General features: G+C 42.8%; 2 protein-coding genes across 7 annotated transcripts; one reads left to right on the top strand and one right to left on the bottom strand.

Annotated features, from left to right (window-relative positions):
- Nucleotides 1-80,128: 80,128 nt before the first annotated feature.
- LOC135511365 (protein shisa-9A-like) lies at nucleotides 80,129-169,920 on the bottom strand. Its single transcript, XM_064932902.1, has 5 exons — nucleotides 169,907-169,920; nucleotides 164,656-165,177; nucleotides 163,719-163,825; nucleotides 107,870-107,995; nucleotides 80,129-81,699 (listed from the first exon to the last, which is right to left on the bottom strand). Exons 1-5 carry the CDS (start codon nucleotides 169,918-169,920, stop codon nucleotides 80,312-80,314), a joined length of 2,157 nt encoding a protein of 718 aa, XP_064788974.1. The 3' UTR covers nucleotides 80,129-80,311.
- Nucleotides 169,921-171,187: 1,267 nt separating this feature from the next.
- Nucleotides 171,188-206,656, top strand: LOC135511982 (serine/threonine-protein phosphatase CPPED1-like). 6 transcript variants are annotated; one of them, XR_010451351.1, is made up of 6 exons: nucleotides 171,188-171,390; nucleotides 177,400-177,618; nucleotides 188,950-189,122; nucleotides 189,486-189,744; nucleotides 191,937-193,220; nucleotides 193,361-194,743. XR_010451351.1 is itself a non-coding variant. In XM_064933531.1 (5 exons), the coding sequence occupies exons 1-5, from the start codon at nucleotides 171,327-171,329 to the stop codon at nucleotides 205,701-205,703; spliced, it is 942 nt and encodes a 313-aa protein (XP_064789603.1). In that variant the 5' UTR covers nucleotides 171,188-171,326; the 3' UTR covers nucleotides 205,704-206,656. The 6 variants fall into 6 exon arrangements, 4 of the variants coding, with proteins under 4 accessions (XP_064789603.1, XP_064789606.1, XP_064789605.1 ...); XR_010451352.1 differs by having other exon boundaries at nucleotides 191,937-194,275; nucleotides 194,336-194,743; XM_064933531.1 differs by lacking the exons at nucleotides 191,937-193,220; nucleotides 193,361-194,743 and adding an exon at nucleotides 205,477-206,656.
- Nucleotides 206,657-288,358: the final 81,702 nt, after the last annotated feature.

The following is a 288,358-nucleotide window of genomic DNA, read 5'->3' as shown; positions in this document are numbered from 1 at the left end:
CTCAGTGCCACAGCTGCCTGCTGCACTGACATGCTGTAACTGTATGGGGGACTGTGGGTATTGGCACTGTATGCTATGGAAATCTATGGGAAGAACAGGTGGACAGTCCATTTTTTTTGTCTGTCTGTCTCTCTGTCTCTGTCCGTCCCAGAGGACTGCCTTGTGTTTATGGTTTATTATTAGGGAGCTTTTAACTCAATATAAACCATCCCCACGGCAACCAGGCCTTTTATTCCACAGTACTGTACATCTCCATGGCAACTTACATGTAACTGCCAAAATAAAGGAAACACCAACATAAAGTGTTTTAATAGGGCGTTGGGCCACCACAAGCCAGAACGGCTTCAATGCACCTTAGGCATAGATTCTACAAGTGTTTGGAACTCTATTGGAGGGATGCGACACCATTCTTCCACAAGAATTTCCATCATTTGGTGTTTTGTTGATGGTGGTGGAAAACGCTGTCTTAGTCGCCACTCCAGAATCCCCCATAAGTATTCAATTGGGTTGGGATCTGTTGACTGAGACGGCCAAGACATATGGTTTAGATCGTTTTCATGCTCATCAAGCCATTCAATAACCACTCGTGCCCTGTGGATGGGTGCATATAGCCATGGTAGCCAAAATAATGGCCTGCCCAGCATTTAAAAAATGACCCTAATTATGATGGGATTGCTTTATTAACTCATTAACCACACCTATGTGGAAGCACTTGCTTTCAATATACTTTGTATCCCTCATTTACTCAAATGTTTCCATTATTTTCTCAGTTACCTGTAGTTTCAATGTGTGCATATGTGTGTGTAGCGGGGCTATAGGTCGAGAGCCATCTGAGCATTGCCGAAGTAATGCATGTGTTTCCATATAAATGAGCAGCATAGTGCAGATGAGCATCATATGCCCATCTGCCTGATGAACACAGAGGTTAATATGATTCCTGGGGTGTTCGAGACATGGGTCCATCTGTAAGGTTGTGTTCCAAATGACAATCTATTCCCTATTATACTGTAGTTCACTACTCTTGACCAGGGCCCTATACAGGGAATAGGGTGCCACTTGAGACACATCCTAATGCATGGACTGATCCAGGAGCAGAGCATGACTGGCTCGGCCCATGTTTCTCTTTCACCCTGACTTCACCCATCATGATGAGGCCCTGCTCTGAACAGTACAATCCTGCTGGGACACAGCTATGTTTATCTATACCATGGGGTGAGAGAGAGAGAGCGAGCGAGACAGATGGAATATGTAATGTTGTAGCAGAGAGAGAGAGAGAGAGCGAGAGAATGGAATATGTAAAGCTGTAGCAGAGGTATACATAACATTGATTGCTCTGCAACCATCTGAGATTTGGGAAAGATTGCTTATTCCATCTTGCCTGGTGTTGCAGAGATGGGGAAGATAGCAAGCAGCAGGCTCTTCCTATCTCTACCTGTGGATTTGTGGGTAAAAGAGGCAGTTACAGTATGTCACAATTCTGCTGATGGTCAGAGATATTCTACAGGTGTGATACAATTCCCATGTTGTGATTGCAGCGGGATGAAATATGAGAGGGACACTGGGTGCATCTCAATTAAGTCTGACCTGGCCTCCTCTCCTTTCCTTCCTGATTTTCACTGATGTTAAAGAACCTGTCCTGTGTCTTAAAATGTGTGTAAATGTAGGAGAGGAAATGAGGAAAGTAAACTCACATGACTGACTATCCTATCCTTATTGTCAATGTAATCCAGCCTTGTGGATCTCTGGTCATATCCCGCTTCTGCAGTAAGGCTGGTAATCATCTACATGCTCCCAGTAATTACAGATTTGTCCAGAGGGGTTTGTGTGCGACAAAGGAGAATGCTACGAAAAATCCCTTGGTCTGATTAAGGACATTTTATTCCTCATTCCCTCATGCTTTATGTTTGGAGGATAGCACATCAGGAGAGACCTTGATGCTTTATGTTTGGAGGATAGAGAGTAAATCCCTCCATAGTTTAGAGTCTTTATTTATTTTTACCTTTATTTAACCTTTATTTAACCAGGCAAGTCAGTTACAAACAAATTCTTATTTTCAATGACAGCCTGGGAACAGTGGGTTAACTGCCTGTTCAGGGGCAGAACGACAGATTTTTACCTTGTCAGTTCGGGGGTTTGAACTCGCAACCTTCCGGTTACTAGTCCAACGCTCTAACCACTAGGCTACCCTGCCGCCCCAAATACACTGGGTGATGGGAGGGAGAAACTGTTGAAGAAATGTACAAGGGCAGGTAGCCTAGCAAAAAGTGCTGGGCTGCATTCCGAGTGGCGCAGCGGTCTAAAGCACTGCATCGTAGTGCTTGAGGCGTCACTACAGAGTCAGGTTCGGTCCCAGGCTGAAATCAGTACTATTTGCCAGTCTAAAGCAGTACTATTTGCCAGTCTATAAATCAGTACTATTTGCCAGTCTATAAATCAGTACTATTTGCCAGTCTAAAGCAGAACTATTTGCCAGCCTATAAATCAGTACTATTTGCCAGTCTAAAGCAGTACTATTTGCCCGTCTAAAGCAGAACTATTTGCCCGTCTAAAGCAGTACTATTTGCCAGTCTAAAGCAGTACTATTTGCCAGTCTATAAATCAGTACTATTTGCCAGTCTATAAATCAGTACTATTTGCCAGTCTAAAGCAGAACTATTTGCCCGTCTAAAGCAGAACTATTTGCCAGTCTATAAAGCAGAACTATTTGCCAGTCTAAAGCAGAACTATTTGCCAGTCTAAAGCAGAACTATTTGCCCGTCTAAATCAGTACTATTTGCCAGTCTAAATCAGTACTATTTGCCAGTCTATAAAGCAGAACTATTTGCCAGTCTATAAATCAGTACTATTTGCCAGTCTAAAGCAGAACTATTTGCCCGTCTAAAGCAGTACTATTTGCCAGTCTATAAATCAGTACTATTTGCCAGTCTATAAAGCAGAACTATTTGCCAGTCTATAAATCAGTACTATTTGCCAGTCTAAAGCAGAACTATTTGCCCGTCTAAAGCAGTACTATTTGCCAGTCTATAAATCAGTACTATTTGCCAGTCTAAAGCAGAACTATTTGCCCGTCTAAAGCAGTACTATTTGCCAGTCTATAAATCAGTACTATTTGCCAGTCTATAAATCAATACTATTTGCCAGTCTATAAATCAGTACTATTTGCCAGTCTATAAATCAGTACTATTTGCCAGTCTATAAATCAGTACTATTTGCCCGTCTAAAGCAGTACTATTTGCCAGTCTATAAATCAGTACTATTTGCCAGTCTAAAGCAGTACTATTTGCCAGTCTATAAATCAGTACTATTTGCCAGTCTAAAGCAGTACTATTTGCCAGTCTATAAATCAGTACTATTTGCCAGTCTATAAATCAGTACTATTTGCCAGTCTATAAATCAGTACTATTTGCCAGTCTAAAGCAGTACTATTTGCCAGTCTATAAATCAGTACTATTTGCCAGTCTAAATCAGTACTATTTGCCAGTTTATAAATCAGTACTATTTGCCAGTCTAAAGCAGTACTATTTGCCAGTCTATAAATCAGTACTATTTGCCAGTCTAAAGCAGTACTATTTGCCAGTCTATAAATCAGTACTATTTGCCAGTCTATAAATCAGTACTATTTGCCAGTCTATAAATCAGTACTATTTGCCAGTCTATAAATCAGTACTATTTGCCAGTCTATAAATCAGTACTATTTGCCAGTCTATAAATCAGTACTATTTGCCAGTCTATAAATCAGTACTATTTGCCAGTCTATAAATCAGTACTATTTGCCAGTCTAAAGCAGTACTAAGCAGACACTCCATTACTAATTGGGGGGAGGTCCTGCTCTTGTCCAGTGCTTTAAATGGCTGTATCATACAGATTATAGTATTTAAACTGTTATTGTTTACTTTTCTAATTGTTTATTGGCTTAGTTTGCATTTAATTACAAGTGTTTCCTGTTTCATGTCACCTAGTCTCTACCAGGTTATAAATGCTCAGGTCTAGAGTTTTATGTGAGATTAAGATGACCACCTGTCTCTAAAGGGGTTAGTTAGGGTTGTTCTGAGCCCGAGGGGTTAGTCAGACTGATCTTCAGTCTTTATATTCATTTGAAATCAATTCACTCATTACTTTGAGCCTTGTCTATCATCATGTTGGATGATTTGTTTATTTTTTAAATACCTGCACCAAACCTTTAAATAAAAATATTGTATTGAATCTTCTGCTTCCTGCGTCTCCTTGCTCACCAACATCAGCCAGACAGCTCGAACCATCCAGGGCAAGTAAGGGGCATACCATCCACCCTTACAGACACATTTATGGGCTCTTTGTAGTCGTTCTTGGTGTGGTTTAGTATGTGATGCATATTACAGTATATTGGCTCTATCAAACCGAATGGTGTGTAAATTATGGGCTTTGCACCCCTCTGGGACTGATGCCTGTCTGTGTGTATGTCGCTCTGTGTGTCTACCTTTGTGTGTGAGTGTGTGTCTGTGGACTGTGTCTGGGGAGTGTATGTGTCTGGAGAGTGTGCCGCTGTAACTATAATAGTCTAAATTCCAATTTCCCAGCCTGCCCTCGCTTTTAGTGGGGGTCAAGTCTCTGATGCTAATTTGTTTGCATGGCTGTTGAACACTTGGCGCTCAAGTAGCAAGGAGCAGGGCTGACTCTAGCCTTTTGGGGGCCTTATTGATTTGTTTGGGCTACCACACAACCTCTTGCGCAAAACATTTAAGTTGCCCCCCTCTAGGAGGTGGAGAGATGTGCAGTTTTAAAACTTCTTCAGGATTGGTGGGTCCCCTGCGGGACGGTTGAGCTAATGTAGGCTAATGCGATTAGCATGAGGTTGTAAGTAACAAGAATGTTTCCCAGGACATAGACCTATCTGATATTGGCGGAAAGCTTACATTCTTGTTAATCTAACTGCACTGTCCAATTTACAGTAGCTATTACAGTGAAAGAATACCATGCTATTGTTTGAGTAGAGTGCACAGTTTTGAACAAAAGTTATTAATAAAAAATGTGGCAAATTTGGGCAGTCTTGATACAACATTTTGAACAGAAATTGAATGGTTCATTGAATTACACTAAAACTTTGCACATGCAATATCTAAATTGCACCTGGGCTGGAATAATATATTATGGCCTTTCTCTTGCATTTCAAAGAGGATGATATAAAAAAAATACATATTGTCAAATGATGCGGATGCTTCGCTACAGGACTATTTTGCTAGCACAGACAGGAATATGTTCTGGGATTCATCCAATAGCATTGAGGAGTATACCACCTCAGTCATCGGCTTCATCAATAAGTGCATCGACGACGTCATCCCCGCAGTGACTGTACGTACACATCCCAACCAGAAGCCATGGATTAAAGACAACATCTGCACAGAGCTAAAGGCTAAAGCTGCTGCTTTCATGCAGCAGGACACTAATTTGGACGCTTGTCTGATATGAGAATGGCAACTCCAATCTGCAAAAGCAGGGTGTCTGCGGAAAGCTGAGTATCTTGGCTATTAATTGGTGCCTTCAAATATTTTGTGTAACCTACTACCATATATGGGCATACAATTGTAAAAGGGCAGGCCGAGCCAGTGACCTCATTTCAAGATGGTTGCTACCTACATTCCGGTTAGCGTTGTGAAACATAAGCAAAATAAACACGGAATACATTGATACACACCAAAGCCGGGACTCCACAGATCATGAGGATATCTTATTTATCTGCCTGTGCCCTACCGTTATTGATCACCAGCCCGAGAGTCACATTTTTTATTTCACACAACGTTTTCACAAAACAGTAAACGTCTTACAAGGTAAGCTTCCATTTGGTCTGTGTTTGAGCTATAGCTACATGGGGGGTATCAAATAAATCCGTAGGTTGGTAGGAACACATCTAGCCTATTTCCAATGTCATCTGATGATGTATAACTTAATAGTAACATTGAATGTCCACCGAGTGACCATATCTTTGGGCATCAAAACTATCATGTTGCCTGCATATGCGCAGTAGGCATCCATTACACAGGGGATTGCTACTATGGCACCTTGACAGTCTTATAGCCAATGAGAAGCTTTCCAAAGACATGTAGTTGACCTGGGTGGGACAATGCAAGGCAAAAATCTTTTATGCGTTTTTGCAAACTATTGCTACCTGGCTCAGATACTACCTGACACCACTAAAACATCTGGCCATTTCTAGTTGTTAGGTCTATCAATCCCATTTTTCCCCTGATATTGTTACATTGAGGGAGAGGTTGTTACCACTGTTTTACGGTCTCCTAACCAATTGTGCTATTATGTGTATTATGTGTTTTTTTTCGCGATATTTGTAAATTATTTTGTACATAATGTTTCTGCAATCGTATCTTACGGCAGAAAAGAGCTTCTAGATATCAAGACAGCGATCATTCACCTCGGATTAGACAAACATTTCTTCAACAACAACAACTCAAACAATATTCTCTAAACACCCCACAAGGCAGACATCCCAATTATTCGCAAAAGGAAGCGATGAAGAGCCTGATGCCTCGTCCGGACCCGCTGAAGAGAACTAGGAAAGCTGCCGTTACCATCAATATTACTCGCCAACATGCAATCCTTGGACAGTACACTAGACGAGGTTAAGATCATGAATATCCTACCAATGGGTCATCAAAAACTGTAATATCCTATGCTTCACGGAATCGTGGCTGAATGACGTCATGGATATTCAGCTAGCGGAATACACGCTGCACCGGCAGGATAGAACAGCACACTCCGGTAAGACGAGGGGGGGGGGGGCTGTGCATATTCGTAAACAATAGCTGGTGCACAAAATCTAAGGAAGTCTCTAGATTTTGCTCGCCTGACGTAGAGTATATTGTGATAAACTGCAGGCCACTCTACTTGCCTAGAGAGTTTTCAGCTATACTTTTTGTGGCTGTTTATTTACCACCACAGACAGATGCTGGCACTAAGACTGCACTCAGTCAGCTGTATAAGGAAATAAGCAAACAGGAAACCACTCACCCAGAGTCGGCGCTCCTAGTTGCCTGGAGACTTTAATGCAGGGAAACTTAAATCAGTTCTACCAAATCTCTGTCAACATGTTAAATGTGCAACCAGAGGGAAAACAATTCTAGATCACCTGTACTCCACACACAAAGCTCTCCCTCGCCCTCTATTTGGTAAATCCGACCACAACTCTATCCTCCTGATTCCTGCTTACAAGTAAAAATTAAAGCAGGAAGCACCAGTGACTCGGTCTATAAAAAAATGGTCAGATGAAGCAGATGCTAAACTACAGGACTGCTTTGCTATCACAGACTGGAACATGTTCCGGGATTCTTCCGATGACATTGAAGAATACACCACAGTCACTGGCTTTATCACACACCAAGACCGTTGTGAAAAGGGCACGACAACGCCTTTTCCCCCCTGAGGAGACTGAAGAGATTTGACATGGGTCCCCCTATCCTCAAAGTTCTACAGATGCACCATTGAGAGCATCCTGACCGGTTGTATCACCGCCTGGTATTGCAACTGCTCGGCATCTGACCTTAAGGCGCTACAGAGTGTAATGCGTTCAGCCCGCTACAAGACCATGGTGCTTGCCTACGGAGCTGTGAGGGGAACGGCACCGCAGTACCTCCAGGCTCTGATCAGGCCCTACACCCAAACAAGGGCACTGCGTTCATCCACCTCTGGCCTGCTCGCCTCCCTACCACTGAGTAAGTACAGTTCCCGCTCAGCCCAGTCAAAACTGTTCACTGCTCTGGCCCCCCAATGGTGGAACAAACTCCCTCACGACGCCAGGACAGCGGAGTCAATCACCACCTTCCGGAGACACCTGAAACCCCACCTCTTTAAGGAATACCTAGGATAGGATAAAGTAATCCTTCTCACCCCCCCCTTAAATGATTTAGATGCACTATTGTAAAGTGGCTGTTCCACTGGATGTCATAAGGTGAATTCACCAATTTGTAAGTCGCTCTGGATAAGAGCGTCTGCCAAATGACTTAAATGTATGTAAATGCAGTACATCACTGGGGCCAAGCTTCCTGCTGCAACTCGCTGTTTATTAGTCACACTACCTTTACCTACATGTACAAATTAATTAAACTAACCTGTACCCCCGCACATTGATTCGGTACCGGTACCTCCTGTATATACAGTGGGGCAAAAAAGAATTTAGTCAGCCCACAATTGTGCAAGTTCTCCCACTTAAAAAGATGAGAAGGGCCTGTAATTTTCATCATAGGTACACTTCAACTCTGACAGACAAAATGAAAAAAAAAACATCCAGAAAATCACATTGTAGGATTTTTAATGAATTTATTTGCAAATTATGGTATGAGCGGAGTGGCCGGGGCAGAGAGGAATGAGAGTGGCCGGGGAAGAGAGGAAGGAGAGTGGCCGGGGAAGAGAGGATTGAGAGTGGCCGGGGAAGAGAGGAAGGAGAGTGGCCGGGGAAGAGAGGAAGGAGAGTGGCCGGGGAAGAGAAGAATGAGAGTGGCCGGGGAAGAGAGGAAGGAGAGTGGCCGGGGAAGAGAGGAAGGAGAGTGGCCGGGGAAGAGAGGAAGGAGAGTGGCCGGGGAAGAGAGGAAGGAGAGTGGCCGGGGAAGAGAGGAAGGAGAGTGGCCGGGGAAGAGAGGAAGGAGAGTGGCCGGGAAAGAGAGGCAGGAGAGGGGGAGGAGAGAGGAAGGAGAGGGGCCGGGGAAGAGAGGAAGGAGAGGGGCCGGGGGAAGAGAGGAAGGAGAGGGGCCGGGGAAGAGAGGAAGGAGAGGGGCCGGGGAAGAGAGGAAGGAGATTGGCCGGGAAGAGAGGAAGGAGAGGGGGGAGGAGAGAGGAAGGAGAGGGGCCGGGGAAGAGAGGAAGGAGAGGGGCCGGGGAAGAGAGGAAGGAGAGGGGCCGGGGAAGAGAGGAAGGAGAGGGGCCGGGGAAGAGAGGAAGGAGAGGGGCCGGGGAAGAGAGGAAGGAGAGTGGCCGGGGATGAGAAGAGGGGAGACGAGCCGGGGAAGAGAAGAGGAGCGAGGAGCTGGGGAGGAGAGTGGCCGGGAAAGAGAGGGAAGGAGGTGGGGGGGGGGTGCTGGGGAAGAGGAGAGGAGCTGCTGAGGAGAGTGGCCTATGAAGAAAGGAGAGGGGCTGGGGAAGAGAGGAAAGGGGGAAGAGAGGAGAGGCGCCGGGGAAGAGAGGAGAGTGGAAAGGCTTCGGTGGCTTGGCACAGGTACATTTGACAGGAAACAAACACATGGTGTGTTTTGGTGGGGACGAGTTGGTTGGGAGGGATGAATTTGGTCGTCTTTTGTAGAATAAATGTGTTTCAACATGTTGTTGACGGGGTGGGATGCATAGGGACGCATAGAGGTTCATTCTCACTCCAGTCATGCATACCAGAACAAAACAAATGTTATGCTTTTAGGCGAGCAACACAGAGATAAATCAAAGTATTCATGATGTTTTAGAGCATGAGAGAACCACTACATTCCAAATCAAACCAAATCAAATTGGATTTGATTTGATTTGGAATGTAATGGTTCTCTCATGCTCTAAAAGTGCTCCAGTATTTCCACAAAATTGTTTTTCACTTGTGGCTTGCCTTTTGTAAAAATGGATTTGATATTCCTCACCAAAAGAAATCACTGCAACTTTTAATATCGCAGTTGCCACAGCAACCAGAATGTTGGGCGCTACTTGCTGCCTGAAAAGCCCAGGCTGTGAGTATTGGTTATGATGACTACAACACAAGCTCTATCTGAAATGACAGCCTATACATAGTGCACTGATTTTGACCTCAACGTGTGCAAGACAAGCGAGATGATCGTGGACTACAGGAAAAGGAGGGCCGAACATGCCCCCATTCACATCGACGGGGCTGGAGTGGAGCAGGTTGAGAGTTTCAAGTTCCCTGGTGCCCACATCACCAACAAACTATCATGGTCCAAACACACCAAAACAGTCGTGAAGAGGGCACGACAAAGGGCACGACAATGCCTTTTCCCCCCCAGGAGACTGAAAAGATTTGACATGGGTCCCCATATCCTCAATGTTTTACAGCTGCATCTTCGAGAGCTTCCTGACTGGTTACATCACCGCCTGGTATGGCAACTGCTCGGCATCCGACCATTAAGCACTACAGAGTGTAGTGCGTACGGCCCAGTACATCACTGGGGCCAAGCTTCCTGCCGTCCAGGACCTACAGTTGAAGTCGGAAGTTTACATACACCTTAGCCAAATACATTTCAACTCAGTTTCACAATCATTGACATTTAATCCTAGTAAAAATTCCCTGTCTTAGGTCAGTTAGGAACACCCCTTTATTTTAAGAATGTGAAATGTCAGAAAAATATTAGAGAGAATGACTCATTTCAGCTTTTATTTCTTTCGTCACATTCCCAGTGGGTCAGAAGTTTACATACACTCAATTCGTATTTGGTAGCATTGCCTTTAAATTGTTTAACTTGGGTCAAATGTTTCAGGTAGCCTTCCACAAGCTCCCACAATAAGTTGGGTGAATTTTGGCCCATTCCTCCGACAGAGCTGGAGTAACTCAGTCAGGTTTGTAGGCCTCCTTGCTCGCACACGCTTTTTCAGTTCTGCCCACAAATGTGCTATAGGAAGGAGGTCAGGGCTTTGTGATGGCCACTCCAATATCTTGACTTTGTTGTCCTTAAGCCATTTTGCCACAACTTTGGAAGTATGCTTGGGGTCAATGTCTACTTGGAAGACCCATTTGCGACCAAGCTTTAACTTCCTGACTGATGTCTTGAGGTGTCGCTTCAATATATCCACATAACTGTCCTGCCTCATGATGCCATCTATTTTGTTAAGTGCACCAGTCCCTCCTGCAGCAAAGTACCCCCACAACATGATGCTGCTATCCCCGTGCTTCACTGTTGGGATGATGTTCTTCGTCTTGCAAGCCTCTCCCTTTTTCCTCCAAACATAACGATGATTATGGCCAAACAGTTCTATTTTTGTTTCATCAGACCAGAGGACATTTCTCCAAAAAGTATGATCTTTATTCCCATGTGCAGTTGCAAACCGTAGTCTGCCTTTTTTATGGCAGTTTTGGAGCAGTGGCTTCTTCCTTGCTGAGCGGCCTTTCAGGTTATGTCGATATAGGACTCGTTTTACTGTGGATATAGATACTTTTGTACCCGTTTCCTCCAGCATCTTCACAAGGTCCTGTGCTGTTGTTCTGGGATTGATTTGCACTTTTCGCACCAAAGTACGTTCATCTCTAGGAGACAGAACATGTCTCCTTCCTGAGCGGTATGACGTCTGCGTGGTCCCATGGTGTTTATACTTGCGTACTATTGTTTGTACAGATGAACCTGGTACCTTCAGGTGTTTGGAAATTGTTTCCAGGATGAACCAGACTTGTGGAGGTCGACAATGTTTTTTCTGAGGACTTGGCTGATTTCTTTTGATTTTCCCATGATGTCAAGCAAAGAGGCACTGAGTTTGAAGATAGGCGGGTAAACCTCCAATTGACTCAAATGATGTCAGTTAGCCTATCAGAAGCTTCTAAAGCCATGACATCATGTTCTGGAATTTTCCAAGCTCTTTAAAGGCACAGTCAAATTAGTGTATGTAAACTTCTGACCCACTGGAATTGTGATAGATTATTTCACTTATAATTCACTCTGCAAACAATTGTTGGAAATATTACTTGTGTCATGCAGAAGTAGATGTCCTAACCGAGTTGCCAAAACTATAGTTTGTTAACAAGAAATTTGTGGAGTGGTTGATAAATGAGTTTTAATGACTCCAACCTAAGTGTATGTAAACTTCTGACTTCAACTGTATATACTAGGTGGTGTCAGAGGAAAGCCCCAAAAATGGTTAAAGAGTGCCAAGTCTAGGTCCTAAAGGCTCCTTAACAGCTACTACACCCAAGCCATAAGACAATTAATCAAATGGTCACCCAAACTATTTGCATTGACCCCTTTGTCTTTACACTGCTGCAACTCGCTGTTTATTATCTATGCAGTCACTTTACCCCTCCCTAATTTAGCCATGATTACTACAAGGTGTAAATAGCTGGCTAGACTCACTTACCTGGTAAGCTAATGTAAGCATGTAAGCATGTTCATGCCCATGGCTAATTGAGTGACTTTGAATTCAGGGTTCACTCTCACTCCAGCCATGCATACCAGAACAAAACAAATGTTATGCTTCTGTGTGAGCAACACAGAGATAAATCAAAGTATTCATGACTTTTCAGAGCATGAGAGAACCCTTACATTCCACAAGTGCTCCAGTATTTCCACAAAATTGTATTTCACTTGTGCATTTGTAAAATGGATTTGATATTCCTCACCAAAAGGAACCACTGCAACTTTTAACATCGCAGTTGCCACAGCAACCAGGATGTCGGGCACTACTTGTTGCCTGAAAGCCTAGGCTGTGAGTATTGGTTATGATGACTATAACACAGGCTCAATCTGAAATGACAGACTATACCCTACATAGTGCACTGATTTTAACCTGAGCCATATGGCTCTTTAGCCAACAGTGCACTCTATAGGGAGGGAATAGGATATTATTTGAGATTGAGCCACAGTAGATCACAATAGAACTAGCTTGGCTAGCCAAGGGCTGGTGTCCATGCAGCAGCTGTAGAAATGACTGCTAATGGCTCGTTGACAACTTGGAGATAGTTCCCTGGCTTCACTCTCTGTTGGTTTTTGATGCCATAAATGCAACATGGTTGTATGATTAGCAGTAATTCTCGGAGAGAAGAGCACAACTCCAGTCATTACAGTTAAGTAACTAAACACAAACTGAAATAACGAGGAGGGAAGTGATCAGAACAGATGCAGTCCACAAGCTCTCTCTCTCTCCCCTATTTTTCCTCCCCCTCTCCTTTCAGCTGATACTCTATATTTCCTAATATTGCTTGGCAATTCAGCAGAGCTGTGCAGAGCCGACTTGCACCCTGTAGTCAGAATAACTGGTTTTGGAGGAGAGAGTTCCTCACTCACCCCGAGGCAGTTGAGAGACACCACTGGCAATTTATCCTAATGTACTGTACCTCCTTTCTGTAATCAACTTATTCTACATCCTGTTAGAGGTTGGCCTTATTCATCTGAGGACTTCAGTGAGATATGGAAGCCATACATAAAAAAAAAGATATATTAAGATCTTCTACACCTCTCTCTTTCCTCTCAATTGCCTTTCTTCTGTCTCTCAATCTTTGTCTGCCTCTCACTTCCTCCCTGTTCCCCTTCTCTTCCCCCTCTCTCCGTATGTCGCAGTGATTGTCATACATCTCATGTCTGTTTGGTTGATGATCCTGCCCGTCCATCTGTCAATAAATTACTCTGCAGTGTGGATCAGAGGTCCTAGGAAAACCTCTACACAGATACACTATATACATAGATACACTATATATACTAACGTATGTGGACACACCTTCAAATTAGTGGATTCGGCTATTTCAACAACACTTATTGCTGACAGGTGTATAAAATCGAGCACACAGCCATGCAATCTCAATAGACAAACATTGGCACCTTTCCAACAAGTGAGTTCATCAAATTTCTGCCCTGCTAGAGCTGCCTAGGTCAACTGTAAGTGCTGTTATTTTGAAGTGGAAAGATCTAGGACAAACAACGTCTCAGCCACAAAGTGGTAGGCCACACAATCTCACAGAACGGACTGACGAGGACTGAAGCGCGTAGCGCATAGAAATATTCTGTCCTCTGTTACAACACTCAGATCATAATGCTCAATGCCAAGCATTGGCTGGAGGGGTGTAAAGCTCGCCACTATTGGACTCTGGAGCTCTGGAGCACTGGAGACACGTTCTCTGGAGTGATGAATCACAATTCACCATCTGGCAGTCCGGTGGAAAAACCTGGGTTTGGCTTATGTCAGGAGAATGCTACCTGCCCCAATGCATAGTGCCACCTGTAAAGTTTGATGGAGGAGGAATAAGGGTCTGGGGCTGTTTTTTATGGTTCGGTCTGGGCCCTTTAGTTCCAGTGAAGGGAAACCTTAAGGATCGGTGTCCCGCTAGCAGGACAACTTCCGGTGAAACTGGAGGGTGCGTAATTCAAATCAATTCTAATAGTTTTTATGGATTTTAAACATTTAGGTACATATAAGTGTCTTATATCGGCTGAAATATTAAATTATTTTTATTCTAATGGCACTGTCCAATTTACAGTAGCCATTACAGCGAAAACATACCATGCGATCGTTTGAGGACGGCACCCCACATCAAAATATTTTTCCACCGATACAGGTTTAATACATTCACATATAAAGATTAAATATTCACTTACTTTTTGAAAATCTTCCTCTAATTTGTCATCCAAAGGATCCCAGGTATAACATGTGGTGTAATTTTGTTAGATAAAATAATTTTTTATATCCCAAAATTAGTCCCTTAATTGGCGCCATCGATTTGAGCAATCCACTCATTCAACTTGCAGAGAAAGGAATCCAAAATCTACCCCTAAACTTTGTTTCAACAAGTTAAAATAAGTATCTATTTACTCCTCAGACACCCTAAAATGTAATCAAACAATAACATTTATTTTGGAAATAAGTATGTTCAATAGGAAACCAATTTTAGCAGGTGCGCAACTGTGTGTCCTCTTACAAAAACTGTTATTTCTTATTCGTTTTTGAAGTTACAAGCCTGACACCTTGAACGTAGACTGCTGACACTCTGTGGAAGCCAGAGGAATTACATCCAGTGGGATATTTTACAATATAACATTTCTCTTGCATTTCTAATTTCTAGGTCTCTCTCAAAAAATTCTGGTTAGTTTTTTGGGGGATTTTCTCCTACCATACCTATTGTGTTATATTACATTATTTTCTACATTTCTACCAAGGGTTTTCCTTCCAATGGTACCAATTATATGCAAATCCTGGCTTCAGGGCATGAGCTACAGACAGTTTACTTTGTGCACGTCATTCAGGTGGAAATGGAGAAAAAAGGGGCCTAGCCCTAAGATTATCTACAGCATACAATGACACTCTAGACAATTCTGTGCTTCCAACTTCGTGGCAACAGCTTGGGGAAGGCCCTTTCCTGTTTCAGCATGACAATGCCCCCGTGCACAAAGCGAGGTACAGAAAAGGCTTGTTGAGATCGGTGTGGAAGAAATTGACTGGCCTGCACAGAGCCCTGGCCTCAACCTCATTGAACACCTTTGGGATGAATTGGAAAGCCGACTGTGAGCCAGGCCGAATCGCCCAACATCAGTGCCCAACCTCACTAATGCTCTTGAGGCTGAATGGAACCAATTCTCCGCAGCAATGTTCCACAATCTAGTGGAAAGCCTTTCCAGAAGAGTGTTATAGCAGGAAAGTGGGGCCCAACTCCATATTAATGCCCTTGATTTTTGAATGAGATGTTGGACGAGTAGGTGTCCACATACTTTTGGTCACATAGTGTAGATATAGTCTCACCTATCAATCGCAACACCTAATTCTCTCACTGCCAGTTATCCAGCCCTCCCACTTTGTCCTCCTCTCCTCCTCTCCTTTTTTCTTCCACTACACTGTGACTTCCCTGACAGCCTTCTCCAATGTCACCCCATGATGTCCCAGGGTAGATAGTTTCATAGACTGCCGCTCTAACCATTTTTATCTCTGGTGTCCCAAAACACCAAGATCACTGTTGTGCAACCATCTGGTTGTAACAGAAATAATTTGTTTACCCGTGGATTCTGAGCACCCAGTTGCATACAATCAGTTCAAACCAAAGTCAAATGGTTTATTACAGACACAGAGGTAGCTTGAGGTTCTGTATGTATGGACAGAGGAACAGGGGACTCTTTCGGATGGGTCTGGGTCTGGGTTTTAATTGTGTTGGTGCTATGGAGACTGGTGCTATGGATACTGGTGCTGTGGAGACTGGTGCTGTGGAGCAGAAGAATGGTAGAGCTGATGGGTGTCATTGAGACATGCCAGTCCCAACAGATGTGCCAAATGGAGCAGAACAGCCGACCTGGTATCGCACCGCCACCTCAGCCACATAGCATAGCCTCAGTTGCACAGCCACCCAGGGGAAAGAGAGAGGCGACGAGAGGACACAATTAGAGGGAGGCACTGAGAAGGGAGGGAGGGAGGGAGGGAAGGAGCAGGGAGCCGATGAGGCCAGGAACAATGGGGGGAGTTGAGGACAGGACGAAAAATAGTTTTTGAGTGGGTGGAAGTGGGGAGAGAAGGAGAAGATGGGAGGGAGAGGTGGAGGTGGTGTGCATGTGTGGGGGGATGGGAAAGGGAGGGTGGACGGGGGGCAGGTAATGAGGCGTGCAGCCATGTCAAGTAGACCTGAAGGACCTCACGTCTCCTCCTCTAATTTCCCCCGTGTTTTCTTACCTATCCTTGAATGTCCTCTCCTCTTCTGTCCTCTTGTTTTGTTTCATGTCCTCTCATCAAATTTCTCGATTCTCTTCCTCTCCCTCCTTCAAAGTATCAACATGGAGACCTGGGCAACTGGATCCAAAATATTTATGAAAAAAATGCTTTCTGCCGTATTTGAAATGATTGACAAATCAACTTGGAACAGTTCCTTGCTGTGTTCTATAACATTTTGGAATGTACTTCCGCTGTGCATTTCATCCCCTGCCAGCAGCCAGTCATGTTTATAGCCAGAGCCTCATTAGAATGTAGTCTGTAGATATTAAAATGATTAATTTCTACTCGCTGAGCATCCATTATGCAAACATTTTCTAGTTTAGCTCCCCTCTTGCGTCTTGAAATGTCCTATTCATGCTGGTGCTCCCCATTGTGTGTGTGTGTGTGTGTGTTCTCACCCAGGGAGAGAAGGAGAGAGGAAGCTGTGCCTGTTTGAATCCTAGGCCTCAGACTGCCTGCTGGACACCTTTCAGAAATCCATTCTCCTGCCTGAACAATGCCTAGCCCAGCTTCCTAGCTTACCATTTCACACGCGCTACAATGCTCCCGTCTCGCCCAGCCACCAAGGCTCTCCTCACATTCACACTATAGCTCCCATTTTCTGACACTTTGCATTTGCTTTCTGAGAGAATTGTTGATTCATGATCGAATCATTCCTGTCCCAGTGGCTCTGCAGACATTCTGGCATAGTAACCATGGAGATCACACTCAGATAAGATCAGATGTGACAAATGACCATGTGAATTTATTTTAATGCTGTCTCTAGGGTTACATGTTTAATGCTGTATTACATGAAACATTCCATTAAACAAATTGCATATTTCTTCACGTGCTTTTGAATGAGCTGGTTTGAGAGAATGGTTGGTCTGTGTGATAAAGTATTTCTGAGTAGCAATATTCTAATAACATTTGAATGTGCATGTTTGAGCTGATGTCCGGGGCAGTCTTGAAATCATAGGGAAACGGTACCCTCAACCTCCTCTTTTGTCTGACAGTTCAATACAACGTGTGATTTCACATCACTAATTGGACACCAGTCTATCTTAATTGGCTGATTGCATCGTGTTTAATCATGAAAACTAGTAGTGATTGTGACCCAGTGGTTGAGGGGATGGTACGGTCAGTAAGCACCAAGAGAGTAGAGAACAGCAACACAACAACAACAGGCGGAAAAAAGAGAGGGAGGAATGTTTTAGCAAATGAAAACAAAGCACTCTAGGCCTTTTGAGCAGCCACACACAGGCGAGTACTTAATGATGCATATTAAAGAGGAGATTTATTAAGGAATGTGCAAAGGCCATTAGCTGGGGCTTTGATTTATTCATCACAGCCACACTTCAATAAATATGGAAATAGCTTCTGCCCTTTTTGGGGCATGAAGGCGCTGAGTGGAATAACAGAATATAAGGTTATATCTAAGGCTATGAGTTTCGCCTTACCCAGGTGACCGACCAGAAGAAAATCTCCAAGCCCTAGTTCCAGTTGTATTCTATGACTTTCCTAGTCAGTTCAGCTTCAAACTTAGTGCCCTATATAGAGCCACAGAAAGCATTATTGATTGAGGCATACACTAATTACATGTAGAATATCATTCAATAATGGTTATGTGATACAAAAATACATGAAGCTGGCTTGATGTATTCACTTTCCCACACCACTAGTTTATTAAGTATGCATTTTATTACTGCAGAATTCATAATGTTGTTTTCCGTTCTGTGCAACCTTTAGAATATTCATGAATTTCATTGGATGGCAGAGGTAAAATAAGGTAATGCATTTATTGAAAAAGTATAAAATGTAAATGTGTATTCTCTCTCGGTTTCTCTTCACTAGCTCCGCTCTGGTCCTCAGAAGTGGAAAAGAGAAATCATGTTTGAAAATTTCCTCTCTGTCTTTACCATGACTCAAGTTTTGCTTCTTCAAGCCAATTCTTGCCTACTCATGTCAACTGTGGTCATCCTAAATCTGATTATAAAATCTGCTAATTCTTTAGAGAACTGTGATTTTGTACAATCCTGTTTACAGGGCAGATTGATTTCCTGAGAACACAGGCCAAAGTGTTATTTTAGCTGTTTTCTAACAGCTTGCAGCTCATATCCCGTTTCAGCACCACGGACAGTTCCATGTGGTGGCGGGGCGGGCCGTGCAGCAGGGCCGGATCTTCCAGGAAGTCATCAAACAAAGTCTCTCGGACATTCGGTTTCCTTTTTTATAAAACTTTCAAATTTTGGTCCTTTTTCCGCTGTCCCGGTAAATCCCACAATAGGGCGAGTGGAATCATATTGCAAATGTACAAAACATCACCAATCACGACGTGGCCTTATCTCCTAAACGGAAAAGACTTCGAAGACAAAACTTGGTGAGTATAGGTTTGGCATAATGGGCAGTTGGCCCCGAACAAGATGGCGTCCAGGCCTCAACGGTTTTTGAGTTATGGCCATTTTTCTGGGATTAAAGGTCAAAAATGAAAATAGAGCAATAATTTTTCCGCTTCACGTCAAAGTAAATGAAACTACTGTGTCAATGAAAAAAGAACCAGCAATTTATCGATCGTAATTAAGAGAAATCGTACAATGTCAAATTGGTGATGTTCAAAAAAAGGTGTTTTAAAAAAAGTTACAGATCCAGTTGCAGCGTGTTCAGACGAATCTTTTTGAATTGTGTTTCCGAGCTATGCGGGATTTCTGTGATTTTCTGAAATAACACACACTCATTTAACCCTCTGTAAATAAGTCCATTCTTAACATAAAGACTTAAAACTCAATATTCTATAAGTGCCTACCCAAAGGAGGATATGTGTTCACTTTCAGCTTCCTGTGTAAATCAGAAGTGCCTTAAAATGGTGTCATAGGAGCTGTTTTGAAGGGTTAAAAAACTCACTTCTTTCCAAAACTTCATATGTGTTATTAGGCAACCCTCATGAACTGTAAATCAGTCATTTCTCCCAACAAATGTCAAAGAAAAGCTCTCTCTCTCTCTCTCTCTCTCTCTCTCTCTCTCTCTCACACACACACACACACACACACACACACACACACACACACACACACACACACACACACACACACACACACACACACACACACACACACACACACACACACACACACACACACACACACACACAGCAAGGATGGAGTGACAAAGTGTGGTGCTTAAAGACTCACAGAGCCTGAAATGGTATTACCATCATCTCTAGGCTGTGCCGAGTTCAACGAGATGCCCCGCTTGACTGTAGCTCCCTCCGTCTAAGCGCAGCGACCATGAGAAAAAGTAGGCACAGTGCATTTGCAATATGATTCAACAGTGAAAAAACATCACCAAATGGACATGGTGAAATCAACACAACGAGCGATGGAGAGGAACCACTATCACTGCCCAGCCATCCCGAGTTCATCAGGCTAGTCAATTTTGCATTTCAACAGTATTTTTGAGCATGACAAATTCATGGTGGTAGATGCACATTGAAACATATTGCAAATGCACAGCCGTACACCTGGTGATTGGAACGGGTTACCAGGAGCACATTTTTAAAATGGTTTTTAATGCCATTTCAGGGTAGCAATGGGTCCACGGTTGGGTAGGGAGCACCCCCCATCCATGCCCATCCAAATGGGGGTTGCCCCTTGTCATTTTGGACATTTTTCAAAAAATCTTTAAAAAACAACAGTCCCACTTCTCCCTCATCATACATTTTTATTTATTTTACCTTTATTTAACTAGGCAAGTCAGTTAATAACAAATTCTTATCTTCAATGACGGCCTAGGAACAGTGACAAATAGACCATCTGGTTGATTCATGGCTTAACATAGTGTTATATATCATTTTGGAAATATAAATGCCTTTTGGACATGGTTCACTGACTTTTGGGTTTGTAAACTGACGTCCATTGATCGTACATGGCAAATGGACATAACATTCTGATTTGGCACTTTCAAATATTTCATTTTGCATTTGGACATTTCTTATGGCATTTGTCCCCCCCAAAAAAGACTTGACTTTGACTCTTGACTTCCTATGAAATCATATTGCAAATGGACAAAACATATGCCGTATGCACAAGTTTAAATTATGATAATAAAATATGACTAAAGTATGTTGATACAGTTCTTACACATGTGTAACAAAATAATCGCAAGAATTTCAAAAAACGGTCCAGAAAGCACCTTTTTAACCTCTCTGGCCCACCCGACATGCTAGCGTCCCACCTTGCCAACAATAAATGCAAATGCACTACGCCAAATGCTAATAGCACTCGTTAAAACTCAAACATTCATTAAAACACACATGCAGGGTACTCAATTGAAGCTACACTCGTTATGAATCTAGCCAACAAGTCAGATTTTTAAAATGCTTTTCGGCGAAAGCATGAGAAGCTATTATCTGATAGCATGCAACACCCCGAAATACCCGAAGGGGACGTAAACAAAAGAATTAGCGTAGCCGGCGCTACACAAAAGACAGAAATAAAATCTAAAACATTCATTACCTTTGACGAGCTTCTTTGTTGGCACTCCTATATGTCCCATAAACATCACAATTGGGTCTTTTTTTCGATTAAATCGGTCCTTGTATACCCAAAATGTCCATTTATGAAGACCGTCAGATCCAGGGAAAAACACTGTTTCTAAACGCAACGTTATTTTTTAAAATTAAAAAAGTTGCCTATAAACTTTGACAAAACACTTCAAACTACTTCTGTAATCCAACTTTAGGTATTAGTAAACATTAATAAATGATCAAATTGATCACGGAGCGATCTGTATTCAATAGGAGAAAGTTTGGAAATCGTACTCCAGTTTCCCCCTTTCATCACTTCCTCCGGGAGACTATACCACAGGATGTGCCTATTACTCATATGACCAAGGATTTACCTGCATAGAATTTACAACACTGGCGACATCGTGTGGAAGCTGTAGGAACTGTAAGCCGGTCGCTATCTATTATACCTTGCAATAGACAATACAGAGACTGGCGGATTGATTTTTTCTTCGTCGATTTTGTGATCAGGTTTCCTTGGGATTTTGACCACAAAACACGTTCTGTTATAGTCACAGACATCATTTAACTTCTTGCGTTGAGCAATCCCGGATCCGGGATCCTATTTATAGCCTCAAGCTCATTAGCATAACGCAACGTTAACTATTCATGAAAATCGCAAATGAAATGAAATAAATATATTTGCTCTCAAGCTTAGACTGTCATCTCAGATTTTCAAAATATGCTATTGAACTATAGCTAAACAAGCATTTGTGTAAGAGTATTGATAGTTAGCATAGCTATAAGCCTAGAATTCAGCCAGCAACATTTTCACAAAAACAAGAAAAGCATTCAAATAAAATCATATACCTTTGAAGAACTTCAGATGTTTTCAATGAGGAGACTCTCAGTTAGATAGCAAATGTTCAGTTTTTCAAAAAATATTATTTGTGTAGGACAAATCGCTCCGTCCGATTTTTTTTTCAATTTTTCTAAATTTTACTCTTGGGTCTTGACTTGTGTTACATTTTCGATATGAAAAATCACGGTGGAGCGCACTCGCCATCTGTTGGATTTTTGCAGTGTTACACTTGGCATATGGCATACGGCATTTGCTACAAAATTCTTCCACAAAAAATGATATAATTTGGTGTTTTCTTGATGGTGGTGGAAAACGCTGTCTCAGGCAATGCTCCAGAATCTCCCATACGTGTTCAGTTAGATTGAGATCTGGTGACACACAACACAGTCTTGCACAGCTAACCTTATGGAGGCATACAATTCAGTCCCATTCAAAATCCTATTGTTTTCTTAAACCCTAACCTTAATCCAAAAACCTAACCTTAACCCTAAGCATACCTTTCCCAAGCTCCTAACCCTAAAACTAATCCTAGCTCCTAACCCTAACCCTAACCCTAAACCTAATTCTAACCCTAACACTAATAACAACCTTAACCCTAACCCCCCTAGAAACTAACAAAATGTCATCAGTTGGTCAAGTGTTTGTTTGTTTACTATTCTTGTGGGGATTTTTGGTCCCCACAAGTATAGTTAAACACTTCCACACACACACAGAGACAACCATACTCTCTCTCTCACACACACACACACACACACACACACACACACACACACACACACACACACACACACACACACACACACACACACACACACACACACACACGATCGTGTGTGTGTGGAAGCACTTGCTGTCAACAGCAGGTAACTCTGAGTCTTCCTTTCCTGTGGCGGTCCTCATGAGCTAGTTTCATCATAGTGCTTGATTTGTTTTGCGACTGCACTTGATGAAACTTGAAAAGTTCTTGACATTCATTTTTCGGATTGACTGACCTTCATGTCTTAAAGTAATAACAGACTGTCGTTTCTCTTTACTTATTTAAGCTGTTCTTGCCATAATATAGACTTGGTATTTTACCAAATATGGCTATCTTCTGTATACCAACCCTACCTTGTCACAACACAACTGATTGACTCAAACACATTAAGAAGGAAATAAATGCCACAAATTCACTTTTAATTAGACGCACCTGTCAATTGAAATGCATTCCAGGTGGCTACCTCATGAAGCTGGTTGAGAGAATGCCAAGAGTGTGCTAAGCTGTCATTGAGGCAAAGGGTGGCTACTTTGAAGAATCTCAAGTATAAAATATATTTTGATTTGTTTAACACTTTTTTGATTACTATATGAATCCATATGTTATTTCATTGTTTTGGTGTCTTCACTATTGTTCTACAATGTAGAAAATAGTAAAAAATAAAGAAAAATCCTTGAATGAGTAGTCGTGTCCAAACTTTTGACTGGTACTGTATATATTTTGTTTGTCCCCCATCTGACAGTTCAAACTCAGATGCGCACACTCTAATGCATGTACAAAAACACACACACTCACACATATGCGCAAACACACACAAACACACAAAGCAGAACCCTTCAGCTGAGGATATTCATTCTGTGTGTAATAATGCCAATACAGACAGGACTGAGAACATATGGTCCTGGGAGACAGCAACACATGAAAGGAGAATGAAGCGCTATATATGTGATCGTTACATAAGGGAAATGCAGATGTTCCCATGTGTGCATCCAGCAGGCTATAACTCTGTAATCAAATGAATCCTATCTGGGTCTGCATTTGTTCTGTGAGAGTTAAGGTCCGTCCACACCAAGAACAATTACTATCACGCTAAATACAAAGATAAAAAAAGTAATTTGTTCAAGTGAACGGGAGCGTTCACACTACAACGATAACTACAAAAAGAGTGGAGAACGATTCCACACCATGCTGGCCAAAATGTATAGTTATGTATAATTTATTGTTATAGTTACCGTCCTTGGTGTGGACGGCCTTTTATGTGTATACGGCACATACTGTACTTTAATCAAATACAAAACAACACAAGAGATAATTTTCTCCTGTTCTGAGTGACTCAGATGTAGGTTTGCCTTCATATTAATGTGATGTCACCATGGAGTAGGCCTTTGTAAGGATTTTCACAGGGATAACACACCTAACTAAACAAAATACAAATAGTAGACTACGCCCAAACATTCTTTCCACTTTGACCCTTACATTAAATCTATGAATCTTACTCATGAAAGGTGTAAGATAAACAATGATATGGTTCATCTGTTGCAGGGTTATAGCAATTATAACCATGCAACAGACAGGCACCACCTGAACAAGAACACTCCTGTGGCGTACAACATTGCGATATCAAAAACAGACAATACACCTGTATTTTCAAGGAGACGTGAAAAAAACACCATGTTTATTTACACATCGCTCAAAGAGCTGGATGCTCTGGCTGTTTCGACTGCTCCATACCACGTTGCTGATCTGATCCAGAAATGGATAGCATTTACTTGTGTTGTGCCTAGGGGATAGAGCATGTTTCCAAATGCATATGCAAATACCACATGGCTCCCCCCAGCGGAATGGATCCAGCTGCTCTCCCTCCCTCGGCTACAGATGTGCTTTCAGGGTGACCATCATGTCATGCTCACCGGCAATATATCGCTCCCCTCATGTGGCTTACATTACATTCCTCATCATAGATTGGGAGGGAGGGAGATTTTATTGATATAGGCCTGTGACTCACATTAGGGAAACTCTCAGTAGAATAAATCATGCAATGGACTTTATTCACAGCGAATATTTGAATGTTAAATACATATTACACTGACAGGCAAAGTATTTCTTTTTCTTTTTTTTTTACTGCTAATCAACACGTTTAGAGAGACGTTTTGTAGAATAAATTAACTTTGTTTTAGGGTTGGCAAATTGGCAGTCAAACCCCTTCTATCCTGGATTTCAAATCAATATTACCAAGGTGCAAATATCATCCATTTACTCAATATTTTCATGTTAGAATTTAGAGAATTATATTTCTCTGAAGCCTGCAACATATACGTGTCAGCAGGGTCTTATCTGAACAACAAACCAGCTGGATTGGACTGCAGACTGTGTTTTAATTGATAGATGTCATCAACTCTGCAAAGAGGACAGACATCTATAACACTGCCTGTTTTATTTCAGCAGTAACTGAGATAGAAGTCTAGTCCACATTTTGTCCAGCATTCATTCTTCTCAAGATTTCAGTCTTTATCCTTGACCCACCATTCACCATTTGGGAAACACTGGTCAGCTATGTCTAGACAAAAGTCTATACCCTCAAAAGGTACCGATTTGTATTTTAAAGGGGTACAAACACTTTTGCTGTAGTGGTACCCTGTAAAGTACATCAATTGTACCATTAGTTATAGGTACATAATTGTACCCTAGCAGTTCTTACCATAAAACATTTGGTAAAACACTTGCCTTTTTAGGGTACCACCACAATGACAAAACTGTTTGTTCCTATTAAGTAGCAAAACTGTACCTCCTATTTATAACAAGTCCCTCACATGTACACACCTCTCCACCATCCCACAGCAACGTAGCAAATTCAGGAGGTACTGTAGCCCTGATGGGACTCGAACCTGGGTTCAGCAATTGTTAAGCCAACACCTTGACCCTTACTCCATGAGATAATATCTGTACCTCTGTTTTTGTACCCCAGGTAAATATACTGTAACCATACAATATTTTTCTGAGACTGTAGCACAGTTCCAAAGTCCTCTTGTGTACAATGTGAGAGTACTTTTCATGTTGAGATTAAGGAGAAGTAGACTTCTAGGAGAGCAGCAGAAAAGCAAGTGGACCAACTCAATCATTACACATTCTTTGCCATGCAAATAACCTCGGAAAACCTTTCTTTTCTTATTGATCAAAGGTACAACCAGTGATTAAAGAACATCCATTGAAGTCAATAGAGCTCACTGTGGGAATAGAGTTGCACACTGTGGCAGTTTGAGAAGTCACTGACAGCAGCAACATAATGCAGACGGGACTGATTTCACATAATTGCATCATGTGTGTAGCTTTGTTGACTTAATGAGTCTCTGCTGGGTTGTTAGAACTATAGAACCATGCAAGCCAAGTGTGAGAAAAAGGAAGCTGTGCATCTTCAGTAAAACAGGTTTCTAAATGATTTGTCTGCTACCTATTTTATCTGAAGGTGTTTTTATATGTCATCATAACACATTTATCAAATGCCCACAGGACTGTATGCTTTATGTACAGATGTAGGATCTGATCCCTCTTTTGCTGCTGAGAATTTTCCTGTGCAAACTTGTAATGCATTCAAGGTTTAAAAAGGCTTCTAATGTTTGTATTTTGCACTTTAAAATGTCAGACTTGATTTACCCTACCGAAAACATGTCAACCTCTACCAAAAAAAAATACATTTATTATAATCCACATTATAATTTCCATTTTGTGTTGCTGCAGGATTATTTGCCTGCTGTAGCAATCTGGCTTAAATTAAGATCCTACATCTGTATGAAACATAGTAGCATAAAGAATATTAAGCTCATCATTTTATCCAATATTAATCTGTAAAATAAGCTTACAGTAATCACAGTATTGGATCTTCAATACTGAGATTACACTGAATTAATGAGATGTATGATTACACCGCTACAGATTGAGCCAATTTGCTACAGCAGGAAAAGAATCCTGCGGCAACAAGAAAAGTTAATTATTATGTGGATTATAATTAATGGATTTTTTTGTAGGTGTTGATACATTTTTCTTTGGGGTTTGATATTTTAAAGTGGAAATGACAGTGCCTTGCAAAAGTATTCATTGCTCTTGTCATTTTTCCTATTTTGTTGCATTACAACCTGTAATTTAAGTGGATTTTTATTTGGATTTAATTTAATGGACATACACAAAATAGTCCAAATGGCTGAAGTGAAATGAAAAAAAATCACTTGTTTAAAAAAAGAAAAGAAAAAAGAAATGGTGCATGCATATGTATTCACCTCCTTTTCCTAGAAGCCCATAAAAAATAGATGGTGCAACCAATTACCTTCAGAATATACAGTGCCTTGCGAAAGTATTCGGCCCCCTTGAACTTTGCGACCTTTTGCCACATTTCAGGCTTCAAACATAAAGATATAAAACTGTATTTTTTGTGAAGAATCAACAACAAGTGGGACACAATCATGAAGTGGAACGACATTTATTGGATATTTCAAACCTTTTTACCAAATCAAAAACTGAAAAATTGGGCGTGCAAAATTATTCAGCCCCTTTACTTTCAGTGCAGCAAACTCTCTCCAGAAGTTCAGTGAGGATCTCTGAATGATCCAATGTTGACCTAAATGACTAATGATGATAAATACATTCCACCTGTGTGTAATCAAGTCTCCGTATAAATGCACCTGCACTGTGATAGTCTCAGAGGTCCGGTAGAAGTGCAGAGAGCATCATGAAGAACAAGGAACACACCAGGCAGGTCCGAGATATTGTTGTGAAGAAGTTTAAAGCCGGATTTGGATACAAAAAGATTTCCCAAGCATTAAACATCCCAAGGAGCACTGTGCAAGCGATAATATTGAAATGGAAGGAGTATCAGACCACTGCAAATCTACCAAGACCTGGCCGTCCCTCTAAACTTTCAGCTCATACAAGGAGCAGACTGATCAGAGATGCAGCCAAGAGGCCCATGATCACTCTGGATGAACTGCAGAGATCTACAGCTGAGGTGGGAGACTCTGTCCATAGGACAACAATCAGTCGTATATTGCACAAATCTGGCCTTTACAGAAGAGTGGCAAGAAGAAAGCCATTTCTTAAAGCTATCCATAAAAAGTGTTGTTTAAAGTTTGCCACAAGCCACCTGGGAGACACACCAAACATGTGGAAGAAGGTGCTCTGGTCAGATGAAACCAAAATTGAACTTTTTGGCAACAATGCAAAACGTTATGTTTGGCGTAAAAGCAACACAGCTCATCACCCTGAACACCACATCCCCACTGTCAAACATGGTGGTGGCAGCATCATGGTTTGGGCCTGCTTTTCTTCAGCAGGGACAGGGAAGATGGTTAAAATTGATGGGAAGATGGATGGAGCCAAATACAGGACCATTCTGGAAGAAAACCTGAAAGAGTCTGCAAAAGACCTGAGACTGGCACGGAGATTTGTCTTCCAACAAGACAATGATCCAAAACATAAAGCAAAATCTACAATGGAATGGTTCAAAAATAAACATATCCAGGTGTTAGAATGGCCAAGTCAAAGTCCAGATCTGAATCCAATCGAGAATCTGTGGAAAGAACTGAAAACTGCTGTTCACAAATGCTCTCCATCCAACCTCACTGAGCTCAAGCTGTTTTTCAAGGAGGAATGGGAAAAATGTTCAGTCTCTCGATGTGCAAAACTGATAGAGACATACCCCAAGCGACTTACAGCTGTAATCGCAGCAAAAGGTGGCGCTACAAAGTATTAACTTAAGGGGGCTGAATAGTTCTGCACGCCCAATTCGTCAGTTTTTGATTTGTTAAAAAAGTTTGAAATATCCAATAAATGTCGTTCCACTTCATGATTGTGTCCCACTTGTTGTTGATTCTTCACAAAAAAATACAGATTTATATCTTTATGTTTGAAGCCTGAAATGTGGCAAAAGGTCGCAAAGTTCAAGGGGGCAGAATACTTTCGCAAGGCACTGTACATCATTAGTTAAATAAAGTCCACCTGTGTACAATCTAAGTGTCACGTGATCTGTCCACATGATATATATATATATATATATATATATATATATATATATATATATATATATATATATATATATATATATATATATATATTTACCTATGTATATATATATATTTACCTGTTCTGAAAGGCCCCAGAGTCTGCAACACCATTAAGCAAGGGACACTACCAAGAATGAAGCACCATGAAGACCAAGGAGTTCTCCAAACAGGTCAGGGACAAAGTTGTGGAGAATTACAGATCAGGGTTGGGTTATAAAAAAAATATCAGAAACTTTGAACATCCCATGGAGCACCATTAAATCCATTATAAAAAAATGGAAAGAATATGGCACCACAACAAACCTGCCAAGAGAGGGCCACCCTACAAAACTCACAGGCTAGGCAAGCAGGGCATTAATCAGAGTCAACAAAGAGACCAAAGATAACCCTGAAGGAGCTGCAAAGCTCCACAGCAGAGATTGGAGTATCCAATAGGACCACACTCCACAGAGCTGGGCTTTACAGAAGAGTGGCCAGAAAAAAGCCATTGCTTAAAGAAAAAAATAAACACATTTGGTGTTCGGCAAAAGGCATTTGGGAGACTCCCCAGACATATGGAAGAAGGTACTCTGGTCAGATGAGACTAAAATTGAGCTTTTTGGCCATCAAGGAAAATGCTATGTCTGGCACAAACTCAACACCTCTCATCATCCTGAGAACACCATCCCCATGGTGGCAGCATCATGCTGTGGGGATGTTTTTCATAGGCAGGGACTGAGAAACTGGTCAGAATTGAAGGAATGATGGATGCGGCAAAATACAGGGAAACTCTTGAGGGAAACCTGTTTCAGTCTTCCAGAGATTTATGACTGGGACGGAGGTTCACCTTCCAGCAAGACAATGACCCTAATCATACTGCTAAAGCAACTCTCAAGTGGTTTAAGGGGAAACATTTAAATGTCTTGGAATGGCCTAGTCAAAGCCCAGACCTCAATCCAATTGAGAATCTGTGACATGACTTAAATATTGCTGTACACCAGTGGAACCCATCCAACTTGAAGGAGCTGAAGCAGTTTTGACTTGAAGAATGGGAAAAAATCCCAGTGTCTAGATGTGTCAAGCTTATAGACACATACTCCAAGAGACTTATAGATATAATTGCTGCAAAAGGTGTCTCTCTGTGTGGCTCAGTCGGTAGAGCATGGTGCTTGCAACGCCAAGCGTCGTGGGTTCGATTCCCGCTGGGGCCACCCATATGTAAAAGTAGTGGCCCCAGCCGACTTGTAAGTCGCTTTGGACAAAAGCGTCTGCTAAATGGGATATATTATTATTATTCTACAAAGTACTGACTTTGGGGGATAGATAGTTCTGTTTTTTTCTCTTATTTCTTTTTTGTTTCACAGTAAAAAATATTTTGTATCTTCAAAGTGGTAGGCATGTTGTGTAAATCAAATTAGACACCCCCCCCAAAAAACTATTTTAATTCCAGGTTGTAAGGCAACAAAATAGGAAAAATGCAAAGGGGGGTGAATACTTTCACAAGCCTCTGTACAAACTTTAGAAGCCTTTTTACATTTGAATACACTACATTTCTCTATTTCCTGTTGTAAATCCATTTTGCCAGTTGTCTGTTGAACCATAAAAACTACATCATCTTTAAAGGCAGGTCTTCTTCAGTTACAATTTACAACTGCAAGATGGCATAGCAGTTCAGACGTCTTTTGTTGTGTCCCGTATATATATATAGACAACTTTTTTTCATACATTTTATTTTTTTAATTTCCATAAACTCATCTTCAAAACATCAAAACACTCTCCTGCAACCCGCCTCACCAATTTATATTTATAAAAAAGTATTATTACCTCAAATCTTTCATCCTCCAAGAAGCTAGCCAGATACTCCAAGAAGCTAGCCAGAAACTAGCCAGAAGCTAGCCAGGAGCTAGCCAGGAGCTAGCCAGAAGCTAATCAGAAGCTAGGTCAGAAGCTAGTTAGCTTCTTTACTGGCAAATCGTTAGTATTCAGCTAACCACGGTTTGTGGTCATCAGCTATCCTTTAGCTCGAAAATCTATCGCCAGTTTTGTACGGCGCAGCGCGGCTCAGAACGGAACATACCAGACCAATTTTTCTCTCCATGTCCCTGGATTTCTACCGCTAACTCTGGATATTCATACCTGGATCTCACAGCTAGCTAGCTGCTATCCGTGTGACTATCGGCTTTCGTCAATTCCGGAGCAAACATCAATTATTCCGGAGCTAGCCGGCTGAAGAGTTCCATCAATCACTCCTGGACTGCAGTCACCTATCCGGACCCATTTTACTGCCTACGCGGAGCCCCACCGGGCCTTCATAACTGGACTACCGATGTTATCTACCCGAAGGAGTTATCCTCCTCCGTCGCGACGTTACCTGAACGCCCATCTGCGGCCTGCTAACCGTTAGCTGTCTTATCCGCTGCTATCTGAATAGACAATCGGACAATTTATTTAATTATTTTTATTATTATTTTTTTTCTTCTTCTTGGGCCTCTAACTATATCCATTGTTTTTATTTTTGTTGTTGTTGTGTGATTTGGGTTAATCCCCTCTACCACACGGAACCCCACTAATCTACTGACGGAACGCAAGAGGTGGCTAATAACAGACGTCCATCCTATGCTAGCTTGCTACCGATGGCCTGGCTAGCTGTCTAAATTGCCGTGACCCCCAAACAACCTCTCCACTCACCGGACCCTTTTGATCACTCGACTTAGCATGCCTCTCCCTAATGTCAATATGCCTTGTCCATTGCTGTTCTGGTTAGTGTTTATTGGCTTATTTCACTGTAGAGCCTCTAGTCCTGCTCACCATACCTTATCCAACCTATTAGTTCCACCACCCACACATGCAATGACATCTCCTGGTTTCAATGATGTTTCTCGAGACAATATCTCTCTCTTCATCGCTCAATACATAGGTTTACCTCCACTGTATTCACATCCTACCATACCTTTGTCTGTACATTATACCTTGATGCTATTTTATCGCCCCCAGAAACCTCCTTTTACACTCTGTTCCAGACGTTCTAGACGACCAATTCTTATTGCTTTTAGTCGCACCCTTATTCTACTCCTCCTCTGTTCCTCTGGCGATGTAGAAGTGAATCCAGGCCCTGCAGTGCCTTGCTCCACTCCTATTCCCCAGGCGCTCTCTTTTGATGACTTCTGTAACCGTAATAGCCTTGGTTTCATGCATGTTAACATTAGAAGCCTCCTCCCTAAGTTTGTTCTATTCACTGCTTTAGCACACTCTGCTACACTCTGGACTTTTGTTCCATTATGAAAACACCCAACTTTCTAACTTGACATTTATTGTGTCAAAGAGGTATGTGTGGAATACTAAAAAGACAGGTTTGACAGCAAGCTGAAGTAAATGAAGGTGGGATAGGACTAATTCTGTAAATGCTGGTATACCATTGGAAATGGTACCATTGGAGTACCATTGGAAATTTGTGACCATAAATTATCCAGGATTTCGACACTAGGAAGAAAATGTTTGGAATAGTTAATAATTTGAACATCTTTTTGTTTGCCTTGCCTTGTGATTGTGACATTCAGACACAATACAAGGAAGCTCCATATGTCAGATTTCCCCGACAACAGAGCCTCTTTGTAATGCGGCCCTACTAACCTTTTTTCTCTCCATTGTTTTCTGTCTCATCCCTCCGCCCCTGGTCTCTAGGGTTTATTTTGGTCCCAGATTGACCCACTCTGCAGCTAGATGAGATGCTAGCTCCAGCTGTTGCTTCAGCATGCCACGCAGTAAAGACCTCATATGTACGTCTCATGTATGTTTCTTGTTCCATTGAACCCACTAGAATCCATAGTGCTACATTTTTTATCAAGTTTTATGCTTTCATCTGTGTCTGCTAGAATTTTGATCTGTCTTGGATTCAATGGAACAAGAAACACATTCCAGAAAGATAAGTGGCTTTTGAGAGAATCATGATATTTACAGCACACAAACTGGGGGTTAGAATTTCCCCCACATCTATCACAAATCTTTGTGTCATTATGTGAATAAAGAGAAGGAAGACAAAAATGTCAGTACTAGTAATAATCTTAATTTATCTACTTCTATTTTCCCACTTTTACGTTTTACTGTAGTTTAAATAGGCCTACAGTCAATGCCTTTTCAAAAGGTAGTTCTCAAAACATAAATACATTAATCAAAACTATATTATACAGTCAAAATTGCAAAGAAATTAATCAAAAGAACAAGAATACCTGCAAAAAGATTAACGCAACCATACTCATCTCTTGAGTCGAAGCAGACGAAGACGAGTCAGAAGAAGAAGAAGAAGAAGCACACTGTGTGCAGGATTCATTCATACATGTGATCACAATCCAATTCCATGTATTCAAGACAAAGGCTGGTTTTGCTCATAGTTTTGTAGACTTTCCATTGGCACGCAGAAACACAATCCACAATAGAAATAAGGAAAGGTGAATACAATGGAGCAACACAACTGAGGCCTCAATCCACACCAAAGCAAATATGGAACGTCACAATGTTGGAGATGATGACTTAGGAGTAACACAAAGTTATGTAGAAATAACCCAACTTCACTTTCAGTGTCTCTGCATGTCCACAATATTGTACAAAAAATTGACCATATATTGTACATGGTATGACACTGACAGGGTGATTTAGCATGTCGTGCAGTAGTATTTACTGATTGACGTGAACACAATAACACACATTTCTCTTCTGATGAAAATAACATGTTAATATTCTGTGAAGAAAACACTCAATAACAGTGAACAGTTTGTATTCACTGATGACATTTGTATTTAATGTTTTGTAAAAGGTAGTCTTAGATATGCAAGTCTGGTACTAAAGCAAGACAATTATCAGAAGTTCTGTAAAGGTATTTAGTGTTTGATCATTACTGCTCTGCTATACATTTCAACACAGATCCAAAAAGTGCTTACACATTGAGAAAAACTGTAAATCAAGATTAGCTCAGGGATTTATCAATCTGAGACTCAATCTTTCCAAAAGGTCATCCTGATTTATCTTCAAGGCTGGTGATTTATTGTTTTATTCATTTTGTCTGTGGAGACTTCCCTCCTAAATCAAAGGCAGGATATGAGGTCTACTGGGTCCAGCCACGCTACTTCATCTGCTTCTAGCTTTAATCCTCCATGTGTAATAACTCCTCCAGCATATCAACATTACTACACTCTGGCATCTCCGTCTAGCTAAAGCTGCAGTTGTATCATTACAACGCCTGCTGACTCCACACACAACACTGATAGATGAAGTAATAGATGGCTACCTGAAACTAAAACATTCTCTTCGCTCTTATTACAAAAATGTCATGCTGAAATAAGCTTTCACATAATTTTTTGGTTTACTTGTAAATGTGGTGTTATTTTTCACCCTGTGAAGCAGAAGCTGGTTGTAATTATTTTAGAAACTGCGTCCTGGAAAAATGAATCTAATGAATCTAATCTAAAATTTTCACAATGGAGTGTTCTGAGTTTGTGCTGTAATGCTTTTCAAGATAAATCTTATAGATCTCTCTGTGTGTGTGTCTTTTTTATTTATTTTACTAGGCAAGTCAGGTAAGAACAAATTCTTATTTTCAATGACGGCCTAGGAACAGTGGGTTAACTGCCTGTTCAGGTGCAGAACAACAGATTTTGTACCTTGTCAGCTCGGGGATTTGAACTTGCAACCTTCCAGTTACGATTCCAATGCTCTAACCACTAGGCTACACTGCCGCCCCAGTGTCTTTGTAAAAAAATGTGTCTCTGTAAAAAGCTGGAATAAAGCTGGAATAAAGCTGAAATAAAGCTGGAATACTGCCACTCGCTACGTGCATTGAGAGAATCCATGTGTTTTTTAGCATGTTGGAGTGAGATGGTGTGAATAACTGTGTAGAGTAACAGCATGATTCTCCCCCCACCTCAGTGACTCTACTGGTGGTGATGACATTGCATCAATCATTACAGTTTGAACCGATGATTACTGATGGTACTGTAGTTATGATGAGATTAAATATTTTTTATTGATTTTTATTTCACCTTTATTTAACCAATTAGGCCAGTTGAGAACAAGTTCTCATTTACAACTGCGACCTGGCCAAGATAAATCAAAAAAGTGCGACAAAAACGACACAGAGTTACACATGGAATAAACAAACAATAACACAGTATAAAAATCTGTACACAGTGTGTGCAAATGAAGTAACGAGGTAAGGCAATAAATAGGCCAATAGTGGCGAAGTAATTACAATTTAGCAATTTATACTGGAGTAATATATGTGCAGATGAGGATGTGCAAGTAGAAATACCGGTGTACAAAAGAGCAGAAAAACAAAAACAAATATGGGGATGAGGAAGGTAGTTGGTTGGATGGTTATTTACAGATGGGCTGTGTACAGCTGCAGCGATCGGTAAGCTGCTCTGACAACTGACTCTTAAAGTTAATGAGGGAGATATAAGTCTCCAACTTCAGTGATTTTTGCAATTCGTTCCAGTCATTGGTAGCAGAGAACAGGAAGGAAAGGCATTCAAAACAGGTGTTGGGGATGACCAGTGAAATATACCTGCTGGAGTGCGTGCTACGGGTGGGTGTTGCTATGGTGACCAGTGAGCTGAGATAAGGCGGAGCTTTACCTCACAAAGACTTATAGATGACCTGGAGCCAGTGGGTTTGGCGACAAATATAAAGCGAGGACCAGCCAACGAGAGCATACAGGTCGCAGTGGTGGGTAGTATATGGGCCTTTGGTGACAAAATGAATGGCACTGTGATAAACTGCATCCAATTTGCTGAGTAGAGTGTTGGAGGCTATTTTGTAAATGACATCGCCGAAGTCAAGGATCGGTAGGATAGTCAGTTTAACAAAGGTATGTTTGGCAGCATGAGTGAAGGATGCTTTGTTGCGAAATAGGAAGCCAATTCTATATTTAACTTTGGATTGGAGATGCTTAATGTGAGTCTGGAAGGAGAGTTTACAGGCAAGCCAGACACCTAGGTATTTATAGTTGTCCACATATTCTAAGTCAGAACTGTCCAGAGTAGTGATGTTAGGCGGGAAGGCGGGTGCGGGCAGTGATCGGTTGAAGAGCATGCATTTAGTTTTACTAGCATTTCAGAGCAGTTGGAGGCCACGGAAGGAGTGTTGTATGGCATTGAAGCTTGTTTGGAGGTTTGTTAACACAGTGTCCACAGAAGGGCCAGATGTATACAGAATGGTGTCGTCTGCTTAGAGGTGGATCAAAGAATCACTAGCAGCAAGAGCGACATCATTGATATATACAGAGAAGAGAGTCGGCCAGAGAATTGATCCCTGTGGCACCCCCATAGAGACTGCCAGAGGTTCGGACAAAAGGCACTCTGATTTGACACACAGAACTCTATCTGAGAAGTAGTTGGTGAACCAGGCGAGGCAGTCATTAGGGAAACCAGGCCTGTTGAGTCTGCCGATAAGAATGTGGTGATTTACAGAGTCGAAATCCTTGGCCAGGTCGATGAAGACGGCTGCACAGTATTGTATATTAGTATTTAATGGCTCCCTATGTGGGCTCTGATCAAAAGTAGTCCACCATATGAAGTGTCATCTAAAACATGCCCTACGTAGGCCTCCTGTACTGTGTTGGTTGAATTAGAACAGTAACAGAGCTGGTGACAGAAAGTTAAGAGACTTATTAAGAGGAGTTTAAACACAGATTTCCATGGGGATTTATGTACTTTATTCACTTACCCGGTAATCTTTTTCAGGGGAGGTGATTATGATGATGAGTGTTCTGATTTGGGAGGAGAGTAATTGGGTGCAGCAGTGTGGATCGTCGTTTTGGAGGGGTTTCTCCATGCTGAGATCTGCTTGGCTAAGGTTATATGTGTTATAAAAGTCTGTGGGCTCGCCGCCGCAGAAGCGTGAAGCGTGACGTGGTCCAGGTGTGGAGACAGATGTGTCAGTTGGAGAGATGTGAATGGGAATCGTGTACTTTTAATCAGACTTCTTGCTGAAAATCGAATGTTTACAAGGCAATATTAAAATGCTTTGGTCCTTTGATTATGGTTAACGTTGGTCACCTATCCACAGGGCCACCTCAAGATACACAATACAACTATAGGAGCATACCATTTGATAAAGATACTCGACACCATAAGGTACCTGTAGCTTCCCTTAACATGTTTGTGAGTGTGTCTCTTTGAGCCAAGGCTTAGCTGAGCACTGTTAGAGGACTAAACTGGCATTCACATTTCATTTAACATAGAGACAGGCGCTTCATCATCGACACACACAGCCATCTGTGAACCCTGGCCCTGTGCCCAGAGCAGGGTGGCAGGGAGGAGAGACCAGGCCAGGGAGGAGAGACCAGGACAGGGAGGAGCCCAGCATGGACAGGTTGGCCCCGGCCAAAGGGTGGCTAAATCTGAGGAACAACAGAGAATGATAAAGATTAATCTGATAATGATGTTTCTGGAATGACCTTACCCATTGTGGATCTGTTACAAACTCCCCCGAGGGCGATATCTTTGGGTTGTGGCTGGGCTTGTTAATTCGTGGTTTTTCTGGACACGCCTGAAAGTTATCTGAAATGAAGACAGAAGTAAAAGTGCATTTTTGAAGAACAAGAAATGTGGCAGAGGAACAACCAGCATCACAAAATACATTTTTAAGGAGCAACAGCACAACCAGAGATGTCCCTTTTCCTAAGGCACGTTTGCATCATGTTAAACCATGAGCACTTGCCTTTGTTATTCTAGACCTCTGGTGTAGTGTGAATATCAGACAAGCCCATAGACTTCATTATAATTAAGATGTTTTTTTTTTACCTATGGCTGCTTGACAAGCCTATTAAGAAGGCAGCAGAGAAGGAATACATTGAATTACTTTCATACAAAGTTTGAGCTCAGAAATACTGTATATTTCTGGTTGTGTGGGTCTGTCAGTCAGGGAGGACTATAAAATTAGACCCAGAGCTTTTCCTGGCCAGGTGAATTTAACAGGATAATCTCTGAGTGCTAGTGATAGCAAATACTCATTGAATTACTTGTAATGTCATTACTAGGGCCCAGAGTTTTTCCATATCAGTTGTTCAAGAAAAATGACTAAGTTTAGTATACCTACCTGTGCTGTCACGCCCTGGCCGTAGGGAGGTTTTTTATTCTCCATTTTGGTTAGGCCAGGGTGAGACTAGGGTGGGCGTTCTATGTTTTTTTTCTATGTTTTTGTATTTCTTGGCCGGGTATGGTTCTCAATCAGGGACAGCTGTCTGTTGTTGTCTCTGATTGAGAACCATACTTAGGTAGCTCTTGCCCACATGGGTTTTGTGGGTAGTTATTTTCTGTTTAGTGTGTGTTTCACCTGACGGAGCTGTTTCGGTTATGCCTTCCTCCTGTGGCCTCCTCTCCTTCCAGTTCCCAGTTCTCTGCTGCCAATGACTGGAACGAACTGCAAAAGTCACTGAAGCTGGAGACTCATATCTCCCTCACTAACTTTAAGCATCAGCTGTCAGAGCAGCTTACGGATAATTGCACCTGTGCATAGCCCATCTGTAAATAGCCCACCCAACTATCTCATCCCCATATTACCAACTATCTCACCCCCTGGGGTGGCAGGGTAGCCTAGTGGTTAGAGCGTTGGACTAGTAACCGCAAGATTGCAAGTTCAAACCCCCGAGCTGACAAGGTACAAATCTGTCATTCTGCCCCTGAACAGGCAGTTAACCCAATGTTCCCAGGCCATCATTGAAAATAAGAATTTGTTCTTAACTGACTTGCCTGGTTAAATAAAATATTGTTTTTTTGTTAGGGGGCTACTTTGCATCCCAGGATCTCTACTTGCACATTCATCTTCTGCCCATCTTTCACTCCAGTGTTTGATGACTAAATTGTAATTATTTTGCCACTATGGCCTATTTATTGCCTTACCTCCCTAATCTTACTTCATTTGCACACACTGTATATAGACTTGTTTATTGTGTTATTGACTGTGCATTTGTTTTTTCCATGTGTAGCTCTGTGTTGTTTGTGTCGCACAGCTTTTCTTTATCTTGGCCAGGTCGCAGTTGTAAATGAGAACTTGTTCTCAACTGGCCTACCTGGTTAAATAAAGGTGAAAAAATAAAAAATACTCTATACACTATACAGTCGTGGCCAAAAGTTTTGTGAATGTTCAGCCTGTACATTAATGATCTGCCTTCTGTCTGTACTGGGTCTGAAGTTCAAATGTATGCAGATGATACAGTGATATATGTGCATGCAAAGAGCAAACAACAAGCACAAGAACTCACTACTGTAATGGTCCATGTTACAAAGTGGCTCAGTGACTCGTGTTTGCATCTCAATGTGAAAGAAAACTGTTTGCATGTTCTTCACAAAGAGGGCAACAGATGCTACTGAGCCAGATGTCTATGTGTCAGGGGAGAAGCTCCAGGTGGTATCTGATTTTAAGTACCTTGGCATCATACTTGAATCCAACCTCTCTTTTAAAAAGCATGTGAAAAAGGTAATTAAAACTAAATTCAACCTAGCTAATTTCCGATTTATACGAAATTGTTTGACTACAGAGGTAGCAAAACTGTACTTCAACTCTATGATACTCCCCCACTTAACATACTGCTTGACTAGTTGGGCCCAAGCTTGCTGTACAACATTAAAACTTATTCAGTCTGTCTACAAACAGGCTCTCAAAGTGCTTGATAGGAAGCCCAATAGCCATCATCATTGTCACATCCTTAGAAAGCATGAGCTCTTGAGTTGGGAAAATCTTGTGCAATACACCGACGCATGTCTTGTATTCAAGATCCTTAATGGCCTGGCTCCCCCTCCACTCAATATTTTTGTTAAACAGAAAACCCAGACATATGGCAGCAGATCCACAAGGTCTGCCATGAGAGGTGACTGTATAGTTCCCCTAAGGAAAAGCACCTTTAGTAAATCTGCATTCTCTGTGAGAGCTTCCCATGTCTGGAATACACTGCCATCAGACACACATAACTGCACCACATATCACACTTTCACAAAATGCTTGAAGACATGGCTAAAGGTCAATCAGTTTTGTGAACATGGTCCCTAGCTGTGTGTTGCCGCTTTCCATGTTGTCTGTAGCTTGTGAGGTGTGGAAACACTTTGTTGCTTTTATGAATTTTGTCTTGCTGCTTTTTGCTCTGTCTGTATGCTACGTCTTGCTTGTCCTATGTTGCTATGTCTTGCTTGTTCTATGTTGCTATTGTCTATATTGTAATTGTTTTTAATAACCTGCCCAGGGACTGCGGTTGAAAATTAGCCGGCTGGCTAAAACCGGCACTTTTACTGAATGTGCACTGTCCCTGTAAAAATAAAAATAAACTCAAACTCAAACTCAAACTCAATGACACAAATATTAATTTTCACAAAGTCTGCTGCCTCAGTTTGTATGATGGCAATTTGCATATACTCCAGAATGTTATGAAGAGTGATCAGATGAATTGCAATTAATTGCAAAGTCCCTCTTTGCCATGCAAATGAACAGAATCCCCCCAAAAACACTTCCACTAAATTTCAGTCCTGCCACAAAAGGACCAGCTGACATCATGTCAGTGATTCTCTCGTTAACACAGATGTGAGTGTTGAAGAGGACAAGGCTGGAGATCACTCTGTCAAGCTGATTGAGTTTGAATAACAGACTGGAAGCTTCAAAAGAAGTGTGGTGCTTGGAATCATTGTTCTTCCTCTGTCAAACATTGGTTACCTGCAAGGAAACATGTGCCGACATCATTGCTTTGTACAAAAAGGGCTTCACAGGCAAGGATATTTCTGCCAGTAAGATTGCACCTAAATCAACCATTTATCGGATCATCGAGAACTTCAAGGAGAGCAGTTCAATTGTTTTGAAGAAGGCTCCAGGGTGCCCAAGAAAGTCCAGCAAGCGCCAGGACCGTCTCCTAAAGTTGATTCAGCTGCAGGATCGGGGCACCACCAGTACAGAGCTTGCTCAGGAATGGCAGCAGGCAGGTGTGAGTGCATCTGCACGCACAGTGAGGCAAAGACTTTTGGAGGATGGCCTGGTGTCAAGAAGGGCAGCAAAGAAGCCACTTTTCTCCAGGAAAAACATCAGGGACAGACTGATATTCTGCAAAAGGTACAGGGATTGGACTGCTGAGGACTGGGGTAAAGTCATTTTCTCTGATGAATCCCCTTTCCGATTGTTTGGGGCATCTGGAAAAAGGCCTGTGAGAAGACAAGGTGAGTGCTACCATCAGTCCTGTGACATGCCAACAGTAAAGCCTCCTGAGACCATTCATGTGTGGGGTTGCTTCTCAGCCAAGGGAGTGGGCTCACTCACAATTCTGCCTAAGAACACAGCCATGAATAAAGAATGGTACCAACACATCCTCCGAGAGCAACTTCTCCCAACCATCCAGGAACAGTTTGGTGATGAACAATGCCTTTTCCAGCATGATGGAGCAAGGCAAAAGTGATAAGTGGCTCGGGGAACAAAACATCAATATTTTGGGTCCATGGCCAGGAAACTCCCCAGACCTTAATCCCATTGAGGTCAATCCTCAAGAGGCGGGTGGACAAACAAAACCCACAAATTCTGACAAACTCCAAACATTGATTATACAAGAATGGGCTGCCATCAGTCAGGATGTGGCCCAGAAGTTAATTCACAGCATGCCAGGGCAGATTGCAGAGGTCTTGAAAAAGAAGGGTCAACACTACAAATATTGACTCTTTGCATCAACTTCATGTAATTGCCAATAAAAGCCTTTAACACTTATGAAATGCTTGTAATCATACTTCAGTATTCCATAGTAACATCTGACAAAAATATCTAAAGACACTGAAGCAGCAAACTTTGTGGAAATACATTTTTGTGTCATTCTCAAAACGTTTGGCCACAACTGTACTCTATAATATATACTCTATACACTATACTATATACACTATACATAATACTCTATAGTCTATACAATATGCACTATACTCTATACACGATACATACTACTATGTACTCTATACACTATACTATATACACTATACATAATACTCTATAGTCGATACAATATGCACTATACTCTATACACTATGCTCTGTACACTATACCATATACACTATACAACATACTCTATACACTATACTCTGTACTCTATAATCGAAACAGTATGCACTATACATACTACACTATACTCTATACACTATACAATATACACTATACTCCATGCACTATACTCTACACCAGTGGTAGAATAAGTACCAAATTGTCATACTAAAGACACCTTAATAGAAAATGACTCAAGTAAAAGTGAAAGTCACCCAGTAAAATCCTACTTGAGTAAAAGTCTAAAAGTATTGTCACGCCTTGGTCTTAGTATTTTGTGTTTTAGTTAATTAGTTGGTCAGGCCAGGGTGTGACATGGGTTTATGTTATTGTGTTGTCGTATTGGGGTTTTTGTAGGCATTGGGATTGTGGTTGATTAGGGGTGTGTTTAGTTTAGGTTTGGCTGCCTGAGGCGGTTCTCAATCAGAGTCAGGTGATTCTTGTTGTCTCTGATAGGGAACCATATTTAGGTAGCCTGGGTTTCACTGTGTATTTCGTGGGTGATTGTTCCTGTCTCTGTGTAATTTCACCAGAGAGGCTGTACTTAGGTTTCACATTCCGTTTTGTTGTTTTGTATTTGTCTCAGTATTTTCATGTAATCGTCATTTGTTTCATTAAAAAACATGAGTAACCAACACGCTGCATTTCGGTCCGACTCTCTTGCGACAAACGAAGAACGCCGTTACAAGTATTTGGTTTTAAAAATACTTAAGTATCAAAGGTAAATGTAATTGCTAAAATATACTTAAGTATAAAAAGTAAAAGTATAAATAATTAAAAATTCCTTATATTAAGCAATTCAGAAGGCACCATTTTCTTGTTTTTTTTATTTACGGATAGCCAGGGACACATTCCAACAGTCAGACATAATTTATAAACAAAGCATGTTTTTAGTGAGTCCACCAGATCAGAGTTAGTAGGGATGACCAGGAATGTTGTCAAGTGTCAGTGTGCAGCGGTGAGGACGGTGTCAGGCGCAGGACACAGAACTGAGTAAAATAACGTACTTTACTCGAAAAGAAAACCATAAAATTCCACGCAGGGAAAACACACCACGACACAGCAGTCTAATAACATTCAACAAGGAACTATACACTATGCACTGTACTCTATACACTATATTATACAGTGTATACTCTGCACCAGAGGTGTGGACTCGAGTCACATGACTTGGACTCGAGTCAGACTCGAGTCACAAATATGATGACTGCAACTCGACACCAATGACTCGTGACTTGACTTGGACTTGAGCCTTATGACTCAACCTGACTTGAACTCCCCAAGCCCAAATATTAAAAATAATACTATTTTAAAAAGTGTGCAGCGCATCAACTCTTCATTTAATGGATTACAGTTTGAATCGGACAGCAGCCAATCAAATTGTGCCAGCTTACAGAAAGTTGTGCGTGATAGTGCAGAGGAACATCAGCGGGTGAATTCAGATGGAGCCCTTGGAAAGATGATAATGACGATGCTGTATCAACAGAAAACGAATTGCAACTTGCAAAACATGCGGGAAGTAAATTAGAGACGGAGGCGCAACAATTTCCAACTTTGTTCGACATTTGAAGCTGCACAAAGAACGATAAGTTGTGGCTAATATAGCCGACAGCTATATATTTTATGACTTTACTAGTGTATCATGTAGGCTAACGTAACGTTAAATCAATGAGCCTCCACACAGTCAGTCAGTGCGGGAACGTGATCATTGCACCCAAGACTGAGATACAACTGGCTAGGCAGTTGGTAGCCTAAATCCTGTCTGATATTCCTCAAACAAGGTTGGGCGATTGTGTACAAGCCTACATCGCCCGATTGCACCCCATAGCGATCCTCAATAGTCAATCACAATTGGGAGGGTAGGGGGGGGGGGTCTTTTCCATGGCTACCCATGTATTTCCATGGAAATATAATGTTTATTTGGAAAGTGATGAATAAATATATAGTGTTCATGATTTGCGTAAATGTAATATACTAACTATCAGTCTTGTTAAAAATATGAAATTGTATTACATTTGGTGAAGAGCACATTATGAACTGTTCAGGACTCAACTCAAAGTGAAAGACTTGAGACTTGACTTGATATTTGATAGTCTTGATTTGAGACTTGACTCGGACATGCCTGTCTTGACTTGGGACTTGACTTGGGACTTGAGTGCTAAGACTTGAGACTTACTTGTGACTTGTGAAACAATGACTTGGTCCCACCTCTGCTATGCACTATACTCTATACACACTATACATGGTACTCTAGGCACTATACTACATACACTATAGACTATGCTCTATACACTATACATCATACACAATATATAATACTCTATCCACTATACTCTATACATAATACTATGTACTCTTCACACTATACACTGTATTATACACACTATGCATAATACTATATGCACTATACAACATACTACAGTACCAGTCAAAAGTTTGGACACACCTACTTATTAAATGTTTTTTCTTTATTTTTACTATTTTCTACACTGTAGAATAATAGTGAAGACATCAAAACTATGAAATAACACATGGAATCATGTATCATGGGGTGGCAGGGTAGCCTAGTTGTAAGAGCGTTGGACTAGTAACCGAAAGGTTGCAAGTTCAAATACCCGAGCTAACAATGTCAGGGATCTGTCGTTCTGCCCCTGAACAGGCAGTTAACCCACTGTTCCTAGGCTGTCATTGAAAATAAGATTTTTTTTCTTAACTGACTTACCTAGTTATATAAAGGTAAATAAAAAATAAATGTAGTAACCAGAAAAGTGTTAAATAAATCAAAATATATTTAATATTTGAGATTCTTCAAAGTAGCCACGCTTTGCCTTGATGACAGCTTTATACACTATACACTATGCTCTATACACTATACATGCTACACTATACTCCATACACTATTCAATTTAGACCTTACTGTATACACTATACCAGTGGTGGAAAAAGTACTCAATTGTCATTGTCACGTAGAGTAGGCCAGAAGCCTACAAAAGTATTTCTGTGCACGGGTGTTTATTTAGAGTGCATCCGGAAGAAAAACAGCACTGCCAGCCAACGTATCCATTATGCTTTCTTGATGTCTATAGTATTCTCTCTGGTATGCAATCTGGTTTCCTCTCAGGTTACGGATGTGTCACTGCAACCTTAATTAAAGGTCCTCAATGATGTCACCATTGCCCTTGATTCTAAGCAATGTTGTGCTGCTATTTTTATTGAGTCGGCCAAAGGTTTTGATACGGTAGACTATTCCATTCTTGTGTGCCAACTAAGGAGTATGGGTATCTCTGAGGGTTCTTTGGCCTGGTTTGCTAACTACCTCTCTCAAAGAGTGCAGTGTATAAAGTCAGAAAACCTGCTGTCTCAGCCACTGCCTGTCACCAAGGGAGTACCCCAAGGCTCTTCTCAATTTACATCAACAACATAGCTCAGGCAGTAGGAAGCTCTTTCATCTGTCTGGGGCGGCAGGGTAGCCTAGTGGTTAGAGTGTTGGACTAGTAACTGAAAGGTTGCAAGTTCAAATCCCCAAGCTGACAAGGTACAAATATGTCATTCTGCCCCTGAACAGGCAGTTAACCCACTGTTCCTAGGCTGTCATTGAAAATGAGAGTTTGAAGAATGCCTCTCTCCCCACAGGTGTAATCACTACCTCTGATGGTTTAGGGATTGAGGTAGTCACCTTATACAAGTACTTGGGATTATGGCTAGACGGTACAGTGTCCTTCTCTCAGCACATGTCAAAGTGGCAGGCTCAAAGCTGCAGTTAAATCTAGACTTGGTTTCCTCTATTGTAATTGCTCCTCTTTCACCCTAGCTGCCAAACTAACCCTGATTCAGATAACCATCCTTCCCATGCTGGATTACGGAGACATAATTTATAGATCGGCAGGTAAGGGTGCTCTCGAGCGGCTAGATGTTCTTTACCAGTTGGCCATCAGATTTGCCACCAATGCTACATACATACATCTGCCAGTCACATTCTGTTAAAGGTCCCCAAAGCACACACATCCCTGGGTCGCTCCTCTTTTCAATTCGTTGCAGCTAGTGACTGTAACGAGCTGCAACAAACACTCAAACTGGACAGTTTTATCTCAATCTCTTGGTTCAAAGACTTATGGACACTCTTACTGACAGTTGTGGCTGTTTGCGTGTTTATGTTGTGTTGTCTCTTGTCGTGTTGTGTGTTTTGTCCTAAGATTGATATTTTATTTGTTATTTTTAATCCCAGCCCATGTTCCCTCAGGAGGCCTTTTGACTTTTGGTAGGCCGTCATTGTAAATAATAATTTGTTCTTATCTGACTTGCCTAGTCACATAAAGGTTAAATAATAAAAATTAAGCAAACCTGACGGCACCATTTTCTTGTTTTTTTAAATTTATGGATAGCCAGGGGCACGCTCCGACACTCAGACATAATTTATAAACATAGGATGTTTAGTGAGTCCACCACATCAGAGGCAGTACGGATGTCAAGGAATGTTCTCTTGATAAGTGTGTAAATTAGAACATTTTCCTGTTGTCACGCCCTGGCCATAGTTTACTTTGTATGTTTCTATGTTTTGGTTGGTCAGGGTGTGATCTGAGTGGGCATTCTATGTTGGATGTCTTGTTTGTCTATTTCTGTGTTGGGCCTGATATGGTTCTCAATTAGGGGCAAGTGTTAGTCATTGTCTCTGATTGGGAACCATCCTTTCACTCCCTCCTCTCTATCTTCACTTCCTTTGTATACTATATGCTGCTAAAGCCACCTACATTTTATTTTACCCTCTTTTTCTCCCCAATTTCTATCTTGTCTCATCACTGCAATGCCTCAACGGGCTCGGGAGGCGAAGGTCGAGTCATGCTTCCTCCGAAACATGACCACACCCCCAGCCAAACCCTCAACTCAGACCACGCTGGGCAAATTGTACGCCGCCCTATGGGACTCTCGATCATAGCCGGTTGTGCTATAGCCCGGGATCGAACTGTAGTGACGCCTCTAGCATGGCGATGCAGTGCCTTAGACTGCTGCACCACTCAGGAAGCACCCTAAAGCCACTTTCTATCATTCTAAATTTCAACCTTATACCTCTAACTCTAGGAAACTATTTTCCACCTTCTCCTCCCTCTTTAATCATCCACTCCCTCTCTGCGGGCGACTTTGTCAACCACTTTATAAAGGTTGACGACATCCGCTCCTCATTCACTCAGCCTATTGAGTCCACTTACACAGAACTACCCTACGCCTTGACCTCTTTCTCCCCTCTCTCTCCAGATGAAATCCTGCGACTATTGGATGAACTGCTTGTTAATATAACAAAATTGAGAATATCATTATTTGGTGTTTTGGTGATTAAACCAATGTACTCATATTTCACAGTAGACTTGGGGCTCTTTTCAATCCACATCACGGAAGTTCAGCTTTACTGCTTGATTGAAATCAAAAGGCATAAAAAGGGACTGCATTCATGGTAAACGCTGAATATGTTGGCTCAATTGCAAATGACCTTTACATTAATATTGTCGAATCTTTAACGCTGCAGCTTTAGAGATTGAAAAGAGCCCCTAGTCAATGGTTATGTGGTGAAATATGTCTACAAACAAAATGAATGCACAGTGAAAAGTTTTGAATGTAAGACTAGCTGCATTACAAGTGTTACCAATTTGGAGTGTTGTATGAAGTGTTTAGAAAATTCACCACATACTTGTGAAAATATCAAATATTGATGTGGTTAATAGTGCATCATTCCCCATCAGCTAGTGCTTCAATTGTTTATACAGTAACCAACTGCTTTATAATACCTGACCTATGTGTGTACTGTATAACGATAATGAAACACCTTCTCATCCCTCCTTAATCATCCACTCCCTCCCCCCTTCCTCTGCTGGCGACTTTGTCAATCACTTTGAAAAGAAGGTTGAGGACATATTCTACTCATTCACTCAGCCAATTGTGACACGTTTCAGGAAACTAGGCGTATGGGCGTACGGGTCAATACTTCTAAGGAGAGCCGCATGAATGTAAACTAACACTTAAAAAAAAATCAAAACGTGTTTTTTGCCACAAATTCCTTCTCAAACATGTGAACTTCCATGTGATTTAATAAGAAACGTGTATGCCATCTGTAAATATGAATACAATTGTTAAATTACGAGCCTAGTTGGGTTAGCCAAAGAAAAAGTCAGCAACCTTTCCACTAACCATTACTGGCTAAGATAATGAGCGGTCTGGACATGCAGAGAGATGAGTTTGAGTTGATCTGCCATGTATCGCACGCTTCTCTCACTTTGAACTTGTCAGTATGTTTTGGTAATCCTGTATAACGCAGCTTTTTAAAAAGTGTATTGTTTATTAAAACTGCATAAGTGTTGCTCTCCACTATCTGGAGGACTTAGTATTGAAATCAGTGGAATTTGAGTATGATAGCTAAGGAGAAGGAGAAAACACCTGTCTCCGGATTACATCTTCAAACTAGGGGCAACCATGGCATCTGACAGGAGACGTGTCCAACCATGAATGATGTAAGATAGTGTAGCTAGCTACATTTTCTAGAGACATTTTCAGATATGACATGTTTCTAATTTTCTCATTTTGACAGAGAGCCATTTGCTTGGCTAGCTATAGTCTAATGTTAGCTAGATAACATTGAACCTGGTTGGTTAGCTACCTTCAAATTCATGCAGGTGTTACGTACGCCTCTTGGAGGAGGGAACGCGACACCCTGCTACATCTCAACTCCCTGTGGAGTGAAAAAACATGTGATCGTAGGTGAGGGGAAGGACGACAGAGGCAGAGAAAAGTTATTCCTTAACATGGCAATGTGGGGAAAAGGGGCTGGATGGAATCAAAGCAAATAAAATAAAAATGAAAGAGTGCCCTCTCCTACCTTACCTGCCTTACCACTACTTACCAAACCTTTATCACCACCTGGCGTGTTAACCAAAATACAGGGGGTGGTCTGCACCGGTCTTACCTAGGGCGCATAGGCAGATTAAATACTACGGGTTATGTATGCCCGCAGGCCTCTTGCCTAAACACTCTCAAGGTGCTTTCCCTTCCCCCCTGGGAACAAATGAAACAGAATAATTTACATGAACAATTTCAATTAACCAAAAACACTAAGTCCTATTGGCATACCTATGAAAGAGCAGCTACAAAATAATATCAACAAAACATTCACAAACCAACAGAGGACATAAACAGAAGCTCTTCTTCCTGATGAAGGAACACTGGCTTTTATCAAGCTGTAGAAGGAGATGGTAATGCAGAGACAGCTGTATCCCCTGACGAGAGGGAGGGGTCAGAGCTCCAATCAGCAATGGGGCCGACCAATCAGCTGCTTCAGGAATCCAGGCCATTTCCTGAAATACACACACATATAAACCCAAAACAACACAGAAACTGGGGAACATCATGAGTTGTGATTATGGTTGATTGTTTACCTCGCTGGCTCGCTAGCTATCGTTACATGCATGACCTTATTATTCATATCTCAGAGCCATTTGCTCAGTGTTTACCATGAATGCAGTCCCTGCGAAAGCAAAAACATTACCTTTAAATTTCAATCCATCAGTAAAGCTGAACTTCCACGATGTGGATTGAATAGAGCCCCCAGTCTCCTATGAAACATAATGAGTACATTTGGTTTAATCACCAAAATACAAAATAATGATATATTCTCAATTTTGTTATATTAAGGTTAATCTTGAAACTCCCCATCCCGGATCCGGGATTGTGACTAAGCCTCAGGCTCATTAGCATAACGCAACGTTAACGATTTCTGAAAATCGCAAATAAAATTAAAATAATGCGTTTGCTCTCAAGCTTAGCCTTTTCTTAACAACACTGTCATCTCAGATTTTCAAAATATGCTTTTGAACCATAGAAATTGACTAATTTGTGTAAGAGTATGCTAAGCTAGCATAGCATTTTGTGTAGCATGTAGCACGCAACATTTTCACAAAAGCCAGATAACCAAATAAATAAAATCATTTACCTTTGAAGAGCTTCTGATGTTTTCAATGAGGAGACTCCCAGCCACATACCAGATGCGCAGTGTTTCCTGAAAGCGTCTGTGTGTAGGAGAAATCGTTCCGTTTTCTACATTGCGCCTGGCTACCGAAACAAACCGAAAATGCAGTCACCTACAACGTGAAACTTTTTACGGATTAACTACATAATATCGACCGAAACATGGCAAACGTTGTTTGGAATCAATCCTCAAGGTGTTTTTTCACATATCTCTTCATTGACATGCAGTTCGTGGAAGCTTGCTTCTCTCTCTGTGCCGCATGGAAAAATACTGGCAGGTGACTTTTGCGCACCAATTTCGGCGCAGGACACCGGGCGGACACGTGGTAAATGTGGTCTCTTATGGTCAATCTTCCAATGATCTGCCTACAAATACGTCACAATGCTGCAGACACCTTGGGGAAACGACAGAAAGGGCAGACTCATTCCTCTTGCGTTCACAGCCATATAAGGAGATCATGAAAGACAGAGCCTCAAAAATCCTTGTCATTTCCTGGATGCCAAGTCATCTTGGTTTTGCCTGAAGCTCACGTTAAAGGGCACGCACAGAGAAGATATTTGTATTTCTGGACACGTCAGAGTGTTTTCTTTCGAACAGTAGCAATTATATGCATAGTCGAGCATCTTTTTGTGACAAAATATCTTGTTTAAAACGGGAACGTTTTTCTTCCAAAAATGAAATAGCGCCACCATAGGTGTAAGAGGTTAAAACCTGTTTGAGATCGAGCTACTTTTTTCAACATTCTGTTAAAAATAGCGCAACATTTCAACGTCCTGCTACTCATGCCAGGAATATAGTATATGCATATGATTAGTATGTGTGCATAGAAAACACTCTGAAGTTTCTAGAACTGGTTCAATGGTGTCTGTGACTATAACAGAACGAGTTCCGTTGTCAAAATCGCAAGAAAACCTGGTCACTAAATCGAAGAAGAAAAAATCAATCCGCCAGTGTTTGTATTGTCTATGGCTTTCCATAAATGATGGAACTGTGTTTGCAATTCCTACACATTCCACACGATGTCACCAGTGTTGTGATTTCCAGGCCCATTTATTCTTGGTCTAATCACTGAATACCACATCCGGTCTTCAGATGTGCACCCAAAAAAGATGTCGACTAGAATTTGCACTTCGTTTTCTAAACTTCTAGTTATTGAATACAGATTGCTCCGTGATCAATTTGATTGTTTATTAACGTTTACTAATACCTAAACTTGGATTACAGAAGTAGGTTGAAGTGTTTTGTCAAAGTTTATAGGCAACTTTATGAATTTTTAAAAATTACGTTGCGTTGGGAAACGTTCATTTTTCCATGGATTTCACTGTGTTCATAAATGGACATTTTGGGTATATATGGACCAATTTAACCGAAAAAAAGACCCAATTGTGATGTTTATGGGACATATAGGAGTGCCAACAAAGAATCTCGTCAAAGGTAATGAATGTTTTATATTTTATTTCTGAGTTTTGGGTAGCGCCGGCTACGCTAATTTCTTTGTTTACGTCCCCTTTGTGTGTTTCTGTATGCTCCATGCTATCAGATAATAGCTTCTCATGCTTTCGCCGAAAAGCATTTTACAAATCTGACATGTTGGCTATATTCACAACGAGTGTGGCTTGAATTGAGTACCCTGCATGTGAATTTTAATGAAAGTTTGAGTTTTAGCGAGTACAATTAGTTGGCGCTCTGGAATTTCCGCTCATTTGGTTCCTGTACAGGAACCAACTCCTGAAGAAGTTTTAACAAGCAGTTAATCCAATAGTCGCAGGATTTCATCTGGAGAGAGAGGGGAGAAAGAGGCGTAGGCTAGTTCTGTGTAAGTGGAAACAGTGGACTAAAAGAACTAAATTGAGAATTTATCAATATCAATATTTACTGTACAGAGATAATGAAACTGTAAGACTGACATATTTCTCAACATGCTCAGAACTTGCCAATGGATACAAATGACACAAATGTTAATGCCAAGTCATAGTCAAGTATAGAAAATTACTATTCTTTCTATTCAGCACTTCAAAAATAACCATTTTGAAATGTGTATATTACATTTTTTGCTTTTGAATTAAATGGTAGTTAAAATTATTAAATTGTGAGCCTGTCATCATCTGATGCATTGGTGACTTAACTCAATGTTAACATGTTTCTCAACACATGTACAATACATTTGTAGACATTGAGAAACTAAATGGGAAAAATGTTATATCTCTTTAAGTTCTGTCCAGCAGATAATCCAAATTAATTTATATTTCCTCTTTAATCAAGTAACTGGACCTGAACAAAACTCAAGTTATATATTTTAGAATAGATTGTACTGAGCAAAGAAAAAGTGTCGTATTGGAATTTGTTGGTTAAACCAGTTTTATATGCTGGACTCTGAGAGAGAAGTCATTATTCATCACTGCTAAATGTATGCAATAAATGATCACACACCAGGAATCCATAACATATCTCTATTAAAGAGCAACTTTAATCAACAATAAAGAAAAATCACTATGGTCCCAATTGAAATGAACAACAACTTTTAAGGCTTAATAAAGTCTTCATAGGCATTACATAAATGCTTTACAAATAATTTACAAGTGAAATCATAATACATACAGGGTGATGTGAGAGGTGCTTAGCCAAAGGCTTTTCCATCTACTGTAGGTTATACCATGACATTTTCTCAGAAATTGTTTATGCAGTATCTATGAAGGTTTTATGAAAGGTTGATAAAGTCTTCATAAAGCCTTTAAAGTTGTTGTTTGTTTAAAATTGATTCATCCCCACAAGTAAATCTAATTTTTCATACTCCTTCTGTAATCTTGAAAGAGCTATTGGGCTTACAGTCTCTTCCACAAACTGCACATCAAAACACCTCAAACATTGCCAAGAACCGTTGTTTCTTATAGTTACCCTCTGTAACATATATTGATGCATCTGCCTTAATATAATCTGCTGAGTAACTTTGTTTTGGGGGATTTATATCTTATGACTTCACCCATGCAAATAATTATTGAACATAAACAACACAGACATGGGAAGAAGAATCAAACCAAAACCTATAGCTCTATCCACACTACCCTCAGCATCCCCTTCTCTCTCTCAGCCTCAGTCACCCCCTTCTCTCAGCCACAGCACCCCCTTCTCTCTCTCATTCTCAGCCTACCCTTCTATCATCCACAGCATCCCCCCCTCTCTCTCTCATTCTCAGCCTACCCTTCTATCATCCACAGCATCCCCCCCTCTCTCTCTCAGCCTCAGCCTACCTCTTCTCCCTGCCTCAGCCTCAGCTTCCCCTTCTCTCAGCCACAGCATCCCCCTTCTCTCAGCCACAGCATCCCCCCCTCTCTCTCTCAGCCTCAGCCTACCTCTTCTCCCTGCCTCAGCCTCAGCTTCCCCTTCTCTCAGCCACAGCATCCCCCTTCTCTCAGCCACAGCATCCCCCTTCTCTCTTTCAGCTACAGCATCCCCCTTCTCTCTCTCAGCTTTAGCCTCCCCCTTACCTCTCTCAGCCACAGCATCCCACGTCTCTCTCTCAGCCTCAGCCCTCCCCCTTCTCTCAGCCACAACATCCCCCTTCTCTCTCTCAGCCTCAGCTTCCCCTTCTCTCAGCCACAGCATCCCCCTTCTCTCAGCCACAGCATCCCCCTTCTCTCTTTCAGCTACAGCATCCCCCTTCTCTCTCTCAGCTTTAGCCTCCCCCTTCCCTCTCTCAGCCACAGCATCCCACGTCTCTCTCTCAGCCTCAGCCCTCCCCCTTCTCTCAGCCACAGCATCCCCCTTCACTCTCTCAGCACAAGCATCCCCCTTCTCTCTCTCAGCCTCAGCCTCCCCCTTCTCTCTCTCAGCCTCAGCCTCTTTCTCCAGTTGTTGCCTTGGAAACAATGCAAAGAGATTTATTCACAGATGGCACAAGTTCGGTCACCCTGGCAACGGTTGGCTTTCATCTAGGCATTGTTGAGTCCTACAACCCCTCTCCCCAAATTCAGCTGTCAAATTGACCAGCAACAGACACTCATATTTTGACTGAAAACCACTAAAGATACACTGGTGTCTCTGTTGATGAGTTCATAAGTAGGAGAGCGTTTGAGAGTTTGGAATGGGCTTGCACTGTACAGTTGGATACAGTGGTGTCTCTGTTGATGAGTTCATAAGTAGGAGAGCGTTTGAGAGTTTGGAATGGGCTTGCACTGTACAGTTGGATACAGTGGTGTCTCTGTTGAGGAGTTCATAAGTAGGAGAGTGTTTGAGAGTTTGGAATGGGCTTGCACTGTACAGTTGGAGGGCATGAGTACAGAACCACACTCAGTCACATGATTCTGGACAATTTATATATAGTATTTCCATATAGCATTTACATATAGTATTTCTATATAGTATTTCCACCAGTTTCTACATTTCCCATTTTAAAGTACAGACAGAAAAACAGCAAATGTTTTTCCCACCCCCCAAGTGCTTCAGTTGACCTTTCAGTTTACATAAGATTTATAATTTTGCAGTTTACTAAGTGGCTGTGTTCTCAGAGTTTTTCCTGTATGCATATATCACCCTCCACCATCACTCTCATTAAACCACAGTTAGTGTGACAAAGAAATAAGTAGAGAGGCAAGCATGAGTCCCTCCTTTAGAAATATGGATTGGGTTAACTCTGCAAACGGAAGCCAGCACAGGGACACCTCGGTACCCTTGTCAGAGCGGGGTGAATAAACGGTGCTGTCACCTTGTCACTGTGGAGTGTGCGTATGTGTGTGCGTGCAATGTGTGTGTGTGTGTGTGTGTGTGTGTGTGTGTGTGTGTGTGTGTGTGTGTGTGTGTGTGTGTGTGTGTGTGTGTGTGTGTGTGTGTGTGTGTGTGTGTGTGTGTGTGTGTGTGTGTGTGTGAATAAATGGTGCCATTGAGGAGGGCAAACAGTTTATATTGGTGGCTGCCACCCAAAGACCTCTCATACCTCCTAGCTATACAGATTAATGTATTCTATTCAATATGTTCTATAAGAGGAAAATAAATGCAGAGACCTTTGGCATTTTATGTGGGGGAAAGTAGGCATATAACATAATAAATCCTAAGTAATTTCATATCAACATAAAATATGAAATGAATCACTGAATCATATTAAACTGTGTTGAAAAATGTATTCAAAACAACATGGTAAAAGTCGAGACCAGATTGACGAGCTGGTGTAACTGAGTCAGGTTTGTAGGCCTCCTTGCTCGCACACGCTATTTCAGTTCTGCCCACACATTTTCTCTGGGATTGAGGTTAGTGCTTTGTGATGGTCACTCCAATATTTTGACTTTATTGTCCTTAAGCCATTTTGCCACAACCTTGGAAGTATACTTGGGGTCAATGTCCATTTGGAAGACCCATTTGCGACCAAGCTTTAACTTCCCGACTGATGTCTTGAGATGTTGTTTCAATATATCCACATCATTTTCCTCCTCATGATGCCATCTATTTTGTTAAGTGCACCAGTCCTACCTGCAGCAAAGCACCCCCACAACATGATGCTTCCACCCGTACAACATGATGCTGCCACCCCTGTGCTTCACGGTTGGGATGGTGTTCTTCATCTTGCAAGCTTCCCCATTTTTCCTCCAAACATAACAATGGTCATTATGGCCAAACAGTTATATTTTTGTTTCATCAGACCAGAGGACATTTCTCTAAAAAGTACGATCTTTGTCCGAATGTTGTTATGGGTGCGTGCTGGTGGCAGGGAAGTCAGGCGCAGGAGAATGAACTTGGTATAAACGAAGCAGTTTAATGAATATACAAAAACTCAGAAAACCAAAGTATACAAAATAAAATAAGAGGGTGCAAAACCCGTCGCACACCAGAACATAACTAGCACCAATACATACAACAAACAATCACCGACAAGGACATGAGGGGAAACAAAGGTGAAATACACAACATTAATTAATTAATTAATCAATTAATTAATTGATGGGATTTTCCAAAACCAATGGAAAATTAAAAATGGATCAGCGATGGCTAGAAGGTCGGTGACGTTGACTGCCGAACACCGCCCGAATAAGGAGAGGGACCAACTTCGGCGGAAGTCGTGACACATGTGCAGTTGCAAACCATAGTCTGGCTTTTTTATGGTGGTTTTGGAGCAGTGGCTTCTTCCTTGCTGAGCAGCCTTTCAGGTTATGTCGGTATAGGACTTGTTTTACTGTGGATATAGATACTTTTGTACCTGTTTCCTCCAGCATCTTCACAAGGTCCTGTGCTGGTGTTCTAGGAGACAGAACGCATCTCCTTCCTGAGCGGTATGATGGCTGGGTGGTCCCATGGTGTTTATACTTCTGTGCTACTGTTAGTACAAATGAACGTGGTACCTTCAGGCGTTTGAAATTGCTCCCAAGGATGAACCAGACTGGTGGTCTACAATTCTTTTTTGAGGTCTTGGCTGATTTCTTTTTTATTTTCCCATGATGTCAAGCAAAGAGGCACTGAGTTTGAATTACTTGTGTCAAGCACAAAGTAGATGTCCTAACCGTCTTGCCAAAACTATAGTTTGTTAACAAGAAATTTGTGGAGTGGTTGAAAACGAGTTTTAATTAGTCCAACCTAAGTGTATGTAAACTTCCGACTTCAACTGCATATATACAGTAAGTATACACTACCGTTGAAAAGTTTGGGGTCACTTAGAAATGTACTTGTTTTCCATGAAAACATACATGAAATGAGTTGCAAAATGAATAGAAAATGTAGTCAAAATGTTGACAAGGTTTCAAATAATGATTTTTAATTGAAAAAATGATTGTGTGCTTCAAACTTTGCATTCGTCAAAGAATCCTCCATTTGCAGCAATTACAGCCTTGCAGACCTTTGGCTTCTAGTTGTCAATTTGTTGAGGTAATCTGAAGAGATTTCACTCCATGCTTCCTGAAGCACCACCCACAAGTTGGATTGGCTTGGTGGGCACTTCTAACCTACTGTACGGTCAAGCTGCTCCCACAACAGCTCAATGGGGTTGAGATCCGGTGACTGTGTGCTGGCCACTTCATTATAGACAGAATACCAGCTGACTTATTTTTCCCTAAATAGTTATTGCATAGTTTGGAGCTGTGCTTCGGGTCATTGTCCTGTTGTAGGAGGAAATTGGCTCCAATTAAGCGCCATCCACAGGGTATGGCATGGCTTTGCAAAATGGAGTGATAGCCTTCCTTCTTCAGGATCCCTTTAACCCGGTACAAATCTCCCACATTACCACCACCAAAGCCCCCCAGACCATCAGATTGCCTCTAACATGCTGGACAGATGGCGTTAAGAACTCCTCCAGCATCCTTTCATTTTTTTCTGCGTCTCACGAATGTTCTTCTTTGTGATCCGAACACCTCAAACTTTTGAATGTCCATTACACTTTTTTTCAATCTTCCTCTGTCCAGTGTCTGTGTTCTTTTGCTCATCTTAATCTTTTCTATTTATTGGCCAGTCTAAGATATGGCTTTTTCTTTACAACTCTGCCTATAAGGCCAGCATCCCGGAGTCGCCTCTTCACTGTTGACGTTGAGACTGTTGTTTTGTGGGTACTATTTAATGAAGCTACCAGTTGAGTACTTGTGAGACGTCTGTTTCTCAAACGAAACACTCTAATGTACTTGTCCTCTTGCTCAGTTGTGCACCGGGGCCTCACACTCCTCTTTCTATTCTGGTTAGAGACAGTTTGAGCTGTTCTGTGAAGGGAGTAGTACCCAGCGTTGTACGAGATCTTCAGTTTCTTGGCAATTTCTGACATGGAATAGCCTTCATTTCTCAGAACAAGAATAGACTGACGAGTTTCAGATGAAAATGATTTGTTTCTGGCCATTTTGAGCCTGTACTCAACTAGTCTAAAGAAGGACAGTTTTATTACTTCTTTAATCAGGATAACAGTTTTCAGCTGTGCTAACTTAATTGCAAAAGTGTTTTCTCATGATCAATTAGCATTTTAAAATTATAAACTTGAATGACCTAACACAACGTGCCATTGAAATTCCATTCCTCTCTAAACATTTTGAAAAAGCTGTTGCGCAGAAAATCACTGCCTTCCCAAAGACAAACAATGTATACGAAATGCTTCAGTCTGGTTTTAGACCCCATCATAGCACTGAGACTGCACTTTTGAAGGTGGTAAATTACCTTTTAATGGCGTCAGACCGAGGTTCTGCATCTGTCTTCGTGCTCCTAGACCTTAGTGCTGGTTTTGATACCATCGATCACCACATTCTTTTGGAGAGATTGGAAACCCAAATTGGTCTACACGGACAAGTTCTAGCCTGGTTTAGAACTTATCTGTCGGAAAGATATCAATTTGTCTTTGTGAAAGGTTTGTCCTCTGACAAATCAACTGTAAATTTCGGTGTTCCTCAAAGTTACGTTTTAGGACCATGATGGTTTTCACTATATATTTTACCTCCTGGGGATGTCATTCAAAAACATAATGTTAACTTTCACTGCTATGCGGATGACACACAGCTGTACATTTCAATGTAACATGGTGAAGCCACAAAATTGCCCTCCCTAGCAGCTTGTGTTTCAGGCATAAGGATGTGGATGGCTGCAAACGTTCTACTTTAATACTCGGACAAAACAGAGATGCTTGTTCTAGGTCCCAAGAAACAAAGAGATCTTCTGTTGAATCTGGCAATTAATCTTGGTGGTTGTACAGTCGTCTCAAATAAAACTGTGAAGGACCTCGGCTTTACTCTGGACCCTGATCTCTCTTTTGACGAACATATCAAGACTGTTTCAAGGACATCTTTTTCCCATCTACGTAACATTGCAAAAATGAGAAACTTTCTGTCCAAAAATGATGCAGAAAAATTAATCCATGCTTTTGTTACTTCTAGGTTAGACTACCGCAATGCTCTACTTTCCGGCGACCCGGATAAAGCATTAAATAAACTTCAGTTAATGCTAAATATGGCTGCTAGAATCCTGACTAGAACCAAAAAAATGTATCATATTACTCCAGTGCCAACCTCCCTACCCTGGCTTCCTGTTCTTATGGCTGCAGGGGCAGTATTGAGTAGCTTGGATGAAAAGGTGCCCTTTGTAAACGGTCAGCTCTTCAGTTTTAGTTGCTAATATATGCATATTATTATTAGTATTGGATAGAAAACACTCTAAAGTTTCCAAAACTGTCAAAATATTGTCTGTGAGTATAACAGAAATGATATTGCAGGCGAAACCCTGAGGAATATCAAACCAGGAAGTGGCTTCTATTTTGAAAACTCCATGTTCCATATCCTCCCTTTGCTCCATTTAAAGGGATATCAACCAGATTCCTTTTCCTATCGCTTCCTGAAGGTGTCAACAGTCTTCAGACATAGTTTCAGCATCCTTTTATTTTGAAAAATGAGGCAGGAAGATAACATCGCGTCAAGTGGTCGCATGAGTTTTGCTCATGAGTTTTGCTCAAGAGTTTGGACAGCCATTGCTTTTCCCTCTCCTACTGATAAAGACAGTTGATATATTATCGATTATATATTTTAAAGACAACCTGGGGATTGATTATAAAAAACGTTTGACATGTTTCTGTGGACATTATGGAAACTATTTGGAATTTGTCTGCATTGTCGTTACCGCTCTTTCCTGAGGATTTCTGAACATAACGCGCCAAACAAACGGAGGTATTTTGGATATAAAAATAATCTTTATGGAACAAAAGGAACATTTATTTTGTAACTGGGAGTCTCTTGAGTGAAAACATCCGAAGGTCATCAAAGGTAAATGATTAATTTGATTGCTTTTCAGATTTTTGTGACCAAGCTACTTGATGCTATGTGTACTTAATGTTTTGTCGATCGATCGATGAACTTACACAAACGCTTGGATTGCATTCGCTGTAAAGCATATTTTCAAAATCTGACACGACAGGTGGATTAATAAAAGGCTAAACTGTGTTTTCCTATATTGCACTTGTGATTTCATGAATATAAATATTTTTAGTAATATTCATTGAATGTAGCGCTATGCAATTCAACGGGTTGTTGATGACAATTATCCTGTTAACGGGATTGCAGCCATAACAAGTTTTAAGGCAAGGGCTGATTTCAAGGTTTTACTGCTAACCTACAAAGCATTACATGGGCTTGCTCCTACCTATCTTTCCGATTTGGTCCTGCCGTACATACCTACATGTAAGCTACGGTCACAAGATGCAGGCCTCCTAATTGTCCCTAGAATTTCTAAGCAAACAGCTGGAGGCAGTGCTTTCTCCTTTTCATGGAATGATCTGCCTACGCATGTGAGAGACGCAGACTCGGTCTCAACCTTTAAGTCTTTACTGAAGACTCATCTCATCAGTAGGTCATATGATTGAGTGTAGTCTGGCCTAGGAGTGTGAAGGTGAACGGAAAGGCTCTGGAGCAACGAACCACCCTTGCTGTCTCTGCTTGGCCGGTTCCCCTCTCTCCACTGGGATTCTCTGCCTCTAACCCTATTACATGGTCCGAGTCACTGGCTTACTGGTGCTCTTCCATGTCGTCCCTAGGTGTGGTGCATCACTTGAGTTACTTGAGTTGCTGATGTGGTCTTCCTGTCTGGGTTGGCGCCCCCCCCCCTTGGGTTGTGCCGTGGCGGAGATCTTTGTGGGTTATACTTGGCCTTGTCTCAGGATGGTAAGTTGTTGGTTGAAGATATCCCTCTAGTGGTGTGGGGTCTGTGCTTTGGCAAAGTGGGTGGGGTAATATCCTGCCTGTTTTGCCCTATCCGGGGGTATCATCGGATGGGGCCACAGTGTCTCCTGACCCCTCCTGTCTCAGCCTCCAGTATTTATGCTGCAGTAGTTTATGTTTCGGGGGGTTAGTGTCAGTCTGTTATATCTGGAGTACTTCTCCTGTCTTATCCGGTGTCCTGTGTGAATTTAAGTATGCTCTCTCTAATTCTCTCTTTCTTTCTTTCTTTCTTTCTTTCTTTCTTTCTTTCTTTCTTTCTTTCTTTCTTTCTTTCTTTCTTTCTTTCTTTCTTTCTTTCTTTCTTTCTTTCTTTCTTTCTCTCTCTCTCTCTCCCTTTCGGAGGACCTGAGCCCTAGGACCATGCCTCAGGACTACCTGGCATGATGACTCCTTGCTGTCCCCAGTCCAAATCAAATCAAATCAAATCAAATTTTATTTGTCACATACACATGGTTAGCAGATGTTAATGCGAGTGTAGCGAAATGCTTGTGCTTCCAGTTCCGACAATGCAGTAATAACCAACAAGTAATCTAACTAACAATTCCCAAACGAATTCCTTATACACAGTGTAAGGGGATAAAGAATATGTACATAAAGATATGAATGAGTGATGGTGCAGAGCAGCATAGGCAAGATACAGTAGATGGTATCGAGTACAGTATATACATATGAGATGAGTATGTAAACAAAGTGGCATAGTTAAAGTGGCTAGTGATACATGTATTACATAAGGATGCAGTAGATGATAGTGTACAGTATATACGTATACATATGAGATGAATAATGTAGGGTATGTAAACATTATATTAGGTAGCATTGTTTAAAGTGGCTAGTGATATATTTTACATCCTTTCCCATCAATTCCCATTATTGAAGTGGCTGGAGTTGAGTCAGTGTGTTGGCAGCAGCCACTCAATGTTAGTGGTTGCTGTTTAACAGTCTCATGGCCTTGAGATAGAAGCTGTTTTTCAGTCTCTCGGTCCCAGCTTTGATGCACCTGTACTGACCTCGCCTTCTGGATGATAGCGGGGTGAACAGGCAGAGGCTCGGGTGGGTGTTGTCCTTGATGATCTTTGTGGCCTTCCTGTAACATCGGGTGGTGTAGGTGTCCTGGAGGGCAGGTAGTTTGCCCCCGGTGATACGTTGTGCAGACCTCACTACCCTCTGGAGAGCCTTACGGTTGTGGGCGGAGCAGTTGCAGTACCAGGCGGTGATACAGCCCGCCAGGATGCTCTCGATTGTGCATCTGTAGAAGTTTGTGAGTGCTTTTGGTGACAAGCCGAATTTCTTCAGCCTCCTGAGGTTGAAGAGGCGCTGCTTCGCCTTCTTCACGATGCTGTCTGTGTGAGTGGACCAATTCAGTTTGTCTGTGATGTGTATGCCGAGGAACTTAAAACTTACTACCCTATCCACTACTGTTCCATCGATGTGGATATGGGGGTGTTCCCTCTGCTGTTTCCTGAAGTCCACAATCATCTCCTTAATTTTGTTGACGTTGAGTGTGAGGTTATTGTCCTGACACCACACTCCGAGGGCCCTCACCTCCTCCCTGTAGGCCGTCTCGTCATTGTTGGTAATCAAGCCTACCACTGTTGTGTCGTCCACAAACTTGATGATTGAGTTGGAGGCGTGCGTTGCCGCGCAGTCGTGGGTGAACAGGGAGTACAGGAGAGGGCTCAGAACGCACCCTTGTGGGGCCCCAGTGTTGAGGATCAGCGGGGTGGAGATGTTGTTGCCTACCCTCACCACCTGGGGGCGGCCCATCAGGAAGTCCAGTACCCAGTTGCACAGGGCGGGGTCGAGACCCAGGGTCTCGAGCTTGATGACAGCTTGGAGGGTACTATGGTGTTAAATGCCGAGCTGTCGTCGATGAACAGCATTCTCACATAGGTATTCCTCTTGTCCAGATGGGTTAGGGCAGTGTGCAGTGTGGTTGAGATTGCGTCGTTTGTGGACCTATTTGGGCGGGGAGCAAATTGGAGTGGGTCTAGGGTGTCAGGTAGGGTGGAGGTGATATGGTCCTTGACTAGTCTCTCAAAGCACTTCATGATGACGGAAGTGAGTGCTACGGGGCGGTAGTCGTTTAGCTCAGTTACCTTAGCTTTCTTGGGAACAGGAACAATGGTGGCCCTCTTGAAGCATGTGGGAACAGCAGACTGGTATAGGGATTGATTGAATATGTCCGTAAACACACCAGCCAGCTGGTCTGCGCATGCTCTGAAGGCACGGCTGGGGATGCCGTTTGGGCCTGCAGCCTTGCGAGGGTTAACACGTCTAAATGTTTTACTCACCTCGGCTGCAGTGAAGGAGAGACCGCATGTTTCCGTTGCAGGCCGTGTCAGTGGCACTGTATTGTCCCCAAAGTGGGCAAAAAAGTTATTTAGTCTGCCTGGGAGCAAGACATCCTGGTCCGTGACTGAGCTGGATTTATTCTTAGAGTCCGTGATTGACTGTAGACCCTGCCACATACCTCTTGTGTCTGAGCCGTTGAATTGAGATTCTACTTTGTCTCTATACTGACGCTTAGCTTGTTTGATTGATAGCCTTACGGAGGGAACAGCTGCACTGTTTGTATTCAGTCATATTACCAGTCACCTTGCCCTGATTAAAAGCAGTGGTTCGCGCTTTCAGTTTCACGCGAATGCTGCCATCAATCCACGGTTTCTGGTTAGGGAATGTTTTAATCGTGGCTATGGGAACGACATCTTCAACGCACCTTCTAATGAACTCGCATCCCGAATCAGCGTATTTGTCAATGTTGTTGCCTGACGCAATACGAAACATGTCCCAGTCCACGTGATGGAAGCAGTCTTGGAGTGTGGAATCAGCTTGGTCGGACCAGCGTTGAACAGACCTCAGCGTGGGAGCTTCTTGTTTCAGTTTCTGTCTGTAGGCAGGGATCAGCAAAATGGAGTCGTGGTCAGCTTTTCCGAAAGGGGGGCGGGGCAGGGCCTTATATGCGTCGCGGAAGTTAGAATAACAGTGATCCAAGGTTTTGCCAGCCCTGGTGGGCCAATCGATATGCTGATACATTTTAGGGAGTCTTGTTTTCAGATTAGCCTTGTTAAAATCCCCAGCTACAATGAATGCAGCCTCAGGATGTATGGATTCCAGTTTGCAAAGAGTCAAATAAAGTTCTCCAGAGCCATCGATGTGTCTGCTTGGGGGGGAATATATACGGCTGTGATTATAATCAAAGAAAATTCTCTTGGTAGATAATGCGGTCTGCATTTGATTGTGAGGAATTCTAAATCAGGTGAACAGAAGGATTTGAGTTCCTGTATGTTTCTGTGATCACACCACGTCTCGTTAGCCATAAGGCATACGCCCCCGCCCCTCTTCTTACCAGAAAGGTGTTTGTTTCTGTCGGCGCGATGCGTGGAGAAACCCGCTGGCAGCACCGCCACCGAGAGCGTCTCTCCAGTGAGCCATGTTTCCGTGAAGCAAAGAACGTTACAGTCTCTGATGTCCCTCTGGAATGCTACCCTTGCTCGGATTTCATCAACCTTGTTGTCAAGAGACTGGACATTGGCGAGAAGAATGCTAGGAAGTGGGGCACGATGTGCCCGTCTACGTAGTCTGACCAGAAGACCGCCTCGTTTCCCTCTTTTACGAAGTCGTTTTTTTGGGTCGCCGGCTGGGATCCATTCCGTTGTCCTGGTTGAAAGGCAGAACACAGGATCCGCTTCGCGAAAGTCATATTCTTGGTCGTACTGATGGTGAGTTGACGCTGATCTTATATTCAGTAGTTCTTCTTGACTGTATGTAATGAAACCTAAGATGACCTGGGGTACTAATGTAAGAAATAACACGCAAAAAAAACAAAAAACTGCATAGTTTCCTAGGAACGCGAAGCGAGGCGGCCATCTCTGTCGGCGCCGGAAGTCCACCTGGCCGTCCTGCTGCTCCAGTGTCAACTGTTCTGCCCGGTCATTTTTGAACATTTGAACATCTTGGCCATGTTCTGTTATAATCTCCACCCGGCACAGCCAGAAGAGGACTGGCCACCCCTCATAGCCTGGTTTCTCTGTAGGTTTCTTCCTAGGTTTTGGCCTTTCTAGGGAGTTTTTCCAAGCCACCATGTTTCTACACCTGCATTGCTTGCTGTTTGGGGTTTTAGGCTGGGTTTCTGTACAGCACTAGGGCTATATAAATTGATTTGACTTGATTTGATTGGAACACAGGAGTGATGTTTGCTGATAATGAGCCACTGTATGCCTATGTAGCTATTCCCCCCCAAAATCAGCCATTTCCAGCTACAATAGTCATTTACAACATTAAAAATGTCAATAACAATAACCAAAAAAGTGTTTAACAAATCGAAATATATGTTATTTTTGTCACGTTCTGACCTTTATTTCCTTTGTTTTGTCTTTATTTAGTATGGTCAGGGCATGAGTTGGGGTGGGCAGTCTATGTTTGTTTTTGTATGTTTGTTTTCTGTTTCGTCCTAGTATGGTTCTCAATCAGAGGCAGGTGTCGTTAGTTGTCTCTGATTGAGAATCATACTTAGGTAGCCTGGGTTTCACTGTTGGTTTGTGGGTGTTTGTTTCCGTGTGTGTGTTTGTCGCCACACGGTACTGTTTCGGTTGTTGTAGATTTCACGTTATCGTTTATTGTTTTTGTTCGAGTGTTCATTTGTCTGTATTAAAAACATTATGGATACTTACCATGCTGCATCGTGGTCCGATCCTTACTCCTCTTCGGACGAAGAGGAGATCTGCCGTTACAATATTTGAGATTCTTCAAAGTAGCCACTCTTTGCCTTGATGACAGCTTTGCACACTCTTGGCATTCTCTCAACCATCTTCATGTGGTAGTCACCTGGAGTGCAATTCAAATAACAGATGCGCCTTGTTAAAAATTAATTTGTGGAATTTCTTTCCTTCTTAATGCGTTTGAGTTAATAAGTTGAGTTGTGACAAGGTAGGGGTGGTATACAGAAGAAACCCCTATTTGGTAAAAGACAAGTCCCTATTATGACAAGAACAGCTCAAATAAGCAAAGAGAAATGACAGACCATCATTACCTCAAGACAGTTCAGTCAATATGGAAAATTTCAAGAACTTTGAATGTTTCTTCAAGTGCAGTTGCAAAAACCATCAAACGCTATGATGAAACTGGCTCTCATGAGGACCGCCACAGGAAAAGAAGACCCAGTTACCTCTGCTGCAGAGGATAAGTTGTAATGCCTCATCCCTATAGGCTGTTGCATTGTTGTCGGTGATCAGGCCTACTACTGTTGTGTCATTAACACACACAACTGAGGGGCACCCAAGTTTATTAGAGTTATCTACACCTCAGATTGCAGCCCAAATAAATGCTTCACAGAGTTCAAGTCATAGACACATCTCAACATTAACTGTTCAGAGGAGACTGAGTGAATCAGGCCTTCATGGTCAAATTGCTGCAAAGAAACCGCTACTAAAGCACACCAATAAGAAGAAGAGATTTGCTTGGGCCAGGAAACATGAGCGATGAACACTAGACCGGTGGAAATCTGTCCTCTGGTCTGATGAGTCTAATTTGGAGATGTTTGGTTTCAACGTGTCTTTGTGAGACAGATGAACGGATGATCTCTGCATGTGTTGTTCCCACTGTAAAGCATGGAGGAGGAAGTGTGATGGTTTGGGTGTGCTTTGCTGAATTCAAAGCACACTTAACCAGCATGGCTAGCACAACATTCTGCAGCAAAACGCCATCCCATCTGGTTTGCTCTTAGTGGAACTATCATTTGTTTTTCAACAGGACAATGACCCAACACACCTCCAGGCTGTCTAAGGGCTATTTGACCAAAAAGGAGAGTGATTGAGTGCTGCATCAGATGGCCTGGCCTCCACAATCACCCGACCTCAACCCAATTGAGATGGTTTGGGATGAGTTGGACCGCAGAGTGAAGGAAAAGCAGCCAAAAAGGTCTTAGCAAATGTGGGAACTCCTCCAAGACTGTTGGAAAAGCATTCCAGGAGAAGCTGGTTGAGAGAATGCCAAGAGTTTGTAAAGCTATCATCATAGCAAAGGGTGGCTACTTTGAAGAACCTAAAATATAAAATATATTTTGATTTGTTTAATACTTTTTTGGTTACTACATGATTCCATGTGTTATTTCATAGTTTTGATGTTTTCACTGCTATTCTACAATGTAGAAAATGATAAAAATAAAGGCAAACCCTTGAATGAGTAAATGTGTCCTAACTTTTGACTGTTTTTTTGTTTTTTTAAATGAACCTTTATTTAACTGGGCAAGTCAGTTAAGAACAAATTCTTACTTACAATGACAGCTTCCCCTGTCCAAAAATGGACCAATTTTGCACCGCCTTGTGGGACGCTCAATAACAGCCGGATGTGATGCAGCCTGGATTCAAACCAGGTAATAAAACATTGCACTGAGATGCAATGTTTTAGACCACTGCACCATTTGAGTACCCGCTGGTACTGTATATAAGTTGGGGTCTCAACTTCATGTTGAGATTTCTACATTTGATTGTTCATCAGCAGTCACTTAACCTCTAGCGTCGAGCAATCCCGTATCCGGGAGCGTAATCATAGCCTCAAGCTCATTAGCATAACGCAACGTTAACTATTCATGAAAATCGCAAATGAAATGAAATAAATATATTGGCTCACAAGCTTAGCCTTTTGTTAACAACACTGTCATCTCAGATTTTCAAAATATGCTTTTCAACCATAGCTACACAAGCATTTGTGTAAGAGTATTGATAGCTAGCATAGCATTAAGCCTAGCATTCAGCAGGCAACATTTTCACAAAAACAAGAAAAGCATTCAAATAAAAATAATTTACCTTTGAAGAACTTTGCATGTTTTCAATGAGGAGACTCTCAGTTAGATAGCAAATGTTCAGTTTTTCCAAAAAGATTATTTGTGTAGGAGAAATAGCTCCGTTTTGTTCATCACGTCTGGCTAAGAAAAAAAACCAAAAATTCAGTCATTACAACGCCAAACTTTTTTCCAAATTAACTCCATAATATCGACAGAAACATGGCAAACGTTGTTTAGAATCAATCCTCAAGGTGTTTTTCACATATCTATTCGATGATAAATCATTCGTGGCAGTTGCCTTTCTCCTCTGAACCTAATGGAAAAGTGGACGCAGCAGGAGATTGCGCAATAATTTCGACGGAGGACACCAAGCGGACACCTGGTAAATGTAGTCTCTTATGGTCAATCTTCCAAAGATATGCCTACAAATACGTCACAATGCTGCAGACACCTTGGAGAAACGACAGAAAGTGTAGGCTCATTTCTGGCGCATTCACAGCCATATAAGGAGACATTGGAACGCAGCGCATTCAAAATCTGGGCATTTCCTGTATGAAATTTCATCTTGGTTTTGCCTGTAGCATTAGTTCTGTGGCACTCACAGACAATATCTTTGCAGTTTTGGAAACGTCAGAGTGTTTTCTTTCCAAAGCTGTCAATTATATGCATAGTCGAGCATCTTTTCGTGACAAAATATCTTGTTTAAAACGGGAACGTTTTTTTTATCCAAAAATTAAAAGAGCGCCCCCTATATTGAAGAAGTTAATTAGCCCATGTCAGCAAATACATTTTTGAGTGGTAAAATTGTCTTGCTGCCAGCTAACTCAACTTGTAGTAAGCATGGTCAAATTACCGACCGGGGTGGGGTCCATTGATCATCAGTTATCATAATAAAAACTGCAAACATTTGACTCCACCCTATGGCTAAATGTGTAGGATTGCAGGAAATTAGCTGTAAAACTGCTCATTTATTTCTCCGCCCCATGGCAAAATGTTTAAAATTTGCTCACAAGGTGTATGTGTGGGGATGGTGTGGGGGTATGAATGTGGGTACGAATACCCACAAGCCACTGCGGCCCCTCATGATGAGATTTTTTGTGGCACTCACCCAATCAAAGTTAGTCATCCCTAATATACTATATCTTTAGAAATCTTCCATTATTAGACACAGGTGTTTCTAAGCTTAGCCTTACCTGACGTCATCCTGTCCCTGTAGCTTTTTTGAACACCTCGGCCTGAGTGGTGTGAACTGTCCCTAAGGATCACAAGAATGTCTCAGTGCACCTGGATACCATATGGCCCATCAGTGACCTCTCACCCTGTCCTCTCACCCAGGAAATGAGCCACTGTGGGCCAGGCTCGGACAAAATTACTCCAGGTCCATCTACCCTCTGTTCACAGGAGCATGAATAAAAACATGAACGAATAGCTGAAGGGTGAGAATAGGACGTAGGAAACACTAATAGTGTTAAAAAGTATTGTGAAATCCCCATCTTCAGTGACAGACTACATAAACTGTTCATTGTTGTGTCATTTGGCTCATTGCTGTGTTATTTGGCTCGTTGTTGTGTTATTTTGCTCATTTTCGTGTTATTTGATTCATTGCTGTGTTGTTTGGCTCATTGTTGTGTTATTTTGTTCATTGTTGTATTATTTGGCTCGGCTGATCAGGAGGGAAAGGTAAAGTCTATGGTGGGATGAAACTCAGGTCTCCTTTGTTCCTGATTGAATGGAAAACCCAGGATCCACTCTACTGCTGCTGTTTTATAGCCAATAGCGCTGGCAGCATGCTGTAATTCGTGCTTTGGAAATCTGGCAGTCTCCTGCCTGCAAAGGTAAGGGCAGTGTTTGATTTCTCATGAATCGCCGGTTAATTTGAAGGTTAAAGCAATGTCTATGGCCACACAGTATATGGTTTGATTGTAGCTGGCAGCGAGCAGCAGTTGCAAAGCCAAGGATACATTAACTGAGTGGCATGGACTCAGTGAACCTGAAGAGGAGAGGAGGAGAGGAGAGACGTGGATAGTGAGACAATCTTTTGGGGGACAAATAGGACAGAAACATAGGAAGATAACCAGAAAAGAGACAGGCAGCATGCAGAGTTTACAGAAGTTGTGTACTCATCTTTTTATTGCCACGTAAGAAAGTTGAATACAGAACAGTGATAATATACTGCAGATGGAAAATTAATTTAATTCTTTAAATTGTTCAACATCAAATCAATTGTACAAAAAATATAGAAAAAAAGAGAAGAACACCAGTCAATCCAAAACTAAACAGCTCCAGTCAATCCAAAAACTAAACAACTCCAGTCGATCCAAAAGGTAAACAACCCCAGTCAATAGAAAAACGAAACAACTCCAGTCAATCCAAAAACTAAACAACTCCAATCAATCCAAAAACTAAACAACTCCAGTCAATCCAAAAACGAAACAACTCCAGTCAATCCATAAACTAAACAACTCCAGTCAATCCAAAAACTAAACAATTCCAGTCAATCCAAAAAGTAAACAACCCCAGTCAATCTATAAACTAAACAACTCCAGTCAATCCAAAAACTAAACAACTCCAGTCAATCCAAAAACTAAACAACTCCAGTCAATAAATAAACTTAACCATTCCAGTCAATCCATAAACTAAACAACTCCAGTCAGTCCATGAACTAAAAAACTCCAGTCAATCCAAAAACTAAACAACTCCAGTCAATCTATAAACTAAACAACTCCAGTCAATCCATAAACTAAACAACTCCAGTCAATCTATAAACTAAACAACTCCAGTCAATCTATAAACTAAACAACTCCAGTCAATCCATAAACTTAACAACTCCAGTCAATCCATAAGCTAAACAACACCAGTCAATACATAAACTAAAAAACTCCAGCCATTCCATAAACTAAACAACTCCAGTTAATACATGAATTTAACAACTCCAGTCAATACATAAACTAAACAACTCCAGTCAATCCAAAATCTAAACAACTCCAGTCAATCTATAAACTAAACAACTCCAGTCAATCCAAAAACTAAACAACTCCTGTCAATACATAAACTAAACAATTCCAGTCAATCCATAAACTAAACAACTCCAGTCGATCCATAAACTAAACAACTCCAGTCAATCCAAAAACTAAACAACTCCAGTCAATCTATAAACTAAACAAATCCAGTCAATCTATACTCAACACAACTCCAGTCACTCCATAAACTAAACAACTCCAGTCAATCCAAAATCTAAACAACTCCAGTCAATACATAACCTAAACAACTCCAGTCAATCCATAAACTAAACAACTCCAGTCAATCCAAAAACTAAAAAACTCCAGTCAATCTATAAACTAAACAACTCCAGTCAATCCAAAATCTAAACAACTCCAGTCAATCTATAAACTAAACAACTCCAGTCAATCCAAAAACTAAACAACTCCAGGCAATCCAAAACCTCAACAACTCCAGTCAATCTATAAACTAAACAACTCCAGTCAATCTATAAACTAAACAACTCCAGTCAATCTATAAACTAAACAACTCCAGTCAATCCATAAACTTAACAACTCCAGTCAATCCATAAGCTAAACAACTCCAGTCAATCCAAAAACTAAACAACTCCAGTCAATCTATAAACTAAACAACTCCAGTCAATCTATAAACTAAACAACTCCAGTCAATACATAAACTAAACAATTCCATTCAATACATTAACTCAACAACTCCAGTCAATCTATAAACTAAGCAACTCCAGTCAGTCCATAACCTGAACAACTCCAGTCAATCCAAAAACTAAGCAAGACAAATTCATAGCAACACAATGTAATATATTATCAGTCAAAACTTTGCTATATTTATTTTTTACATCTATATATAATGAACTAGTACCCATAAATACAGGTATCCAATAACTGAATCTCACAAATCATATGTCAGGACCGAAAACAGTGGGACAACACTCTATTCTTATAGCTACTTCACAAACAAGAGTAGGGGATAGGGTCTACAATCAAATATGCTTGACTAATAATCACTCATACAATGCAGTGTTCAGTCAAATGTATAAATATACACATAATTAGTTGGACATCATTTTTATGATTGCATGATTACACTTCAGCTGATCTAATCAATGGACGAATCAACATTCGTATTTTAGAAAGCATATTGATCCCTCCATGGGAACTGTATCCATTGGCCCTTGATAGAGTTCAACCCCCAGAAAAAGAACACACACAGATTGTATGGGTTTGATACCCTTCCATTGCTTCTGATATCAGATAAGAACTTTTATTAAAGCACCCCTTAATCAGATGGAAGAGAAACTGCAGATGTTTGATATCTTCACCCTCGTCATGTGTATGTACAAGATTTAGTTTAGTTTTTAATAGAAGGTCAAATAACACAAAATCAACAGGGTGACATAGTAGACAAAAACATGATTCAACATTCCATAGTTTCAATGACAGGGTGGAACTGGCATTAACTGGAATGTATTTAACTCACTTCCTCAGGGGAACCAAACAGCGTAAAATGTGTTCTAGAAGTCAGACCTGCAGAAACCCTTTAATATCAGCCCATTGTATGTTTGTCTTTTTTTACTTCATAAGAACTCTGACAATAACCGTTTGCTTGATAAATACAATTATGTTTCTCTGTCATACAGAATGGTTTGACAATAATTGCTAACATCCACGCCTGGTATGATTATTTAAAGATAAACTATAGTTGTGTGAACAAGAGCAATACATAAGGGGATACACTTCCCATTTCTGAGTATAAGACCTGGATTCAACACCTATCGCTGAAGTTCCGTGTTGTAGCCCAATTGACATTTAAAGGCAATGGTCTCGCGTTAGTAGAGACTGCATTCATGGAAAACACTGCATATGTCGGCTCAATTGGAAATTACTTAAAAATGTCTAGCGCCATACACTGCTGAGCTTCGGCGATACAGATTGAATCCAGCCCGAAGCCTTCGTTATGTTTTAGGCTGGGTCGATGTAGCCGCCTATACAAACTGTACAACCAAAGCATACAAACATAACTTTATAATCAGATCAGGTTTAATCTCATCAGGTTTGTATAACTTATTGATTGAATGGGAAAGTCCTCATCCCCCTATACTGGGTTTCCAAGATCAGCTTTTGAGTTTCTCCCCGTTACAGCAGGCAGCTTTCACCAGTTTTCTTTCTCTCTCTCTCTCTCTCTCTCTCTCTCTCTCTCTCTCTCTCTCTCTCTCTCTCTCTCTCTCTCTCTCTCTCTCTCTCTCTCTCTCTCTCTCTCTCTCTCTCTCTCTCTCTCTCTCTCTCTCTCTCTCTCTCTCTCTCTCTCTCTCTCTCTCTCTCTCTCTCTCTCTCTCTCTCTCTCTCTCTCTCTCTCTCTCTCTCTCTCTCTCTCATGACAGTCGTCTGAGAGATGTAGGCTCTCTCTCTCCCTCCCTCTCCCCCTAATTCTTTCCATCCCTCTCTCTAGAAAACACAGATACCTTTCAGTCATTTCATCTCTGAAATGATAAGTGCCAGTGCAACACGCGTCACACTGCTTGCATAGCGATTACCACCTCCCGCAATTCAGCTCATACATGGTTCTCACTCGGGACCTCTGCTTTTCTGACACACGTGACCGCCCTCCTTGACAACGTTCCAACTGGTTGAGCCACCCAAAGGTACCAAGTGGATATCTCCATCCACAACATTTCAAGCTAGCTGTGGAGTGAGCTTACGGTACGTTCTTAACTCTGTTACACCAGATTGTAATTATATGTGTAAATAAAATCAAACCACAGAGTTAAGTTTGCCAGAGAGAGAGAGGAGAAAGGTAATTTAGCTGATTTGATCTGATATACTGTACATTATGTATATATATAACAAAAATCGAATATATTATACACACAAAAATGTCCAGGTTTGTCAGACAGTTGCTTAATGCAGCCTCTTTGAGTGAAAATCGATATTGTGCAGTTTTCCTCAATTGCTCCCTCAATCTAGGGTAGTTCATGTTGTGAAACCCCCTGTAACAGGATGTTGTTGTTATTAATGAGCAACACAATACTACACAATACTAAACCATATTCATCCAGGCAGTTAATACAAGACTTCAGCTGCATGCCTGGCTGCCCTGATTGAATCTGCCAACCGGATCCTTCGATCCATTTGCCCACGTGAGGCAAGAGCAGGGCCAGGGCCCCAGAGGGTCTGATTCTACTAATTAGACCACTCACACTTTCCAGTCTTAATTTTGCTCCTTTCAGCCGAGCAGAAAACATAGATTTTTGTCAGAAGGTTAATCAGGAACTAGGCTGGGTAGGTAGGCGCTGGCTGGCTCGGTGCTCTGCTAATTTCAGATACCTGGTTTTAGAGGGGAAGAAAGGGTCAGATATGAAGACGGAGAATTAGGCTCCATTCCAATATTCGAACTGGCACACTAAGAATGAGGGAATGTATAGGTATGACCATGGATTGAAAAATGGTATGCGAGTGTGGAATGGAGTCGTGGAGTAAGGACACTCTGGCTCTCTCTACTATAATGACAATCCTGAGAAAGCAATCATTGACAAAGTAGCAGTAGCAGCAGCAGCAGCAGCAGCAGCAGCAGTAGCAGTAGCAGCAGCAGCAGCAGCAGCAGCAGCAGTAGCAGCAGTAGCAGTAGCAGCAGTAGCAGTAGTAGCAGTAGCAGTAGTAGTATACTACACTAGTAGCAGTCCAGTATCTCACTAGTAGCAGTCCAGTATCTCCTGCCCTCTCACTCTAGGAGCAGCATGACTGCTACATCAGAGTGAGGCCCGCTGACTGTGCTCTCGTCGAACTGTGCTCTAACTGTGCTCTCATCTAACTGTGCTTTTGTCTAACTGTGCTCTCATCTAACTGTGCTTTTGTCTAACTGTGCTCTCATCTAACTGTGCTCTAACTGTGCTCTCATCTAACTGTGCTCCAACTGTGCTCTCATCTACCTGCCCTATCATTAACTACAGTTCAGCATTCATAGCCCTGGGTCTGGACGCTACCCTCTCTAACTGGATTCTGGACTTTCTGACAGGCAGACCACATGCTGTGAAGATTGGCAACAACACCTGAGTCTCTATTTCCTAAAACTCCGGGGTCCGCCATGGGTGTGTCCACAGCCCTCTGCTGTACTCCCTGTTCACCCACGACTGCGTGGCTTTGCACAACACCAACTCCATCATCAGGTTTGCTGACGACACCACGGTTGTAGGCCGAACCAACAATGATGAGTCAGCCTACAGGGAGGAGGTAAGTAGACTGGCATTGTGAACAACCTCTCCTTCAACGTCAGCAAAACAAAGGAGTTGATTGTTGACTTCAGGAAGCAGAGGAGGGAAAACGCCCCGATCCACATCAAACCAACTGCAGTAGAGAGTCAGCAGTTTTAAGTTCCTCTGCGTCCACATCACCGAGGACTTGACATGTACAGGGTTCCATATCGACTGTTTTGTATAATGCTGTCTATTGTGTTTGCTATTCACCAACATGGACCACTCTTGACAAAAGGGCGCAACAGCGTCTCTACTTCCTAAGGTAGCTGACTACTGCTGCACCATCGAGAGCATCACGGCCTGCATACGGTTGCATCACGGCCTGTTATGAGAATTGCTCCGTCCATGACCTCAAGGCCCTCCAGAAGGTGGTGAAGATGACCCAGTACATCATAATAATATATATAGTATTGGATTATATATTCTGTCTTCCTGTATTATACTTATAATAACATGTTTATTGTATTCTACTGAGCCATTTACATTATGTTCGTATTCTTATCTTTTAATATTTCTTATTATTGTTGCATTGTCCAGAAGGAACCTGCCAGTAAGCATTTGGTATACCATGTGTATCCCGTACAAACGACTAATAAAAATTGATGCTGGGGAGTCAGGAAGGATGACTCTTCTCTATTAGGTTATGTTGAGTGTAGAATGCGGCTCAGACAACATACAATGAGCTCCAAAAGTATTGGAACAATGACACATTTGTTGTTGTTTTGGCTCTGTACTTCAGCACTTTGGATTTGAAATGATGCAATGACCATGAGATTAAAGTGCAGACTGTCAACTTTAATTTTAGGACATTTTTGAAATTGTTTAGAAATTACAGCACTTTTGTACATAGTCCCCCCATTTTAGGGGACAAAAAGTATAGGGCCAAATCTACTTATGTGTATTAAAATAGTAACAAATTAAGCATTTGGTCACATATTCATAGCACACAATGAGTACATCAAGCTTGTGACTCTACATTCTTGACAAACTATAAATGAATGGTAAATAACGTATTGTGTCATTTTGGAGTCAGTTTTATTGTAAACATGAAAATAATATGTTTCTAAACACTTCTATATTATTGTGGATGTTACCATGGTTACAGACAATCCGGAATTAATCATAAATAATGATGAGTGATAAAGTTACAGATGCACAAATAGAGTCACATCCTTGCTGGAGTCATTGCATGCATTAAAAAAAAATGTTTTACTACTTTAATATGAACTACATGACCAAACGTATGTGGACACCTGCTCGTTAAACATCTCATTCCAAAATCATGTCCATTACTAAGGGGGGAGTTGGTCCCCCCTTTGCTGCTATAACAGCCTCCACTCTTCTGGGAAGGCTTTCCATTAGATGGAACGTTGCTGCTGGGACTTGGTTCCATTCAGCCACAAGAGCATAAGTAAGGTCGGGCACTGATGTTGGGCGACTCGGCCGGGCTAGCAGTCAGCGTTCCAATTCATCCCAAAGGTGTTTGATGGGGTTGAGGTCAGGGCTCTGTGCAGGCCAGTCAATTTCTTCCACAACAAACTTGACAAACCATTTCTGTATGGACATCTCTTTGTGCACAGGGACATTGAAACAGGAAAGGGTCTTTGTTGCCACAAAGTTGGAAGTACAGAATCGTCTAGAATGTCATTGTATGCTGTAGCGTTACGATTTCCCTTCACTGGAACTAAGGGGCCTAGTCCGAACCATGAAAAACAACCCCAGACCATTATTCCTCTTCCATCAAACTTTACAATTGTAACTATGCATTGGGGCAAGTAGCGTTCTCCTGGCATCAGCCAAACCCAGATTCGTCCGTCGGACTGCCAGAGGGTGAAGCGTGATTCATCTCTCCAGAGAACGCGTTTCCACCACTCGAGAGTCCAATGGAGGCGAGCTTTACACCCCTCCAGCCGACGCTTGGCATTGTGCATGGTGATCTTAGGCTTGTGTGCGGCTGCTCAGCCATGGAAACCCCTTTCTTGAAGCTCCCGACGAACAGTTCTTGTGCTGAAATTGCTTTCAGAGGCCGATCACTTTACAGGTAGTGTACTGACCTGTTGCACCCTCTACAACCACTGTGATTATTATTATTTGACCCTGCTGGTCATCTATGAACGTTTGAACATTTTGACAATGTACTGTTATAATCTCCACCCAGCACCGCCAGAAGAGAACTGGCCACCGCTCAGAGCCTGGTTCCTCTCTAGGTTTCTTCCTATGTTCCGGCCTTTCTAGGGAGTTTTTCCTAGCCAACGTGCTTCTACATCTACATTGCTTGCTGTTTGGGGTTTTAGGCTGGGTTTCTATATAGCACTTTGTGACATCGGCTGATGTAAAAGGGCTTTATAAATACAATTGATTGATTGATCAATTAAGAGGCAGTTTGGAACTCGGTAGTGAGTGTTGCAACCGAGGACAGACGATTTTTACGCGCAACGCGCTTCAGTACCTGGCTGTCCCGTTCTACCACTTCGTGGCTGAGCCATTGTTGCTCCTAGACGTTTCCACTTTACAATAACAGCACTTACAGTTGACCTGGGCATCTCTAGCAGGGCAGAAATTTGATGAACTGACTTGTTGGAATGGTGCCATCCTATGACGGTGCCACGTTGACAGTCACTGAGTTCTTCAGTAAGGCCATTCTACTGCCAATGTTTGTCTATGGAGATTGCATGGGTGTGTACTCGATTTTATACACCTGCCAGCAACGGGTGTGGCTAACATAGCCACATCCATTAATTTGAATGGGTGTCCACATACTTTGTATACAGTGCCTTCGGAAAGTATTCAGACCCCTTGACTTTTTCCACACTTTGTTACATTGCAGCCTTATTCAAAATGTATTAAATAAAACAAAACTCCTCAGCAATCTACACACAATATCCCATAATGACAAAGCGTAAACAGGTTTTTAGATAGTTTTGCTAATTTATATAAAAATAAAAATAATGAAATACCTTATTTTCCTAAGATTTCAGACCCTTTGCTATGAGACTAAAAACTGAGCTCAAGTGCATCCTGTTTCCATTGATCATCCTTGACATGTTCTTACAACTTGATTGGAGTCCACCTGTGGTAAATTCAATTGACTGGACATGATTTGGAAAGGTACACAACTATCTATAAAAGGTCCCACAGTTGACAGTGCATGTCACAGCAAAAACCAAGCCTTGAGGTCAAAGGAATTGTCCGTAGAGCTCAGAGGATTGTGTTGAGGCACAGATCTGGGGAAGGGTACCAAAAAATGTCTGCAGCACTGAAGGTCCCCAAGAATACAGTGCCCTCCATCATTCTTAAATGGAAGAAGTTTGGAACCACCAAGAGTCTTCCTAGAGCTGGCCACCGGCCAAACTGAGCAATCACCGGGAGAAGGGCCTTGGTCAGGGAGGTGACCAAGAACCCAATGAGCTCTAGAGTTCCTCTGTGGAGATGGGAGATCCTTCTTGAATGACAACCATCTCTGCAGATGGTGGCCAGACGGATTTCTTTTCTCAGTAAAATATGCATGACAGCCTGCTTGGAGTTTTCCAAAAGGCACCTAAAGGATTCTCAGACCATGAGAAACAAGATTCTCTGGTCTGATGAAACAAACATTGAACTCTTTGGCCTGAATGCCAAGCATCACGTCTGGAGGAATCCTGGCACCAAGGTGAAGCATGGTGGTGGCAGCATCATGCTGTGGGGAAGTTTTTCAGCGGTAGGGCTGGGAGACTAGTCAGGATCGAGGGAAAGATGAATGGAGCACAGTACTGAGAGATCCTTGATGAAAGCCTGCTCCAGAGCGCTCAGGACTTAAGACTGGGGCGAAGGTTCACCTTCCAACACGACAATGACCCTAAGCACACAGCCAAAACAACGCAGGAGTGGCTTCAGGACAAGTCTCTGAACTTGAACCTGATCGAACATCTCTGGAGAGTCTTGAAAATAGCTGTGCAGCAACCCTCCCCATCCAAACTGACAGAGCTTGAGAGGATCTGCAGAGAAGAATGAGAGAAACTCCCCAAATACAGGTGCGCCAAGCTTGTAGCGTCATACCCAAGAAGTCTCAAGGCTGTAATCACTGCCAAAGGTGCTTCAACAAAGTACTGAGTAAAGAGTCTGAATACTTATGGAAAGTATTTCTAACATTTCTATAAACCTGTTTTTTTTGTCATTATGGGGTATTGGTGTAGATTGATGAGGAAAATATTTCCGAAGGCACTGTATATAGTGCACATATAAGTAGATTTGGCACAATACTCTTGGTTCCCTAAAATGCGGGGACTATGTACAAAAAGTGCTGTAATTTCTAAACGGTTCACCTGAAAATACCCTCAAATTAAAGCTGACAGTCTGCACCTCATAGTCAGTGTATCACTTCAAATCCTCAGTGCAGAGCCAAAACAACAACAATTGTGTCACTGTCCCAATACTTTTGGAGCTAACTGTATGTTCTACTTTTTCTACCTGGTTTCTTTGCCTACTTGCATCCCTGCCTGCTTTCTCTGCCTACCTACATCCCTGCCTGCCCGCCTGCTTGCCTTCCAGCCTTTCTGTCCACCTACCTGCCTCCCTGCCTGCCTCCCTGCCTGCCTCCATGCTTGCCTGACTACCTGCCTGCCTCCCTACCTCCCTATCTGCCTGTCTCCCTGCTGCCATGAGATCAGTGTAAACTTTAAGGATGACAGTATGGGGTTCAAAGTTCTGCATGGCTGGATTCATTCAACGGAGTGTTGTGATAATGTACATCCTGAAAACATTTACCTGTTTTTGATCCTGTCTTTCACAGTGGAACCACGAGCTGAGCAAAAAGGAGGACATGAGAAAGAAAACCAACTACCGGGATGTTCACAACCAGTGCAAAGTGCTTTCTATAGGCTGCAGACTGACTATACATTCAGATTTTACTGTTCAATTTGCTTGAAGATGTCTTGTCTTCTACTTTTAGACCATTTCATATTTGGATGCCCAGCAACAGTATTTTCCACAAACACCAGAGTGAAGTGGTCGCCAAAGTTCAAGAGGACACAGTCATACAAAAATACAAAAAGAAATAAATGTTTTTGGCACATTGTATTAATCACAATATTCTGTAGCAATAATACACATGAAGGATGACACTTCAGGGCCTCGCCAAACACTGTAGAACAGAAATGATTCAAAACCACATTAAGCTCTCTCTTTACATTTTCTTTACCTGAAGTTTGTCTTTCCTAAGAGGGATAGATAGAATGAAAGAGAGAGAAAAAGGGACATGTAAAAAGATGGCTGTATCACTACAACTGGCCATGGTCTGTAGTCACATTTTTAAATATTGGATCACAGATTCTCTGTGATTCTCTGTGTGAACAGCATTGGGACGGATGCGATTTTCAGGAGTACAGTACTATCCTCCAGATGATGCTTTTGCCTCCTTGCCTTCGGGCCAGCAGTGATCAAGTACTGTTCTTCAAATATACAGGACAATAATCTCCAGAATGTGTTGACGACCAAGGTTACAAGAGCAGAAGAAAGTCCATAATGTTCGTAGTCCAAAGCCCATAACCCATAGCCCTAAAACTGTGACCAATTAAATGGCTTTGTAGGAGAGAGCCGCTTTAATGAATGTCTTTTCCTTCCCCACAGTTTGATATTTCCCTGCTCAATGTTTTAGCCCCAGCCATTGCGGTGTCCATAGATCTCATATTGCTTGTCGGATTTGGTAACGCAATCCATGGCAATCTCATGCTTTCTTTTGCTGTTGCTGTATTCACGTTTCACTGTCATTGGTTGATTATGTTACCATTACACAGGAGATATTATAACACACACAATGAATTTGATACTTCTGTTGGACGTTGTCATGGATATACCATCCCGCCCCCCTCTCCTGACTGAGGGTCCGTGTAGGATTGACTGATAGTCACTTGTGCAGGTATCCACTCATACTGGACGACAAATGCAACCACACTGCCACACCACCAGGGTGCTCTGTTCTGGCCCCCACTACCAGGACACACCACAACCAGGGCCTTACACACCACCATCTCTGTCCTCTCCCGCTCTGCCTAATAGGTGACTCTGCTTTGGAGACTATCGTCCCCCTCTCCCACTCTCTCACACAGTCACCTCCGTCTTACTGTTGGTCACAAAGTAAGGCTGAGTGGGCAGGAAGTGCTGACTGTGGCTCTGGGAGCGGGACTGACTGTGCAGCTCGTTGGTCTGCTCCACCGTGCACTGGGGCCTCTTGGAGCCGTAACCCTTCCTCCTACCCATCGTTTCAGTCCCGTCCCAGCCCTTCGGCCCCATTCCTCCCCCCATCCCCCTAGGGGCTGCGATGGTGTGGGAGCTGTAGGCCAGTGAGTGGTGTTGTTGCTGCTGATATTGGTGGTGTTGGTGGTGAGGACCAGGAACCGTCCCGGTGTGGTGGTGAGGCCCCGGGAAAGTCCCTGTTCTAGTCATGCTGGACATGGTCATGGCTCCTGGACCTTTATTACTGAGCCTGTCACCACTGTTGCTGAGTCTTTGGGGCTTCTGTCCGTTCTGCTTGAGTGCGGTCAGGATGGTGGAGCCCTGGTAGGTGCTGGATAGGATGGGCAAACTGCTGGGCATCTCTGTGATGTAGGTGGCCACTGGCTTGGGGCCCAGGGAACCCAGGGTGCTGATGGGACTCAAAGGGTTGTTGTGCGCCATGGGGTTGTTGTGGGCCATGGAGTTGTTGTGGGTCATGGGGTTGTTGTGGGCCATGGAGTTGTTGTGGGTCATGGGGTTGTTGTGGGCCATGGAGTTGTTGTGGGTCATGGGGTTGTTGTGGGCCATGGGGTTGTTGTGGGCCATGGGGTTGTTGTGGGCCATGGGCTTGATGTGGGACATTGGCTTGATGTGGGACATAGTTTTGTTGTGGGACATGGGTTTGGTGTGGGGCATGGAGTTGTTGTGGGGCATGGGGTTGTTGTGGGGCATGGAGCTGTTGTGGGGCATGGGGTTGTTGTGGGCCATAGGGTTGTTGTGGACCATAGGGTTGATGTGGGGCATGGGGTTGATGTGGGGCATGGGGTTGATGTGGGGCTTGGGGTTGATGTGGGCCATAGGGTTGTTGTGGACCATAGGGTTGATGTGGGGCATGGGGTTGATGTGGGGCATGGGGTTGATGTGGGGTTTGGGGTTGATGTGGGGCATGGGGTTGATGTGGGCCATGGGGTTGTTATGGGCCATGGGGTTGTTGTGGGGCATGGGGTTGTTGTGGGCCATGGGGTTGTTGTAGGCCATGGGGTTGTTGTGGGCCATGGGGTTATTGTAGTTCATGGGGTTGTTGTGGGCCATGGGGTTGTTCATTGGATTGTGGGTCATGGTGGGGTTATTCATTAGGTTGTGGGACATAGCGTTGTTGGTCATGGGGTTCAGAGCTCGCATAGAGTTCATGTGTTGGAGGGGGAGGCCTCCTTTGGACGGCAGCTCCATCATCAGACGCGGTTTGTTGTAGAAGTCACTGTTGGACTTGGCCGCTGCATGGGGATAGAGGCAGAAGCACAGGTTAGGGAAAGATGTTTCCTAGTTTATAACACAGATGGGCAACTACGGTCCTCAAGCACTTTTGGTGTCCTATATACTGTAAAAGTAGAAAAAACTATTATCTTTATTTACAAGGACAACATTATCAGTTATTTTTCAGGTTGTGCACTTACAATTACCTTCAACTCTGGTTCTTACTTGTCATACCCTGACCTTAGAGATCCTTTAAATTCTCTGTTTGGTAGGTCAGGGTGTGACTAGGGTGGGAAATCTATGTTTATATTTCTTTGTTGGCCGAGTATGGTTCCCAATCAGAGGCAGCTGTCTATCGTTGTCTCTGATTGGGGAACATACTTAGACAGCCCTTTTTCCCACCTTCTGTTGTGGGATCTTGTCTTTTTGTGTTGCATTCATAGCTTTACGTTTGTTGAGTTGTTTATTGTTTTTAGTGGAACATTTAAAATTAAAGAAAATGTACGGCTACCACGCTGCACCTTGGTCTTCATTTAACAACGAACGTAACATTACTGTAATACACTGGTTCTTACTGTAATACACTGGTTCTTACTGTAATACACTGGTTGTTACTCTAATACATGCTGGTTCTTACTGTAATATCATACCGATAACAACATTCAGGTTACATTCATCACACTCTCTCTCTGACGCTGCATCTCAGATTATCAATGCCAAATTTTATTATGAACATTAGTTTCCTTTATCGAGTCTAAAAGAAAATATGTTTTCACTTTCACCCTGAGGGAGGAGAAACTTATATTATATTTAGACTCCCCTCACGGAAAAACACATAACTTTCACGTGATCACATATGATTTTATGTGAAGTTAATGTGATAACATGTGCAAGACGTGATAACACGAACCTACACGTGACAACATTTGAGCACATGTGAAAACCCAGGTGTCAAATGCAATTGAGATATTTTATCTTAAAAGGCATAATTGACATGATTCAAATTAAACAGTCATGGTCCCTGCAGGTTTTGGCTTGTTCCTGGTTTGTTCAAGGGACATCCCAATAAAGTTTTTAGGATGTTCTTAGAACGTTGTGTCATGGTCTGCTGGAAGTTTTTGTCTAGTTGCTGTGAAAATACAGTAAATACACTAGTTACTGGTTCTTTACAGCTAAATTAAGGTATGAATGTTAAATGACTGTATGCTGCTGTATGCTGATTACTTACAACCTCAGCTGGGAATTTGAATTCACAAACTCTTGGTTGCTAGATACCTGAAGTTCCTGCTGCACCACCAGATCTCTTGACATAACGGAGATTGGCTATACATAAACTACTCTTCAAAAGTTTGGGATCACTTAGAAATGTCCTTGCTTTTGAAATAAAGCAAATTTAAAAAAAAAAAATGTCCATTAAAATAACATCAAATTGATCAGAAATACAGTGTAGACATTATTAATGTTATAAACTACTATTGTAGCTGGAAACGGGCAGATTTTTTCATGGAATATCTACATAGGCGTACAGAGGCCCATTAACAGCAACCATCACTCCTGTGTTCCAATGTCACGTTGTGTTAGCTAATCCAAGTTTATAATTTTAAAAGCCTAATTGATCATGAGAAAACCCCTTTTCAATTATGTTAGCACAGCTGAAAACTGTTGTCCTGATTATCGAAGCAATAAAACTATGCTTTTTTAGACTAGTTGAGTATCTGGAGCATCAGCATTTGTGTGTTCGATTACAGGCTCAAAATGGCCAGAAACAAATAAAAAAAATTCTGAAACTAGTCAGTCTATTCTTGTCCTGAGAAATGAAGGCTATTCCATGCGAGAAATTGTCAAGAAACTGAAGATCTTGTACAATGCTGTGGATTACTCCCTTCACAGAACAGTGCGAACTGGCTCTAACCAGAATAGAAAGAGGAGTGGGAGGACCCGGTGCACAACTGAGAAAGAGCACAAGTACATTAGAGTGTCTAGTTTGAGAAACAGACTCCTCACAAGTCCTCAACGGGCAGCTTCATTAAATAGTACCCACAAAACATCAGTCTCAACGTCAACAGTGAAGAGGCAACTACGGGATGCTGGCCGTTTTATATATGGAAAAACAGATAGTAAAAAATACATAAAAAGGAAGTTTGCCCTATATCTGAGATGTATGTATGTATTTTTGTATATATATTTTTACTTTGGCAATTTGGCAGTAATTTGGCAATAAACTACTTCCATATATACTTCCATTAACTTTTTAAACGGGCACCTTGCTACCTTCAGACGAGTCTTGTGAGGCTTGTGGGCATCCTAGACCAAAGAGGTTGTCTTGGTGTGTAGACATAACTATTTGGACGCTACAGACAGAAGTTGGCAGATCAGCGGTACTGACTTCAGACGAGTCCCGTGACGTTTGGGGGGTTGTAGACGGAGAACACCATTGTGTTTGTGAGAGTCCATAGAGGGATCATAGAGGGATCATATTAGCTTGTAGGCCAATTCATTCGGCCGCAACAGACGTTTTCGTGAAAAGACAGATTTTCTCATGGTCTGACAAACCAATCAAATCAACTCAATGTTTATTTCTCACGTGCACCGAATACAAGAGGTGTAGACCTTACAGTGAAATGCTTACTTACAGGCTCTAACCAATAGTGCAATAAAGTATTAGGTGAACAATAGGTAAGTAAAGAAATAAAATCACAGGAAAAAGACTGGATATATACAGTAGCGAGGCTTTAAAAGTAGTGAGGCTACATACAGACACCGGTTAGTCAGGCTGATTGAGGTAGTATGTACATGTAGATATAGTTAAAGTGACTATGATGAATATATGATGAACAGAGAGTAGCAGTAGTGTTAAAGAAGGGTTGGCGGGTGATGGGTGGGACACAATGCAGATGTGCCAATGTGCGGGAGCACTGGTTGGTCGGCCCAATTGAGGTAGTATGTACATGAATGTATAGTTAAAGTGACTACACATATCTGATAAACAGAGCGTAGCAGCAGTATAAAAAGAGGGGTGGGGGGGCACATAATGCAAATAGTCTGGGTAGCCATTTGAGTACCTGTTCAGGGGTGTAATGGCTTGAGAAGAACTGTTGAGAAGCCTTTTTGTCCTAGACTTGGCCCTCTGGTACCACTTGCCATGTGCAGCAGTCTATGATTGGGGTTGCTGGGGTCTTTGACAATTTTTAGGGCCTTGCGGTCAGAGGCTGAGCAATTGCCGTACTAGGCAGTGACGCAACCAGCCTGGATGCTCTCGACGTTGCAGCTGTAGAACCTTTTGAGGATCTCAGGACCCATGCAAAATCTTTTTAGTTTCCTGAGGGGGAATAGACTTTGTCGTGCCCTCTTCACAACTGTCATAGTGTGTTTGGACCATTCAAGTTTGTTGTTGATGTGGATACCAAGGAACTTGAAGCTCAACCTGCTCCACTACAGCCCCGTTGATGAGAATGGGGGCGTGCTTGGTCCTCATTTTCCTGTAGTCCACAATCATCTCCTTAGTCTTAGTTAGGTTGAGGGATAGGTTGTTATTCTGGCACCACCTGGCCAGGTCTCTGACTTCCTCCCTATATGCTTTCTCGTCGTTGTCGGTGATCAGGCCTACCACTGTTGTGTCGTCTGCAAACTTAATGATGGTGTTGGAGTCGTGCCTGGCCATGCAGTCGTGGGTGAACAGGGAGTACCTGAGGGGACTGAGCACGCACCCCTGGGCAGCTTCAGTGTTGAGGATCAAGGTGGCAGATGTGTTGCTACCTAACCTCACCACCTGGGGGCGGCCCGTCAGGAAGTCCAGGATCCAGTTGCAGAGGGAGGTGTTTAGTCCCAGGATCCTTAGCTTAGTGATGAGCTTTGAGGGTACAATGGTGTTGAACGCTGAGCTGTAGTCAATGAACAGCATTCTCACATAAGTATTCCTTTTTTCCAGGTGAGAAAGGGCAGTGTGGAGTGCAATAGAGATTGCGTCATCTGTGGATCTGTTTAGACGGTATGCAAATTGGAGTGGGTCTAGGGTTTCTGGGATAATGGTGTTGATGTGAGCCATTTCCAACCTTTCAAACCACTTCATGGCTACGGACGTTTGTGCTACGGGTCTGTAGTCATTTAGACAGGTTGCCTTTGTGTTATTAGGCACAGGGACTATGGTGGTCTGCTTGAAACATGTTGGTATTACAGACTCATGTTGAAAATGTCAGTGAAGACACCTGCCAGTTGGTCAGCTCATGCCCGGAGAACACGTCCTGGTAATCCGTTTGGCCCCTCAGACTTGTGTATGTTGACCTGTTTAAAGGTCTTACTCACGTCGGCTACGGAGAGCGTGATCACACAGTCGTCCGAAACAGTTGATGCTCTCATGCATGCCTCAGTGTTGCTTGCCTCGAAGCGAGCATAGAAGTGATTTAGCTCATCTGGTAGGCTCGTGTCACTGGGCAGCTTGCGGCTGTGCTTCCCTTTGTAGTCTGTAATAGTTTGCAAGCCCTGCCACATAAGACGAGCGTCGGAGCCGGTGTAGTATGATTCAATCTTAGCCCTGTATTGACGCTTTGCCTGTTTAATGGTTCGTTGCAGGGCATAGCAGGATTTCTTGTAAGCTTCCAGGTTAGAGTCTCGCACCCTGAAAGCGGCAGCTCTACCCTTTAGCTCAGTGCGAATGTTGCCTGTAATCCATGGCTTCTGGTTGGGGTATGTACGTACAGTCACTGTGGGGACGACGTCCTCGATGCACTTATTGATGTAGCCAGTGACTGATGTGGTGTACTCCTCAATGCCATCGGAAGAATCCCGGAACATGTTCCAGTAGGTGATAGCAAAGCAGTCCTGTAGTTTAGCATCTGCTTCATCTGACCACTGTTTTATAGACCGGGTCACTGGTGCTTCCTGCTTTAATTTTTGCTTGTAAGCAGGAATCAGGAGGATAGAGTTGTGGTCGGATTTACCAAATGGAGGGCGAGGGAAAGCTTTGTACGCGTCTCTGTGTGTGGAGTACAGGTGATCTAGAATTTTTTTCCCTCTGGTTGCACATTTAACATGTTGATGGAAATTTGGTAGAACTGATTTAAGTTTCCCTGCATTAAAGTCTCCGGCCACTAGGAGCACCACCTCTGGGTGAGTGGTTTCCTATTTGCTCATTTCCTTTTACAGCTGACTGAGTGCGGTCTTAGTGCCAGCATCTGCCTGTGGTGGTAAATAAACAGCCACGAAAAGTATAGCTGAAAACTCTCTAGGCAAGTAGTGTGGCCTGCAATTTATCACAATATACTCTACTTCAGGTGAGCAAAATCTAGATACTTCCTTAGATTTTGTGCTGTTCTTTCTTGCCGGTGCAGCTTGTATCCCGCTAGCTGAATATCCATGTTGTCATTCAGCCACAATTCCATGAAACATAGGATATTACAGTTTTTGATGTCCCTTTGGTAGGACATTTGTGATCGTACCTTCCACTCGCCTTTTCCGGGTCCTGACCAGGCATCCGGCTCTTTGTCCTCTGTACCTGTGTTGCTTCCTCTTGCAAGTAACGGGGATGTCGGCCCTGTCGGGTGTTTGGAGAATGTCTTGTGCGTCTTACTTGTTGAAGAAAAAATGTTTGTCTAATCCGAGGTGAGTGATCACTCTCCTGATATCCTGAAGCTCTTTTTTTGCCGCAAGATACAGTTGCAGAAACATTCTGTACAAAATAAGTTACAAATAACGTGAAAAAAACACATAATAGCACAATTGGTTGGGCACCCGTAAAACTACTGCCATTTCTTCCAGTGCCATTTTCACTGTAGTTTGGCCACCTTCCGACGTACAAGCCTCCAATCCCGGTTGTGGTGGATGGAGATGCAGCCAATGCAAAAAAACAGACGTCTCTAGCTTAAAGAGACAGAATTTGATCTGGAATTTTTCATTATGCTAACATCAACTCTAGGGTTTAAATAATACACATTGGTATTTAAGCCAATTATATTATATTATATGACTGAGAGACTGAAAAACAGCTCTCAAGGCCATCAGCCTGTTAAACAGCCATCACTAGCACATTAGAGGCTGCTGTCTATAAACATAGAATAGGAATCACTGGCCACTTTAAGGAATGGAACACTAGTCACTTTAATAATGTTTGCATATCTGGCATTACTCATCTCATATGTATATACTGTTTTCTATACTATTCTATGGTATCTTAGTCACTTAATAATGCTTACATATCTTGTATTACTCATCTCATATGTATATACTGTTTTTCTATACTATTTTACTGTATCTTAGTTCGTTCCGCTCTGACATCGCTCGTCCATATGTATATAGTCTTAATTCATTCCTACTGTACTGGGTATATGTTGTGTAATTTGTTAGATATTACTTGTTAGATATTACTGCACTGTCGGAGCTAGAAGCACAAGCATTTCACTATACCCACAATAACATATGCTAATCACGTGGATGTGACCAATAAAATTGGATTTGATTTGACTGTTGCCTCCTGTTTAAGTTTATTGTGTTGGTAATGGCCTTTTTTAAAATTATAATTATTTGTCATTAGCTACAGTATCTTCAGCATAGCCTAGCTTTTAGCTAGATTGCTAGCTGCTCTGCGGTGCAAGCTAACGTGACTTGCTAGAAAGTTATAGAAAAAAAGAAGTAACTAAACAGTAAAAAAAGTAACTAAACAAAACAGATTTATTATCAAATTAAACAATATGTCTCTCCTGGTTGCCTGGAACATACTAGTATGATTTGGCACCAGATCCAAACAGCTAAGAAGGACAAGAGAGACCTCTATGTCATCTTTCTCGACCTGGCCAATGTCTTTGGCTCAGTTCCCCATGAACTCCTCTGGGAATCCTTCAACATTTTCCACGTACCAGAACCCATCCCTACACTGGTAAAGGCCTATTTCCAAGACCTGCAATTGTGTTTCACAACACCTGACTTCACAACAACATGGCAGCGCTTGGAAGTAGGCATAATGGCAGGCTGTACAATTTCACCTCTGGCCTTCACTATGGCCATGGAAGTCATCATCAAGGCATCGAGATGGGTGGTCGGCGGTGAGAGAACTAAGGAAGGGCTCCGTCTCCCACCTATCCGAGCATACATGGATGACATGACTACACTGACCACCACTGCAGCATGCACCAGGCGGGCCCAGATGAAAATCAAGCCAAGCAAATCTCGAAGCATTTCCATAGTCAAGGGACAGCTTAAAGATGTGAGGTTCTGCATTGGAGATGTCTTGAGAACATCAACAAGACCCTACTGACTGGGAAGCTCAAGCTTTGGTGCCTACAGTTTGGACTTCTCCCCCGGGTAATGTGGCCACTCACTGTCTATGAGGTCCCAATAACAACAGTGGAGAAGATGGAGCAAACCATTACCTCATACGTGAAGAAATGGCTGGGTGTCCCACGATGCCTGAGTAACATCGGCCTCTATGACAAAGGGGTCCTTGAACTACCTCTTACAAGTCTAACGGAGGAGTACAAGTGCTCTAAAGTAATACTTCAGATGACATTGAAGGACTCCAAAGACCAGACCATTAGCAAGGCTGCACCTCCCCTACAAACATCATCCAAGGCTGTGCAGCAAGCAACATCAGCCCTGAGACACCAAGACATTGTGGGGAATATCCAGCATGGAAGAGGAGGCTTTGGCCTGGCAGCAAGCAAACCAACGTTCCATAAGGCAACAACATCTGAACGCAGGAAGCTGGTGGTCGAGGAGGTGCGCAGACAGGAGGAGACTGCAAGAAGTGCAAAGGCTGTCCCTCTTGATAAACAAGGGCAATGGACGCGGTGGGAAGGCCTGGAGAGGAGAAAGATCAACTGGAGTGAGCTTTGGCAAATGGAGGCAAGCAACATCAGCTTCATCATAAGTGTAACGATCTGAGTGTCGTGGGTGAGAAGTCAGGCGCAGGAAGCAGAGAGTTCAGGGGAGTGCTATTTTAAAGCACAAAGAAACGGCGAACATAAGCCAACCCCACGAAAACACAGGGCGTAATGAACAAACAAACGCCTCAAACAGGGGGACTTAAACTGTCCAGGAAAAACCACGAAATGGGAAAACACGAAACCCATAGACGTGCACACAAGTACACCAAACAGACGGTCACAAAAATTAATCCCGCACAAGGAACCAGGCGGGCCGGCTGACTAATAAAGCCTCACTACTAATTTACCTAACTCAAAACAGATGCACTCAATAAACACATAAGGAGGGGGAGGAAATAATCAGTGGCAGCTAGTAGGCCGGCGACGATGACTGCCGAGCGCCACCCGAACGGGAAGGGGAGCGTCCTTCGGTCGGAGTTGTGACAGTACCCCCCCCTTGACGCGCGGCTCCCGCTGCGCGCCGACACCGGCCTCGAGGTCGACCTGGAGGACGAGGCGCAGGACGATCCGGATGGAGGCGATGGAAATCCCTCAACATTGACGGATCCAAAATGTCCCCCACCGGTACCCAGCACCTCTCCTCCGAACCGTACCCCTCCCAGTCCACGAGGTACTGCAGGCCCCTCACCCGGCGTCTCGAGTCCAGAATGGCCCGTATCGTATGCGCCGGGGACCCCTCGATGTCCAGAGGGGGAGGAGGGACCTCCGGCACCTCACCGTCCTATAGGGGACCAGCTACCACCGGCCTGAGGAGAGACACATGAAACGAGGGGTTAATACGATAATAGGAAGGGAGTAGTAATCGATAACACACCTTGTTTATTCTCCTCAGGACTTTGAAAGGCCCTACACACTGCGGCCCAAGCTTCCGGCAGGGCACGCGGAGGGGCAGGTTTCGGGTTTGAGAGCCAGACCGTGTCCCCCGGTACAAACACGGGGACCTCACTGCGGTGGCGGTCAGCACTCCTTTTCTGCCGTACACTAGCCTGTTGAAGGGATTCCTGGATGGCCCTCCAGGTCTCTTTGGAGCGCTGCACCCATTCCTCCACCGCAGGAGCCCCGGTCTGGCTCGGATGCCATGGCGCCAGGACCGGCTGGTACCCCAACACACACTGAAAGGGGGACACATTAGTAGAGGAGTGGCGTAGTGAGTTCTGAGCCATTTCGGCCCAGGGGATGTATCTCGCCCACTCCCCTGGCCGGTCCTGGCAGTACGACCGCAGAAACCTACCCACCTCCTGGTTTACTCTCTCCACCTGCCCATTACTTTCGGGGTGATAACCGGAGGTCAGGCTGACCGAGACCCCCAGACGCTCCATGAACGCCCTCCATACTCAGGACGTGAACTGGGGGCCCCGATCAGAAACGATGTCCTCCGGCACCCCGTAGTGCCGGAAGACGTGTGTGAATAATGCCTCCACAGTCTGTAGGGCTGTAGGGATACCGGGCAATGGGAGGAGACGGCAGGACTTAGAGAACCGATCCACAATCACCAGAACCGTGGTGTCGCCCTGAGACGGGGGAAGGTCGGTCAGGAAATCGACAGATAGATGTGACCATGGCCGTTGTGGAACGGGGAGGGGTTGTAACTTCCCTCTAGGAAGGTGCCTAGGAGCCTTACTCTGGGCGCATACCGAACAGGAGGAGACATAAACCTTAACGTCCCTAGCCAAGGTAGGCCACCAATATCTCCCCCGAAGGCTCCCCACTGTCCTCCTCACCTCAGGGTGACCCGAGGAGGGTAGGACGTGAGCCCACCGAATCAGTTGGTCCCGAACACCAAGCGGCACGTACTTCCGCCCCGCCGGACACTGAGGAGGCGCGGGTTCAGCCCGTAACGCCCGCTCAATGTCCGAGTCCACCTCCCATACCACCGGTGCTATCAGCTTTGAGGCCGGAAGGATGGGAGTAGGTTCGGTGGACCTATCCTCCGTGTCGTAAAGGCGGGACAGTGCGTCCACCTTCACGTTCTGGGAGCCCGGTCTATACGATAAAGTGAACCGGAATCGGGTGAAAAATATGGCCCACCTTGCCTGACGCGGGTTCAGTCTCCTAGCTGCCCGAATATACTCCAGATTTTGGTGGTCGGTCCAGATGAGAAAGGGGTGCTTAGTCCCCTCAAGCCAGTGTCTCCACACCTTCAGAGCCCTGACCACCGCTAACAACTCCCGGTCCCCCACATCATAGTTATGCTCCGCTGGGCTGAGCTTCCTCAAGAAGAAAGCGCAGTGGCGGAGTTTTGGTGGTGTACCCGAGCGCTGTGATAGCACGGCACCCACCCCAGCCTCGGACGCGTCCACCTCCACTATGAATGCTAGAGAGGGGTCCGGATGCGCCAACACGGGAGCATCCGTGAACAGCGCCTTCAACTTTTTGAAAGCTCTGTCCGCCTCTGCCGACCACCGCAACCGCACCGGGCCCCCCTTCAGCAGCCGCTGAAGGGGGGAGCCGCTACCTGGCCAAAACCCCGGGTAAACCTCCGGTAGTAGTTGGCAAAACCCAAAAACCGCTGCACCTCTTTTACCGTGGTTGGAGTCGGCCAATTACGCACGGCCTTACTGCGGTCACCCTCCATCTCCACCCCCGAGGTGGAAATGCGATAACCCAGAAAGGAGACGGCTCATTTGGAGAACACACACTTCTCAGCCTTGACGTATAGGTCATGCTCCAGCAGTCTACCAAGCACCTTGCATACCAGAGACACATGCGCGGCGTGAGTGGCTGAGTAGATCAGAATGTCATCGATATAAACAACCACTCTCTGCCCGTGCAGGTCCCTGAGAATCTCGTCTACAAAGGATTGGAAAACGTCTGGAGCATTTTTTAACCCATACGACATGACACAGTACTCATAGTGGCCCGATGTGGTACTAAATTCGGTTTTCCACTCGTCTCCCTTCCGAATACGCACCAGGCTATACACACTCCTGAGATCCAATTTTGTGAAGAACTGCGCTCCCTGAAAGGATTCCACTGCCGTAGCAATGAGAGGTAGTGGGGAGCTGAACCCCACTGTGATGGCATTTAGACCTCTATAATCAATACACAGATGCAAACCTCCCTCCTATTTCTTCACAAAAAAGAAACTTGAGGAGACGGGTGAAATGGAGGACCGAATGTACCCCTGTCCCAGAGACTCCGTGATATATGTCTCCATAGCCAACGTCTCCTCTTGGGACAATGGGTACATGTGACTCTTGGGAAGCGCAGCTTTACCTGGAGATCTATCGCACAATCCCTTCCTGGTCGATGTGGTGGTAATTTAGTCGCCTTCTTTTTACTAAAAGCGATTGCCAAATCGGCATACTCGGGGGAATACACACTGTGGAACCCTGGTCTGGACTTTCCACCGAGGTGGCACCGACGGAAACTCCCAGACACCTTCCAGAACACTCCTCTGACCACCCCTGGAGAACCCCCTGTCTCCACAAAATTTTGGGATTGTGCCGGGCCAGCCAGGGAATCCCTAGCACCACTGGAAACGCAGGCGAATCAATAATATAGAGACTGATACGCTCCCTATGATTCCCCTGCGTTACCATGCCCAGTGGAACTGTGGTCTCCCTGACCACCCCAGACCCTAATGGCCGGCTATCTAGGGAGTGCACGGGAAAGGGAGAATCTATCGGCACAAGCGGAACACCTAATTTAATAGCGAGTCCGCGATCCATAAAGTTCCCAGCTGCGCCTGAATCGACTAGTGCCCTATGCTGGGAAGTGGGGAAAAATCTAAGAAAAAAAATCAAGACAAACATGTGACCAACAGGGGGTTCTGGGTGAGTTTGGTGCTGACTCACCTGGGGTGATCGAGAAATGTTCCGCCTGCCATCTCGACTCCCAGACGGACCCCCCTACCACCGATCGCCCGTGTGTCCTCTCCGACCACAGCTGGTGCAGAGGGAGACTCCTCCTCCGGTACCCCTCGGCAAAGCCCCTCCCAACTCCATCGGAACGGGAGTGGAGGTGCTGGGTGGTGGAACACACAGGACCCTCTCCGAACGCTCGCGGGCAGCTAGCAGATTGTCCAGTCGGATGGACATGTCAATTAGCTCATCCAGGGAAAGAGCGGCGTCCCGACACGCTCGCTCCCTGCGGACGTCCTCCCGGAGACTACACCGATAGTGGTCGATAAGGGCCCTGTCGTTCCACCCGGATCCTGCTGCCAAGGTGCGCAACTCCAACGCGTTATCCTGGGCGCTCCTCTTCTCCTGCCGGAGATGGAATAGTCGTTCTCCCGCCGCTCGGCCATCTGGAGTGTGGTCAAACACGGAGCGGAAGCGGCGAGAAAACTCGGGGTAGTGCTCCTTCGCTGAGTCTGGGTCATTCCAGACTGCGTTTGCCCACTCCAGAGCACGACCCGTGAGGCAGGAGATGAGGACACTCACCCTCTCCGCTCCCGAGGGAGTGGGTCTGACGGTGGCCAGGTACAGTTCTAGCTGGAGTAAGAACCCCTGGCACCCTGCCGCTGCTCCATCATAGACCCTCGGGAGCGTAAGACGGAGGGTGCTGGAGTCGGGAGATGGGGAGTCCTGGGGGGGGGGCGAAGGTGGAGAGAGGAGACCGCTTCTCTCCCATCAGTCCATTCTCTCCATCACCAGATCCATGGCCGTTCCGATCCGATGGAGAACGGGGGTATGATGTAGAACCCTCTCCTCCATCGATGTGAAAACACGATGGAGGAGCACCATAGACGTGCACACAAGTACACCAAACAGACGGTCACAATAATTAATCCCGCACAAGGAACCAGGCGGGCCGGGTGACTAATAAAGCCTCACTACTAATTTACCTAGATCAAAACAAGTGCACTCAATAAACACATAAGGAGGGGGAGGAAATATTCAGTGGCAGCTAGTAGGCCGGGCGCCACCCGAACGGGAAGGGGAGCGTCCTTCGGTCGGAGTCGTGACAATAAGAGCTGTTTATGATGTGCTTCCATCACCAAAAAACCTACATCAATGGTATGGCGAGGACCCAACCTGCCCCCACTGCCCAGCTCCAGCGACTCTCAGGCACATAAGGACAGGTTGCAAGACCAGCCAATCAGGTCCGCAAGAGCCTAGCTGCAGCACTTGAGACCAAGAGGAGTGCAACCAATTCATTACCTCCAAAAACAAGCAATCCCGTCAAAACAACAACATTCATCCAGGAGGGACAGAAAAGCTCCAAGCATCCTCCTACAAAGCCAGAAACTGGACACCTAGCCATGGCCCAGGACTGGAAGATGCTTGTCGATATTGGCCAGCAACTCATTTTCCCACCTGAGATTGCTTCTACCAACCTTAGGCCAGACATGGTACTCTGGTCCCCTTCACGAAAGGCTGTGTACATCAAAGAGCTCACAGTCCCGTGGGAAAACTACTGTTGAAGAGGCCTATGAGCGTAAGAAACTGCATTGCTGTTAGAAATATTATGAATAAATGAATAAACAATATTCTAATTTTAAATAGAACAGTAACTAAGTAAACTTATACTCTGTTTTATTATATCTGATTAACAATATGAGTTCATAAGAAGGGATTGTGTGACACTGACAAGGAGTAATTAATGTTGGTGAGGAGTCAAAAGTTAATTCAGTTGTGTTGTATGTCCTGTGTATGTGCTAGGGGGGTCAGAATGAACTTTTAAAGAGGAGGAGGGGATTCTGTTAAGCAATGAAATGATGTCATGTTATTGTATATAAACTGTTGCTCGTGGTAACGTGGCAGCGCTCTCTGAGAATAAATTATGTTACCTATTATTGATAAGACTGGTCTCCGTCTATTCTATGCAAACAAGAATCTTACAAATTCTCATAAAATAGATTAAGGGAATTAAATGAATGAAAACACATTGGTATAATTAAATTACAGTAACAGTTACACAGAGTTGGCAGCAGACGCAACTCCGCATGGCTGGAATGCAAAAGTCTGGTCAGTTGAAGTGGGATGCAGAGGATTCGTGGCTTCTTCCACCATCAGGTTGCTGAAAGAACTTGGAATCCATGGACAGGCTCTGCGGCAGACCGTCAGAGCAGTTACTCAAGCAGCTGAAAGAGGCAGCCAGTGGATCTGGATCAAACGGAAGGACCCTTGCTGGGCTATAACTTCATGACCCCCCACCCCCACCTGAGAACCCAATTCAGATCCCTCCAACTTGAGGAGGGCATATGAGGTATGCGGTCAGCTGTAGGGCTGGCTCAGGGAATAGGGCGCCCCTGCCTTGCATAGTCCCGTGGGACATCTTAATTGGGCATAGGACACAAGCTAAGGCTTGATCACCCTTTAGCTGGCCACCTTTGATGAGGGTGTTTAGTGATTAGAAGGCACACTACTGAGGATGTGTCCCAAAATTTACATCTTAACCCAGTCTAAGAAATAAACCTCCCATGCCACTCTGTCAACATCACGGCAAATCTCATGTGAGTGCATTCCATCTATTGGCACAATGGACGGTTTTTAACATCTCGTCCCGTTGTTTTATGATTCTGTTTTGAATGAAAATGTCATATTTTTCAATCTCCCAACATAAATGTGATATCTGACTAAGAGACTATGCTCTCCTCCATCTTGTCTTGCGTTGTGAAACCGAGGGGCCAGGATTCTGGTCTAGAAGCACAGCTTTGACTGCTCCTACAGTTTTGCATCGGTACTGCAGTTTTAACTGACGCCCGGCCCAGAAAGACAATTTCCATACACCGCCACATAGAGAAGTCAGATTAGAAAATTCCTAACGAGACACTTTAATCATCACCTTTGTGCACAAAACATCCATTGAATTAGTCAAATAATTGTTGCTGAGGCCAATCCTATTGTACATCCCTCACAGCCAAAGATACAGTTTTAGCATTTTATAGTCATCCAATGTCTGCCATGTTTCTGGACCTTGTGAGGACGTAGTCGCTGCTTGCGCTGCTTCCTGTGTGCACTGAGTGCTAGTCCACATGTGATATTATTTTTTTTCAAATCAAATCAAATTTGAATTGTACATGCTTCCTAAACAACAGGTGTAGACTAACCTAGCACTCCGGTATGACTTGCCATGAGGTAGTAGAGAGAACAGTCAATGACCTGGGCGGCTGGAGTCCTTGACAATTTCCAGGGCCTTCCCCCGCCTGGTATAGAGGTCCTGGATGTCAGGGATGTTGGTCCCTATAAACCGTATGCAACACGGATATAGACGGACCATGAATTGGCGTATGGGAACGTGAGTAGATTGGAAAACAAAGGAAAATGCCTCACACTGCTGCTCATGCTCCCAGGTGATATTTGTTTACAACGTTTCAACCTTTAGATCTTCATTAGGCAACGTGAGTAGATTACCTTGACAACAACAGGCGGACATCTAAGATGCAGTCCACAGTTCTTATTATACCTCAGTGTGTGTAACCCTATCCTATGCTCTCCATCCAGTAGCGGAACAAGACTGAATGAAATTGACGAACTGTGTAATGGAATATGTCACGTTGTAAATGGGGCATCATGATGAAGTCTCTCCTGCTCATGGTGTTGTTCATGCACTGCTTGATAGCAGCCAAGTCAAGCATGTTGTAGAACACAGCAACATGTTCCACCTCCCACTGAGTACAGACTTGCCATCTGATCCAAAACATTAGCCGATACTCGCTCACCTGCTGCCCGTAATGCATCCTTACCCAGATATGGAAAGCCGTTCAGCATGAATCCGAATAATACTCATCAGAGATGTCTTGATCCATTTCTTTCCTGCTGAGTATTTTTTATTCAGATCTTGTAGCAACACTAACACAACATGTGCATCCATTCCTCTTGGTCTAGCAGATGGAAATGATGCACGCTCTCACTGTGTAGCCTACTCGAGGCCGAAATTAGACTGATAAAGAACTTTTGGATTCGGTGGACTGATACAGGGTACACCGTTTTGAGATTAGAATTAGAATAGATACACTAGAATGGTCCACCCTGTTCACAATTTGTGATTACATAATTATGCATTGTTCGCTTCCCTTCTGTAATCAACTCACCCATTCTCCCCCATCATACTATACTTAATTTATTTAATCTGTTGTTATATGTGTGAAACTGTGGCGGTTGGTGCCATTTAAGATGAGGGAGGATGATATATTTTTTCAATGAGCATGGCCTTATTTCTATTACACCATATTGGATGACTGTCATTTATATTCCATTCACCTAGCCCAATGTAACATCGATAGGTTTAGGCTACTAAATGATACAACATTTTTCCCTGTACCCATCATGAGGTTGCTACAACCTAGCCTACGATTGAAAGTTTATAACGTACAGTAGGTGCACAGGTTGAAAGAATTTTGAGTAATCAAGGTGACAGACAGTGACACATTCGATACCGCTTTGCACACTCATGCCTGCATCTAGCTGATCTAGGGTGTAATCATTAGTCCAACAGTTGCGAACGAGAGTCTCTATTGAACAAATTCAGGCACGTTAATCCCCATTTTCGTCCCGTTTGCTCCCATTGAATTATTTTTTTTCAACAGAATTGGCGCAATGAATACACTGATCATAAGCAATAAGGCGGCAGGTGTCCTAGTGGCTACCTAACACTAGGCTAGCTGGGGCGGCAGGTATCCTACAGTGCCTTGCGAAAGTATTTGCCCCCCTTGAACTTTGCGACCTTTTGCCACATTTCAGGCTTCAAACATAAAGATATAAAACTGTATTTTTTTGTGAAGAATCAACAACAAGTGGGACACAATCATGTAGTGGATCGACATTTATTGGATATTTCAAACTTTTTTAACAAATCAAAAACTGAAAAATTGGGCGTGCAAAATTATTCAGCCCCTTTACTTTCAGTGCAGCAAACTCTCTCCAGAAGTTCAGTGAGGATCTCTGAATGATCCAATGTTGACCTAAATGACTAATGAAGATAAATACAATCCACCTGTGTGTAATCAAGTCTCCGTATAAATGCACCTGCACTGTGATAGTCTCAGAGGTCCGTTAAAAGCGCAGAGAGCATCATGAAGAACAAAGAACACACCAGGCAGGTCCGAGATACTGTTGTGAAGAAGTTTAAAGCCGGATTTGGATACAAAAAGATTTCCCAAGCTTTAAACATCCCAAGGAGCACTGTGCAAGCGATAATATTGAAATGGAAGGAGTATCAGACCACTGCAAATCTACCAAGACCTGGCCGTCCCTCTAAACTTTCAGCTCATACAAGGAGAAGACTGATCAGAGATGCAGCCAAGAGCCCCATGATCACTCTGGATGAACTGCAGAGATCTACAGCTGAGGTGGGAGACTCTGTCCATAGGACAACAATCAGTCGTATATTGCACAAATCTGGCCTTTATGGAAGAGTGGCAAGAAGAAAGCCATTTCTTAAAGATATCCATAAAAAGTGGTGTTTAAAGTTTGCCACAAGCCACCTGGGAGACACACCAAACATGTGGAAGAAGGTGCTCTGGTCAGATGAAACCAAAATTAAACTTTTTGGCAACAATGCAAAACGTTATGTTTGGCGTAAAAGCAACACAGCTCATCACCCTGAACACACCATACGCACTGTCAAACATGGTGGTAGCAGCATCATGGTTTGGGCCTGCTTTTCTTCAGCAGGGACAGGGAATATGGTTAAAATTGATGGGAAGATGAATGGAGCCAAATACAGGACCATTCTGGAAGAAATCCTGATGGAGTCTGCAAAAGACCTGAGACTGGGACGGAGATTTGTCTTCCAACAAGACAATGATCCAAAACATAAAGCAAAATCTACAATGGAATGGTTCAAAAATAAACATATCCAGGTGTTAGAATGGCCAAGTCAAAGTCCAGACCTGAATCAAATCGAGAATCTGTGGAAAGAACTGAAAACTGCTGTTCACAAATGCTCTCCATCCAACCTCACTGAGCTCGAGCTGTTTTGCAAGGAGGAATGGGAAAAAATTTCAGTCTCTCGATGTGCAAAACTGATAGAGACATACCCCAAGCAACTTACAGCTGTCATTGCAGCAAAAGGTGGCGCTACAAAGTATTAACTTAAGGGGGCTGAATAATTTTGCAGTTTTTGATTTGTTAAAAAAGTTTGAAATATCCAATAAATGTCGTTCCACTTCATTATTGTTTCCCACTTGTTGTTGATTCTTCACAAAAAAATAAATACAGTTTTATATCTTTATGTTTGAAGCCTGAAATGTGGCAAAAGGTCGCAAAGTTCAAGGGGGCCGAATACTTTCGCAAGGCACTGTAATGGTGTTGATGTGAGCCATTACCAGCCTTTCAAAGCACTTCATGGCTACGGACGTGAGTGCTACAGGTCTGTATCCTACAGTGCCTTGCGAAGGTTCTCCCATCTCCACAGAGGAACTCTAGAGCTCTGTCAGAGTGACAATCTGGTTTTTGGTCACCTCCCTGACTAAGGCCCTTCTCCCCCAGTTTGCTCAGTTTTCCCTGGCGGCCAGCTCTAGGAAGAGTCTTGGTGGTTCCAAACTTCTTCCATTTAAGAATGATAGAGTTCTCGGGGAGCTTCAATGCTGCAGAAATGTTTTGTTACCCTTCCCCATATCTCTGTCTCAGCACAATCCTGTCTTGGAGCTCTACGGACAATTCCTTCAACCTCATGGCTTGGTTTTTGCAGTGCAGAAATGTATCCATGCCAATAAACATGTGTCCGATCTCTGTCTTGGCGACAAACCTGGTGGCGTAGCAAGAAATTCAGGTTGCTGGAATCCCTCTTATGGAAATATCACATGATTTCACATGTGGAAAATCACATGATTTCACAGTAATGTCAAATCATGTTAAAATGTGTTTTTGGAACATGTCAGATGTGATGGCAGCAGGTAGCCCATGCCCTTAAGAGCGTTAGTCCGGTAACTGAAAGATTGATGGTTCGAACCCCCAAGGTGAAAAAATCTGTTGATGTGCCCTATAGGACAAGGTACATAACCCAGAGTAAGTTGCGATGGATAAGAGCATCTACTAAAATGTGAAAACATGTTTTTGGAACACTTCACATGTGACAGTAGTACGCTGTTCAGTTAAAATATGACCCCACCTTAACTCATAACCACTGGATTTGAGTGAGGCTGACCTTTCTGCTGCACCACTGAGTCTGTAACATTCCTTACCTATAATTCATCTCTGCACTTAGCAACAGAGTGCCATCTGACTGCTGTTTTACTCATCAGTTAATCTGATTATTCTCTCAACATTGATATAATTGACTTATCTCATCAATTTGAGGGTTTTCGGTACAGTTGTCTAATGTTGGTGGGAAATATATTATTCTGTTTGAATGATACTCCTGAATCACTGTGATGAATATAATAGTTTTTCTTGAGTGTATTTTTTACTTTGAAGTCCAAAGTGTAGGAATACAGGTGACATCAGTCATTGACACAGACATGGTGGTCTGAGTACCAGTTAGCTAACATTCCACTCTTTGCCACTCCTTGTTATTACCTTTTATACAGACATGGAGTGCAGGGAGTGGATTATCTAAAGAGACTGGTACCCAGGCTATAGACATGGAGAACAGGGAGTGGATTACCTAAAGAGACCGGCACCCAGGCTATAGACATGGAGTACAGGGAGTGGATTATCTAAAGAGACTGGTACCCAGGCTATAGACATGGAGTACAGGGAGTGGATTATCTAAATAGGCTAGTACCCAGGCTATACTATAGACATGGAGTACAGGGAGGGGATTATCTAAAGAGACTGGTACCCAGGCTATATACATGGAGTACAGGGAGTGGATTACCTAAAGAGACTTGTACCCAGGCTATAGACATGGAGTACATGGAGTGGATTACCTAAAGAGACTGGTACCCAGGCTATAGACATGGAGAACAGGGAGTGGATTACATAAAGAGACCGGCACCCAGGCTATAGACATGGAGTACAGGGAGTGGATTATCTAAAGAGACTGGTACCCAGGCTATAGACATGGAGAACAGGGAGTGGATTACCTAAAGAGACCGGCACCCAGGCTATAGGCATGGAGTACAGGGAGTAGATTATCTAAAGAGACTGGTACCCAGGCTATAGACATGGAGTACAGGGAGTGGATTATCTAAAGAGACTGGTACCCAGGCTCTAGACATGGAGTACAGGGAGTGGATTATCTAAAGAGGCTGGTACCCAGGCTATACTATAGACATGGAGTACAGGGAGGGGATTATCTAAAGAGACTGGTACCCAGGCTATAGACATGGAGTACAGGGAGTGGATTATCTAAAGAGACTGGTACCCAGGCTATACACATGAAGTACAGGGAGTGGATTATCTAAAGAGGCTGGTACCCAGGCTATACTATAGACATGGAGTACAGGGAGTGGATTATCTAAAGAAAATGGTACCCAGGCTATAATATAGACATGGAGTACAGGGAGTGGATTATCTAAAGAGACTGGTACCCAGGCTATAGACATGGAGTACATGGAGTGGATTACCTAAAGAGACTGGTACCCAGGCTATAGACATGGAGTACAGGGAGTGGATTAGTTAAAGAGGCTGGTACCCAGGCTATAGACATGCAGTACAGGGAGTGGATTAGTTAAAGAGGCTGGTACCCAGGCTATAGACATGGAGTACAGGGAGTGGATTAGTTAAAGAGGCTGGTACCCAGGCTATAGACATGGAGTACAGGGGGTGGATTATCTAAAGAGACAGGTACCCAGGCTATAGACATGGAGTGCAGGGAGTGGATTATCTCAAGAGACTGGTACCCAGGCTATAGACATGGAGTACATGGAGTGGATTATCTAAAGAGACTGGTACCCAGGCTATAGACATGGAGTATTATCGATTGCGCAACCAGGGCTGGTAAAATCTTGGATCATTGCTATTCTATCTTCCGCGACGCATATAAGGCCCTCCCCCGCCCTCCTTTCGGAAAAGCTGACCACGACTCCATTTTGTTGCTCCCTGCCTACAGACAGAAGCTAAAACAAGAAGCTCCCGCACTGAGGTCTGTTCAACGCTGGTCCGACCAATCTGACTCCACGCTCCAAGACTGCTTCCATCACGCGGACTGGGATATGTTCCACATTGCGGCGATCAACAACATTGGCGAATACGCTGATTCGGTGTGCGAGTTCATTAGAACGTGCATTGAAGATGTCCTTCCCATAGCAACGATTAAAACATTCCCAAACCAGAAACCGTGGATTGATAGCAGCATTCGCGTGAAACTGAAAGAGCGAACCACTGCTTTTAATCAGGGCAAGGTGACCGGAAAGATGACCGAATACAAACAGTGTGACTATTCCCTCCGCAAGGCAATCAAACAAGCTAAGCGTCAGTATAGAGACAAAGTAGAGTCACAATTCAACAGCTCAGACACAAGAGGTATGTGGCAGGGTCTACAGTCAATCACGGATTACAAAAAGAAAACCAGCCCCGTCGCAGACCAGGATGTCTTGCTCCCAGACAGACTAAATAACTTTTTTGCCCGCTTTGAAGACAATACAGTGCCACTGACACGGCCCGCTACCAAAACATGCAGACTCTCCTTCGCTGCAGCCGACGTGAGTTAAACATTTAAACGTGTTAACCCTCGCAAGGCTGCTGGCCCAGACGGCATCCCCAGCCGCGCCCTCAGAGCATGTGCAGACCAGCTGGCTGGTGTATATACATGGAGTACAGGGAGTGGATTACCTAAAGAGACTTGTACCCAGGCTATAGACATGGAGTACATGGAGTGGATTACCTAAAGAGACTGGTACCCAGGCTATAGACATGGAGAACAGGGAGTGGATTACATAAAGAGACCGGCACCCAGGCTATAGACATGGAGTACAGGGAGTGGATTATCTAAAGAGACTGGTACCCAGGCTATAGACATGGAGAACAGGGAGTGGATTACCTAAAGAGACCGGCACCCAGGCTATAGGCATGGAGTACAGGGAGTAGATTATCTAAAGAGACTGGTACCCAGGCTATAGACATGGAGTACAGGGAGTGGATTATCTAAAGAGACTGGTACCCAGGCTCTAGACATGGAGTACAGGGAGTGGATTATCTAAAGAGGCTGGTACCCAGGCTATACTATAGACATGGAGTACAGGGAGGGGATTATCTAAAGAGACTGGTACCCAGGCTATAGACATGGTGGCGTAGCAGAAAGATCAGAATACCGTGAACCAAGAGGTTGTGAGTTTAAATCCCAGGTGAAGACACGTTGAATAATAATTACTGCATAAATAAACATACACAATGTAGTCATGTGTACCAAATATGTGTGTTAAAAAACACTGTATGTTAAAAGCACTGTGTGTGTATCATAATGACTCACTTTTGTCTTAACATGTGAAGTGTTCCAAAAACTTGTGATTTCTTATGATTTCACATTTGAAATCATGTTTTTTTCCCGTAAGGGTCCAACCCTCAATGTAACAGACTGCCTTAGGTCAAATCATGTTGAATGTGATCACACACAGAGACCGCAGGCTACTACTTCTATGCAGGTAAATAAATGGGGAGAATTTAAATTGGACTGGCTGATCAGGGAAACAACCATCAATTGATATGAGGATGCTTCCAGGCAGGTGAGAGATGTCTAGGTCGGCCTCAGAGGCTTCCTGTCTCCCAAGACCTGTGCCCTCCAGCTAGCCTACACCACTCCAGCAGATTTCCTTGCTGAGTGCAGTCACGTTTAATTCCCCTCATTCATTTCTCTGTCGTTCATGTCAGCAAATCTCTCTTACCACTGAGAAATGTGTCCTTTTTACCGGGAGATCCACATTCCTCGGTTCAGTCATTACTCTTTAGCTATTGAGCATCCTAGTGTGACTCTCAGGTTATGGTGGATGGCCTGTTGCTTTTCACGTCCTTGAAGATAGAGTCACTGGGGACGTTTGCTCTGTAACTATACATCTATTTGATCACTCTGTTGTCCTTCCAGCGAGCATGATGAGGCGCTGTGAACGCCGAGTCTGCTTCGCAGCTGCCTGCCTGCAAACTCAGGTGACAGGTAAATCAATCTAGCAGCAGTCAGCTCAACGGCACACATACATTCACAGGGAAAATACTCTGTCTGTAGTTGTTCTGATGAGAAACAGAACAACTATAGACAGACAGAGTAAGTTCCTCGGGCACAAAAGGCCACAGACAGAAACAATTTAAATGTGGATGCTTGGCAGAGGTGGTGGGACTGTAGGGACTGTAGGGACTAAATGATGTGTCAACTCCAATTACGCTACAATACTATCTGAGAATGACAAATCAGAGATAGCCTAACTGTCGGTCTCTATGGCATGGGGGCAGTGGAGTTGTGAGACACAAATGCATTTGCATTGCAATATAATTTGCACCAGTGAACGATAGCGATAACCAAACCTTCTTCAGGGTTAAGTTTTGGGTACTGGGCCCCTTTTATTAGTTAGATTTCCCATGTCTGGTTGTAAAATCCAACAGTGTGACCTTATACAGAGATTCATTTAGGGACAGTGAAGACAGATATTGATTAACAGAAGTGTGGCTTATCAGCTCTCAGATTGAGGATTCTGTAGCTACCGTTGGGAATGCTATTTTATACAAATGTTATTTAACCTTTATTTAAACAGGGAGTCACATTGAGATGAACATATATTTTACAAGAGAACCCTGTACACATTACAATAAAAACGGAATATTAAAACAACATGCATATGTGTAGAAAACAATACAATTCACTACAATAAACAATAAATACAAAATAAATAAACATTTAATAAAAGCAATCACATTCAACTACATAGAGGTCCTCAATCAATCATGTAAACTGCCTGATTGGCACCAACACATCTAACTCCAGTAAACTTAGCAGATTGTTCCACAAATTTGGGGCAAAAAAACAAAATGCAGATTTTCCCAAATCTGTGGAAACTGGAGGGATCTCTCGTGTTATCCATTCCATTGATCGGGTTTGGTAACTTGTGATTTTTATCTTAATTAATTATGTTACATACAGAGAGAGTTTCTGTCAGATTGTAAATAAATCAAAGACAATGCAGCTCTCTTCTTACAGACAGAGGTACATCCCACATTTTTATACAGACAACAATGAGTCCTAAAATTGTCCCCTGTGATAAAACGCATTGCTGAATGGTAGACTGTGTCCACGGGTTTCAAAACAGAGGTTGCCATATGCATGTAAACAATATCACCAAAATTCAATACAGGGAGAAGCTTGTTTGAATAATCTCTCACTTATTTTCAATACTGAGGCATGATTTATTTCTATATAATTTTTTTTTAAACTTGGATCTTAGCTTCTTAGTCAGATTTTCTATATGCGTTACGAAGAACAACTTGTCATCAATCCCAGACACCCAGGTACTTAAATTGAGAAACAAGGTCAATTTGGGCTCAATATATAGAGCAAATATGCAGGTCCTCAGGGTCAACATTTCATGACCTTGAGAACAGCATGAGCTTGGTTTTACTTGTATTTAACAGTAATTTAAGATCTGTAAGTTATTTCTGAATTGAATCAAAGTCAATTGAATCAAAGTCAAGTCAAGAACAACACTGTCGTTTAAGAGCCACTTGTGATAAGTGGAAAAAGGCCCGAGCAATATGGAGGAGAGAAGAAAAAATGCTCAGTGAAAGTTCAGATAAATGCAATAACACAGCTCAAATGAAGGCTCTCCCTCTCTCTCTCTCTATCTCAGCTGTCCTCGTAGTTGTTCGTTTCCACAGTCATATCGTTGTTGTGCGTCTCCATGGTCATAACATCAGTTCATGACTCCAGAAAATGGAGATGGCCTCTTGGGACTGTGTCGCTATTGCTCTCTAAAGCAGATTAAAATAAGTGCCTCTAGAATGACAAGATTTCACTGAGGCTCTGAATACAGTGGATGGGAGATCCTCTATTACAGAAATTAAATCAGATATCCTGGGGAGCAGGTAGGTGAAGATGAGAAGAAGAAAAAATGCTTTGAGGTGGAGGGCAATGGAAGGAGGGGAGGGGAGGAAGAGGAGGGGGAGGAGGAGATAAACCAAATCTAATCTCTCAAAACTATTTTCCAGTATCATTGGACCTCCTGCAGTACAGATAGCCTCATTAAAACCTAGCTGGATAGATCTGGTTCACTTTATTAGTCAAACACAGGAGATATGGGCCAAATCAGTCAACATTTCCCATTCTTAATTGTCTCAGATTGAATGGCTTGCTCGTGGTTATATATTTTGTGACATTCACACAAAACAGAAAAATACTTCCTCTTTTCTCTTAAAGCCCCAGCATAATGGACTGCTTTTGTGTAAACAATCACAGCAATCTGTTTCCAAGCTGAAAATTAGTCAGGGACTGAATAGTGAAGTGATGGATTGGGAATTGCTTTGAAAATGATTAGCTTTCTCCTGCATTTAACATCTCAATGAGAGGTGTGAGTATTCTGCATTCCCGTGATGTTGTTATTCCAGAGACAGCGACTATGATTATACAGTACAGAGAGTCAGACGGATCCCATCATTTTGTTTCTGGGGGAACTGCCTTTCGCATACTTAAGAAGAAGACTTGCTTTGCTCGTATGATATTATGGTATTAACATAACAAAATAGAGTGGACTAGACTCTATTAAGAATGTCAATATCAAAACAAGTTGATTCTACTTTTGATTGGGACTGTGAAAGTTCTATATACTTTTTATTAGTCCTTTATTTGAACAGGGAAGACATATTAAGACCTAGGTTTCTTTTTCAGATATGCCCTGCACAATACAACACAAACATACACAAAATATACACATATTTACACATAAAAATACAAAAACACAGTCATTGGAAGCACAAGTTAAACATCACAAATCACCCAGAGCAGCAGTTACATTTGTCCACAAATAATTCCCCGATCAGCACTCTAAACTGCCCGAACGGCAACACAACATTAAGATGAAATTGATTTGGGATTTTGTTCCAGCACTACGGTGCATTAAAACTAAAAGGATATTTACGTAGCTCGGTGGAGACCCTAGGAACATCAAGAGTTAACCAATCCTGTGAACGGGTTAGGCAACTCTGGTTTATGACGTAGGGTCTTGTGAACAAAAAGGGAGTCATGTAGAGATCTACGGGTCTTTAGCGTCCAGCGAACCTTTTGATACAGGATGCAGTGATGAGTATCAAAACTGTCACCTGTAACAAAAGGAAGGGCACTATGGTTGATGACACTCATCACACCCATCGGTCTTCAGTTCCAGCGAAAGTGAGAAGTATACAGAAATACTTCATGAAATGTTATGTGTACACAATGATAACAAATAGAATTGGTATTTGATCAAGCTTAGTCATTGGGCTGTTCTGGTTGGAACAACAACTTACTTAGTGGAACCCAGGCCTCTACAGACACAAAGCAGAACAAAGCGGATTGAGCAGACACTCACCTACGAGCTTGAGAGAGGCGTACTTGTTGAGTTCCTTCCCAGGTCGTTGCTGGCTCAGAGCAGGGTAGGGGTGTGGCTGGCCCATGGTGGGACCTGGACCCACATTGTTGTTAATCTGACCTCCTTCTGCAGAGACCAGACACAAAATGGGGTAATGTTAGATGACTTTGTTTCCAACATGGCCTCATTAGAATACGTCAAGACAATGACATTTGTCCATTGTAGTTACATGTCACTAACACTAAAATATTAGTTATGCTACTTGTGGTGACATATTACACACCTATGGACAGCTGTTCTCACTTTACAATACACACATTATATCATAACCAAGCCAGTATTGGCCAAAATAATGACACATTGGTAATACTGATGTTTTTGTCATCTAAGTACATGACCGGTTATTGTAGTAACTTTTTTTCTTGTGAGATAATGACAAGAAGAAAAACAAAAGAGAAAGCACTAATTTGAATTCACCCTGAAACTGTACTGGAGATTGACGTTAATTGCATTTCCATCTTACTCGATTAAGCGAGGGAGAAGGAGCTGAGTAAGAGAGAGACCTAGAGAGAGAGAGAAGAGAGAAAGACCGAGAGAGGTAGGGGAGAGAGAGCAACCAAAAGGGAAACCGAAATAGAGAGACACCAAGAGAGAGACCGAGAGAGGTAGGGGAGAGAGAGAGTGAAAGAGAGACTGAGAGAGGTAGGGGAGAGAGAGAGACAGTAGAGAGAACAGAGTAGGAGGGAAAGAGGGAATGAGACAGAAAACAGTATGGAAAGAGCTTTGTCTGTCTGATGGGAGGATTTACCCAGTCCTCATATTCATATTCCCATCCGACTCCCAGGAGCCTCATCAAACGCCAGTCAGAAAATCAAACAGAGACTTCTACAGAGAACTTAACACTCCGCTGCCCGATAGAGAGGAGAGTGCAGCAGTCTTATTTACTTACGACAGCGGTCTTATTACGTGCAGAAGCAGTCTTATTTACGTGCAGCAGCAGTCTTAATTACGTATGACAGCGTTCTTAATTACGTACGGCAGCGGTCTTAATTACGTGCAGCAGCAGTCTTATTTACTTACGCCAGCGGTCTTAATTACGTATGACAGCGGTCTTAATTACGTACGACAGCGGTCTTATTTACGTGCAGCAGCAGTCTTATTTACTTACGCCAGCGGTCTTAATTACGTACGACAGCGGTCTTATTTACGTGCAGCAGCAGTCTTATTTACTTACGCCAGCGGTCTTAATTACGTACGACAGCGGTCTTATTTACGTATGACAGCGTTCTTAATTACGTATGACAGCGGTCTTAATTACGTACGACAGCGGTCTTATTTACGTGCAGCAGCAGTCTTATTTACTTACGCCAGCGGTCTTAATTACGTATGGCAGCGGTCTTATTTACGTGCAGCAGCAGTCTTATTTACGTGCAGCAGGGTCTTAATTACGTACGGCAGCGGTCTTAATTACTTACGCCAGCCGTCTTAATTACTTACGACAGCGGTCTTAATTACGTGCAGCAGCAGTCTTATTTACGTGCAGCAGCGGTCTTAATTACGTACGGCAGCGGTCTTAATTACGTGCAGCAGCGGTCTTATTTACATACAGCAGCGGTCTTAATTACGTGCAGCAGCAGTCTTATTTACTTACGCCAGCGGTCTTATTTACATACAGCAGCGGTCTTAATTACGTGCAGCAGCAGTCTTAATTACGTACGGCAGCGGTCTTAATTACGTGCAGCAGCGGTCTTATTTACATACAGCAGCGGTCTTAATTACGTGCAGCAGCAGTCTTATTTACTTACGACAGCGGTCTTATTTACGTATGACAGCGTTCTTAATTATGTATGACAGCGGTCTTAATTACGTACGACAGCGGTCTTATTTACGTGCAGCAGCAGTCTTATTTACTTACGCCAGCGGTCTTAATTACGTATGGCAGCGGTCTTATTTACGTGCAGCAGCAGTCTTATTTACGTGCAGCAGGGTCTTAATTACGTACGGCAGCGGTCTTAATTACTTACGCCAGCCGTCTTAATTACTTACGACAGCGGTCTTAATTACGTGCAGCAGCAGTCTTATTTACTTACGCCAGCGGTCTTATTTACATACAGCAGCGGTCTTAATTACGTGCAGCAGCAGTCTTATTTACTTACGCCAGCGGTCTTATTTACATACAGCAGCGGTCTTAATTACGTGCAGCAGCAGTCTTATTTACGTACGACAGCGGTCTTATTTACGTGCAGCAGCGGTCTTAATTACGTACGACAGCGGTCTTATTTACGTGCAGCAGCGGTCTTAATTACGTACGGCAGCGGTCTTATTTACATGCAGCAGCGGTCTTATTTACGTACGGCAGCGGTCTTAATTACGTGCAGCAGCGTTCTTACTTACATACAGCAGCGGTCTTAATTACATATGACAGCGGTCTTAATTACGTACGACAGCGGTCTTATTTACGTGCAGCAGCAGTCTTATTTACTTACGCCAGCGGTCTTAATTACGTACGGCAGCAGTCTTATTTACGTACGGCAGCGGTCTTCATTACATACTGCAGTGGTCTTATTTACGTGCAGCAGCGGTCTTACTTACATACAGCAGCGGTCTTATTTGCATACGGCAGCGGTCCTATTTACGTGCAGCAGCGGTCTTATTCACGTGCAGCAGCGGTCTTATTTACGTGCAGCAGCAGTCTTATTTACGTGCAGCAGCAGTCTTATTTACTTACTGCAGCGGTCTTATTTACTTAAAACAGCAGTCTTATTTACTTACGGCAGGGGTCTTATTTACTTAAAACAGCAGGTTTATTTACTTACGGCACCGGTCTTAATAACTTACGGCAGCAGTGATAATATCTTATGGCAGTGGTCTTATTTACTTACGGCAATGGTCTTATTTACCTACGCCAGCGGAATTATTTACTAGGGTAGCAGTATTATTTACTTAAACCAGCGGTCTTATTTATTTGTTGCAGTGGTATTATTTACTTAAAACATACAATCTACTTGCAGTGAAGCCATTCAACATTTACATTACATTCAATCATCTAACAGACTCCCATCCAGAGTTACCCACAGAAGCAGCCAGGGTCGACAGATCTCCCACAAGGTCAAAAACAGGAACCCGAACCAGCCATCAGCCCAAGCTCCCAACCACCAAGACTATTATTATTATTTTTTTAAACATTTATTTAACTTGCACGTCAGTTAAGAACAAATTCTTAGCCTCCCGGGCGGGGCAGTGGTCTAGGGCACTGCATCGCAGAGCTAGCTGTGCCACCAGAGACTTTGGGTTTGCGCACAGGCTCTGTCGCAGCTGGCCGCGACTGGGAGGTCTGTGGGGCGACGCACAATTGGCCTAATGTCGTTAGGGAGGGTTTGGCCGGTAGGGATATCCTTGTCTCATCGCGCACCAGTGACTCCTGTGGCGGGCCGGGCGCAGTGCACCTTAACCAAGGTCGCCAGGTGCACAGTGTTTCCTCCGACACATTTGTGTGGCTGGCTTCTGGGTTGGATGCGCGCTGTGTTAAGAAGCAGTGTGGTTTGGTTGGGTAGTGTTTCGGGGGACGCATGGCTTTCGACCGTCGTCTCTCCCGAGCCTCAACGGGAGTTGTAGCGATGAGAGAAGAAAGAAATTACTAACAATTGGATACCACAAAATTGGGGTAAAAAAAGGGGGTACATTTTTTAAATATATATATATTTTTAAAAGAACATCTCGATCCCAATCTCGGCCAGTTGTGATACAGCCTGGATTCGAACCAGGGTGTCTGTAGTGACGCATCAAGCACTGACATGCAGTGCCTTAGACCGCTGCGTCACTCGGGATCCCCAAGATGCATGGCACTACTTACAGATGTGTATGTGTGTGTGTGTGTGTGTGTGTGTGTGTGTGTGTGTGTGTGTGTGTGTGTGTGTGTGTGTGTCCATGTACAGTGCCTTGCGAAAGTATTCGGCCCCCTTGAACTTTGCGACCTTTTGCCACATTTTCGGCTTCAAACATAAAGATATAAAACTGTATTTTTTTGTGAAGAATCAACAACAAGTGGGACACAATCATGAAGTGGAACAACATTTATTGGATATTTCAAACTTTTTTAACAAATCAAAAACTGAAAAATTGGGCGTGCAAAATTATTCAGCCCCTTTACTTTCAGTGCAGCAAACTCTCTCCAGAAGTTCAGTGAGGATCTCTGAATGCTCCAATGTTGACCTGAATGATCCAATGTTGACCTAAATGACTAATGATGATAAATACAATCCACCTGTTTGTAATCAAGTCTCCGTATAAATGCACCTGCACTGTGATAGTCTCAGAGGTCCGTTAAAAGCGCAGAGAGCATCATGAAGAACAAGGAACACACCAGGCAGGTCCGATATACTGTTGTGAAGAAGTTTAAAGCCGGATTTGGATACAAAAAGATTTCCCAAGCTTTAAACATCCCAAGGAGCACTGTGCAAGCGATAATATTGAAATGGAAGGAGTATCAGACCACTGCAAATCTACCAAGACCTGGCCGTCCCTCTAAACTTTCAGCTCATACAAGGAGAAGACTGATCTGAGATGCAGCCAAGAGGCCCATGATCACTCTGGATGAACTGCAGAGATCTACAGCTGAGGTGGGAGACTCTGTCCATAGGACAACAATCAGTCGTATATTGCACAAATCTGGCCTTATGGAAGAGTGGCAAGAAGAAAGCCATTTCTTAAAGATATCCATAAAAAGTGTTGTTTAAAGTTTGCCACAAGCCACCTGGGAGACACACCAAACATGTGGAAGAAGGTGCTCTGGTCAGATGAAACCAAAATGGAACTTTTTGGAAACAATGCAAAACGTTATGTTTGGCGTAAAAGCAACACAGCTCATCACCCTGAACACACCATACCCACTGTCAAACATGGTGGTGGCAGCATCATGGTTTGGGCCTGCTTTTCTTCAGCAGGGACAGGGAAGATGGTTAAAATTGATGGGAAGATGGATGGAGCCAAATACAGGACCATTCTGGAAGAAATCCTGATGGAGTCTGCAAAAGACCTGAGACTGGGACGGAGATTTGTCTTCCAACAAGACAATGATCCAAAACATAAAGCAAAATCTACAATGGAATGGTTCAAAAATAAACATATCCAGGTGTTAGAATGGCCAAGTCAAAGTCCAGACCTGAATCCAATTGAGAATCTGTGGAAAGAGCTGAAAACTGCTGTTCACAAATGCTCTCCATCCAACCTCACTGAGCTCGAGGTGTTTTGCAAGGAGGAATGGGAAAAAAGTTCAGTCTCTCGATGTGCAAAACTGATAGAGACATACCCCAAGTGACTTACAGCTGTAATCGTAGCAAAAGGTGGCGCTACAAAGTATTAACTTAAGGGGGCTGAATAATTTTGCACACCCAATATTTCAGTTTTTGATTTGTTAAAAAAGTTTGAAATATCCAATAAATGTTGTTCCACTTCATGATTGTGTCCCACTTGTTGTTGATTCTTCACAAAAAAATACAGTTTTATATCTTTATGTTTGAAGCCTGAAATGTGGCAAAAGGTCGCAAAGTTCAAGGGGGCCGAATACTTTCGCAAGGCACTGTAAGTGCACAAGTGTGTGTTTGAAGGAGAGTGTGTGTATATGCATGTGTACGAACATCAGCCCGTCCCTATCTCTGCTGGCCACCCTCTTCGGATTTCTATGCACCATATATCTTTCAACTGCGCTGTGATGTTTAACATACAATTTGAATCTATCTAATTTAATAGAATCCACAGATTGCAAATTTAAAATAAATAATTTTACTAGGAGTATTCGTGTATTAGTAATTGACTGACCTGGTCTCTCTAGATCTCCTAACAGTACTATTTCTAGGGTACATTTTAGATTAATGTTATGCTTTTCCAGCCATTCATGAACCTGAGACCAGAAACAGGCTACCTGAGGGCAATACCAAAACAAATGGTCTATTGATGCTGTATCCTCGCAACAAAATCTGCAGAGCTGCGATGATTGAATGCCCCAAACATTCAACATTTTGTTGGTGGCAAGAACTCTTCACAATAATTTTAGCTGAAAAGCAAGAAGTCTTGAATCTTGCGTTGTTTTATATATTAACTCACACACCCTGTACCATGGAATCGGTAAATCAAATATCTCTTTCCAACTATTTTTCAATCTGTATGGCACAGTTGTTGTAACGGCTTTCGTCTGGTGAAGGAGAAGCGGACCAAAATGCAGCGTGGTATTTTAGAGACATGTTTAATGATGATGAAAAATGACCAATACAAAAACGACAAACGGAATGTGAAAACCTATACAGCCTATCTGGTGACAACAAACACAGAGACAGGAACAATCACCCACGAAATACTCAAAGAATATGGCTGCCTAAATATGGTTCCCAATCAGAGACAACGATAATCACCTGACTCTGATTGAGAACTGCCTCAGGCAGCCATAGACTATGCTATACACCACCAAGACAAAACACACCACAAAAAACCCATGTCACATCCTGGCCTAACCAAATAAATGCAGACAAACACAATATACTTCGACCAGGGCGTGACAGTTGTCAACACCCTGGTCCTCAAATGAAACTGGTATACTTTCCTATTTATGCTATTTTTATTCCACCGCCAGTTTTGGTCCTTTATATTGGGCAGACAGACCAGTTCCCTGCCTCCTCCGGCTGCCACCTGCCTCTTCGATTTTTGGGGTAATAATGTAATCAATTGGTTGTAATCTTGGATTGAGTAGACCATCCCATACAATTCGGATAAATCCATGACATAACTCTACCATTCCAATTTACAAAATAATTAAAAAACAAAATACAGTTTTCAAACTTGTTCTATAAAGTCTTCTTCACTTGAGGCAGCGGTCTTATTTACTTACGACAGCGGTCCTATTTAATCACAGCAGCGGTCTTATTTACTTACGACAGCGGTCCTATTTAATCACAGCAGCGGTCTTATTTACTTACGACAGCGGTCTTATTTATTCATGGCAGCGGTCTTATTTACTTACAAAAGTTGTTTTATTTACTTACAGCAGTTGTCTTATTTACTTACGGCTGTAAGGACCAACGCCAGATATGAGAAGCAGGTACTGGGAGTCAACATTTAATAAGGAACAGACATGAAACAAGACAGGCACAGAATCAGCACACAGGCAAAACAACGACATTCGTCAATCAATGCAGAAGCGGGGAACAGAGATGAGGAACTGACAAATGTTGGGGAGGTAATAAACGCTGATGCGCGTGACGGGGAAAGGCAGGTATGCGTATTGATGGTGGCAGGAGTGCGTAATGCAGGGGAGCCTGGCGCCGTGGAGCGCCAGGGAGGGGGAGCGGCACTGTATAGGATGGTTCAATAACGACTTCCATATCCACTGTGTACCACTGTATAGGATGGTTTAACGACTTCCATATCCACTGTGTACCACTGTATAGGATGGTTCAATAACGACTTCCATATCCACTGTGTACCACTGTATAGGATGGTTTAACGACTTCCATATCCACTGTGTACCACTGTATAGGATGGTTCAATAACGACTTCCATATCCCACTGTGTACCACTGTATAGGATGGTTCAATAACGACTTCCATATCCACTGTGTACCACTGTATAGGATGGTTTAACGACTTCCATATCCACTGTGTACCACTGTATAGGATGGTTCAATAATGACTTCCATTTCCACTGTGTACCACCGTATAGGATGGTTCAATAAAGACTTCCATATCCACTGTGTACCACTGTATAGGATGGTTCAATAACGACTTCCATTTCCACTGTGTACCACTGTATAGGATGGTTCAATAATGACTTCCATTTCCACTGTGTACCACCGTATAGGATGATTCAATAATGACTTCCATATCCACTGTGTACCACTGTATAGGATGGTTCAATAATGACTTCCATATCCACTGTGTACCACTGTATAGGATGGTTCAATAATGACTTCCATATCCACTGTGTACCACTGTATAGGATGGTTCAATAATGACTTCCATATCCACTGTGTACCACTGTATAGGATGGTTCAATAACGACTTCCATATCCACTGTGTACCACTGTATAGGATGGTTCAATAATGACTTCCATATCCACTGTGTACCACTGTATAGGATGGTTCAATAACGACTTCCATTTCCACTGAGTACCACTGTATAGGAGGGTTCAATAATGACTTCCATATCCACTGTGTACCACTGTATAGGATGATTCAATAATGACTTCCATTTCCACTGTGTACCACTGTATAGGATGGTTCAATAACGACTTCCATTTCCACTGTGTACCACCGTATAGGATGGTTCAATAATGACTTCCATATCCACTGTGTACCACTGTATAGGATGGTTCAATAATGACTTCCATATCAACTGTGTACCACTGTATAGGATGGTTCAATAATGACTTCCATATCCCACTGTGTACCACTGTCTGGGATGGTTCAATAATGACTTCCAGGTCCAATGTGTACCACTGTATAGGATGGTTCAATAACGACTTCCATTTCCACTGTGTACCACTGTATAGGATGGTTCAATTATGACTTCCATTTCCACTGTGTACCACTGTATAGGATGATTCAATAATGACTTCCATATCCACTGTGTACCACTGTATAGGATGGTTCAATAATGACTTCCATATCCACTGTGTACCACTGTATAGGATGGTTCAATAATAACTTCCATATCCACTGTGTACCACTGTATAGGATGGTTCAATAATGACTTCCATATCAACTGTGTACCACTGTATAGGATGGTTCAATAATGACTTCCATATCCCACTGTGTACCACTGTATAGGATGGTTCAATAATGACTTCCATATCCACTGTGTACCACTGTATAGGATGGTTCAATAACGACTTCCATTTCCACTGTGTACCACTGTATAGGATGGTTCAATAATGACTTCCATATCCACTGTGTACCACTGTATAGGATGGTTCAATAATGACTTCTGGTCTGTGTCTAATCTACAGCGCAGAAAATCCAGGAGATGAACATGAATGTACACACACGCACACGCACGCACGCACGCACACGCACACACACACACACACACACACACACACACACACACACACACACACACACACACACACACACACAGAGAATCAACTGAAAGAGTGACAGCTGTCAGCCTGTCAATCAGCATGATGAGTTGGCCCAGTGGAAGGCTGGGCCAAAAGCCTTCCAACTAAAAGCACGACACATTCATATGGTCAATAGGTAGTAACAGCACTACATATGGTCTATAGGTAGTAGCAGCATTACATATGGTCTATAGGTAGTAACAGCACTACATATGGTCTATAGGTAGTAGCAGCATTACATATGATCTATAGGTAGTAACAGCACTACATATGGTCTATAGGTAGTAACAGCACTACATATGGTCTATAGGTAGTAGCAGCATTACATATGGTCTATAGGTAGTAACAGCACTACATATGGTCTATAGCAGGGGTGTCAAAGTCAAATGGACGGAGGGCCAAATAAAAAATTTAGCTACAAGCCGAGGGCCGGACTGTTCGAATGTTCATTGAAAAATTTTTAAATGACGCATATAGTCTAGTGAACCTAATTGAACCTACTGAAAACCTAACAAATATATTCCAATATGATCAGATAAATAAAGCAATATTTTCTTATGGCTCTGTCAGAAATGCCTTGAACTGGCGGTGATTCAAACCTTTGGCTCTGATAAAGTTAACTGTGCGCGTGATGATGCTCATTACATGCTCCATTTTCAAGGCTTTACCGCACAACGCTTCCTGGTGTATGATACAATGATAAGCTGTCAGCTCACCTGTCGCGTTTTCCTCTTGCATCTTTTCCCGTATCTTCGCCACCAGTCCGCTCCTGTGTCCACACATCGCAGGTGCTCCGTCGGTTGTCAAACCCACGAGTTTTTCCCAAGGCAGCTCCATCTCATTTACACATCTTGACACCTCTTCATACAAATCATGCCCCGTAGTTGTGCCATGCATAGGACGTAAAGCCAAAAACTCCTCTGTCACGCTTAGGCTGGAGTCCACTCCGCGGATGAAAATTGACAACTGGGCAATGTCAGAAATGTCGGTGCTCTCATCCACAGCCAAGGAATATGCAATGAAATCTTTTCCCTTTTTCACAAGCTGCTCTTTTAGATTGATGGACAACTGGTCTACTCTCTCGGCAATGGTGTTTCTGCTCAGACTCACATTTAAAAAGAGTTGCCTTTTTCTGGGCAAACTTCGTCACAAACTTTAATCATGCAGTTTTTGATGAAATCCCCTCCGTAAATGGCCGGGCTGATTTAGCGATCTCTTCTGCCAAAATAAAACTGGCCTTGACAGCAGCCTGGCCTTGTGATTTGGCTTTTTTGAACAGAGCCTGTCGAGATTTGAGGCCTCGTTTTAATTCCTCTGCCTTTTGTAGCCTTTGTTCCATGTCCATATTCTTGTTTTTGTCCGCGTGTTTCGTTTCATAATGTCGTCTCAGATTATACTCTTTCAGTACCGCCACACTTTCTCCACACAGAAGACACACAGGTTTTCCAGCTACCTCCGTGAACATATACTCCGACTCCCACCTTGTTTGAAACCCCGGTTCTCAGTGTCCACCTTCCGTTTTGCCATTTTTGATGGGTATCTGAAAGTTAATTTTACTGTGATGCTGACGACTGCTGTGCCAATAAATATTGAAATGAAGCAGCCTACTGCTCGGTGCGTCACCGTTGCATTGTGGGAAATGTAGTATTGGTGCGTGTAAAAGATCTGCGGGCTGCCGGCTTGCTGCGGTCTGCGGGCCGGTTCTAATAATAAATCAAGATCATCCCAGGGGCCGTAAAAAACCTTCTCGCGGGCCGGATGTGGCCCGCGGGCCTTGACTCTGACATATGTGGTCTATAGGTAGTAGCAGCACTACATATGGTCTATAGGTAGTAGCAGCATTACATATGGTCTATAGGTAGTAGCAGCATTACACATGGTCTATAGGTAGTAGCAGCATTACACATGGTCTATAGGTAGTAGCAGCATTACACATGGTCTATAGGTAGTAGCAGCATTACATATGGTCTATAGGTAGTAGCAGCATTACACATGGTCTATAGGTAGTAGCAGCACTACACATGGTCTATAGGTAGTAGCAGCACTACATATGGTCTATAGGTAGTAACAGCACTACACATGGTCTATAGGTAGTAACAGCACTACACATGGTCTATAGGTAGTAACAGCACTACACATGATCTATAGGTAGTAACAGCACTACACATGGTCTATAGGTAGTAACAGCACTACACATGATCTATAGGTAGTAACAGCACTACACATGGTGTATAGGTAGTAACAGCACTACACATGGTCTATAGGTAGTAACAGCACTACACATGGTCTATAGGTAGTAACAGCACTACACATGGTGTATAGGTAGTAACAGCACTACACATGGTCTATAGGTAGTAACAGCACTACACATGGTGTATAGGTAGTAACAGCACTACACATGGTCTATAGGTAGTAACAGCACTACACATGGTCTATAGGTAGTAACAGCACTACACATGGTGTATAGGTAGTAGCAGCATTACACATGGTCTATAGGTAGTAGCAGCATTACATATGGTCTATAGGTAGTAGCAGCATTACACATGATCTATAGGTAGTAACAGCACTACACGTGGTCTATAGGTAGTAACAGCACTACACATGGTCTATAGGTAGTAACAGCACTACACATGGTCTATAGGTAGTAACAGCACTACACATGGTCTATAGGTAGTAACAGCACTACACATGGTCTATAGGTAGTAACAGCACTACACATGGTCTTTAGGTAGTAACAGCACTACACATGGTCTTTAGGTAGTAACAGCACTACACATGGTCTATAGGTAGTAACAGCACTACACATGGTCTATAGGTAGTAACAGCACTACACATGGTCTATAGGTAGTAACAGCACTACACATGGTCTATAGGTAGTAACAGCACTACACATGGTCTATAGGTAGTAACAGCACTACACATGGTCTATAGGTAGTAACAGCACTACACATGGTCTTTAGGTAGTAACAGCACTACACATGGTCTTTAGGTAGTAACAGCACTACACATGGTCTATAGGTAGTAACAGCACTACACATGGTCTATAGGTAGTAACAGCACTACACATGGTCTATAGGTAGTAACAGCACTACACATGGTCTATAGGTAGTAACAGCACTACACATGGTCTATAGGTAGTAACAGCATTACACATGATCTATAGGTAGTAACAGCACTACACATGGTCTATAGGTAGTAACTGTGCTTCACATGGTCTATAGGTAGTAATTGTGCTTCACATGGTCTATAGGTAGTAACAGCACTACACATGGTCTATAGGTAGTAACAGCACTACACATGGTCTATAGGTAGTAACAGCACTACACATGGTCTATAGGTAGTAACAGCACTACACATGGTCTTTAGGTAGTAACAGCACTACACATGGTCTTTAGGTAGTAACAGCACTACACATCGTCTATAGGTAGTAACAGCACTACACATGGTCTATAGGTAGTAACAGCACTACACATGGTCTATAGGTAGTAACAGCACTACACATGGTCTATAGGTAGTAACAGCACTACACATGGTCTATAGGTAGTAACAGCACTACACATGGTCTATAGGTAGTAACAGCACTACACATGGTCTATAGGTAGTAACAGCACTACACATGGTCTTTAGGTAGTAACAGCACTACACATTGTCTATAGGTAGTAACAGCACTACACACTAACAGCACTACACATGGTCTATAAATGCCATAAATCATGGCACAAATACAACAGTACTCTATCTGGACTTTTGCTTTACCTCTGCTGAAACAATCGCATTACAGTACTGACATGTACGTGTTGAAGAGACAGACAGTAGCATTACAGTACTGACAGGTACGTGTTGAAGAGACAGACAGTAGCATTACAGTACTGACGGGTACGTGTTGAAGAGACAGACAGTAGCATTACAGTACTGACAGGTACGTGTTGAAGAGACAGACAGTAGCATTACAGTACTGACAGGTACGTGTTGAAGAGACAGACAGTAGTATTACAGTACTGACAGGTACGTGTTGAAGAGACAGACAGTAGCATTACAGTACTGACATGTACGTGTTGAAGAGACAGAGAGTAGCATTACAGTACTGACATGTACGTGTTGAAGAGACAGACAGTAGCATTACAGTACTGACATGTACGTGTTGAAGAGACAGACAGTTGCATTACAGTACTGACATGTACGTGTTGAAGAGACAGACAGTAGCATTACAGTACTGACATGTACATGTTGAAGAGACAGACAGTAGCATTACAGTACTGACATGTACGTGTTGAAGAGACAGACAGTAGCATTACAGTACTGAGATGTACGTGTTGAAGAGACAGACAGTAGCATTACAGTACAGAAATGTACAGTATCAGTCAAAAGTTTGTAGAAATCAAAAAAGTGTTTAACAAATATATTTGAGATTCTTCAAAGTAGCCACACTTTGCCTTGATGACATCTTTCTCTCAACCAGCTTCATGAGGTAGTCACCTGGAATGATTTTCAATTAACAGGTGTGCTTTGTTTAAAGTTAATTTGTAGAATTTCTTTCCTTCTTAATGCGTTTGAGCCAGTCAGTTGTGTTGTGACAAGGTAGGGGTGGTATACATTAGATAGCCCTATTTGGTAAAAGATCAAATCCATATTATGGCAAGAGCAGCTCAAATAAGCAGAGAAACGATAGTTCATCATTACTTTATGACATGAATGTCAGTCAATATGGAAATTTCAAGCACAACAGTCGCAAAAACCATCAAGTGCTATGATCAAGTTCCGTCATCATGAAGTGCTTTGAGAGACTAGTCAAGGACCATATCACCTCCACCCTACCTGACACCCTAGACCCACTCCAATTTGCTTACAGCCCAAATAGGTCCACAGACGATGCAATCTCAACCACACTGCACACTGCCCTAACCCATCTGGACAAGAGGAATACCTATGTGAGAATGCTGTTCATCGACTACAGCTCGGCATTTAACACCATAGTACCCTCCAAGCTCGTCATCAAGCTCGAGACCCTGGGTCTCGACCCCGCCCTGTGCAACTGGGTACTGGACTTCCTGACGGGCCGCCCCCAGGTGGTGAGGGTAGGCAACAACATCTCCACCCCGTTGATCCTCAACACTGGGGCCCCACAAGGGTGCGTTCTGAGCCCTCTCCTGTACTCCCTGTTCACCCACGACTGCGTGGCCACGCAAGCCTCCAACTCAATCATCAAGTTTGCGGACGACACAACAGTGGTAGGCTTGATTACCAACAACGACGAGATGGCCTACAGGGAGGAGGTGAGGGCCCTCGGAGTGTGGTGTCAGGAAAATAACCTCACACTCAACGTCACCAAAACTAAGGAGATGATTGTGGACTTCAGGAAACAGCAGAGGGAACACTCCCCTATCCACATCGATGGAACAGTAGTGGAGAGGGTAGTAAGTTTTAAGTTCCTCGGCATACACATCACAGACAAACTGAATTGGTCCACCCACACAGACAGCATTGTGAAGAAGGCGCAGCAGCGCCTCTTCAACCTCAGGAGGCTGAATAAATTTGGCTTGTCACCAAAAGCACTCACAAACTTCTACAGATGCAAAATTGAGAGCATCCTGGCGGGCTGTATCACCGCCTGGTACTGCAACTGCTCCGCCCACATTCGTAAGGCTCTCCAGAGGGTGGTGAGGTCTGCACAACACATCACCGGGGGCAAACTACCTGCCCTCCAGGACACCTACACCACCCGATGTTACAGGAAGGCCATAAAGATCATCAAGGACAACAACCACCCGAGCCACTGCCTGTTCACCCCGCTATCATCCAGAAGGCGAGGTCAGTACAGGTGCATCAAAGCTGGGACCGAGAGACTGAAAAACAGCTTCTATCTCAATGCCATCAGACTGTTAAACAGCCACCACTAACATTGAGTGGCTGCTGCCAACACACTGACTCAACTCCAGCCACTTTAATAATGGGAATTGATGGGAAATGATGGAAAATATATCACTAGCACTTTAAACAATGCTACCTAATATAATGTTTACATACCCTACATTATTCATCTCATATGTATACGTATATACTGTACTCTATATCATCTACTGCATCTTTAGGTAATACATGTATCACTAGCCACTTTAACTATGCCACTTTGTTTACATACTCATCTCATATGTATATACTGTACTCGATACCATCTACTGTATCTTGCCTATGCCGCTCTGTACCATCACTCATTCATATATCTTTATGTACATATTCTTTATCCCCCTACACTTGTGTGTATAAGACAGTAGTTTTGGAATTGTTAGTTAGATTACTCGTTGGTTATTACTGCATTGTCGGAACTAGAAGCACAAGCATTTCGCTACACTCGCATTAACATCTGCTAACCATGTATGTGACAAATAAAATTTGATTTGATTTGATGAAACAGGCTCTCATGACGACCGCCACAGGAATGGAAGAGCCAGAGTTACCTCTGCTGCAGAGAATAAGTTAGAGTTACCAGCCTCAGATTGCAGCCTAAATAAATGCTTCCCAGAGTTCAAGTAACACACATCTCAACATCTACTGTTCAGAGGAGACTATGGGGATCAGGCCTTCATGGTTGATTTGCTGCAATGAAACCGCTACTAATGGACACCAATAACAAGAAGAGACTTGCTTGACCCATTAGACTGGTGGAAATCTGTCCTTTTGTCACACCCTGATCTGTTTCACTGTTCTTGTGGTTGTCTCCACCCCCCACCAGGTTTCTCCCATTTTCACGTATTATTCCCTGTGTACTTATACCTGCGTTTTCTGTTGGTCTGTTGCCAATTCGTCTTGTCAAGTCTTACCAGCGTATTTTCCCGTAGTCCAGTATCTCTAGTTTCTGGTTTCTAGTCCCCCCAGATTCTGACCATTCTGCCTTCCCTGACCCTGAGCCTGCCTGCCGTTCTGTCCCTGTTTGATGCTGTCTTAGATTACCGACCTCTGCCAGCCCTGACCCTGAGCCTGCCTGCCGTTCTGTCCCTGTTTGATGCTGTCTTAGATTACCGACCTCTGCCAGCCCTGACCCTGAGCCTGCCTGCCGTTCTGTCCCTGTTTGATGCTGTCTAAGATTACCAACCTCTGCCAGCCCTGACCCTGAGCCTGCCTGCCGTTCTGTCCCTGTTTGATGCTGTCTTAGATTACCAACCCCTGCCAGCCCTGACCCTGAGCCTGCCTGCCGTTCTGTCCCTGTTTGATGCTGTCTTAGATTACCAACCTCTGCCAGCCCTGACCCTGAGCCTGCCTGCCGTTCTGTCCCTGTTTGATGCTGTCTAAGATTACCAACCTCTGCCAGCCCTGACCCTGAGCCTGCCTGCCTTTCTGTCCCTGTTTGATGCTGTCTTAGATTACCGACCTCTGCCAGCCCTGACCCTGATCCTGCCTGCTGTTCTGTCCCTGTTTGATGCTGTCTTGGATTACCAACCTCTGCCAGCCCTGACCCTGAGCCTGCCTGCCATTCTGTCCCTGTTTGATGCTGTCTTGGATTACCGACCTCTGCCTGCCCCGGACCTGCTGTTTGCCCACCCCTGATTTGTAATAAACATCTGAGATTCTAACTGTCTGCCTCCTGTGTCACATCTGGGTCTTGTCCTGAGTCGTGTTACCTTATGTCTGATGACTCCAAATGGCATGTTTTGTGAGACGCTGAGTAAGTGAACAGATGATCTCTGCCTTTGTGGTTCCCACTGTGAAGCATGGATGAGGAGGTGTGATGGTGTGTGGGATGCTTTGCTGGTTACACGGTCTGTGATTTATTTAGAATTCAAGGCACACTTAACTAGCATGGCTACCACAGGATTCTGCAGGAATACGCCATCCCATCTGGTTTGAAATTAGTGGGACTATCATTTGTTTTTCAACATGACAATGACCTAAACACACCTCCAGGCTGTGTAAGGGCTATTTGACAAAGAAAGAGAGTGATGAAGTGCTGCATCATAACCTGGCCTCCACAATCACCCGACCTCAACCCAATGGTTTGGGATGAGTTGGATGTCAGAGTGTAGGAAAAGCAGCCAACAAGTGCTCAGCATATGTGGGAACTCCTTCAAGACTTTTGGAAAAGCATTCCTCGTGAAGCTGGTTGAGAGAATGTTGTCGTCAAGGCAAAGGGTGGCTACTTTGATGAAATCTAAAATCTAAAATGTTTTTGATTTGTTTAACACGTTTTTGGTTACTACATGATTTCATATGTTATTTCATAGTTTATGTCTTCACTATTATTCTACAATGTAGAAAATAGTAAAAATAAAGAAAAACCCTTCAATGAGTAGGTGTGTCCAAACTTGTGACTGGTACTGTACGTGCTGAAAAAACAGACAGTGTAGCAGCAGAACACATGTGATGCATGTAAGTGGGAGTGATATACATGTATCCCATGCTTAGTGCTTGGAATGGCTTCATATCTATCTGGATGGGCTATTTACTGTTTCTTTGGTTTGGTGTTCATGAGCCGAGTCATTATCTATAAACCTTTCTAGTGGAACATGGAACATGTCCTCCTCTCCAGGATTCAGCTGCCTTTATTTTCTCCTGTTCTCATGCTTTCACTTTGTCATGACAACATGGGGTGTGTGTGTGTGTGTGTGTGTGTGTGTGTGTGTGTGTGTGTGTGTGTGTGTGTGTGTGTGTGTGTGTGTGTGTGTGTGTGTGTGTGTGTGTGTGTGTGTGTGTGTGTGTGTGTGTGTGTGTGTGTGTGTGTGTGTGTGTGTGTGTGTGTGTGTGTCTGTGTGTGAGAGAGAGAGAGCTCTTTTCTGTCTTGTGCAGTGCGCATCGCCCACACATACCAACAGGCAACTGTATAGGCAACTTGATCGCTCATACACATTGCCTGCTCTCCAAGTCTTTTCATTTCCTCTGAGATGTGTGAGGTCAGTGTGAGTGATCGCAGGGCCAAATGAGTGATTTGGAGGCCCCAGGCAGAGACCAATCAGAGCCCCCCTCATGTCTATTTAACAAAATCATGGCTACTGAAATTGGAGCTGTTCGGAACCAGCTCTTTTAAGTGAATGAAGCAGAATGAAAAGGACAACTGAAAATACTTGAAATTACCTTCACTAGTGAAGGTATTTGAATCACCACATAGATCAAGGCTGGGAAATAATTTTGGCTCGAGGGCCACATTGGGATTTCAAAATTTTGGGGGACTGATTTGTTGGTCAAAATGTCACGACTCCAACCGAAGTCGGTCCCTCTCCTTGTTCGGGCGGTGTTCAGCGGTGGAAGTCACCGGTCTTCTAGCCATCACCGGGTATTGTTGTAACCCGTGGTTTTGTTATTTGTATGTACGTGTGTAATTTGTGCGCATTCACTTTTTTCTTTGGGCCAGAGTGTTGCGTCTGGCTGTTTTCCTCTGCCTGAATAAAGTGGGCCTGTTCACTCATCTCTGCTCTCCTGCACCTGACTTCCTTCGACCAGTTGCGCACACTCTGACACAAAAGCTATTTGCTGACAGCCATGGTATATCAGACCGTATACCACGGGTTTGACAAAACATTTACTTTTACTGATCTAATTACAATGGTAACCAGTTTATAACAGTAATAATGCACCTTGGGGGTTTGTGGTATATTGCCAATATACTGTCTCTGTCATGTTTACTCCTGCTCCCCCTCTCCGGTGCTCAACGTCGCCGGTTGTTTTATTATTACGCACACCTGCCACCATCGTTACGTGCACCTGCGCTTCATGAGACTCACCTGGATTCCATCACCTTCCTGATTACCTCCCCTATATCCGTCACTCCCTTTGGTTTTTTCCTCCGGCGTTATTGTTTCTGTTCCTGTGTTTCATGTCTGTACGCTACTCGTGTTTCTTGTTTTTTTCCATGTTCATTTATTTACTAAATTCACTCCCTGTACCTGCTTCCAAATTATTAGCGTACACGTTACAATAATTAAGATGAACGCACTTACTGTAAGTTGCTGTGGATAAGAGCATCTGCTAAATGACAAAAATGTAAATATAATACATACAGATCTCATATTACTGTATTGAATTTAAAAACATATATTTTTAAATAATAAATATATATACACTAACGGTCAAAAGTTTTAGAACACCTACTCATTCAAGGGTTTTTCTTTATTTTTACTATAGCATGCAAAGATGACTCAAGTAGCAAAAGGAGTAAACCATAAAAACGGACATTACACAAGCCGGAGGTGCATATCACATTCAACAAAACAAATATTGAAATACCATTATAGAAGGTAAAGTAAAAACCGGTTCCTGCATTATTACCGGTATATATAAGGTATATCACCCAGCTTTAGTCAGTGCAAATAGTCTCTAAGGTACAGATAGTCTCTAGGTGCAGGTATGTGTAGGGAGAGAGCTAGGGTGAGCTGTTCAGCAGTCTGATGGCCTGGTGGTAGAAACTGTCTCAGAACCTGTTGGTCTGCAGGCCCTTCTGGTTGAGGCCGGTGCAGCAGCCGAACCAGGTGGTGATGCAGCTTGTCAAGACTGCAACCAAGTTTCTATATTCATAAGGCTAATAAGAAAGTGTCAATTGAATTGAACATGGGAAAGGTCTAACTATTTACATTTTCCTCCATGTTATGGTGAAGCCGCAAATAACACATATTTAGATCCAAAACAGAACATTTACATTCGCTGCAGAGAGATGGGCAGTATTTCTGTTACTTGTGAGGAATTTGGTCATTTGTATTTCACCGGCCTAAACTACAGTCCAATGTATTTTGTAACAAGGTACTTGAGACCTTTTTCTATAGTGTTTCACACTTTTGTGGCCCCCTTTCACCTAGTATTGGTATCAGAAGTCTGATGGCACTATGGTGTGATAACAATGTCTGCTAAATTACCAAAATGTTAACACTTGCAAAGAATGCTGGGTATTATTCTAATGAGCCCTGCCTCAAAAACAAGGCCAATAATAGTATCCAGTGTTCTGTTAAAATGTTACATTTACATTTTGGTCATTTAGCAAATACTTATTCCAGAGAGATTTACAGTCAGTGGATTCAACTAAGTTAAATAAACAACCACATATAAAAATAATAGCAAGTAAAACATTTTTTGTTACTGTTACTGAGAATGTTGTTGTAGTGAAGGTGTGTACTTGCAAATGTATTTTGGATTTCATTACAAGATACCTCAATATACCTGTATTTTATATTAATACAATACTTTGCAAAAGTATTTTGTATCTTAGTTTGATACATTGGTCTTCAGAGTATCTTGTAACAGGATACATTTTTATGCATCTTTTCCGTATCTCTGGCTGCACACTATCTTCTCACACTGTCACCATATGTTCATCTCTTCATCATCTCTCATTAGCAAGACAGTATGTTCCCATTTAGGAGAATACAGGGAGGGGGACTCAGAGGGGGGCAAGATACAGAGCCTGTCTGCGTCACAAATGGCACTCTATTCACTATATAGTGCACACCGTATGACCAGGGCCCGTAGGGCTCTGGTCAAAAGTAGTGCACAATATAGGGAATAAGGTGCCATTTGGGATAAAGCCTCTGCATTCAGAGCCTCCATACTGTTGCGGGATATAACCTACTTAAGTGTATTCCAATTCCAAACCACTCACATACAGAAAATTCATATTCGAAGGAATGCTCTTCAAGAAGTCATTATTGTTTTTTAGGAAAATCTGTTCGGTGTAGTGTAATGGTATCATCATCATAATGGGTCAAAAAATAATTCAACATGTGCAGGTTTTATCTATTTGCTTAGAGTGACATGATAACACATTTTCATGCTACGATAAGTTGTCTGAACCTCTCATGCTACGATACGTTGTCTGTACCTCTCATGCTACGATACGTTGTCTGTACCTCTCATGCTACGATACGTTGTCTGAACCTCTCATGCTACGATAAGTTGTCTGAACCTCTCATGCTACGATACGTTGTCTGTACCTCTCATGCTACGATACGTTGTCTGAACCTCTCATGCTACGATACGTTGTCTGAACCTCTCATGCTACGATACGTTGTCTGTACCTCTCATGCTACGATACGTTGTCTGTACCTCTCATGCTACGATACGTTGTCTGTACCTCTCATGCTACGATACGTTGTCTGAACCTCTCATGCTACGATACGTTGTCTGTACCTCTCATGCTACGATACGTTGTCTGAACCTCTCATGCTACGATACGTTGTCTGTACCTCTCATGCTACGATATGTTGTCTGTACCTCTCATGCTACGATATGTTGTCTGTACCTCTCATGCTACGATACGTTGTCTGTACCTCTCATGCTACGATACGTTGTCTGTACCTCTCATGCTACGATACGTTGTCTGTACCTCTCATGCTACGATACGTTGTCTGTACCTCTCATGCTACGATACGTTGTCTGTACCTCTCATGCTACGATACGTTGTCTGTACCTCTCATGCTACGATACGTTGTCTGTACCTCTCATGCTACGATATGTTGTCTGTACCTCTCATGCTGCGATACGTTGTCTGTACCTCTCATGCTACGATACGTTGTCTGTACTTCTCATGCTACGATACGTTGTCTGTACCTCTCATGCTACGATACGTTGTCTGTACCTCTCATTCTACGATACGTTGTCTATACCTCTCATGCTACGATACGTTGTCTGTACCTCTCATGCTACGATACGTTGTCTGTACCTCTCATGCTACGATACGTTGTCTGTACCTCTCATTCTACGATATGTTGTCTGTACCTCTCATGCTACGATACGTTGTCTGCACCTCTCATGCTACGATACGTTGTCTGTACCTCTCATGCTATGAATTGTGCTTGGCTCTTGTCATAATATTCCATCCCTATACTGTAGACCTCATATTGATATCCATTGTTCTATTCACTCACAATAGAACAGTCTTCCAGATGGATTCACAAACAGCAGCCATCTCCAGTATTGTCTTTTCTGCTGAATAAAACATGGATAATGAATTTGATTCAAGTCTCAAAGGACCTTACCTAGTAATGAGGAAAACAGACATCTCATCTCTCAAAAAGGATATTTATACATTCCAACAGGCATTTTGTTATGAAATGTACAAATCCAGTGGTTTTTGTCATGCTAGGTAGTCACAAGTTTGCTCTTTGATTTTCTGTTCTAGTTTCAGGGCAGGTAGGAGACTGAACAGGAACCACCATCTCGTCTTCCCTGTGACGAGCCTTTCTGTATCCTCATTGACAGCCTAATCAGTCAGTCAGATGGTCTACTAAACAATAGGATTGACAAAGAGCAGCTCGTTCCTCATAGTGATGGACCACCACCACAGCACCACGGAGACCAGAGCAACAACTGTCCAGGTCGTATTGTTTCAAGGTGTTCTCCCCAAGCCCCACAGGAAAGATCCATGGTTGTTGGGAATGTTTCTGTGAGTTTAAAGCGGGCCAGCCTGGCTGACAGTCACCCGTTTAGTTTTCACTCTCTGGTTTTCCCTGAGTGGTCTGCTGAGAGTGTTTTGTTTTGGCCTTATGAGTAGCTCTGTGTTACTTGAAGAGCCACCACCAGGTGAATTCTATTCCCTGCATGCTCATGGTTACTGGATGGTTGTATGAGCCAGCAGCCAGCAGCCCTTCTTAGTAACAGCTGATGAAAACATTCTACACATCTCAGAGAGAGAAACAGAGGGATGAGATGTGATGAAAACAACCTCAGAGAGACAAACAGGAATGAATGTGATGAAAACATCTTCAGAGAGACAGAGGAGGTGGTGGTGATGAAACATTGTCAGAGAGACAGACAGACAGGATGTGATGTGTCTAACAAGTCACATGCAGAGCCATAGATAAAGACCGGATATTTCTCTGGTCACATGGTCAGGAACAACTCACAGCTCTACTCTGTCTTATACCATCAAGCGGTACCATGGTTTCAGTGGCGGTCTCGTCGGAAAACCTAAGTCTGTCGCTGAAACAAAGATGGTTCTGTCGAGTTGTTCTGCGGAGTTCTTCGAGGAAGACTCCACACCACTCTCACTTGAGTATCTTACCTAGTCCTTTTCTGATGATCAAATGTTTGCTCTTTTGTAGCTTTGGCAACTATGTGTGTGTTTTCTATACTTGTTTGCTCCTCTCGCTGTAGGGTTTACAAACGCTCCCCACCCCTTGGCTGCAACCCTTCTACTTTAGTGCACCCTGCACGCACAACCCATGTGGAATTCTGGGTCTCTGGCAGCTTTGGAAATGCCGAAATGCGGACAAGAACGCAGGGTTCATCTTAGCCTATGCTCCCTTTCAGTCCCTTGACTTTTGGCCCTGACGGAGACATGGATCACCCCAGAGAACACTGTTACTTCATCTGACTACGTTTCTCTTATAGTCCAAGAGCATCTAGTCGTCGCGGTAGTGGCACAGGGCTACTAATTCCTCCTAACTGGAGATGTTCTCTTTTCTCCCTCTTTCATCTGTCCATCTGTTCATTTGAATTCAATGCGGTCACTGTCACTTGTCCACTCAAGCTTAACATTGTCATCTATCGCCCACCAGCTGCCATTGGAGAGTTCCTCAATGAGTTTGACACTTTGATAGATTAATTTACTGACGATGGCTCACCGCTCTTCGTACCTGGTGACTTCAACCTCCCGACATCTACCTTCGATTTATTTATTTCCCTTCCTTGACCTCACCTCGAACTCACAATGCAGGCAATACGCTTGAGCTCATCTGTACTAGAGGTTGTTCACCAACTAATCTAGCTACAACCCCCCTCCAGGTCTCTGATCACTGCTTTGTTTCCTTTTCTGTCTCCCTTTCCACCAACCCGAACCACTCAGCCCCAACCCAGATGGTCATGCGCCATCACAATCTTCGCTCTCTCTCTCCCACTACTTTCTCCTATCCTATCATCTATCCCTTCTGCTAAACCCTTCTCTTTATTCTGCCTCTTCAACCCTACTCTCCTCCCTGTCTGCATCCTATGACTTACACTGTCCTCTTTCCTTCCAGCTGGCTCGGCCCTCAATTCCTGCTCCATGGCTGAGTGACTCATTGTGACCTTACAGAACAGGGCAGCGGGCAGCTGAGCAAAAACTTCCGGAGCACCTACCTTTATTCCTCTGTATCCGCTGTTAACGCCACTTTCTATCACTCTAAATTCCAAGCTTCTGCCTCTAACCTTAGGAAACTGTTTTCCACCTCCTCCTACCTCAATCCTCCACCCTATCCCCCTCCCTCTTCTCTCTCTCTGCAGATGACTTTGTCAACCAAAAAGGTTGATGACATCAGCTCCTCATTCACTCAGCCTACTGAGTCCACTGGTCCCACTACCACAGAACTACCCGACGACTTGACCTCTTTCTCCCCTCTCTCTCCAGGTCTGGTCGACCAACAACCTGCCCTCCTCCAGACTATCTCTGGAGACCTTCTCCCATTCCTCATCAACTCATTCCTGACCACTGGCTGCATCCCACTGACTTCAAAATGGCCAGAATTGCTCCCCTCCTCAAGAAACCAACACTCAACGCTTCTCACGTCAAAAAATTGTAGAGCTGTATTCCTTCTTTCTTTTCTTTACAAAACTTGAGTGTGCTGTCTCTGATCAACTCTCTCATTATCTATCTTGGAATGATATTCTTGACTCTAACCAGTCAGGCTTTAAGACGGGTCACTCAACTGAGACTGCTCTTCTCATAAAAAAATACATAATAATTTAGTAGAATTGAAACAAGACCACTTTCGCTTGGTCACAGAGGGACTAAATCAACTTGTGCTTAAAGCTGAAGTTGTAACGAGTCATCAGGCATTTGGACGCTGGGCAGAAAATGCTCTGTCCTCAGTTATATGAAATTGTGTCAATTTTGTACTGTCACTAAGTATGATCATAATTATTTTACAGTTATAAGAAAGGTGAAATATTATAGTAAGTAATTTATAATTGTATTATTACTAAATTTAGAAGCATTTCAATAATTTCAAGCCATACTTTTGTCGAATAGGAAACAAATCATATATAATTATTCTATTTTCTTATCATATTTGTACTGTGTACTTGAGCTTGTGTCCTCAAAAGTGAGTGTATCTCAGAAATGTACAAAGAAATATACAAGAAAGGTGAGATTTTTTGTCTTTCTGTCAGTATAAGCATTACCAGTTATTGTTTCTGAAAAAAATGGCGCCGGAAGAAATGGCAGCAGTTTTACGCTCACCCAACCAATTGTGATGTTCTGTGGGGGTTTTCACATTTTTTTTAAACTTATTTTGTACATAATGTTTCTGCAACCGTATCTTACAGCAAAAAATAGCTTCTGGATATCAGGGCAGTGATCCCTCACCTCGGATCAGAAGAAGATTTTTTTTTTCAACAAGCAAGACGCACAGGACATTCTCCAAACACCCGACAGGGCCGACATAATCCATTATTTGCAAGAGGAAGTGATACAGGTACAGAGGACAAAGAGCCGGAAGCCTGCTCAGACGAGTAGGAAAGCTGGCGTTACCGTCAATACTACTCGCCTTCATGCAATCATTGGACAATAAACTAGACAAGGTACGATCACAAATATCCTACCAACGGGACCTCAAAAACTGTAATATTCTATATTTCACGGAATCGTGGCTGAATGACGACATGGATATTCAGCTAGCGGGATATACACTGCACCGGCAAGACAAGGGGGGGCGGTCTGTGCATATTTTTAAACAACAGCTGGTGCACGAAATCTTTAGATTTTGCTCGCCTGAAGTAGAGTATATTGTGATAAATTGCAGGCCACACTACTTGCCTAGAGAGATTAAAGCTATACTTTTCATGGCTGTTCATTTACCACCACAGACAGATGCTGGCACTAAGACCGCACTCAGTCAGCTGTATAAGGAAATAAGCAAACAGGAAACCACTCACCCAGAGGCGGCGCACCTAGTGGCCGGAGACTTTAATGCAGGGAAACTTAAATCAGTTCTACCAAATATCTATCAACATGTTAAATGTGCAACCAGAAAATTTAAGCAGGAAGCACCAGTGACTCGGTCTATAAAAAAAGTGATCAGATTAAGCAGATGCTAAACTACAGGACTGTTTTGCTATCACCTACTGGAACATGTTCCGGGATTTTTCAGATGGCATTGAGGAGTACACCTCATCAGTCACTGGCTTTATCAATAAGTGCATCGAGGACGTCGTCCCCACAGTGACTGTACGTACATACCCCAACCAGAAGCCATGGATTACAGGCAACACTGAGCACTGAGCTAAAGGGTAGAGCTGACGCTTTCAAGGTGCGGGACTCTAACCTGGAAGCTTACAAGAAATCCTGCTATGCCCTGCGACGAGCCATCAAACAGGCAAAGCATCAATACAGGGCTAAGATTGAATCATACTACAACAGCTCCGACGCTCGTCTTATGTGGCAGGGCTTGCAAACTATTACAGACTACAAAAAGAAGCACGGCCGCAAGCTGCCCAGTGACACGAGCCTTCCAAATGAGCTAAATCACTTCTATGCTCGCTTCGAGGCAAGCAACACTGAGGAATGTATCAGAGCATAAGCTGTTCTGGATGACTGTTTGATAACGCTCTCCATAGCCGACGTGAGTAAGACCTTTTAACAGGTCAACATACACAAGGCTGTCTGGCCAGACGGATTACCAGGACTAGTGCTCCGGGAATGTGCTGACCAACTGGCAGGTGTCTTCACTGACATTTTCAACATGTCCCTGATTGAGTCTGTAATACCAACATGTTTCAAGCAGACCACCATAGTCCCTGTGCCCAAGAACACAAAGGCAACCTGCCTAAATGACTACAGACCTGTAGCACTCACATCCGTAGCCATGAAGTGTTTTGAAAGGCTGGTAATGGCTCACATCAACACCATTATCCCAGAAACCCTAGACCCACTCCAATTTGCATACCGCCCAAAAACAGATCCACAGATGATGCAATCTCTATTGCACTCCACACTGCCCTTTCCCACCTGGACAAAAGGAACACTTACGTGAGAATGCTATTAATTGACTACAGCTCAGCGTTCAACACCATAGTGCCCTCAAAGCTCATCACTAAGCTAAGGATCCTGGGACTAAACACCTCCCTCTGCAACTGAATCCTGGACTTCCTGACGGGCTGCCCCCAGGTGGTGAGGGTAGGTAGCAACACATCTGCCACGCTGATCCTCAACACTGGAGCTCCCCAGGGGTGCGTGCTCAGTCCTCTCCTGTACTCCCTGTCCACCAACGACTGCATGGCCAGGCACGACTCCAACACCATCAAGTTTGCAGACGACACAACAGTGGTAGGCCTGATCATTGACAACGATGAGACAGCCTATAGGGAGGACGTTAGAGACCTGACCAGGTGGTGCCAAAATAACAACCTATCCCTCAATGTAACCAAGACTAAGGAGATGATTGTGGACTACAGGACAAGGAGGACCAGTCACGCCTCCATTCTCATCGACTGGGCTTTAGTGGAGCAGGTTGAGAGCTTCAAGTTCCTTGGTATCCACATCAACAACAAACTAGAATGGTCCAAACACACCAAGACAGTTGTGAAGAGGGCACGACAAAGCCTATTCCCCCTCAGGAAACTAAAAAGATTTGGCATGGGTCCTGAGATCCTCAAAAGGTTCTACAGCTGCAACGTCGAGAGCATCCTGAATGATTGCATCACTGCCTGGTACGGCAATTGCTCGGCCTCTGACCGCAAGGCACTACAGAGGGTAGTGTGTACGGCCCAGTACATCACTGGGGCTAATCTGCCTGCCATTCAGGACCTCTACACCAGGCGGTGTCAAAGGAAGGCCCTAAAAATTGTCAAAGACCACAGCCACCCCAGTCATAGACTGTTCACTCTAATACCTCTCGTGACTCCCCATCCCGCATGAGGGAGCGTAATCATCAACTGACACTAATTAGCATAACGCAACGGACATTAATATTCCTAGAAAATATTCCTATTCATAAAAATCACAAGTGAAATACATTGAGACACAGCTTAGCCTTTTGTTAATCACCCTGTCATCTCAGATTTTCAAAATATGCTTTACAGCCAAAGGTAGACAAGCATTTGTGTAAGTTTATCGATAGCCTAGCATAGCATTTTGTCCAGCTAGCAGCAGGTAACTTGGTCATGGAAATCAGAAAAGCAATCAGATTAAATCGTTTACCTTTGATGAGCTTCGGAGGTTTTCACTCACGAGACTCCCAGTTAGATAGCCAATGTTCCTTTTTTCCAAAAATATTATTTTTGTAGGCGAAATAGCTCCGTTTGTTCTTTACGTTTGGCTGAGAAATAGCCCGGAAATTGCAGTCATGAAAATGCCGAAAAATATTCCAAATTAGCTCCATAATATCAACAGAAACATGGCAAACGTTGTTTATAATCAATCCTCAAGGTGTTTTTCAAATATCTATTCGATAATATATCCACCGGGACAATTGGTTTTTCAGTAGGACCGATTGGAATAATGGATACCTCTGTATTTTACGCGAGAATCACTCTGGGAGCCATCAGGTGACCAGTTGAGCAATGTAGCTGCTTACGGGTATTCTTCAACATAAATGCGTAAAACTACGTCACAATGCTGTAGACACCTTGGGGAATATGGAGAAAAAGTAATCTGGTTGATAGCCCATTCACTGCTCAATAGGGACGCATTGGAACGCAGCGCTTTCAAAACATGAGGCACTTCCGGATTGGATTTTTCTCAGGCTTTCACCTGCAACATCAGTTCTGTTATACTCACAGACAATATTTTTACAGTTTTATCCTAAGCTGTCAATTATATGCATATTCTAGCATCTTGTCCTGACATAATATCCCATTTACTACGGGAATGTTAATTTTCCAAAAATGAAAATACTGACCCCTAGTCACAATTAAGCGGTACCAGAGTGCCAAGTCTAGGACAAAAAGGCTTCTCAACAGTTTTTACCCCCAAGCAATAAGACTCCTGAACAGGTAATCAAATGGCTACCCAGACTATTTGCATTGTGTGCCTCCCTCCCCTCTTTTTACCCTGCTGCTCCTCTCTGTTTATCATATAGTCACTTTTACTATACATTCATGTACATACTACCTCAATTGGGCCGACCAACCAGTGCTCCCGCACATTGGCTAACCGGGCTATCTGCATTGTGTCCCACCCAACACCCGCCAAATCCTCTTTTACGCTACTGCTACTCTCTGTTCATCATATATGCATAGTCACTTTAACCATATCTACATGTACATACTACCTCAATAAGCCTGACTAACCGGTGTCTGTATGTAGCCTCGCTACTTTTATAGCCTCGCTACTGTATAAAGCCTCTTTTTACTGTTGTTTTATTTCTTTACCTACCTATTGTTCACCTAATACCTTTGTTGCACTATTGGTTAGAGCCTGTAAATAAGCATTTCACACGTGCACCTGTTGTATTCATCGCACGTGTAGCAGTTTAGCTTCTGTCCCCTCGCCTGACCTGGGCTCGAACCAGGCACTCTCTGCACACATCAACAACAGTCAACAACGAAGCATCGTTTCCCATCGCTCCACAAGATCCGGGGCCCTTGCAGAGCAAGGGGAATAACTACTTCAGGTCTCAGAGCGAGTGACGTCACCCGATTGAAATGCGCACCACCGCTAACCACCACTAACTAGCTAGTCATTTCACATCGGTTACACACGTGAGAGATAAACTTTGATTTGATTTATGGCCCTCTCAGGATAACAAATTACTTTTGTGTATGTCTATTTGGTGGAAATCTAAATTTGACATTACATTTACCAGGATAATGCTTTTAATTGAGAGTTAAGTACTTCAACTGAAAAAATTGATTGATTGCACAATCAGTTGACTGATTTGATGTGGGTACACAGACGAGTGAGTCACTGCGGCCCCTCACAATGAATTCAGATTTGTTGTGGTTCCTTCCTAATCAAAGTTGCCCCCCCCCCTCCCATCAAAGTTGCCCACCCCTGACATAAAGTGTAGCAGTTTGGCTCCAGTGAAATGACTGGCGGTCAAACAACTTATACAGCCAGCCAGCCTCAGCATGCATGCCCTTGTGTTGTAGACCTTGGCAGGTGTGAGAAACAGAGCCAGGCAGAGCCCGTTCTCTGGGGAGGTTACTTGGCCCTGAGAAGAGAAGACGGAGTGGAGCGGTTCAGTTGCCAGAAATTCTGCAGTTCCTTCCTGAGCATCAGCAGCCAGATGAGAGGCAGGTGATTATTGGTGGGGGTGGGGCTAAACACCAGTAATCACTCATCTACAGACCCACTGTTCACTCGGCAACGCTGCAAACTAATCTCTTACCGGATGCAATAAACAACTCTGTAGTATTCTGAAAAAAATTACTAGATTTATTTCAGAGCTATTGATCAACAAATAGTTTCTTATTACACATTTTGAGGTCCATTAACAAATCATAATCTACTCATCAATAAATGCACGAGTGAACCTACATAGGGCTCATTAACGGTGACATTTAGAACTTTGTTGTGGTGGTATCAAACCCTAAAACTCAGTCTCTCTCACATCAAGTTCTCACATCAAGTTCTCTGGTAAAAACACAGAGAAATCCCAAACAAGTGAGTCAAAGGCAACCGCTCACCCATCTGTCCATGACTTAGATAATCAGACGAACCTCCTCCTCTTTAAACGACACTGTCATTCCCTTCCTGTTCAGGCTATTTCATGTTTTCTATCCCCTTATGGACAAAAAACACAGGATTTGATGTGGAAAATCACATTATTTCACGTGAAATTTCACTTGTGAAATCATTTTAAAAGCGCTTTTGGAACACTTCACCTGACAACAATGAGTCTTCTGATACAGACAGTGCTGTTAACATAGTGTTTTCAACTTACATATTTGACCCACAACCACATTGTGTACTGTGCGTTCAGAAACTATTCAGACCCCTTGACTTTTACATATTTTATTAGGTTACAGCCTCATTCTGAAATTGATTAAATTGTTGTTGTTTTTCTCATCAATTCACACACAATACCCCATAATGACAAAGCAAAAACTGTTTTTTTGTTGCTAAGGCCAGACAAAATTCATTCACTGCTTATGGATTTTTCCCCCAGAAAGTAAGGCGAGTGAGCAAAAAAAAAAAATATATATTAAGTGGATAAGGAATAACAATACTTGACCACATTGTCCTCCAGTAAGAACTTATGCTCTAGGCCTAATGTGAGCTTCAAGAGTTATATTATTCCATGCAAAAACCTACACTATTTTTCTTAAAAAGAATGCAGATGTTACAATGTAGTTATAACCATGAGAAATGAAACACAATGGGAAGTATAACTTGTGACAGTTTCTTTATTCCTGATTTAAAAAAAATATCTGATAAAAATCAAGAATAACGATTCAACATATGTAGAATCGCCTGGAAATGAAAATTACAGCCAATGTTCTGTGGTCAGAAGTAATTGCACAATCACCTGCTGCTTTTTACTGTTCAACAGCATGGTCTGTTTTGCCCTTTATTTGTTGTTTATTCTGGTCTCTTGGGTGTTCATCTCTTTTTTACATTTATTGGTGCTCTCATAATGAACTGCTTTCCTTCTTGCTAACACACTGGGCACAATGGCCGGACATGTTGGAATTGTTGTTTGAGCCTCACAACCTCAAGAACATCTGGACATCCACAATGGACACACATCTGGGAATGACACTGTGATTGCTGAGTAATACTGCATCTCCACCTGCATTCCACAGGTTAGACCCTTGAAAACAATTATCTGCTCGTGATATGGATTGTCTTCTTGGCAAAGCTCTGAACCACATGTAAAAACGTTCTCATCCTAAATGCGTTGGACTGATCTTTTGGCATACAAGCACTTTGGCTTCTCACATTCAACACAGTTGATGGTTGCTCTCACCTTTGCACTGACGATGGCAGCACTCCTCTTTACATGTTCTATATTTGGTGTCAGAGAAGGCCTATCCATGTCAGTGGTGTCCAAGCTGTACAGATCATACCGTTTCTGGTACTCACATCTGTCTGCTGTCAACGTTGGATCAAGCATTTCGCTACACCCGCAATAACATCTGCTAAACACGTCTATGTGACCAATAACATATGATTTGATCAGGCACAAACCTTCATTTCTTAAATTGTTCTTCTGACAAGCGTGGAGGATTCATTACGCAGTACCAGCATGGATCTTCTCCCTCGCATTTCTAGATCTGTGTATTTTGACATCTTGAAATGTCTGTCCTGGAATTGCTTGTACTGTTCCTTGTCAAGGCCTTTTCTGCTGAGGTCATGCATCATGTCAACATCAACTGTATCAATGATGTTTAATTGTTGTGCAATATTGGCAATTTCTTAATGTGTTGCGAGCTGATGTACTTCTACGTGTGTTCCTTTCCACTTCAGGTGCTCAAACCGACCAATCACAAGAGCTGCAACAGGATGCATACTCTTTTCAAAAGCCTCTTTCATATCTGGTTGTTTGGTGGCTGTTTCACGTAGGCTTGTCATTGTGCCTCACTTCTTCACACACTTCTCATTTGATTCTTTCATCTTCTTCCTAGCCAGGGCTGTTCCCTAAAGCCCCAAGTTTAGAAGGGAATTAACTCTCTCGGCAGGGTTGGCCCAGCTGTCACCTGGTGCTGTTCTACAGTTGATAAGCATGTCAAGATCCAGTTGAACAAACAGGAGTGTGTGGCATGCTTGAACAGAGGCATATGTGGTTCTGTGGTCTGGCCCACCACCATGAATGATCAAGATTTACTTGTTGAGAAAGACATCTTCACTGTAGTTCTCTCCTCTGAGAATGCTGAGATGTTCAACTGTGTGTCGAAGGGGCATGGATGGCTGGACAATCTTGTCCTTGACAGTGATATGAACTTTCCCATCATAGAATGAACTAGATGAAGATGCTGGGATATCTGGGATCAACAAGACAGATGGTACTGATGTGGTAATCATGGTCGGCAGCTGCTGGAACTGGCACACTTACAGGAGCAATGCTTGGATGTCTGCCTCTGTTACAGGTCCCTATAGGCTGGCCAGGTTCTCCAACAGGGATGATTGCCTTATCATCCACACATAACATTTCACATGCAAGCAAACTTTTTAATGTAGTTCCACTGTACTGCAACAAACTTTGAATCTTGATGTCCCTTTCTTATCACCCGAGACTGGACCATGAACTTGAGGTCAAACCTTCCTGTGTACTGGAGAGCAGACATGGACCATGGATTCTTGGGTGTAAACTGCAGTCTTAGATACTGTATTGATGGGATTTTAGTTTCTGGTGGAAGCCACTTTTCCACCATGTCACGCAAGTCCTCAACTGAAATAGCAAAAGGTAAATACAAGTACTCCCATGTCTGTGATCGTTGACCTGAACTGTGTATTCATTAAAATACTTCTGTACTTCATCCCAAAAGGGCTGGAATGAGGATTGTGGTTTGCCATTCAGCTTCCTTAAATCCAGGATCAGGTCTGGGTCATCACCATCAAGGAGGAACAAGGACACTCTCTCATCAAATAGGCCCTGTTCATCATCATTTGCTGAACTCTTGTCATCTGTCACAAACCAATACATTTATCTCAGGAAGTAGCTGTTCACATTGGCAGCGTATTTATTCAGGAATGCTTTTTGCATCGTGTGGTATGTTGGTATATTTTCTCAGTGTGGAGATGACAGAAGCCTGGTATCATGAACACCATTGCTAGGTGAGGACACCTTGCATGTGAATGTCAGAGTCCCTAGGTAGTTACCACAGGAATACTTGTACAAAGTGAAAGTCAATGAAAGTTTCAAGTTGTCAATCCATTTCCTTCTCTGGAATCAATCTTCAGGAGAAAGTCCAGTAGAAAGAGGGGGTGGTATTGGGGCTCTTTCTCCAAAGCTTGTAACAGAGTGCTGTATTGGGGGCTGACCGGTCCGCATGACGCTCTCACAGTGTAGCATAAAATATCAGACTCTGGTGTACGTTGGGGAGTGGACTGTTGGTGATGTCTGGTAATTGCTTGATTCACCTTCTCCAAGTGGGATGCATCAGCTGCTATGGACTCTTTAGACTCAAAACATCTTCTCTGAGAGCTAATGTGAACAAGGAATACAGGCAATTTTAGTTGAGAGGTTTAAAACATAAAGCATACACTTACTTTTGAAAAGAAACGTTTACAATTTCCTGAATAAATGGTGGCCACAAACTTAATTGATATAGAAAAATGACAATACAGTCATTAAAATACCGGCGAAGTGATTCCGGTGTGCCCAGGGCTGGGATATTGCAATAGAAAGCTGACTGCAATGATCCCAAAGCTGATCTTGACTTAGTTTTGGTGCCTTGCGTCGTGTTTCCTGGTATCTGTTGTAGGATCCAAGGCCTTGTGGTAATTGCAGGAATCTGTCTGGTAAGGCTAAGCCTCTCTCTTTGAACTTCTCTAGATGGGGGTCCATATACCAGAGTGCTTGTGATAATTGGGTAACGAATGTACAGGCTATATGGACATGAAAAATAGGAGAAATATTACATTTCAGCCTGATTATCAGATTATTATTATTAATAAACAAATCAACATTAACATTATTCACGTAGAATATTGCAATCTATTATACATCCTATCATATTAAACAATTATTGCAGAAAAGGTTTTATGTATGAATGTGTTATCAGTTCATTAATCTACTTAATTGTATAGCCTAACAAGGCTTTAACAAATGAAGACAAAAATAACAAGGCCTATCATAGACCACCCTTTCTAGTAAAAATATTCCATTGTTAAAAAAGGGCAATCATTCGAATTAGGTCAAATTTATGTAACACTGGAAAAAGTGCAATCCAATCTCGTAATTTAATGTGATGTATAGGGTAATAGAGTAGACAAAAAAAATCTTATTCAAGAATGATTGCCAATAAATAATCATAATCAAATTCAAAATGTTGATGTACAACAATGAGTTCATTACCTGCATGCATCTCTATAGCCTATAGGCGTTTACACACTTCGATTTCATCAATCATTTTGACTTCAAGTTTAACCTGGACACATAAATAGTAGGAGTTTGCGCTGGCTTCAGCCATGACGGCAGAAGAGAGAAATTAAACATCAGCATGTCGCCTGCAGGTGCGAGCGTGTCACGTCCTGACCACAGAGAGCCCTTATTTCCTATGGTAGAGTAGGTCAGGGTGTGACTGGGGGGTTTTCTAGTTATTTTATTTCTATGTGGTGTTCTAGTTTATTTTCTATGTTGGTGATTTGTATGATTCCCAATTAGAGGCAGCTGGTAATCGTTGTCTCTAATTGGGGATCATATTTAAGTAGCTGTTTTTCCCACCTGTGTTTGTGGGATATTGTTTATGTGTAGTTGTATGTCAGCACTCCATTGTCATCACGTTTCGTTATTCTTTATGTGTTTTGTTATGTGGTTCACTTTATTTAAATAAATAAAGATTTGGAACCTAAATCACGCTGCACTTTGGTCCGAGTATGCTTCCAACGATCGTGATCGTGACAGAGCGTGTATTTCACTGTCCAATCCGAGGCTCAAACATGATCTGAGCGCGTGATCTCAGGCTGTTTGGTCTTTTGCGCATTGTGGTAGCAATTCTATAGGAAGAGAGAAACTACAGATTCTTTTAAACAACACTTCATTATAAGATTTACACACTATCTGCTGACTGCCACGTATACAAAAAGGATGTGCTTCTCTGTAAAAGCTGAGAACCGACACTGTTCGTTTTCGCTTTCAACTATGCACTGTTGAGTGGATGGTTGATTCTCCATTTTTGCAAAAGGCAATTAGTTGTCTGTGCAGTTTTAAGATAGCATGAGGTTGATACCCTGAGGGCTCAACCGTCTAACTGCATTCACAACAGCAAACACTATAATGTGCTCCTTTCTGCAAGTTTCCATACATGTGACTTTCTGTACATAGTAAAGCCATGGGATGTCACATGCTGCGGTCGCACCCAAGCGGACCTTAACTATACGCCCAGTCTTATGAATAAGTCCTACAAAGACAAGTTTGTATCAGGTTAGAAAAAACACTAGCATAGAACAAGAGACAATTCTTTAAAACAGTAAAACATGGGATTGCATGACTACTTAAGTAATCTTCCATGACAGCATCAACTTGGGACAGCCTCAAGGGAGAGCGGACAGTGCAATATAAACAAAGCGCTAAATATATTGCCCAAAATATAACATATGTTTTTTGTTTTTTTAATTTGCGAGGTCTGGAGAAAAGTATGGCAGGGCATCTGTTAAACAGTAATTCAACTTTGTTCGGTCTAATTTACACAAAAAATAAAAATAACTACCTCATTGTCATAAGTATTCAGACCATTCACTCAGTACATTGTTGGAGCACCTTTGGCAGCGATTACTGCCTCGAGTCTTCTTGGGTATAATACTACAAGCTTGGCACACCTGTATTTGAGGAGTTTCTCCCATTCTTCTCTGCAGATCCTCTCAAGCTCTGTCAGGTTGGTTGGGGAGCGTTGCTGCACAGCCACTTTCAGGTCTCTCCAGAGATGTTCGAGCAGGTTCAAGTCCGGGCTCTGGCTGGGTCAATCAAGGACATTCAGACACTTGTTTCCAAAGCCACTCATGAGTTGTCTTGGCTGTGTGCTTATGGCCGTTGTCCTGTTGAAAGGTGAACGTTTACCTCAGTTTGAGGTCCTGAGTGCTCTTGAGTAGGTTTTCATCAAGGATTTCTCAGTACTTTGCTCCATTCATCTTTGCCTCAATCCTGACTAGTCTCGAAGTCTTTGCCGCTGAAAAACATTCCCACAGCATGATGCTGCCACCACCATTCTTCACCGTAGGGATGACGTGCCGCTTGGCATTCAGGTCAAAGAGTTCAATCTTGGTTTCTTCAGACCAGAGAATCTTTAGGTGCTTTTGGCAAACTCCAAGAAGGCTGTCATGTGCCTTTTACTGAGTAGTGGCATCTGTCTGGCCACTCTACCATAAAAGCCTGATTGGTGGAGGGCTGCAGAGATGGTTGGCCTTCTGGAAAGTTCTCCCATCTCCACAGAGGAACTCTAGAGCTCTGTCAGAATGCCAATCAGGTTCTTGGTCACCTCCCTGACCAAGGCCCTTTTCCCCTGATTGCTCAGTTTGGCCGGGCGGCCAGCTCTAGGAAGAGTCTTGGTGGTTCCAAACTTCTTCCATTTAAGAATGATGGAAGCCACTGTGTTCTTGGGGACCTTCAATGCTGGAGATATTTTTTGGTACCCTATCACAGATCTGTGCCTCGACACAATCCCGTCTGGGAACTCTACGGACAATTCCTTTGACCTCATGGCTTGGTTTTTGTTCTAGCTCTGTCAACTGTGGGATCTTATATCGGGTGTGTGCCTTTCCCAATAATGTTCAATCAATTTAATTTACCACGGGTGGACTCCAAGTTGTAGAAACAGCAAGGATGATCAATAGAAACAGGATGCACCTGAACTCAATTTTGTGTCTTATAGCAAAGGGTCTGAATACTTATGTAAATAAGGTATGTTTTTTTAATACATTTACAAACATTTCTAAAAACCTGTTTTCTCATTGTTGTTATTGAGTAGTGTGTCTAGATTGCTGAGGATTTATATTTATTAAATCCATTTTAGAATAAGGCTGTAACGTAACAAAATGTGGAAAAAGTCAAGAGGTCTGAATACTTTCTGAAGGCACTGTATGTTTATTTATACAGTAATTATTATTCAACACGTCTTCACCTGGGATTTGAACTCACAAGCTCTTGGTTCATGGCATTCCAATACTTACTATGCCACCATGTCTGTGTTAATATCGGATTTCACCTGTATTCCTACACTTTAGACTTTTTTTAATAAAACTCATTAAACCAGAATAATATGCCCCACTAACATTAGACAACTATACAGAAAACCCTCAAATTGACGAGATAAGTAAAGTATATCAATTTAGTAAGAAAAACTGATAACTAAAATAGCAGTCAGATGGCACTCTGTTGCTCAGTGTAGAGATGTACTATAGGTCATGAATGTGTAGGGGACTTCTGAGAATGCTACAGACTTTGTGGTGCAGCAGAAAGATAAGCATACCCCAAATTCAGAAGTTGTGAGTTCAAATCTCATTGTGGGGTTATATTTTGGCTGAACAGCATACCAAACTTTTAAACCACCATACCATTTCATTACTTTCATTATAATGGGTTGGGACCATCTGAGACCGTCCTGGTAAAACAAATGTCTTGAGAACATCTTACATACATCCTAACATGGTCCTCAACCTTTCAGAAAACCACATGATTTTCGCCTGGTCACGTTTTCACATGAAATGTTACGCTGGTGCTTTTCTAAAATCAGCCCAGGCAGGGTAGCCAGAGTCTTCCGGAGAGGTCTTCCCAGCATGGAGCTTAGTGTCTGTGAAAAGCAGCAGTGAAACTATAATTACCTGAAATAGAACATGATTAAGCTGCTCTATTTACAGGTTCATTTTCCATTATTGAGAGAAAATGTACTTACTGAAAAATGACATAATAAAAGACAATATACCTCATACTATTTATGGGGAACTTGATGGGTCTCTGTCTGTCTGGGTTTTGCTCTAATTTCTCTCTGTGTTTGGAAAGTGTCTGTCAGTTTGCTTTGTTCTAATTTCTCTGTGTTTGACGGGTTGCTGCAAAGTCTGTTGACACAGAGAGACTAGGTCAACACTCCAGCAGCAGATACCTTTCCTCTCCTACAGCTCATAAAAGATGCAGAGGCATATATTTCAGGAGGAGCAGGAGCATCCCAAATGAATGCGCAATGAGAAGGACACATTAGCTCACCAGTGATTTCTGCCCTGCATCGGACCAGCCTATCCATCTACATTCTAGATGGATGCTCATGATTTTTATTATAACACTAAACATGGAACTTATTGATGATCTGAGATATGTAGATCTGTTCAAAGAAGACATCTATACTCCCTTGGAGAAAAATGCAAGGTAGCACATACCGTAGAGAGAAAGGCTGTGTTTAGTAACCTCGTTATCTGGTACTGTTCATGAGGACACAAGCAGAATGAGTGGTAGGTTTGGGTGTGCTTCGCCTTGCAGCGTCTTGGCAACAGGGAGAAAAATGTGTTGGTCCAAGACAAAGGATCTCCTGCCTAATATGAAGCAGCGCAAGGGATGAACTACTTTGTTATGGATGGAGAAGTGGGTCGCTAGGAAACCCCATATGGAACCCAGGCCGCTCGGTTCGGCCACAATGCCTTTAAGGCTGCAGAACTAACTCAGCGCCTTCAGCAAAGAGAACTGTATGTACGGTATGCGTGTTTTCATGCATGCTTACACACACAAGCATGCGTGTACGCACACACGCACAGAGTTAAATTACAATTTTAAAATAGTTAATTATGAGATTCCAGTTAACACCTGTTAGGTAATTAATGCCAATCACTGCCTAGGGAGAAAATGATCCGCCGCCACCGTTTTACCAGCAAGACTCTCTCAACTCATTACCATCCACAACCTGTGGCCTTCTCATTCTGCTAGCAAATCATTTTAGAACACAAATAAACAAACACAGCCTACTGGTTGAATCAACGTTGTTTCCACGTCATTTCAATGAAATTACGCTGAACCAACGCGGAATAGATGTTGAATTGACATCTGTGCCCAGGGTGAGCTGTCTGCAGAGGTCTGGGAGAAGAGAGCAGAGACAGACACTAGCGTGCTTGTTTTTCATCAGGAGGATACAGTGCCTTCAGAAAGTATTCACACCCCTAGAATCTTTCCACATTTTGTTGTGTTACTGCCTGAATTTAAAATGTATTAAATATTTGTTTGTCACTAGCCTACACACACACACACACACACACACACACACACACACACACACACACACACACACACACACACACACACACACACACACACACACACACACACACACACACACACACACACACACACACACACACACACAATACCCCATATTGTCAAAGTGGAATTATGTTATACAACATTTTTACAAATGTATATAAAAAAATTCAAAGCTGAAATGTCAATAAGTATTCAATCATTTTGTTATGGTAAGCCTAAATACATTCAGGAGTAAAAACTTGCTTAACAAGTCACATAATAAGTTGCATGAGATTCAACCACAAAGATCAGGGAGGTTTTTCAATGCTTTCCAAAGCAGGGCACCTATTTGTTGACTGGTAAAACAAAAAAAGCAGACATTGAATATCCCTTTGAGCATGGTCCTCTGTTTCAGTCACTCTCTGTCCAGTCTGTCCTCCCTGGTTCAGCCACTCTCTGTCCAGTCTGTCCTCCCTGGTTCAGCCACTCTCTGTCCAGTCTGTCCTCTGTTTCAGTCACTCTCTGTCCAGTCTGTCCTCCCTGGTTCAGCCACTCTCTGTCCAGTCCGTCCTCTGTTTCAGTCACTCTCTGTCCAGTCCGTCCTCTGTTTCAGTCACTCTCTGTCCAGTCTGTCCTCCCTGGTTCAGCCACTCTCTGTCCAGTCTGTCCTCCCTGGTTCAGCCACTCTCTGTCCAGTCTGTCCTCCCTGGTTCAGCCACTCTCTGTCCAGTCTGTCCTCTGTTTCAGTCACTCTCTGTCCAGTCTGTCCTCCCTGGTTCAGCCACTCTCTGTCCAATCCGTCCTCTGTTTCAGTCACTCTCTGTCCAGTCCGTCCTCTGTTTCAGTCACTCTCTGTCCAGTCCGTCCTCTGTTTCAGTCACTCTCTGTCCAGTCTGTCCTCCCTGATTCAGTCACTCTCTGTCCAGTCTGTCCTCCCTGATTCAGTCACTCTCTGTCCAGTCTGTCCTCCCTGGTTCAGCCACTCTCTGTCCAGTCTGTCCTCTGTTTCAGTCACTCTCTGTCCAGTCTGTCCTCCCTGGTTCAGCCACTCTCTGTCCAGTCTGTCCTCTGTTTCAGTCACTCTCTGTCCAGTTCGTCCTCTGTTTCAGTCACTCTCTGTCCAGTCCGTCCTCTGTTTCAGTCACTCTCTGTCCAGTCTGTCCTCCCTGGTTCAGTCACTCTCTGTCCAGTCTGTCCTCCCTGATTCAGTCACTCTCTGTCCAGTCTGTCCTCACTGGTTCAGTCACTCTCTGTCCAGTCTGTCCTCCCTGGTTCAGTCACTCTCTGTCCAGTCTGTCCTCCCTGGTTCAGTCACTCTCTGTCCAGTCTGTCCTCCCTGGTTCAGTCACTCTCTGTCCAGTCGGTCCTCCCTGGTTCAGTCACTCTCTGTCCAGTCTGTCCTCCCTGGTTCAGTCACTCTCTGTCCAGTCCGTCCTCCCTGGTTCAGCCACTCTCTGTCCAGTCCGTACTCCCTGGTTCAGCCACTCTCTGTCCAGTCCGTCCTCCATGGTTCAGCCACTCTCTGTCCAGTCCGTCCTCTGTTTCAGTCACTCTCTGTCCAGTCCGTCCTCTGTTTCAGTCACTCTCTGTCCAGTCTGTCCTCTGTTTCAGTCACTCTCTGTCCAGTCTGTCCTCCCTGGTTCAGTCACTCTCTGTCCAGTCTGTCCTCCCTGGTTCAGTCACTCTCTGTCCAGTCTGTCCTCCCTGGTTCAGTCACTCTCTGTCCAGTCTGTCCTCCCTGGTTCAGTCACTCTCTGTCCAGTCTGTCCTCTCTGTTTCAGTCAGTGGTACTTATTGCCTGCATGAGTTTAGTCTGTGCATGTTCAGACAATGGAAATGTTGAATTATGCATGTTTCACTTTGAAGAAAAGGAGATTATGAAAAAATATTGCACACCTTTAAAAGTAGGGTTTGAAGGGAGTATTCTGCAGTGTGCCATACTGACAGACAGATTCAGACTTGATTGATCCACAAGGGGAAACTTGTTGTCACGTCGCAAAGACTAGCATACTGGCAAGACAGAAACAATGTCTGAGTCAAAAAGTGCCAATATGTCACAGTGCTAGATACAGTACGATGCGACAGTGTTAGATAAAGTTATCAATCACCTGTAATCATATCACACTGAATCTTGACTTGATGGCTGATCCAATAAACAGAAACTCATAACTGTTTGGTTTTCTGCATGATCCCAGACGGAGTGCACATGATCCGTGTCATCTGTGGAGATCCTGAACTGGTGCATTTGCATATATGCATTAGACAAAATACAGTGGGTGACAAAATGGCAGAGAAACTAGCAGCATTTCCATGAGAATCACCAGGTTCACAAACACATCTACATTCTTTGAAAAAAGGGTTCCAAAAGGGTTCTGCAGCTGTCCCCAAAGGAGAACCCTTTTTGGTTTTAGGTAGAACCCTTTGTGGAAAGGGATCTACATGGAACCCAAAAGGGTTATATCTGGAACCAAAGGGGGTTCTTCATAGGGTTCTCCTATGGGGTTAGCTGAATAACCATTTTTGGTTCTAGATAGCAAAAAAATGCTAAGAATGTATGAGCAGAGTGAAGGGATAGAATAAACATGATAACAGATCATAATCATATTATCTATATATTATAACAGATCAAGCTAGGTAGAGAGATGATGATGGGAGGAGTCCATTTTTTACCAATCTAGTTAAATTTCTATCCTATGATCTCATCTATTCAACCAGATTTGATCCCTGTCTTTCTTTTGAAGGCTAAGGTCATATGGAAGTCTTTGATATTATGCATTCTATGATGTTATGAAAGCTATGACCCCTTATTGATGTCATTTGTGGGGGGGGGGGCTCAATATTAGGAAGGTGTTCCTAATGTTCGGTATACTCAATCTATTTGGAAGTTGTTCAGTGAACAAAAAATGGGTTAAATATGTGTTCAGAAAAAATCCTGATCTGTCAGATATAGGACAGACACTTCAAAACAAACGTCTTTTGGGTCTGTTTTGTTTGACTGTTTTTCCATGTATGTTATTTCATGTTTCTATGGTCTATTAGCAGTAAGGCCAGATTCAGTGTTTCATTGGGGATAAATAAAGTGGTCCTAAAATTACAAGTCAAATATCAAATCAAAATTGTATTTGTCACATGCGCCGAATACAACAGTGAAATACTTACTTACATGCCCTTAACCAACAATGCAGTTAAGAAAATACCTAAATAATAAAACAATAAGTTAAGAAAAACAAATCATTAAAGAGCAGCAGTAAATAACAGTAGCGCGGCTATATACAGGGAGTACCGGTACAGAGTCAATGTGTCAATGTGCGGGGGCACTGGTGTCGAGGTAGTTGAGGTAATTATGTACATGCAGGTAGGGTTATTAAAGTGGCTATGCATAGATGATAACAGAGAGTAGCAGCAGCGTAGGGGGGTGCAAATAGTCTGGATAGCCATTTGATTAGCTGTTCAGAAGTCTTATGATTTGGGGGTAGAAGCTGTTTAGAAGCCTCTTGGACCTAGTCTTGGCGCTCTGGTACCGCTTGCCATGCGGTAGCAGAGAGAACAGTCTACGACTAGGGTGGCTGGAGTCTTTGACCATTTTTTGGGCCTTCCTCTGACACCACCTGGTATAGAGGTCCTGGATGGCAGGAAGCTTGGCCCTGGTGATGTACTGAGCGATACGCACTACCCTCTGTAGTGCCTTGCGGTCGGAGGCCGAGCAGTCACCATACCAGGCAGTGATGCAACCCGTCAGGATGTTCTCGATGGTGCAGATGTAAAACCTTTCGAGGATCTGAGGACCCATGCCAAATCTTTTCAGTCTCCTGAGGGGGAATAGGTTTTGTCGTGCCCTTTTCACGACTGTCTTGGTGTGCTTGGACCATGTAAGTTTGTTGGTGTGGACACCAAGGAAGTTGAAGCTCTCAACTTGCTCCACTACAGCCTTGTCAATGAGAATGGAGGCATGCTCGGTCCTCCTTTTCCTGTATATATGATCCTTGGTATTACCATCTTAAAACAATTCAATAGGTTAGCTTAGCAGAACCCACACCAGGCTTACATGCTGACCACACCACTCGCATTGTAAAATGTTATTCAATCATTGCACCCACACTGCTCGCGAGCGTCAACAAGCATCTGCGTAGCCAGGCACTAAAATAGAACTTGGTTCTATTTGTGATGCTTGATGCGCTGAAAGTCCTGTTTCTCCCATCTCTTCATTGGTTTTTAGGAGCATATAACCACGTGGGTGATTGAAAGATGAACAGGGGTCCACACTCCAGTCCAGTTGGTGGTGGTAATGCACCTTAAAGTTGGTTGCCAACCGCCATATAAAGTACAAAGAAGAAGAAGCCTGAAGGATGAGAGATTACTAGAAACTAACTAGGTTTACCCTTTTATCTGTGTATTAATTGTCAGAGTAGAGGACCTTGTGCATTTCAGGTAAAATAACAACACAATGTTTATATCCCAGGACAAAATTGGTTAGCAACAGCAGCTAGCCAACTAAATTGCCATAAATGTGTGATGCTTTTCGACATGTCCCCAAATTAATATAGTTGGTTGAGAGTTTGTTTTGATATTTCAGCCTGTGTCTTGATCACGCCTGGTGTGGGTGGACAAAATCAAGTGGTCTGGTCAGCATGTCAGACTCTAGAGGGTTAATTGTAAAACATGTTTCCTGGCAGGTATTATCATCATACATGACTGATGAAAGAAACAACTTGTTCATAAAAAACATCAATCAAAAAGGTCACACTTCAAAACAAAGTAAAGCATAACTTACAAATAATCCTTACAATCAATGCTTCTCAAATCCATCGCAAGCTAATTATAAAAGTCTGACAAAACCAAAACCCAGAAAGCAGCAGGATTCAGTATGCGTAAACAGCAATCCTAAATAGATAGACCAGATCAGACCAGTTCAGCAGTAGACCTGTGAATGTATCCAGCTCCGTGATGCACTTCTCACAGCCACCACATGTCCCAGTTCCCTGGGCAGGGCCAGAGCCCAGGAGGCAGACAGTGAAATGTCCCCCGCCTAGAGACTTGCTGGCAGCAAGGGGCCAACTCTCCATAGAGGTGCCTTAAGAGAGAGGGAAGGTGGTGGTACATCACAAAATGTGCTCTCAGTTGGCGGTCTCCCTGCCAGTAATATGACATTGCTGGTGGCGCTAGTCAGTTAGCCAAGCGAATCTGCTGCCTGCCCCAAGGGCATGTCCTGAGGGAGTGTGTGTGTAAGGTTATTGCCTTGGGACATGACTGATCTGTTGCTGTGGGCACCCCACCCAAAACAGCCTGTTCGCTCTCTCAGCCAAACATCTCCGTCCGTGTACAGAGAGATTGTACCATAATTCGCAGGAGGTTCTGTTTTGTCAGAGATTTGAACCAACATGAAAACTCTGTATAGCCTTTCTTCACAATACAATTTTACAATGCCAACCTACATACAGAGGCGTTTATCAACGTAATGTAATTTTAAAGAAAGAATATTCAAATTGAATTTTCTCAGTGAAAATGTGAGGAAACCTCTAACAATACAAGAGATTACAAGGGATTTCCTACTGTGTAGCACAGCCACATGTTAAGGCAACTAAATACTAACTCTGGCACATGTTTGGGAAGCTAAATACTACTGCGTAGCCACATACAGATGCTACATAGTGTTAGAATGACTCTCTCAAATTTTCCTCCCTTCATTACAATATATTTTTTGACAGAGGAGAAAATATGTATTTTGTCATCAAGACAAGTGTATTTGTCAGTATGAGCTATATCGATGTATTCCATATGCATCATAACACCGAGTCTCAATCAATAACAATTTCCCTCCTTAAGTATTAGTATCAGGTGACGTAGCTGTCAACATTACAATTTAAGACATTTCAAATCAGAGGACATCTGGAAAAAATAATTCCCTTTAGCAGATTAAACACATAATCCTAATGTTTGTGAACATCTTTTTAATGAAATCAAATGAATTAAACTGTACAATATGATACTCACTGTAACATTTAATTAAAATTCTATGGATTCCCACCTACTCAAATGACACTAAAGGAGGAATGCTCATTTTTATCCTTACGTATCATAATGACATAGATGTAGAGTAGATGTGCATAGTAATACAGTACATGACCAAAAATATGTGGACACCTGCTCGTCGAACATCTCATTCCAAAATCATGGGCATTAATATGAAGTTGGTCCCCCCTTTGCTGCTATAACAGCCTCCACTCTTTTGGGAATGCTTTCCACTAGATGTTGGAGCATTGCTGTTGGGACTGGCATCCATTCAGCCACAAGGGCATTAGTGAGGTCGAGCACTGATGTTGAGTGATTAGGCCTGGTTCGCAGTCTGTGCTCCAATTCATCCCAAAGGTGTTCGATGGGGTTGAGGTCAGGGCTCTGTGCAGGCCAGTCAAGTTCTTCTACACCGATCTCAAAGAACCATTTCTGTATGGACCTCACTTTGTGCATGGAGACATTGTCATGCTGAAACAGGAAAGGGTCATCCCCAAACTGTTGCCACAAAGTTGGAAGCACAGAATCGTCTAGAATGTCATTGTATAATGTAGCGTTAAGATTTCCCTTCAAAGGAACCATAAAAAATCAGGGGTGTCCACATACTTCAAATACAATTTTATTGGTCACATACACACGGTTAGCAGATGTTAATGCGAGTGTAGCGAAATGTATGTACTTCTAGTTCCGACAGTGCAGTAATATCTAACAAGTAATCCAACAATCCCCAACAACTACCTAATACACACAAATCTAAAAGGGGTGAATGAGAATATGTACATGTAGTCTCCCGGGTGGCTCAGTGGTCTAAGGCAGAGATTCTTGGTTCGAGCCCAGGCTCTGTCGCAGCCGGCCGCAACCGGGAGGCCCATGGGGTAGCACACAATAGGCCCAGCGTCGTTAGGGAGGGTTTGGCCGGCAGGGATATCCTTGTCTCGTTGCGCACTAGCGACTCCTGTGGTGGGCCGGGCGCAGTGCATGCTGACCAGGTCGTCAGGTGTTTCCTCCGGCACATTGTTGCGGCTGGCTTCCGGGTTGAATGTGCTTTGTGTCAAGACACAGGTTGGGTTGTGTTTCGGAGGATGCATGGCTCTTGACTTTCCCCTCTCCCGAGTCCGTACGGGAGTTGCAATGATGAGACAAGACTAACTACTACCAATTGGGGAGAAAAAAGGGGTAATAAAAAATGTACATGTAAGTATATGGATGAGCGATGGCTGAGCGGCATAGGCAAGGTGCAGTAGATGGTATAAATACAGTATATGCATGTGTTATGAGTAATGTATGATTTGTAAACATAAAATACAGTATATACAGTGGGGCAAAAAAGTATTTAGTCAGCCACCAATTGTGCAAGTTCTCCCACTTAAAAATATGAGAGAGGCCTGTAATTTTCATCATAGGTACACTTCAACTATGACAGACAAAATGAGAAAAAAAATCCAGAAAATCACATTGTAGGATTTTTAATGAATTTATTTGCAAATTATGGTGGAAAATAAGTATTTTGTCACCTACAAACAAGCAAGATTTCTGGGTCTCACAGACCTGTAACTTCTTCTTTAAGAGGTTCCTCTGTTCTCCACTCGTTACCTGTATTAATGGCACCTGTTTGAACTTGTTATCCGTATAAAAGACACCTGTCCACAACCTCAAACAGTCACTCTCCAAACTCCACTATGGCCAAGACCAAAGATCTGTCAAAGGACACCAGAAACAAAATTGTACATTTACATTACATTTAAGTCATTTAGCAGACGCTCTTAGACCTGCACCAGGCTGGGAAGACTGAATCTGCAATAGGTAAGCAGCATGGTTTTTAGAAATCAACTGTGGGAGCAATTATCAGGAAATGGAAGACATACAAGACCACTGATAATCTCCCTCGATCTGGGGCTCCATGCAAGATCTCACCCCGTGGGGTCAAAATGATAACAAGAATGGTGAGCAAAATCCCAGAACCACATGGGGGGGACCTAGTGAATGACCTGCAGAGAGCTGGGACCAAAGTAACAAAGCCTACCATCAGTAACACACTACGCCACCAGGGACTCAAATCCTGCAGTGCCAGACGTGTCTCCCTGCTTAAAGCCAGTACATGTCCAGGCCCGTCTGAAGTTTGCTAGAGAGCATTTGGATGATCCAGAAGAAGATTGGGAGAATGTCACATGGTCAGATGAAACCAAAATAGAACTTTTTGGTAAAAACTGAACTCGTCGTGTTTGGAGGACAAAGAATGCTGAGTTGCATCCAAAGATCGCCATACCTACTGTGAAGCATGGGGGTGGAAACATCATGCTTTGGGGCTGTTTTTCTGCATAGGGAACAGGACGAATGATCCGTGTAAAGGAAAGAATGAATGGGGCCATGTATCGTGAGATTTTGAGTGAAAACGTCCTTCCATCAGCAAGGGCATTGAAGATGAAACGTGGCTGGGTCTTTCAGCATGACAATGATCCCAAACACACCGCCCGGGCAATGAAGGAGTGGCTTCGTAAGAAGCATTTCAAGGTCCTGGAGTGGCCTAGCCAGTCTCCAGATCTCAACCCCATAGAAAATCTTTGGAGGGAGTTGAATGTCTGTTGCCCATCAACAGCCCCAAAACATCACTGCTCTAGAGGAGATCTGCATGGAGGAATGGGCCAAAATACCAGCAACAGTGTGTGAAAACCTTGTGAAGACTTACAGAAAACATTTGACCTCTGTCATTGCCAACAAATGGTATATAACAAAGTATTGAGGTACACTTTTGTTATTGACCAAACACTTTTTTTTCCCACCATAATTTGCAAATAAATTCATTTAAAATCCTACAATGTGATTTGAGATTTTTTTTCTCATTTTGTCTGTCATTGTTGAAGTGTACCTATGATGAACAGTACAGGCCTCTCATCTTTTTAAGTGGGAGAACTTGCACAATTGGTGGCTGACAATACTTTTTTGCCTCACAGTACATGTAAACATTATTAGGATGGCATTGTATAAAGTGACTAGTAATCCATTTATTAAAGTGGCCAGTGATTGGGTCTCGATGTAGGCAGCAGCCTCTCTGAGTTAGTGATTGCTGTTTAGCAGTCTGATGGCCTTGAGATAGAAGCTGGTTCTCAATCGCTTGGTCCCAGCTTTGATGCACTTGTACTGACCTTGACTTCTGGATGGTAGTGGTGAACAGACAGTGGCTCGGGTGGTTGATGTCTTTGATGATCTTTTTGGCCTTCCTGGGACAGCGGGTGTAGTAGGTGTCATGGAGGGCAGACCGCACCACCCTCTGGAGAGCCTTGCGGTTGAGGGCGGTGCAGTTGCCGTACCAGGCGGTGATACAGCCCAACAGGATGCTCTGGATTGTGCATCTGTAAAAGTTTGTCGGGATGTTGGGTGACAAACCAAATTTCTTCAGCCTCCTGAGGTTGAAGAGGCGCTGTTGCGCCTTCTTCACCACACTATCTGTGTGGGTGGACCATTTGTGTGGGTGGACCATAGGCGGGTTCTTCCTCTGCTGTTTCCTAAAGTCCATGGTCTCCTTTGTTTTGTTGACGTTGATTTCCTGACACCACACTCCATGTGTCCTCACCTCCTCCCTGTAGGCGGCGTCGTCGTTGTTGGAAATCAAGCCCACCATTGTTGTGTCGTCTGCAAACTTGATGATTGAGTTGGAGGCATGCATGGCCACGCAGTCATGGGTGAACAGGGAGTACAGGAGGGGGCTGAGCACGCACCTTTGTGAGGCCCCAGTGTTGAGGTTCAGCGAAGTGGAGATGTGGTTTCCTACCTTCACCACCTGGGGGCAGCCCGTCAGAAAGTCAAGGACCCAAATTGCACAGGGCGGGGTTGAGGCCCAGGGCCTTCAGCTTGATGATGAGCTTGGAGGGTACTATGGTGTTGAATATTGAGCTGTAGTCAGTGAACAGCATTCTTACATAGGTATTCCTTTTGTCCAGATGGAATAGGGCAGTGTGCAGTGTGATGGTGACTGTGTTGTCTGTGGACCTGTTGGGGCGGTATGCAAACTGAAGTGGGTCTAGGGTGGCCGGTAAGGTGGAGGTAATATGATCCTTGACTCATCTCTCAAAGCACTTCATGATGACAGAAGTGAGTGCTACAGGGCGATAGTCATTTAGTTCAGTTAGCTTTTCCTTCTTGGGTACAAGAACAATGGTGGCAATCTTGAAGCATGTGGGGACAGCAGACTGGGATAGGGAGCGATTAAATATGTGCATAAACACACCAGCCTGCTGGTCTGCGCATGCTCTGATGACATGGCTGGTGATGCAGTCTGGGCCAGCAGCCTTTTGAAGGTTAAAACGCTTAAAATGTTTTACTCATGTCAGCCACAGAGAGAGGGGAGGTGGCACTGTATTATCCTCAAAGCGGGCAAAGAAGGTGTTTAGTTTGTCTGGAAGCGTGATATCGGTGTCCGTGACGTGGCTGGTTTTCTTTTTGTAGTCTGTGATTTCCTGTAGACTCTGCCACATACTTATCGTGTCTGAGCCGTTGAATTGCGACTCCACCTTGTCCCTGTACTGGCATTTCGCTTGTTTGATTGCCTTGCGGAGGGAATAACTACACTGTTTATATTCAGTCATATTCTCAGACTTCTTTTCATGGTTAAATGCGGTGGATCGTGCTCTCAGTTTTGCACGAATTCCGCCATCCATCCACGGTTTCTGGTTAGGATAGGTTTTAATAGTCACAGTGGGTACAACATCTCCAATGCACTTCTTTATAAAACGCACTCACTGAGTCAGCGTATAGGTTGATGTTGTTCTCTGAGGCTGACTGGAACATATTCCAGTGCGTGTGATCAATATATATAGTGTATAAATGTCTGATGACTCGCTACCTTGAAGACATGATAGGCTATTCACCGGCACTCAGTTCGACCCACTCCACACACACAAGTAATTACCTGTAAAACATTTGATTTGAGTCTCTGGCTGTAAATGAACCGATTAGTATTCCCCAGGGTGGTGCAAGGAGAGAGGGAAGTCTGCTGATTATACCCTACTAAGATATAGACTCCTTACAGCTTATTTTATTATTACACCATGACAACAAGATGGACAATTATACATATGAACCGAGTCATACATTAAGGCCAAGTCCAGTAATCAGTCAAATGGAGGACAATCAGGACATACATGGGACCTTCATGATAAATATCCTTAGATAGATCTCTGAAAGCATTTCAACAGTTTGGCTATTCTACTTCCCTTTCTCAACTTTGTCACTTCTGTTTTCTCGGTTTTCTACTTGACTTCTATTTCTTCCAAGGAGCAGTGAGTCCCAACCTCCCTGTGTGTCTGAATGAGCTGATTACTGTGTCTAGTCAATCAGATCCATCTGACGAGGCTGGGAGGCCCACAGCCCTAATGAACAAGGCCTAATCGATCTCCGGTGCTGCTGAGAGGACCCACATTAGGGTAATTAGCCTAAGCAAGGGCACAGGAACGAGGCCCGGGAGGAGCGCGTCTGGGCCTGGGTCGGGCTATAGATACAAAAACACTATGAAACTCTTAGGAGGCCAATGGATTAAAAAAACATTTTGAAACTCTTAGGAGGACAATGGAATTTCATGTTATAATTATATTTTTTATTGATGATGTTTTTTGCCTATTATAAATAATTATTTTGATGTGAACTCTTATTGTCCTCCCTAGAGTCGCTGAATATTTGTTTTATCCTTAGCTTGCTCCTGTTCCTGCACCTTGATTGGAAAATTACAATGTTCTTTCTTTTCATTTGCTTTGTGCCTCTCTGTGGCTGGTTCCTGGATGCCTGTCTGTTTCCGCTTCCTGAATGCCTGTCTGTGGCCGCTTCCTGGATGCCTGTCTGTGGCCGCTTCCTGGATGCCTGTCTGTGGCCGCTTCCTGGATGCCTGTCTGTGGCCGCTTCCTGGATGCCTGTCTGTGGCCGCTTCCTGGATGCCTGTCTGTGGCCGCTTCCTGGATGCCTGTCTGTGGCCGCTTCCTGGATGCCTGTCTGTGGCCGCTTCCTGGATGCCTGTCTGTGGCCGCTTCCTGGATGCCTGTCTGTGGCCGCTTCCTAGATGCCTGTCTGTGAAGGGGTCAGGATGGAAGAGTTGCAGATAAGAACTGACGAGTCTTCGGTGACGGCTGACTTAGAGGTCAGGGTGAAGTTGTACCTCTCAGCAAAAGTCTGATCTGATAAACCCAGCAGTAGCGTTACATTTTAGACACACTCGCACCCCCACTTGCACACACACACCACACACGTACGCAAACACGCAACACACACACCACTGCAGGTGATCCATTTTGGCATAATTAATAAACAGTAGATGAGGTTAGAGTAATTCTAGAGTGGAGATTGTTTTGCAGACAGAGTCTTTCTTCATGCTGTGTGGTCTCCAAGCAATTACCTATTAAATATAATAAGTGCTTAATGCATATCTGGAGATGTATAGCGGAAGATTATAACTGCTAGGCAGGTAATTATCTTTGTGAACATGAGTTGTGAATACAGATCACTGTCTCAGTCAGCCAATGGATGGAAAGCCTACCCTGCCCTCTTTCTGGGGCTCTCAATGATACATTTCTATCCTCTGTTTCTCTCAATGTCCCACCTCAAGAGTTCAGTTTGATTGACAATATGACAAAACAAAAACCTTTTTCTTTGCAATCCTACCAGAAGCAGCAGTGGTTTAATATAGTTTGTATGACACTTTACCCTTCACAGATGTAAACGAGGTTAAATTCTGCCTGCAGTATGTCAACTTTTGTCACTCAAAAGATATTTAACTGTTGACATTGTCAAAGAGGATCAGTGCAGTCTTGACATGTCATCCTCTCGCCCTTTCTCTCTCTCCCTCTCCCTTTCTCTGTGTCTCTCTCCCACTTTATTTCCATCTCTCACTCCGTCTTTGATGCTGAAGGCTCAGAGACACAGGATTTTGAGTTCTTTAAGAATTCTAAAAAAGTATTCAGTTTTGAGATTACATTCAATTGTGATCACCAGCCCAGCAGGGGATAGGAGGGCTGCTTGGTTCAGGGGACAGGAGGGCTGCTTGGTTCAGGGGACAGGAGGGCTGCTTGGTTCAGGGGACAGGAGGGCTGCTTGGTTCAGGGGACAGGAGGGCTGCTTGGTTCAGGGGACAGGAGGGCTGCTTGGTTCAGGGGACAGGAGGGCTGCTTGGTTCAGGGGACAGGAGGGCTGCTTGGTTCAGGGGACAGGAGGGCTGCTTGGTTCAGGGGACAGGAGGGCTGCTTGGTTCAGGGGACAGGAGGGCTGCTTGGTTCAGGGGACAGGAGGGCTGCTTGGTTCAGGGGACAGGAGGGCTGCTTGGTTCAGGGGACAGGAGGGCTGCTTGGTTCAGGGGACAGGAGGGCTGCTTGGTTCAGGGGACAGGAGGGCTGCTTGGTTCAGGGGACAGGAGGGCTGCTTGGTTCAGGGGACAGGAGGGCTGCTTGGTTCAGGGGACAGGAGGGCTGCTTGGTTCAGGGGATAGGAGGGCTGCTTGGTTCAGGGGATAGGAGGGCTGCTTGGTTCAGGGGACAGGAGGGCTGCTTGGTTCAGGGGATAGGAGGGCTGCTTGGTTCAGGGGATAGGAGGGCTGCTTGGTTCAGGGGATAGGAGGGCTGCTTGGTTCAGGGGACAGGAGGGCTGCTTGGTTCAGGGGACAGGAGGGCTGCTTGGTTCAGGGGACAGGAGGGCTGCTTGGTTCAGGGGATAGGAGGGCTGCTTGGTTCAGGACTAAACTGTAGCAGAGGCCCCAGTCTTCATGGGGTATAACATAATGAGATCTGAGCTCTGACGTATTAGCTACTTGTTGATGTGTTCTGTGAGACATCTCACATGTGCGATACATGGTAAATGTTTTTTACACATTAAAACATCCCACATGCTGTCAAAACAAAACGATGTTAGGACAAAACTCTTGTTCTAGTCTTGTCTTAAACTTATACTAAGAGGTGCTTGGAGAAAATTATTGGGGGAGAAAGTAGCTAATCCCAAGCTGTTATCCACCATTGCCCTGTAGAAACAGGGATTGTTATGAGTATCAGCCATACAAACTGCCCTGGGCATTTTTTCTCCAAAGCTGGGTGAGGACACCTAAGATGGGATCTATTGATGTTGCCAGTAACAGGGCAATCTGGCCATAAGCTATAATCAATAGATGGTCTGCTCTAAAAATAGAATGTGATCAACAAGAAACGTACACAGTCGAACTTTGAACAGTAGTGTGTTTCACCTCAATCGGCATCTCACAAGATTTAGCTTCTCCCTTTAATTTATCTTCAAGACAAATACTGTAATACATCCACACTCCATGTGAACCGCACCACTTTTACCCCCCACCCCATCATCGCTCCATCCATACCTCTTTCTATGATAAATCCGTCTCATGGCTGATAGAGACCTCTAAACCAATATGGGGCCTCTCTGGGGATCTAATCAGATCACAGGGGTTAATAACATTCCACATGGTTACCCACAAGCCCTAAGACTAAGATTAAATGGTTCAGGGAGCAGGGTTCCACATTGCTAATAATCACTATTTCCCCAGCCAGGACTCCCAGGTATTGAGTTGAGCACACCTCCACCCTCCTCTCTTTTGCCCTCAGAATAGCCCCAATTGGTTGGGTCATGGACTCTACATTGTGTCAAATGCGTTCGCAGGGATGCTGGCCCATGTTGACTCCAATACTTCCCACAGTTGAGTCAAGTTGGCTGGATGTCCTTTGGGTGGTGGACCATTCTTGATATATCCGGGAAACTGTTCAGAGTGAAAATCCCAGCAGCGTTGCAGTTCTTAACACAAACTTACTACCATACCCTGTTCAAAGGCACTTCAATCTTTTGTCCTGCCCGTTCACCCTCTAAATGGCACACACACACACAATCAATGTCTCAATAATTATTGTCTCAAGGCTTAAAAATCCTATCCTTCATCTACACTGATTGAAGTGGATTTAACAACTTACCATCAATAACTGATTATAGCTTTCACATTGATTCACCTGGTCAGTCTATGTCATGGAAAGAGTAGGAGTTCCTAATGTTTTATACACTCAGTGTACAGCCATTTTTTAACCAGGAAAGATCCCTTGAGGCTGAAACTTTCATTGCCAGGTAGACCTGGTACATCTGCCTCTTCAAAGTATCAGTGGCAGTTATTTATAGATATAAATCGATGACAGCAGAAACTAGCACCCCAGAAGACAGAGACAAAGGGCCCTACTTTAAAGTGATTAGAAGGAGAGCTGTTAGGAGCACAGTACCGTCACACCGGATGATAAGGTGTGTCAGTCTGATTGTGTTTGATAGAATCAAGAAAATAGGACATATTCCACTAACAACAGCACTGTCAGCTACACACATGGTCTCAGTCAGTATGTCTTAAAATACATCCTTTCATGTAGGAGGGGGCTTAGATGTACCACTTGCTTTGTGTTGGGATCATTTTTACATTTTTAGGTCGAAACACATCCAGTCACAAACTGGGGTGATATAATCATACTGGAATCAGAATCAGTAGTACAACAGCATGAGATGTGTATTAAATACTCCAGATTAAGACTCTGTGTTTCTGAGTTGGTTGATGTGTGTTAAAATACAAAGCCCATAACTGTGGTTGCAGCCCACGGGACGCAACAGAAATAGATGCCATTCACACTGCTGTGTTGTTCTCTCTCCTCTCTCTTTTTTTATTTCTCTCTCCCCTCCTTTTTACACATCTTGAATCATGTAGGCATGGGACAAAAATAAAAGTGAATTATCACTGGATTTACAAAGCAGAAAGCAGTTTGTTTCCCTCCACAAGAATACATCTAAGATTATAAAATGAATGCCACATTTGAAACAAATAAACCTGGCTTTGATACAAGGCTACAACCTATACCGTTGCAGAGACCAAATGCTTAATTGAGAGTCTGTGTACAATATGCAACCTGCCCACATTATGTTTGCTATTGTCTGTTTGGGGCCTCCATGACCAACCCTTCAGTCCACAACCATACCACCAAAAACCTCTGCCTATAGGGGCCGAAAGTGTGAAACTTACGGAGGTTGTTGACCCTTGTGTCATAGTTCTGTGCGTGCATGGCGAGGGTGTCCTCCCCCTGGAACTGCTCACCTGGACAATCGACCTGTAACACACTCTGGACAGCCCTGTGTGAGAAAGATAGAAAAAGAGAGAGAGATTGCCATTTATCCAGATGTAAGAAATAGCCAGAAGGACAACGAAAAATATGTCCTATGAAGAACCGTGCATAACGCTTGATTTCAACGCTGCACAGTTGTGTGCACAGGGCACCTAGTTCAAGACGATCACATGATATAAAATATTGCATCTCTGCTTCCATATAAAGCAACATTTTCATATGATTTTTAAAATTTAACTGTTTGATTGAGTGAGCGGTTCCACATTAATTTTAAAAATATAAAATTCAGTGAATAAGTAAGACATTTTCATAAAGAAGACGAATAGGAGCTATTGATTCGTTGTTAGGGAAAGGTCTCCAAATAAAGGAATAGCCTGCGCATGTTGCGGAGCGGAGAGCATGTGGCTATCCACTGCAAGAGACACACGCCCCCGCGCTCTCTGCCAATGAATCAGGCAAGCAGCCCACACAGGTGATGACATTATGCAATCTAGTCCAATTAATAAACTGTCGATGACAGCTACTTTCTACCCATTGAAGAAGCGTGTATTGTGCGCGTAAAAGTCATTGATTGGTTTATATGTATTATAATGTTAACAAAAAAACAAGTTTAGATGATATCCTAGCTTTCTTATTTCAGCGACAACGTTATTAGAATGAGTTAGCCTATCGTAGTTTGCCAATATAAACCTGGCACGCGTGAGGCTAGAACCCAAGAGTCAAATATTATTGTGGCGCGCTCTAGCCTACACGTGAGCACCAAGCAAGCTCCTTGAAAACATGCACAACAAAGAAGATCGCGGCACGCTCAACGGTAGCAGGACCCCAGAAACCCACCTAGTCATATTTTCTCTCTGGGGTCGGTGCGCCTTTTCCAGGCCGAGTTTGGTGAATATCCCAACAAGTGCCATGATAGCCACTACTCCACAGATGATATACACGATTAAATTAGTTTTATCTTTGGTGGGGTCGTGCCGAAGGTCGTTTTTCTTAAACGGGGTTTGACCTGTCATCATCCACACCGGAGTGTCGTAGTTTTTACAGGTGCTCTGATCCAACCGCGAGGTCTTGTAGGAGCAGCAGAACCGAAAGCCACAGGTGCCGCAGCAGTACAGATAATCGCCCGTTTTACAAACGAACGGCGGGTCCCACTGGCCCATCACATCGTAATACCCCCGGCACCTGTCCTCCGTGTGCGGGGGCTCCGAGAAGCTTGCACCCTCGTCCTCCCTGGATCCGTTGCACGTCGTCATCATGACAAAGCCCTCCAGTTGTCCTGGTTCTCCGTCCGCCTTGCAGAACAGCGCCATAACTTTGACCAACAAGTAACCCTGTATAAAGTATTTGCCCCTCATTGTGCTGTCCTTCCACCCCTTCCTTTCAGCTTATCTAGCGCATGTAAGAAGAGACTCGAAGAAGAAGAGCGCACAGTCTTGGTATTATAAAAGTCCAGAAACATATATCCAATTCAGAGAACATCTATAGAAAATCATTCGGTTATTTTTTCAAAATAAAACGTTGAATGTATATAGATATTGTCCTCCTCAGAGCACAATCTCTCTACAGGTGTTCTTATAAAATTATCTCCATGACAAACTAGGCTACTTCAATTTTCAAACCCATCAGCGCGGTTGCAGGCATGGGAGTCGGTGGAGATAGAACTGCACAAGCTATTTGAGCGCGGGTGAGCAAATCAGACCTGAGATGGGAGAGAGCATGGTGCGCAAAGCGAGTAGGGGAGGAGGCATTCCGAAGAAGAGAGAGAGATTCATGTATGGTTAAACAATGACGGTGAATCTGTGACAGCCCAAAACGCACATGAGGAAATATGGGTCGAGTTGTGCTGCCGAGCAATTCATTTTTTTCTCATAATTTGTGCACGAACAAAATATGGTCACGGATGCAGATATTCCGGTTATGGTAACTTCCAAATGAGATTAGAGAGAGCGTTATAGGGTGGTTGTTTTGCCAGCATGGGTATCATAGGCTACACAAGAAGAAAAATGGGTAGGCTAATGAAATTAAGTTGAGTATATACTTCTATTCACTGGACTGAATAATGGTCCACACATACAATGGTGTCGTTCCAAGCACAGTGTCATCATACCTAGAGACGTTTTTATATTCATCACTAAATGCTATTTTCTATGCCTGAAAAAAGTTCTGCCGATGTAGTCTTTTTCCTTTATATTATATGTAATGCATATTTACCATATGCTATCACATTCCACGCAATGTCTTAAACCTGATTAAAGCTCACCTCATCTTAAAAAAAAATACTGTGCAGAAACATGGATAGGTCTATATTAGGGCAAATTAGCGTCTTTCTGGTCGAGCTGTCCATGGTGCTGAAATTATTTTGCTCAACAAGTCGCACTGTCCCCGACCTGATTGCCAACTCCCCAACACTAAACCAGGCAAAATAAGTCGATGGGAGAAACCGACAGAGTTGGGGGAGACAGAAATAGCGTGTGCAAGAGCTAGTTTAGAATTATAATGAAGAAGTTCCTACATGCTCTCGTGGTGATTGCCATTGGTATACATGCGGAGAAAGTCAAGATACATCCGCAGATGTAACTACTGCTGCTAAACAAAAATGATGGTCAGTCCTATCTGGGGTCGTGGGACATCCCTACCCTAACCTTAGCCTTAACCCATAGAAGGTCATACCAAGGATCCTTTTGCTATTTTATTTAACGTTTTAACTCCTTAAAGTATTACAAATATATTTTTTCTGAAAAAATATTTTTGGCTTTACCGCTATTAGCTCACACAAACGCATTGAATAACACGTGAATGACATGGAACAACTAAAAACATCTAAAGGAAGTAAGTTCTGAAGTGTCTGTCCTATATCTGAGAGCAGTGGCGATTTTAGCATGTAATTCTTGGTGGGGGAAAAAATAAATGTTTGGGATGCATGCCAGCAAAGCCACTACACTACACAACACAACACTAAACAATACATTAATTGAACTATAATGGTGACAAATGGTGTCCACAAACTGTTAGGGCCTACATAAAGCTGTCCCAACAGCAGTCCCAACACCTTACCACTGCTACACCTGGCTAACAGCGGAGCCTTGTCTGGCAGCAAAACAATTCATTCAGCCATATTTACTGCCTTTTGAAAAACATAGCTGATATGGCTGACTTGCTTAAACAAATGTGGTTTCTACTGACAATTGACAAACTATGCCATACTGGGACAACAAGCGGATAAGAGGCAATCTGTCATTTCAAATGAAGACATTAATAAGCGATCTAGGACGGGCTTAGTCAATATAACTATTTGTTCAGCACTTTTGAAATGTACAATGACAGAATTCAGAACTTGGGCCGTTCTTACAGTGTTCTCCCTGTACACCAAGTCAGAACCGTAGGATAAATAAAGGAGGCATATAAGCAGACAATGAAAGCTTTTACAATATTCGATGATTATACATTTCTCAAAAGCAGGTTATAGGCTACATGTGCACCATCAAGTCAGAATAGTAGGCTAAATTAAGAGGTGAAAATAGACCAAATTATTAGACACATGGGCTACTAACAGTTTACTACACAACATACACTTAGTACATACACTTTCTTAGCTACAGTATACATATCTCCCTGGCATGTTACATCATTAATACAGCAGAATGAAACACATTTTTGGACTCACCTTGTTGTGCTGTGCTCACAGAAAGGTGGCTCAAAGTGAGATTCTCTGGATTTATAGATTTATAGTGATTTCAAGAAACCTGGGAACCTGGAGGAAAAAAAAGTTGAATCATGATGACATCAGTGATCTTCAGATCGTAGCTCTAGAAAGAGGCCAGAGTTCCCAGTTTACAATTCAGAGTTGGATAAAAGTTCAAAACATATTTTCCCAGTTTTAGCTCCTTTTTTCCCAAGATCCCAGTTGTCTTGAATTCACTAAAGTCAGATTTTGCAGTTCTGACTTAACAGTTGTTTTGGGCGCAGCACAAATCATGCTTCATTGACAGCATGGTCAATGTTAAATGTTTATAATTTTAAGCTAGGAATATAGACCCTTAATCTTAGACTTGGGATCACACAGCCATTCCACTGAATAGCAGGCTAATGATTGTTTTGCAATGCTTGCTGTTAGCCACTGATTCATTCCAAACCACTCAATGTTGAATTTGCGATTTCCAACTTGTTGTGTAATGTTTATGTCCAATGGTCAATGAGCACCGATACGTTTTATTTATAATTTCTCTTAATTATTTCTCTTCATATGACAAGGATTATATAGGATTTGCCACTAGACTGTCGATGACTGCTAGCTATGATTTTGAAAGTATGATGTTGACATGATCAGTCCAATCAAAGTTACTGTATATATAATGTATTTGATGTCATTTTATCTTTGTCCAATGATCTTGAAACTTCTTGGATGGGCACTTCTAATGTAACTCTATGACAGCATCCAAGGGGTTTGACGTGACGTAGTGTCCCCATGAGTGACAGAACACTGAGGCAATCACGGCACACCGCTCCGTATTTTCTGCTGGCTTGCCACAGCACCACAGAAAGTACTGAGCTATACTGAAACACCTGCCTTTTGGAGCTGCCTTACTCAAGAAAACAAAAAAAAGACCATGTTTGTATGCGGCTTTATTAAATAAATTATATATATATATATTACATCGTTTTTGAAAACTGATATGTGACACATACACTGAGGCAAAAAAGTATTTAGTCAGCCACCAATTGTGCAAGTTCTCCCACTTAAAAAGATGAGAGAGGCCTGTAATTTTAATCATAGGTACACTTCAACTATGACAGACAAAATGAGAAAAAAAAAATCCAGAAAATCACATTGTAGGATTTTTAATGAATTTATTTGCAAATTATGGTGGAAAATAAGTATTTGGTCACCTACAAACAAGCAAGATTTCTGGTTCTCACAGATCTGTAACTTCTTCTTTAAGAGGCTCCTCTGTCCTCCACTCATTACCTGTATTAATGGCACCAGTTTGAACTTGTTATCACTATAAAAGACACCTGTCCAGAACCTCAAACAGTCACTCTCCAAATTCCACTATGGCCAAGACCAAAGATGTGTCAAAGGACACCAGAAACAAAATTGTAGACCTGCACCAGGCTGGGAAGACTGAATCTGCAATAGGTAAGCAGCTTGGTTTGAAGAAATCAACTGTGGGAGCAATTATTAGGAAATGGAAGACATACAAGACCACTGATAATCTCCCTCGATCTGGGGCGCCATGCAAGATCTCACCCCGTGGGGTCAAAATGATCACAAGAACGGTGAGCAAAAATCCCAGAACCACACGGGGGAACCTAGTGAATGACCTGCAGAGAACTGGGACCAAAGTTACAAAGCCTACCATCAGTAACACACTACGCCGCCAGGGACTCAAATCCTGCAGTGCCAGACGTGTCTCCCTGCTTAAGCCAGTACATGTCCAGGCATGTCTGAAGTTTGCTAGAGAGCATTTGGATGATCCAGAAGAAGATTGGGAGAATGTCATATGGTCAGATGAAACCAAAATAGAACTTTTTGGTAAAAACTCAACTCGTCGTGTTTGGAGGACAAAGAATGCTGAGTTGCATCCAAAGAACGCCATACCTGCTGTGAAGCATGGGAGTGGAAACATCATGCTTTGGGGCTGTTTTTCTGCAAAGGGAACAGGACGACTGATCCGTGTAAAGGAAAGAATGAATGGGGCCATGTATCGTGAGATTTTGTGTGAAAACCTCCTTCCATCAGCAAGGGCATTGAAGATGAAACGTGGCTGGGTCTTTCAGCATGACAATGATCCCAAACACACCGCCCGGGCAACGAAGGAGTGGCTTCGTAAGAAGCATTTCAAGGTCCTGGAGTGGCCTAGCCAGTCTCCAGATCTCAACCCCATAGAAAATCTTTGGAGGGATTTGAAAGTCCGTGTTGCCCAGCAACAGTCCCAAAACATCACTGCTCTACTGGAGATCTGCATGGAGGAATGGGCCAAAATACCAGCAACAGTGTGTGAAAACCTTGTGAAGACTTACAGAAAACGTTTGACCTCTGTCATTGCCAACAAAGTATTGAGATAAACTTTTGTTATTGACCAAATACTTATTTTCCACCATAATTTGCAAATAAATTCATTATTTTTCTCATTTTGTCTGTCATAGTTGAAGTGTACCTATGATGAAAATTACAGGCCTCTCTCATCTTTTTAAGTGGGAGAACTTGCACAATTGGTGGCTGACTAAATACTTTTTTTGCCCCACTGTATTAATGCCAAAATAACATGCAAAACAGACAAGCTCCAAAAAATATATAATTGTTTACATTTTTGCTAAAAATGTGGGGCTCAAACAGGTGGAGTTCTGCCCCACGTGCCCTGAATGACGGGACACCACTGTCTGAAAGATATAAGAAAGATCAGGAAACATTTTTTACATGTATTTAACCCCTTATTTTTTGGCACTAAACAGTTTAAGCCATGTCTAAGCCAGGGGAGGGGTTCTACAAAGCTATATGGAATTGTGTTACGAATGTCATACAAAGGATCAATTTGCTATTTGATTTAGAATGTTAAGACCCCTTGAAGTATCAAAAATATATATAAAAAAAGGATTCGATTCAACATTTTGTTTGGCCTTACTGCTATGAGCCCATACAAACGCATTGAATAACAGATTCACTACATGGGACAACAGATAACCCCCCCCCCCCCCAAAAAAAAAAAAAATCAAAAGAAACATCAGGAAATATTTGTTATGTTTTTATTTTTACGTTTTTTTAAAAAACCATTATTTTTTGGGTCACTAAACAGTCTCCATATATACTTCCATTAATTTGTTCGACTGGTACTGGGGGACCTTCAGCTGAGTCTTGTGAGGCTGTGTGTATGTATCCTAGAGCAAAGAAGCATGTGTGTGTTCGTACACGAGTCTCCCGTTTACACAGAGGGGTCATATTAGTGTTAAGCCCAAACTGTTTGGACGCTACAAACAGAAATCGGCAGATCGGCTGTACCGACTTCAGACGAGTCCCAATACTCTTTTAGGGGTCGTAGAGCTTACCTAACCATTACGCTTTCCTAACCATGTCCAACTTCAAGGGGTATGAACGTCCCAAGGATTCCGGATAGCAACGATCCAAAAGTTATATGCAGCCAGGCACAGATAATAGATAGCTGATGTAGTCGATTTAAGATGAGCGAGGAGTCTACGGGCTTAATCCAAAATGTGAATGCCATGCTTGTTTAATTATTTAATATGAATTGCATCATTCAAGTCACGAGTGTGTCCCGAAGTTGATGGGTTTATTGATCCCCTTGCCACTGTCTGGAAGTCACCCTCGTCAGCAACAAGGGGATGTTGTAGACATTTTAGAACTAGGCGGGGCTTCCGGCTTTACGTTTGGTATTCACTGTACGTAACTAGTTACGCTGACTAATCTCAAGAGTCAGTTAATTATTGACAAAATAGGATCAACATCAAGCCATAAGCATACGAACGTTAACCTTTGAGGGACAAGTGAAGCCATGGCTGAAGCCGAGGATATTTTTCTTAGAGCTAAACAGCGGACCTTCACTGGACTGACCGAAGGTAGCTAATGTTAGTTAGTTGGCTAGCTATAGTTAGTTAACTGTACAGGCTGGCTAACATCCATCTGTTTTACAATTTTGTATTCCTGACTGGTTAATATAAAGGATACATAGTTACGAATATGCACGCTAAATGAACCCATCGAGTAACCTAACGAGCTAGCTATCTGTGCTACACGTGAACGACTTTACCGAGACGTGTCATGTTGTTTACAAAAGTTGCTGTTTCGCCTTTTGCCATTTACTCTGCGTTTCCGAGATGAGTTCCAGAACAATACTTCTCATTTGTTTGAATCTGCTCAGCTATAAACTAGCCTTTTCACCAATTCACAGTCAGTAATACTTTCAACTCATGAAATATAGCTAGCCCTTGATTCTGAAGATTGATTTACAAATGCCTAACAGTAACGTTAGCTGTAAATGTGAGTTGCATTATTGCCATTTACCTTATCATAACCCCAAAACAGGTCTCTGCCCAAATGCAATGGCCTATTACACGTGTTATATTGTATGGAAGACTAAGTAAACACATTATGAATACCTCCCGTCTTTTAATCTATTTAATAGGCCTAATTTTCGGATTGGCTGGTGATATGAAGTCAGTCACTGTCTACTGTAGACCTTTGACCAGTGAACCGACTAGGCTGAATGGCTCCATTTCTGCCCAAGCTTACAGACTGAGGAATTTAACTGTTTAACAACTAATCAGATTCACAGACAGGCTCTTCCTCTCACAGCCTAGCCCATTCATAGACACTAATAGCCCTTGATCATGACACTTAGTTCCATACATTACACATAAGTCATTGTGTAATGACTCCAACACCAATAAGTTTGCTGATGACACAACAGTGGTAGGCCTGATCACAGACAATGAGAGACAGACTATAGGGAGGAGGTCAGAGACCTGACCATCTGGTGCAAGGACAACAACCTCTCCCTCAACGTGATCAAGACAAAGGAGATGATTGTAGACTGCAGGAAAAGGAGAACTGAGCACGCGCCTATTCTCAGCGACGGGGTTGTAGTGGAGCAGGTTGAGAGCTTCAAGTTCCTTGGCGTCCACATTCCCAACAAACTTACATGGCCAAAGCACACCAAGACTGTTGTGATGAGGGCACGACAAAACCTATTCCCCCCTCAGGAGGCTAAAATGATTTGGCATGGGTCCTCAGATCCTCAGAAGGTTCTACAGCTGCACCATCGAGAGCTTCCTGACGGGTTTCATCACTGCCTGGTATGGCAACTGCTTGGCCTCTGACCGCAAGGCACTACAGAGGTTAGTGAGTACGGCTCAGTATATCACCGGGGCCTAGCTTTCTGCCATCCAGGACCTATATACCAGGCGGTGTCAGAGGAACGCACAGCAAGCAGTACCGGAGCACCAAGTCTAGGTCCAAGAGGCTTCTAAACAGCTTCTACCACCAAGCCATAAGACTCCTGAACATCTAATCAAATGGCTACCCAGATTATTTGCATTTGACCCCCCCCCCCTTTTATGCTGCTGCTAGTCTCTGCTGTTATCTATGCATAGTCACTTTAATAACTCTACCTACATGTATAAAATTTGGTTTTGATGTGGACGAAGGTGTCTTCTGTACGGGGGTGTTTTGTTAAGAGCCCAGATGCGCAATCTGAACATTAACGTGTCTCTTGCTGTATGGTTTTGGAAGCAAAGGACCTTATCTTTCAAATCAGAGAGAAATAATAATTAAGAAAAGGTTCAATTGACACACACCTTGATAAAGTTAGGGTTAGTGTTCCCACACTGCCATGTCTCCATGTTACAGCACTTGTTTACGGAAGACAGACAGATGGAAGACAGAGGCGAAAACCTGCACTAATTCGCTATCTAGCGTGCTCGCACACGTGTGTAAGCGTAACTGGGCGGAAAGTGTAGTTCTTGGCTCGAGGCACACACGGCCATATGGATCTGTGCAAACCTGCTACAGTATGTGTAACATTTTAACTTGAAAGATTCTTTCTCGCTGATATGAGAGTTACGTTCTTTAAACTGTATTTCAAGCGATGATTGACGTTTCTAAATGTTAAAACATAGCTTCGGGATTGTAGTAAGCAGCGTTTATAGCTGAACATCCTTGCGATGAGGCGGAATGCCTTGGGTTCTCGAGAGCAACTCACAATTCTCATCTCTCTACAAACATTTTTTGATTTTCAGCACCACAAACGGATGGTGAAATGAATAGGTTTTTCTCTTCAAATGAGAATTCAACAAAAGTTCCATATTTCATTTTAAAATCATTTTTTTAAGGCCCTCCACTCTAATCGTGAATTATGATTAGTATTGTTTGAATGCACCATCTGTCAGATGAGAAATCCCTTAGATTTATGTTTGAAGTGAAGCTCGCTCAGCGCAGCCACACAAAGCTGCGTGTACTTATCGGCTTTCATGGGAGCTTTGGCTACTCTTTTTCAATTATTTTTTTATTTTTATAGTTCACACAGCAGCGACTCCTGACACAATCATACTACTGTAAAGCTTGTGTTAACAAAGATACCAGGCTTTTTCTCAGAGAGAGTCAAAGCTAGGCTGGTGTAAAAGCCTTACAAATCATGTATGTCTCATGAGTCGGTAAAAAGGGGGGGGGGGGCTTAACCTTTTTAAATTTCTAGTTATGGGAGGAAACAGTTTGCGTGCAACCCAGTTAGAATATACATGTTTCTAATTGGTGGTGGAGAGATCAGTGAACTAAGACCAATATTCTCACGGTATGGTATGGATTATTATTTGACCCTGTTGGTTATCTATGCATGTTTGTTCTTCAAGATGTTCAATCTGGCCTTAATGGCCATGTACTCTAATAATCTCCACTCGGCACAGGGCAGAAGAGGACTGGCCACCCCTCAGAGCCTGGTTCCTCTCTAGGTTTCTTCCTGATTTCCTGCCTTTCTAGGGAGTTGTTCCTAGCCACCGTGCTTCTACGTCTGCATTGCTTGCAGTTTGGGGTTTTAGGATGGGTTTCTGTATATGCAATTTGGGACATCTCCTGATGTAAAACAGGCTTTATAAATATATTTGACTGATTGATTGGTATAGAAGACTGATGAAAGTTATATTGCAGAATAAGTCTTGGCAGCATAAGTAGTTTTCTGAATTGTAAAAGTTCAAGCCCCAGTCAGGAAAGATTTCAACCTATGTAATGTACCAAAGCAGCATCCTGTCTTCAGTGATGATGATATGAACATAACTACAATTTTCAGTCTAAGGTTAAAATGTGTTTGTATTTTCTTTACCTTTGATCCTTCCAAATAGCCTGCTACTTCCCATGTCATGATTGTGCATTTATAGCCATAAAGTAAGGCGTCTAATTTGTGTTGTTTAATACGTCTGATGTTAATGTTAACCATAGGAGCAGGGAATGTTCCCCATTATTTTCTAAATGAAGACACAAAGAGCAAAGTAAAGTCTCTGGCACTGTTGTTCCCAGTACTGGGATTCTCAGGCTTTCATTTGCCGCACAAGCTTCTCTGGAGGAGAGAATTAACATAAATTCATTTTGGAGAGAAATGCATGAAGAGCATGTTAAACATTGAAGATCCTGATGAACAAGGAAGTCCCGCTGTGTGTGTGTGTGTGTGAGAGTGAGTATATTGTAATGTGTGTGTATAAAGCATATAGCTACTTTTTGAGCTGCTGGAACAAAGTGAGTGAAGCAGAACAGAGTAGAGAGAGCATTTGTTTGTCCTTCCTCTTAACACATGGTATGGATAGTGGATGGCTGTTTCTGCTGGCAATTTGTATGCAACAAGGGCAATCCGTTAAAAATGATGTCAGATCTGTCCCTTTATGCTACTCACTGGCACATCAAGTAGTGCCTTGTATTTTTTTATGAATATGAGAGTGATTATTGTAGGTTTACGGCACCAGTTACTCAATGTCCGGATTATGTTCAACACTTTGCAATGCACGCATCAACATCCATAGTTCTGTTAATATATTAAAACTTTTTCTTTGCTGAAGGGAAACAGGACTGACAACAACCATTACATCAGTGCAGGCTTTTTCTCCAGACCCAATACCAACACCAGATTCAACTAGTCAAGGGCTTGATGATTAGAACACAATCCTGCATCCCCAGGGTCAATTTGTAAGAATACTGCTTTTAGGACTAACTTCAGCATGACTTTCATAAATAGAGACACCCGTTGCAATAAAGTATAGTGCATTCGGAAAGTATTCAGATCCCTTCTTTTTTTCACATTTGTGTGTAGATTGATGAGGAAAAACCCGATTGAATCCATTTTAGAATAAGGAAGTAAAACATAATATTTGGAAAAAGTGAAGGGTTCTGAATACTTTCCACTGTATATTGATTCTACAGTGCCTTGTGAAAGTATTCGGCCCCCTTGAACTTTGCGACCCATTGCCACATTTCAGGCTTCAAACATAAAGATATAAAACTGTGAAGAATCAACAACAAGTGGGACACAATCATGAAGTGGAACGACATTTATTGGATATTTCAAACTTTTTTAACAAATCAAAGACTGAAAAATTGGGCATGCAAAATTATTCAGCCCCTTTACTTTCAGTGCAGCAAACTCTCTCCAGAAGTTCAGTGGGGATCTCTGAATGATCCAATGTTGACCTAAATGACTAATGATGATAAATACAATCCACCTGTGTGTAATCAAGTCTCCGTATGAATGCACCTGCACTGTGATAGTCTCAGAGGTCCGTTAAAAGCGCAGAGAGCATCATGAAGAACAAGGAACACACCAGGCAGGTCCGAGATACTGAAGAAGTTTAAAGCCGGATTTGGATACAAAAAGATTTCCCAAGCTTTAAACATCCCAAGGAGCACTGTGCAAGCGATAATATTGAAATGGAAGGAGTATCAGACCACTGCAAATCTACCAAGACCTGGCCGTCCCTCTAAACTTTCAGCTCATACAAGGAGAAGACTGATCAGAGATGCAGCCAAGAGGCCCATGATCACTCTGGATGAACTGCAGAGATCTACAGCTGAGGTGGGAGACTCTGTCCATAGGACAACAATCAGTCGTATATTGCACAAATCTGGCCTTTATGGAAGTGGCAAGAAGAAAGCCATTTCTTAAAGATATCCATAAAAAGTGTTGTTTAAAGTTTGCCACAAGCCACCTGGGAGACACACCAAACATGTGGAAGAAGGTGCTCTGGTCAGATGAAACCAAAATTGAACTTTTTGGCAACAATGCAAAACGTTATGTTTGGCGTAAAAGCAACACAGCTCATCAACCACAACACACCATCCCCACTGTCAAACATGGTGGTGGCAGCATCATGGTTTGGGCCTGCTTTTCTTCAGCAGGGACAGGGAAGATGGTTAAAATTGATGGGAAGATGGATGGAGCCAAATACAGGACCATTCTGGAAGAAATCCTGATGGAGTCTGCAAAAGACCTGAGACTGGGACGGAGATTTGTCTTCCAACAAGACAATGATCCAAAACATAAAGCAAAATCTACAATGGAATGGTTCAAAAATAAACATATCCAGGTGTTAGAATGGCCAAGTCAAACTCCAGACCTGAATCCAATCGAGAATCTGTGGAAAGAACTGAAAACTGCTGTTCACAAATGCTCTTCATCCAACCTCACTGAGCTCGAGCTGTTTTGCAAGGAGGAATGGGGAAAAAATGTCAGTCTCTCAATGTGTAAAACTGATAGAGACATACCCCAAGCGACTTACAGCTGTAATTGCGGCAAAAGGTGGCGCTACAAAGTATTAACTTAAGGGGGCTAAATCATTTTGCATGCCCAATTTTTCAGTTTTTGATTTGTTAAAGTTTGAAATATCCAATAAATGTCGTTCCACTTCATGATTGTGTCCCACTTGTTGTTGATTCTTCACAAAAAATACAGTTTTATATCTTTATGTTTGAAGCCTGAAATGTGGCAAAAGGTCGCAAAGTTCAAGGGGGCCGAATACTTTCGCAAGGCACTGTATATTCTATCCCATGTCCCTGGCATGACTCTCTCCCCTGAACTCCTCCTACCTTCCCAGATGAACAGAAGGAATGGAGAGGCCCGTTCTGCTTCATCCAGGCTGCAGACCCCCAGCTGGGTCTGATGAAGACCTGGAGGGAGGGGGACTGTGACGGGGGAGGTGACGAATGGACCGATGAGGTCCAGCTGACCCAGCAGGCTGTGGAGGCCATCAACAAGCTGAGCCCCAGGCCCAAGTTCATGGTGCTGTGTGGGGACCTGGTCCATGCCATGCCAAGTAAGACAATGTTCAAAAGAAACACACCTGAGCCTTAACAGGTGTAAACATAAGGATATTATCTGTATTCGTATGGTAGACATACTATGTGGAAGAGAGCAGTCCTGTCATACTTTGACAATGACGGGATCCTTTTTGTGTACTGCCCTCAACGTGATGCCACCGTTTGTATTCAGAACGACAACTGGGAGTGGAAGAGTAAAGTCAAAGATTTTTATAACTAAACCAAGATAGACCACAGCCTGCCGTTTCAAATGGGAACGAATGAGCCATAGTGGGCCGAACAAGCAATTAGGTAGGCAGAGCCAAGCGGGAGCTAGAGAGATCCTATTGGTGCGTTCTAACGTTAATTTGCATATTTCCTTTGGGTAACGCTACTCTGTGAAGTGTGCGTGTGCAATAACTCAAATCACCTTTTCACTCCTAAACAATGCAACAGGTAAAGTCTACAAAACTTTGTCCACTCTGTTCGTAACAGATTGTAGTTTTGGGAACAGAGAACTGTATTGCGATCAAATGTTTAATCGATGAGTAAATTAGCAGAATGTCTATCAGAATCCATCTCGTTCCATCTTCTCCAACTGCCGGCCACTGGGCGTCCTCTCACTACCATATTTTGTATAAATGCTTCACATTTATACATCCGGTGAAATATGTCTCTTTGTTCTATCTGTGCTATAGTTTTGCTACGGCACATTTCATTGCAGCCGTGTGACCATAAGAGTTCAATGTCAAGCAGCGACTTAAATGCACTGTAATTGACATACTGATAGATCAGTGTGAAGGTCTCTGATATTCCATGAGTCTATAAAGGGAGTGGAATATGACTGTTACATAATGATAAATTGATTCCCCTGATTTAATTTATGCACTCTTGAGAACGTTAGAGGGTTTGGAAGCGTTACAGAATGTTCTATGAGATGCAGAAGAATGAGCCGTCTCTTGATACCGGCGGACTTTGTAAACTCCCGCTACCGTCTCTGTGCAATGTTTTATCAAAAATCTATGAATGAAGTGTTTGCCTCTAAGCCATTTTTCACACAATGGTAGATCTAGGGAAATTAATGAGTTTTATCTACTCAAATAGATCTGAGGCTGGCTTAGCACAGCAGAGGTTTGTCAGGCCTTAAGGAAAACTTACCTCCCATTTGTCAGTGTAAGAAAAAAGTCCTAAAACCCCATCCTTTCCTGTGTGGTTTTAAAGAGGATAAGTGGGAGAGGTATGCCTGAAAGGAGTTAGTTGGAAACAGATGCTGGTGGTGAATGCAATTTCAGTGAGGGGCTATAGCTTGGTGAGTGTTTGACAGCCAGCTGACTAATTTGATAACGGTAAGAGATCGGCAGGCTAGACCCACTGCAGAGATAATATTGTTGCGCGCCAAAGTGCTGCTTAACAACAGAACTACCTTTTCATTACAATTAAGGGCCGTGGGGGACCTTGCCTTCCAGGGGTATATCTGTGGGGTCCGTGGCTCTGACGTGCATCTACAGGAGACAGCAAGCGTGCCTGTCTGTCTGTCTGTCTCTCTGTCTGTCTAGCTGTGCTGAATACAGTGCATTCGGAAATTATTCAGACCCCTTGACTTTTTCCACATTTTGTTATGTTCCAGCCTTATTCTAAAATTAATTAAATAGTTTTTTTCCCCTCAATCTACACACATTACCCAAATAGGGTTGCACATTTTGGGGAATTTTCAGAGGTGGATATATATATATATATATATATATATATATATATATATATATATATATATATATATATATATGCAAATTAATATTAATACCATTTAAATGTATACAGTGTATACAGACCAAGTATTTGATAACCTGCAAAAGTGGCAGTGTTTCTTACTTACAAAGCATGTAGAGGTCTGTTACTTTTATCATAGGTAGACTTCAACTGTGAGAGACGGAATCTAAAACAAAAATCCAGAAAATCACATTGTATGATTTTAAGTAATTAATTAGCATTTTATTGCATGACATAAGTATTTGATACATCAGAAAAGCAGAACTTAATATTTGGTACAGAAACCTTTGTTTGCAATTACAGAGATCATATGTTTCCTGTAGTTCTTGACCAGGTTTGCACACACTGCAGCAGGGATTTTGGCCCACTCCTCCATACAGACCTTCTCCAGATCCTTCAGGTTTCGGGGCTGTCGCTGGGCAATATGGACTTTCAGCTCCCTCCAAAGATTTTCTATTGGGTTCAGGTCTGGAGACTGGTTAGGCCACTCCAGACCCTTGAGATGCTTCTTACGGAGCCACTCCTTAGTTGCCCTGGCTGTGTGTTTTGGGTCGTTGTCATGCTTGAAGACCCAGCCACGACCCATCTTCAATGCTCTTACTGAGGGAAGGAGGTTGTTGGCCAAGATCTCGCGATACATGGCCCCATCCATCCTCTCCTCAATACGGTGCAGTTGTCCTGTCCCCTTTGCAGAAATGCATCCCCAGAGAATGATGTTTCCACCTCCATGCTTCATGGTTGGGATGGTGTACTTAGGGTTGCACTCATCCTTCTTCTTCCTCCAAACACGGCAAGTGGAGTTCAGACCAAAAAGCTCTATTTTTGTCTCATCAGACCACATGACCTTCTCCCATTCCTCCTCTGGATCATCCAGATGGTCATTGGCAAACTTCAGACGGACCTGGACATGCGCTGGCTTGAGCAGGGGGACCTTGCGTGCGCTGCAGGATTTTAATCCATGACGGCGTAGTGTGTTACTAATGGTTTTCTTTGAGACTGTGGTCCCAGCTCTCTTTAGGTCATTGACCAGGTCCTGCCGTGTATTTCTGGGCTGATCCCTCACCTTCCTCATGATCATTGATGCCCCACGAGGTGATTTAGATTTAAAATTTAGATCAAAACACTTGGGTGAACGTTTGGACTCACGGAAATAGAATGTTTATTATAATTCTATAGTTAGAATAGAAATAATAGTGGGCACTTTGAATACAGTGTTGTTTTACATGACAAAGAATGAAAATGCCATTGAGTTATTGTGACAGGGTAGGAACCAAGTGATGTTCAGTGTTTCCTAGAGGACCCTATAATCTTTGGCTACACATTACAATCTTTAGTCATGTAGCCAACATATTCATGCTTTGCTTATTCCTCTGTGATTTAGAAGATACTGTTGCACAAACAACATGCTGATTTAGGCCTCCACCGAGCACTGGTATCAGGCTGTATTAGCTAGCTATGTTTGCTCTGACTCATTACTTTGATTTAGTTAGCCAGTTAACTAGCGATTAGCATTAGTGGCTAACCCAATTTATCTTAACTTGCTAAGAAAATACAAACTAGCTGTTTGCAGATGTAAGAAACACAAACTAATATTGTAATTATGGAACGCTTGTGGATATATATTAAGATCAAATTGGAAACAACATTGTTGCATGTGCTGCATTGACCATGCAGACTGAACAAAAGTGTCTTGTGGTCAAGCAAGAACATATGCGCTCCTTGAGTGACGGGGTGGGACTAGGTCTGTGCTTAAAGTGGCACGGAGAGGGATGAATCAAGTAGCGGAGTAAACTTTACAAATGGACGTTACACACGGAGTATCACATTTAACAAACCAAACATTCAAATACCTTTTAAAGAAGGTAAAGTAAAAACCCAAACCGGTCCGTGCATCAATACCGGTATATAGTAAAATATAGGTATACCAACCAGCCCTACATTCTCTCCCTCAATCCGTGCAATGGCTACTGCTATAGGTTTCAGGCTGCTTACCACTCTCTCCCAAAATACATCATCCAGGAGGATCCTCTTGATGGGGCTGTCCATATCGGCAGACTGTGATATGGCTATTTCTTGGAGAAACTCCTTCCCCCCAGGAGACAGTTAAACATGATGACAACACCACCCCAACAGGTGTTGCTGGGCAGCTTCAATGTGGTGCTTTTATTCTTTTCACTTTGCTTGGTGAGGTAGATTGCTGGTATAACTTGATGACCTTTCACATACCTAACCATTTCCTTTGCTCTCTCGTAGAGTGTATCCATTGTTTTCAGTGTCATGATGTCCTTGAGGAGCAGATTCAATGCATGAGCAGTACAGCCAATGGGTGTGATGTGAGGGTAGGACTCCACTTTAGACCAAGCAGCCTTCATGTTTGCAGAATTCTCTGTCACCAGTGCAAATACCTTCTGTGGTCCAAGGTCATTAATGACTGTCTTCAGCTCATCTGCAATGTAGAGACCGTTGTGTCTCTTGTCCCTTCTGCCAGTGCTCTTGTAGAATACTGGTTGAGGGGTGGAGATGATGTAGTTAATTTTTTTTTGCCCACGAACATTCGACCACCCATCAGAGATGATTGCAATACAGTCTGCTTTCGCTATGATTTGCTTGACCTTCACTTGAACTCTGTTGGACTCTGCATCCTGCAAATGAGTAGATAAAGCATGTCTGGTTGGAAGGGTGTATGCTGGGTGAAGAACATTCAGAAATCTCTTCCAGTATACATTGCCCGTGAGCATCAGAGGTGAACTAGTTGCATTCACAGCTTGAGCAAGACACTCATCAGCATTTTTCTGACTACGTTCCTCCATTGAGTAAAAAAAAACCTTCTGATTCCAGGAGGACCATGAGGTGTCGCTATCGACAGTGTTTGATTAATCATTTTCACCTCAAATAGAAGTAAAGGGACTTTTGTCAGAGGTTGCTTGTTTTGAGCCCTGAGAGAACTTTATGCACTTGGCCAGATGATTCTGCATCTTTGTTGCATTTTTCCCATATGATTTGGCACAGTATTTGCAAATGTACACAGCTTTTCCTTCTATATTAGCTGCAATGAAATGTCTCCACATATCAGATAGTGCCCTTGTCATTTTCCTGTAATAATTAGAAGAAAAAATAATACCATTCCATGTACAGATAAATAGTTAAGCAGTTAGATGAAACAACTCCTTTGTAAGATAAAGGTTTTAAAATGAAACATGTATGGAAACAGGTGAATTAACACTCCGCAGTTAGCATGCTCAAGCAAGCTAAAACCCATATGGTAGCAAAAACAAATTAGCAGAGATTGTTAACAAGTTAGAAATGATTTAAACACACTTTGTGTAGGCTACTATTTACTAGTTATTAACAAAAAAATAATGTATGTCATGTAAAATATATTCACCCCACCCAGTATTGTAATCAAAATTTACCAGAAATCATGTAGTCCTTGGCTCAGACAGTGTAGTAGTGTGGGCTCAATAGCATCTCATTAGTGTGCAAGATCTTGAGAAACAGTTGTACATGTGATGGAAAAATGCACTGTGCATGCAGAGGGTTGCAATTCCATTAAATTGGGGGTAGTTTAACAAAAATGTGCCACAAGACCTAGAATTGCCTTGTGTATCCCACAAAAAAAAAGTTCACTGTTATAAGCTAACTTGTTTTGAGGAATTTAAGCAACATTTCCGGATATTTCCTGGAAAGTTTCTGACCCTTTGCAACCCTAATGACAAAGCACATTTTTATATATATATATATATATATAACAGATCACAATTTGTATTATTTTTTTTCACCTTTATTTAACCATGTAGGCCAGTTGAGAACACAAACTGTTCAGACCCTTATTGAGTACTTTGTTGAAGCACCTTTGGCAGCGATTACAGCCTTTAGTATGATGCTGCAAGCTTGGCACACCTGTATTTGGGGAGTTTTTCCCATTATTCTCTGCAGATCCTCACAAGCTCTGTCAGGTTGGATGGGGAGCGTTGCTGCACAGCTATTTTCAGGTCTCTCCAGAGACGTTAGATCGGGCTCAACTCTGGGCTCTGGCTGGGCCATTCAAGGACATTCAGAGACTTTCCCCGAAGCCACTCCTGCGTTGTCTTGGCTGTGTGCTTAGTCTCGTTGTCCTGTTGGAAGGTGAACCTTCGCCCCAGTCTGGAGTTCTGAGCACTCTGGAGAAGGTTTTCATCAAGGATCTCTCTGTACTTGGCTCCCTTCATCATTCCCTCAATGCTGACTTGTCTCCCAGTCCCTGCTGCTGAAAAACATCCCCACAGCATGATGCTGTCACCACCTCCCTGACCAAGGAAAAGTCTTTGTGGTTCAAAACGTCTTCCATTTAAGAATGATGGAGGCCACTGTGGGGGACCTTCAATGCTGCAGACATTTTTTTTGGTACCATTCCCCAGATCTGTGCCTCGACACAATCCTGTCTCGGAGCTCTACAGACAATTCCTTTGACCTCATGACTTGGGTTTTGCTCTGACGTGCACTGTCAACTGTGGGACCTTATATAGACAGGTGTGTGCCTTTCCAAATCATGTCCAATCAATTGAATTTACCACAGGATGACTCAAAGTTGTAGAAACATCTCAAGGATGTTCAATGGAAACAGGTTGCACCTGAGCTCAATTTCTAATCTCATAGCAAAGGGTATGAATACTTATGTAAATAAGGTTTTTCTGTGTATTTTTAATACATTTGCAAAAATTTCTACCAACCTGTTTTCGCTTTGTCATTATTGTGTGTGTAGATTGAGGGAATTTAATACATTTTTGAATAATGCTTTAACGTAACAAAATGTGAAGGGGTCTGAAGGGTTAACTGCCTGTTCAGGGGCAGAAAGACATATGTACCTTGTCAGCTGTGGGAATTGAACTTGCAACCTTTTGGTTACAAGTCCAGTGCTCTAACCACTAGGCTATGTCTGATATAACCTAGTTATAATGAACATGATTTTATTATGGCTATATAAAAGGTATAATTTTGCACAATGCACATTTAGCTTAATGACGAGGACCAAATCCTACCTCTGCTTACATAACACATGTTATGCCAAACTGAAACAGCAGGGGTGTCCTCAGCCCACTCCCTATCTCATTTCGTCCATGCTTAGTAATAATGACTACGAATTTGCCTTGTGCGTTCTGTTCATGAACACTATAATGGACACATTTCTACATTAAAATGCATTCCACACCTGCACAATCCTTAGTGCCCAGTGTCTCTTCTCAGTTTAATCCGATTCCCTCTCATTCCGCCTAGTCCCTCCCTCCCTGATCAGTTGCATTTATAGGTCACTGCGAGATCAGCGGTCCCTACCAAACACACAGTGATAGTCTAACCGCAGGGTTTGGGAACATTTTAAATGGCCTGCCGTCTCTCCTCGTTACCGTCAAGCAGCCTGAGCAGGTTGTGTGTGCCAGACGCATTACACACCACGTCTGTCAGATGCACAGTCGTTTCCACAGTGCCCACTGCCAGGGGGGTATCACCAGGCAACACTGCCTAACTGACATTTGATTTACACCTAAACTGTTTGTGTTTATTTACAAAGAGTATAAAACTGTTGCTGGCCAGAGGATTGTCAACAAACAGGGCTGTCAGGGACAGACAAGATATTGGCCCCAACTGTGTTTTAGCTGGTGTCTCTTTGTTCTTCTTGTGGTAAACATCTCCCATCTCAACTTGTTTGGATCCCTCTCTCTATTGTGTGAATACACATATCTTATTTCTCTCCAAATGAATTTGTCCAAAATAATGACTTAAAATTGTGCTGTGTAAAAAAAGAGTGCAGGATGGTGCTGTGTAAAAAGGGTGGGCCGGTATTCGATGGGTAGGCATCGCAGTGTGCAGACTATTTGTTGACACCTCCATCATCATGGAAGGAGAGAGGCTACATTATACATTTAAATTCTCTACTTGTATCCTTCAACCCTGTACATTATCACTGTAGTGATCAGGATAACACAGGGCCTTGAAGGACTCGGCGACTGACGGTTTGATCGACCATCACCTTCGTTAACCACCTGTTGTGAACCACAAGGCTCCATGCTGGGCCCAATTAAAATGCCCATCCCTGACCACAATCCACAAAAAGCAGCTGTCAGAGGGAACATATTCCTATGGAACGCTGTCACCATCCCATCCGTGCTGCTGTTATTGACAGATCTCTCTGTGATCCCATCCCACTGACAAGGACTTCCCCTTCACAGAGACTCAGAGACCAAGGAGCCATGAAATGTCCAGAGGAGAGATGATTAGAGCAACGTGATGGACCTAACACACTCCTAATGAGCACTACAAAGGATTCCAGGGACGTCCTCAGGGGTTTGTTTGTGGGCGAGGAGAGCCAACAAACAGGGGAAGGTGAGAGTGAGGTTATGCTGAGTTTCCATTGAGGATTTACCACAGTGTTTTACCCAAAAGGCTCAGACTTTTTTGTTCCCATCTACGCAGGCCGGTACCCATGCCGCACTGGGCCATGGCTCTGGCGGACCTGCACTAACTTGGAGCCAAGCCAAGGCCCTGGGTAGTTTTTGGCTGGCATCTACACATAACAACGGCTAATTGCACACTTTAACACCTTGCCACAAAGCCTTGAATGATGCGGAGGTTGTTGATTCTGCCCGATGGAAGCACAATAACACTAGAGCTTACATTAACATAAAACACTGTTGACACACTGGGGTGGGGGTATGTCTTAGTGGAAAAACACCAAGTCCCCCTCCACCCATCTGAAGGCCCCCTAATTTCTTTTGAAGGCAGTTAGTGGGACTCTGGGTGGAATTGAGCAGCAGCAGAACACAATTTGGAGAGGAGAGAGATTGGAGAAATCAGGCTCTGTGAGAAGGCATAGTGTGAGTGTAGTATACTGTGTGTGAGTGTGTTTTGCTGATGGGGACTTCCAATAGGAAAGGCTTCTAATGGGTTAAGTGAGGGGTTTGGGGACAGGAGAGAGGAGACCCTGTAGGGGAGATGTTTCAGAACCACCACCAGAAAGGAGAGTTAGCCTATATACAGTCTGATATGGATGCATAGCCTATATACAGTCTGAATATGGATGCATAGCCTATATACAGTCTGAATATGGATGCATAGCCTATATACAGTCTGAATATGGATGCATAGCCTATATACAGTCTGAATATGGATGCATAGCCTATATACAGTCTGAATATGGATGCATAGCCTATATACAGTCTGAATATGGATGCCTAGCCTATATACAGTCCGATTTGAATATGGATGCATAGCCTATATACAGTCTGATTTGATTATGGATGCATAGCCTATATATGGTCTGATTTGATTATGGATGCATAGCCTATATACAGTCTGAATATGGATGCATAGCCTATATACAGTCCGATTTGAATATGGATGCATAGCCTATATATGGTCTGATTTGATTATGGATGCATAGCCTATATACAGTCTGAATATGGATGCATAGCCTATATACAGTCTGAATATGGATGCATAGCCTATATACAGTCTGATATGGATGCATAGCCTATATACAGTCTGAATATGGATGCATAGCCTATATACAGTCTGAATATGGATGCATAGCCTATATACAGTCTGATATGGATGCATAGCCTATATACAGTCTGAATATGGATGCATAGCCTATATACAGTCTGAATATGGATGCATAGCCTATATACAGTCTGATATGGATGCATAGCCTATATACAGTCTGAATATGGATGCATAGCCTATATACAGTCTGAATATGGATGCATAGCCTATATACAGTCTGAATATGGATGCATAGCCTATATACAGTCTGAATATGGATGCATAGCCTATATACAGTCTGAATATGGATGCATAGCCTATATACAGTCTGAATATGGATGCATAGCCTATATACAGTCTGAATATGGATGCATAGCCTATATACAGTCTGAATATGGATGCATAGCCTATATACAGTCTGAATATGGATGCATAGCCTATATACAGTCTGAATATGGATGCATAGCCTATATACAGTCCGATTTGAATATGGATGCATAGCCTATATACGGTCTGATTTGATTATGGATGCATAGCCTATATATGGTCTGATTTGATTATGGATGCATAGCCTATATACAGTCTGAATATGGATGCATAGCCTATATACAGTCCGATTTGAATATGGATGCATAGCCTATATACGGTCTGATTTGATTATGGATGCATAGCCTATATACGGTCTGATTTGATATGGATGCGTAGCTAGACTGAAGCTAGAGAACCATTCCGTCTCCTAAAGGCTTGAGCCAAGGATGCGGTATACAGCTGAGTACAGGACTATAGACCCCTTAGCAGAGGCACATGGGAATGTGTTTATCCAAACCTGTCAAAATCCTCTTTCTCAGCTATGTTCTGAACCCAGCTCAGTCGAGCTCAGCCCATTCGCTGTCTAACTAAAGTGACCTTACCATTGTATTAAATCATAACTTTAAGGTCAGAGATTGTAGCAGGCTAGGTGAATGAAAGTCAGCATTGCAGTGAGACGTGATTATAGGTTACAGTTTAACTGCAGTCAGTGTTTTAATGGGAATGTGTCTACAGAAATCACAGAGAGCCATGTTTCATTCATCTCAGTTTAAGTGTCCCAAATCCATATTGATGAGGTATAACGGTAGCAGGGCAGGGGCTGGAGCTTAGCTATGGCTGGAGATGGGGCTGTGCTGGAGCAGGGCTGTGCTGAGCATGGTTGGGACTGGTGATTCATGGAAGTGTTATAGCAGCTAATTGCTGTATGGTGTAGTGTGGTTGATCTAACAATAGTAGCCTGTGTGGCAGCTCTAACAACAGTAGCCTATCTGTGTCTGTAGGCGAGGCCTCATTTTTTACAATTGTAATTGTTTTAAAGATTGATTTAAGAGGAAAAATGTATTTGCCAGTAGCTAATATTGTAAAAAGTGAAACCCATATGAAAGCCTCAGACCAGACTCCATTTATTGTCCATTTGTTCACAGCAGTAGTCAGTTGACCTCTCTGTCTTATTCTTTTTTACCTGATTGATTTTGTTGCGGTTTACAATTTAACGTTCCTCTGATTTTAAATAATGTTATTGTATTGTAACTATTAGTCCAGATGGCTCTCTGATCGGGTGTATTCTCCCACACTAGTCATCAGAGGATTGCTTGCTTGTTCAGTCCTTTATACAGGGCTGATTGGCCTCCCCACCCCACTAGGTTTTTATCTTGTGTTATTGTCTCTCGTTCTTCGTTTTGTCAGAAATCCTCGTCTTATGAAACAAACCCTGTCCAAACTTCTATCTCCAAAAGTAGGGCAGTAAAATAATTACTTAAATGGAAAAATAAAAACCTGAAGAAAGGAAGGCATGAAATACTTTGCTATGCATTAATGGGTTTGTTTGATACACATTGTAAATTATAAATGGACCCATTGTACTCTTTCTCCTTACTTTATTAAGAGTGGTTACATTTCTCCGTTTTTATTCTGTATCCTCTTTGTGTGGACGGTAATGAATAATGTGAATAGGCAGGGGGTAATAATGTCCATCCTGGGAGGTTCAAACTAAATGTTACCACTGTTCCAGTGATTGTGTCCTCTCCCCCATACAGGCACCCAGTACCGGGAGGGGCAGGAGCGGGACTTGAAGGTGGCTCTGAGGGGCACAGACCCCTCCATCCCTCTGGTGTTTGTCAGTGGTAACCATGACCTGGGTAACACACCCACCCCAGAGACTGTAGCCCAGTTCTGCAACGCCTGGGGGGACGACTACTTCAGCTTCTGGGTGGGTGGCTAGAGTGAGATGAAAACTTGCTGTAGATGTGGATTGTACAAAACTCTTTAAGTTCCTTACATAAACACTGGTCCTTGGAGCTGGATAGGAACAATTGAACTGTAACATGACCAGTAGGAACAGAGTGGCACCCCTTTTTATCCAACATGAATTACTACTGTTATTGTATACTCTGTTGGGCCCAAGCTGAAAGCAAAGTGATGTCATAATGCTGAGACAACTGTCTCTAGGTCAGGTCAGTTGTAATGTGGCTGCTTTAAAGGCATTCATGAGAACCATGGCAATACCATAATGACATTATCTTAATAACCTTAACCTATACTGTAATCCCAAACGTGCCACTCTGATTTTTAGGTTGGAGGGGTGCTGTGTCTGGTGCTGAACTCCCAGCTGTTCTTTGATGCGTCGGCCTGCCCCGACCTGAGAGACGCCCAGGAAGCCTGGTTAGAGGGCCAGCTGCAGAGGGCCTCTCAGGGGCCCGGGGTCACCCCCAAACACGTCCTGGTGTTCCAGCACATCCCTCTGTACTTAAAGACCCCCGACGAGGAGGACGACTACTTTAACCTGCAGACCGCCACGAGGCAGAGCCTCCTAGGCAGGTTCAAACGGGCAGGTAGGTCATTTAACTTGATTTAATCTTTATTCAGGGGGGAATTTAACTTCCACTCAACTTATTTTCACTTCATGCATTGATGTCAATGGTAGACTTAGTGAAAATTACATTTCAGCGGAAGTTAGGATTCACCCCACAACCTTTATTTAGGAAGTGGTCTCCTCTTGTTTTGTGCTGAGTGAACACAGCCCAGATTTAGCTGTGCAACACAGCCCTCACACCAGGGAAAGATGGGATTTGTGTGTCAACAGGTTTACTACAGGATAAGTCACAGTGAGGAGGACCAAGGAGGAACAGCCCCTGAATTTTTTTCCACATTTACAGCCTGAAATTAAAATGGATTAAGTTGAGATTCTGTCACTGGCCAACACACAATACCCCATAATGTCAGTGGAATTATGTTTTTCAATATTTTTTGCAAATAAATTAAAAACAAAAAGCTGAAATGTCTTGAGTCAATAAGTATTCAACCCCTTTGTTATGACAAGCCTAAATATGTTTAGGAGTAATGTGCTTATGTAAATAAGTTGCATGGACTCACTTTGTGCAATAATAGTGTTTAACGGGATTTTTTTAATGACTATCTCATCTCTGTAACCCACACATACAGATAATTGTAGATTTAATCACAAAGGCCAGGGAGATTTTGCAGTGACTTGCAAAGGGCACATATTGGTAGATTGATTTATTTTTTTTACCAGACATTCAATATCCCTTTGAGCATGGTGAAGTTATTAATTACACTTTTGGATGGTGTATCAATAAACCCAGTCACTACAAAGATACTGGTGACCTTTCTAACTCAGTTGCCCGAGAGGAAGGAAGCAGATCAGGGATTTCACCAGGAGGCCAATGGTGACTTTAAAACAGTTACAGAATTGAATGGCTGTGATAACAGAAACTGAGGATGGATCACCATTGTAGTTTCTCCACCATATTAATCCATTTGAGAGTGAAAATATTGAAGCCTGTAAGAATAATGTTCAAAAACATGCATCCTGTTCGCAACAAGGCTCTTAAAGTGAGTTGCTTTGCAGTAATACTTTTCTCCTGAATACAACTTGTTATGTTTGGGGCAAATCCAAAACAACATATTACTGAGTACCACTCTCCATATTTTCAAGCATAGTAGTGGCTGCATCATGTTATTGATATGCTTGTCATCGGCAAGGGCTGGGGAGTTTCAGGATAAAAAATAAACGGAATGAAGCTAAGCACAGTCAAACCTGGTTCAGTCTGGTTTCCACCAGACACTGGAAGATGAATTCATCTTTCAGCAGGAGAAAAACTTAAAAAACAAGGCCAAATCTACACTGGAGTTGCTTACAAAGAAGACAGTGAATCTTCCTGAGTGGCTGAGTTAGATTTTATTTTAAATCTACGGCCAGACCTGAAAATGGTTGTATAACAATGATCAACAACCAATTTGACAGAGCTTGAAGGATTTTGAAAATAATAATGGGCAAATGTTACACAATCCAGGTGTGGAAAGCTCTTAGAGATTTACAGCTGTAATCGCTACCAAAGGTGCTTTTACAAATTATTGACTCGGGGGTGTGAATACTTATGTAAATTAGATTTCTGTATTTCATTTTCAATAAATTTGTAAACATTTCTAAAAACATGTTTTCACTTTGTCGTTATGCGGTATTGTGTGTAGATGGGTGAGAAATGTATATTTAATCAATTTTGAATTTAGGCTGTAACAACAAAATATGGAATAAGTCAAGGGGTATGAATACTTTCTGAAGGCACTGTACTTAATTTAATCCATGCTCAAAAGTATACAAAGGTGAAAGTGCATAGTGCTGAACAAAAAAAGGCACATACGTTTCATCAGTGCTGTATAAAGCTGAAGACGTAAAACTAATTAAAATGACACCTGTATGTCTTAAGTGTGTCATTTTAGTTAGTCTGTACAGCACTGATGAAGATGTAAAAGCTGAAAAAAAGCTCCTTTTTTTGGTTTCGCCCTTTTTAGCACTTTCAACTTTTGTATTCTTTTGAGCATGGATTGAATTAAGAATATTTTAGAATCTCAGCCTCCTTGTTTTTTCCCCTTCTCATAGCTTGAGTGTGAGTACGTTTTTAACTCTACAGATATGTTTACTCTCAGGCACAGACCACCATTCATTCTAGCCTAAACGCAAACTCTCAAAATGGATTTCAGCACTTATATTTTATGATTTCAGGATCTGCGTTTTTTTTTACCAACATGTCAAGCTCATATGAAAGGAAGATCAAGTTCAACTCATCCACACTAATATTTCCCCAGCTGTTATGCTCGTACAGCTATAGACTAGGGCATGGGAGTGTTAAGTATCGCACTCATACCCTTGTAGTAAAGTAATATAACACACATAGCTTGCATCACTAAGAGAACATTGGCTATGTTGTCTAATGTACTGTAATATAATGGGCGGTGTCAGAGGAAAGCCCATAAAATTGTGGGCTCCCCCCCATTTGTTTTGTAAGCTTGTTGTATTTGGCGCATGTGACAGTTTGATTTGGTAATGTACAAGGTTACCACATTGTCTACTGTGATACGAGGCTACCATTTGTGTACTCTACTGTAATGTACGAGGCTGCCATTTGTCTACTCTACTGTAATGTACAAGGTTACCATATTGTCTACTGTAATGTATGATGCTACAATTTTCTCTACTGTAATGTACGAGGCTACTATATTGTGTACTGTAATGTACGTGGCTACCATATTGTCTACTGTAATGTACAAGGCTACCATATTGTAAGCGCCCGTGCACAGGTCTGTTCAACGCTGATCCGACTGATCGGATTCCACGCTTCAAGATTGCTTCGATAACGTGGACTAGGATATGTTCCGCATAGCGTCGGACAATAACATTGATGAATACGCTGATTCGGTGAGCGAGTTTATTAGCAAGTGAATCAGTGATGTTGTACCCACAGCGTCTTAAAGCGTTCCCCAACCAGAAACCGTGGATTGATGGCAGCATTCGCCCAAAACTGAAAGTGTGAACCACTGCTTTTTATCAGGGCAAGGTGACCAGAAACATGACTGAATACAAACAGTGTAGCTATTCCGTCCGCAAGGCAATCAAACAAGCTAGGGGTCAGTATAGAGACAAAGTAGAGTCGCAATTCAACGGTTCCAACACGAGAGGTGTGTGTGGCAGGGTCTACAGTCAATCACGGACTACAAAAGGAAAACCAGCCCCGTCGCAGACCACGATGTCTTGCTCCCAGACAAAGTAAACAACTTCTTTGCTCGCTTTGAAGACAACACAGTGCCATTGACATGGCCCGCAACCAAAATCTGTGGGCTCTCCTTCACGGCTGCAGGCCCAGACGGCATCCCCAGCCGTGTCCTCAGAGCATGCGCAGACCAGCTGGCTGGTGTGTTTACGGACATATTCAATCAATCCTTATCCCAGTCTGCTGTTCCCACATACTTCAAGAGGGCCACCATTGTTCCTGTTCCCAAGAAAGCGAAGGTAACTGAGCTAAATGACTATCGCCCAGTAGCACTCACTGCCATAACCATGAAGTACTTTGAGAGACTAGTCAAGGACCATATCACCTCCACCCTACCTGACACTCTAGACCCACTCCAATTTGCTTTCCTCCCCAATAGATCCACAGACGACGCAATCACAGTGCACACTGCCCTAACCCATCTGGACAAGAGGAATACCTATGTAAGAATACTGTTCATTGACTACAGCTCAGCATTTCACACCATACTACCCTCCAAACTCGTCATTAAGCTTGAGACCCTGGGTCTCGACCCCGCCCTGTGCAACTGGGTTCTGGACGTCCTCACGGGTCCGCCCCCCAGGTGGTGAGGGTAGGTAACATCTCCACCCCGCTGATCCTCAACATTGTTTACATACCCTACATTTCTCATCTCATATGTGTATATACTGTACTCCACACCATCTACTGCATCTTGCCTATGGCGTTCGGTCATCGCTCTTTCATATATTTTTACGTACATATTCTTTTTCATTCCTTTACACTTGTGTGTGTATAAGGTAGTTGTTGTGAAATTGTTAGATTACTTGTTAGATATTACTGCATGGTCGGAACTAGAAGCACAAGCATTTCACTACACTTGCATTAACATCTGCTAACCACGTGTGTGTGACAAATAAAAATTTGATTTGATTTGTCTACTGTAATATACAAGGCTACCATTTTGTCTACTCTACTGTAATACGAGGCTACCATATTGTCTACTGTAATATACAGTGCATTTGGCAAGTATTCAGACCCCTTGACTTCTCCATATTTTGTTACGTTACAGCCTTATTCTAAAATTCATTAAAAAAAAAAGTCCTCAATCTACACACAATACCCCATAATGACAAAGCGAAAACACATTGTCTACTGTAATGTACGAGGTTACCATTTTGTTTAATGTAATGTACGAGGCTACTATATTGTCTCCACTACTGTAATATACAAGGCTACCATAGTCTACTGTAATGTACAAGGCTACCATTTTTTCTACTCTACTGCAATATACGAGTCTACGGTAATGTATGAGGCTACTATATCGTCTACTCTACTGTGTACGAGGCTACCACAGTCTACTGTAATGTACGAGGCTACAATTGTCTACTCTACTGTAATGCATAAGGCTACCATATTGGTCACACTACTGTAATGTACGAGGCTACCATATTGTCCACTCTACTGTAATTTACAAGGCTACCATATTGTCTACTGTACATATTTTCTGCAGAGGGAGCTCATCTATTCTGAGACGCTTGTCTGTTTTGTCCGGCAAGCTATGATCAGCATCCTCTCTGTCTCTGTTAGCAGGAGAAGTGCTGCTATTCCTATCATTCCTAATCACCAGGGTCAGATACTGGTTACGGTCTCTCAGCTATTGTTTAGTGTTTTACTTGTTTTGTTCTATTTGCATCATACAGCAGTAGGCAGACTGGCTGCTGCGTATTTTGGTACGAAGACTCCAAAATAAATATTGTGTTTTAGAGACACTTTGTTCCTGTTTATTGGAAAACTGGAAATGTGTATATGAAGTGTTTTTCACTGCAGGGCATGATGCTGGCGTCTGGTAAAAAATATCTCAACCGACCGAAACACATTTCAAAATAGAGTGCCATTTAGAACATATTCACACCCCTTGACTTGTTCCACATGTTGCGTTAGTCTGAATTTAAAATGTATTAAATTGAGATTTTTTTGTGACTGGTCTACACAAAATGCTCTATAATGTCAGTGTAATTATTTTTTTACAAATTAATTAAAAATGAAAAGCTGAAATGTCTAGAGTTAAGTATTCTACCCCTTTGTTATGGCAAGCCTAAATAAGTTCAGGAGAAAAAAATGTGCTTAGCAAGTCAAATACGATGTTGCATGGACTCACTCTGTGTGCAATAATAGTGTTTAACATGATTTTTGTGGCAACCCGGGGGCCAGCAGGGAGCTACAAAGCCAGGAGCAGGACTTCTGTCAGCTCCATAGGGCTAGATAGTTTCCAAGGTGAGTCAGCACCATGGACAGCTCTACAGGCACCCACTGGGGCTGGTGATTTGACACCAATACTACCCAGTCCAGGTGATGCAACCAATTGGCACCTGGAAATGGTCCCACCTGTCCCTCGTTACTCCAAATGGGTATAAGTAGAGGTGCAGTCACTTAAACGCGTCGGCAGACAGGAAGTGGGTACGCCTAGACCTCAGAAGAACTGGAGAAGAGGACCCATTCCCGGGCAGCATGCCCCGGACTCATTGCTCTCTCTTGTTCATTAACACAGGCGGTCTGAGAAGCTGCCACACAGTGACCCACCCACTACCTGAGAGGCCTTTCAGCTGTATTTCTCCCCCTTCCTCCAAACCTTTTATTAAAGATCAACTTTTGTTTGAGCGCCGCAAAATGGTCTCCGGCTGTCTTATTTTGTGAGTTTCACCTCTGACTCCCCTGGGCTGCCACAATACCTCATCTCTGTACCCCACACATACAATTATCTGTAAGGTGCCTCAGTCAAGCAGTGATATGAGAAAACGGAGGATGGATCAACATTGTAGTTACTCCACAATACTAACCTAATTGACTGAGTGAAAAGGAAGCCTTTACAGAATACAAATATTCCAAAACATGCGTCATGTTTGAAACAAGGCGCTAAAGGAATACTGTGAAAAATGTGGCAAAGCAATTAGCCAACTAATACAAAGTGTAATGTTTGGGACAAATCCAATACAACACATTACTGAGTACCACTCTACATATTTTCAAGCATAGTGGCGGCTGCATCATGTTATGTGTATGGTTGTCATCAGAATGGATTGGGGAGTTTTTCAAGATACAAAAGAAACTAAATGGAGCTAAGCACAGGCAAAATCCTAGAGAAAAGCCTGGTTCAGTCTGCTCTCCAAAAGACACTGGGGGACAAATTCACCTTTAAGTAGGACAATAACCTAAAACAAGGTCAAATCTACACCGGAGTTGCTTATCAAGAAGACATTGAATGTTCCTGAGTGGCCTAGTTACAGTTTTTACTTAGCTTAAAAATGACTGTCTAGCTATGATCAAACTCTGTGTCAAGTTGTTTGTTGAAAAATTTTAGAATGCAAAAATTGTACAATCCAGGTGTGCAGAGCTCTTTTATTATCCCAAGGGATTTGATTAGGAGATCAAACTTTAACCCCCTTGTTTCAAGCCTGAGAGGAGTGAGGAGGTGTGAAGCCTTGGGAACAGAGATGGAGGTTGGTGATAATGTGTAGTGTAGCACCAGGGTGTCAGAGCCCAGGGGATGGGAACCAAAGTGAAGGTGTTGAATTTCCTCTGGGGAATCTGTAACTGTTTAAAAAATGTTTTATTGAATATCTGAAACATACAATATACTTGCAGTGAAGCTGCTCAACAACTACACCATACCAGTCATCCAACAGACTCCCATTCAGAGAGCGACACACTGAATCATCCAGGGTCAAGCCCTGCTCAAGGGCACGTTGACAGATCTCCCACCAGGCCAAAAAAACGTGAATCCGAACCCTCCAAGTCCCCCCACCACCACCATTCGAGACCCCTCCAACAGTACCCCCCCCCGTCCCCTCAAGAAGAAAATTTTAAAAAATACAATTCCATTCCCCACTCCCACTCCACATCCCAACCCTCAGCTTCCCTCAGCCCATCCCATCTATCTCTGCTGGCCACCCACTTCGGGTTTCTACGCAACACATATCTTTCAACTATGCTGTAATGTTTAACATACGTTTTCAATCAATCTAATTAAATAGGATCCACAGATTGTGAGTTGAATATAACTTATTTTACTAAGAGTATTAGTCTATTAGTAATTGACTGACCAGGTCTCTCCAGATCTCCTAACAATACTATTTCTAGGGTCAATTTTAGATCAATGCTATGCCTTTTCAGCCATTCCTGAGCCTGAGACCAGAAACAGGCTACCTGAGGACAATACCAAAACAAATGGTCTATTGATGCTGTATCCTCACAACAAAATCTACAGAGCTGCGATGATTGTATGCCCCGAATATTCAACATTTTGTTGGTGGCAAGAATTCTGTATAATAATTTTAGCTGAAAAGCACGAAGTCTTGAATCTTGTGTTTTATATATCAACTCATATACCCTGTACCGTAGAATCGGTACATCAAAAATTTCTTCCCAACTATTTTGTAATCTGTATCTGTTGTTGCACGCCCATATACCCTCACTATTTAATTTAGGTGAAGGAGGTTTCTGTGTGTTTACGGACCGGGGAAGATGAAGGTTGTCTCTACAGTATTGTTTCGGACTCTGAAGTCATTTCTATTGAAAGGGCATTTATAGATGCATGAGCATTGTTGTTCCTCGTGCTCTCAGAATGGGGACACTTAAGGGATAATGCCAGATTCTGGCATGTAGGCCCTTCTACTTCCACAGAGTCCGAGGAACTCATGGATACCATTGTTATGTCTCTGCGTGCAGTGTGTAGGAAGTTAGGGGTAGTATCACAAGCCAATGCTAATTAGCCTTAGCACAATGACGAAGTCTACAGGTATGGTAGCGTTGCTCGCAGTATGTGTTTTTCCATTCATGTCTGATGATTTAGTATTCATGATAGATATATTGCCCCTTCAGATATATTAACTGGTTTTTAATTTCTCTCTGGCGCTCTATTGATGTTACTGAGAGTGGAGAACGTACATATCTGGTTTCCCAGGCAGGTGGAAATCTTTTTCCAACTGCCTGAAATCTTTTTCACCAGCATTTCATGGATGTTACTGATATCAAATCAAAGTTTATTTTTTGGATACACAGTTTTCAGATGTAATTGCAGGTGCAGCGAAAGGCTTGTGTTTCTAGCTCCAACAGTGTAGCAATACCTAGCAACACAATAACACACAATTTAAAAAAGGACAAGAAATTAAGACATAACAGAACAAGCGATTTAAAGAGTAGAAATCAGAAATCATCTAGGAAATCAGTCTCGGGATAAAAGACCAGAAAACAGCAGGACTGAAGCTGTGCACCTCTGATCTACCCCCACACCACAGTAACACACAGCACAGTAGTAGTATGTGGAGGGTGAGGACATTGGAACGGGATCCTGAGATAGAGGCCACGTTCCAAATGGCACCCTATTCCCTATATACAGAAATACATTTCATCATGAAATGGTAAAAGGCAGTGCTCTATATAGGGATTAGGGTGCCAGTTGGGATGCAATAAGAGAGATATGATGAGAGTAATGGATCTTTCAGGCACAGGCCATAGATGAAAATCCACATGCTAGCTCCTTAAATTTTCTATTTCCCTCGGTCATGCTAATTATCTACAGCTAGACACGCTTTCATGATGAATTATTTCTAGTCCAATACTCTGACACCCGCCCTCTACCACACACACAAAGGGTACAAATGCACACACATTCACTCGCACACCGCCAGTCTTACAGATGTGTCAATGACAGCTCTGTTGGGAGTGAACAGTGTGAGAGTGAGAGGCTAAGGGAGAGTCTAGAGAGAGAACCTTCACCCCATTCTGAGGTCCTGAGTGCTCTGGAGCAGGTCTGAACAGGTTGGATCACTTATTTATCCAATCCTTTTAATGCCGTGGTCAGGAAGAACTCCTGAGGGACACAGACTATGTTAGGACATTAGAGCTAGTGACTGATACCACTTGTGAGTGCAGACAGAGTGTGTAGATGTTTCTCTTCTCATTTTTCCATTTGGACTCCCAGCAGGCCTGACTAGCTGGAGATGTGAATGAGCCAGTAACACTGGCTGTTAAGTGATCACTACCAATTAATCCTGAAGCTTCACCACGCTATCAAGAGGAGCAGAGTAGGCTGACTCGTGTTATCAAAAATGATAGGATGATTGTGTAAGTTTTGATAGCCGAACCCACAGATTGTGACACCCTCCTCACCCTTCAAGCATTAGGCAGGTTAGGCACAGTTTCTGTCCTGCTGTGCCCCCTGCAGATAGACATGCACTGGATAGAGGTCCTTCGGTTCCCTAACAACAAAGAGTCAAACAATACATGTATTTAAATCAGAACATTCTGAACTGCTCTGTCTCACTCTCCTGAATAACCCCTGAGGTAGGACATCAAAATGGGAGCGGGAGAAAGAGATGTATGGCTGATTTAGACTAGGCTTGCCAGCTGTAATTAGTAGCTTACTTCTCTCTCTCTCTATACAGTGCCTTGCGAAAGTATTCGGCCCCCTTGAACTTTGCGACCTTTTGCCACATTTCAGGCTTCAAACATAAAGATATAAAACTGTATTTTTTTGTGAAGAATCAACAACAAGTGGGACACAATCATGAAGTGGATGACATTTATTGGATATTTCAAACTTTTTTAACAAATCAAAAACTGAAAAATTGGCCCCCTTAAGTTAATACTTTGTAGCGCCCCCTTTTGCTGCGATTACAGCTGTAAGTCGCTTGGGGTATGTCTCTATCAGTTTTGCACATCGAGAGACTGAAATTTTTTTTTTCCCATTCCTCCTTGCAAAACAGCTCGAACTCAGTGAGGTTGGATGGAGAGCATTTGTGAACAGCAGTTTTCAGTTCTTTCCACAGATTCTCGATTGGATTCAGGTCTGGACTTTGACTTGGCCATTCTAACATCTGGATATGTTTATTTTTGAACCATTCCATTGTAGATTTTGCTTTATGTTTTGGATCATTGTCTTGTTGGAAGATAAATCTCCGTCCCAGTCTCAGGTCTTTTGCAGACTCCATCAGGTTTTCTTCCAGAATGGTCCTGTATTTGGCTCCATCCATCTTCCCATCAATTTTAACCATATTCCCTGTCCCTGCTGAAGAAAAGCAGGCCCAAACCATGATACTGCCACCACCATGTTTGACAGTGGATATGGTGTGTTCAGGGTGATGAGCTGTGTTGCTTTTACGCCAAACATAACGTTTTGCATTGTTGCCAAAAAGTTCAATTTTGGTTTCATCTGACCAGAGCACCTTCTTCCACATGTATGGTGTGTCTCCCAGGTGGCTTGTGGCAAACTTTAAACAACACTTTTTATGGATATCTTTAAGAAATGGCTTTCTTCTTGCCACTCTTCCATAAAGGCCAGATTTGTGCAATATACGACTGATTGTTGTCCTATGGACAGAGTCTCCCACCTCAGCTGTAGATCTCTGCAGTTCATCCAGAGTGATCATGGGCCTCTTGGCTGCATCTCTGATCAGTCTTCTCCTTGTATGAGCTGAAAGTTTAGAGGGATGGCCAGGTCTTGGTAGATTTGCAGTGGTCTGATACTCCTTCCATTTCAATATTATCGCTTGCACAGTGCTCCTTGGGATGTTTAAAGCTTGGGAAATCTTTTTGTATCCAAATCCGGCTTTAAACTTCTTCACAACAGTATCTTGGACCTGCCTGGTGTGTTCCCTGTTCTTCATGATGCTCTCTGCACTTCTAACGGACCTCTGAGACTATCACAGTGCAGGTGCATTTATACGGAGACTTGATTACACACAGGTGGATTGTATTTATCATCATTAGTCATTTAGGTCAACATTGGATCATTCAGAGATCCTCACTGAACTTCTGGAGAGAGTTTGCTGCACTGAAAGTAAAGGGGCTGAATAATTTTGCACGCCCAATTTTTCAGTTTTTGATTTGTTAAAAAAGTTTGAAATATCCAATAATTGTCGTTCCACTTCATGAGTGTGTCCCACTTGTTGTTGATTCTTCACAAAAAAATACAGTTTTATATCTTTATGTTTGAAGCCTGAAATGTGGCACAAGGTCGCAAAGTTCAAGGGGGCCGAATACATTCGCAAGGCACTGTATATATATATATATATATACCTACTGTGATGGTCCTCAGAGGAAACCTACTCATTTAAAAAGTAATTTTTCTTTTGTCTTGTTGGTTCACTTCCTCTTATTTTTCCTCTTGATAATTCTTTTTTTCCCTCTCTGATGTTTACGTCATTGTTGCTGTGGTTTGTATTTTCTTAATCTTTTAAGGGTTTGCAGAAAGGTTAGTAATTACCCTTCAATTCAAGTGTGCATCTAGCAAGTGTTTTTTTTCTTCCACATTTGTAGGGTATTTGTTTTGCAAACTCTACCATCTTGATTGATTAAAATAATCATGATATTATTCTGCCAGATAAGTATAGGCTACTTCGTAGTTAACATTTAATTGAGAAGGTTTTTGGGAAAGCTTTCCATCTACCAGAAGACTTTTCATTAGCATCATCGCTAATGGCTACACAAAGTGGTAGACTCCTGCACTGCACACACACACAGCAAATACGAATCACTGATGCATTCTGTTCATGTCTTACGATAAACATCTGCAAATTGAATTAATTCAATACATTTAGTTGATTCCCTGCTAAGGTCAAATGTTTTTTATATTGTTGAATTATGTTTTAATGCCTAGATTCCGTGAGGGTCCTAATTATCATATTTGAGACAGAATGAGGCTCTCTACTACCTACTGTTCCTGCAGTGATGATTCACCATCTTCCTCGAATGACTGGGACCGAGCTCCCTGCCATCCAGGACCTCAGAATGGCGTCAATCAGTGTGAAAGGAAGGCCCAGAAAATCATTAGACTACAAACCCACCCAAGCTGTTCTCTCTGCTTCCGCACGGCAAGCGGTTCATCAAGTCTGACACCAACAGGCTCCTGAACAGCTTCATTTCCCCATGCCATAAGACTGTTAAATAGCTAAACTATAACTAAATGGCTACACGGACTAAGTTGACCCTTGTATATTATTATTATTTTTGCACTGTCTCTATGTACACTCACAGGAACCTACACACACTCACTCCATCATTTGCTCTCTCACACACACACACACACACACACACACACACACACACACACCAGAAAGTATTCCGACTCCTTGACTTTTTCCACATTGTGTTATGTTAGCCTTATTCTAAAATTGATTAAATTGTTTTTTCCCCCTCTCATCAATCTACACACATTACCCCATAATGACATTAAACATGATTTGGAAAGGCACACACCTCTCTATATAAGGTACCACAGTTGACAGTGCATGTCAGAGCAACAATCAAGCCATGAGGTCGAAGGAATTGTCCGTCGAGCTCCAAGACAGCATTATGTCACGGCACAGATCTGGGGAAGGGTACCAAAACATTTCTTCAGCATTGAAGGTCCCCAAGAACACAGTGGCCTCCATCATTATTAAATGGAAGAAATATGGAAGCACCAAGACCCTTCCTAGAGCTGGCTGCCCGGCCAAACTGAGCAACCAGTGGCGAAGAGCCTTGGTCAGGGAGGTGATCAAGAACCCAATGGTCACTCTGACAGAGCTCCAGAGTTCCTCTGTGGAGATGGGAAAACCTTCCAGAAGGAAAACCATCTCTGCAGCACTCCACCAATCAGGCCTTTATAGTAGAGTGACCAGAAGGAAGCCACACCTCAGTAAAAGGCACATGACAGCCTGCCTGGAGTTTGCCAAAAGGCACTAAATACTCTCAGACCATGAGAAACAAGATTCTCTGGTCTGAAGAAACCAAGATTGAACTCTTTGGTCTGAATGCCAAGCGTTACGTCTGGAGGAAACCTGGCACCATCCCTACGGAGAAGCATGGTGGTGGCAGCATCATGCTGTGGGGATGTTTTTCAGCGGTAGGGACTGTGAGACTAGTCTGGATTGAGGGAATGATGAACGGAGCAAAGTACAGAGAGATCCTTGATGAAAACCTGCTCCTGAGCAAGGTTCACCTTCCAACAGGACAACGACCCTAAGCACACAGCCAAGACAACGCATGAGTGGCTTCTGGGAAAGTGCATGTACTTGAGTGGCCCAGCCAGAGCCCAGACTTGAACCCGATCGAACATCTCTGGAGAGACCTGAAAATAGTTGTGCAGCGACGCTCCCCATCCATCCTGACAGAGCTTGAGAGGATCCGCAGAGAAGAATACAGGTGTGCCAAGCTTGCAGCGTCATCCTGAAGAAGACTCAAGGCTGTAATCGCTGCCAAAGGTGCTTAAACAAAGTACTGAGTAAAGGGTTTGAATACTTATGTAAATATAATATATCAGTTTTATATGTTTTTTTAATACATTTGCAAACATTTCTAAAAACTATTTTTTGCTTTGTCATTATGGGTTATTGTGTGTAGATTGAGGTGGGGGGACAATTTAATCATTTTTATAATAAGGCTGTAAAGTAACAATGTAGAAGAAGTCAAGGGGTCTGAATACTTTTTGAATGCACTGTATTTCCATAAATTTGCATTCATGTAGATTGGATTTTTTTTTTTAATTTAACTAGGCAAGTCAGTTAAGAACAAATTCTTATTTACAATGACGGCCTACACCGGCCAATCCCGGACGAAATTGTGCACCACCCTATGGGACTCCCAATCATGGCCGGTTGTGATACAGCCTGGATTCGAACTAGAGTGTCTGTCGTGGCGCCTCAAGCACCGAGATTCAGTGTTTTAGGCCGCTGTGCCACTTGGATGATGAAACTTGCCAGCCAACCAGCGAAGCAATTCAGGACATTTTGAAAGTCCTTGTCTTGCAAATAAACAATGATTATAGTTGGGAAAAATGTAATTAAATGTGGAACGTGATTGCATCACGTGCCCGGCTGCGTACTTTCAAAAGTATTCGGCAATCTTCATTTATCACAATAAATTATTTGACAAATTAAAAATCAATGGATAAAAATGTTGTGGATCTTTAGAAAATGTATCCTATGTCTGTCGTTTCCATTACATCTGTCGCAATAAAAAAAAAGGTGCAATATTGCTTTTGTTGAAAAAACCTGAGTCAATGGAAATCTGCCTATTGACTGATGAGACGAGTCACTAACTTTGGCATCACTGTCTGGCCCCGACAGGAAACCTAGGAATTGTGTTTTTATTTACATTACATGGACGTGCAAATTTACGAGCATTATGCTCTTTTCCTCCGAAAAGAAATTCCACTGCAGTCCGAGATCTGTATATAATTAGAAGATACTCATGTATCCGCCCTTACAATGGGAGTCGTCCCAAAGGCAGGAAGGCAGGCGACAAGTTTGGGACTAAATTACGTCATAGAAACTAATAGAGCGTTTTTGGACAGATTTTTGGCTAGAGTGAAACCTCTCACTTTTTTTTATCAACTTCCATCTATATTAGATTCATTATTCAATGGTGCACCCATTATGTGTAGAATCTGAATGTTGCTGATCAGGGGGCGAAAAAGGGTTTTCTTGAAAAGAAACTCCAGTGTTTTCTTGATGTTATTTTAGTGTTGAGGATTGGATGGATTTCCAGGACATGAGTCGTGTTCATGTGTACTGTGGACAGGAATTTAGTTTCTTCGTTGCCAGCTTTAGCCCGTTTTAATTATATCCTTGGCATGTGTTGTGTATTGAGGAATGGCAGCAAGCGGGTAGAAGTCTAACTACCCCGCTACTGTTAGAAACGAAACATCTTACTTCCTCTGTCTGCCAAAACCTAGAGTGAACTCACAGTGGAACACGCACACACATCCGCAAAAAGATAATTACTCATTTGCACTTCTCATTCAGGGGCTTGCTTGGCCAACCAGTGTGAGTGTGAAATCAGTTCAGTGCCTTATATTTCTCAGGAGAAACCCGAGCCCTGCAGAAACACCGATAGAAATCAATTCAATAATGACAACGATTGTGATGGAAAAGAAATTGAAAAGTAAAAAGCCCCTGAAAAGTTTCTACATTTTTACAAACTATTCAAAAAATGAGTTCAGTTTCTCTCAGCTTGCACTCCCTCTCATTCCCATCTCTCCCTCTCATTTTTCTCTCTCCCCCCCTCCCTCAGGCATTTGTTTTCAGTCTATCTGACAGATATAGCAATGATCTCATTATGCAATTATATTGAGCTAATATAAATATATTGCTGTTGTATGCAGATCAGGGACAGTTATGTTACATTTAGCTCTGTATATGCATGTAGACAGGATGCAGACTGGAGCTGTGTAGAAAACAGAACCGGCTTTCTCCAACAAACCCAACAGACACCGACACATCAATACTAATTGGATTATTAATCTATACCGTCACTTTCTGGGGTTGCTGTTTTTTGGGACGAAACCCCAATATTGTGGCTGGACATAATGGGTCTGGTGAACCAAAAAGCTTTGATAACCCTCTTCTTACTCGTCTTCTTACTCCTCCTCTTACTCCTCTTTCTCATCTTCTTACTCCTCCTCTTACTCCTCCTCTCTCGTATTGTGTTGTAAGCCTCCTCCTCACACTCTCTCTCTTGCTCTGTGTTGTGTAGGAGTGAAGGCGGTGTTCTCCGGCCACTACCACCGTAATGCGGGGGGGCTCCACAATGGCCTGGACATGGTGGTGAGCTCCGCTATAGGCTGCCAGCTGGGAGAGGACACCCACGGGGTCAGGGTGGTGGTAGTGACCGCCGACCAGGTCATCCATCGCTACCACAGCCTGGAGCAGCTCAGTGGGCGGGGCATGGACGAGGACCTCAGGAAACTACTGCAGGCCTGAGCCAATCAGAGAAGAGGGGACACACAGGAACAGAATACCAGGGCCTGATTCATGAAGCATCTCAGGAGAGAAGTGCTGATCTAGGTCCCTCTTTTTATTCCTTATGATTTAAAAGGCAAAACGGATCCTACATCAGTACTGCTACTCTGACTCTTAATACAGGCTCAGAACACCAGACGGTGGAGAGGAAGTCTGTCAATCATCTTAAGACCTGTAGCCTACTGTGAATAAGCACCAACCCATTGTATTGGACAAGGTCATCAGTCGCAGAATGTGCTGGATTTACCTTACTCCAGAGAGAGAAAAAAACTTCTACTGTTGTCATAAGTTACTCTTGTCAAGAATATTCTAGTTATGACTATATCTAAGGTCTACAAAGACACTGTCTGTAACACTCATTGTGCAAACTAATCCAATGAGCATGTCCTGTGTTAGTCATGTCTTTTTTATATCAAGCTTGGGGGGAATAATGTTTGTTTAGTCTAGTTTCAGCAGCACTGAATGTCTTTACTGACAACGGGTACTAGTATGACTCTATAGCCCTGAAACGACTCCCTGTTGCCCTGTATGAATATTTTCAACCCCACTCACCCGATCCTTGACGCAACAAATTGTCATGGCAACAGCAGTTGTCCTCGTTGAACAGGCCTGATGGTGGTGATGGGTGGGCCAACAACAACATGATGACCTCTGCAATGAAAACACTGTAATGGGATAAACAACGCTTCAGTTTACGTCAACATCCTGTCTGTGAATGTGATGTTCCCTACCATGTATTTGATATATTCTTGACCTCATTGAGAATTTGTTATATTAGATTTGTGAATTGATTTAGTACTTAAGTTGGGGTATGCTCAGGAGGATTCCATTAGTTTAGTTTCTTTAGTCGCACTACAACTAAATGTCATGTTCTGTTTTGTTTTTTAAATGAATAAACATTGATTTAAACTATTGCAATGATTATGTAAGTGATGTTGCTGAATTGTTGATCATCTGTCCATAACAGCTACACAAACATTTTTGCGCCTTCCTCTCCTCAGTGCACCTACCCATCCCCTCCCAATAGAGGTCTTATACTGTGTGTCTGTTGATCAGGCCGGTCTGTGTCCCAGACCCCCTAAACACATAGGGTCCATCCTTGCAAACAAGTTTTTCTGCATCTTAAAATGCGCATTAGCCAATTAAAATTGTCAACATAGTTGCACGTGATACAACGCTACATGTTAGCTGTTCACATCACATAATCTAGCACATTTAGCCCTATGCTAACCTGACAAGGTGGCAGTGATGATTTCCTGTAAAACATCCCACATCAGCCTATCAAAGACTTTAAGACTTTAAGACAAAATTCATAAGGCATATTTTCGCATATGACAAAATCACACGTTTTTAGTTTCACACACACATCAGTTTCACACACATCCATGTACGTTTACACAAAAAGATAGGTATATACAACATTTTAATTTGATCATACATTGTAAAAACAAAAAGTCGAAGAGCCTTATGATTTTGTCAAACAGCTGTCATGTACATCTAGTACCATTGCTGCTAGGCAGTTGACTGAATCATCTGGGTACTGTAACCGTGGGTTCCAGGCCCCTTCAAGCTTTTTTTGTTAAGGATAAAACTGTTCACTGCTGGTCCTCGATGCTCTATTCAAACAAAGTATATGTGACGGAGTGTGGATGATTATAATAATTCATATAAAACGTTGTACATGTAAGTGTAGCCTACATAAGAAATTACGTGGTGTTTTTGGTCTAACAGTAATGTTATACTATGCTATCATATTCGGTATGTTAGGCCTATGCAGAATACTAATGAATCATTAAGTGATCTTGTAAGACATTGATTCAGCTTTGATATAAACTTTATTAAATGAGCACCATTCTGAGAAGTGGGGACCGCACTAGGTCTGCAAGAGGGACTCAAAGAAGCTCCTAATTAAATATGTGCAATCTTAATTGACAAGGTTTTGGCTGGACTTCCCTTCGCAACACTACAATCAATATAATTCTTCATTTCAGAGGAACAAACGTATCTCACCTGGGTTTCGAACTTTCCGCAAAGGTAGTAAATTCTTAGAAGCCTGGCTCGCTACACGGAATATTGGTCCAGTTGAAATTGTGCATGTATTTTAGTGACTGATTAGCGGATGTTGCAGTATGACTTCTGTTAAAAAGAAAGATTCATCAATTCAGAATGTTATATCGTTTTTGTGCATCTCAGACTGATGTTCTATCTATTCCCGGGGTCATTCCATGTGTATCTGAACTATTGCCGTTCAAGCAGGCAGAAATACAGCCGGTATGAAGCAAAACCCTTCATACCGGATGTATTTCTGCCTGTTCTATCACGTCCATCTACGACAACATTTTTAATTGGCTGATGCAGCATTTGTTACCGGATATAAATCACTGCCACCTGGTCAGGTTAGAATAGGACTAAATGTGCCAGTTTAGGTAATGGTAACAGCTAACATGCAGTGTTTTATCACATGCAACTATGTTAACGATTTTAATTGGCTGATGAGCATTTTGAGATGGATCAAATTTTAATTATAAACTGGGTGGTTCAAGCCCTGAATGCTGATTTGATGACAGCTGTGGTATATCACGGATATGACGAAACATTTATTTTTACTGCTCTAATTACATTGGTAACCAGTTTATAAGGCACCTCAAGGGGATGTGATATATGGCCAATATACCATGGCTAAGGGCTGTGTCCAGGTACTCCGCATTGCATCGTGCATAAGAATAGCTCTTAGCCGTGGTATACTGCCCATATAAATCAAATCAAAGCTTATTTGTCACGTGCACCGAATACAAGAGATGTAGACCTTACACTGAAATGCTTACTTACAGGCTCTAACCAATAGTGCAAAAAATGTTTTCGGTGAACAATAGGTAAGTAAAGAAATAAAACAACAGTAAAAAGACAGGCTATATACAGTAGCAAGGCTATAAAAGTAGTGAAGCTACAGACAGACACCGGTTAGTCAGGCTGATTGAGGTAGTATGTACATGTAGATATGGTTAAAGTGACTATGCATATATGATGAACAGAGAGTAGCAGCAGCGTAAAAGAGGGGTTGGCGGGACACAATGCAGATAGCCCAGTTAGCCAATGTGCGGGAGCACTGGTTGGTCGGCCCAATTGAGGTAGTATGTACATGAATGTATAGTTAAAGTGACTATGCATATATGATAAACAGAGAGTAGCAGCAGCGTAAAAAGAGGGGTTGGGGACACACACAATGTAAATCACCCGGGTAGCCATTTGATTACCTGTTTAGGAGTCTTATGGCTTCGGGGTAAAACTGTTGAGAAGCCATTTTGTCCTAGACTTGGCACTGGGGTACCGCTTGCCATGCGGTAGTAGAGAGAACAGTCTATGACTGGGGTGGCTGGGGTCTGACAATTTTTAGGGCCTTCCTCTGACACCGCCTGGTGTAGAGGTCCTAGATGGCAGGCAGCTTAACCCCAGTGATGTACTAGGCCATAGGCACTACCCTCTGTAGTGCCTTGCGGTCAGAGGCCGAGCAGTTGCAGTACCAGGCAGTGATGCAACCAGTCAGGATGCTCTCAATGTTGCAGCTGTAGAACCTTTTGAGGATCTCAGGACCCATGCCAAATCTTTTTGGTTTCCTGAGGGGGAATAGGCTTTGTCGTGCCCGACTGTCTTGGTGTGTTTGGACCATTCTAGTTTGTTGTTGATGTGGACTCCAAGGAACTTGAAGCTCTCAACCTGCTCCACTACAGCCCTGTCGATGAGAATGGGGTCGTGCTTGGTCCTCCTTGTCCTCCTTGTCCTGTAGTGTACAATCATTTCTTTAGTCTTGGTTACGTTGAGGGATAGGTTGTTTTCTGGCACCACCCGGCCAGGTCTCTGACCTCCTCCCTATAGGCTTTCTCGTCAATGTCGGTGATCAGGCCTACCACTGTTGTGTCATCTGCAAACTTAATGATGGTGTTGGAGTCGTGCCTGGCCATGCAGTCGTGGGTGACAGGATCAGTGTGGCAGATGTGTTGCTACCTACCCTCACCACCTGGGGGCGGCCCGTCAGGAAGTCCAGGATCCAGTTGCAGAGGGAGGTGTTTAGTCCCAGGATCCTTAGCTTAGTGACGAGCTTTGAGGGCACTATGGTGTTGAACGCTGAGCTGTGGTCCATGAATAGCATTCTCACATAAGTGTTCCTTTTGTCCAGGTGGGAAAGGGCAGTGTGGAGTGCAATAGAGATTGTGTCATCTGTGGATCTATTGGGGTGGTATGCAAATTGGAGTGGGTCTAGGGTTTCTGGGATAATGGTGCTGATGTGAGCCATTACCAACCTTTCAAAGCACTTCATGGCTACAGACGTGAGTGCTTTGGGTCTGTTGTCATTTAGGCAGGTTGTCTTTGTGTACTTGGGCACAGGGACTATGGTGGTCAGCTTGAAACATGTTGGTATTACAGACTAAATCTGGGACATGTTGAAAATGTCAGCGAAGACACCTGCCAGTTGGTCAGCACATGCTCGGAGCACACGTCCTGGTAATCCGTCTGGCCCCGCAGCATTATGTATATTGACCTGTTTTTAAGGTCTTACTCACATCGGCTACGGAGAGCATGATCATACAGTCGTCTGGAACAGCTGATGCTCTCATGCATGCCTCAGTGTTGCGAGGGAGACCTTTGAACGCATCTCTGTGTGTGGAGTACAGATGATCTAGAATTTTTCTCCCTCTGGTTGCACATTTAACCTGTTGATAGAAATTTGGTAGAACTGATTTAAGTGTCCCTGCATTAAAGTCTCCGGCCACTAGGAGCGCCGCCTCTGAGTGTTTTCCTGTTAGCTTATTCCCTTATACAGCTGTCTGAGTGCGATAGTAGTGCCAGCATCTGTCTGTGGTGGTAAATAAACAGCCAAGAAAAGTATAGCTGAAAACTCTCTAGGCAAGTAGTGTGGCCTTCAATTTATCACAATATACAATACTTCAGGCAAGCAAATCAAGAGACTTCTTTAGATTTCGTGCACCAGCTGTTGTTTACAAATATGCACAGACCGCACCCTCCCCTCGTCTTACCGGAGTGTGCTGTTTCATCTTGCCGGTGCAGCGTATATCCCGCTAGCTGAATATCCATGTCGTCATTCAACCACGATTCCTTAAAACATAGGATATTACAGTTTTTGATGTCCCGTTGGTAGGATATTCGTGATCGTAATCTCATCTAATTTATTGTTCAATGATTGCACGTTGGCGAGTAGTATTGGCGGTAACAGCAGGTTTCCCGCTCTCCTTCTCCGTGTCCTGACCAGACATCTGGCTCTTTGTCCTCCGTACCTGCGACGCTTCCTCTTGCAAATAACAGGGATGTCAGCCTGTGGGGTGTTTGGAGAATATCTTGTGTGTCCTCCTTGTTGAAGAAAAAATCTTTGTCTAATCCGAGTTGAGTGATCGCTGTCCTGATATACAGAAGCTCTTTTTTTTTGCCGTAAGATACGGTTGCAGAAACATTTGGTAAGTTACAAATAATGCGATAAAAAACACATAATAGCACAGTTGGTTAATTAAACTGCTGCCATTTCTTCCGGCGCCATTTTATCATACCCCCTCTGGCCATATTGCTTAAACATAAACTTTTTCTAATGTTTGCATGTATGGACCCAGAAGCCAATCAGAGGAGTGGACAGGCTTAGGACTAGAACACCAGGCAGCATTCAGTAAGTTTTTACGTTCTGGAAAGATTCGCTTGAACGTTCGCTACATTGCGAAAAGGTTTGTACTGAGTGATATGTTTTCCCAAAACGTTCTTGTATGTTCTTGAACAGACTTTGAGATGCGTTTGCTCCGTTTAGTGGGTGTGACTTGAAGCAAATAGGGATGTATTTAAAGGGCACTGGTGCATTTTGAAGCCACAACCCAACCTTTCCCTCTTTCTCAACTGGTCATTCAGTACAGCATCATTTTTATTCAATTGAACATTCTATTACGTTTGCATGTAGCCCAGTTGAAAAACAGGGAGGGTTTGGGGTGCTGTCAGCATAGCCACTGCCCAGGCCGGCAGGGTAGCCTAGTGGTTAGAGCGTTGGACTAGTAACCGGAAGGTTGCAAGTTCAAATCCCTGACCTGACAAGGTACAAATCTGTTGTTCTCCCCCTGAACAGGCAGTTAACCCACTGTTCCTAGGCTGTCATTGAAAATAAGAATTTGTTCTTAATTAACTGACTTGCCTAATTAAATAAATGTATAATATAAATAAAAAAATTAAATACTTCACTCATTGCTTCAAACCACGCCCACCGAGCAGGAGCAAACATACCTGAAAGTCTTTTCAAGAATGTACAATTTTGTTTAGTTCAAACGTTCAAGTGAACTGAACACTTATTCATGAAGCATCTCAAAGTAGGAGAGCTGATCTAGGAAGTAATCATCATGATAACCTGAGGAAAAACACAGTCGTTGTCCCTGTTGAAAAGGCCTGTTGGTGGTGATAGGTGGGCCAACAGCAACAACTCATGACGACCTCTGCAATTAAAACACTAATGGGATAAACAAGACTCTTCAGTACAGTTTACAGCAACGTCCCGTCTGTGAACGTGATGTTCCCTACTACTTTTTTTTATGTCTTCAATCAACTTGACCAAATTGAGTATTTGTTATATAAAGCCCTTTTTATACTTGGAATCATTTGTACAGGTCTTGTCCACATTCTGAATGTGCCCACCTATAAGCCATTGCATTTACACATGATATTAAAATTTGACTCTGTCCACTAGCCACGTCTGCTTTGAGACCAGATTTCATGGTCCCTCCCTGTATGCAAATTATTTTACAGATATTTTGTTTACATAAATATTATTTAGTTTAAGAGACATCTTGAGTCAATGATGCTCCTGTCAACGATTTTAGAGAGTGGTAAAATGGGGATTTAAACAGTTTCACTGTCCAGATCTGTTTACAAGATATCCAGGAACAATGTATCTTGCCTTACTTCGGAGGTGGTCAGGAAAGTCAGATCACAATGCGACTTCTACACTTTAATTGTATTTATTATTTAACTAACTAGGCAAGTCAGTTAAGAACAAATTCTTATTTACAATGTGCACTGCCCTATGGGACTCCCAATCACAGCCGGTTGTGACACAGCCTGGACTCAAACCAGGGTCTGTAGTGACACCTCTAGCACTGAGATGCAGTGCCTTAGACCGCTGCGCCACTCGGGAGCCAATCACAATGTGGACAGGACAAAATATTAATGTTAGTGCCAGGCAGGTACCCTATCTGTTAAGAGTGTTGGGCCAGTGACAGAAAGGTTGCTGGTTCAAATCCCTAGGTGAAAAATCCTTGAGCAAGGAACTTAACCCTAATTGATCCTGGTAGTCACTCTGGATAAGAGCATCTGCTAAATGACTCAAATATAATACACAGAGATTTTTTTCTGCACCTCTCCTCAGTGCGCCTACCCATCCCCTCCCAGTGAAGGTTTTGCACTGTGTTAATGTGTTGACAGGGAGGTTACTCCATAATGTCCCAGGGAATTCTCTCTAAGTGCATACCAAATGGCACCCTATTCCCTTTATATTGCACTTCTATTGACCAGGGCCCATAGGGTGCCATTTGGAATGCAAGCCCTGCCTTGCAAGATGAAAGCTGTTGTTTATTGATCTGACCTGTCTTTGTGTCCCAGACCCCCTAAACACTTCACCTTTACAGCAGCTTTTAGGAAACACCATGACAATATGAGAAGGCAGCCATGTTTCATATCTCTGTTGTCTTCATGGTGGAAGGTAAGTTGATCAGGGAGGAACAGACAGAGTGGACTTCTGTCAGGGAAGTGCAGGAGGTACAGTGTAAGGAACAGAGTAGGGAGGGGTGACATGAATAGTTCTGTCTCATAAGTGATCCTGCGACCCCCTGTCTACCAATCTCACAAGAATGATCTTACATTCGCTACAGTATTTGATTGCCTGTAGAATATAGGCCATTAACGACCAGCTTCCAAACCAAAAACACTTAGCCTGCGGAGCTACAATACATAGCTGGAGAAGCAAAGTGTTCCAAGTGATTTCACAGGTCAGCGTATCCAATCATGGCCTAGTACCAGGGAGCCACCCTCCACCCCACTGGACCCATGACCACAGAGAGAGCACCATCTGGGGACCACAGAGCCCTCACCTCCACCCCCACTAGCCCCTTGTCATTCTGCCCTCAGGCCTTCCAAGAAAACAACCACAGCTGTTACTCAGAAAGAACCATGTTCAAAATTGGATAACAACATGATTAAGATACTAGATCCATGAAACAAAGCAACTACCAAAGCTTTTGATATCTCAGGGCAAATTCTGTACTAAACAGTCTGCAGGCTGAAGAAACAGTTATATTGCGGCAGGAGAGGTGGTAGCGTTTTGTACCCCCCATTAGTTCTATTTTCTCTACTTCCTCTGAATTGTCACAGTGCAGTTCCAGGGCTGATTGCCGCCGGTGGGCATGAACACAACTGACAGGGAGAGAACACACACAGGCACACACATACAGGGAGTTAAAAGTCTGACTGACAATAATGAAAACACAGAGTTTGGAGGGGCTTCATCTGTCTGGGTGGGTTGTTGGCCTCCTCTGTGTAAGCTGTAATTCATTGTGGCATCGCCCCCCGGCAGCACGTAAAGTATGACACACAACACACAAAAACACATTACAATGAGGTAAACAAACAATGCCTCTGACATGACTGATCATCCTCCTGCCTCGTCCCATGCAGGCTCAGGAGTGGGACGCAGGGCGGCAGAAAATACATTCCATTTTCTGAGGGGCGTTGGAGCTCACCCTGTAAACAGTTGTTCACTGTCACTTTCTGCTCCCTGTCTGAGTAGAAACACATGGCTTACTATTTGGTAGGTTCCCATATTTGTATGGATAAAGGGCTGTCTAGTTGTGGATAAACCGGGGAAGGCATCAAGGGGGAAGGGTGTGGGGTTGACATAAAGACCTGCCACTCACCTTGCCTCAAATGTCTCAGCAAGGTTCTGTACTAGAACAATGTTCAGTGTTTGTTCAGTTAGTCGGCCTGGGAACAGAAGGCTGGATGACATTTACTAGGTTGTCATCTTTCACACTACTGACTGGACTCCCACTCTTTGAAAGTCAGTTGGGCTTTTTAACAGAAAGTTTAAACAAACAACTATTTGCCAAACAACCACCTGTTACTTTGTTTCAATAACAAACTTTGTTATTTTTTCGTCTTTTCACTGGTTTACTCTTTGTGACTGATTTATGGAAATTGGATGGGTGTCTTCATCATTTCAACTAGCCTAACAAACTTTCAGGACTTTCACCAGTCTTATATAACTTCAGTAGCCCAGTTGGTTTTTCAGGTAGCCTAGGTTTGTTCTTCTCCATCTGTCAATCATCCCTGCTCAACACATGGGTAGCTTGCTAGTTGCCAGCCTGTCTGCATTCCATTATTGTAGGTTTCCTTCGACACTAATGGAGCTATTTCAGAAAGCAATAAACTGTGGAGAACATTTGCTGAGATGCAGCGGGGAACACTGAAATGAAGACCAGCACGGCGCATCGCTAAGATGTCTCCCCCAGGCCTCCAAGGCAAAATTATCATTCCAAATAATGCTATTAGATTGAGAGAAATGAAAATAATAAACCATAAGTATTATCCCAGAGATGGAGGGAAGGCAGCGGCTCATGTTGACGACATGAAAATAAAATAAAATAAACAGGTAGTCTCATCTGTTAGTAGACCAGCTAACCTGGATAAAGTGCCTGCTTTTTTGTTGTTGCTTGTTACAGGCTGTCATCCATGCTAGATCAAACAATGATGTGGTAATACACAAAGGCAGGCTGGATAACAAGTTACATTTTGATTTTCAAGACAATTTTCAACAGGTTAAAGGTAATTGGGGAGGCAGGGTAACCTAGTGGTTAGAGTGTTGGAGTGTTGGACTGGAAAGGTTCAAATCCCCGAGCTGACAAGGTACAAATCTGTCATTCTACCCATGAACAGGCAGTTAACCCACTGTTCCTAGGCTTTCATTGAAAATAAGAATTTGTTCTTAACTGACTTGCCCAGTTAAATACAGGAAGAAATGGAATAATGTAAATAGTAAAAGATTTAGGTCAAATTTCTTAATTCTCAACAAAAACGGAATCGATAATCAAACATAAACACAGACTATGGAATGGATGCATTAATAGTTACTTTTCGTACAGTTATTTAAGCAATAAGGCATAAGGGGGTGTGGTATATGGCCAATATACCACTGCTAAGGGCTTTTCTTTGCACAACGCAACGCGGAGTGTCTGGATACAGCACTTAGCAGTGGTATATTGGCCATATACCATAAACCTCTGATGTGCCTTATTGCTTTTATAAACTGGTTGCCAATGTAATTGGGGCGGTAGGTAGCCTAGTGGTTAGAGCGTTGGGCCAGTAACCCAAAGGTTGCTAGAACAAATCGCCAAGCTGACAAGGTAAAAATCTGTTGTTCTGCTCCTGAACAAGGTAGTTAACCCACTGTTCCTAGGCTGTCATTGGAAATTAGAATTTCTTCTTAACTGACTTGCCTAGTTAAATAAAATAAAACATTTGTGCAGTAAAAATAAATGATTTGCCATACTGGTGGTGTATGTCTGATTGACCATAGCTGTCAGCCAATCAGCATTCAGGGCTTGAACCAGACAGTTTATAATATGCTTTAAGATGTGAATATACAGAAAATGTGAACATTCAGATGTTTTCAGCTACAGTTGTGGTCTGTACATCCCTCCCTAACTTGTAGGCTTGGCAATCTTTGAATGTCATGAAACCTTTTGGTGCTTTACAGTTTGGATTGATGAAATGAGTGATTTTATTTGTCAGTAAAAAAATACATACAGTGAAGACAACAAAAAGAAACACAATAAAGTCGGGGACTTATTTCCATTGTGGTCCTTATTTTATTACATAAATACATATACAATTACATAGATACATGTTATGTACTTGAGTGAAGACCCAAAAGCGGTTTTAACAGAAACAGAGTTCTTTTAATGAAAAAACAGGAATGGCATAGATCCTCTTCCGACGTTGTCAATGGAACAAAAGATAGTTAGTAGAGTGCAGGATGCACCTGCCAGGCAGACTCCGACAGGATAGGACTAGGTGGAAGCAAACGAGACGATAGCTTGCTTCTGGCATGAGAAACACAAACGAGAATCTGACACCGAAAGTAGCAGGAACAGAGAGAGAAATAGAGACCTAATCAGAGGGAAAAAAGGGAACAGGTGGGGAAAGGGTGAATGAGCTAGTTAGGGGAGATGAGGAACAGCTGGAGAAGGAGAGAAAGAGAAGGTAACCTAATAAGACCAGCAGAGAGAGACAGAGTGAAGAGAAAGGACAGGAACAGACATAATAAGACATGACAGTACCCCCCCCCACTCACCGAGCGCCTCCTGGCGCACTCGAGGAGGAAACCTGGCGGCAACGGAGGAAATCATCGATCAGCGAACGGTCCAGCACGTCCCGAGAGGGAACCCAACTCCTCTCCTCAGGACCGTACCCCTCCCAATCCACTAGGTACTGATGACCACGGCCCTGAGGACGCATGTCCAAAATCTTACGAACCCTGTAGATAGGTGCGCCCTCGACAAGGATGGGGGGGGGAGGGACGAGCGGGGGCGCGAAGAACGGGCTTAACACAGGAGACATGGAAGACCGGGTGAACGCGACGAAGATAGCGCGGGAGAAGAAGTCGCACTGCGACAGGATTAATGACTTGAGAAATACGGAACGGACCAATGAACCGCGGGGTCAACTTGCGAGAAGCTGTCTTAAGGGGAAGGTTCTGAGTGGAGAGCCATACTCTCTGACCGCAACAATATCTAGGACTCTTGGTCCTACGCTTATTAGCGGCCCTAACAGTCTGCGCCCTATTACGGCAAAGTGCCGACCTGACCCCCTTCCAGGTGCGCTCGCAACGCTGGACAAAAGCCTGAGCGGAGGGGACGCAGGACTCGGCGAGCTGAGATGAGAACAGCGGAGGCTGGTACCCGAGGCTACTCTGAAAAGGAGATAGACCGGTAGCAGACGAAGGAAGCGAGTTGTGGGCGTACTCTGCCCAGGGGAGCTGTTCTGACCAAGACGCAGGGTTACGAAAAGAAAGACTGCGTAAGATGCGACCAACAGTCTGATTGGCCCGTTCGGCTTGACCGTTAGACTGGGGATGAAAACCGGACGAGAGACTGATGGAAGCCCCAATCAAACGGCAAAACTCCCTCCAAAATTGAGACGTGAACTGCGGGCCTCTGTCTGAAACGACGTCTGACGGAAGGCCATGAATTCGGAAAACATTCTCGATAATGATCTGAGCCGTCTCCTTAGCAGAAGGGAGCTTAGCGAGAGGAATGAAATGAGCCGCCTTAGAGAATCTATCGACAACCGTAAGAATAACTGTCTTCCCCGCTGATGAAGGCAGTCCGGTGATAAAATCTAAAGCGATCTGAGACGGCCGGCAGGAGGAGAGTTCCCAGATTTAGTCTGCGCGCAGACCGAACAAGCAGCGACAAATCGACGCGCGTCACGTTCCCGAGTGGGCCACCAGAAACGCTGGCGAATGGAAGCGAGCGTACCCCGAACGCCGGGGTGGCCGGCTAACTTGGCAGAGTGGGCCCACTGAAGAACGGCCGGACGAGTAGGAACGGGAACGAACAGAAGGTTCCTAGGACAAGCTCGCGGCGACGGAGTGTGAGCGAGTGCTTGCTTTACCTGCCTCTCAATTCCCCAGACAGTCAACCCGACAACACGCCCCTCAGGGAGAATCCCCTCGGGGTCGGTGGAGACCTCAGAAGAACTGAAGAGACGAGATAAAGCATCAGGCTTGGTGTTTTTGAGCCCGGACGATAAGAAATAACAAACTCGAAACGAGCGAAAAACAGAGCCCAACGAGCCTGACGCGCATTAAGTCGTTTGGCTGAACAGATGTACTCAAGGTTCCTATTGTCAGTCCAAACGACAAAAGGAACGGTCGCCCCTCCAACCACTGTCGCCATTCGCCTAGGGCTAAGCGGATGGCGAGCAGTTCGCGATTACCAACATCATAATTACGTTCTGACGGCGATAAGCGATGAGAGAAAAACGCGCAAGGATGGACCTTGCCGTCAGAGAGGGAGCGCTGAGAAAGAATGGCTCCCACGCCCACCTCTGACGCGTCAACCTCAACAACAAACTGTCTAGAGATGTCAGGTGTAACAAGAATAGGTGCGGATGTAAAACGATTCTTGAGAAGATCAAAAGCTCCCTGGGCGGAAACGGACCACTTAAAGCATGTCTTAACAGAAGTAAGGGATTTCACCCCCGTAGTGGACAAAAATGAATGGCAAGTTATTGGCATAGGCCAAACCATGCACACATTGGCCAATACCACCCAAAGCGGCGTTGATTCATGCAAAGTTTACTTCTATTGCCATATGGGTATTGCCAGTTGTAACACTTCAAAAATCCAACAGGTGGCGATTGCACTCCACCATGGTTTTTCATATTGGTATTGGACTCCAAGTCAACATCCAAAAGCCAAATTTTGAAAAAACGAATTTTTTGAAAAAAACGTATCACCCCTTAAAAAAGTGCTTTCTGGACCGTTTTTCGAAATTCTTTCGCTTTTTTTGACAATTACACATGTATAAGAACTGTATGAAAATACTTTTGTCCAATTTTATTAACATAATTTTTTAAATTTTTTTACTTGCGCATATTGCATATGTTTTGTCCATTTGCAATATGATTTCATAGGAAGTCAGAAGTCAAAAGTCAAAAATTATTAAATTTCATAAAAAACTTCACACACCCCTAAAAAAGTGCTTTCTGGACCGTTTTTCGAAATTTTTTCGCATTTTGTGTCAGTTACACACGTATAAGAACTGTATCAACATACTTTAGTCATATTTTATTATCATAATTTTTTTTTTTTTTTTACTTGCGCATATTGCATGTGTTTTGTCCATCTGCAATATGATTTCATAGGAAGTCAGAAGTCAAAAGTCAAAAATTATTAAATTTCATAAAAAACTTCACACACCCCTAAAAAAGTGCTTTCTGGACCGTTTTTCGAATTTTTTTTCGAATTTTGTGTCAGTTACACACGTATAAGAACTGTATCAACATACTTTAGTCATATTTTATTATTATAATGTTTTTTTTTTTTTTTGCTTGTGCATAAGGCATATGTTTTGTGGGGGCCAAATGTCATAAGAAATTTGACATGCTCAAAAATCCTTCAGAAATGCAAAATTGACTGGCCTGATGAACTCGGGATGGCCGGGCAGTGATTGTTGTTCCTTTCAATCACTCGTGGTGTTGATTTCATCATGTCCATTTGTTTATGTTTTCTCACTTTTGCAAAGTCACTGTGCATTTGCCATATGGTTAACTGGGCATTCACCATCACCAATTTGTCATGCCATAAAAATCATGCAGGAATGCCAAATTGACTGGCCCGATGAACTCGGGATGGCTGGGCAGTGATTCTGGTACCTCTCCATCGCTCGTTTGGGTTGATTTCAGAATGTCGCTTTTGGTGATGGTACCTCACTGTTAAAACATATTGCAAATGTTCCTTACTTTTGCAAAGTCACTGAAAATTTTTGCAGGAATGCCAAATTGACTGGCCCGATGACCTCGGGATGTCTGGGCAGTGATACTGGTACCTCTCCATCGCTCGTTTGGGTTGATTTCAGAATGTCGCTTTTGGTGATGGTACCTCACTGTTAAAACATATTGCAAATGTTCCTTACTTTTGCAAAGTCACTGAAAATTTGTGCAGGAATGCCAAATTGACTGGCCCGATGAACTCGGGATGGCTTGGCAGTGATTCTGGTACCTCTCCATCACTCGTTAGGGTTGATTCCAGAATGTCCATTTGGTGATTTTTCTCACTCTTTCAAAGTCACTGTGCATTTGCCATATGGTTAACTGGGCAGTCACCATTACCAATTTGTCATGCTATAAAAATCATGCAGGAATGCCAAATTGACTGGCCCGATGACCTCGGGATGGCTGGGCAGTGATACTGGTACCTCTCCATCGCTCGTTTGGGTTGATTTCAGAATGTCGCTTTTGGTGATGGTACCTCACCGCTTAAACATATTGCTAATGGACAAGAGTCACCTGCAAGTCACTGTCCATCAGTCAATTTGATATCATTCAAAGCTAACTATTGGAGGCACTGTCAGTCTCTACGCACCCCAATGATACGTCCCTCCATCCATGTTGTGTATCTGTGTGATTTAGTTTTCCTTTGAATTTTTATGGGAAAAATGACTGATTTACAGTTCATGGGGGTTGCCTAATCATATATATGAAGTTTTGGAAAGATCTGATATTTTTAACCCCTCCAAACAGCCCATGAGAGACCAATTATGGCACTTCCGGTTGGCACAGGAAGCTGTAACTCAACATACATCCTCATTGGGCTATTCCATTAGAGAATCCTGAGTTTTAAGTCTTTACCATGAAAACTGACTGATTTACACAGGGTTCAATGCACTATGTCCATCAAATTGCAGGCAGTGTATGGGTATACACTTTTAGGGCGATTTGAACCACTTCCGGTTGGTCCAGGAAGCTTAGAATCGACACAGGTAGACCTTATAGTGGTCTGATGGACTGGTACCAAAGACAGGTTCATACAACATTCATAACCCATATAGACTCCAGGTTGTATTTAGTGGAGCAGCCAATATATTCCTATGGGGAGAGAAGTCAATGAACACTGTTTTTATGTAAACACCTTCTTTTGACTGTGAAGGGTTAATGTCACACGGTCAAGGATAGGCTTGGACAGATCAGGAGGACCTTAGGAACAGTCCTGTGGTTGAATTGTCTTTCTAAACCTAACGGTTCCGCCGCTGTCACCCAAAATCAAATGACGTACTGGTGAAGGCTTCATATTGGGCCTATTTTTCTCATGGTCGCTGCGCTCAGACCGAGCGAGCTACGGTCAAGCGGGGCACCTCGTTGGACTCGGCACAGTCTGGACACTATGGTCATGCCATTGTTTGTGTTGATTTCAGAATGTCCATTTGGTCATGTTTTCTCACTTTTGCAAAGTCACTGTGCATTTGCCATATGGTTAACTGGGCAGTCACCATCACCAATTTGTCATGCCATAAAAATCATGTAGGAATGCCAAATTGACTGGCCCGATGACATAGGGATGGCTGGGCAGTTATTCTGGTACCTCTCCATCGCTCGTTTGGGTTGATTTCAGAATGTCGCTTTTGGTGATGGTACCTCACTGTTAAAACATATTGCAAATGTTCCTTACTTTTGCAAAGTCACAAAAATTCTTGCAGGAATGCCAAATTGACTGGCCCGATGACCTCGGGATGGCTGGGCAGTGATACTGGTACCTCTCCATCGCTCGTTTGGGCTGATTTCAGAATGTCCATTTGGTGATTTTTCTCACTCTTTCAAAGTCACTGTGCATTTGCCATATGGTTAACTGGGCAGTCACCATCACCAATTTGTCATGCTATAAAAATCATGCAGGAATGCCAAATTGACTGGCCCGATGACCTCGGGATGGCTGGGCAGTGATACTGGTACCTCTCCATGGCTCGTTTGGGTTGATTTCAGAATGTCGCTTTTGGTGATGGTACCTCACTGTTAAAACATATTGCAAATGTTCCTTACTTTTGCAAAGTCACAAAAAATTCTTGCAGGAATGCCAAATTGACTGGCCCGATGACCTCGGGATGGCTTGGCAGTGATTCTGGTACCTCTCCATCACTCGTTAGGGTTGATTTCAGAATGTCCATTTGGTCATGTTTTCTCACTTTTGCAAAGTCACTGTGCATTTGCCATATGGTTAACTGGGCAGTCACCATCACCAATTTGTCATGCCATAAAAATCATGCAGGAATGCCAAATTGACTGGCCCGATGACATAGGGATGTCTGGGCAGTGATACTGGTACCTCTCCATCGCTCGTTTGGGTTGATTTCAAAATGTCGCTTTTGGTGATGGTACCTCACCGCTTAAACATATTGCTAATGGACAAGAGTCACCTGCAAGTCACCGTCCATCAGTCAATTTGATATCATTCTGACACCAAACTGATACAAACTGACACCAAACCCACTTTTCCCAACTCATTTAGGAGCCAAGTATAACATACTTCAGAGCTGGCCCAAAATTCACAAGGCCTTCGGTACAAAACATTAAAAAACCATAAAACACATAGTTACTTTCTAGCTGCGGGGCCAGTTCGGACATTATGTGTAGTCCTATGTGAGGCGACCCCGAATCCCGAGTTTCGGCCCGATAGGTCATTTGGTGTCCGAGTAAAAGCCTAATTGGTGCTGAAAATCCACTTTTTTCAATGCCTTGCTACGGGGTCCTTGAATGAGCTATCGGACCGAGATGTTGGGTTCTGTCTCTATGGGCCGAGACGGTCACAATGCACCTAGTCTTGTGTCTCTGGGACATTTCTAAATGTCGCCATTTTCGTAATGGTCAAAATGAATTGAAGTCATTGCAAATGTTCGCGCTGTTTCTCGGTCCGAGAACATTCTAGAGCGCCGTAACTCACCACGCACTATCTACCTGAGGTCTAGAACAGGATTCTAAAGTTTCGGAACTCTAGGTCTGACGGTTCTTTTTTAGCTCGAACAAAGCTAACTATTGGAGGCACTGTCAGTCTCTACACACCCCAATACGTCCCTCCATCCAAGTTGTGTATCTGTGTGATTTATTTTTCCTTTGAATTTTTATGGGAAAAATGACTGATTTACAGTTCATGGGGGTTGTCTAATCACACATATGAAGTTTTGGACAGATCTGATTTTTTTAACCCTTCCAAACAGCCCCTGAGTCACCAATTATGGCACTTCCGGTTGGCACAGGAAGCTATAAATACACACATGTCTTGACTGACATAGAAACCTAGGGAATCCTGAGTTTTAAGTCTTTAAGTTGAGAATTGACTGATCTACACAGGGTTGAATAATGCAGAGGCCTCGGCACCTTTCGAGGTGATGTACATCCAAATACCTTTTGGGTCAATCTAACCACTTCCGGTTGCTCCAGGAAGCTTAGAATCGACACAGGTAGACCTCATAGTGGTCTGATGGAATGTCATAGAAGACAGGTTCATACAGCATTCATAACCCATAAAGACCCCAGGTTGTATTTAGGGGAGCAGGCAATGTATTCCTATGGGGAGAGAAGTCAATGCACACTGTTTTTTTGTAAACACCTTCTTTTAACTGTGAAAGGTTAATGCCACACAGTCAAGGTTAGGCTTGCACAGATCAGGAGGACCTTAGGAACAGTCCTGTGTTTGAATTGTCCTTCTAAACCTAACGGTTCCGCCGCTGTCACCCAAAATCCAATGACATTGTGGTGCAGGCATCATTGTGGGCCTATTTTTCTCATGGTCGCTGCGCTCAGACCGAGCGAGCTACGGTCAAGAGGGGCACCTCGTTGGACTCGGCACGGCCTTGGGATTATGTTTATGCCATTGCCTGCTCTCTGTGTCTTTAAACACCACGCTTTGTCACTCCATCCTTGCTGTGTGTGTGTGTGAGAGCTTTTCTTTGACATCTGTTGGGAAAAATGACTGACTTACAGTTCATGGGGGTTGTCTAATCACACATATGAAGTTTTGGACAGATCTGATATTTTTAACCCCTCCAAACAGCCCATGAGACACCAATTATGGCACTTCCGGTTGGCACAGGAATCTGTAACTCAACATACATCCTCATTGGGCTATTCCATTAGAGAATCCTGAGTTTTAAGTCTTTACCATGAAAACTGACTGATTTACACAGGGTTCAATGCACTATGTCCATCAAATTGCAGGCAGTGTATGGGTATACACTTTTAGGGCGATTTGAACCACTTCCGGTTGGTCCAGGAAGCTTAGAATCGACACAGGTAGACCTTATAGTGGTCTGATGGACTGGTACCAAAGACAGGTTCATACAACATTCATAACCCATATAGACTCCAGGTTGTATTTAGTGGAGCAGCCAATATATTCCTATGGGGAGAGAAGTCAATGAACACTGTTTTTATGTAAACACCTTCTTTTGACTGTGAAGGGTTAATGTCACACGGTCAAGGATAGGCTTGGACAGATCAGGAGGACCTTAGGAACAGTCCTGTGGTTGAATTGTCTTTCTAAACCTAACGGTTCCGCCGCTGTCACCCAAAATCAAATGACGTACTGGTGAAGGCTTCATATTGGGCCTATTTTTCTCATGGTCGCGCGCTCAGACCGAGCGAGCTACGGTCAAGCGGGGCGCCTCGTTGGACTCGGCACAGTCTGGACACTATGGTCATGCCATTGTTTGTGTTGATTTCAGAATGTCCATTTGGTCATGTTTTCTCACTTTTGCAAAGTCACTGTGCATTTGCCATATGGTTAACTGGGCAGTCACCATCACCAATTTGTCATGCCATAAAAATCATGCAGGAATGCCAAATTGACTGGCCCGATGACCTCAGGATGGCTGGGCAGTGATTTTGGTACCTCTCCATCGCTCGTTTGGGTTGATTTCAGAATGTCGCTTTTGGTGATGGTACCTCACTGTTAAAACATATTGCAAATGTTCCTTACTTTTGCAAAGTCACTGAAAATTTTGCAGGAATGCCAAATTGACTGGCCCGATGACCTCGGGATGGCTGGGCAGTGATACTGGTACCTCTCCATGGCTCGTTTGGGTTGATTTCAGAATGTCGCTTTTGGTGATGGTACCTCACCGTTAAAACATATTGCAAATGTTCCTTACTTTTGCAAAGTCACTGAAAATTTGTGCAGGAATGCCAAATTGACTGGCCCGATGAACTCGGGATGGCTTGGCAGTGATTCTGGTACCTCTCCATCACTCGTTAGGGTTGATTTCAGAATGTCCATTTGGTCATGTTTTCTCACTTTTGCAAAGTCACTGTGCATTTGCCATATGGTTAACTGGGCAGTCACCATCACCAATTTGTCATGCCATAAAAATCATGCAGGAATGCCAAATTGACTGGCCCGATGACATAGGGATGGCTGGGCAGTGATTTGGGTACCTCTCCATCGCTCGTTTGGGTTGATTTCAGAATGTCGCTTTTGGTGATGGTACCTCACCGCTTAAACATATTGCAAATGTTCCTTACTTTTGCAAAGTCACTGAAAATTCGTGCAGGAATGCCAAATTGACTGGCCCGATGAAGTCGGGATGGCTTGGCAGTGATTCTGGTACCTCTCCATCGCTCGTTTGGGTTGATTTCAGAATGTCGCTTTTGGTGATGGTACCTCACCGCTTAAACATATTGCTAATGGACAAGAGTCACCTGCAAGTCACCGTCCATCAGTCAATTTGATATCATTCTGACACCAAACTGATACAAACTGACACCAAACCCACTTTTCCCAACTCATTTAGGAGCCAAGTATAACATACTTCAGAGCTGGCCCAAAATTCACAAGGCCTTCGGTACAAAACATTAAAAAACCATAAAACACATAGTTACTTTCTAGCTGCGGGGCCAGTTCGGACATTATGTGTAGTCCTATGTGAGGCGACCCCGAATCCCGAGTTTCGGCCCGATAGGTCATTTGGTGTCCGAGTAAAAGCCTAATTGGTGCTGAAAATCCACTTTTTCAATGCCTTGCTACGGGGTCCTTGAATGAGCTATCGGACCGAGATGTTGGGTTCTGTCTCTATGGGCCGAGACGGTCACAATGCACCTAGTCTTGTGTCTCTGGGACATTTCTAAATGTCGCCATTTTCGTAATGGTCAAAATGAATTGAAGTCATTGCAAATGTTCGACGCTGTTTCTCGGTCCGAGAACATCCTAGAGCGCCGTAACTCACCACGCACTATCTACCTGAGGTCTAGAACAGGATTCTAAAGTTTCGGAACTCTAGGTCTGACGGTTCTTTTTTAGCTCGAACAAAGCTAACTATTGGAGGCACTGTCAGTCTCTACACACCCCAATACGTCCCTCCATCCAAGTTGTGTATCTGTGTGATTTATTTTTCCTTTGAATTTTTATGGGAAAAATGACTGATTTACAGTTCATGGGGGTTGTCTAATCACACATATGAAGTTTTGGACAGATCTGATTTTTTTAACCCTTCCAAACAGCCCCTGAGTCACCAATTATGGCACTTCCGGTTGGCACAGGAAGCTATAAATACACACATGTCTTGACTGACATAGAAACCTAGGGAATCCTGAGTTTTAAGTCTTTAAGTTGAGAATTGACTGATCTACACAGGGTTGAATAATGCAGAGGCCTTGGCACCTTTCGAGGTGATGTACATCCAAATACCTTTTGGGTCAATTTAACCACTTCCGGTTGCTCCAGGAAGCTTAGAATCGACACAGGTAGACCTCATAGTGGTCTGATGGAATGTCATAGAAGACAGGTTCATACAGCATTCATAACCCATAAAGACCCCAGGTTGTATTTAGGGAGAAGGCAATGTATTCCTATGGGGAGAGAAGTCAATGCACACTGTTTTTTTGTAAACACCTTCTTTTAACTGTGAAAGGTTAATGCCACACAGTCAAGGTTAGGCTTGCACAGATCGGGAGGACCTTAGGAACAGTCCTGTGTTTGAATTGTCCTTCTAAACCTAACGGTTCCGCCGCTGTCACCCAAAATCAAATAACATTGTGGTGCAGGCTTCATTGTGGGCCTATTTTTCTCATGGTCGCTGCGCTCAGACCGAGCGAGCTACGGTCAAGAGGGGCACCTTGTTGGACTCGGCACGGCCTTGGGATTATGTTTATGCCATTGCCTGCTCTCTGTGTCTTTAAACACCACGCTTTGTCACTCCATCCTTGCTGTGTGTGTGTGTGAGAGCTTTTCTTTGACATCTGTTGGGAAAAATGACTGATTTACAGTTCATGGGGGTTGTCTAATCACACATATGAAGTTTTGGACAGATCTGATTTTTTTAACCCTTCCAAACAGCCCCTGAGTCACCAATTATGGCACTTCCGGTTGGCACAGGAAGCTATAAATACACACATGTCTTGACTGACATAGAAACCTAGGGAATCCTGAGTTTTAAGTCTTTAAGTTGAGAATTGACTGATCTACACAGGGTTGAATAATGCAGAGGCCTCGGCACCTTTCGAGGTGATGTACATCCAAATACCTTTTGGGTCAATTTAACCACTTCCGGTTGCTCCAGGAAGCTTAGAATCGACACAGGTAGACCTCATAGTGGTCTGATGGAATGTCATAGAAGACAGGTTCATACAGCATTCATAACCCATAAAGACCCCAGGTTGTATTTAGGGGAGCAGGCAATGTATTCCTATGGGGAGAGAAGTCAATGCACACTGTTTTTTTGTAAACACCTTCTTTTAACTGTGAAAGGTTAATGCCACACAGTCAAGGTTAGGCTTGCACAGATCGGGAGGACCTTAGGAACAGTCCTGTGTTTGAATTGTCCTTCTAAACCTAACGGTTCCGCCGCTGTCACCCAAAATCCAATGACATTGTGGTGCAGGCATCATTGTGGGCCTATTTTTCTCATGGTCGCTGCGCTCAGACCGAGCGAGCTACGGTCAAGAGGGGCACCTCGTTGGACTCGGCACGGCCTTGGGATTATGTTTATGCCATTGCCTGCTCTCTGTGTCTTTAAACACCACGCTTTGTCACTCCATCCTTGCTGTGTGTGTGTGTGAGAGCTTTTCTTTGACATCTGTTGGGAAAAATGACTGATTTACAGTTCATGGGGGTTGTCTAATCACACAGATGAAGTTTTGGACAGATCTGATTTTTTTAACCCTTCCAAACAGCCCCTGAGTCACCAATTATGGCACTTCCGGTTGGCACAGGAAGCTATAAATACACACATGTCTTGACTGACATAGAAACCTAGGGAATCCTGAGTTTTAAGTCTTTAAGTTGAGAATTGACTGATCTACACAGGGTTGAATAATGCAGAGGCCTCGGCACCTTTCGAGGTGATGTACATCCAAATACCTTTTGGGTCAATTTAACCACTTCCGGTTGCTCCAGGAAGCTTAGAATCGACACAGGTAGACCTCATAGTGGTCTGATGGAATGTCATAGAAGACAGGTTCATACAGCATTCATAACCCATAAAGACCCCAGGTTGTATTTAGGGGAGCAGGCAATGTATTCCTATGGGGAGAGAAGTCAATGCACACTGTTTTTTTGTAAACACCTTCTTTTAACTGTGAAAGGTTAATGCCACACAGTCAAGGTTAGGCTTGCACAGATCGGGAGGACCTTAGGAACAGTCCTGTGTTTGAATTGTCCTTCTAAACCTAACGGTTCCGCCGCTGTCACCCAAAATCAAATGACATTGTGGTGCAGGCTTCATTGTGGGCCTATTTTTCTCATGGTCGCTGCGCTCAGACCGAGTGAGCTACGGTCAAGCGGGGCACCTCGTTGGACTCGGCCCTGCCTTGGGATTATGTTTATGCCATTGCCTGCTCTCTGTGTCTTTAAACACCACGCTTTGTCACTCCATCCTTGCTGTGTGTGTGTGTGTGAGAGCTTTTCTTTGACATCTGTTGGGAAAAATGACTGATTTACAGTTCATGGGGGTTGTCTAATCACACATATGAAGTTTTGGACAGATCTGATTTTTTTAACCCTTCCAAACAGCCCCTGAGACACCAATTATGGCACTTCCGGTTGGCACAGGAAGCTATAAATAAACTCATATCCTCATTGGGGTATGCCTTTACAGAATCCTGAGTTTTAAGTCTTTACGTTAAGAACTGAGTTATTTACGGAGGGTTTAGTGAGTGTGTGTTATTTCAGAAAATCATAGAAAATCACAGAAATGTCGCAGAGCTCCGCAGCACATTTTAAAAATACTCGTATGAACACCCTGCAACTGGATCTGTAACCGTTGAAAAAAAAAAAACACCTATATCTGAACATCACGATCTGGTCAACGTACGATTTCTCGTAAATGACGATAGATAAATGGCCGATTTTTTTTTTTTATTGACACCGGAGGCTCCTTGACTTTGACGTGAAGTGAAAAAATCTTTTCTCTATTTTCATTTTGGACCTTTAATCCCAGAAATATGGCCATAACTCAAAAACCGTTGAGGCCTAGACGCCATCTTGTTCGGGGCCATCTTCCCATAATGCCAAACCTACGCTCACCAAGTTTCGGCTTCGAAATATTTTCGGTTTCCGAGATATGGCACGTCGTGATTCGTGATGTTTTGTCCAATAGCAATATGATTGCTTATGCCCTCTTGTGGGATATTTCGGCATTGCGCAAAAATGGGCTAAAATTTGTTTATTTTATTAAACGAAAACCGAATGTCCGACAAAGTTCATTTGATGACTTCCCGGTAGGTCTGGCCCTACCGCTCGGCCCGACGCCGTCCCCGAATTTCTAAAATGTTTTCGGACGTCTAGTAAGGGACCGTACAGTTCCAATAGGGACTTTCTCACTAACTATACGGTGATTGTCGAAATGTTCCCTTAAGGTATGTAAGGGCTGTGAGGGGAGCTGCCACCTGACCGAAATTACGGATGAAACGACGATAGAAATTCGCGAAGCCAAGAAAGCGCTGCAGCTCGACGCGTGACTTAGGAACGGGCCAATCAATGACAGCCTGGACCTTAGCGGGATCCATCTTAATGCCCTCAGCGGAAATAACAGAACCGAGAAAAGGGACAGAGGAGGCATGAAAAGTGCACTTCTCAGCCTTCACATAAAGACAGTTCTCCAAAAGGCGCTGGAGGACGCGTCGCACGTGCTGAACATGAATCGGGAGAGACGGTGAAAAAATCAGGATATCGTCCATGTAAACGAAAACAAAAATGTTCAGCATGTCTCTCAGGACGTCGTTAACTAGTGCCTGAAAGACAGCTGGAGCGTTAACGAGGCCGAAAGGAAGAACCCGGTATTCAAAGTGCCCTAACGGAGTGTTAAACGCCGTCTTCCACTCGTCCCCCTCCCTGATGCGCACGAGATGGTAGGCGTTACGAAGGTCCAATTTGGTGAAAAACCTGGCTCCCTGCAGGATCTCGAAGGCTGAAGACATAAGAGGAAGCGGATAACGATTCTTAACTGTTATGTCATTCAGCCCTCGATAATCCACGCATGGGCGCAGGGACCCGTCCTTCTTCTGAACAAAAAAAACCCCGCTCCGGCGGGAGAGGAGGAGGAGACTATGGTACCGGCGTCGAGCGATACAGACAAATAATCCTCGAGAGCCTTACGTTCGGGAGCCGACAGAGAGTATAATCTACCCCGGGGGAGTAGTTCCCGGAAGGAGATCAATACTACAGTCATACGACCGGTGTGGAGGGAGAGAAGTGGCCTTGGAACGACTGAACACCGTGCGCAGATCGTGATACTCCTCCGGCACCCCTGTCAAATCACCAGGCTCCTCCTGTGAAGAAGAGACAGAGGAAACAGGAGGGATAGCAGACATTAAACAGGTCACATGACAAGAAACATTCCAGGATAGGATAGTATTACTAGACCAATTAATAGAAGGGTTATGGCGCACTAGCCAGGGATGACCCAAAACAACAGGTGTAAAAGGTGAACGAAAAATTAAAAAAGAAATGGTTTCGCTATGATTACCAGAGACAGTGAGGGTTAAAGGCAGCGTCTCACGCTGAATCTTGGGGAGAGAACTACCATCTAAAGCGAACAAGGCCGTGGGATCCCTTAACTGTCTGAGAGGAATGTCATGTTCCCGAGCCCAGGTCTCGTCCATAAAACAGCCCTCCGCCCCAGAGTCTATCAAGGCACTGCAGGAAGCAGATGAACCGGGCCAGCGGAGATGGACCGGAAAGGTAGTGCAGGATCTTGAAGGAGAGACCTGAGTAGTTGCGCTCACCAGTAGCCCTCCTCTTACTGATGAGCTCTGGCTTTTACTGGGCATGAGGTGACAAAATGACCAGCGGAGCCGCAGTAGAGACAGAGGCGGTTGGTGATTCTCCGTTCCTTCTCCTTGGCCGAGATGCGGATACCCCCCAGCTGCATAGGCTCAGCATCCGAGCCGGCGGAGGAGGGTGGCAGTGATGCGGCAGGTGGCAGTGATGCGGAGAGGGGGGCAACGGAGAACGCGAACTCCTTTCCACGAGCTCGGCGACGAAGATCAAACCGTCGCTCTATGCGAATAGCGAGAGCTATTAAGGAGTCCAGACTGGAAGGAACCTCCCGGGAGAGAATCTCATCCTTAACCTCGGCGAGGAGACCCTCCAGAAAACGAGCGAGCAAAGCCGGCTCGTTCCAGTCACTAGAGGCAGCGAGAGTGCAAAACTCAATAGAATAATCCGTTATGGATCGATTCCCCTGACATAGGGAAGACAAGGCCCTGGAAGCCTCCTCCCCAAAAACAGAACGGTCAAAAACCCGTATCATCTCCTCCTTAAAGTCCTGATACTGGTTAATACACTCAGCCCTCGCCTCCCAGATTGCCGTGCCCCACTCACGCGCCCGTCCGGTAAGGAGAGAAATGACGTAGGCGATGCGGGCTGTGCTCCTGGAGTAAGTGTTGGGCTGGAGAGAGAACACCACATCACACTGAGTGAGGAATGAGCGGCACTCAGTGGGCTCCCCAGAGTAACACGGCGGGTTATTGATCCTGGGCTCCGGAGACTCGGAAACCCTGGAAGTGGGCGGTGGATCGAGGTGGAGTTGGTGAACCTGTCTTGTGAGGTCGGAGACTTGGACGGCCAGGGTCTCAACGGCATGTCGAGCAGCAGACAATTCCTCCTCGTGTCTGCCTAGCATCGCTCCCTGGATCTCGACGGCGGAGTGAAAAGGGTCCGGAGCCGCTGGGTCCATTCTTGGTCAGATTCTTCTGTTATGTACTTGAGTGAAGACCCAAAAGCAGTTTTAACAGAAACAGAGTTCTTTTAATGAAAAAACAGGAATGGCATAGATCCTCTTCCGACGTTGTCAATGGAACAAAAGATAGTTAGTAGAGTGCAGGATGCACCTGCCAGGCAGACTCCGACAGGATAGGACTAGGTGGAAGCAAACGAGACGATAGCTTGCTTCTGGCATGAGAAACACAAACGAGAATCTGACACCGAAAGTAGCAGGAACAGAGAGAGAAATAGAGACCTAATCAGAGGGAAAAAAGGGAACAGGTGGGGAAAGGGTGAATGAGCTAGTTAGGGGAGATGAGGAACAGCTGGAGAAGGAGAGAAAGAGAAGGTAACCTAATAAGACCAGCAGAGAGAGACAGAGTGAAGAGAAAGGACAGGAACAGACATAATAAGACATGACAGATACATATACAATTACATAGATACATATACAATTACATAGATACATATACAATTACATAGATACATATACAATTACATAGATACAGACACATTACATAGATACATATACAATTACATAGATACATATACAATTACATAGATACATATACAATTACATAGATACATATACAATTACATAGATACAGACACATTACATAGATACATATACAATTACATAGATACATATACAATTACATAGATACATATACAATTACATAGATACATATACAATTACATAGATACAGACACATTACATAGATACATATACAATTACATAGATACATATACAATTACATAGATACATATACAATTACATAGATACATATACAATTACATAGATACAGACACATTACATAGATACATATACAATTACATAGATACATATACAATTACATAGATACATATACAATTACATAGATACATATACAATTACATAGATACAGACACATTACATAGATACATATACAATTACATAGATACATATACAATTACATAGATACATATACAATTACATAGATACATATACAATTACATAGATACATATACAATTACATAGATACATATACAATTACATAGATACATATACAATTACATAAATACATATACAATTACATAGATACATATACAATTACATAGATACATATACAATTACATAGATACATATACAATTACATAGATACATATACAATTACATAGATACATATACAATTACATAGATACATATACAATTACATAGATACATATACAATATAGATACAATTACATAGATACATATACAATTACATAGATACAGACACATTACATAGATACATATACAATTACATAGATACATATACAATTACATAGATACATATACAATTACATAGATACATATACAATTACATAGATACAGACACATTACATAGATACATATACAATTACATAGATGCATATACAATTACATAGATACATATACAATTACATAGATACATATACAATTACATAGATACAGACACATTACATAGATACATATACAATTACATAGATACATATACAATTACATAGATACATATACAATTACATAGATACATATACAATTACATAGATACATATACAATTACATAGATACATATACAATTACATAGATACAGACACATTACATAGATACATATACAATTACATAGATACATATACAATTACATAGATACAGACACATTACATAGATACATATACAATTACATAAATACATATACAATTTCATAAATACATATACAATTACATAGATACATATACAATTACATAGATACATATACAATTACATAGATACATATACAATTACATAGATACATATACAATTACATAGATACATATACAATTACATAAATACATATACAATTACATAGATACAAATACAATTACATAGATACATATACAATTACATAGATACAGACACATTACATAGATACATATACAATTACATAGATACATATACAATTACATAGATACATATATAATTACATAGATACAGACACATTACATAGATACATATACAATTACATAGATACATATACAATTACATAGATACATATACAATTACATAGATACATATACAATTCCTTAGATACAGACACATTACATAGATACATATACAATTACATAGATACATATACAATTACATAGATACATATACAATTACATAGATACATATACAATTACATAGATACATATACAATTACATAGATACAGACACATTACATAGATACATATACAATTACATTGATACATATACAATTACATAGATACATATACAATTACATAGATACATATACAATTACATAGATACATATACAATTATATAGATACATATACAATTACATAGATACATATACAATTACATAGATACAGACACATTACATAGATACATATACAATTACATAGATACATATACAATTACATAGATACAAATACAATTACATAGATACATATACAATTACATAGATACATATACAATTACATAGATACATATACAATTACATAGATACATATACAATTACATAAATACATATACAATTATATAGATACATATACAATTACATAGATACATATACAATTACATAGATACATATACAATTACATAGATACATATACAATTACATAGATACATATACAATTACATAGATACAGACAAATTACAGAGATACAGATACATTACATAGATACAGACACATTACATAGATACAGACACATTACATAGATACAGACACATTACAGAGATACAGACACAAAAATGTTCTATTGTTCACACATTAGCCAGCTTTTGACATCCTTTTTAAAAGTGGTTGGTAAGGCTTTGAGTTGCTGTGGTAGTTCAACCCAACAACCCCGGTGTATAAAAATGTGTTCTTACCAGATAGACTATTATATTTAAAACAGCGAATATTAGAGTCTCTGGCTCTGGTATTATGCTGGTGGACATCTCTAACAAATTAAAAATAGTTGGATAGGTACCTGAGGGCTGAGTCAATCTTTTTCAACTTAAAATACTCTAGATGAGTATGAGAGAGGAGTTGAAGTACAATTCTTACAAGTTTGTTTTGACTGGTCTGTAGCTTATTCTTAATGTTTTGGGCTGCTGATGAAAAGTGATCTGCAGGCATAATTAAAGTGACACTGGCCTTGCGCACTTTCCAGAGAATTTAGGGTGTCTATACCTAGGTTTTCATCCAATTGGCGACAGATTTTCATGCGAATATTCAAAAATCTGCGTAAAAACAATATGAGCATTTTCCAATAAGAGTTGTGTGTCCATCAAATTGACTTGTTGGAGATAAAAGTCTGTGCGGAAATACATAGTGCACATAAAAATGACTTTTGCGGCTAAATTCCCATGTACCGAATAAAAAATCGAAGTTAAATGGGTTTCAATGGCGTTTCCAACCATCAGGCCTACTGATGGTTTTGTCAGAAAAAATGTTGTGTAGATATAGCGAATTAATATGCCCATTCTGGTACAGTATTGGCAGGTACGCTCTAAATCAAATCACATTTTATTTGTCACATGCGCCGAATACAACAGTGAAATGCATACTTACAAGCCCTTAACCAACAATGCAGTTTTAAGGAAAATACAAAAACAAAAAAACAATAGCGAGGCTATATACAGGGGGTACCGGCAGTGGCGGATTTAGGTATAGGCGACATGGGCAGCCGCCCTGGGCGGCATCTTGCCGGGTGAAGCACCAGACGCCTACAAAAAAAAAATCGTAATGATGACATTTGCGCAATCGGTTTTCTATCGCTCATTTGCAGGTCACGTCAATGATATGATGTCACCGTGTGGGACTGTGGGTCAATTAACCTTTTCGGAGTGGGCACCCTGATTCTAGTTTGTGAGCTTGGCATGCTACTGCCTGGGAAGGTCTCCCAAGTACGAGATGGGGAGTGGGCGGGGGTAGGTTGACCTCAGGTCTCCCCACTGGAAGCCAGGGGTAGGGGGAGCGGGGGAATCTATCAGATAGCGCACCTCTAATTTTGTACAGTACTAATGCAATTAGTAAAATCAATCACACTACCAAATAAACCACAAATAGTTAATAATGTAAAAACAGTCCTCACACCACCAAAGTGAATTGGTTTAGTCTTGACTCTTAGTTGACAGTGTTGGGGGATTGGTAATGCATTGATGCTCAAGTGCCAAATCAACACAAATTTGTTTCTATTTGTCTTTGTTACTTTTTGATATATATGTCTTATTTTTGTACTTATTTTTATATTTATATAGTTTTAAATGTTATGGTTATTCATTTGTGTTGTTCCAATTGACTGAATTAAAATTACAGTTAGTGTAGAATAGCTCTGAAATGGGGGTTCGTCCAGGGAGCCATACAAGCTAGAACCGCCACTGGGTATGGGTACAGAGTCAATGTGTGGGGGCACTGGTTAGTCGAGGTAATTGAGGTAATGTGTACATGTAGGTAGAGTTATTAAAGTGACTATGCATAGATAGTAACAGAGAGTAGCAGCAGCATAAAAGAGGGGGGCAATGCAAATAGTCTGGGTAGCCATTTGATTAGATGTTAGGAGTCTTATGGCTTGGGGGTAGAGGCTCTTGGACCTAGACTTGGCACTCCGGTACTGCTTGCTGTGCGATAGCAGAGAGAACAGTCTGTGGCTGGAATGTTTTACAATTTTTAGGGCCTTCCTCTGACACCGCCTGGTACAGAGGTCCTGGATGGCAGGAAGTTTGGCCCCAGTGATGTATTGGGCATACGCACTACTCTCTGTAGTGCTTTACGGTTGGAGGCCGAGCAGTTGCCATACCGGGCAGTGATGCAACCCGTCAGGATTCTCTCGATGGTGCAGCTGTAGAACCTTTTGAGGATCTGAGGACCCATGACAAATCTTTTCAGTCTCCTGAGGGGGAATAGGTTTTGTCGTGCCATCTTCACGACAGTCTTGGTGTGCTTGGACCATGTTAGTTTGGTGGTGATGTGGACACCAAGGAACTTGAAGCTCTCAACCTGCTCCACTACAGCTCTGTTGCTGAGAATGGAAGTGTGCTCAGTCCTCCTTTTCCTCTAGTCCACAATCATTTCCTTAGTCTTGAATACATTAAAGGAGAGGTTGTTTTCATGGCACCATATGGCCAGGTCTCTGACCTCTTCCTTATAGGCTGTCTCGTCGTTGTCGGTGATCAGGCCTACCACTGTTGTCGCAAACTTAATGATGGTGTTGGAGTCATGCCTGGCCATGCAGTCATGGGTGAACGGGGAGTACAGGAGGGGACTGAGCACACACCCCTGAAGGGCCCCCGTGTTGAGGATCAGCGTGGCTGATGTGTTGTTACCTACCCTTACCACCTGGGAGCGGCCCGTCAAGAAGTGCAGGATCCAGTTGCAGAGTGAGGTGTTTAGTCCCAGGGTCCTTAGCTTAGTGATGAGCTTTCTGGGCACTATGGTGTTGAACTCTGAGCTGTAGTCAATGAATAGCATTCTCACACAGGTGTTCCTTTTGTCCAGGTGTGAAAGGGCAGTGTGGAGTGCAATAGAGATTGCATCATCTGTGGATCTATGCGGTATGCAAATTGCGGTGGGTCTAGGGTTTCTGGGATAATGGTGTTGATGTGAGCCAGCCTTTCATGGCTACAGATGTGAGGGCTACGGGTCTGTAGTCATTTAGGCAGATTACCTTAGTGTTCATGGGCACAAGGATTATTGTGGTCTGCTTGAAACATGTTGGTATTACAGACTAAGACAGGGAGAGGTTGAAAATGTCAGTGAAGACACTTGCGAGTTGGTCAGTGCATTTTATTTTATTTATTTTATTTCACCTTTATTTAACCAGGTAGACAAGTTGAGAACAAGTTCCCATTTACAATTGCGACCTGGCCAAGATAAAGCAAAGCAGTTCGACACATACAACGACAGAGTTACACATGGAGTAAAACAAACATACAGTCAATAATACAGTGTAAACAAGTCTATATACGATGTGAGCAAATGAGGTGAGATAAGGGAGGTAAAGGCAAAAAAAGGCCATGGTGGCAAAGTAAATACAATATAGCAAGTAAAACACTGGAATGGTAGATTTGCAGTGGAAGAATGTGCAAAGTAGAAATAAAAATAATGGGGTGCAAAGGAGCAAAATAAATGAATAAATTAAATACAGTAGGGAAAGAGGTAGTTGTTTGGGCTAAATTATAGGTGGGCTATGTACAGGTGCAGTAATCTGTGAGCTGCTCTGACAGTTGGTGCTTAAAGCTAGTGAGGGAGATAAGTGTTTCCAGTTTCAGAGATTTTTGTAGTTCGTTACAGTCATTGGCAGCAGAGAACTGGAAGGAGAGGCGGCCAAAGAAAGAATTGGTTTTGGGGGTGACTAGAGAGATATACCTGCTGGAGCGTGTGCTACAGGTGGGAGATGCTATGGTGACCAGCGAGCTGAGATAAGGGGGGACTTTACCTAGCAGGGTCTTGTAGATGACATGAGGCCAGTGGGTTTGGCGACGAGTATGAAGCGAGGGCCAGCCAACGAGAGTGTACAGGTTGCAATGGTGGGTAGTGTATGGGGCTTTGGTGACAAAACGGATTGCACTGTGATAGACTGCATCCAATTTGTTGAGTAGGGTATTGGAGGCTATTTTGTAAATGACATCGCCAAAGTCGAGGATTGGTAGGATGGTCAGTTTTACAAGGGTATGTTTGGCAGCATGAGTGAGGATGCTTTGTTGCGAAATATGTAGCCAATTCTAGATTTAACTTTGGATTGGAGATGTTTGATATGGGTCTGGAAGGAGAGTTTACAGTCTAACCAGACACCTAAGTATTTGTAGTTGTCCACGTATTCTAAGTCAGAGCCGTCCAGAGTAGTGATGTTGGACAGGCGGGCAGGTGCAGGTAGTGATCGGTTGAAGAGCATGCATTTAGTTTTACTTGTATTTAAGAGCAATTGGAGGCCACGGAAGGAGAGTTGTATGGCATTGAAGCTTGCCTGGAGGGTTGTTAACACAGTGTCCAAAGAAGGGCCAGAAGTATACAAAACGGTGTCGTCTGCGTAGAGGTGGATCAGAGACTCACCAGCAGCAAGAGCGACCTCATTGATGTATACAGAGAAGAGAGTCGGTCCAAGAATTGAACCCTGCGGCACCCCCATAGAGACTGCCAGAGGTCCGGGCTGCAGACCCTCCGATTTGACACACTGAACTCTATCAGAGAAGTAGTTGGTGAACCAGGCGAGGCAATCATTTGAGAAACCAGGGCTGTCGAGTCTGCCGATGAGGATGTGGTGATTGACAGAGTCGAAAGCCTTGGCCAGATCAATGACTACGGCTGCACAGTAATTTTTCTTATCGATGGCGGTTAAGATATCGTTTAGGACCTTGAGCGTGGCTGAGGTGCACCCATGACCAGCTCTGAAACCAGAGAAGGTATAGCAGAGAAGGTATGGTGAGATTCGAAATGGTTGGTAATCTGTTTGTTGACTTGGCTTTCGAAGACCTTAGAAAGGCATGGTAGGATAGATATAGGTCTGTAGCAGTTTGGGTCAAGAGTGTCCCCCCCTTTGAAGAGGGGGATGACCGCAGCTGCTTTCCAATCTTTGGGAATCTCAGACGACACGAAAGAGAGGTTGAACAGGCTAGTAATAGGGGTGGCAACAATTTCGGCAGATAATTTTAGAAAGAAAGGGTCTAGATTGTCTAGCCCGGCTGATTTGTAGGTGTCCAAATTTTACAGCTCTTTCAGAACATCAGCTGAACGGATTTGGGAGAAGGAGAAATGGGGAAGGCTTGGGCGAGTTGCTGTGGGGGGTGCAGTGCTGTTGACCGGGGTAGGAGTAGCCAGATGGAAAGCATGGCCAGCCGTAGAAAAATGCTATTGAAATTCTCAATTATGGTGTATTTATCAGTGGTGACAGTGTTTCCTATCTTCAGTGCAGTGGGTAGCTGGGAGGAGGTGTTCTTATTCTCCATGGACTTTACAGTGTCCCAGAACTTTTTTGAGTTAGTGTTGCAGGAAGCAAATTTCTGCTTGAAAAAGCTAGCCTTGGCTTTTCTAACTGCCTGTGTATAATGGTTTCTAGCTTCCCTGAACAGCTGCATATCACGGGGGCTGTTCGATGCTAATGCAGAACGCCATAGGATGTTTTTGTGTTGGTTAAGGGCAGTCAGGTCTGGGGAGAACCAAGGGCTATATCTGTTCCTCGTTCTAAATTTCTTGAATGGGGCATGTTTATTTAAGATGGTTAGGAAGGCATTTTAAAAAAATAAAAAAATGCTCATGATCAGAGTACACTTCCTGGTTATCCATCTCGCCCTGCGGCCTTGTGATTGTTGACCTGTTTTAAGGTCTTACTCACATCGGCTACGAAGAGCGTGATCACACAGTCGTCCGGAACAGCTGATGGTCTCATACATCAACTCCAGCCACTTTAATAATGGGAATTGATGGGAAATTATGTAAAATATATCACTAGCCACTTTAAACAATGCTACTTAATATATTGTTTACATACCCTACATTATTCATCTCATATGTATACGTATATACTGTACTCTATATCATCTACTGCATCCTTATGTAATACATGTATCACTAGCCACTTTAACTAGGCCACTTTGTTTACATACTCATCTCATATGTATATACTGTACTCAATACCATCTACTGTATCTTGCCTATGCTGCTCTGCACCATCACTCATTCATATCCTTATGTACATATTCTTTATCCCCTTACACTGTGTATAAGAAATTAGTTTTGGAATTGTTAGTTAGATTACTTGTTGGTTATTACTGCATTGTCGGAACTAGAAGCACAAGCATTTCGCTACACTCGCATTAACATCTGCTAACCATGTGTATGTGACAAATAAAATTTGATTTGATTTGATTTACATGTTTCAGTGTTTATTTGCCTCGAAGCATGCATAGAAGTAATTTAGCTTGTGTTGTAGGCTCGTGTCACTGGGAAGCTCTCGGCTGTGCTTCCCTTTGTAGTCTGTAATAGTTTGCAAGCCCTGCCACATCCGACAAGCATCTGATGTGTAGTACGATTCGATATTAGTCTTGTATTGACACTTTGCCTGTTTCGTGGTTCGTTGGAGAGCGTAACAGGATTTCTTGTAAGCTTCCGTGTTAGAGTCCCTCTCCTTGAAAATGGCAGCTCTACCCTTTAGCCCAGTGCAGATGATGCCATTAATCCATGGCTTCTGGTTGGGGTATGTACGTACATTCACTGTGGGGACGACATCATCGATGCACTTATTGATGAAGCCAGTGACTGATGTGGTGTACCCCTCAATACCATCGGAAGAATCCCGGAACATATTCCAGTCTGTGCTAGCAAAACAGTCATGTAGCTTAGCATCTGCTTCATCTGATCACTTTTTTATTGACCGAGTCACTGGTGCTTTCTGCTTGTAAGCAGGTATCAGGAGGATATAATTATGGTCAGATTTGCCAAATGGAGGGAGAGATTTGTACGCATCTCTGTGTCTGGAGTAAAAGTGGTCTAGAGTTTTTTCCCTCTGGTTGCCAACAGCTTGCAGATACAGTGCGGGTATAGCCTAATAAACTGCATGGCGTCGTGACAGTTTTTATCCTACATTTATCCTACTTTATTCACATAAAAAGATTGGATGGTAACATGGTTAACGTCAAGCCATTTTGAAGATGATGAAATTATATTTTGAATGAACGTGTGCATGTCTACAGGAGACATTTGAAGTAATCTAATCAGATTAAAAGATTGTGACTGGTTGTGTTTATGCATCTTATAAAAAGGTAATACATTTTAAAAGTTAAATGACAAATATTTGGCTAAAATGGAAGCGGTAGGTTATAGGTGTGCGAGGAATAACCGCTGGGATTGGAGAGGAGGCAGAGACATTATTATAGGACGACTTGGTAGAATGATGTAGAATGATGTCAAATATTACATAGAAGTACAAATACAGCCAGACTGTCCTGTACTGTGCCTTTCTAGACATCATTAAATGTAGAGAGTTGACCCAAAACTGATCCAACTGGAAAGAAACATTCAAATCACAGGGATTTTGTGCAGTGTCGTTATTAAAAGGACATTTTCACTGCAGCCTAGAGTAGAATTTTGTACTCCCTTAAAAACAAAAAGCATTCATTCATTGCATTGTGGTGTTTGGGTAGTCTAGGTAGGATAGTTCTATAGTCCCTAAAACAAGATCGATATGGTAGCTTTTTGAGCTGCATGTCTCATGTCTTCACTATTTTTTCATATGCAACGATGAACCTCGTTTCTCCTGCTGTCTATCAGTTATTCCTATTTGTTCTTGTGGATTCATATTTAAAATGTATCCAGCTTTGAAAGCTTTTATGTGTGGTAGCTAGCCTATTGCAGATCTGGGCAAATGATCCACCTACCACTATTGTCACTATGAATAATGGACAGAGGGCAGGATAGACCGTTAGACTATATTGGCCTGTGGTATAGTAAGCGTAGGTCATAAAGGAAGTACCAAAACACCTTGATATAGGGTAGGAGCATGCAAGCAGATGAGGAAGAAGACATGGAAGACATTATATAGTAAAACTTGCAGAAGAGCGAATGTAAACCAGGGAGAAAACACACTACCCTCCCCTGTGCCCAATAATATAAAAAAACACAACCCTTCCCAATAAAATTCTAACTGCCCCTTTACTCAATTTGATTTTGAGATGTAAAAAAAACGGCTGCATTGGACCTTTTAAAGCATACTAATGACAAATTAACATAAATATGTTTATTCCATATTATGTGTGTGTATGTATGATAAAATAGTCGCTTCAGTAAATTTGGTCAGAATCGCTGCTTGTACATTTGAAACCCAATACTGTATCTCCAGCATAGAAAGTTATATTCTTAAAAGGTAAAGTTCTCCTGGTTTATTGGGGTCTCCCAAAGTTTTTTCAAAGGGTCTACATCATCAGAGAAGGGTCCTTCGTGATGCTACAGACCACAAATCTAGCTGAAAACATCAGAATTGTCATATTTTTTTTGTATAATTTAATGTCTTAAAGCATAATAACTTCACGAAAAGTAACTATTAATGCATCCATTCCATAGTCTGTGTTTGTTTGATAATCTATTCCGTTTGTGTTGAGAATGTCAGGATTTTTTTACCTAAATCTATTATCATTTCCATTATGCTCATATTCACCAATTTGACCTTTAACCCCTTGAAAATTGCCTTGAAAATCAAAATGTAACTTGTTATCCGGCCTATATTTGTATATCACCCTATCATTGTTTGATCTAGCATGGATGACAGCCTGTAACAAGCAAGCACTTTTTCCAAGTTTGCTGGTATGCTATGTCCTGCTTCACGGTGATCTCTCATTAATGCTCCCTCATCCCCCTCTATCTATGATGTGTTTTTACATGATTACATGAGCTTAGCATGTTGACACTAACAGTTCATCTCTCCATGTTATTCATTGAACTAATAGAAATAGAAGCACGATTACAAAAACAGAAATCCAATCAAATATGCTTCTTTAATGCCGGTCCACAGATAAGGTTAATCGTTCAATAATAACATACAACACATATTTACAATTAAATCCCTCTCACTGTTTCATGAAACAACCCCATCAACAATGCTAATTAATCACACTATCTTTTCCCACATTGGATATATCCGCCTTAGCTTTCTCATCCCCTCTTCAATTAGATTTACCTCCATACTGTAATGTTAGTGTTTGGATTAAGTGGAATTACCCAGAAATGCTAATGTTTTAAATTCTCCTTAGCCTTTGACTCCCCGTGTATCAGCCTCTTGACACATGTTGTGTTATGGGTTTATATGTTACTCAAAAATATACAGCAGATATTAGTAGGAGCTTCCCTGTTGGGTCAAAACCGTGATCAGTCTGTTCTGTATTCCGATTCAGAGCAGTGGAACGATTCCATCATTCTGGAGATTCATTCCGAGTTCCGTCAGAGGATTTTTCTATCCCTGTATGGTCTCCTTTAGAATCTTACTGGATGGGTATTAAAACCGAAGATGAGGGGGCAGAAGTGAGATGAGGATGTCTGGGAGAGGAGAAGAGACGAGATGAGAGGGAGGGGGCGGCAGGGCCATCGTTCTCTACCTTCTCCGTCCTTTCCTACAAGATTGGGCTTGATTCTCAAAAGATAGCTTTGTTAGAAAATGTGTCCACTTGGGGCCCAGAGTTGAAACTTAAGTATCACATTCAACATTTTCCCAGAGCTGGTTGGTTCCTTGCGGGAGGAGAGTGACTGTGGGAATATGTAAATATTCCCTGATACTCTCCCTGAGCGTCTTGCCTCCCCACCACACACTCTCCCTCGTTTTAATGAAGTGTAGTGTGGAAAGTGTCTCCACCGTCTCCAAAACTTTCCACTCAGTCTCTCTCTCTCTCTCCATCTGTCTCTCTCTCCATCTGTCTCTCTCCATCTCTTTGTCTGTCTGTCTATCTCCCTCCATCTGTCTGTCTCTCCATCTCTCTTTCCATCTGTCTGTCTCTCTGTCTGTCTCTCCGTTTGTTTGTCTCTCTGTCTGTCTGTCCATCTCTGTCTTTGTCTCTCTCCACCTCTCTGTGTGTCTCTCTGTCTCCTAGCTGGCAACCCTTAACTGAATTATTAATCCAATATACTTTCTGACGAGTCCGTCACTGCAGTATTTCAACACTCACTATTTGTATACTTTTCTATTCTCTATCCATTTTCTTTCTCTCCCCTATGCTATGCCTCCAAACACCATATTTCTTCTCCTTTTATTGCCATTCACTGTCACACTGATTTGCTAAACTGAATGTGACAGGCAGAGAATCTTGTTCATGCCTCTTATAAAAGCTATACATTTTGTTTCTCTCTCTGGTTTTCATGCATTTATCTTGACCATGAGGTTGATTCTTTTCTTAAGATGTTTTATTTTAGTTTGTCACAGGGAGATATGCAAATTGGAGCCGTTGAAAAGTAGGTCTCTCGTTTTTTGATAATCAGCTCCTGGTTACGTAAACAAAGCAATTAACTCTGAGTGTATCGTTGCTTCCCAGCAGCTACTCTCAGGCTGCTAGCCTTGTTTGAGCAACCTAACTCTCTGCCAATATGTTTTTCTCTTCATTTCAGTGTACAGAGAAAACAATAAGCTCAATGAATTAATTAAAAGGGGACTCATTTTTGGTTTGTAGGCAACCATGTTTGGACCAGAAAGGTAGAGGCACTGTGCTTGATATGGTATATCCCTTTGCCCTGAAAAAGTGAGCTGCTTGAAAATTCTAAATCTTCTGTCCTATTTTCTTTTCTAGCTCTCTTCTTCTCTCTAACTCCTTCTCTCTACATAAAACATTTACTATAATTAGCCCAGTATATTTTGGTTCCTTCATTTAACAATGCTCTGCTACTATTCAAGCCCTGCACATCTGTCCTCTGTCGCTCGTACACATCAGATACCTCTTACTTCCTCATCCAGCCTGCCTTATATTTCAAGCTGTTCACACAATCCTTAATGATGTCAGAAAACTGCAAGGTACAAGCTGACAAATGGTATTTTTTTTACTCATCTTATAGGGAGAAAAAGATGAGTGGAAAATGGATGCGATGCATGCATTTCAACATGTGGCGCCTCCATGTGACCCAGGGACCTATATGGTCATAAATAGCATGTTAATGATCATTTTATCCCACTTCATGCAACAGGAAGGGAACCCAGATACAATCAGCTGACTTGTTTACCCTAGTCTTTCCTTCTTTTAGAAAGGTTCAGACTCTGAACATCAGATGAGTTCCACAGTACACTGTGGAACAGAGCAGTATAATAGAGAACTATGTTGAGTAGCAGTGTGACAGTGCTGTAGTGCTCTCTAAAGGCCATTCTGGAACAGGGCATGACTTCTCTTAGTTGTGATTTCTATACACATTGCTTATATTGCCTGCTGCAAGTAGCCTAGCGATAGAACATTGGGCCAGTAGCCAAAAGGTTGCTGGTTCAAATACTTGAACCAACAAGGTAAAAAATCTGTTGATGTGTTATTGAGCAAGGCACTTAGCCCTAATTTGCTCCAGGGGTGCTGTACTACCATTACTGACCCTGTCAAACAACACATTTTCCTGCACTCTCCGGTGTATGTGACAATAATATGTCTGTTTTTTGTATAGCCTGGAATCCACTCTGAATAATGGTGAAATTGAGCAATATTTAGTTTAGATTCCAGGCTGCTGAAATAAAACAAGTGTCTTTTTTTGCATTAATAATTTAATTAACTCAGGGAGTGAGTTGACTGATGTTCAGTGATGTCATGCTAGAGAAGGATATCCTGTTAGAAGAGTGATGTAGCAGACACTGACACTGTAGCCTAGTGTTTAGAGCATTGGTACCTCTAGCAAAAGGTTGCTAGATCAAGTCCCTGAGCTGACAAGGTAAAAATCTGTCATTCTTCCCCTGAACAAGGTGGTTAACCCACTGATCCTAAGACATCATTTTAAATAACGATTTGTTCTTAACTGACTTGCCAAGTTAAATAAAGGTAAAAATAAATGGAAAATGTAACAGACAACAACAGTGAGGTCACAGACTTTTAGGGTGCAACCACTCAGCAGATAGTTTTGGAGATGACCCTATTGAAACATTGATGCCTGTCTTTCATTCTGGTTTTCTACAAGCACGGTTAAAGCCTCACAACCTACTTAAGTTTCGGCTCTGTGGGTAACCAGGCTGCGTCTCCAGGCTATCGGACAGAAGTGTGGGCTACTCTGTCGCTGACCTTGTTGTCGTGACGTTGTATTAGTTAATGTGACGACTGTTGCTCATGGAATGATTAAAGGTTTCTAATTGCGTGATTAACTGAATCAAGCTATTATTAACTCATTAACCTGGGGCACCATGGGAAAATTTGTTTTATTGAGTTTCTATTTCCCAAATTAACTCAAAGAATATCAGAATATTGATTTTACAACAGTCGCTAATTAATCAGTTTCCTCTACAGTCTCATTCTGAATGTTGCATAATCTGGGAATCTGCACAGACCCGGGTCTCACCAATGAGTTCTTACCACAACAATCTTAGTTGAGTATTTATTTACTAGAAAGCTAAAATGATGATAAAAGATACACATACACAAAAACACATTCTAGGCTATTGATTAGAACTTAGTATAACGGGCCAACACACTATGGCGCGTGTTACCCAAAATGGGAATTTAAGAGAAATATACATTTGGGTGCATTTTTCAGCAATGCTTATTTTAACCCTAGCCTTGCCCCAAACTGCCGTTCTTATGGGTCAGAATATAATGATGTAATTACGTGTGGGAGGTATCAGATGGGAAGCTCTGTGTGGGCCGTTTAGGCTGCACAATGACGCACTTCTCCGGCACAACTCTCTGGTCGTCCTCACAATGTCAGTGTCCTTTTGGTCTGATTCCCCGCCCTTGCTCTGGGAGGGCTCTTCTGAGGGCAGACAGCTCTGTTGCTCAGGGCTCACAGCGTAGGAATGAAACAGTGTAGATACCACGATTCGATGGAGAGTGGAGGTTAGGTGGTCCGGCTTGAATTCACCCGCTTAGACACAGCTACTCATCAGTAGCATGGGTAGAAAAACATTTCTTTGTCTTCAACCTTGGGTTGAGTTTTGAGTTTGTTGACTTTTTAGACCTCGGGTGCAGCTTGGGTCACTTAGTCTAATATGTTAATTCTTCACTCACATGTCTTATACCCTCGCGTCAGAAGTGGGTCGTAACCGCCTTTAGGGCAATTCTCTGGGCGTACTAAGTTAAGAGGCAAGGTCTAGATTTGTACTCAAATCCAATTTTAGAAAACTAACTTTACATTTCATCTTTACCAAAACATTCTCTTTGATTTGGACATTTTCCACACAACATACAATGTATAAACACCAACCGTATCTTAGGAAAACTCTTACAGTTACAATGTTTCCGGAATAACGTCATCTATTAACCTTTAATAACAAAACAAAAATGCCATACATTTACATATTCAAATCAAATCAAATTTATTTATATAGCCCTTCGTACATCAGCTGATATCTCAAAGTGCTGTACAGAAACCCAGCCTAAAACCCCAAACAGCAAGCAATGCAGGTGTAGAAGAAAGGTGGTTAGGAAAAACTCCCTAGAAAGGCCAAAACCTAGGAAGAAACCTAGAGAGGAACCAGGCTATGTGGGGTGGCCAGTCCTCTTCTGGCTGTGCCGGGTAGAGATTATAACAGAACATGGCCAAGATGTTCAAATGTTCATAAATGACCAGCATGGTCGAATAATAATAAGGTAGAACAGTTGAAACTGGAGCAGCAGCACGGCCAGGTGGACTGGGGACAGCAAGGAGTCATCATGTCAGGTAGTCCTGGGGCATGGTCCTAGGGCTCAGGTCCTCCGAGAGAGAGAAAGAAATAGAATTAGAGAGAGCATATGTGGGGTGGCCAGTCCTCTTCCGGCTGTGTCGGGTGGAGATTATAACAGAACATGGCCAAGATGTTCAAATGTTCATAAATGACCAGCATGGTCGAATAATAATAAGGTAGAACAGTTGAAACTGGAGCAGCAGCACGGCCAGGTGGACTGGGGACAGCAAGGAGTCATCATGTCAGGTAGTCCTGGGGCATGGTCCTAGGGCTCAGGTCCTCCGAGAGAGAGAAGGAGAGAATTAGAGAAAGCACACTTAGATTCACACAGGACACCGAATTGGACAGGAGAAGTAGTCCAGATATAACAAACTGACCCCAGCCCCCGACACATAAACTACTGCTTCATAAATACTGGAGGCTGAGACAGGAGGGGTCAGGAGACACTGTGGCCCCACCCGAGGACACCCCCGGACAGGGCCAAACAGGAAGGATATAACCCCACCCACTTTGCCAAAGCACAGCCCCCACACCACTAGAGGGATATCTTCAACCACCAACTTACCATCCTGAGACAAAGCTGAGTATAGCCCGCGAAGATCTCCGCCATGGCACAACCCAAGGGGGGGTGCCAACACAGACAGGATGACCACATCAGTGAATCAACCCACTCAGGTGACACACCCCTTCCAGGGACGGCATGAGAGAGCCCCAGTAAGCCAGTGACTCAGCCCCTGTAATAGGGTTAGAGGCAGAGAATCCCAGTGGAAAGTGGGTAACCGGCCAAGCAGAGACAGCAAGGGTGGTTCGTTGCTCCAGAGCCTTTCCGTTCACCTTCCCACTCCTGGGCCAGACTACACTCAATCATATGACCCACTGAAGAGATGAGTCTTCAGTAAAGACTTAAAGGTTGAGACCGAGTTTGCGTCTCTGACATGGGTAGGCAGACCGTTCCATAAAAATGGAGCTCTATAGGAGAAAGCCCTGCCTCCAGCTGTTTGCTTAGAAATTCTAGGGACAATTAGGAGGCCTGCGTCTTGTGACCGTAGCGTACGTGTAGGTATGTACGGCAGGACCAAATCAGAGAGATAGGTAGGAGCAAGCCCATGTAATGCTTTGTAGGTTAGCAGTAAAACCTTGAAATCAGCCCTTGCCTTGACAGGAAGCCAGTGTAGGGAGGCTAGCACTGGAGTAATATGATACATTTTTTTGGTTCTAGTCAGGATTCTAGCAGCCGTATTTAGCACTAACTGAAGTGTATTTAGTGCTTTATCCGGGTAGCCGGAAAGTAGAGCATTGAAGTAGTCTAACCTAGAAGTGACAAAAGCATGGATTAATTTTTCTGCATCATTTTTGGACAGAACGTTTCTGATTTTTGCAATGTTACGTAGATGGAAAAAAGCTGTCCTTGAAATCGTCTTGACATGTTCTTCAAAAGAGAGATCAGGGTCCAGAGTAACGCCGAGGTCCTTCACAGTTTTATTTGAGACGACTGTACAACCATTAAGATTAATTGTCAGATTCAATAGAAGATCTCTTTGTTTCTTGGGACCTAGAACAAGCATCTCTGTTTTGTCCAAGTTTAAAAGTAGAAAGTTTGCAGCCATCCACTTCCTTATGTCTGAAACACATGCTTCTAGCAAGGGCAATTTTGGGGCGTCACCATGTTTCATTGAAATGTACAGCTGTGTGTCGTCCGCATAGCAGTGAAAGTTAACATTATGTTTTCGAATAACATCCCCAAGAGGTAAAATATATAGTGAAAACAATAGTGGTCCTAAAACGGAACCTTGAGGAACACCGAAATGTACAGTTGATTTGTCAGAGGACAAACCATTCACAGAGACAAAATGATATCTTTCCGACAGATAAGATCTAAACCAGGCCAGAACTTGTCCGTGTAGACCAATTTGGGTTTCCAATCTCTCCAAAAGAATGTGGTGATCGATGGTATCAAAAGCAGCACTAAGGTCTAGGAGCACGAGGACAGATGCAGAGCCTCGGTCCGATGCCATTAAAATGTCATTTACCACCTTCACAAGTGCCGTCTCAGTGCTATGATGGGGTCTAAAACCAGACTGAAGCATTTCGAAAACATTGTTTGTCTTCAGGAAGGCAGTGAGTTGCTGCGCAACAGCCTTTTCTAAGATTTTTGAGAGGAATGGAAGATTCAATATAGGCCGATAGTTTTTTATATTTTCTGGGTCAAGGTTTGGCTTTTTCAAGAGAGGCTTTATTACTGCCACTTTTAGTGAGTTTGGTACACATCCGGTGGATAGAGAGCCGTTTATTATGTTCAACATAGGAGGACCAAGCACAGGAAGCAGCTCTTTCAGTAGTTTAGTTGGAATAGGGTCCAGTATGCAGCTTGAAGGTTTAGAGGCCATGATTATTTTCATCATTGTGTCAAGAGATATAGTACTAAAACACTTGAGCGTCTCTCTTGATCCTAGGTTCAGGCAGAGTTGTGCAGACTCAGGACAACTGAGCTTTGAAGGAATACGCAGATTTAAAGAGGAGTCTGTAATTTGCTTTCTAATAATCATAATTTTTTCCTCAAAGAAGTTCATGAATTTATCACTGCTAAAGTGAAAGTCATCCTCTCTTGGGGAATGCTGCTTTTTAGTTAGCTTTGCGACAGTATCAAAAAGGAATTTCGGATTGTTCTTATTTTCCTCAATTAAGTTAGAAAAATAGGATGATCGAGCAGCAGTAAGGGCTCTTCGGTACTGCACGGTCTTTCCAAGCTAGACGGAAGACTTCCAGTTTGGTGTGGCGCCATTTCCGTTCCAATTTTCTGGAAGCTTGCTTCAGAGCTCGGGCATTTTCTGTGTACCAGGGAGCTAGTTTCTTATGAGAAATGTTTTTAGTTTTTAGGGGTGTAACTGCATCTAGGGTATTGCGCAAGGTTAAATTGAGTTCCTCAGTTAGGTGGTTAACTGATTTTTGTCCTCTGGTGTCATTGGGTAGACAGAGGGAATCTGGAAGGACATCAAGGAATCTTTGTGTTGTCTGTGAATTTATAGCACGACTTTTGATGTTCCTTGGTTGGGGTCTGAGCTGATTATTTGTTGCAATTGCAAACGTAATAAAATGGTGGTCTGATAGTCCAGGATTATGAGGAAAAACATTAAGATCCACAACATTTATTCCATGGGACAAAACTAGGTCCAGCGTATGACTGTGACAGTGAGTGTGTCCAGAGACATGTTGGACAAAACCCACTGAGTCGATGATGGCTCCGAAAGCCTTTTGGAGTGGGTCTGTGGACTTTTCCATGTGAACATTAAAGTCACCAAAGATTAGAATATTATCTGCTATGACTACAAGGTCCGATAGGAATTCAGGGAACTCAGTGAGGAACGCTGTATATGGCCCAGGAGGCCTGTAAACAGTAGCTATAAAAAGTGATTGAGTAGGCTGCATAGATTTCATGACTAGAAGCTCAAAAGACGAAAACGTCATTTTTCTTTTGTAAATTGAAATTTGCTATCGTAAATGTTAGCAACACCTCCGCCTTTGCGGGATGCACGGGGGATATGGTCACTAGTGTAGCCAGGAGGTGAGGCCTCATTTAACACAGTAAATTCATCAGGCTTAAGCCATGTTTCAGTCAGGCCAATCACATCAAGATTATGATCAGTGATTAGTTCATTGACTATAATTGCCTTTGAAGTAAGGGATCTAACATTAAGTAGCCCTATTTTGAGATGTGAGGTATCATGATCTCTTTCAATAATGACAGGAATTGAGGTGGTCTTTATCCTAGTGAGATTGCTAAGGCGAACACTGCCATGTTTAGTTTTGCCCAACCTAGGTCGAGGCACAGATAAGGTCTCAATGGTGATAGCTGAGCTGACTACACTGACTGTGCTAGTGGCAGACTCCACTATGCTGGCAGGCTGGCTAACAGCCTGCTGCCTGGCCTGCACCCTATTTCATTGTGGAGCTAGAGGAGTTAGAGCCCTGTCTATGTTGGTAGATAAGATGAGAGCACCCCTCCAGCTTGGATGGAGTCCGTCACTCCTCAGCAGGTCAGGCTTGGTCCTGTTTGTGGGTGAGTCCCAGAAAGAGGGCCAATTATCTACAAATTCTAACTTTTGGGAGGGGCAGAAAACAGTTTTCAACCAGCGATTGAGTTGTGAGACTCTGCTGTAGAGCTCATCACTCCCCCTAACTGGGAGGGGGCCAGAGACAATATTCCATCTATCGTCATGACCACCATTGTGGCTGACAGAAACCATTGCTCCAAAGTCCCTTTATTGTATGTTTAATGTTCTGAGGTTGGTTCTCCATAGTATCAGGACAAAGAGATGTTGTCTGTGGCCTAAGATTTACCATGTGCGTGAGGGGTCATAAAACCCCCACATCTTCAGACCCCTAGATCTCTCCTCCTCTGTTGGGGGTGAGTGATAATCTGTAGGGCTGTGGTTTCCTGTAAACTGACCTGATCAGGACAGTCATGACAGTCCCCCTCTGGTAGGTTCAACTTGGAAGGATTCTGCATGTTGCAATGCACCATAAGAATGACCATCGGATGTCCTGGTTTGTGGATCATCATAGCAGTCGATCTGGATCGAGCTCCAGGGGTAAGACACACCCTTGCGTTGCAGGGTGCTCTGTGAAGTGGCTTGGAGGGTTGAAACTGGCAGCAAACTAGACACCCCTCACATATTGTGCCACGTCTTGTTCCATGTGAGCCAGTGGGCCACCTGTCGCAATGTTTCACATGTAGCCTTGACCCCCCCTATGGACTTCACATGGCTTGTCGTGGGCATGGGCTATCATTATCTCCCTCTGTATTTTAGGAACCACCCACCTTCAAGCGTTGTCGGTTTCTGAAACATACACCAGTAGGTCATCTACAAGTGTGAGGTGCTGTTTAGTTGCGTACAGCAAACGTAAGTCGTGTGAACGTGCCAAAGCCAGTTTGGACACTGGGTGGTTGACAGGATCCGACAGGAACGCCATCAAAGTGGCGAGGGACTCATCTTGGTGTTCCATTGCTACCAGGTCACCATACAGAAATGAATGCGTTAGCAACACATTATGTTTGTGCGAAGATTTTTCCGTGGTGCTACATGGCTACGCGTTACAGTAGACACCATAGCTTCCTCAGTGTTTTTTTTTTCATCTCGAGCATCAAACACCTAAGGGGTGCCATGAATTGCACCGGATTTTGCCATGCTGTCGGCATGGCCGTTACCAAGTTTGTCACGACCAGGTGATTTGAAGTGTCCTTTGACTTTCTTCCAATACACCTCTATGTCGTGTTTGGTGATGAGGTCATCACAAGCTAGGATGAGCTCTTTGTTTTTCACCTCAGTACCACTTGAAGTAGTCATGTGCTTTTGTTTCCAAAACGGCAAGTGGCATAAGAAGGTGAGTCGGTGCAGATCGCCAGTTCTGACAATTCGTGTTACACCGCCGTTTGCAGGGTGATCAGCACGCAAAATTAGCCAGAACAATAACATTGCGTCAAGTGGTCACATGAGTTTTGCTCGCACAACAGAATTTGGACAGGCATTGTTTTCCCCTCTCCTACTGTGAAAGACATTTGCGGTTGATATATTATCGATTATATATTTTAAAAACAACCTGAGGATTGATTATAAAAAATGTTTGACATGTTTCTGTGGACATTATGGAAACTATTTGGAATTTTCATCTGCGTTGTCGTGACCGCTCTTTCCTGTGGATTTCTGAACATAACGCAACAAACAAACAGAGGTATTTTGGATATAAAAATCATCTTTATGGAACAAACGGAACATTTGTTGTGTAACTGGGAGTCTTTTGAGTGAAAACATCCAAAGATCATCAAAGGTAAACGATTCATTTGATTGCTTTTCTGATTTTCGTGACCAAGCTTCCTGATGCTAAATGTACTTAATGTTTTGTAGTGAGATCGATAAACTTACACAAATGCTTGGATTGCTTTAGCTGAAAAGCATAATTTCAAAATCTGACACTACAGGCGGATTAACAAAAGTCTAAGCTGTGTTTTCCTATATTGCACTTGTGATTTCATGAATATAAATATTTGTTGTAATATTTATTGAATGTAGGGCTATGCTATTCAGCGGTTGTTGAAGACACTTATCCCGATATTGGGATTGCAGGCATAACAAGTTGAGATACCTTTGCCTTAAAACAACTTTTTAAAACAAATCAAACATAGTATTTAAAAAAAACACCAACAAATACTCAAAACAAATGTTTTGTGTGTGTTGTTAAAGGAATTTCACAATTCCTATATGTGTTGATTAACTTCTGGAAGCTACCCATCCCTTAAGCGGGATAATTGTCATCAGCAACCGCTGAATAGCATAGCGCCACAGTCACACACAAAGTGTCCTATCCTAGGCCCCTCTAGGCCCCATCCTATCCTAGACCACAATTTACCCATCCCTCTTTTGATACCTGGCTCTGCCCAGGTAACAACCTTGCCTACTCTAAACAATGACTTAGGTAAGATTAGTAAATTATCCTTATGTTCTGACATTATCATGTAGGAGCACCCCTTTCATTCTCCACATGTCCAATTCTCCCTTGGGCGTCCATTCATGTCTATCCTGTATCAATTCACTGTCAAGTGTCTTATATACTTTAAAAGGTATCTGTGTTGCTTTGTATGTACTTAAATATATATATGTTTATCTATTTAAACAGTAACTCTTTTCTCTCCTTTCTTATTTCACAGACACTAGTCAATGCTACTACTTCGGTGTCACTCCTATCTTGCTAATTTCGTGGTCCCCCTTCTCCTCTCTGCTCTCAAACCTTCAAGGTATCAGCAATGCGGGGAGGGCTCCTCTGTCTGCCTTTTCCCCTATCTGTCTGTAGCATTTTTTCCTCATAACAGTCAGTAACAACTATGTGTTGTTTCCAAATATTAACTAAGTGTCTCACTGTTTGGCTTTATCTAAAATCATTGATTTGAGAAAAAACATGTCTATGGTGGCAATCTCTAAAGTCCTTACGTAACCTTAATCAACCTATCTCGATCCTATCAATAATCCTGAATCACCACAGATGTCATATATCCCTGTCAACTTTAATACTATTTAAATAAAAATATTCTAATGGTCAAATAAAGCCGAAACGAATGCTAACCATATCTATCCTTTCTGTACTAATGAGCTCTCTCCTTCAGGAGTCCACTGTATTTTATCTAACAATAACATGGGTTAACCTTAAAATCAGTGTCATCAATAATTTCATATATGTTGCATAGTGTGGGATACCTTATCTACAGTAATTTACCATCCCTAAGAATGGCAACTTATTTATTTTCATTAATAATTTTAATGCTTATAAAATCACTATTTTCCTATCTATGTATTTTCCTGCCCTATTGGCTTAAAATATTTCCCCTCCAAACCTCAATGTACCATATCTTCCCCTATTTATTATCGATGATAAATATGATTTTTGTTCCTGTTGTAATACCAAATCAATAATAGCCAATTCGAAACCCTCACAGACAACATTTAAAACAGAATCCTGAACCTCTTCCTCACTAGAGTTTATTCCCCCGCTCCTCATAATTTGTCCTGCCTCAATTCCACTTTCTCCTCTGTGGTTCAAACTATAATCATGTCCAAGAGCTATAAACTCAATTAAAACCATTAATTAATTTACCTTAAAACCAGTCTCACAAATTACCACAAATTCATTATCCAAATGGCCCTCCCCTGAGGCTGATCAGACCACAAGGGAAAGCAATTAATTAAAACTCAGAAAATAAAACTTCTCATATTCCGCATGTGTGTACCCCTTTAAGATGTCGTGTCTATAGAAACATTTCCTTAAACTCATTGGCTAAATACAAACACAACATATCCAATTTTGGTAGAAACATGCTCTATCTCACTCATTCGCTCCCTTCAAGATTACAGTCCGTCTGCGGTCAGTCTCCCAAAATTCTTAATAGGAATATCCTGCCATTAGATATCCACAACTGTGATTAGCATGCACTGTCCCTTTAAAGTAAAATGATCTAACCTGCAATCCACTTTGCGGACTTTTCATTGTTCCCCGTAATGAATACCTTAACTTCTTATTAAATTTCACTGGTGTTACCTGAACAATCAAACCAAAATCCATAACCGGGAACTATTACAAAAGTTTTACGATACAACTATTCACACCTCCCTCTCTTATAGCTAAATATAGCCCAGTGAACGCCACCAATCCGTGATGGCCACCTAGCAATTTTGTTGCTAGTTTTAGCATCTTTTCAGACTACCCTGATGATATTCAGCTACTTTTTAAAAATCTATTAGGAACTTTGAGCAACTTTTGAAAAGTGACTCAAAGATATAATGCACGCATTTTCCCTCTAAATGACACAAACAATTTTCTCTGTCACCCTCAGTCACAACATCATTGCCTGGCTACAAAAAGTGCATTGTGAGTGACGTCAACAACAGGCGCTCAGCCCGGGCCCAGGCCTCAGCAACTGGGGCGGCAGTGTAGCCTAGTGGTTAGAGCATTGGACTAGTAACCAAAAGGTTGCAAGTTCAAATCCTCCGAGCTGACAAGGTACAAAATCTGTCGTTCTGCCCCTGAACAGGCAGTTAACCCACTGTTCCTAGGCCAAAAATAAGAATTTGTTCTTAACTGACTTGCCTAGTAAAAAAAAAAAAAAAAAACTTCAGCGAATTGCAAATCATTGTTTGGCTGACTGCAGCAGCCAAACCCAATTTATCACAAATGTTGTATCTTGAACAGAACTTACAACATCAATCAACATCTCTCAATCAAAATTGTACTGCCAGAAGTACAGAAAATATTGAGTCTGTACCTGAAGTACGACCAAATCAATTTGAGTAACGTTATTGTGTATTCAACGTAATGACGCCGTTTTACGTTATCACACAACAAATCAACCTTCCTCTAGGCAAAGATATACCCCCTATTTGGATTGAGTTCTGTTTGAATTCTATTGTAAAAGTAAAATCAAACTTTCCCTACTCCAAAATGTAAACGTACCATGTACTTTGCTAAATTTATAAGAACATTCGATGGGCACAACTCTATCGTAATTGTCTCTTCGTTATTATTTAGAATTCATTAGATTTAGGTAGCAGTCTCTTCTATGATTCAACATTTTAAATACGACTCCATTCCCAATACGTTATTCCAGCAGATCATTTAGGCAACAGACACCGTCTTGCATCGAAATTCGCTTCGCTATTATTTTGAATGAATTAGTCTCTCAATTTAACCTAAACAATCTATTAAAAAGTTAATTTTATCCCTTCTTTCAATTTGAACTAAACAAGCTATTAAAACATTCAGTTTATATCTTATACAAATACCAGCAACCATATATTTTCAGGGAAAACATACAAATAGTTGAATTACAATCAAAAACACAGAATTTAGTCAGAGGATTGCCTGGGAACCGAAACCGGGCCTCCCGTGTGGCAGTCGAGAACTCTACCACTGAACAACCAATGCTATGTTAATGACTAATACTCTCCGCAAATGAACCCACTTTACAATTGTCTGTATTCGTAAAATCAAGACACGTCACTATCGGCAATTCTCAGGAAAATAGCCCCATTTTAAAGGTCCAAGCTTTTCCTCAGCGAGGATTCTCATTAATCTCGCTCTTGTTGTTTCTGCCTCTCTCTTTTTCTCCCGATTGTCGCGCCTGACCTTCCCCTTAGTTAAATTACAATCTCTGTGGTTATGTCCTACTCTGTCACAATGTTTGCAGGGAGCATTACCCTCCCGGGCGAAATGTCCAGTTTTATTACAATTAAAACATTTCAGCACCCCTTACCCCCTTCGCCTGACGTTCCCTTTCTGTCTGCACCCGTCCTGCTCTCTCTGTTTCTACCTCCAGTTGCTCTGTCTTCTAGCACTGCCATTAAGAACTCATCTTTCCTATTCACAATATCATAACCCCTTTAATCAGCAATCTAATCATTTCAACCTGTTGATATAAATTTAGCAAAAACAATCCTGATTTTTAACAAATCTAAAATCTTTCAAAAGTTGGTGCTGTCTCATCAGCGTAAAAATCTAAACTAACTTTTTCCCACTCATATCCACAATGTTTGCATTTCCCCAAGGTCAGTGCTGTTCAGCTTGTACATTAATGATCTTCCTTCTCTCTGTACAGGGTCTGAAGTTCCAATGTATTCAGATGATACAGTGATAAATGCATGAAAATAACAAACAACAAACTATACAAGAACACACTACTATAATGGTTCAGATGACAAACTTGCTCAGAGACTCATGTTTGCATCTCAATAAAAAAACACAGTCTGCATGCTTCTCACAGAGAAAACAATTGATGCCACTGAGACAGATGTCTAAGTATCAGGGGAAAAGCTCAAATAACTAAATTCAAGCTAGCTAATTTTCCAAAACATATGAAATTGTTTTGACTATAGAGTTAACAAAACTATAATTAAACCCTATGATACTCCCCCACTTAACATACTACCTTACTAATTTGGGCCAAGCGTTACTTCGGCTATGATTCTCACATGTCAAATGAATAGATTAGCAGTCAAAGAATAAAATCGACATTTATATATTAGGAAACAGATCTTGCGCATTTTAATAAAAGTAGAGTATGTTTACTCATGCAACGTATTTCAATTACTTTACTACATCACATTAATCACGCAATGATAATTAGCTTGATGGAAACCTTAGGCTTTGTACGACATTATAAATTACATCTAGATTCCCTCTTAATTCTCTCTAACTTTATGGAAAACAGTTTATTTAATAAATCCCGCAACTCCTCTCAAACTGGGACGAAAAAAAGAAAAAAACAGACCTTAAGGGCAGTTTTATTTCAAATGTTGTACCCAGATGGAGATAATCCAATAAGCGTTTTATAGTTCCATCGTTAGGGTAAGATAACCAAAAGTGGACACTCTAATCAGTTTCTAGAGCTTAATTTCCCAGATTTTGTAGACTAGTTTAATAGTGCTTAAAACCTCATCTTTATCAAATGATCAACTCAAAACCTACGTACGTCTACAAATGGGTGGTTTAAATTGTATCTAATTCTATTCTCAGCATTACTTTATCGAATCTCTAGTAATCGATTATACACACATACAATTTATCGTAACTTCATATATTCACAGAATCCATATAAAACGTAAGAAAATCTTAGGTACACACACAGAACTTTAAGGATCACCCACACAGGATTGGTCAGATGTTCACACAGAACTGGTCAGATGTTCACACAGAACATCAGAACATAATTAAAAGGTTACCCACACAGAGTCAACCTGCCCCGCTCACACAGAACGCTCCTACAAATATTACCTAGTGATCCCATAACAAAATACTCACACAGAGTAACCCAGGGGATACCTGGCTAGCACATTTAAAATAATTGGAATTCACCACCTCTGAGGGTCACTTAGACAGTCACACAGACACTTTCAGAATGAGGTCCTTCTTCCATTAGGGCTTCACCAAGTACAGTGATTGTAGTCTCTATGGGTGTGGCACAGGGTTCAATTCTCAGGCCAACTCTTTTCTCTGTATATGTCAATGATGTAGCTCTTGCTGCTGGTGATTCTCAAATCAAATAAAATTTTATTTGTCACATACACATGGTTAGCAGATGTTAATGCGAGTGTAGCGAAATGCTTGTGCTTCTAGTTCCGACAATGCAGTAATAACCAACAAGTAATCTAACTAACAATTCCTAAACTACTGTCTTATACACAGTGTAAGGGAATAAAGAATATGTACATAAGGATATATGAATGAGTGATGGTACAGAGCAGCATAGGCAAGATACAGTAGATGGTATCGAGTACAGTATATACATATGAGATGAGTATGTAAACAAAGTGGCATAGTTAAAGTGGCTAGTGATACATGTATTACATAAGGATACAGTCGATGATATAGAGTACAGTATATACGTATGCATATGAGAAGAATAATGTAGGGTAAGTAACATTATATAAGGTAGCATTGTTTAAAGTGGCTAGTGATATATTTACATCATTTCCCATCAATTCCCATTATTAAAGTGGCTGGAGTTGAGTCAGTGTCAGTGTGATGGCAGCAGCCACTCAATGTTAGTGGTGGCTGTTTAACAGTCTGATGGCCTTGAGATAGAAGCTGTTTTTCAGTCTCTCGGTCCCAGCTTTGATGCACCTGTACTGACCTCGCCTTCTGGATGATAGCGGGGTGAACAGGCAGTGGCTTGGGTGGTTGATGTCCTTGATGATCTTTATGGCCTTCCTGTAACATCGGGTGGTGTAGGTGTCCTGGAGGGCAGGTAGTTTGCCCCCGGTGATGCGTTGTGCAGACCTCACTACCCTCTGGAGAGCCTTACGGTTGAGGGCGGAGCAGTTGCCGTACCAGGCGGTGATACAGCCCGCCAGGATGCTCTCGATTGTGCATCTGTAGAAGTTTGTGAGTGCTTTTGGTGACAAGCCGAATTAATTCAGCCTCCTGAGGTTGAAGAGGCGCTGCTGCGCCTTCTTCACGATGCTGTCTGTGTGAGTGGACCAATTCAGTTTGTCTGTGATGTGTATGCCGAGGAACTTAAAACTTGCTACTCTCTCCACTACTGTTCCATCAATGTGGATAGGGGAGTGTTCCCTCTGCTGTTTCCTGAAGTCCACAATCATCTCCTTAGTTTTGTTGACTTTGAGTGTGAGGTTATTTTCCTGACACCACACTCCGAGGGCCCTCACCTCCTCCCTGTAGGCCGTCTCGTCGTTGTTGGTAATCAAGCCTACCACTGTTGTGTCGTCCGCAAACTTGATGATTGAGTTGGAGGCGTGCGTGGCCACGCAGTCGTGGGTGAACAGGGAGTACAGGAGAGGGCTCAGAACGCACCCTTGTGGGGCCCCAGTGTTGAGGATCAGCGGGGAGGAGATGTTGTTACCTACCCTCACCACGTGGGGCGGCCCGTCAGGAAGTCCAGTACCCAGTTGCACAGGGCGGGGTCGAGACCCAGGGTCTCGAGCTTGATGACGAGCTTGGAGGGTACTATGGTGTTGAATGCCGAGCTGTAGTCGATGAACAGCATTCTCACATAGGTATTCCTCTTGTCCAGATGGGTTAGGGCAGTGTGCAGTGTGGTTGAGATTGCATCGTCTGTGGACCTATTTGAGCGGTAAGCAAATTGGAGTGGGTCTAGGGTGTCAGGTAGGGTGGAGGTGATATGGTCCTTGACTAGTCTCTCAAAGCACTTCATGATGACGGAAGTGAGTGCTACTGGGCGGTAGTCGTTTAGCTCAGTTACCTTAGCTTTCTTGGGAACAGGAACAATGGTGGCCCTCTTGAAGCATGTGGGAACAGCAGACTGGTATAGGGATTGATTGAATATGTCCGTAAATACACCAGCCAGCTGGTCTGCGCATGCTCTGAGGGCGCGGCTGGGGATGCCGTCTGGGCCTGCAGCCTTGCGAGGGTTAACACGTTTAAATGTTTTACTCACCTCGGCTGCAGTGAAGGAGAGACCGCATTTTTCCGTTGCAGGCAGTGTCAGTGGCACTGTATTGTCCTCAAATCGGGCAAAAAAGTTATTTAGTCTGCCTGGGAGCAAGACATCCTGGTCCGTGACTGGGCTGGATTTCTTCCTGTAGTCCGTGATTGACTGTAGACCCTGCCACATGCCTCTTGTGTCTGAGCCGTTGAATTGGGATTCCACTTTGTCTCTGTACTGACGCTTAGCTCTGATCCACCTCTACGTAGACGACACCATTCTGTATACATCTGGCCCTTCTTTGGACACTGTGTTAACTAACCTCCAGACGAGCTTCAATGCCATACAACTCTCCTTCCGTGGCCTCCAACTGCTCTTAAACGCAAGTAAAACTAAATGCATGCTATTCAATCGATCACTGCCCGCACCTGCTCGCCCATCCAGCATCACTACTCTGGACGGCTCTGACATAGAATTAGACTGTAAACTCTCCTTCCAGACTCACATTAAGCATCTCCAATCCAAAATGAAATCTAGAATCGGCTTCCTATATCGCAACAAAGCATCATTCACTCATGCTGCCAAACACACCCTCGTAAAACTGACCATCCTACCGATCCTCGACTTCGGTAATGTCATCTATAAAATAGCCTCCAACACTCTAGTCAACAAACTGGATGCAGTCTATCACAGTGCCATCCATTTTGTCACCAAAGCCCCATACACTACCCACCATTGCGACCTGTACGCTCTCGTTGGTTGGCCCTCGCTTCATACTCGTCGACAAACCCACTGGCTACAGGTTATCTACAAGTCTCTGCTAGGTAAAGCCCCGCCTTATCTCAGCTCACTGGTCACCATAGCAGCACCCACTCGTAGCACACGCTCCAGCTGGTATATCTCACTGGTCACCCCAAAAGCCAATTCCTCCTTTGGTCGTCTTTCCTTCCAGTTTCCTCTGCTGCCCATGACTGGAACAAATTGCAAAAATCTCTGAAGCTGGAGACTCACATCTCCCTCACTAGCTTTAAGCACCAACTGTCAGAGCAGCTTACAGATCACTGCACCTGTACATAGCCCATCTGTAAACAGCCCATCTATCTACCTACCTCATCCCCATACTGTATTTATTTATTTTGCTCCTTTGCACCCCAGTATCTCTACCTGCACATTAATCTTCTGCCGATCTACCATTCCAGTGTTTAATTGCAATATTGTAATTACTTCACCACCATGGCCTATTTATTTCCTTAATTTACCTCATTTGCACTCACTGTATATACTTTTTGTTTTCTTTTGTTCTACTGTATTATTGACTGTATGTTTTGTTTATTCCATGTCTAACTCTGTATTGTTGTATGTGTCGAATTGCTACACTTTATCTTGGCCAGGTCGCAGTTGCAAATGAGAACTTGTTCTCAACTAGCCTACCTGGTTAAATAAAGGTGAAATAAAATAAATAAATAAAGAGGAGCTCTCCCTGGAGAACAGCCTTTTAGTTACTTAGGAATTAAGCATCAATACCCACTGGAGAAAAATAACTAGACTCTCATATTCCTGTTTGTTGTACCTGTTTGACCCCCAGACCATCCGTCACTACCTGGACTTTGTGTGGCACCAGCTGGGAGCCATAACCAAGTCTCTGGTCTAGGACCTGATGATCCTACGTACGCACTCTGCTGCGGTACCTCCCCCACTATGACTGTGTCACCTTCCTCAGCCTCCTCGAGTCACTCCGCTCCAGCCAGAACACTTTGGAAGTAGCTCTGGTAAGAAGTTGGAAGAACTGTCCTTGGAGAGTGAGTTAATAGTAACATTCATTTGACATGATCTTGTCGATGACATATTTCGTTTTCAGATGAAGTCTCTCATGAAGCATTTCCTTCTGCTCTGTCAGGGTGTACTTCCTGATTTATGGTGGCTCCACAGAGGAACTAGACTGGTCTTGCTAAAGAAAAGCAAGCCTTCAAACACCTCATCAGGTCAGACATCTGCTGCATTACATTATGATCATCCTATAGTTTCCATACCATGTGTTGGTTTGTGAGTAAAGCTGACAGACTGGATGTCTGTGTGTGTGAATACAGGAAGAAGGCCACTATTTTGGTTTCTGTGGAGAAGGGGAAGAGAAGACACCAACCTGGATCTGCTCAGGAGTCAGCAGTCAGGAGCCTGCTAACACTACCACCAACATATGCTAAGCAGGTAAGTGATGTGATGACAGACCATACGACTTCCTGCTTCAGATGCCATGACGCAATGCTAAGAACTACAGGGCTCTGGTTAAACATGAAGATAGCCTGGCACACCTAGCCAAACTGAGCCAGAAGAAGCTAGCATTGATTCTGTAGCATGCTGGCAATGGGAAGTTGTTCTATGACTTCCTGCACATTTCCCTGCCCCTGCACAGAAATGTAAGCAGTCATACACTTAAAAGGAACTTAGGCGGACATGTAATATCAGCTATGCTCTGGTTTCACATTCATAGAGACTATGGAATGAACTGTGCCTTTTGTGTGTGGACTGAACTCAATTATATTCTGTCATTGTACGTGTTTCTGAATTTACTATTTTTGCAATCCAACTTTGACTTTGTAAATCTTTGAATATGTAAATGTATGTTTTGCTTACATGAGCTGAATTATTTTTAGGTACCAAAGGCTTCATACTGTAGTGCTGCTGTTGGATTTGGTACTTGCAGTACTGCAGTGAAAAACTGCTGACAGAGGGAAGTCAGTGAGCAGGACATTTTTTCAAAGTTTATTTGTTGTGTGTACGGGATACACCAGTCAATGACAATGTGTACTTACAAGCGCTTTGTTAACAATGCAGTGATCTAATACTAGGTTTTATAATGATGAATGAATTGTCTGATAATGTTGGTAATGAAAATATATTTATATATAAAAGTTTTAAACTGTTTGTCAACTAGACTTGAGCTTTATTGAAAGATTTGAGGGTTGAACAATGGCACTAGATGAGGCCTCATGGTTTGATCTTATCTCTTGCAAAACATTTTTGTCAGAAAGTGCTTAATGGTTTTGAATTCTTCATTTCTCGGAGCTATTTATAGATTCAAAGATAAAATTATTTAGTTATGTTCCGTGCTATCCAGGAACTTTGGAATGTGTCTACCCCATTGAAGTTTAAATATTAAATGGTAGGGACGTCCCAAGGACACCGGATAGCACTGATCATTTCTTTATACATTTATTTGGAGTGTATAATGTTTTGCTGTCTAAATTGAAGACTCAAGATCGTCCTTTGTGTCTTCTTGAATGCAAGTGAGGCAACGCAAAGCTTCTGCTTGACTATTCCTATTACGTCACCAACTTAATCGGAACATATCAGCAGTAGCCATTTTATTCAGCGAATGAAAACTTTGATCTCCTTAAAAAGACAGAAGACATTCTCCTCAACATCAATGGCAGTGTGTCCTTAAACCGAATGATAATCTTCATCCTATGGCAAGGCGAAGGAATTGGGTCTTTGAAATGCGCAGGGCAGTCTTGTTTTTAACGTGCTATCAGAACTAGCAGCAAGGCTAGCTGAGTAACATTAATGTGTGCAATTGTTGTTGATGCGGTCATGTTATGTGCAGAATACACCAATACTAGACAATGTTTAACTGATTTAAATTACAAGATGACAGATTTGTCTATCCCTAATCGGTTTGCCAGCTATCTTGCCTTCCAGATAACCGCAGACCTGCCAACTACAGTGACACTGTCTCTGTGTATCCTAGGCAGCCGATTGTGCAGATCTAGCGCAGTTTAGGCTACTGTGTGATGCTAACTAGTTTCTCACAAATGAAAACCAATGTATCGCAGTCAACAACTGTAGTGCCTACTCTCTAATCAGTGAGCCTGCTAGTAAACTGAACTCAAGATTTTTATTGTGTTGTCTCTAGACCAGGGTTTTCCAACCCTCTCCTTGACCCCCCCCCCCTCCCCCCAGACATTTCACATTTTTCATTTGACCCTAAACTGGCACACCTGGTTCAATTAGTCAATTCATCATCAAGCCTTTTAGTAAGCAACAGTTTGAAATGTACTGTGGGGTGGGGGAATGATATATATTTTTTGCTTTGGGGAAGGTTGTGTTTATTTATTGGGCAAGGGGAGTGAAGTGCCGGTTTACGTTCACCCTTTTGCAGGGTTTTACTACGTTGAACAAAAAATGTAAACGCAACAGGTGAACTGCCCTGCGCATTTCAAAGACCTTACCCAATTATTTCTCTCATTTTGTGCACACATTTGTTTACATTCCTGTTAATGAACATTTTTCCTTTGACAAGATAGCCCATCCACCTGACAGGTGTGGCATATCAATAAATTGATTACACAGCATGATCATTACACAGGTGTAGCTTGTGTTGGGGACAACAAAAGACCACTCTAAAATGTGTGGTTTAGTCACAACACGATGCCATATTCAGACCCTTTGACTTTTTCCACATTTTGTTACGTTACAGCCTTATTCTAAAATGAATTAAATTACTTTTTTTCCCTTAGTCAATCTACACTCGATACCCCATAATGACAAAGCAAAAACAGGTTTAGACTAGCGCAAATGAGTAGTCAGACCCTTTGCAATGAGGCTTGAAATTGAGCTCAGGTGCGTCCTGATTCTATTGATCATCCTTGACATGTTTCTACAACTTGATTATAGTCCACCTGTGGTAAATTCAGTTGATTGGACATGATTTAGAAAAGGCACAAACAATTGACAGTGCATGGCAGAGCAAAAACCAAGCCATGAGGTCGAAGAAATTGTCCGTAGAGCCCCGAGACACAGATCTGGGGATTTCTGCATTATTGAAGGTTCCCAATAACACATAGACTGCCATCATTCTTAAATGGAAGTTTGGAATCACCAAGACTTCCTAGAGCTGGCCGATCCCACCCAAACTGAGTAATCGTGGGAAGAAGGTCCTTGGTCAGGGAGGTGACCAAGAACCCGATGGTCACTCTGACAAAGCTCTAGAGGTCATTTGTAGAGATGGTAGTCCTTCTGGAAGGTTCTCCCATCTCTGCAGCACTCCACCAATCACGCCTTTATGATAGAGCTCTGATGAAACCAAGATTGAATTCTTTGGCCTGAATGCCAAGTGTCACGTCTGGAGGAAACCTGGGACCATCCCTACGGTGAAGCATGGTGATGGTAGCATCATGCTGTGGGGATGTTTTTCAGTGGCAGTGACTGGGAGAAAGGATCGAGGGAAAGATGAACGGCGCATAGTACAGAGAGATCCTTGATGCAAACCTGCTCCAGCCCGGACTTGAATCCAATTGAATGTCTCTGGAGAGACCTGAAAATGGCAGTGCAGCGACACTCCACATCCAAGCTGACAGCGCTTGAGAGGATCTGCAGAGAAGAATGGAAGAAACTCCCCAAATACAGGTGAGCAAAGCTTGTAGTGCTTATTTCCAGGATGGCATAGCAGTCGGACGTCTGTTTTGTCTTGTCCCGTCCCATGTATATATCGCTTTCTTCGTATATATTTTTTTATCTCAATTTCCATCTATGGACTGAACATACTCTCCTGCAACCCATCTCACCCAATGTGGTACGGATCTGCTATTTTTTATACTTTAGAACCGAAGTCCCCATCAGAAGCTAGCCAGCTAACTAGCTAATAGTCAGTTAGCCACTGCTAGCGGTCATCACGATAACTCGGACATCAGCCAGCCTCGGCCCGGTCAATTCCTGCCAGTCTGCACAGTGTGATATCAACCCAAAACATTTTGGACAGTTTTTTTTTCTCTACCACATCTCTGGATTCCTACCGCAAGCTCTAAACCTTTTACACCGGATCATCGCAGCTAGCTTGCTTCTATCCGAGTGGCTACTCCTGGCTAACGTTTCTGTCTCGAAACAAGCACCAGTTAGCCTGGAGCTATCCTCGAGCTAGGCCCATCTCCCGGCTAGCCAAAGGGGTACATGGGCTACAATACCTCTTTTGCCAATTGGCCTGGACCCTTTACTGCCGACACGGCGCCCGACGATCCATCATGACTGGTCTGCCGACGTAACTGTCCAAGGGGGTTTCCAACAGGCTCTTCCATTGCGATATCCCCGGAGGCCCATCTGCTAGCCTGCTAGCCCCGGCCCGCTAGCTGTCTGTATCGCCATGTCTCCAGCACGCCTAACTACTCACTGGACCCTATGATCACTCGGCTACACATCCCTCTCCCTAATGTCAATATGCCTTGTCTATTGCTGTTTTAGTTAGTGATTTGTCTTATTTCACTGTGGAAAATGCCTGTTTCGCAAGAATCGAGGTTATGTTATGTTGTAACGTTTTACACATGCAGCATCTCACTGTCTCTTCTCTGTCAGCCCAATGTTGAATCATGTCCCAATTGCGTGCCAACACGTCCACAGAGGTTATCCACCAATCACAACCCTAGTCAGCCTCTCACAAATTGTAACCATGCCGGAGAAGTGTAGAGGCGGTAAGAGTTCCACCAAAATGGTGTTAATGTGTGTGTAGCGAAATGCTTGCAGCTCAGCCTCTCGTGCTCTCGTGAAGATGAAATCCCTCCCCAAAAAGGGCAGCAATGTTTTTTCAGTAATATGAAAGTGGTTTGGGTTTAAGTGGTCTGATGTTCAGCAAACGAATGTCTTGTGCAAAATGTGCCGAAAGAATTGCTACGAGAAGCAGCACAACCAACCTCTTCCATCACCTGCAACTGAAACACGAGGTGGAATGGGAGGAATGTGTGAGACTACGCAATACCGATTCCAGTCACCGATTCCCAAAACGTCTGCTAAAAGACAAACTACCATAGCCGCATCCTTTTCAAACATAATCCCGTATGACAAGAAAAGTATGAGGTGGAAGGAGATAACGGATGCAGTGACCTATTACATAGCGAAAGATATGGTCCCAATCTTCACACTACGAAAGCCAGGCTTTAAAAAGCTGCTAGGTACAGTTGACCACAAATATCAGCTGCCAAGCCGCAAGTATTTCATGGAAGAAGCTCTGTTGCGATTATACACTGCTACCTGCAAAAGAGTCGCAGAGAAGCTGGCTAGTGTTTTCTTATTTTCCACAACAGCCGATCTATGGTCAAGCAGAACGGCAGAGCCATACCTAAGTTTGACAGTCCACTACATAAATGAAGACTGGAAATTGCTAAATGTCTGCCTCCAGTCGTCTTACTTCCCAAAATGATCATACGGGTGAAGTAATAGCCCAGGGTCTCAATGACTCTCTGGCATCGTGGAAGATGAGTGAAGACCGACAGGTGTGCATGACAACTGACGCAGGAGCAACATGATAAAAGCATTGCGCTTGACCAACTGGACCCGCCTGCAGTGGGTCCATTTGGGCACAGGCTTCACCTCGTCATCGGTAAGTGTGACATTGGTTAATTAAAGTGCATTAAAAAAAGTTATGTTCAGGCTAGCTGTAGGCTAATGTGTTAGTAGTTGTGTCATTCTGCCAATCCAATAGCAAATAACCATAGGCTGTTTTAATTAACTAAATTAATACATTTTCAATCAAAATGATTATTTAAATTACATATTCAAACAGCTAGTGGTCAAACATTCCTAAACAATAGAATTTCATTTATTTTGCACAAATAGGCCTCGAGGCCTTGTATATATTTTTTTATTTTAACAAGAAAATTAAATTAAGAATGATTTCTTGGCCTTTTTAAAAATGTCTTTAGAGAAAAACATGGTTATTCTACTTAACTAGGCATGTCTGTTAAGAACAAATTCTTATTTTCAATGACAGCCTGTTCAGGGGCAGAACTACAGAATTGTACCTTTTCAGCTCAGGGGTTTGAACTTGCAACCTTCCGGTTACTAGTCCAACGCTCTAACCACTAGGCTACCCTGCTGCCGAAAACTAAAAATGTAAATATTACTTTTAGGCCATAACGCCCAGCCCTACCTTGAGTCATACTAAATCTCTACTCCGACTATTAACACTAGAAAAGCTGGGCATCTAGCAATCCAGTTCTGAGCCAATGCATTCAAACTGTCTAATAAATACATTTAATATATACTATTTTGGGTTTAATACCGGTGACTGGTATCCTGGGACTTCTTGACCAAGCTCCTTATTAATGATGGGTCCAGTGGACCAATAATATACCCCACCAGTTTAATGCCACACTAAAGTAAAGTACTAAATATTCGCGTGGGAATAGCTGCATGAAATGGACATATCAACTCTACATTAGACCAGTCATCACAATGCTAGCAGCCTACCATATTTGGCCTACTCAACCTTAATGTCCTCAATAGAAACCATCACTTACTTGCATAACTTCAATACATTGCATTGATGACTATCATGTGTAGGCTAGGCTACCTCTCGACTGAAGGCAATCTCCATTTCATTTTCACAAATCTCCAAACTAGCTTTGTGGAATTGGCAGTGGCTCCAAACGGCAGCTACTTACTCACTGTTAACAAAATGGCTGGTACATTGAGTCTACAAACACGCTTGAGGAAATAGACATTTACAACATTGTTCCATTATATTACTATAACGAAAGCGAGTGCATGGGTTTGACCTAGTCCGATTGGCAGGGATTTGATCAACCACGGCACCACCCATGGTTCTGAGTCTCCGCTACTAGGTTTATTTGCTCTTCTGTTTAGGGGAGATGTTTCCTGTGACAGTCACCACAATAAGCAGGTTCAGAAAGTAAAAACAGCCACAACCTTCTGAAATTCCCCTGATAGCCAGATATAAGGGGTGAGAAAAGGGCCAACAAGCTGGCTGACATCTTTCAGTCAAAGGTAATCTAAAACAAATGTAATCTTCACTAGGCTGTACGCTAGTAACCATATTTTAGTCCTACATTTAGGCTACATCAATGAAATGGTGAGGTAACTTTGACAGAACATTGAGTTGATTTTACATTGGGACAAATAAAAAAAGCACTTTAGATTCTTGTTCATATTCAGCAATTTACAGTGGTATGATCATGTCAGATTGTTTGATGGCATTATATGCTTTTTAAATAACATTTCCATTTTAGTTGTGAATACCAGGATTTTACTGGTATGGTTGCATTTTTCTCTGGAAGGAAAATGTGTTGATTTTTTTTTGGGGGGGGGGGAACCTGATGTTGTTAAAAATAACCATTTGGTTGTGTTTATGAAGATTTTAGGTGGGCCTACCATTACAATACCAAAAAAGTAAATTAATTACTGTAGGTTATATGTAAAAAATGAAAAACCACAATATCACAATTCAAGTGTTATGCACTATCACAAAGAAATGCATTCATATTTTAAGGCAGGTCTTTAGAAAACAAAAAAAAAGTAATTGTATTTCAAAAGAACAGAATCTCATATTTGAAGTTGTATTATGTTACTAGTCTGTGCTTGGAGCCTATGGCTATGCTGCCGCAAGTGCTCACATGTAGAATGCATCGAATAGCGACTGGAATATTCTACAAAAAAAGCGATTTTTGAAATTAGGCCCTTGCCTTCACTTGAAGTTGTTTGGCAAATGTACACTACCGTTCAAAAGTTTGGGGTCACGTAGAAATGTCCTTGTTTTTGAAAGAAAAGCAAGTTTTTTTGTTTTTTTTGTCAATTTAAAAAAAAATAACATCAACTTGATCAGAAATACATTGTAATGTTAATGTTGTAAATGTCTATTGCAGCTGAAAATGCCTTTCTTTAAAAAAAATATTTTGTAATGGAATATCTATAGAGGACCATTATCAGAAACCATCACTCCTGTGTTCCAATGGCACGTTGTCTAAGTTTATAATTTTAAAAGGCTAATTGATCATTAGAAAACCCTTTTGCAATTAAGTTAGCACAGCTGAAAATGTTTGGACAGTTTTATTGCTTCTTTAAATCAGCACCTCTTTAGACTAGTTGAGTATCTGGAGCATCACCATTTGTGGGTTCTATTACAGGCTCAAAATGGCCAGAAACAAACTTTCTGAAACTCGGCAGTCTATTCTTGTTCTGAGAAATTAAGGCTATTCCATGCGAGAAATTGCCAAGAAACGGAATATCTCGTACAACAATATATTAGAATAAGGCTGTGAAGGTGTCTGAATACTTTCCGAATGCACTGTCATTCACTGAGGTCAACTTCGGTCTCAGTCATAAATGAGTGAATAAGGATGATAGAACCAGACCCTTGGGATACGTGCTTGAGATGACTTACACCACAGTGACAACCAAGGAAGATACTTGATAGATCAAAGAAGGTAGAGATGAAAGTGAGAGTGAAGTGGTGCTGCCTGCGACACATCAAACAGGTCACTGGATGATGACACACACACACACACATATACACACATACACACATACACACATATATACACACACACACACACATACACCTGACAACAGTCTTGTTTGAAATAGGATAAGCTATATTTGAGATTTTACATAATACTTTGTCAGAGCCTGAGGAAGCTAATATGGTTAGGAAAACAATAGTGAATTGTTTTTGCATAATGTGTTGTGATGATGATCTATTTAGCCAAACTTTTTAAAGCTCCTCTCCTCATCCCAAAAATGTGTCCAGTAATTTAGATTTTGAATGGCCATTTATCTCATTAAAACTTCTTCAGGATTGGTGGGTCCCCTGCGGGATTGTCCCCTGAGCTAACGTAGGCTAATGCAATTTAGCAAGAGGTTGTAAGTAACAAGAAGATTTCCCAGGACATAGACATATCTGATATTGGCAAAAAGCTTAAATTCTTGTTAATCTGCACTGCCCAATTTACAGTAGCTATTACAGTGAAATAATACCATGCTATTGTTTGAGGAGAGTGCAAAGTTTTGAACATGAAAACGTTATTAATAAACAAATTAGGCACATTTGGGCAGTCTTGATGATACAACATTTTGAACAGAAATGCAATGGTTCATTGGATCAGACTAAAACTCTGCACACTGATGTCATCTAGTGGCCAATATCTAAATTGCACCTGGGCTGATTAAATACATTATGTCATTTCTCTTGCATTTCAAAGATGATGGTACAAAAAAACGTTTGTTTTACTTTATATTATCTTTTACCAGATCGAATGTGTTATATTCTCCTACATTCCTTTCATTTCCACACACTTCAAAGTGTTTCCTTTCAAATGGTACCAAGAAAATGCATATCCTTGCTTCAGGGCCTGAGCTACAGTCAGTTAGATTTGGGTATGTCATTTTAGGTGACAATTGAAAAAAAAAGGATCTGATCCTTAACAGACTGCTGTGTTTATTATGGAGGGAAGCGGTTGCCAGATGTTGATTTCTTAGTCCTGTCAAAACGGTCTCTACACCAAACATCCGATTCTAACCTCCACATCAGTAATCTGAACCACCCAGCCCATTTTAATAACCTCTTAAACTTAGGCTCAATGAACTATAACCTGTAGACCCCAGTCTATTGATAGATGCCATCATCTCTTCAGTTCTGCCTTCTATTTTATCCGTTACTGTGACATGGCCTGATGGGTCACAGACTAGGGTAGATTTGTTGTGACATGGCCTCTTGGGTCACGGACGAGGGTAGGTTTGTTGTGACATGGCCTCATGGGTCACGGACGAGGGTAGGTTTGTTGTGACATGGCCTCATGGCTCACGACGAGGGTAGGTTTGTTGTGACATGGCCTCATAGGTCACAGATAGGGTTGCACATTTTGGGGAATATTCAGAGGTGGAAACCTTCTGTGGGAATTAATGGGAATATATGGGAATTAACAGAAATGTATGCATATTAATACCATGCAAATGTAGATGTTTTCTGCATTGGATATATTTACCATATCATATGGAAACATAAACCTTTTACCTTATCATAAGTAGACATAATTGCAAATTATTACATTTGCAATAGAAATAAAAAATATATATTTAGTTACGAATTGAACTTTATTAAATGAATTGACTCTTCACATGGGAACGATTTCACTGAACAACAAAAGGGAATATTGACTGATTCCCAATGATCCATCGCATGTACCAAAAACGTTTTCAACATACATCTGTAAAATTAGTCTAGAAACTAAGGCTTTAGTTGTCTTCCTCTCAGGCTTCCATGTCTTCTCCCTGGACCTCCTCAATGTCCACCTCTTGAACATCAGACTCTGAGGCCTCTTCTCCACTGTCACTTCCCAACCTTGTTGAAGATGTCAGGCTCAAAAACCTAAAATTTGCCCGGATGGCCACCAATTTTTAAATTTTCACCAAAATCAACTGATTTTGGTGGGATTTGGTGGATGATGATGGAGGCAACAGGGGAAAGAGCCTCAGATCCACAAAGTCCCTTCCACCAGGTGGCTGATGAGATATGTAGGCACAACTGCCATATTGTGTTGCCATAACTGCCATATTGTGTTGCTAACATTTACGATAGCAAATTTCAGTTTACCAACAAAAAAAATGACGTTTTCGTCTTTTGAGCTTCTAGTCATGAAATCTATGCAGCCTACTCAATCACTTTTTATAGCTTCTGTTTACAGGCCTCCTGGGCCATATACAGCGTTCCTCATTGAGTTCCCTGAATTCCTATCGGACCTTGTAGTCATAGCAGGTAATATTCTAATCTTTGGTGACTTTAATATTCACATGGAAATGTCCACAGACCCACTCCAAAAGGCTTTCGGAGCCATCATCGACTCAGTGGGTTTTGTCCAACATGTCTCTGGACCCACTCACTGTCACAGTCATACTCTGGACCTAGTTTTGTCCCATGGAATAAATGTTGTGGATCTTAATGTTTTTCCTCATAATCCTGGCCTATCGGACCACCATTTTATTACGTTTGCAATTGCAACAAATAATCTGCTCAGACCCCAACCAAGGAACATCAAAAGTCGTGCTATAAATTCACAGACAACACAAAGATTCCTTGATGTCCTTCCAGATTCCCTCTGTCTACCCAAGGACGCCAGAGGACAAAAATCAATTAACCACCTAACTGAGGAGCTCAATTTAACCTTGCGCAATACCCTAGATGCAGTTGCACCCCTAAAAACTAAAAACATTTATCATAAGAAACTAGCTCCCTGGTACACAGAAAATACCCGAGCTCTGAAGCAAGCTTCCAGAAAATTGGAACGGAAATGGCGCCACACCAAACTGGAAGTCTTCCGACTAGTTTGGAAAGACAGTACCGTGCAGTACCGAAGAGCCCTTACCGCTGCTCGATCATCCTATTTTTCTAACTTAATTGAGGAAAATAAGAACAATCCGAAATTCCTTTTTGATACTGTCGCAAAGCTAACTAAAAAGCAGCATTCCCCAAGAGAGGATGGTTTTCACTTCAGCAGTGATAAATTCATGAACTTCTTTGAGGAAAATATCCTGATTATTAGAAAGCAAATTACGGACTCCTCTTTAAGTCTGCCTATTCCTTCAAAGCTCCGTTGTCCTGAGTCTGCACAACTCTGCCAGGACCTAGGATCAAGAGAGACGCTCAAGTGTTTTAGTACTATATCTCTTGTCACAATGATGAAAATAATCATGGCCTCTAAACCTTCAAGCTGCATACTGGACCCTATTCCAACTAAACTACTGAAAGAGCTGCTTCCTGTGCTTGGCCCTCCTATGTTGAACATAATAAACGGCTCTCTATCCACCGGATGTGTACCAAACTCACTAAAAGTGGCAGTAATAAAGCCTCTCTTGAAAAAGCCAAACCTTGACCCAGAAAATATTTAAACTATCGGCCTATATTGAATCTTCCATTCCTCTCAATTTTCTTTGAAAAGGCTGTTGCGCTGCAACTCACTGCCTTCCTGGAGACAAACAATGTATACGAAATGCTTCAGCCTGGTTTTCGACCCCATCATAGCACTGAGACTGCACTTGTGAAGGTGGTAAATTACCTTTTAATGGCATCAGACCGAGGCTCTGCATCTGTCCTCGTGCTTCTAGAACTTAGTGCTGCTTTTGATAGCATCGATCACCACATGCTTTTGGAGAGATTGGAAACCCAAATTGGTCTACACGGACAAGTTCTAGCCTGGTTTAGATCTTATCTGTCGGAAAGATATCAGTTTGTCTCTGTGAATGGTTTGTCCTCTGACAAATCAACTGTAAATTTCGGTGTTCCTCAAGGTTCCGTTTTTGGTCCACTATTGTTTTCACTATATATTTTACCTCTTGGGGATGTCATTCGAAAACATAATGTTAACTTTCACTGCTATGCGGATGACACAGCTGTACATTTCAATGAAACATGGTTAAGCCCCAAAATTGCCCTCACTAGAAGCATGTGTTTCAGACATAAGGAAGTGGATGGCTGCAAACGTTCTACTTTTAAACTCGGACAAAAGAGATGCTTGTTCTAGGTCCCAGGAAACAAAGAGATTTTCTGTTGAATCTGACAATTAATCTTAATGGTTGTACAGTCGTCTCAAATAAAACAGTGAAGGACCTCGGCGTTACTCTGGACCCTGATCTCTCTTTTGAAGAACATATCAAGACCATTTCAAGGACAGCTTTTTTCCATCTATGTAACATTGCAAAAATCAGAAACTTTATGTCCAAAAATGATGCAGGAAAATTAATCCATGCTTTTGTCACTTCTAGGTTAGACTACTGAAATGCTCTACTTTCCGGATACCCGGATAAAGCATCAAATAAACTTCAGTTAGTGCTAAATACGGCTGCTAGAATCCTGACTAGAACCAACAAAATTTATCATATTACTCCAGTGCTAGCCTCCCTACACTGGCTTCCTGTCAAGGCAAGGGCTGATTTCAAGGTTTTACTGCTAACCTACATAGGTAGGAGCAAGCCCATGTAATGCTATCTCTCTGATTTGGTCCTGCCGTACATACGTAAGCTACGGTCACAAGACGCAGGCCTCCTAATTGTCCCTAGAATTTCTAAGCAAACAGCTGGAGGCAGGGCTTTCTCCTATAGAGATCCATTTTTATGGAATGGTCTGCCTACCCATGTAAGAGACGCAAACTCTGTCTAAACCTTTTAAGTCTTTACTGAAGACTCATCTCTTCAGTGGGTCATATGATTGAGTGTAGTCTGGCCCAGGAGTGGGAAGGTGAACGGAAAGGCTCTGGAGCAACGAACCGCTCTTGCTGTCTCTGCCTGGCCGGTTGCCCTCTTTCCACTGGGATTCTCTGCCTCTAACCCTATTACAGGGGCTGAGTCACTGGCATACTGGGGCTCTTATACCGTCCCTGGGAGGGGTGCGTTACTTGAGTGGGTTGAGTCACTGATGTGATCTTCCTGTCTGGGTTGGCGCCCCCCTCTTGGGTTGTGCCGTGGCGGAGATCTTTGTGGGCTATACTCGGCCTTGTCTCAGGATGGTAAGTTGGTGGTGGAAGAAATCCCTCTAGTGGTGTGGGGGCTGTGCTTTGGCAAAGTGGGTGGGGTTATATCCTTCCTGTTTGGCCCTGTCCGGGGGTGTCCTCGGATGGGGCCACAGTGTCTCCTGACCCTTCCTGTCTCAGCCTCCAGTATTTATGCTGCAGTAGTTTGTGTTGGGGGGCTAGGGTCAGTTTGTTATATATGGAGTACTTATCCTGTCCTATTCGGTGTCCTGTGTGAATTTAAGTGTGCTCTCTAATTCTCTTTCTCTCTTTCTTTCTCTCTCTCGGAGGACCTGAGCCCTAGGACCATGCCTCAGGACTACCTGACATGATGACTTCTTGCTGTCCCAGTCCACCTGGCCGTACTGCTGCTCCAGTTTCAACTGTTCTGCCTTATTATTATTCGACCATGCTGGTCATTTATGAGCATTTGAACATCTTGACCATGTTCTGTTATAATCTCCACCCGGCACAGCCAGAAGAGGACTGGCCACCCCACATAGCCTGGTTCCTCTCTAGGTTTCTTCCTAGGTTTTGGCCTTTCTCGGGAGTTTTTCCTAGCCACCGTGCTTCTACACCTGCATTGTTTGCTGTTTGGGGTTTTAGGCTGTGTTTCTGTACAGCACTTTGAGATATCAGCTGATGTACGAAGGGCTATATAAATAAATTTGATTTGATATTGGATCTCCATCCCAAAGCCCGTGCTTGGAAGTGCACTTTGCCTGACTGCCATTTGTACTTTGCCCTCATCCAGGCCAAGGTGCTGAGACACGGTAGTGATGATACCATAGGCCTTGATGATCTCTGCACCAGACATGATGCTCTTGCCAGCATACTTGGGGTTCAACATGTACGCAGCGGCATGTATTGGCTTCAGGCAGAAGTCTTCACGCTTTTTGATGCATTTCAGAACTGCAGTTTCCTTTGCTTGTAGCAACAGTTGGCAGAACAGTACAGATTTCCTCTCTTACATCTGCAAGCACAGTCTGAACATCAGACAGGATGGCATTGTCTCCCTCAATCCATGCAATGGCTACTGTTATAGGTTTCGGGAGTTTCAGGTTGCTTCCCACTCTTTCCCAAAATACATCATCCAGGAGGATCCTCTTGATGTGGCTGTCCATATCGGCAAACTGTGATATGACCATTTCTTGGAGGTACTCCTTCACCTCCAGGAGACAGTCAAACATAATGACAACACCACCCCAACAGGTGTTGCTGGGAAGCTTCAATGTGGTGCTCTTATTCTTCTCACTTTGCTTGGTGATGTAGATTGCTGCTATAACTTGATGCCCTTTCCCATACCTAACCATTTCCTTGACTCTCTCGTAGAGTGTATATGTTGTTTTCAGTGTCATGATGTCCTTGAGGAGCAGATTCAATGCATGAGCAGCACAGCCAATGGGTGTGATGTGAGGGTAGGACTCCACTTTAGACCAAGCAGCCTTGATGTTCGCAGCATTGTCTGTCACCAGTGCCGGTGTGTCTGTTGTCTCTTGTGTCTGTGCTCTTGTAGGATACTGGTTGAGGGGTGGAGATCATGTAGTTAATTATTCTTTGCGCACGAACATTTGACCACCCATCAGAGATGATTACAATACAGTCTGCTTTCTCTATGATTTACTTGACTTTCACTTGAACTCTGTTGAACTCTGCATCCAGCAAATGAGAAGATAAGCATGCCTGGTTGAGGGGTGTATACTGGCAAAAGAACATTCATAAATCTCTTCCAATACACATTGCCTGCGAACATCAGAGGTGAACCAGTTACACACACAGCTCGAGCAAGACATTCATCAGCATTTCTCTGACTATGTTCCTCCAATGAGTAAAAAAAAAACTTCTGATTCCAGGAGGACCATGAGCTGTTGCTATTGATAAGATGTCTGCTTCATCAATTTCACTTCGAAAGAAGTAGAGGGACATTTGTCAGAGGTTGTGAGCGCTGAGGGAACTTTATGCACTTGGCCAGATGATTCTGCATCTTTATTGCATTCTTCACATATGATTTGGCATAGTATTTGCTTTTCCTTTTACATTAGCTGCAGTGAAATGTCTCCACACATTCCTGTGACATTTTCCTGTAAAGATTAGGGAAAAAATGATAAGAAAACAGCGAATACAATTCCATGTACAGATAAATAGTTAAGCAGTTAGATTAAACATCTCCTTTTGTAAGATACATGTTTTAAAATGAAACATGTATGGAAACAGGTAAATTAACACTCCTCAGTTAGCAGGCTCAAGCAAGCTAAAACCCACATGGTAGCATGGTAGCAAAAACGAACTGGAAGAAAGTTAGAAATGATTTAAACATGCTTTGCTGTACGCTACTATATGATGCTACTATTATTTACTAGTTAACAAAAAATAATATATGTCATATAAAATATATTCACCCCACCCAGTATTGTAAGCAAAACTTACCAGAAAGCATGTAGTCCTTGGCTCAGACAGTGTAGTAGTGTGGGCTCAATAACATCTCATCAGTGTGCAAGATCTTGAGAATCAGCTGTACATGTGATGGAAGAGTGCACTGCACATGTGATGGAAGAACGCACTGTGCATACAGACGGTTGCATTTCCATTGAATTGGGGATAGTTTAACCAAAATATGCTACAAGACCTAGAATTGCCTTGTGTGTCCCACAAAAAAAGTTCACTGTTATAAGCTAACTTTCTTAAATGAATTTAAGCAATTCCCAGCAATTCCCAGGGTTAACTTCCCATGGAAAACTTCTGAAAAAATTCTGGAAATTTACTAGAAAGTTTCAGACCCTTTGCAACCCTAGTCACAGACGAGGCGAGATTTGTTGTGACATGCCTCGTGGGTCACAGACAAGGCTGTTTGTTGTGACATGTCCTCATGGGTCACAGACGAAGCTAGGTTTGTTGTGCCTACCTGTCTCTCGTAAATAGAAGTACCACTAACAGCAGCCACTTTCAAGGCAAAAGCCTAGCTTGTTTGCTCTTAACAAAATTACTTCAAGTAGGAGCGTGCTTACTGCTTTGGATTTTAAATGCTGCAGCTGTATGGCAGGAAACAGCCAATCTGGCCAACTGGCTGAGGGAGTAGAGCCAAAACGAGCAGACCCCGACTATAGTGAACTCTATGACATAAGCCATAATAACGGCAGCTGGCATTGGCCTTGTCTCCAGTCATTTTTGTTGGCCTATTTTAATCACAGAGAAGCCAACTGCAGTAGCTTGGATTGGGAATGAGGGTCAATACTGTCCACAGCACAATATACAGTGACTGGTCTGTGACTTGCTGCAAAGGGACTGGATATATTTCTGACTGACACACACCAGGTGGGTGACTAGACCACCCTGACTGAACAGAGGGGAGAGGACTGGGCATTTACCCTGACTGAACAGAGGGGAGAGGACTGGGCATTTACCCTGACTGAACAGAGGGGAGAGGACTGGGTATTTACCCTGACTGAACAGAGGGGAGAGGACTGGGCATTTACCCTGACTGAACAGAGGGGAGAGGACTGGGCATTTACCCTGACTGAACAGAGGGGAGAGGACTGGGTATTTACCCTGACTGAACAGAGGGGAGAGGACTGGGTATTTACCCTGACTGAACAGAGAGGAGAGGACTGGGCATTTACCCTGACTGAACAGAGGGGAGAGGACTGGGCATTTACCCTGACTGAACAGAGGGGAGAGGACTGGGCATTTACCCTGACTGAACAGAGGGGAGAGGACTGGGCATTTACCCTGACTGAACAGAGGGGAGAGGACTGGGCATTTACCCTGACTGAACAGAGGGGAGAGGACTGGGCATTTACCCTGACTGAACAGAGGGGAGAGGACTGGGCATTTACCCTGACTGAACAGAGGGGAGAGGACTGGGTATTTACCCTGACTGAACAGAGGGTAGAGGACTGGGTATTTACCCTGACTGAACAGAGGGGAGAGGACTGGGCATTTACCCTGACTGAACAGAGGGGAGAGGACTGGGCATTTACCCTGACTGAACAGAGGGGAGAGGACTGGGCATTTACCCTGACTGAACAGAGGGGAGAGGACTGGGCATTTACCCTGACTGAACAGAGGGGAGAGGACTGGGTATTTACCCTGACTGAACAGAGGGGAGAGGACTGGGTATTTACCCTGACTGAACAGAGGGGAGAGGACTGGGCATTTACCCTGACTGAACAGAGGGGAGAGGACTGGGCATTTACCCTGACTGAACAGAGGGGAGAGGACTGGGCATTTACCCTGACTGAACAGAGGGGAGAGGACTGGGCATTTACCCTGACTGAACAGAGGGGAGAGGACTGGGCATTTACCCTGACTGAACAGAGGGGAGAGGACTGGGCATTTACCCTGACTGAACAGAGGGGAGAGGACTGGGCATTTACCCTGACTGAACAGAGGGGAGAGGACTGGGCATTTACCCTGACTGAACAGAGGGGAGAGGACTGGGCATTTACCCTGACTGAACAGAGGGGAGAGGACTGGGCATTTACCCTGACTGAACAGAGGGGAGAGGACTGGGTATTTACCCTGATTGAACAGAGGGGAGAGGACTGGGCATTTACCCTGACTGAACAGAGGGGAGAGGACTGGGCATTTACCCTGACTGAACAGAGGGGAGAGGACTGGGCATTTACCCTGACTGAACAGAGGGGAGAGGACTGGGAATTTACCCCGACTGAACAGAGGGGAGAGGACTGGAGCATTTACTTGCGTGTTTTTAGACACTTAGCTGATCTATGACCTCCTCTGTGTAGTGTGTGTGTGTGTGTGTGCTCTTGACATACAGTCCTGTCATATTGTTTCTTTGAATATTCTGTAGAACTATGGTTTTGTTAACTAAGGCTGTAGAGATTGTGATATTATGCAATATTACGATATATTATTTGCTAAGTTATGTTAACTGTTAGGCCATATGTCACCATCCTGCGTCTGTATGCCCAAAGTTGGTGATATGGACCTGATCGTTCCGTTACGACTTCTGAGTCACCATAAACCGCTTCAGTAGGATACTACTCAGGAGGAGCAGAAGGTAGCTTGTTTTACACACCCTCATGCATTATCATGCACTTAAACTATTCTTGACTTTGCACCCAACAACCTTCAGCCTTATGAAAACACAAACCAACAGTATTTTAAAGCTGAATTGTAAACACCAAACACATTTACATACACGCTATGCCTATAATCTCCATAGCCATCTACCATTAGGAGTAGCTGGGTCCCATTGTGTGGGTTTCCCTTTGATGAACACATGGTACTCGTTGTTAATGCCTGTAGCAGAGTAGAACAGCACACACGCAGGGCCTGCCTGACCATCTGGGCCTGGGCTGTGATTCTGCAGGCGGGTAGGAGCACGGTTGACATTTACCACAGTGTCTAGTCATGCATGATGTTTGTTTTCTCTCTGCGGGAACCAGGTACATCCCTCTGTTTTGAATGTAAACAAAGCTGTTGACCTCAATCTACAGTGGTCGCTGTGGTCAGTCACCAACTGTGCTCCTGCAGTGCAAAAGGTTTTGTGCATGCTCACTGTTTTGTTCCAGCCCAACACTAAAACACCTCCTGATTCAATGATCACCAATACCTTGAGTTGAGTCAGGTGTTTTAGCATGACTCGCGCTCACACACACTCTGTCCAGGCTTGTTGCCATTGGCAACCTATGATTTGAGGAGAGTGCACTAGAAGCTCTGAAGCTTAGAAACTGAGTCCTGCAGTGTTTTGTGTCTTGTTTGAACTGGTTGGTGCTGCTGTCACAGGGTTACCTTCCGTGAAAATCCCCTTGTGTCTGAGAGCGTGTCCCGCTATCGTCTTTCCTTCTCTCTCTTCTCACCTCCGGAACATCCCATCGCCACAGAGACCACAACCTGTTGTTGCTATAGCAACCGCCTCTTGCCACCACAGCACAGTCCCGGTGTTTCCTTGCAGAGCCTTCCTTAAGCCTCTGTTTTTGGCCTCATATAGCCTACATTGTTCATGATTTTCTGATTGATACAAATCTTACGAAGGTTTGTGGTCAAGATCTTCGACATATTCAGACTTGCGCAGAAGGCTTTCTTTGTTCTCATTGAGCGTTAAATGTAGTTCGTTGCAGAATTACATTTGAAATGATCTCTGTCTTCTCTCCCCAGATCTGTCTCCATGGCTCAGTGTGCTGTAGCAGCTGGACCCAGATAGAAGTCTCTCTTCCTCTCCTCCTTCAGCCCTTCTTCCAGTGGTGGTAAGGAATGGAACTAAATTCACATTGTGACTTGGCAATATTTTTACGAGATAATTCTTTAAAAGCTTGTTAGGACTCATCTTAGGCTATATAAAAACCTTTATCTGAACTGTATTTTAATTTTTTACCTTTATTTTACTAGGCAAGTCAGTTAATAACAAATTCTTATTTTCAATGATGGCCTAGGAACAGTGGGTTACCTGCCTGTTCAGGGGCAGAATGACAGAGTTGTACCTTGTCAGGGGATTTGAACTTGCAACCTTTTGGTTACTAGTCCAACCCTCTAACCACTAGGTTACCCTGTCACCACTGTATTCTGTTGTCTAGCAATAGTTATAGTGTAGCCTTTTAAATTTAACAACCCATGGTAGAAAATTACCGTACTCCATTCAAATAGAACAATTACATAATCCTACATGAGTTGGCTCCATTGATATCAAGCCTAAGTCAGATATGAATGACCAACTACTTGAATTTGGAGGATAGGTTTGTTTTCCTCCCCGTGTGTTTTTTCCCACCCCTTTTATCTCCCCAATTTTATGGTATTCAATTCTTAGTAATTACAGACTTGTCTCATCGCTGCAACTCCCGCACGGACTCGGGAGAGGCGAAGGTCGAGAGCCATGCATCCACAAACACAACCCAACCCAACTGCTTCTTGACACAATGCACATCCAACCAGGAAGCCAGCCGGACCAATGTGTCAGAGGAAACACCACACACCTTCCGACCTGGTCTGTGTGCACTGCTCCTGGCCCGCCACAGGAGTTGCTAGTGTGCGATGAGACAAGGATAATCCTGCAGGACAAACCCTCCCAACGCTGGGCCAATGGGCCTCCCGGTCCCAGCCGGCTGCAACAGAACCTGGAACTCAGAGTCTCGGGTGGCACAGAGTCTCGGGTGCCTTAGACCACTGCGCCACCCGGGAGGCCCTTGTTTGTGTTTCTTACTAAAAGAAACAGAAGTTCGAGTGAAAACTCGGAGCTGTGGGCTGCACTCACTCCTCTCTGTATTGCACCACACTGGAACGTTCACAATTTGTTCTATTGTGTAGAATAGGCACAACTCTCTATTGAGGAAGACATTATGTCATGTGGTTGGGGATCATGTCAGCTCTTCATTAAATTCATCTGATTCCTCTACAGTCAGAACATTGCACCCCGTGACCCTAATATGTCTCCAGTCCACCGGCACCTGCCCCAGTGACATAACACCTTGAATAACCAGGGCCTTAGTATAGAGTAATTTTAACTGAACTGTGTTTTAACTGGCTCCGGTGGTGAGTTCAACTACCTCTTACAGTTTGGCTGAGAGAGGTGGAAGACGAATGCCATGAATGATCTTGTCTTTTGGATATCAGAGTGACGTCAACTTACCAACATTACAACCAGGAATACGACTTTCCCGACGAGGATCCATTGTTCGCACCACCACCCAGGACATTGGATCTGATTCAAGAGGCCGACCCAAAACAACGTCGCTGCAGAAGAAGTAGACATAGCGGCCTCCTGGTCAAACTTCGAAAGCGTGCACACCACTCACCACTTCCAAGTATTTACTCGCTAATGTCTAGTCTCTAGATAGCAAGGTAGATGAAATTAGGGCAAGGGTTGCCTTCCAGAGAGATATCCGGGATTGTAACATTCTCTGTTTCACGGAAACATGGCTTTCTCAGGATATGTTGTCGGAGTTGGTACAGCCACCGGGATTCTTTATGCGTCACTCCGAAAGAAATAAACATTCTCCCTGGGAAGAAGGGCGGGGGTGTATGCTTCATGATTAACGACTCATGGTGTAATTGTAACAACACACAGACTCTCAAGTTCTTCTGTTCATCTAAAATCAAATGCCGACCATATTATCTCCCAAGAGAATTCTCATCGGTTATTATCACAGCTGTGTATATCCCTCCTCAAGCGGATACCACGACGGCTCTCAAGGAACTTCACTGGACTCGATGCAAACTGGAAACCATATATCCAGAGGCTGCATTTATTGTAGCTGAGGATTTTAATAAAGCAAATTTGAGAACAAGGCTACCTAAATTCTATCAGCATATTGATTGTAGCACTCGTGCGGGCAATACACTGGATCACTGCTGCTCTAACTTCTGGTCTGACCAATCGGATTCCATGCTTCAAGATTGTTTGTTTTGATCTGGGAAATGTTCCGGGCAGCCTCAGAGAATAACATTGATTTATACGCTGACTCAGTGAGTTTATAAGGAAGTGCATCGGCGATGTTGTACCCACTGTGACTATTAAAACCTACCCTAACCAGAAACCATGGATAGATGGCGCAAAACTGAAAGCTGTAACCATTGCATTTAACAATGGAAAGATGACTGGGAATATGGCAGAATATAGACTGTGTAGTTATTTCCTCCGCAAGGCAATCAAACAAGCGAAATGTTGGTTTAGGGACAAAGTGGAGTCGCAATTCAACAGACACGATACATATGTGGCAGAGTCTACAGGCAAGTACAAACTACAAAAAGAAAACCAGCCACGTCACAGACACCAACGTCTTGCTTCCAGACAAACTGAACACCTTCTTTGCCCGCTTTGAGGAAAGTACAGTGCCACCGACGCAGACCACTATCAAGGACTGCGGGCCCTCCCTCTCCTACTCCGTAGCCGACGTGAGTAAGACATTTAAACGTGTTAACCCTTGCAAGGCTACCGGCCCAGACAGCATCACTAGCCGTGTCCTCAGAGTATGCGTTGACCAGCTGGCTGGTGTGTTTACGGACATATTCAATCTCTCCCTATCCCAGTCTGCTGTCCCCACATGCTTCAAGATGGCCACCATTGTTCCTGTACCCAAGAAGGCAAAGAGAACTGAATAAATGACTATCACCCCGTAGCACTCAATTCTTTCATCATGAAGTGCTTTGAGTGACTAGTCAAGGATCATATCACCTCCACCTTACCTGCCACCGTAGACCCACTTAAATTTGCATACTGCCCCAATAGGTCCACAGAGGATGCAATCGCCTGCACACTGCCCTATCCCATCTGGACAAGAGGAATACCTATGTAAGAATGCTGTTCTTCAACTACAGCTCAGCAATCAACACCATAGTACCCTCCAAAGCTTATCATTAAGCCTGAGGCCTTGGGTCTCAACTCCGCCCTGTGCAATTGGGTCCTGGACTTCCTGACGGTCCGCCACCAGGTGGTGAAGGTAGGAAACATCTCTACTTCGCTGATCCTCAAAACTGGGGCCCCACAAGGGTGTGTGCTCAACCCACTCCTGTACTTCCTGTTCACCCATGACTGCGTGGCCATGCACGCCTCCAATTCAATCATCAAGTTTGCAGACAACACCACAGTAGTGGGCTTGATTACCAACAAAGACGAGACAGCCTACAGGGAGGAGGTGAGGGCCCTCGGAGTGTGGTGGCAGGAAAACAACCTCTCACTCAACGTCAACAAAACAAAGGAGATGATCGTAGACTTCAGGAAACCGCAGTGGGAGCACCCGTCTATCGACGGGACAGCAGTGGAGAAGTTTTAAGTTCCTCACCGTACACGTCACTGACAAACTGAAATGGTCCACCCACACAGACAGTGTGGTGAAAGCGCAACAGTGCCTCTTCAACCTCAGGAGGCTGAAGAAATTTGGCTTGTCACCTAAAACCCTCAGACTTTTACAGATGCACAATTGAGAGCATCCTGTTGGGCTGTATCACCGACTGGTACGGAAACCGCACAGCCCTCGACCGTAAGACTCTCCAGAGGGTGGTGCCGTCTGCACAACGCATCACCGGGGGTGAACTACCTTCTTTCCAGGACACCTACAGCACCCGATATCACAAGAAGGCCAATAAGATCATCAAGGATGACAAGCACGTGAGCCACTGCCTGTTCACCCGGCTATCATCCAGAAGGCAAGGTCAGTACAGGTGCATCAAAGCAGGGACCGAGATACTAGAAAAACAGCTTCTATCTCAAGGCCATCAGACAGTTAAACAGCCATCAATGACACAGAGAGGCTGTTGCCACTTTAATAAATGGATCACAGTCACTTTGATAATGCCATTTTTAATAATGTTTACATATCTTGCATTACTCATCTCATGTGTATATATTGTATTCTATACCATCTATTGCATCTTGCCTAAGCTTCTCGGTCATCACTCATCCATATATTTACATGTACATATTCTTATTCCATCCCTTTACTTAGATTCGTGTATATCAGGTAGTTGTTGTGGAATTGTTAGATATTACTGCACTGTTGGAACTAGAAGCACAAGCATTTCGCTACACTCGCATTAACATCTGCTAACCATGTGTGTGTGACCAACAAAACTTGATTTGATTTTGTTAAAGTGCAGTGTGTTTGACTGTGCATATTAGACGTACTTGTGGGGATACTTTCTGATTTAAAACAGGGTTGGGGAACTGTGATGTGGTGGGGGGCACAAACAAACAGAACTCATCATGAGGGCTCCACTGACTCTTGTGTGGGTGAGACTGCTGGGTCTCTTAGCAACAGTGGCTACATTCAAGTCACTACTGTGGATCAATGTTCCCGCTTATTTTTTTCAGGCATGGAGCAAATTTTAGTCTTGTGAGCGGAATGTTTTGTGCAACCTCCGGTGCGCATTCACAGTGAACACTGAGGCT

This window comes from Oncorhynchus masou, chromosome 24 (assembly GCF_036934945.1).
Source record: "Oncorhynchus masou masou isolate Uvic2021 chromosome 24, UVic_Omas_1.1, whole genome shotgun sequence".
Taxonomy (NCBI): domain Eukaryota; kingdom Metazoa; phylum Chordata; class Actinopteri; order Salmoniformes; family Salmonidae; genus Oncorhynchus; species Oncorhynchus masou.
This window is presented reverse-complemented; position numbering and strand designations above follow the sequence as displayed.

Bases quoted from the DNA above. Each gene is read 5' to 3' on its own strand.
- LOC135511365 (XM_064932902.1), bottom strand. The intron at 107,996-163,718 runs GTAAGTTTCACA...TGGTCTCTGCAG, and splicing joins CACAAGGGTCAACAACCTCC to AAGGAGGTCAGATTAACAAC. The intron at 81,700-107,869 runs GTGAGTGTCTGC...ATCCCCATGCAG, and splicing joins CGCCTCTCTCAAGCTCGTAG to CGGCCAAGTCCAACAGTGAC.
- LOC135511982 (XM_064933531.1), top strand. From the start codon at position 171,327: ATGGCTGAAGCCGAGGATATTTTTCTTAGAGCTAAACAGCGGACCTTC. The intron at 177,619-188,949 runs GTAAGACAATGT...TCCCCCATACAG, and splicing joins CCTGGTCCATGCCATGCCAA to GCACCCAGTACCGGGAGGGG. The intron at 189,123-189,485 runs GTGGGTGGCTAG...TCTGATTTTTAG, and splicing joins ACGACTACTTCAGCTTCTGG to GTTGGAGGGGTGCTGTGTCT.